This window comes from Cygnus atratus, chromosome Z (assembly GCF_013377495.2).
Source record: "Cygnus atratus isolate AKBS03 ecotype Queensland, Australia chromosome Z, CAtr_DNAZoo_HiC_assembly, whole genome shotgun sequence".
NCBI lineage: Eukaryota > Metazoa > Chordata > Aves > Anseriformes > Anatidae > Cygnus > Cygnus atratus.
In genome coordinates, this window is record NC_066396.1 from 65,516,635 (window position 1) to 65,804,992 (window position 288,358).

At 38.7% G+C, this 288,358-nt stretch overlaps 1 protein-coding gene across 3 annotated transcripts; it reads right to left on the bottom strand.

Moving 5' to 3' along the window:
• Window positions 1-34,568: 34,568 nt before the first annotated feature.
• PRR16 (proline rich 16) lies at window positions 34,569-156,071 on the bottom strand. Of its 3 annotated transcripts, none has more exons than XM_035568736.2 (4): window positions 155,772-155,918; window positions 82,909-82,979; window positions 80,943-80,988; window positions 34,569-35,411 (listed from the first exon to the last, which is right to left on the bottom strand). In XM_035568736.2, the coding sequence occupies exon 4, from the start codon at window positions 35,358-35,360 to the stop codon at window positions 34,668-34,670; it is 693 nt and encodes a 230-aa protein (XP_035424629.1). In that variant the 5' UTR covers window positions 35,361-35,411; window positions 80,943-80,988; window positions 82,909-82,979; window positions 155,772-155,918; the 3' UTR covers window positions 34,569-34,667. The 3 variants fall into 3 exon arrangements, with proteins under 3 accessions (XP_035424629.1, XP_035424628.1, XP_035424627.1); XM_035568735.2 differs by having other exon boundaries at window positions 80,926-80,988; XM_035568734.2 differs by lacking the exons at window positions 80,943-80,988; window positions 82,909-82,979 and having other exon boundaries at window positions 155,772-156,071.
• Between the last annotated feature and the right edge of the window lie 132,287 nt (window positions 156,072-288,358).

A 288,358-nucleotide genomic window follows, 5' to 3' on the forward strand; every position in this document is an offset into this window, starting at 1 on the left:
AATGTGGTTTCTGTTTAAGAGGTTTAAATTGAAACACGTCTTCTGCTGTTCAGATATGAATTCCCTAATAAATCTATGTGTAGAAGCAATTAGCAAGTTTCATCTTATTGCAGCTGTCAAATAGTAGTACAAAAAATATGTAGGGTGATAGTGTCTTTGATTTTTATTTATTTATTTATTTATTTACTTTTTTTTTTTCCTTTAAAAGTAGGCAGTCAGAAAAAAGAGTAATGTAAAAATTGGGAAAGATCATACTCTTGAACTTGTTCAAGGTAACACCCCAAACTTATATGTGTATTATAAATATAAGGCGAAATAGATTAAAAAACAAAACAAACAAACAAACAAAAACATACTTTTTTGTTCAATAGTATTTTAAAATAATGGTCTGTCAATGAGAAGGAATTATAAGGAATATCCAATGAAGTTTTTTATGTTATCTGTATTACATAAAATGGAATTCCTAATGCTGGATTAGTCAATGCACTAATCACTATTAGAAATATTTTAATTTCTCATTTAATTTTTTAGCAATTCAGAAACCTATTTTCAAAAGCCCCCTAACTTTACAAGGTTTCATTAAATTTAAAATTGACCTTATATTCAGAAGCTATGCTTATTCATTAGTATCCAACACTGGCTGCCTTTGGGTACTTATAAAAATGCCTTGGAACTTATAAAATCTACTTCCAAACAAAAATCAATATAAATAGTCGCTGCTTGATTTAACACTCTTAAAGTAAACTTTTCGTTTCATTTCTACTGTGACACCTTACTAGTGTTGAATTGAGCAGTTGTAATGGGGGCCATGGAAATAAAAATTACATTGATCACATAATTTAATCACACTTCCTGCTGACTCAGTTCTGCTCCATGTGTTGTATTTCTTAAGGTTCAGTTGCACCTTTCAACAGAGACTGTAACACAGAAGCTTTGTGAAAGGCCATTGCATGTATATTTTCTTTACTCCACCATAGTACAAATGGTTATGCCTCACACTAGGTGGATGCTCAGCTGCAGATATATATAAGCCCTGCAACTTGGCTGGGAGCATAGTCTGCACCACAAGCGGGCTATCTGCACCAGCACCAAACCAAACCAACCGTAACCCTGTGGCAGAGGCAGTGACAGCTCGAGTCCTTTCAACCAGCATTCTGAGAGCACCAAAGGATAAAAATCCTTTCTCTTAGAACATACCCTAGAGCACATCTACACCCACCACTTCTGGTTACACACATGATGACTGATGGGGATATAGTGCCCCTAACCCAACAGCATCTTGTGTCTTCCTAGTGAGTCTCAGTTTCTCCAAGGCCTGGGGGACCAACAGGCAGTGTACAGCACAGACTACAGTACATGTGTTTCCTTGGGAAAATTATTGTCTGTAAAATTCCAACATATAAAAATGAGTTCTGGTTTGCCATTTTATTTCTACTGGTATTTACTGAAGTACTTTTGTCAGGACACTGTTTTTAACACAGACAAAATGTGTTCTTGCCACATGAGGCTTCCTATTTTGTTTTGTGAAAAATGGAAATTTTCTCTCCATAGAAATGGATGGTGATATTCTTAAAACCCTGCTTACGTGCTGATCTTTTCTGCCTCTGTTCCATGGTAACCTACCAAGAAGCTCTCCAATATTTCTTATCATCTCCTAAAGAAAAAGTGATTCAGACACTGCGAATGAACATTTGCATATGGATGAGCCTATGAGATTTCTTCATTTCTATTCTCTTAATCTCTCTGCTTACTTCCATAGGCATTTACTATGCTAGCATTAGAAAGAATTAATCTAAAGTTATGTATTATATGTCTTTATTGGCATATGTTGTGCGTAAACTTATCACAGACTAGTAGTGATCATACAAGTGATAACCTTAGAGTATGGAGGTCCTGTCATGAAAACCAGAAATTTAGGTAATGTAAAAAATAAACCAGATTTATTAAAACAAATGGGATTTCTCCCACTTTCTTTTTGTTTGTTACCCAGCTTCCTATCATTCATATCAATCACTAAACAGTGCTCTCTTTCATTTCTTAATCATGCTATTTGTGTAATTTCCATTCCTTCTCGGTCCTCTGCTCTTACACAGTTCAATGCCCACTGACTGTTCCAACAAAGCTTCAGAGAGAAGGGTATGTTCCCTTATCTATGACAGACACGCACCTTCTCCTACAGTTCCACTTACTAATGACTTACAAAATGAAAACAGTCACCCGTTAAAAAAAAGTCACATTTTGTACCCACTGCACAAATCAAATAGAGGGTGAGAACTTGTTAAATAATGTATTTTATAATTTATTTATACAATTTCTAAATACAACTCACTGCAAATGAATGAAATATATGGTCTGATATTTAACCCAATGTTTAGTGAAGGATTGATTTGTAACAAGATTTACAGTACTTTTAAGAGGTATATTTTATTTATCCACTGATTAGTTATTTATCATTTCATTATCAGTAAAACCTGTTGAATGCAGAAGTCACTATTACACTGATGTATTTTGATCATAATATGAAGATCATGTAAGACTTTTTCAAATCAAATAATAAAATGATTATATTTGTTTATGCCCTCTTCCTGGACTGAATATCAAAGTAGCTACTAGCCACCTTGAAAGCTCCTGTTAATTGTATGTATATTTAGACACTATGCCTTTCATTTTAACTGCCGAGATTTCTGTAAATTTCAACTAGCCAAAGTGCCAGAAACGTCTGAAGATAAGAATTTGTAGATCATATATGATTTGATAAAGGTTACATATTAACATGCTTCTAGTCCACTGTAAATTTTTTAAATTATGACATTGCAGCTACAACAAAAAATCTGTTTTCCTATATTTGACCATTTAAAAAAGAGGTATTTCAATACCAAAAAAAATATTTATTTTTAATTTTACAATTCTGATCATATTTTGTGCATCGTAACCTATTAGGATAGAAAATATATTGATCATACATATCAACATACAGGTTTTGGAAGAAAAATAATTTTAGGGAACACAAAATTAATATCCAGGATGAGAATTCCTAATGCTGAATTTCTAAAGAAAGAAAATTATTTACACACTCTCAACTTAAGTTCCTAAGATGCAAGAAAGTATATGAATATAAAATATTGCATTATGGCCTCAGTGTAACTTTTATAGGCAGGGATAAGATGCCAGTCAACTGATGGTGTAATTTACAATTTATGTTCCTTCTTTTTTTTTTTTTAATTTTTATTTTTATTTGTTTTCTAGACATACCTGAATTTCTCCAAAGCTTATTAAGATTTCTGGTAGTGATGAAACCCAAAACTACTAGTTTATCTTAGAAGGGGCCTTCAAAGTTCATCTAGTTCTATCCAATGGACTAGAAGAAAGAGCTAGTGGCAAAGATGCCTAGAACACAACATAAGTACAAGATTCAACATTACTATCCTGAAAATCCCTGTGTTTAGTGGCTAGTGGAGATGCCCCTACTTAACAAAAGCTGCAAGTTGCAACCTTACTTTTATATATACACAAACACACATACATATATATATATATATATATATATATATATGCAAAAGCACTTTGAGTGACTTGGCCCATCTGACATTCTTAATAACTGGGATCCAGAAAACATTCCTCCAATGGATTTCCTTGTGAGCACACTTTCTCCTAGTAAAAACTGACCAGGTCAGGTCCACTCAAAGATTATCCTCTTTTCCTGTTGAAAAGCATTCAGAGCAGTAGGCAGATAGCAGAGAGTGGGAGGGTAGAGAAGAGAGGATGGAATAGATGGAAACAGATTTTAAATTATTAATCTAGTAGTGAGAAATGCAATTTTCATTTCCCTTGTGTGACTGGATTTTAACCCCCATCATCTACTTACAAGAGCAAAATGATCACCAATTACAAATTACTCTTCAGTGTGGGATTTTCCCTATTCCTTTTGCTGACACTATGCATTTTTTGCAGAAAATAATGCATGAGTCATTGAGGAAGAGAGAGCATGAATGCAACTAATGATTCACTGCAGGTGATGGAAGGATTCCGATGAAAGAGGATTATAAACAAAGAAATAAATTTTGTACTAAAAACAGACTTGCTCCCTTCTCATTTCTATTCTGATACTGTGCTATCCAAAAGGATTTTGACAGCTACCCTAGGGCACTAAGCAGAGAAATTATAAGCAAAAATGCTCCCTCAGGACCTGAAATAGGATAAAGTTTTCAGGTGGATCTGAAAGACTCTTCCTTAAAACTGAGTATGCTTCAAATACCACGTCTTTGAATTTTTAATATTAAGTTTCAGTAGGGCTCCTGGAATAAGGGAACATATAGAAAAATGGCATAGTGTGAGACTGGATAAAAATGAAAATGGATTTTAATAAATCTCTCCTTGTATATCCCTCCAGACTTGCTCTATATTCAGCCTTTCCCGTGACTTCATAGTATTCAACAACCCTTAAAGAGTCTTTTTGCGTCCTTTTTTTTTTTTTTTTTTTTTTTCCAATAAATGGTTCTTCCTTGGAAACCACCAGTGCAATAGCACTATATGTTTTCTACCCATTCCAAAATTTCTACTCCACATTGTCCAAATGTTTCATTCTGCAGCACCCTTCCCTCTTGTCCCTGGAGGCACAATCTTTCCTCGCTCTCTGCGGTACCTACAGTACCTACACAGTGCCCCAAAAGTAAAATACAGACAGACAGAGAAGCTATACCAGCTGTCACACAAACACACAAAATGCCCTAACAGTCACTGCAATTTACCCCACAAAACTAAACAGGACAACTCAGCAGACTCATTATTGAGTTTAATCCCAAGTCATCCATAGCACTGCTTCCTCATTTTGTATTCTTCTTGCCTGCTTTAGAGTGGTAATTTCTCCAGCATTTGCAAGACACGTGGAAGATGAGCAGTTCTTGTACATGACAGACTTTTCTGAATATAGCAACATAAGATGGCAACTAATCTTCCCCTGCTGGATACTTTTCCTGGATTGACTGAACTGCTAACAAATAACTAAACAGATAGGTAAATAAACAAACGCACTCTTACAGATGGCAGCAATATAAAATACCAGATAATCTTTGCCTCAGGTGTTTCTTTGGATAAGTTTTCCAGGTAACTGAACCCCTGTAAAAAGATTCTAGCTTAGGGAAGGAATCACAAAGTAGGCTTCATGTCAACCATGGCATGGCAGTATGAGAGTTGGGAAGCAATCGAGAATTTCACATAATTTCCACCTATTTGCTGTCATCTGTATATGTAAAGAACCTGAGCTGCTGTTTATAGTCATTAATTCACAACTCACAACCTTTTATCTAACCTGAGCATTTTATGTTCTGGCTTTGGGATTATCTTATGCGCTTGTGTTTTTCACTCTGCAAGGCAAATAAGACTGGAAAGTAAATAAATACTTTCATGAAAAATTATCCCACAGGATATACCTATGGCATCTGCTATTATTTTAGAAATGAAATTACTATAATTTCAACCTGTAAAAAGAACACATAGAATCTCCATATTGTTCTTTTGCTTGTGGTATTCAAGACAACAATATTTGCTGGTGCTACTGGAAAGCAGTGGCAATATTTGGAAAGGAATTATAAATGTCCAACATTTTTGAAAAATGTTTAATTGCTACTGAAACAAATGAACTCAGAAGTCACCAGCTAAAATGTGACTTTATTTGCTCCACAAGTTTCCAACACAGACAGATACAAAGGTCTGTTGTTTTTGTTTGTTTGCTTGTTTGTTTTTAAATGGACACATGACATTTTACTCTAAACTTGACGACTTATATGACAAAAATATAATCTGTCCAACTTTTATTAGTAATCTCAGAAAAGGAAATGTTTCTTATTGGCAAAAATGTAATCCAGAAAGAAAAAAAAAAAAGGCACCTTTTAGAACAAGTTACTTCCTAAGTAGTACCCATATCCCAATCACTAACTCATTACATTACTGATGCTCTGCATTCAATGGGACAGTACACTGTAAACATCTACCAATACTGGAGTAACAGAATACACATTTTTATGCCTATGTGTTAAGGAATGGAAAGAAAGGCACGATTATGCTTGAAGATACTATTGTGTGGTAAAACTCAAGGAAATAAATGAATGTTAAATTATAATACCACTGATAATGTAATTAACTAAAACTAATGAAAATTCTGATGGTTATACTCTCTGCTCAAACTGTAAACAACAGCACATATGGTGCAAATGATATAGCAGTACAGTGTTCTTCATTTCAATTGACGAAACAATAAAATTAAGAATGTACTTGGTGATGGGAGGACTGAGTCAACTAAGGAAAAAATTCAGTGAACTGCCTGAAGGAACAGACATACACTTAGACCAGATATCCTTAGAGCAGGAAAAAGAATTGTGCTAAACTTGACTTCAGATAACGCTCAGTGTTAAGAATGACTGAAATAGTCTGCAATGAGGGAAATTCATAGAATCATAGAATGGTTGGATTGGAAGGGACCTTAAAGACCATACAGTTGCAGCCTACCCTGCCATGGGCTGGGACACCTCCCACTAGACGAGTTTGCCCAAACCCCCATCCAGCCTGGCCTTGAACACCCCCAGGGATGGGGCATCCACAGCTTCTCTGGGCAACCTGTTCCAGTGCCTCACCACCCTCAGAGTAAAGATTTTTTCATAATATCTAATCTAAATCTACCCTTTTTCAGTTTAAAAGTGTTACTTCTTGTCCTATCACTACGTTACCATGAATTCTGACAAATTCAGACTCACAGAAATATAATACTTTCCACTTTTCAAGTAACTCAAGAAAGTGAAAATCAAACCATCCAGAATGACTGCATGCATGAGAGAATTCTAATATAGCTTTCTCCAGATTGCTAAATCTGAACTAGCTCAAGGCCTAAATATGCATTAATACCTACCTTTCACTGTACACTAATCTCTGAGCACAACCGGGCTTAACACATGGTTTAGAAATTAAATATTAACAATCTCAACCTTATGTCTTCTGTAGACAATTTCATGATTAAGCTACATATTTTTATCAGTATTTGTCTAGTAAAACGCCACATGTTGATGGATGCTGTATAAGCAGTAACTTTCTAAGCTAATTTCTTCAGATCATTTTAGTTACATCCAGCCAACAATTTGAGATAATAAAATCACAGAAAACCATAACTGGAAAAAGTCCAGTGGATTCCAACCCAAAGCAAAGCAGACTTTACACTTAGACCAGGTTGCTCTGGGCCTTGTCCCAAAGAGTTTTTAATTTTTCCAGGGATCTATAACACACAGCACTCTGAGCATCTACCTCTAGTGCTTACAAGCACTCAGCATAAGAAATACCAATAAATACTTATGTTTTCTGATGCTTGAATAAATATCTCTTCAAAATCTTCAGATGTCTGGATATCATTAACTCAGTAATTACAAAATAAAGGAATGAATTGAAAAAGCAATCTGAAACAAACTTCCTGAGTCTACTCTCTTCCCCCCCCACCCAAAAAAAAAAAAAAAAAAAAAAGGATTTTGAACATAGTATGAAGGGGGAGGGGAAGGGAGAGGGTGAGGGGGATATTTTCTACCCATCCTCCACGGTTTGTCTATCCACAGCTCACTATGCTGTTCTCCTTCCCTTTTATGGAAATTTTCTCCTTCCTTGGGTTATGAATTTAAACATAAATACTTAATTTGGGTTTAGAGGAAAAAAAAAAAAAAAAAAGCAAATAACCACAAGCAGAAGTAATCTTTGCAAGCAGAAACATATTCCATAACAAAAATACGGCAAAAATAGTTTTCTTCACAATATCACAATATTATTTCCTAGCAACTTATGTACAGCTTTAAATAGAAAGTTGTTCCTGAAACTGTTCTTGGAAATTTCTGTGGTGTAAGTCTATCCCCTTTATCACCACCAATTTTTGTGTATTACCACTTGGTAAGTCATTTTATTTTGGGGAAGAATCCATCACAGAACTGCCAAAATAATTTTTGTCAGGAAAAAGCAGCAGGTCACCTTATGCATTTGCTGTTAGACGCCAGATCCTAGGAAGAGCTCACTGCCCAATGACTTTATGGTGAAAGACAGAGTGCAGAACCCTTAATGGAGTTTCATGAGATACTTGCAAACTTCTGTGCCTCAAATTTAGGAACTATGCTGCAGGTTTGAGGTTTTCTTTAAACAGGAAAAGATTATTCACTTTGACATCTCTGTTTAGGAAATCTTTCTGTTAAAACAGACAGCATAGCAAAAACTTTAATATTCACATTTCAAATGCGTTGTCACAAATATTTTGAAATATGTTACTTGAAGGTAGCTAGTTTCAATAAATACTTAATTTATTATGCAAAATATTTAAAAACCTTACTACCACACTCCTCAACAGTAAAATTTGGTCCCCTTTTCCTAATTATTATGTAAGCTTTTCCATACAGAGCCTATAATGAATACATGCATTTTCAAAATATAATTGAATAATTGTCCTTGAGAAACCCTAGGTTTTAAAAATTGTACACTGAGACTTCTGTCACAAACAGAATGGAATAATCAGTTTATTTATGTTCTTCTGATGTTGTCCTTCATCTTCACTGCAACTGTAAAAATACAATTTTTTTAGTGTTTTGCTCTACTGAAGATTAAATATTGCCCAACAGTACAATTTTGAATAGGATTCATTGTCGTTTCTAGATCTGGCAGAGGAAAGTTTTATATTAAGCCTCTGAAATTAAAAAAGAAAAAAAAAAAGTATGCATAAAAAATATTTAAAAGCAACACCTTTTTTAGAACAGTTTTAGTGAACAACTGATACGATGTACCATAACTTGAGGAAAAATGCAGTAATTCATCTTTGAGAGCTCAAAGAGACTTTTCCATCATACAGTAAGAGAGCTATGGAACTTGTTTTTTTGGGAAGCTGAAGGTCTCATGGACCAAATTTTAATGGACCAAAACCACCATTCATATAAATGGTCATGCTTACTCTTGTGAAATTTGCCTGCCTCTGCCAGTGCTGAATTTGGTTACAGGTTTATAATAAACAGGTTGCCTTGAACTACAGGCTGAGCTATCTAACATAAAGGCAACTGCTTAAAACTTATGGCAGACTCTACAGTGGAAGGGACCTTCACGATGAAAGACAGTCATTAACCTCTCTGTCCAAAGCATGATTAAAAATAGCAGGGCACAGTTATTTGAAGCTTCAAACCTTGGGCAACATTTATTTCCAAGCAGAGTGAATATAAAATATTACTTATGGCACATAGACTAGCATGTAGATTTGAAATTGCAATTATTATATAATTAAATTATATTTTTAGTATGATTAATGGTGGGTCAACTGCAATTCCATTATGGTTGCACATTTAGGTGTGTAATATTTTCAAAAACAAAAACAAAACCACCACCAGCAACAACAACAAAATAATTATGGATTAATTTATCAGCTTCCAACCTGGCACATTGTTTTTATATATTGCTACATAGCAATTTCCAGGAAAAAAACAAAAACAAACAAAAAAACACAACAAACACAACAAAACAAACAACTTCCCTTCAATCAATTGAACTTAAAAAAGCAAATAATAATGTCATCTTTGTAAAATATTCATCTGATTTATTTGACATAAGGTTTCACCTATGTCTAAAACATAGAATCCGTGATTATACCTGTGAGTATTTGCATTTTAGTAGTATGAATCCATTGTAAAAAAGGAAACATTAATACTCTTCACAGTTCTTTCTTGAGAGGTATTTTTGGGGAAAACAAATAAAGCAGTGAACAGTAGCCCCATAATAAAATTCCAGAATAAGTTTCTCTTTCTGGGAAGAACACCAAACAATGGTAACAGTAAATGCCTAAAGTTTCATAGGTAAGAAGGGACAGTTTTCTTCAGGATCATCAAAGCTGGGATAGCATGTTGGAAAAGTGACACAAATACAAACACAGAACATCTGGCATTTTTGGCCTTATTTCCTCTGGAAGTGCAAAAAGCAGCAGGATTTTACTCCCAGAATATTTACAGCTTTGAAAAATTCAAATCATGCGTGCTATTTCACTGAATGTTGTCAGTTGTGCTATTTTAATTATCGAAATGTAATTTTCTCTGTCTAATGAAAAGTAGAAATCTCAGCTCAACCAAATTGCATTCTTCGTTATCTGATACATATTTTGTGCTTACAGCAGTCTTGCAAGTAGCTTTCAAATGTTAAGTCCAACCAGCTAAGCAGACAAGCAGCTCCTGTTAAGTTTATATGTTTGCCTGTAAACACAGAGTTTTTCAAAACACCATGGAACTGTCTAAGTTTCAGTTTCCCAGGGATTTGTACTCCTAATTTTTACACAGACGGAGCTGCCACTTAATATAAACCTGAGAATACATGTGATACATTCATACATCTGGTCACTGGCACTATGAAAGAACCTTAGGATCAATACATCATTCTGAAGTTTTTTTTCCCTGTAGAAAATGCCTGATGAATCTTTGTGATTGCTTACCTTTCTACTAGATTATTATAAAATTATTTAAATGGTATAAGATTTGTATACAGCTAATGTGATTTTAAGTCTAGAGTCAGATGCAAATTAGAAGCATTATATAAAAAATATATTTAAAAAATAATTTCATGTCTTCTCACCATAGACAGTACATAGCCTCAAATATAGATGGAGTCTCAGTCCTATTTTGGACAATCTGGGTCATCTTGAAAAAAGATTATTTATCCAGAATGGCCCAAACTTGAAAGTCAGAGAATAAAGTAATTTTAAAAAATAAATTTAAAAAAAGGATGAAAAGGAGAGTTTGTGATGGTTTAACTGGTGATTAACTGGTAAGAAACCATTGCAAGAAGTGGAGTGTAATGTTTACAGACAGTATAGCCTATACAGGTTAGTATGAAACAAAGCACTCAAACCAACGTGAAAACGAGAAATAACTGAACAAATTCCTGTGTCTTACCATTAGACCCTCAAAATAGAACAGTAGCTGAACAGATAGTAATGTCACTTAGCCTTGCTTCTAGCAGATCTCTAGAAATACAGGTATAAAATGCATGTAACCGTTCTGCAGAATCTGCTATATATCACTGCAACATCTGAGCACGTGGTGCAGAGGTTCTCTCAAAAAAATTCTCCTTTGCCTTTTAAGGCACACCTATGCTTTATACGTGTGTTGTGTGTGTAAATTAAAACCTACTCTTTCCACATCTATAATTTCCCAAGGAATATAACATGTCTTCACATATACGCAGATGTGTGTTCTACAGATTCATGCGCTCAGGAAGGCACATATGCTATACAGACTGTCTTCCATGAAGGCAAGGAAGATCTCAAGGCAGTAAGGTTCCCCCTGCTGTTTTCTTTTTCTTTTTTTTTTTTTTTTCACTGTTTGCCTGTGGAAAGTTCCACACTACATACAGAGTTGAATGTTCAATTCATACCTATGACTCAAAAGCTGGATACCCATTTATACCACTCTTCTGATGGCTGTGTGTTAGGAAGTATCAATATGAGATGCATTATTGACTGTAGTCGTTGGTAAGTGCACCTTAGAAATAATCCTATAACCTGTCTCCTGGCATTGGAGGCTTGCTTTCGCCTGGTATGCTAGGTAAGCAGTTAGTTTCCCTGAAGTCCTCTGAGCACAGTCTTCTTCAAACTGCAGTTACAATAAGTGGTTATGAAGTGACTTCCATAATCTTAATAACCTGGCACATGCTCAATGTTGTAAGTAATTGCTGTAATTCGACTGAAACACAAAGCAAGACTTTAAGAGAAATTATTGAATGGGTTTCAATTTTGCCAATTTACACTTCAATGTGGCAGTGCATAGAAAGAACTATTAGGGATATCAGACCGCACCTGCATATATTTTTTTTTAATCTGAAGAAGCTACTGAGAGATACCAAATTTCTCTCCCTGCCAGCCCCCCCCCCAGCCCCCCTGCTTCTTGTCCCCTTGTGTTTTCCATCAACTGTTTTGCCCAGTAGCTACTTCATAAATGCATGATTCTAAAAATGTTTTCTGACATCTGTTTCCAATTCATCTTTTTTCATGCCCTTTTCAAGCTCCATATCCTATCATCAGTGCAGAAGACCAGATTTATCCCTGATGCAACTAATATAGCTACTGGCTCTATGGATGGTTTTGGCCTTGTCTGTTCAGAGGGTTAATTTCTGTCTAAGCTATTTAAAACAACATTTCAATGCAATTTCCTCTTAACTGTCATGTTCTGTAAGATGCAACTGTAGTTCTCCTGTAATTTCCATTTTCTCCCAGGACCACATCTATGGCTTTTTACAAAGGTTACCTATTCTATGCTACATTTCTCTTATTTGAAATTCCAGCAATGGATTATTACCAGAAATATAGCAACATAATCATTCTATCATTCTATCTATAATCATTCTATCATTCTATCTATAATCATTCTATCATTCTATCATCCTATCATTCTATTTGTCACAAAAACTCAGAAGAAAAATTTTCCAGTCAGCCACATGGACTTACAGGTATTGTAGGCATACAAACAAACAAACAAAAAACAACAGCAAACATATGAAGCTGTGCTTCATTTGCTAAAGCAAATGTTCTCTGCCCATTCCTTATGTGTTCAAAAGAAAAACAACAAATGATGCTTTGTCATCCCACATACAAAGTGTCCTTCAGGAAAGAAATTTTGTGAAGAAGCCACTTGCATATCACCTGTAAAACTAATCTAAACTGGGATGTCAGACATTGATGAAGCTATCAGAATACCCTCTAGCTGGGCTTTCTCCTTCTGTATACTTCATTCACCTACTGTTCTTCACCTCTACCCCTCCCTCAACCTCCCACTTCACTGGGAGTCATTCTTTTCCTGGCCTCTTTATCTTTCTTTTTCATCCTATCCAAAGGAGGGCTTTTCAGCCCTGCAAAGTCATGGCTTGATTTTAACAATGGTCATTCAGCCATTTGGTTTCTTTAGTCCACTCTGTTTCTGTGCTGTACATCAAGGTTTGGAGCTTTTGGGAGGGCTAGAAAACAACTTTCTGTTGTTTTGTGTGGCACTATGTTGCAAAGAGCATCCTCTCAACAACTGTAACTCTTGGCAATGCCCTAGGTCCAGACAATGGACCCTTAAGAACCTTTGACAGGTATTAAAGAAACTCAAATCACAATTACCCAGTAAAGTGTTGTGTCTTTAAAAAATCAAAAAATAACAGAAAAATTTGTACTTTCTTGTTACAATAACGTTGTGTACAGACATACACAAAATAAAGTGCTTACAAATGAGATTATTTTAAATTTTTCATGTTTGAAACAGTAGCAAGTTCTTCTATTCAAGCTGAAGTTTTGGCTTTTATAAATGAATTATTAAAGCAGTATTCTAAAGTGATGAGCCAGAAAAGGTCTCTTATTTTGAAACCTTGACCAATAAAATATTTTCCCTACTTATCTAATATTTTGCTTGCATTTAAATATTTGCTTGAATATAAACACAGGCATGTCATAATAGCTGGGGAAAAGAAAACACATTTAAAATTTCACTATTATGCCAAAATGCCTGCTACTGTACATGTTGAGAAAAGCTTCTAATGTAAAATGAATGCAGCACCTGTACATTTCAGGCTGCCAAATCACTCTCTGACAGTAAGAAAAAATGATGAAAAGTGAGTAGGCAAAAATTCTCTCTTTTTCTTTTATTGTTTTTGATAACTCAAGTCTTTGGCACACTGTAAGCTCTTGGGTTCTTGGGGTTAGAAAGGTATGAATAAGTAATGAGAAATGACCAAAAAGTTCTCCAAAGAGGACAAATAAACTTTTCATTGTTGTACATAACATGAAACAGATGGTTAGTGATAACCAAGTTACTGCAATAAATTGGATCCAAACCAAGAAACCAAGCAGTAAAATGAACCACTAAATCCCAGTTCCAGCCTTTGGTACATGAGCTGCTCTGTACAGCAAATGGCTGAGATCTTGCCTTTGTCAGTACCCTGTTGGGGAAAAGGACAGGAAAAATGTGCTTCTTCCCACCCATCTCTTGGACTCTTCCTCACCATTCCTTCAGCTCTCACTGCTACTTACACTCTTTTTCTACGTGGTTGCGTGTTGACTCCAGGTGTTCACACTCTCATTTGCTACCAGCCTTTGAAAAAACAGTGAGGAAGACTATATTCATTATTAATTTCTCCACCCACGTATTACATCTACACTGACAAACTACAGCAGTGATATAATACCATTTATAAACTTAGTTTCTACTGTAGCATCTTCTCCAGCACTTAACTGCATTTGACTGCAACCCAGTATCACAAGTTTTGTTTTGCTCATACTTAGGAGATTTGTGTATCACCTGGTGATGATCAGTCAGACACATACTGAGAAATTTTAAAGCAAATTTGATGTCAGATCCCTTCTTCAGAAAGGGAAGAAGCAGCTGTAGTTTTGAAGGTCCTTTGTTATTGCACCACAAATAAGAGTGTATAGGATATGAGGATACATTACATAATTTCATAATCAAACCAAAAGAAGGCTGAAAGTTTCTGAGAAAATTTTATTTCTTGTGCTTTATATTCTTTCATCTTAGTATTTTAAATATTAAGTAACATTAAGTGAAAAATATAACTATGTGAAATTAATACACGAATAAACAGCTTTCTTGATTTTGCTCATGTGATATATTTTGAAAACAGATCCAGAATAAACTGTTTGTCTGATAAGCAGAAAACCTCTATCAGTATTATGGCTTGATTTTAGTTTCTCCCTAAATCCTAACAGAAGAATACAGGATTCACTCCCTAGCTCCCCCACCCCCCCCATGGCCCCCCACCCCCCCCCCCGCAAAAAAAAAAAAAAAAAAAAAAAGTGGCTTGACAACACTATTAAGCACAGAATCCACAGAATCTAGGCTCCTGGAGCGGTACATAATTTACATTTCAAGCATTACAAGTGCTTATGAGATTTCACTCATGTTTCTACTTCATTTTTCCTAATTACCATTCAAATTTTATTCTTTGGAACAGACTCAGAAACCCCTCTTTACCTTAGATTCAATGGTATTTAAAGAATAAAATGTTATGTACACAAGCTTGTGAAGTGGCCCCTTGCGAACCTACCAAGGTTCAAGTCCATGTGTAAGGTGCTGCAGCTGGGTTGGGACAATCCTGGACATGAGCACAGGCTGGGAGAAGAACTCATTGAGAGCAGACCTGCAGAGAAGGACTTCGGGGTTCTGGTGCACAAAAAGCTCAACATGAGCCAGCAGGGTGTGCTTGCAGCCTGGAAGGCCAACTGCATCCTAGGCTACATCAACAGAGGAGAGGCCAGCAGGTCGAGGGATGTGATTGTCCCCTCTCTGCTCTGACCTTGTGAGGCCCCCCATGAACCATGAAGTGCAGCTTCCAGGTTTTGTGCCCTCAGAACAAGAAGGATGTGGAGCTGTTAGAGTGGGTACTGAGGAGGGACACAAAGATGATCAGAGGTCTGGAGCACTTCTCATCTGAAGAAAGGCTGAGAGAGCAGGGGAAGTTCAGCCTGGTGAAGAGAAGGCTTGGAGATGCCTTAAAACAGCCTTTCAGCCTTCTTCACTGAGGTTGGTAAGGCACTGGAACAGGTTGCCCAGAGAAGCTGTGGATGCCCCATCCCTGGAAGTGTTCAAGGCCAGGTTGGGTGGCGCTTTGAGTAACCTGGTCTAGTAGGTGACACCCCTGCCCACACAGGGGGATTGGAACTAGGTGATCCTTAAGGTCCTTTCCAACTCAAGCTATTCTATGGTTACGTAGTCCAAGAACAGCAAAAGCTAGTCCAACATAGGTTCTACTGTGGTTACTCAGCCCATCTAAATGTGGGACTCTAGGAGCACTCAGGGTTCTCTAGGCCAAGTCTGTGTCCCAGGTATGCCCAATCTGGGTAAAGGCCAAGAGTGGAGCAGTACCGCTCCTCTGCCTCCCATTCCTGTTTACCAGTTTCTACACAATGCAACAGTAGGATACATGGGTAACAGCTGACTACCAAAGCACAAACCCACAGGTCAAATCAGATGAGGGATGAAATTACTTACAAGCATAGGCAGTGGAATCAGAACAGGTCAGACGTTTTCTAGTCAGTAAGAGAAGAAGAAGAGTGGTACAATCTAATGGGCAATTCTCTATCAAACACAAACCAGTACAACAGTACAACACCTTCCAACACATAATATGTTCTAATTTTTATTTTGTGTTGCAGAATCTTCTGGCACTATTAAATAAATACATAATTTCTGCTTTTTATTTCTGACATTTTAGGGCTTCTATACTAGCCCAAATTTTCTTTGAAAACATGCCATACAAAACGCAGTTGCTGAAAGCTCATGAAGTATTCACTTGAACATGATTTAAGACTCACTGCATGTCTGAGAGAGAAATAATTAATCCCCTACATGTATGGTTAATGAATGATAGTGATACAAACCTGTTAAAACAGGTACTAGTATATACAAATGCTTTTCTAATAGTTTCCCCGCCTCAGCTTCTTAGTTCAAATTGTTAGAGCACCACTGAAGCTTGTTATGTTGCAATTATTCTTTCCAGAAATCAAGGAGTCATTTGTAATTTCTTTACAACTTTATTTCTTGTTCCCGCAGCCATAAAAGAAGTGACTGAAAAATATGTCTTTGTACAGCTGGAGCAAGTATCAGGATAAAGAAGAGGGAGAAAATGAACAACGCTTGTAAAATGCATTAACGCTACAAAATTTATTTGTTGAGCCTTAAGTTTATATGAAGTTTTGCTTATCAAATTTATTGTGCTGTTTCAACTTTTTCCTTAACACTACTTCTGCCTCAGCAGTGCAATTCAGACTCTATCAGCTGTTTATGAGAAAACTACAGAGCAGGTCTTTCAAAATAGTGTATAAAAACACATATATGTCTCCCACATGAAGGAATGGGAAACAGTTTTAGTAGATTTACTCTGAAGCGTGAACGCGATCAGAATTGACCTCAAATTGTGCTGGACTATAACTACCTACTAAAACAGAATCTGACACATTGTGTACCTTTGCAGTGGACACTGTCATACTTGGCTTGTATACCACAGTGAAAAATTCAAATATAAATGATAATAAAACAAAATGTAAATATATGTGCTTTAAGACGAAGCCAATGTTAACTATTGGCATTCAGATGAAGACTGCATTCTTATTTTTCTAATAGTACCTCATCCTGCCACTAAGATAATACCCTTCTCCTCACATTTTCATGAGAATACATGTTATTCACCATATTCTCACAAAAGATTTTTCTGATTAGAATGGTGTTTTGCAATACTGTAAGAAAATGGTCCTTTCAGCAAGACTGTTTTCCCAGTTTCTGAAAAACACAGTTTCAAATAGTACAGCTAGTCTCCAAGAAGTGTATAATTATTACGTTTGCAAGTTAGACATACTCTTGAAATACTACTCTTGTATTTAAAAATCAGGTCACCACAAAAATAAAAATAAATAATCACACTCTGAGGTATTCAGGATGATATTCAGTTTGTTTTAATTTCCCAGTAACATATTATGAATGAGGTTGCAAAAATTTCAAGTATGGAAATGAACGCATCGTCACAATTTGGACTATGTAGGCCTGGGGACCTACACAAGTTTTCCTGCATGGACTGGTAACCAATGACTCCAATCAGTTATCACTGCAATGCAGGTAAGCACACAAGGCATCCCATATCAGTTCTTGGAGGAGCCTCACAATTTCTGTTTTGAACCATGATACTTTTTTTACTTTGACTTTTTGTCAAAAAGCGCAGGAGCACTGAATCTTTATTGGTTGAGTCTCCAGCGCAAATTGTTCAGTAATTATTGCTGATATTACCGCTTCCCTTCCTGGGAAGGGGCAATCCTGGTTATATGTACAGACAAGATGCTGAAGAGCAGCCCTGCAGAAAGGGATCTGAGGGGTGTTTAACTGACAGCAAGCTGAACGTGAGCCAGCAGTGGCAGCCAAGAAGGCCAACCATACCCTGGGGTGCATCAGGCATGGCATTGCCAGCCAGGTGAGGGAAGGGTTTGTCCCACTCTGCTCTGTGCTGGTGCAGCTCCACCTTGAGTGTGTGCAGTTTTGGGCACTGTGTGCAGTTTTGAGCACCACAGTATAAGACGGACATAAAACTATTATAGAGTGTCCAAATGAAGGGCAACAAAGATGGTGAAGGGTCTAGAGGGGCAGATGGATGAGGAGCAGCTGAAGTCACTTGGTTTGTTTATCCTGGAGGAGACAGGGAAGACCTCATTGCGGTCTACAACTTCCTCACGAGGGAGAGCAGAGTGGCAGGCACTGAGCTCTGCTCTCAGGACAGTGACAGAATCTGAGGGAATGGCTTGAAGCTGTGATAGGGGAGGTTCAGGCTGGATTATGAGGAAAAGGCTTTTCACCAAGTGGGTGGTTGGGCACTAAAACAGGCTCCCCAGAGAAGAGGTCACAGCACCAAGCCTGCCAGAGTTCAAGAAGCATTTGGAGAATGCTCTCAGACACATGATTTTTTTTTTTTTTTTTGGTGGTCCTTCAGGGATCCAGGAGTTGGAAGATCCTTGTGGGTCCTTTCCAAATCGGATATTCTATGATTCTGTGATATGTTTAACTAAATTTCAGTCAAATAATTACTCTGTCAATAGCTATTCCCATTTTTGGGGAGGTTACTTTTTCACTAGTAATTCAATTGTCAGAATCTATAAGGGGATGACAAGGTGGCATGTACTGAAGTATTTTAAAAAGCCATAGCACACTACTTTATATATCACAAAGAAAGTAAATAAGTCCCAGATATTCTTATGGCTTTTTTTTTTTTTAAATTTATTTATTTTTCTGGTTGATTTTAGACAGAAAGAACACAAACTGAAAGTTAAAGAAAAATTAAAAGAGACAAAACCTTTTATTTATTCTTGGTAGGACAACAAAATAAAATAAATTAAAAAAAATCCACCAACAAGCCCTTAGCAGGAGAAAAATAAAAGCTTGACCACTACCTTATTAATGCAAAGAGGACTAGTGTGGTTTCTGCTGTTAAAAGTCCATTTGTAATTCACCATATCTGCAGGAATTACGTTTTAGAAAATAAATTTATATGAGAATTTCTTCCTTATATATCCACTACTTTATTGGCATTATGACAACCTGGTACAGAAATACGTTATATATTTCTTAGAAGTTGCAAACTAGTTTTCCTTAATTTTAATGAAGAAGTGCATTTTATTAGAAGGATTGCTCAAATCACATCATAACTCAAATTCATTTTTTGATTATATCTTCTCCTCGGCTACACTGATTAAGGCATACCATTTGCAATAAGTCATGGAATGTATATACCAAAACATTTCTCCTGCATCTTTACATGCTTTTCAGATACTAGCAAAGCCAAGACAGAAACCTACATCCAAGTGACTGATGCTTATTCTTTTTCATCACTGTATAGTAAAATCAAAAGAAGCACATAGCCTTAGATGTTCACTTTTAATAAAGCAGTCATTAGGTCTCTTTTTGATTTAATATAAATATAAACCCAGTGTCCAAAAGGAAAGAAAAAGAGAATATTTCTCCTATTTCACTGACAATCTCATGCCTGTCCATAGATCACTTCCTACTTTGCATCAACATCAATTTTGAGGAAAAAAATTTTCAGACAGCTTTGATTTCCCATATGGTTCACTGCTTCATCACAAAAAAATGTCTGTGGTTGACTCATTGTAGGGGCTGGCACAAGAATGAGCAGCTAAAATGGGTTAGGATTGTTTTTCAGAAACAATGCTGGGTAAAATGCATACTAAATGACATCAGCACTGGGAATTGAGGAGCATTTGTCTATGGCCACAACCACAGGCTGATTCTGAGGCTGATTCCTAGACAGCCAAATAGCACTTTGGCTGCCAAAAGGATTTGTCACTATAGATGATCTCTGTTGCGGATTTCATATTGATACCAGAAAGATGTCTGATTCTGAAATAATCATTCTAAAAGGTAGAGAGGCACATCCAAGTATATCCATAAAAGTCATCCAACCCCTTCATTTCAAGTCACCAAATAAGTTGAAGCAATTTATTAACACTCTGCACTGAGTTGTGTCTGTTCATGAAATCCAAAGTTTTAATTTTCCATTTCTTCTGGCATGCTTAACTGGTTTTCTCATCTCTTTGTCAAGTACAAAATAGCAACTGCTGGAAACATCAGAAAATGATGTTTTTTGTCTGTCTTTTAATGAAAGGTGCAACCGCTAATCTAATGGCTAACAGGGAGTGTTAGGGTAAATTACTTTGCCCTCCTGCTTACCACCGTAGGTCTTCAAAGTGATTTCCTCAGAATTAGTATGTCTGTTTTTAAGAGACGCCCGATTTTAATTTACAAACTTTGTCATGTGGATCACTGACTACATCTAAGTAAGTTGCTTCATAGCTACATGCCTCACCGCATAGATTATTTCTAGTCTGATCGTATTAACTTGGACAAGAGCACCTTATGTTTTTACTATATTAATGGGCCCTCTGTTATTGGAAACCTTATTTCCATTGAGTTCATGAGTGAGCTTCTTTCTAATCCTTTAAACTCACACCTAGAAAATTTTAATATCCAGGATGGTTTTAAGAATATGAAATCACAAATTTATTTTTTTAATTATATTTTCTGAAGATCAATAATAAAGACATTTTCCAGTAACAGCGTCACTAGATCTTCATAGCACCATAGAATCATAGAATGGTTCAGATTGGAAGCAACTTTAAGGATCACCCAGTCCCAACTCTCCTGCCATGGGTAGGGACACATTCCACTAGACCAGGTTGCTCAGGGCCTCTTCCAACCTGGTCTTGAACACCTCCAGGGATGGGACATCCACAACGTCTCTGAGAAACCTGTTACAGTGTCTCACCACCCTCTGAGTGAAGAATTTCCTCCTAACCTCTAATCTTGGCACTCTTAGACACCACTTTTGCTGTTCAACCTGCTCATCAAGGCTAGTAATGCTAGGAATCAATGCTTCAATGTACAGCCACTAAAGTGAGCACATCTAAGCCAAGTGGCCAAGATATTGTATTTTACCACACTAAAATCCTCTCAGAACAGCTCTGTGCTGAATACTTTCTCTGAAGGCCAGTAACAGGGAATATTTGCCATTTGTTTTTAGCATCTGGTGTAGTAACCACTCAGCATAATTTTTTCGTAGTACCATATATTTTTGCTTCAAAGCCCACAGAGTATTTTAGCCCACAGATAAAACACTCCTATCCTTATTTTAACATGTTGACTTTAGTATTGCAATGGTTGTGATCTATGAATAAGTCTCTCTTTGAAAGATGTGTTCTGGACTAGTAAACACGATAAAAAATTGGAGATGTTCACTTACTGGAAGAAGTAACTCTTTGCCTATCTAACAAGACAGCAACACTACCAGCTAACATACTACCACTGTACAAATACATCGCTGTGGACATATCATGACTTGGGTAAAATTGCATCAACATATCTTTGGGTGACCTTCTAAAAGTTCCTGAAGAGGAACCATTTACATCTATCCTAGGAAATGAGCCAGGACAACATTTATATTATGCCCACAGAAGCTCAGTACTTCACATCTTTGCACCAAAGTGATCCTGCAATCCACCATTTTTCATGATTCTTAATCACAATTTAACCACCTCTCCCGTCATCACAAATCAAGTAGAAGTGCTGATGTGATCAAAATATTTTTACCAGTCCCGTATCAAGCCCCTGCTTTCCAAAGCGTGAGAACCACCCACCATTAAAGATGAGCAAGGGCCAAAATGGGGACAAGACCAAGAACAAGGCTTTGAAGCGCACCTGCAGCAAGATCAGGGTTAATAATGGACTCTGAAGCAGTTTTCTTCTATGAGAAGTTTGGTTGCGTCCATGCAGAGACATGAAAACAACATATGTAATCCGGCAGTGCCTGAGGTGCTGCTATTCCAGCCACCGCAGTTTGGGAAGAATGGGCAGTGGGTGGCATCCAGTGCACCCAGCAGTGGCAACCTGACACAGACACCCAGAAACACACTGTTCTCTCAGGATAATTCAGCTGAAGTGTCAACAGACTCACACACCTGCCCCAGATACAGGCTGCACTGAAAAGCTGCCTGGTAGATGTACACCAAAGACACATGATCATGGAATGACAGCCATACAAACAACACCCACCCCATCAAACACAAGGAAGTCAAAACCCACCACCCAATTCCAATGTCTCAGCCTAGTCTAGCTGCACAGGGTTGACCTCAGTAAGGTTTTCTCTATCCTCTATCTTGCAGTACAACATAAACCTCTGTATTTTTAACAGATTGCTGTCGTGAAGCTAAAATAGAATGTATATTTTAACCAATTGGTAAAATGCTGTTATGTCTCTTTTACTGCTTCCCACTTTTGACATCTATTCAGCACCTTTCTTCTCCGTAAAGAATAGAATGAAATTGCCTAAAAACCAGTGTTAAAAATAAACCCAGGGCACAGGATGGGAGGTGCAGGGCAGTCCCTGTGGCCAAGGGGCAGCCTTTCTCTCTGGCAAGCCAAATGGCCCGGGGGAGCCAGCCCCAGAAAAGTGGCCCTCAGGCCCCCCCCAACCCTCCTCCTTGTCCACGTGAGGGCATCTTCCAGGCTGCTCCCAACACAGCCACCTTTGGCCACGCATGGGCCTCTCCATCACAGAGGCTTGCTGAGGTCACAGTGGCCACCGCTGCCCCGCCTTTGCTGCAGGCCCTATAAAACAGGACCCGTGCAGCTGGCCCACCATTCACTGAGCATCTCGGCCCTCTGACTGCCAGCTTGTGTGGCAGGAAGAAAACTAGAAGCAGCCAGGCAAGCGTCAGCCCTCCTTGGTGTGCGAGGACAGCAACGCAGTCCGGTGAAGCACCAAGAAGGAATGCACCTGACCAGAAGGAGATGTGTCGTGGGCGGAGAGATGGCATCAGCAGCACAAGATATACCAGTGCCCAAGGGACCTCTGGCGCCCAGCCCACAGACACATACAGGCGGTACCATTGGCACCGCAACGATGAGGTGAACAGGATGACCCTTCAAACACACGGTAACAGGGGGCCTGGGTCTTACCATAGGAGCAACAGTGACACAGGGCGAAGGCAGGAGTGTCAGGCAGACAGCTGCAGGGAGCAGAGGCGCATGTGCAGGGAGCATAGTCCGGAGCACAGTGCGGGACCCAGTAATGGCCGTAAAACAGACGACACCATCGGACCCATTCATGAAAATCAAGCCAACAGTGGCATGGGACCGAGGCGTGGAACTGGATGACCCCCTGGTTCGGCACCCTGGCCTGAAAACATCCCTGATAGAAGGCATCCCGTTTGGGCAGTCCCAGGCAAGGACTGGCTTAGCTTTCTGCCAAACACTGTGGAGCCCATGGAGCTGGATCCACCAGATGTGGAGGAACGGATGGAAGTGGATCCACCTCTGCCAGAACAGACCTGGGACTACTGCAGCATGTCTTTGTGCTCTGCCATCTGAGAGCACCAACAGCGTCACAGGAGTATCCGGCAAGCCCCCTACTCGTTGCTCAGGCTCCATCATAAGCATTAGCTTGGAGCCACCAAACACGATGGACACCCTGCAGGCTTGCCTGCAAGATGTCCCAGCAATAAACAGCTCTGTTGCCGATTCTCAGGGGTTGTGTGAGTTCTTTCTTTTTTTTTTTTTTTTTTTTTTTGGCAGGGGGTGGGAGGGGGGAGGGGATAATGGGCTAAAGTTGCACCAGGGGAGGTTTAGTTTGGATATTAGGAAAAACTTCTTTTCCAAAAGGGTTGTTAGGCATTGGAATGGGCTGCCCAGGGAAGTGGTTGAGTCACCATCCCTGGAGGTCTTTAAAAGATGTTTAGATGTAGAGCTTAGTGATATGGTTTAGTGGAGGACTTGTTAGTATTAGGTCAGAGGTTGGACTAGGTGATCTTGGAGGTCTCTTCCAATCTAGGTGATTCTGTGATTCTGTGATTCTTTAAATTGTTTGTCCACCAAAACACTTGATTGTGCCCCAAAACTGGTGAAAACTGAGCTTTAAAAATACTGCACACAGCTAAATGTGAGAACTTTCTATTTTATCTCTTTCGATATCCGTTTATTCCTTTAGATCTCTAAATTAAAAATGAAATTATTGGAGGACAATATAGTCCTTATAGTTTTAATACTTTCTTTTTCCTAAGTCAGCTAGTATAAAATTAACTTCAGGGATTTCCTGAATCTACACTAGTAAATTAGCTAGAGGCAGAGACTGTCATTATCGTTTTCTATCGGGAGTATTACACACTTAGAGCTTAAAACTTAGACAACTGGAGACTTTTTAAAATGAAATAAATTCAGCACTTTTTTCTTTGCATTTTAAAATAGCAGAGCTATGTCATTTTAAACACCTGATTCTTCGTTTCCCTTCAATGAAATTTCTAAGCATATTTAAATCCTATCAATGAATATATTTTAAGAGATATTTGACAATCATGTATTTGGATATTTGGAGTACACAAAGCTTTCTTTCCCACATTTTGCTGCTAGGCACTAGAGACACATCAAATATGTTGCTCTTTGGAAAAGGGTGAAAAAACAATGAAGGGTTGATTTCCAGTACAAAATAAAATTACAATTCCACGTTTGTATACCACATCCTGTTAACATACATTGGGGAAATAAGGACTGATGTGAGAACAGCAAACAATCCTGTGCTTCACTAAACGAACACACAAGGCAGTTTTTAGATTTGCAGCGAGTTTCTCTGTAAAATTTTCTTGCCCACGACATATGCTGCCTAAAAAACTTCACTGGACAAGAGCTAGGAGTATTTGTATTGGTATGGAATTATAACATTTTAACTGTTTTGTTTCACTATAGAACAATGAAGAATTATTACAAAATTCATGGAAACAAAAAATAACTTTAAAATTGTTTCAGAAAAGAAGTGGTTTTTTTTTCTTTCAATCTTTTCAAAAATTTACTACTATTAGCAATAACAACAGACTTCCTGAGCTAGCAATACTTTGGTGTGAATTTTAGGGCCCCTGGGAACCTCAGATCTTTAGTTTTCAGGCTAAAATCAGACTCCAGAAAGCCATGCCTATTCTAGACAAGGAACTACATAGGTTTCTGATGGAAAGCTTTTTATGTTTGAGTAAGAGGCCGTAAAATATGCCCTTTCTCTCCCCCTCCTCCAGCATTCAAGTGTGAGGGACAGTGTCAGAATCTTTATTCTGAATATTTAGGAAGAAAAGCACTGACCATAAAGATGTGAATATTTTCATGTGACAGACGCATCAAGCAGAACTTCAATCTGTGAAATTCAACACTTCAATTTGTGATAACCAGAAAGACCTAGTTTCAATCATCTGCTTAGAATTAAATTCAGTGATAGCTCTTAGAGTGAAATTGGCAGTCTATTACCAGTCAATGCATGCTAAGAGACAGAAGGTAAATTGTTCGCTCCCTTTGTTCAGTTTATGCCACTGACTGTTGATGATAGGTATGTTTCCAGCTAGAAGTGAACAGAGAGTATCTGAACATCCTTTGTAAACATTCTTACAGACATACCTAATCAACTTAATAATATTGATGAACATTAAATTAAGCTAAACAGAGGTGAACTTTATGCCATTCTCTCACTCATATACATTTATGGAGAAAGAAAGGGGAAAGCAGGAAAGAAAAAATTATGAAGGGTACAAAAAGCTAAACTTTCAGACTAACCTAAACACTTTATAATTCTGATAGAATTAAACCCTGAGTTGAGCAAATTACAGGGTTTGTGTCTTCTGTAGTGCACTCAGGCACTGCTCTCATATTATACTGACCTACAGATGTGTCTGGCAAGGGATACTGAGACATAATCTCCCTTACAAATCTGATTTAGCTTCAGGTCCAGAAATGCCGCAAGGCTAGGAACACAGTCAGTCCGGTAAGAAGTTTGTCGTTGCCTTCCAGTGCTCCTCATGGGCATTGCAGCTTTGCATCATACCTAGTTTCATGTTGTACCTTAAGGGCATGTCCCAGAGATATGAAACTCTTACTATCACATTACTATCTTCTTTTCCATTTATGCTCTTCCTCTCCCACTGGACAGCATTTAAAGCACTTACCCACATTTTTCTTTTATTTACTATGTATAATTAAATCTCCTGTTTTCTATGCATTCATTACTGGGCTCCACATTCAACCCACAGTTAATAATAACTACAAATAATTGTGAAAGTTCTATTGTAGGCCACTTTGCTTTTTGGGTTATTTCTCTACTTTCAGTTCTAGCACAGAAACAGGTTTTTAATGAGGGTATCACCATTATTGCTCAGCTATATCCTAAATAGCAAAAGTGACTTTAAATCCTTTCTTTAGTCATTGAGGTAAAAAGTGATAAGCATCTCAAACACTTTCTAGGTAATGCAGTACAAGTTAAGGTATCAGCAGATTTATTTATGAACAACTCTTAAAAACAACGAACTTCAAAACTTCTGGAATAAAATGAACCAGTTTTCAAGTAGAAGTCAACTTTAATGTTTCCAGCCTGCACTGGACAGTTTGGCTCTTTTATTTCCAATTCTGCCTGCACTACACACAGAGCTCCCTATGCTCTAGAGACATTCCACAAACATGTGCATGTCTCTACTTTAAATAAATAAATAGATAGGTAGGCAGGTAGATAGATACATAGATAGATAGATAAAGGTTCACAATGGCTTATAATCAAATTTTTAAAAAATAAAGAATGTAAAGGAAAATAATTCTATCTGATTTTTTTTTTTTTTGTACTGATTCAGCTGGACTAGTTTAACAACATGGTATGAGGAAGCTAGTCCCTACAGATATGGCTAAACTGAGAAGATGTTTCCAGTTCATTTCCTTCATACATTACATCAGTGTGGACTGATGTATTGCAAATGTCAAAGAAGTGCATTTTGTGTTGTAATAATTTCTATGTAGTACCATAAGTGCCTTTCCTCATATATGTGTTTTTATACAATATTTTGAAAGACCTGTTCTGTAGTTTTCAAGAGCAAATACTTGAAATTGTGAAGATCAGTGAGGTTTTTCTTTTACTTTACATTACCTTCAACTAATCATTATTTCCTGATATTTGATTTACAAATATTTGAAAATCTAAAGTTTATCAATGTAGATGTCACTTGGACTGTTTTTTTTTATGAAATAGGATGAAACTAGAATGTACATACAGTGTACAAGTGTACAAAAAGCTTTTTTATGTAGTAAGAGAAGATTCTGCAAACTTTTTTTTTTTTCCAAAAATTGTGCAAAGAAAACTGGGTTTGCTTCAGAAGTGAACATACATTTTTGTCGGTTTTAGTTCTTCTCAATGACTGCTGAACACAATGTTTTGGCTTACATGTGTCAGAGGCCCAAAATTAACTTTACAAATTTGAATTACATAATCATCTTGCAACCTGGTGATCTTCTATGATGGGCTTACATCATTGGTAGATAGGGGAAGAACAACCAATACCATCTACTTGGTCTTGTGCATTTGACACTATCCCACATGATATCCTTGTCTTTAAATTAGAGAGACAAGGATTTGAAGAGTGGACCACTCAGCAGGTAAGGAATTGGCTGGATGGTTGCACTCAAAGAGTTGTGGTCAATGTCCAGGTGCAGATCAGTAACAAGTGGTGTTCCTCAGAGGTCAGTATCGGGACCAGAGCTATTTAACTTCCTTGTCAGTGACATGGACAGTGGAACTGAGTGCACCCTCAGCAAGTTTGCCAATGACACCAAGTTGTGCGGTACGGTCGATGCACTGGAGGGAAGGGATGCCATTCAGAGGGGCCTGGACAGGCTGGAAAGGTGGGCCTGTGCAAATCTCATGAGGTTCAACAAGGCCAAGTGCAAGGTCCTACACCTGGAATGGGGCAATCCCAAGCACAAATACAGGCTGGGTGGAGAATGGATTGAGAGCAGCTCTGAGGAGGGTTGTTGGTTGATGAGAAGCTCAACATGAGCCATTAATGTGTGCTTGCAGCCCAGAAAGCCAACTGTATGCTGGGCTGCATCAAAAGAAGCATGGCCAGAAGGTTGATGGAAGGGATTCTCTGCCTCTACTCTTTTCTTGTGAGACCCCAGCTGGAGAACTGCATTCAGCTCTGGGGACCCCAGCACAAGAAGGATGTGCACCTATTAGAATGAGCCCAGAGGAGGGCCACAAAGATGATCCAAGGGATGAAGCACCTCTCCTATGAGGACAGGCTGAGGGAGTTAGGGTTGTTCAGCCTGGAAAAGAGGCTCCAGTGAGGCCTTGTACCAGCCTTCCAGTATCTACAGGGGTCCAACAGGAAAGCTGGAGAGGGACTCTTTGTCAAGGAGTCCAGTGACAGGAGAAAAAGTAATGGCTTTAAACTAAAAAAGGGTAGATTTAGATTAGATATTAGCAAGAAATTCTTCACTCAGAGGGTTGTGAGGCACTGGAATAGGTTGCCCAGAGAAGCTGTGGATGCCTCATCCCTGGAAGTGTTCAATGCCAGGCTGGATGGGGGTTTGGGCAAACTGGTGTAGTGGGAAGTGTCCCTGCCCATGGCAGAGGAGTTGGAACTAGATGGTCTTTATGGTCTCTTCCAATCCAAAATATTCTATGATTTTGTGATTCTAAATTGTGAAACCAAGGGAAAACAATCATCCATTAAAATTATAGCATATGATACTTACTCCTTGGTGACAGAAGACAATGTAATTTGGCACTCCTGTATATAATCATACACTGTATCTACAAAAATAAAATAGAACTAAAAATAAAAATTTTATATTAATAGAGATTTATAAATATATTATCACAATGACATTTATAAAGAAGATACTACCATCAAAAGGAGACTAACATGCATTAATAACTTATACTTGGCAACACTGAACTGGAAAGGAAATAAACACTTCTATGAAAAGTTCTGTCACTGACTGACTTTATTCAAGATTGAGTTTCAAGCAATAGCAATAACCCCACTTAAAAACAAACTTTGGGATTGGTGTAGTCAGCATCATGCAGACACTGCTAAAGAATATACTTAAACATATTTGCCCAAAGTTCTTTTTTCATAGTTTATCTTTTTTTCCTTCATATGTAAATGACATTTTTCCTTTTACTGCTTGCAAGACTGCGACAGAGGTCAGTCAAAAAATCAGGCAAACAGCATCAAGGGACAGATCTGAGATAAGAAAACTCTTATAAAAACATAATTTCATATTATGAACATAATTTACAGCCAACTGTGAAATAGATTGTGCTCTGTTCCTTCAAGAGTCTTAGCACATAAATATTACAGGATAAAAGAAAAAAATCTCTTCCTCTATAGAGGAGAAGAGAGTAATTTCTGGAGCCCCCATACTGCAAGCTTCTCTCGTTATTTTCCCCAAGTGAAGCAGCAAAATGGGCCTGATCTTACTCATTGTTCATACCACTGCTGTTGACAGGCTGTTCGGTGCAGTTTATGTTGTATTTTTTAGTGGGCCAGACCTGATTTATTTCCACATCTTGCTACCTACCTACCTACCTACCTAAATAAATAAATAATAATAATAAAATCACACCACAAAAGATGCATAGTTATGCAAAAGAAAAACAGCCCTGCAAAAAATGAAAGGTTCTAGTTCCACTTGGCCATGCCTGTATATGAGACTCTTGGCTTATAACCTGACAGGAAACTGGTCATCTCAGCAGTAAGAAAACTGACTCAAAATTTCCAAAGATTCAGCATCATAAAACACTTAGCAAGCTAGACACAGCCATGGCCCCACCTGCTTATGCTGTTGGAATAATGCATCTCAGCTGACAGGTACGGTGCGCACTGCTACTTCTTAACCAAGCCTCCCATGCCACATAGCACCGGGACTTTGCCTTTCATGAACAAACATGAAAACACAGAGATCAGCAGCAGATTTGCAGAGGTTGACATGAGCACGGGCCACCCTCCTGCAGCAAGACACACAGTCAAGCCCATTTATCCCAGCTGCTCCTGTGTCAACTAATAAGAGAGCTCTTCAACGTCCAATGATGCCAGACATCAAACAATGCCAGACGTCAAATTGTTGATGATCAGAAATGTCAGTAACTTGCACATGTTCCCCAGAGGTATGCCAAGATGAACTACCACAATCTGTCAAAATTACGTATGGGGGAAAAACTTGCTTTCCGCTTCTGGGCTCCTTTTCACCACAAAACAACCCAGTGAGATAAAAACCCTGCTATTTTTTTCCCATTAAAAGAACAAACAAGCAAACAGAAACCGAACAAAATAAACCATTACCACACAACTGTTCCCCAGCAAAGACCAGGTTGAACTGCGGCTTGCACGCAATGCGCTGCTGCAAGCTGAGCCAGCAGCACCAGCGCTGCCACTGCCACTGCAGCTGTGAGCAGCACGGTCTGTGCCAACACATTTGGAATCGCTAGGACGATTTTACTGTGTGCTATATGCCACACACTGCCCTACAATGTACTACACAGGAGGCACCAAGTGTTTTTCAGAGCCAAGTGTTCTAAACACTGTGTGTACCATGGCTGACCATGGCACTTCTTCCACTGCATGCCTTTGTGCCTGTCTCACTTTTCCAATCTTACATCATTCTAAACCGGATGGTTTTATTACTAGTTTGAATCATAACTGTAAACTTCGTCAATGCTTAGCAGTGGATAAGTATTTTTCACGTATATGTACACCCACCCCTTGAAAAAACATGGATCACAGCATATACACAAGAATGAGAAATTCTGCCTCTGTAAATATATGCCCAATACTCAAGGACTACTTTAAGAATACATCAGCAGAGAGAGGTAGCAATCATAGCATGACTTTATCTCCACATGTAAAATCACCATTCGTAGTTTCACTGAAAGGAAAGCCATAACTAGAACATGGAAATATGGAGATATGGGCAGGTCCAGAGGGTTTACACAGCTCCCTCTGGTAATTAATGAATTCACACTGTACTCTGTTCGCTTCAGAACTAATAATCAAGTTAACTTTAAGAAGTTAACAAAAGCTGTATTCTACTCTACCTACTGCATGTAACATTTTAAATAAAATATTGATCTCATCATAAAAAAGGAGGCTGAAGACTTGGAATCTTCTGCTTCTGTGAGCAATGAAAGCTGTGATGAACGGAGTAACAACTCAAGAAGACAAGAGAGAAGGAAGAACAGTGATTTTTATCAAGTGATAAAAAGATCAGCAATCTTTTTGAAGAGTCTTACCATAGATCCTTAAGATGGATTGTTACTCGATTTTGCAGTCCTGGTGTTCCTTTCTTACTAAGAACTCATATGCTAGTTGCTTTTTAATCAATGCCATTATTACAAAATAAGCCATTTACACTGTTTATTTCCAACCTCCTAAGCTTGCCACATTCATTAAACTGATAGAAAATACTTTCTCCTTCTGAGAAAGTCCTCTGAGATGTCCAGAAAAGCCTCTGAGATGTTCAGATACGGACAATTCAAACTTTAATATAATATTGGGGAATCAAAGCTGAGCAGCACTCTGAAATTATGGTAAATATTGCATTAAAGCTCTGAATACTGTTACTGGCCTTCAGTATATAACACATAAAGTTCAGTACAGAAATACAGTGTATTAACATCTGTGCAGAATATTAAGTATAATCTCAATGATATTATATTTAAGTTTCAAGGGCAGACAACTGCTGTCTGGTTCTGGTTAGATTATTGTGTTTTGCTCAGGAGTGAAACATCCTATGTTAGGTGTTCAGAAATGCTTCATAGAGATTACATTCCTAATTTAAATGTAAAAATCACTGTTGGTTGAATGTAGTATTGCATTCTTTCTTATGCCATTTTAATTAATTTTCTAGACAGCACTGCAAAGCTCGAAGTTATTTGTTTCAAATGCCTTTCAAGTTTACCTGTTTTAAACTGGATTTTATTCTGCCATGATAATATTGTGAAACTATTCTACTGATAAAAATACCTCCCAGTATGACACAGGCCACAGAGGTTCTCATTAAAACAGAAGAATTGGTTCATCTCTGGTAGCATGATGAACAGAAAACCTGGTACACTTCGGTTCATTGAAGGTAGCCTGGATTAGCAAACTACCTGAAAAAGAGCTGTAAAAAGCTTCACACTTCAAAGTTTTGTTTGTTGGTTTGATTGTTTGTTTTGTTGTTTTGTTTTGTTTCTGGCCACAAGCATCATTACATTTGAAAAGGTGCATACTTTGCACAGTACTTTTCCCCCCATCAAAATGCATAAAGGGTCCACAGCTTGGGAAATGGTACTAAAGTGGCATGGTGAAATAGACAAGAAAACACTCTGACAGAGGAGAGAAAGTGAGAGATGGAACATGTAGGAGAACAAAACTGAACATGGAATACCTAGGTTTAACTAGCACAATACAAAAGCCAATGCTGAAAGTTAGCTACCACTTTAACTTTCCAGAGCTGAGAACTGTAAACAAAACATTGCAATGAAACTGTAACTTGGATGCATATCAAAGCATATCAAAGAGTACAGTATCTTAATTTGGAGATGCTAATACATTCATGAGTTTCTGACAAGCCCAGGACAGAACCCAGAGGAGAAATTCTGTGCACTGCTATCACAGATTAGTTTATATTGGAAAACACTGAGCCAAGTGAGGTAAGATATGTGCAGCATGCTCTCTTGCTTACAATTATTCAGTGTTACTTTCCTAAATTTAAGATGACACAGAAATATTTTATATTCAATATGGAATGTTTGACTTGCATTATCCAATAATGTCTTGTACACAATAGCTCTTTTAAGAAGGAAAAAAATATTAAACCATTTAGAAGGGTTGCTATATGTTCCCCACTGCAGTGATAAAATCATCATGCTGGTCAGTTTTCTCTTTAAGAGAAAAACTGTAGCTATGCAATGTAGATACATCCCCAGACTGTTTCAATGACTTTAGAAGTGATTTTCCATGTAAAGGGCAGGGCATGAGCTTAATCCATGCAACAGAAACTTAATTCAGGCAGCAGAGATCTCGTACATACATAGAACAAGTTACTGCCTTCTCCTGCAGGTGCTAGGACTCCACTTGGCAATAACTCCCATAAGATTAAATGTAGTCGAACAATGCAAAACGTGAGGTGCATCATGAAAAGCACGTGGGGAGCACTTAGGGAAAGCATGAGTATGCATTTAAGATGAATTCCTTGCTTGAAAGTAGTAAGACTTGAAGCTTTACACCGTAAATGAGTATTTGCACAATATGCAAACCTTGCTCATTGTAGAAGTTCTCAAAGGTAATTATCTGTTAAAATTTTTGTTATGATTATTATTATTATTTTGGCTTAAATACTCTAAATGTACTACTTGTGTGTATATAGGGAAACTGCATGTACAGCTTGATGATTTTTTTTTCCAGTTAAATTCCTATTACTACACGTAAACAGAAATTTAGATTTAAAAAATCTGTTTTCTCTCATAAGACCCTAGGGAAGCCAACCTAGATCAAACCATAGAGTGTGTTTTACGTTTCAACTGAAAAAAAAATAAAAAAAAATACTGTTTTTATATAGCATCTGCTGTTGGGCCATTTGAGAGCCTAATTAAGCAGAACTTTGTAAATAACAGACTCATCAACAGATTTTCTTCACTGATTGGATGGGTTTTAACTTTAGGTACCAACAATTCTCTCTGTGAGAATAAAAGAACGTTCTTTCAAAAAATAATTAAAACACTGAGGACTTTTTTTCATCTACTAAGAATATTAATTGGGTTCACCATCAAAATGTGATACCATGAACAATATCTTGTTTTGCATGTTAATGCTTCATAATTGCACAGAGCTTTTCAACTTCAAAGCTCTTTACAAGAATTAAGTGGATGTCCCTGAAGGCCTTAGGCAAAACTTTCTTTGCCTTCAAAAACAGATTTGCACCAGACAAAAGCTTTGTTAAAAATGCAGGAGTGTGCTGTGTTGCTTTAACCTACAGTGGACATAAGTGAGATAAAATATTACCACCACTCTGCATATGGAAGCAGTGGAAATAGAGGGGAACTGAATCAGACAGTCCCTGCTCCCGTGAAAGCTCTGTCCCTTCTCCTTGGTTGCGGCACATTGAGCAAGTGAGAAACAAAATGTGAGATAACTTGGATTTCCAAAGAAATGTCAACATACCTTTCAATAACTTCTTCACTCCCCTACCAAAGATCAAGCTGCCTGATGATTGCCTACTATTGCACAGCTCCACACACAATGCCCTTGCTCAAGCAATCAGGCAGAGAAAAATGCTCTTGCTAGAATTCAATCAAAAGTCATTATCCGGCACTCCACTTTGCTTCATCAAATAACATTTTAAAACATACTAGCTAGAAACAGAAAGTTTCCCTAACCCAGCAGCATTAGTTATTCCACTAAGTCCAGTGAAAATCTATCACAAATCACAACCCCATATTTTCAAACTCCATATTTTCTTTTCTGTCTTTTAAACCATGCTACAGATATGAAACTGCAATAGAAGTTTACAACCCATGAGCTGAATCCTGTGCATTTTTCAGTACCCTTTGCCATAATGACATTTTACAGCGACTACAGGTAAAATCAACAAGCACTCCTCTCAGTACTTACCATGTAATTTTTATGCCACTTCACTGGACACAGGGAGTAATACATTGGGTCTTTTTATTGCTCAAGTAGAAAGTGCTCATTACCTATTTATGTTTATATTTAGGAAAAAACAAAGAGTTTTTTCAAGTGGCATACATCACACTGTTGTAGTGGTTGATTTTCTCAAGATGGTCTTCTGGGGTTTTGGCGCAGTTTGTGGAGGCACAGTCGCGGGTCTTGGAGGAGGAAAGCTATTACTGGAACCTATCCCCAACCCTCCATTTTCTAGGGGAAATGGAGGCAGTGGAGGCGGTGGAGGCGGCAGAGGAGGGCACTGATGCAGCATCTTTCCCACAAGATGGGCAGGCTCACTGTGCAAGTGCACCTCCCTGTTTTTAATGTTATACCGAACATCACAGTCTGGGCAATAACCGTGGTACTGCACTTTTTCATTAAATCGTACCCGTTCCCTTGCTCCTGGCTGAGGACACCGCTCTTTCTCGGGTCTATGCATTAGAGGCTGCATTGCAACTTTGTCCAAATTACTGTTTGGTATACAGCACATATCTCCATTTGGGATGCGGTTGGGCCCATTTCTCAGCAGGGTACCATTAGTCTTGACAGGGTTGGTGGAAGGAGGCAGCCTCGGAGGCTCGTCACACTTGACAGGCGTCAGTCGTGGTGGAGGCGGGGGAGGATTTGGCTTCCGCAGCACGGTGAGGATAGTGGAGGGCTGCGCAGTGGGCTTGATGAGGGGAGCACTGCCCCGCACCTTGACCTTCTCCAAGCTGGAAGCTGTTGTGCTGCTGGAGCTGCTGTTAAGTGTGTCTGTTTTGGAACTGTCCGTCATCTCATCCTCCAGCTGCAGGTCAGATGTCAGCGTGTCAATCTGGTCAACCACCTGCACAATGGCCAGAGAGAAAACAGTGAGAAAAGCTTGTCCCTGCAAAGGCACAGAACAGAAGCACACTCTGGAAACAGTTTTTCCTTCCCAGATCTGAAGTACACAATCTTTTTAACCACTTTTTTTATTATTATTATTATTTTGCCAACTTAACAATGGGATGGGTAGTTTGCTAGCTCAACAACTGAATACAGAAGAAATAAAATTTGAAACACTCTGGAATGAAATTCCATTTCTTTCCCTCTAGGGTTTACTTGGCAATATCGTTGTATGTGAACAGTAATCCTTCAGTAATATGTTTTGCCGTCCAGTGCAGGAGGAGACTGAATTATTTAACTACAGCTTCTACATGACAGTTTCTGAATCTAAATCTGTTGCAGAGTATTTTTCAGCTCTGACCTTTCACATAATCTAGATTTGCATACACATCACTGTATCAGTGGTATTACACACTTACAATCTTAAGTTTGATACACCCTTCGCTCACTATTTTTTAACATAATTAGGGTAATGAGGAGCAACTACCCTCCTGCTTCAGACTACCTTATCTGCTGTTACGAATTTTCCTTAAGGTCTGTTATCCTCTGAAGTAGTCCTGAAATAGCACTTGCTACAGAGAAAACGAAAAATAGCTTGATTTTTGAAGTTAAAACCATTCATTCACTCAACCATTCATTCACATAGAGATCTCCTCTACCACCTGTAATTCTGTTTTGTTCATTTTTACAAAGCCTCATCTCTTCTAGTCTTCCAGATTCCTTTATTTAGTCACTTTTATATAGGATATGCAACTGATAGTGTCTACTAGGTGACCAAAACTTGTAATATAAGAGTCAAAAGGCCTTCCTGAAAACTGCCTTTCACTCTATATGTAGTTGAATGACTAGTTTTAAACTACAGATAACCACAACACAGGAAGTAAGTATTGTCTCACAGGATATACATAAAATAATCACAGGAGCTGAAGTGTTACTAGTTAACTTCATTTCACTAACAAAAAGCTCACACCATTGTTTGGGGGCCCTATGGTGCGTGTGTGATATTCTGGAAGGAGAGCGTGAGGCTGGGTGCCTCCAGATTTGCCACAATACTCCTTACCCCTTTCAGTTTTTCATTTTTACTTTCCACCTTCATTAATTTGGTCATAATACTATTGATTTCAAAGTAAGCCATTTTTTTTGAGGAGTACAGCCACATGTTAATCACAAAAAAAAAAAAAAAAAAAGAACCAAAAGCCATTTCCAAAGGCAGCAATTCTATTTGGTCAACTTACTCCTGTGCACACAGGTAAAAGTAAACAAAAACTCAATAGAATGAAAGAGCTCCCTAGGTTCCACTCTTTATACTGTAACTGCAAGTTGTGTATTTGTAAATCCATAAAAATTCACATGCAATAATTTAGTTTACTTTATAGAGAACAGTGCCCTCTTTCTTCTTATAAAAAGCAAACATGCAGATAACCACGGTTCAGAAAGAAATCTGCCAAAATATCTTTGAAAAAAAAAATCTGATTCCTCTCCAAGACCAAAACAACTATTCATTTATTCACAGTTCTAAGCCAAAGACCTTGTTTCATTTAATTTTCCATTTTAGCATTTCGATTTCTCTCCGAAAAAGCAAAAGAACAAATTATACCCATACAAGATTTACTCCCCCCAAATAATTAGGATTTAAATGTTAGATACCTCATATCTGTAAGATACAGAATCACAGAATCACAGAATCATCTAGGCTGGAAGAGACCTCCAAGATCATCTAGTCCAACCTCTGACCTAACACTAACAAGTCCTCCACTAAACCATATCACTAAGCTCTACATCTAAACGTCTTTTAAAGACCTTCAGGGATGGTGACTCAATGAGGTACAGTTGAACTCTGTGGGTATCTTCGGATCCAAACATCTCCTCCAGGGTACAGAATACTAGTACTTTTGGAAATTTCAAAATAAAGACAGACAAACCAAGTCTGTAATAAGACAATGTAAGATTCATAGCAGGAAATCCAGCTTACAGAAGAAAGAATTCACATTATCACTTCACTTTACATATGTAAGCAAGGCATAGAAAACTTCTCAAAATGAAAGGAACAAGGACAGTACACTCAAGATACGTGCACTAAGCATGAAATTCAAGCATATCTCTGCAAGTTTAGTGTGGATTTGTGTCAGTATTAGGGTCTGTCTGTATGTGGCTAAATATATTATTGAATCCTCTCCTGAAATCCAATATATGTTTGTTTGTTTGTTTTAACTATCAGTTAGAGCTACAGAATGGGTTGGTGCAATCGCAAGAAACTCCTTTGAAAATAGCGAAACAAAAAAAAAGACATTAAACAGCTGCAGGGAAGACTGAAACGCAAGACATAACTGTAAGGCTGCTCAACACAGAAGCATTTGAAAGCTTCTGCATGTGACAGTAGATTGGCCTATATCTGATATCTAAACTATCTGATAATGCTAAGCATCAATATTTTGTTGCTTAACATTTGGTTTGTTTCTTTTGCAATTGGATTATTTCAACAAAAACTCAGTTTATTTTCCTTTATTTTCTACCATGGCACTCTCCTCAAAGTATCTATAACCATTTAATACCATAGAAACCAACACTGCATATGTGAGGAAAAAGACAGCCAATGGACTGCTGATGTTGTTATTGCACTATTATCTATAGGTATATCTCATGGAGATTAGCTGGACAATATACTAAGTCTACATTAGCTTAATAAAATTAATTCACAATTAATTCACAATTTCCAGTATGAAATTCCCAAGAAAGAAGAAAAAATATATATTTTAATGTTATTTTAGCACAAGCACAAACTTCTAATAATTTTATTTCCTTTATTTCTGTAGCACCAGCCACAAGTAACAGCCTATTTGCCTTAGGCCTCATGTGTGCAACAAAAAGATTGTTTCTGTTCCACACTGTACAATATAAATGTACTCCATGCAATGTAATTCTAGAGAAACAGAAATGAGTATTTATTATTTTGAAGTGGAGACATTAAAGTTGATATTCCACTCTTGATATGAGGACATAGCTGTAATTATGCATCACATGTGTCACAAAATGGCAGATCCTGGTGATGAGAAAATTTGTGTTCATTCAAAGTGCCCTTCTGGCAATGCAAAGATTTTCTCAGGAGTAAGGGTCTGGCCCTATGAACCATGCTTGAATTTAAATCACTATAGAGTTTATCTCCTGCACTCTGGGCAACTGTGTAGTACACAATGGAAATTTTCTGTCACCTGTCCATTTGTAAAGCATAAAAATAGTATAAAATGGCTCTGACATGACAACACAGTTTATTTGTCCAAATTAATTCCCACCACAGTTTGTGATTCTGTTTACAGTTATGTTCTTTTGTTTTGTTTAATTTTCAGCTCAGAAAGAAAAATTCAAATGAGATGAAAAAATAACAGACAATTACTGACCAAAACAACACTGACGTTGTACAAAACTGCAAGTCAAAAGAAAAATAGACTCCATTTCACAACACACTTCCTATGGAGTCAGACAGACAATATTTAGAAACAAAAAAGCTGCTCTAGTTGTGCAGAATCTGTCTGTTTTTCAGTTCAGTGATAAAACGGGATTTGATTCACAAGCGCAAGAATAGGGAGCCATCCTCTTATACCCTGAGGAGCTCCTCAGCCATTAACCAGATTTGATGCCCCATTCTCCCCTGCTCGCTCTGTGGGATCTTGTGTGACACTACCGAATACACAAGGATGTCAGCTCACTCTGCCCCACTTTATGGATTTTATATTACACTATTACACTACTTAGACTCACAGAAATTCTGCACTGCAACCACCATTGTATGGAGGATATATTGGTACTATGTATGTAATTTTTAATAGGTGGTCAAAAGGATGTAATAACTCGCCACAGGAAAAAAAAGAAAAAGATATCAAGGAAAAGGAAAGAAAGGAAAAAAAAAGAAAGAAAAAAAAGAAAAGAAGGAGAGAGAGGAAGAGAGAAAGAGAGAAAGGGAGAAAGAGAGAGAGAGAGAGAAAGAAAGAAAGAAAGAAAGAAAAAGAAAGAAAGACAAAAAGAAAGAGAAAGAAAGAAGGAAAGAAAGAAAGAAAGAAAGAGAGAGAAGAAGAAAGAAAGAAAGAAAGAAAGCGAGAGAAAAAGAAAGAAAGAGAAAGAAAGAGAAAGAAAAATAGAGAAAGAAAGGAAGGAAGGAAGAAAGGAAGAAAGGAAGAAAGGAAGAAAGAAAAGAAAGAAAGAAAGAAAGAAAGAAAGAAAGAAAGAAAGAGAAAGAAGGAAAGAAAGACAGAAAGAAAGAAAGAAAGAAAGAGAGAGAGAAGAAAAAGAAAGAAAGAAAGAAAGAAAGAAAGAAAGAAAGAAAGAAAGGAAAGAAAGAAAAAAGAAAAAAGGAAAGAAAGAAAGAAAAAGAAAGAAAGAAAGAAAGCGAGAGAAAAAGAAAGAAAGAGAAAGAAAAATAAAGAGAGAAAGAAAGGAAGGAAGGAAGGAAGGAAGAAAGGAAGAAAGAAAAGAAAGAAAGAAAGAAAGAAAGAAAGAAAGAAAGAAAAAGAAAAAGAAAAAGAAAAAGAAAGAAAGAGAAAGAAAGAAAGGAAGAATATACTGACTTTACAAGCAATTTGTAGTGCATCAAACTTTTTTATTAAATTTCTTAAAATATATAGAGAGAGTATTACGTATTGCTTTCTCACTAAAGTTAAACTGTAGCCCCTGTTTAATGTAACTGAGAATGTCATCAAAAAATGTCTTGTGATTCTCAAAAGCTGCACAGGCTGGCCTAACAATTCTATTTCTTGATCTTTACTTACAAATTTTGTCTGGTTGTTAAATCCTCTAAGTGGTAAGGAACTTTTCTGGGTGAATATCCTAACTCGACTTGACCAACATTCAAAACTTCCAATTTCTTACTGTGTGCCAGGATATCATCATACGAATATAACTAGTAAAACATGATATAGGAAGTAACAATTTCTTTTATTTTTTAACCTTATCTTTGAAAAGGGTATCTTCAATTAGCTACAATCACTATTGGGAGTACTTGTCTTTGTGTGATTCTGCAATACACATCCAAAAATGTATACTTGATCTACTGAGAATTTTATCATCTCTTTACAATAAATGTTCCACCAGGTTTTCTTCTGTTTTAAAGGCAGTGGAAAACAAGGCAGTAAGGTATAGATGTTCAACGAATGTGTAAACCACCAGCTGCATGCAATTCACCATAGAAAAAAATGTTGTTTTTTTTTTCAAATCTTGAATAAAGAGCAAATTAATTTTCAGAAAATAAAGTAATATACCCTTAAAAACTCATAAGATTTTAAGTTCACAGAACTCAAGATTATATTTTTTCTGAGGCGACCACCCATTTTCACTGCTTTGTATGTTCTTCAATGTTTCATGTGATTTTACGAGTAAGATTTCATTTTTGAAATGACTTGCACCTCTACAAGCTAGCACTTCTGAAAAGAGCTGCATACGCAAAATGGAAATGGTACTTACCTTTGATATTACTTCTGAGATAGAATAGTTATAATCCATATATTGCTATTTAGTACTACAATTCAGCTGTGTAAAGATATGAGATTTGATATGACATTTTCGTGGAAGTTTTAAGTAAATTACAGACAGATATGGATCTTGATTTTAAACCAACAAAAGACACATCAGGTCATGAGCCTAGCACAAGTTTTTGTTTGCTTTCTTTGAGCTAATTAGTATACTGGTAAAATGAACAAAATGTGGTGATATTTTTTAATGAAAAGAATTAAAAAAAATTTTGTATCAATTCCAAAAACTTGCAAAGTTTGACATGGATAATTTTTCACTGTATGTACAAAAATTAAGTACAAGATAAACTATTAGAAGAAACCTGTAATTAACACTAGAACTGCAATCCAGTCTACCAGAAAGAAGCCATTCTTACCTATATGTAAAGAACTGGAAACATGCTATATCAGTAGCTCCAATATCTTATGACTCTCTCTAATCCTACAAGAAATCAGTCACTTGCTATAATTACTACAGGAATCTCTAAGACAAGCTGTCATACTTTACCTTCCCATCATCTTAGGTCATTACATCCCGCAGAGTAGTTAGTCCTTTGATGACAAAAATTAACATTCAATATAACCAAGTATGCATACAAAACTCTTTTTTTTTTTTTTTTTTTCCCAAATGAGTCTTTACCTGGAAGTCCTGAACCATCACGGAGCTAAGTCCAAGCCAAAGCAAGTCCCTCATAACACTGAGAGTGCCAGTATTTCTCTGCTAGCTCCATAACATCACAAGAATACCCTGTTCTCAGGTGCTTATAATTCCAGCTTCAGTCGTCCATACCTTTTGCATTTCCCACAACTAACTTCTCACTCATTCCCAGTGACTGACTGCAGCTTCCAGGCCAAGGGGAAATTGAACCAAACTTAGCTTAGAAATGTGTTTATAAAGTTGTGTGAGCCCAATAATTGCAAATAGAAATGAAAAGTAGAGCCACACAAGGAGAGACAAATGATCTACTTAGTACAATAGTTTGAAAAAATGATAAAAAACAGATGTCTAGGCAAGACCACGGGAATAGAAAAGTCACACAGAAATATTTCTGTGGAATTTTATCCCAGCCTCAAACAATTTCTATCTCAAGGACGTCTTAACAGATTTTGCATTTAATAGATCCCTACCTATTTCACTACCATCAACATGTCTACCTCAACTTGAATCCATATAAATTTTTACCATCCACAATATACTGCTGTTTGTCACCGTAATTACAGAGATATACCACCTACTCCCCTTTCTGCTTGAGAAAAATCACAGGAGCTTTTACAGACAACATGCTTCATGGACCGGCATAACACTTAAATACATAAACTGTAGCTATTTTGCAAAACAAAACAAAACAAAACAAAAACAGCTATGAAAGGCCTCTCAGTGTTGGAAGTTTTTCATCATACACCAAATACTTGATAAAAATGTATCAAATACCAAACACCATAACAAATGTCTGTAGAACAAGGAGTTCTTTGACATGGAAAAAAAGAATCAAACAGCTGCTTACACCCAGCAGTCCTTCTTCAACCACTAGTAAGTTATAATAAATATTTTCCAGTATATCATCCAGCAGCATCTTCACATCTGAAGCTGTATTAGTAAAGAATTGTGTCTGTTTATACTATGCTATTCTAGCATAGTGCTAGGAATGAGCCTGATATGTTCATTCATATGTTCATGTATGTGTGTGTGTTAATACACACTTTGGGGAAGATTCTGAATTCAGATTTTGGGGGATGACGCTTACAGTAGCATCCCAGGCTCAGGAACCCACAGTGCAGCACCAGCAAAGTGCACAGACAGCATCAGACTTGTCAGCGTTAAGTATCTGAAAGATCAATACCCTCCTAAACAAGCTTACACACATCCCAACCCAAAAAACAAACAAACAAACAAACAAACAAAAACCATTCAGACATTCAGTTGTTAACTGTCACCGAAAGGTTTTGCTAAAGAATACATTAGTAACTTCAGCAAAATAGTATTACCCTTTGAAGTACATTACACCCTCATCATTTTCAATTACAGACCTTACTCAATCATTCCCCGAGATTTTGAAATAGTTTGAGGATCAAATTAGGCTGGGTGTAATTTATAAATCGAAAATTATGAATATGCTGGAATCTTGGGAATCTAATAGGGCCATGAAAACTCATTGTCATCATCCTCATGTAGTATTTCAGGGAAAGCAAACTGGGAAACCCATATTCAAAATCTTAAAAGGAAAAAGCTTCCTTCCCAAGAAAGAATAACAAGGAAATAAAGAGAGCAGTGACCTGCTCTCCAGGTGCCTCTTTAAGATCTTGCATAGCAATGGTAAGTTCTCTCTTTAGACTTTGGGATGGAGTCTACTAAGGAAGCTGCTTGGAAGATCTTTGAAGAGGTAAAGGTAGGTTTGTGGCACATACTCATAGCATGAAGGACAGTACAGCTGTAGTTTCTGTCATATACAAATGAACTCTGATAAAATGATGATAAATAAACAAAAACCCTAAGAAAATTAAGTAAAAAAAAAATTGCTTTCAAGAAAATCAACCTCTAAGAATACTTACAACAACAACAAAAAGCTGTTTTAAAATGCTAGCTGAAACATCAGCACTCTCTTACCTGTCCTATGTAACAGAATTTTATACCTCCAGTAAAATATTCACATCTTCTCCTGTTTGGCAATACAGGATGGTAATTAATTTCAAGAAAGTAAAGGTTATTAAATCTGTTTATATGTCACATCTAAAGACACAGAGACAACATTTGTATAAACTTTGGAAAGGGAATGCAATGATTTTGCACATAGCTCATTTCCCAGGCTGAAAGCCAGACCACACCTCAGACAACACTAAAAAACAATTCTTGCTTTGTGTTATCAGCTACAACCTCCCTTTGCTCCCCTATCTTGCCCATGATGAAGCATTTGCCCAGACTGTTTAAGCAAAGCAAATCAGTCCACATATTTGAAACAACAGATAGGATATGCAATCTCTATGGGCAGCAGTGTTTAACAGTTTTTCAAGAACAGATTCCAAAAGCAGCAAGTTAATCTGGCACAGTTTGCTGTGAACATCTACTCAGAAAAAAAAAAAAAAAAGGTATTTTAAGTACCAGAGAAAGGAATGTCAACTACATAACAAAATAAGTGTTAAAAAATATATATATAATAATTCATATGACTCGCAATGAAAGCTGCAGGTTAAAGGGAAAGCCATAATTTTTTATCATCAAACCGAAGTTAAGTTTTTTTATCTACTCTTCAAATTTCAGTTTGACAGCATAGATACAGTTTCTGTGACTATTTAAGCTCATGAAAGTAATGCAATAATGCTCATTTTCATTTTGAGAACATAATAATCTACCACATATCCTATCTCTGAAAATGGCTAGAATAAGACTATGACAAGCAGACTGTACAACTACTTTATTATTTGGTTTGAGTCTATTTTCTCCTGAATTCATGGAATTATAAATTATATTTTTAGAAACATGAAGATGGAAGACTTTAAGTTTTACTCTACTGGATGAGAAAAGAAAAAAAAAATATAAAAAGGATGATTCTGGACATGGCAAATGTGCATTTGGTCCATGATTTCTGTATACACATCTTTTTAAATTCATCATCATAAAACAGAAAATTTAAAAGACAAATTGCTAATCAGCACTCAATGTTTATATGTGCACATAAGTGAAAAGGCCTCTGTGTAAAAGAGACAAGAGAATTGAAGTGTAACCTCTGAGTATGTGCTTCACAGTAAACCTCTTTTGTTTAAAATACAGCATCCACAGAACACTGGAGCTGTGAGACTTCAGTGTGTCCTCTGAATAACACATACATTCTAAAATAACAGTTTAGGAGCTGCTGCTAACTGCTGTTTTTCTCTCTAAAAACAGAAAATAAAATTGAACAATGGCTGGATACAGACAAAAACTAAGGAATGGCTAGTCTGTGCATTCTCATTACTTCCAATGTTTTCTAAATGAAAGTTTCTAAAACAGCTAAAAATGCAGCACCATAGAATATTTGAGATATTAGTTCCTATGTAACAATCTTTTCTCTATAGATATTGATTCATAATGATTACAAATACAGTGACTTGTCTAATACCTAATGCTAATTTAAATGAATGCTAAACATTTCTCTAAGCTCATAACTGTTAATGTAGGCAGCACGTAGAAGTTCCTTAAAGTACAAGCATCCTCAAGCTATTAATGCTCACCATGGAGACTGTATGTTCCCCTGTAGGATCAGAAAAAACATACAACTAAACACATAAACAGTTTCCTAGATATACTATTCAGATACACTAATAACAACTACTAAAACCAAACCAAACCAAGACAAACTTGTAATATTACAGCACTGGGAAAATAAATAAATAAATAAATAAATAAATCCAGACTTCTCCAATAAAGAGGAAAAACAAACAAACAAACCCTACTACCAACACCACGCTAGGCAGAGAATTAACCAGTATTTTTTATTTTCCTCTGGCACTCTAAAAGAAGCTTCAGAAACAAATGCTGAGCATCCTTTTATTCTAAAAACAAAAAGATGATCCCCAAGACCAGCCTATATATCTTTTTGGAGACCATGTGTTAGACTGGTGGATTTTTTTGGTTGAAAAGATTTTATTAGTAAAAAACTACTCTGATCCTATATGGCCTCCATATTTTAAGATTTCACCACCATTTCTGTGACAATTTCAAAGCCACATTTAAGCACAAATGCAATGCGTGATGAATTTGCACTAATCTGGAAGTAGTAATTCTAAGAGTGTTGGACATTGACTATAATACATTTCCAACAGATCTGAAGAGAACTGACAGATTTAGCTTAATAGACGCATTTCCCACTTGTCTGCTCGTTTCAAAACACTACCCAAAATTACATAATCCATTAAGTTTCATTCTAATTCAAAGTCTGGACAAATCCAAAGTTCAAAGCAAATTTTAGATGAAGTGACAGTATCCTCCACTTTTTACAGTGAAAAACAAAACAACCCCCTGAATCAGAATGCTTTTTATGTTCAGATATTTCTGAAATACTCTTTCTGAAATACTCTTTAACGTAATATGGTTACATTAAAAGAAACAACTTTTGCTTAAGCAGTAGGTTGAAGGACCTGTCTTGATAAAAATAGTTATTGATAGTGATGGTGATTACTAAGAAGTTGTGTAAGTCTTTCAGCTGAGAGTTCCTATGATGTGAGGTGGGTGAGCAGTTTTCTCTCCCTTGCTCCCCCTATGAGGGGAGCCATGTTGGCCACATCTTGAAGTAAATGTGCTGCAGATGCTGCTCCAAGAACGAGAGAACAAAAAAGATGTTGTAATATTGATCCTAGTGGAGGTTTCTTCAGACTCCAATTGACATTTTCCATCTGGAGGTACTAGACATAATTAGTAACAGGAGATAGCCCGTCGTTAGCTTATACCACTAATAAATAATAGTGGCACTAATAAATAATAGTAACAAATCAGTTGAACCCTGTTACTAGAGAGAGCAGTTGCTATGAACCTTGTAGGTTAGAAATGAATACTTGCTTGCCTTTTAATTATTAGTTGCTCCAAGTTAAATGATTTCTGCTCACACTGCATCACATAATAAGTAAAGATTTTAATTAAAATCCATGGAATATTCTATCTTAATATTTATGGATAATATTTTTTTCATATCCTTTTAAGTAAATATTATATGAGCACAAGGGAAATACAAAAGTTAGGGTTTTTAGCTCATCCTTGGTTCTGTATATGTCATACAAGTCAAAACATTACAAATGATTATTTTGTCTCTGCTTTCCATGGCTTTGGTCTGAACCACATTTTTAGTTCAATTAGCTAATTATATGAAGAAAGCCAGTAACAATATTATCTTGTCAAAAAAAATTAATCCCTTACACATGTACATAAATTTGAATCCTTTGGGCCATTAGTACTGTTTTGTATGTATTTTAAACAGAGGTTAAAAGTAAACTATAGCTACTTTTTATAATTAAAAATATACTTAAATGATTCAGTGATGAGTACAGTGTTCACAATAGCATATGAGCCTTGCTGAGGCTGTTTAAACTATTCAAAATTACACAATCCAGTGGTACATGTTAATATAGATGGCTGCTTACTTTATAGTTAAAGCTGAATTTCATCAAAATAATTTTTTCAGAGCTTGAAGAAATGCTTTCTGGTTGCCTTACAGTCAAAAAAAAATCAACAAAAAACATAACATTTGGTTTTGTGTGGTCTTGTGTGGAGCCAGGTGTTGGACTTGATGATCCTTGTGGGTCCCTTCCCACAAGGATCCATAGAACCATAAAGTTAAGGTTCTATGGAACTAAAGGCACATGGAGAGCAAAGGTGAAGGTGCAGAGTTTAGAGCTGAAGTTTGCAATGAGATACACGTTTTGTTTGCTGGACTTTGCAAATGAACTCTGTAAGATGTCTGCAAGATTTAGGTACTATTCTGTGTTCAGATATAGTATTTGTACTATTAATCATCCCAAGAGAAAGGCAGAGAGAAAGAAAGGCAGAGAGAAAGATCATCTACAAGCTCTGCAGCTGAGGTATTTCCAGCACTTTTGAAGGAGGTAATTGTTTCAAAGTGTGCCAAAATGCAATATTACGGATGTTTTTTTTAAGCAACAACTAATAAATTTTTGTCCTTATAAGACCATTAGCTCATGTTTTTGGCACTATTACCTGCTTTTGCAAATCCATTTCTGGTTAAATGTCAGGTAGGTTATCATATAGCAAAAAAGAAACACTTTGCTTCTCTGCAATCTGGTAAGATGAACATTGTGACAAAAGCAAGGAGTCAAATCCAGACTTACTTGACCTATTTAAATATGCATACACACCAGACAGCTTCATTTTCACAAGGATTTTATGTTGTGTTAGTCAATACAAGTTCACTGAGCAGTTCCTTCTCTTGGGATGCAAGCACAGGCTAAGACACCCCCACATTCAAAACACTCAGAATACAGAGATGTAATTTAACTGCTTGGAATACTTCACCTACAGAAAGACATGAGGGCCCACTAGGTCTGTAATGTGCTTACATTTCTGGTACTGCTGAGTGACTAAACGAGAATTTAGCTTTTAATCATTCTTAGTTGAGGTATCAAAGAGTTGTTTGTTCATCTGTTGTATCTAGCACCGTGGTGCTGTATTTTCACTGCTTGTGGTCCTGCCCCTCTACTGTGCACTCAGTTCAGATCCCTCCGCATCTGTGGCACACATTTCCCTTGGGGGTAGTTTGTTGTAGAAGTAGAATGGTAGAAGTATGACTTATCAGAAGCATTAATTAAAGGCTGAAGGTGAAATTCAAGAGGTCTGTTTACTTCAGTAAATAAATAGTTGCATTATAGCAGGAAACTGCAGTAGTAGACTATATTGATACAGAAAGTAGAAAACAATTTCCAAACAGATCTGCAAAACACAGTGAGTGGGGTCAGGGGCTGGGGGGAGCAACCCCTGTCCCAGCCATGCAGGGCAGCAAACTGCCATCAAGATTCAGTGTAACTGCTGCAAATTTCCATCAAAGATAAGGTCAGTGATGCATACCTTGGCATAAACAGCTGAGACATAGCCTTTGAAGGTTTGTTCTGGTTTTTGGCTTCTCTACTATGCATTTTCAGTTGAGTTAGCACGCTAATAAGAAAGTTACAGAATACATAAAGCTATGGATAATAATTGTTTTTGTGGTGACTACGGCAATACGAAGAAAATCTGATCCAAACCTTATGGAGAGGGAAGTAAAAGAGCAACTTCTTGTTTGCTGGATCTTCCTTTCACATTATTTTCTGGAATTTACAAGACATGAATACATTCTCTCTCTCAAAATAACTTCTGCTCAGGTTAATTGCGCAATCCCACAAGTACTAAATAATTTCTTTGATTGCCACCCACATTACTAATCTGCTTTGAAGAGTCCTCACGTCCAGTCCTTATAATTCCCAATCCCTTTCTGATAATTGCAGGTCTTGTCACAGCAGGAATGAAATGTTTTGTACCTATTATGCTGAAGTGGTCCTTACATGTAAAGAGTGGGATTTTTCCAGTGCTGCTGGCAGGGTGCACAGAGAGGCAATAGGAAGATAGATGAAGTGCCTGCTTCTCTCACTATGCTACAAAGGTCATCCTGGTTTGGCTTGATTTCAAATAAAAATGTAGCCCCATTATTAACAGAACATGGCTGATGAGAAGAAAAGAGGTTATGTACAACAGACCTTTGGTACGTGCATTAACATTTTACCACAAAACTCATCAAAACTCATCTGCTATTGCTATATATCACATAATCAGATAGCACCAAACAAATTGACCATTTGTTTAATTTGTTTTCCGGTCTATTAGTGAAAAACAAAACAACAACAACAACAACAAAACCACTATACATGCAAGGTTTATGGAAGTATGGTATTAAGTATGTGTCTGATTTCATCATTTGTTTCTGTGTACCATAACCGTGACATGCCACAACTATCATCTAGACAGAACATACGAGAAAAAAAGAAGTTGAACTTACAAAGATTATTCTTAGTTCTACTTTACTTAATATCAGAATACTTAAGACAAAAACACCTCTGTAAAAAAATCACAAATATTGATAGGTGTTGTGTTAAATTAAGAAAGATGCTTCAAGTTTATGCAACACTGCTTATCGTCTTACTCTTTAGCTTTTCCTTATTTAGATTGTACACTCTGACAGAGGAGTTACGATTCTGTTGTATACAGACACCTCCCCCCTCCCCCAAATATGCACTACTTGTTACCATTATTGTTCAACATATTACGTTACAGCAAAACAACATTGGCTAACCCCATTTGCTAATATTGTTGGGCAATAGGTTCCTTCCACAGCTAGAAAAATGAAACTCTAAATATTCAAGTTTCAAGTGCAGATGTTAAAAAATCAAATATGCCTTTCATTATCATTTCCTTATATGGTATGCTCTACAAATCTATTGGAAAGAAAACAAACAAACTAACAAAACCAACTCAAAATTCACCAAATCGAACTATATATTGTGGAAGATGTGTTTTAGATAATAGTTATGGCAAGCAGTTCTAGAAATTGGATATTTTCATGAGTAACATACAATTATATGACGTACTAGGGTGTGTAACACTAAACGTCCCCAGTGGAAAAGCTGAACATGCCATGCTGTCCCTGACTGCCAAGCCCTTGCCATGTCCTCACAGACACTGATCATCACACCCATAGCACTACTTATATCTTGTATCTTGCTGACATTCAAATACCACTTACACCCGTCTAATCTCTCAGGAAGTGATTTAAGTCACTTGTCCCAGATACCAAACTTAAAGAAGAAAGCAATACCACTTTCTTTAAATAAACAAATAAATCCAAAGTAAATATACATATTAAATGCATGAGTTACGGGTTGAAGTTCATACAGGAGTGGAGCCCACAGAACCTGTTACACAAAAGATGGATATAGTGGGTGCAGGATAAGGAGAAGCTACTCAAAGCAACAGCAAAACAGCCTTAGCAGCTAAGCAGTGTTATTCTTCAGTACTGAAAGATAAAACTTACTGATCAGGTTCAGAAGAATTTCACATTTCAGCTTTCATAGAATTATCCATCTCAAAATCACCATGTTTTGAGAGGATAAAAAAAGGTCAGTAAGATACCAGCCTGAAGAAGTCCCCACCAACACACTCACACTGTTTCCTATTGCTCTCCCAGGCTACATTTGTTGTGTTACTGTCTGGCTTGGTGCCCCTGGTTTACATGCAAGCAAGTTAATAAAGCAAGCAAGTCCTACAGCAACTTAATAAAGGGATACACAGTGTGTGTCAAATCACTATGACTCTCTGAAGCCATTATCTATCCATCTCTATCCATTCAATGTCCATTTGCAAGGTTACTTAAATCATACACTATGAATTATCTGGTCCTGTCTGTCCTTGTTTGATTTGCCTGTTTGTTCCTAGGTCACAGAAACCCTGAACCCTCTCTGGTACCCATAAGTGTTTATATACTAGGAGTAAGAAAAACATTAATATCTCTTGACATAAAATTGTTCACAAATTCTCCATCAAGTACACTTTGCCTACAGTTTTTCTTTCCAAACCAACACAATTTCACCCACCTAAGTATACACAGCTCTTTCCCGAACTGAGGTCATTCAATTTCTGGCACTGAATTTCAATATGCACTGAGACCAATGTGCTCACTGCCTACACAGCACACTGAAAAATGTAGCTTTAATTATCTGTTCTAAGTCATTACAGAAAATACTACTTTCCCCCACAACTGACTACAAGAATTTGTGGTAAGCATGTTTTCCAATATATGAAAATAAGGACTAGTATGGTATCTCAGTGACCAGCAGAAACAACAAGCTGCACGAACATGCTTTCATTTAAATGTGGATATTACACAGAAATAAATTTAAAAAATACACACATATCGCATCCATGTACGCACATACTCACAGCAGAAAGGTAATGAAGCAAATGCAGCATAAAAATTGCTCAGCTTATTCATAAGCTTGCATTCTGTGGGCTGCCCTATGCAATTCAAAATTTCTAGCACATCTCAGATGCAAAAGATAAATCTTAGACTCATAATAATGTAAGAAAAATGCTGGAATGCTACTTACAAATCAAGTAAAACACTTTCTGTTGTATTTATATATATTAAAAATCAGTTGATATCTGGGCAGCAAGAAGAATTACCTTTTTCCCAGTGGTTTATAGTAAAGGATAAATAATTGAAAAAAAATAATTGAAATAATTGAATAATTAAAAAAGTTATTGAAAAAAATATTTGAAAAAAATGGAAAAAACATGAAAAAAAATCAGCAGTAATACAGTTCTTCCATTGTCTCTAACAGCAGTACAGCTACCTTTAATCCTTATTTAAACCCTGCCCTTTGAAAAAAGGGAATGCATGAAAATATAAACTAACAGATCCAGGTTGTGGAAATGAATCATTTGAAAAAAAAAGAGAATCTGTATTTTAGGCAGGATGCCATTGTTAAATTCATAATCTCATAAATTAATAAATTCATAACTGGGAGAGTTTACTGATTCTTATATGTAAGACTTTGATTTAAAAATAAACTCACCTTAGCTAGACATCCAACTGCATCTAACTTCCAGATTAATGTTTTTACTTACAGAAAGAAGCAAGCAGTAATATTTTTACGAGTCCATCTGATGGCTGGAACAAAGTATGCCAACTTTCAAATACACAGAATCTTTATTAGGTAAGGAAAAAAAAAAAAAAGAGTATTTTTGCTTTTACTTCTTTTCAGCTTTCTGCCTGGTTCAACACCTTTATACATGGAGTCCCTTCTCTCAGTAACTTGAAAACTTTGAAAAACATAGAGAAAAAAAAAAAAGAAAAAAAAAAAAGATTGGGTATTCCAAATGCTTTACTAAACCCAGACATTACACTCCACCGTTTCATTTTGTGCATTCTACCAAAAGAAGAGGTAAAAAATTAATACTTACAAAATCAGAAGTCAGAGGAGAAATAAATTATTTTTGTTATGAGAAATAAAGACATAGCAGTCTTCTATCGATGAGCAATGAAATACTCTGATCAACAAAGCAACATTCAATGAAAATCAAATTAAATTAAATTCTGTGTTGACACACAGTGCCTTGTCAGATCTCCTGAAATCTATTATTTGAAGATATTGCAAGTCTCCTTTACACTGTCCACCTTCATCACACTATTTTTAAGACCCTACACAGTTTTGATTAAATGTGTGAACAAAATTAAACATGCTTTTCATGATCTGAATGTCTGACATTTCACACACCTATTTGCTCTTCAGATCTTTCACTGTTATCTTTTGCCAAACAATCTCTCTGCAGCAATGGGTCCAGTACAAAATAGTTAACATTTGAGCCACGCAAAAGTAAAACTGTATTAGTTCAAAGCATGTCTGACATTTCCATCAGTCAACTTTTAAAGCAGTTATAGCTAAACTGAATAAAAATCACCTCATGAATATAAAATAATCACAGAAAATTAATTATTTCTCCACTGAGCTCCTGTTCCATTAGCTGACACAAACTACTATGTTCATAAAGTCTATACACAGAGATTTGTAATTAGCTACAGTTGCCAAGACATCAGTATTCCAGATTGTAGCACTGTGAGGTACCAAAGTAACTGCACTGGTAATATTAAACTAGCCATTAAAATTTTCATATTCAATAGCACCATGCATGTGCAGTGTTCACATAGCAAGTAAAAGTGCAAGAGCAATTCGCATTTCCCGAAGCTTAGTAAACATTAGTAGTACCAAACTGTAAGAAACATGCTGACTCCTAATTTCATGTTTCATGCTCAGTGTTTCAAAGCTACACAAGTCATGACCTTCAAAGCAATGAGTTTATTACTGGATGGCAGACACTCCTCTTTCTTTCTAATATACAGTAAGGCGAATATACAAGAATGCATCTTTGTATGAAAGAATATAATGTACCTGCTTCTTTTGGATGTCTGACACTTAGAAACACAGAAGGACTGAACGGAGAAAATACTCATAGAGTGATTATACCCATCTGAAAGTAATGATACTATACATATCAGCCAGTTAACAATATATCCATGTAATCTCTTCCTCACTTTCGCAAGCATGTTACCAACAAGATGATAGAGGGAAGACTTTGAACAGCCAATTTTCTAGAAGACATGCTAATCTTTAAATAAAACTTGAGCAAAAACTCTTCTGAGGATTTTAGGAATCCATTGCTGCTAGAAACGGGAAAAAATGTTCACTGCCTGAATGCAAAGCGGCTGTGAAATGCACTGTGCAGTCCTCACAGACCAAAACCTCCTTACCATACTCATCGCACCTGTACCAGCACAACAGTCCGGTAACAGCATAGAGGCAACATCAAGCACCAAGTTTCAGACTACTTGCATGAACCACTTGCATGATACAGAGTTTTGCTGGCGTAACCACATTATTTAGATTGCTTCCTGACCTCTTCTGCCATCCAAGCCATGGAGCAAGCAGCACCATGCCAGCGAAGGGTAACTCTTGCTGGCTTGTGGTCTCCACTTTGCTCTATAGCCAGCTCCTCCATTAGGCTATGCTGCCACTGTGATAGAAAAGCCCCTGCTGCCACCAAAACAACAGCCTTAATGAAGGCAGGAGACTTTATTACAGCTTTGGAGTAAATTCAAGAAGGTATTCATGTGAACTGACATGTAAGGTGAAACTTCCAGTCTCAGGGTCCATGATGCATCAGGAAGAGCAACAAAATGTCTGCAAACTTTTGCCCACAACCCAGGAAACCCCAACTCTGGCCACCATCCTTTGCTTTCCATTAGTTCTGCTGAGATACCCAGGAGGTGGAACTGATAATCCTATCCTAACTGGCACCTCACTACACTTTCCCTTGCATTGCCAGTCTATCAAGTTTAGAGACATAACAGTGTGTTTTACAAACCCACAGCTCAAGCTCAGGCTTTGTTCTGAGGGAGGATTCTCTAAACGTGTTTACTGAGTTTTGAATCTTAACCTACAGAAAAGAATTCAGATGCCTCAAATGAGAAAACTGTCTTTTTAAGGGTAAGAAAAATTCTAAAAATATGGTTTGTACTAACAAAGACTAACAAGCAGGCCATCTAATTAGTGTTTTTTTTTTTCTGAAAGCCCTAAAAATTACATTGTTTCAAGATACACACACATATATATATACACATTGGTTTGATAAACAATCATCAAAGAATTACAGCCATTTTTTGGCCTGTTTATCATATAAAGTAACTTTCTCCATGAGAAGATGTATTTCCGTTATCTTGGTTTAATGGGTTCAGATTCAATATTGCTTTTGATTTCTCTTCATCAGATATATTTGCACTAAATACTACTTATGATAAGATATAATTTTGTTTTGACTGACTACATGAAAGTCACAAAAAGAAAAACACGTCTTTTCATGCTTGTAATTGTTTGTAATTCTTCCTGCTGCTGCATAACTTTATTTTCAAATTTATATCAACTTAACAGGAGTGATGCTATGTAACAGAAAGCAAGAGAGTAAATACATTTTAGGCAGATTTTAAGTAGATAGAAAAGACAGCTCTAGAAAGCTCAGCTCGGTATGGACTATTTTTATTCACTCCCAAGGACTGAGTACCTGCTTGTAAAGAAGTCACAGAATTATTCAAGTTCACACATCAGTAAAAATATTTATTTTGTCAATGTAAGTGTTTGCCCTGGTACTTTTCTTTAGAGAATGAGAGAAAAATGATCACTGGAACATTATACTTCTGCTCCTAGAAATGATGGTCTATTCGAAAATATTATTATCTGGGTTTATGTCTTTGCTAAGCTTCTTACCGTTCAGAGAAGATTTACATGAACAAGACTAAAGAGTACTCAGAACAGTGATTACTATTTCCTTTGACAAGGAGAGACATCCAAACACTAGTTAATTTTTTAATACATCTCAATGGTCAAATGGCATTTGTGACATGAATGAAAATGAAAATGATTATCACATTTACAGAAAATATTATAAACATGCATTCACTATTCATGCTCAAATTATCCCAGATAATAAAGAGAACAGGCAGTTTAGAAAAAACAGGCTTTTTTTTTTTTTTTTTTTTTTTTAATAAATCTTTACGCTGAATTCAGAAATCAAACAGTTGACATTTATAAACAAAAGATCTGGACCTCTGTTTCAGTGCACTTGGCCCAACAGACAATGTAACCACCCAAGGATGACTGACTTTCCACTGATTCACAGCATATCCTATATTCCTGATTTTAACGTCCTGGAGCAACACGGTAAAAGCCTCGGGGACAAACAGCTCAGGACTGTCTGTATACTACATTCTCCTGACCTGACTCCTGCATCACATAAGGCAACTGCAGATCCAGGAAATTCACAGGAGTATTAGAGTGCTGGCATAAAGCTCAAAACTTGCTTCATCAAACAGACCCCTTGGCTGAGATACTGGTGATGGGCTGGGGCTTGTCCAAGGATACAGTTTGTGTTCCTCTGTCAATTCCCAGGAAGTTGAACTGCTTTCAAAACAAAAGTTTGAGTAAACCATTTAGAGCATTTCATCCTTACTGAATGCACTACCTCATTTTAAAAACATTAACTTGTGCCTCATTTCTCCAGTGTATGACAGCTGCACTTTTTCTTAAAACAGATTTATTTTTCCATTTATATGCATATTGTATACATACTTTGTTATGAACACTCTCATACAGACAAACATATACATAAACACATCGTGTAGTCTGTTAATTTTGTGCAAAAGGTTGCAAAATAAAAGTCCACAGAAGCACACAATGCATATAACTACACCAATTAACAAAGAATGAAACATAAGAAAAAATTTATGTTTGTAATGGTGCAGAACACAGGGTCTCCCAGAAATTATTTCACTGCAGTAATGAAAAACAAAATAAAATAACCCTTTTTGAAGATATGATCTCATTTTTCTGAGTGAGCCCAGTATAGCACATACATAATCTGCTTGATGAGGCAGCAGATTAAATCATTTGATATCACCTGTAAAGAAACAGTTGCTAAATTGTTTTTTTGAAATGAATAGCTTCCAAAAAGAAGTCTTCAAATTAGTAAAACACCAAATATATCTAAGTATCCCCTTACATAAAGCAACCCCAGTCTAATTCCCAGATCTGCTCTGTAAGGACCAGGCCGCTGAATAAATTCAAGGAAATCATCAGGGGATTTAGAGGGAACAAGTTGATGTGGGGGGATACTGGTGGGGCTGGTGTAGCAGCTGAAGTGTGGAGGAAACCCACACTTTCACACGTGCTACCTGCACCACCAGCAGTTCTCTGGACACACACCCAGATAGACTATAAACCTAATTAATTGCCAGAAAACATGAAATCCAATTGTGCCTTTCAAACGTTAACAGAAGAGGAAGGAGTATGGTGGGATGAATCATTTACTGTGACAAGAGGAATTTGTACAGCCCCAGCACAGGAAACAGGGAAAGAGGAAAGGAACAGCCCTGCTCTGTACAACAGTTAACAAAACTAGAAAATTTTCTGGGTTTGTGTATCTTTGTGTATCTAATTGTACAGAAAACACTGAAAGTATATGCAGTGAGGTCTACCAAGGGGAATGCTTGTAAAAAGCACTGCAGACTGCAGCATAAAGCACTAACAAAATCTTATGCAGTAAAATGTTATGCAGGAACACCACAAATGACTTAATAAGCTTGATTTTCACAGGCTGAGGTCAGAACTCAGTGTTGATTATTGCATGAGTAGTTTTATGGTAACAGCATAAATTATTGCAATTCCGTGTTTAGATCAGTACTCTGAATTCACAAACAAGCACTTATTCATTCATAAATACTTGTGATTATAAATGACCTATTTACTCATGAAAGTTCATGAAAAGAAAATTCAATGTATTCAACTTCGGAAATATTAAGAATATTAGAATAGAATTTCCCTTAAACACTCAAATTACAAATGCAGAATAAAATTTGTTACTCAGAAGCAATGCTTGATTACTGCCCACCATGGAAAAACCAACTCAGACTAATCTTTTATTACTTCTTGGTGTTATTGCCTGTTTCAAACTAGAATGGCAGGCTGGAATGGGATGGGAAAGGAAGGGAAAGGAAGGGAAGGGAAGGGAAGGGAAGGGAAGGGAAGGGAAGGGAAGGGAAGGGAAGGGAAGGGAAGGGAAGGGAAGGGAAGGGAAGGGAAGGGAAGGGAAGGGAAGGGAAGGGAAGGGAAGGGAAGGGAAGGGAAGGGAAGGGAAGGGAAGGGAAGGGAAGGGAAGGGAAGGGAAGGGAAGGGAAGGGAAGGGAAGGGAAGGGAAGGGAAGGGAAGGGAAGGGAAGGGATAAGTAGACTAAGATTCTTCAGCTGGGAAAAGCTGAAGGAAGAGCTAATCAAATCAAACTGCTATTCAGCAACACTTTGGTATGAATGACTAATCTTTTTCCTATTCAGCATCACCAAAGTAAAGATTAGTCACATACATAATGCAAAATGTGAGGATCATTAAATGAAAGTATCAAGATGCAATTTCAAGACACGGAGTATCTGGTATTCTTGTATGGGCTAAAATCAGACATTCTTGAAGATTTCCTGCACTCTTCCTCAGAAAATTCATTCTTTAGAAAAGCTAAACTAGAACTGGAAAGTTTTCAGCATAAACATTTCCAACGTGTTCTCCCTTACTAAATACTTTTCAGGAAAAAAAAAAAGTGACACAAACAATACTATAATTTAAGAAACTGCTAGGTTACCCTCTTAATTTCTGACCGTACATTATCCTCTTATCCCTCCCCCCAAAAGAAAGAAACTTGAGTTCTAATTGTTGAATAAAGCTGGGTCTTTGGGTAACTACTTACATGTAATTAAGGAAATATAACTTAATGCTTGACCTGAGAATTCAAGAGTCACACAGTCCTCCTATGTGAATAAATGTGAAAACATGCAACAGGAGGAATTAATAACCAAAACGTGAGAACTGAAATGCAGGTAACTGGAACAAATTTCACACAAGAGTATCGTCTCCAGATGACACTCCTTTGGACACTTCAACAGAAAGAATAACAAGCTGCATTGTCAAGAAATAAGACAATGTGTGACACTGACTTAACTGATGTGTCCAGCTGTCCCCATCAGCAACTCTTCTCAAGCACATCCACCCTTGAGACAGGTGTCCATTGTAAAGGGAAGAACATGTCTGGGTATAAATTAAGATGCTAGCATTGAAGAATCAAATATACATGCATGCAATTAAAAATTACCAACTGATACTCTACTTTTGTTCAGATATAATGTAATACAAGTAGCTCATCAAGATGAAGTATGTGCCATTTCAGTTCATCTACAGTATCAGCACATTCAGAAAAAAAAAATCATATTAAATAAATAGTCCAAAAAATACCATTTGGATGCAAGAATAGCACTTCTTATAGTACACTTGCTTTATTTATTGTATCCTTTGTTCCTGTAAATTAAGTCACATCTTAAGGGAATACAATTATTCAATGAAGAAGTGAACATATGCTTATACTTTTCACAAACTTTCAATTGTCTGCCTTCAGAATAAGTGACTTCCTAGCACAAAACAAACTAATTTCCCTGCCATTTTTTTTTCTTTAATAGAAAGGAGGATATGGAAAAAATAAAATAGGGATTTTTAAAATTTTATTTAAAGCAACCTGCAAGCTTTTTAATACTGAATGCTAAACTTTAGAAGAAAAAATTGTACATGTTCCTCTCAGAAATATGTGCTAAGTTACTTAAATCCCTATGCCCTTTCCTTTCAGGTTTCTAATTTTTCCTCTCTCTCGGGGGAGCCTTTTAATGTAAAACTGGGCCTCAGAACAATTGAACACTGGAAATCTAAATCCAAGGAACTGTGCTCATCTCACTCATACAGCCCCTATTTAATTAAGGGACATATTTTAAAATAAAATATCCTTGAATGATGACAAACAAGTCTAATTTAAGACCCTTTAACCCTTCATAGCATACTTTTTGCCTGAAATTCCCTAACACTTCAGGTAACAGCAATCCAGAGACTATTCTATTCAATGCTGTCCTCTGTCCCAAGGCAAAGCATGCACAGCTCCTTCCACCACTGAAAATTCACATTTTGCCTCATAATCAGGAAAAGCCACCCCAATGTTAGTCTGAAATAGGGAAGTACCACTTATTTACCAAGAAAGAGGTCCCTACCTGTTTCTTTCAAAGAAATACAAAATTACTTCTTCTTCTTCCTAAAGAAACTAAAACAACACCTGCAGGTGCATTAAGAGCCGTTCCTTTTGCTAGGATGTGCAACAGCAGTATGCCATTTCCCTTGCAGATTCAAGTCCAAAAAACAATTCACTGGTACTCTTTCTTAGTAATAACAGTATTTTTTATGAAGCTCATGCATGTAAAGCAATAAGGCAGAGGCCTTGGAAATTTTACCTTTTGTTTGGAATAAATGTCAGGCCTAAAAAGCCTCAGAAATATCAAAAGGTAGTATTATACTAGGGATGATTTTAAAAAGAAAACACAGGAAGGCATCATATACAAAATCATTTTTTTGAATGTTCACTCTATTATTTTGTATTTCTTATACCTAAAAATATACATGGAAATACAGTACGTATAATCCCAAGGAAGTATTTTTGGATTTAAATTCACATTCAAAAGCCATGTAAAAAAAGCCATGTAAATCAAGCTCCACAAATGTATACCTTGTTGCAGATATATTGCACAGGATATTTTCCCCAAATCCACGTGGTTTGCCATTTAAGCAATAGCAGCTGCAACACAGGGCCAGTTTCAGCTATGTGAGGGAGGACTGAGAGGTCAGCAGTGCCTTTCTGTGTCATCTCAGACTGGATGTACTGAATTTAAAACCACACCTGTCACATTGGATCTTACAGAATAATTTTAGAAAGGAGCAAAATTTTATCATAACTCTTTCATTTTTAGTCTTTGTGACAGAAAGGATGTCAGTGCTCTAATTACTTATTTCCTCATGCATACAGATGAAAAAGTAAAAATAGCAAAGCTGAATAGTAATGATGAAGCGTCTAGGGAAGAGCAAGGGAGCATTCACTCCAGTTTATTTTAAAATGCTACATATCTACAGATTGAAGACACAGGGACTGGGGAACAATTTACACAGCTCACTGTTGCCTGGGATTCTATGATGATACTTTTGAAACTTGACCAGAAAAATGTTATTTTATAAAACTTTATGAAACACGAGTTGATGACATGAAGAGATAAAGACACTGGGAGCTTGGAATATGTTTAATTTTCTCTCCCAGGTGTCTTCCACACATATTCTGGAAGGACACTAATTTCCTTGCCTTCATCTTACAGTTGGTGAGTTTCAAGCTACTCTCTCGATCAAACATCAGCACTTCTATAAACACAATTTCTGTGTTTCTTCCATTTCTTTGTTGCGCAGCAGAGGGTAAGAAATGTGTTCCTCCTTAAATATTTGCTATGTACCCTTGGTAAAATGAAAAAAGAGAACTAGTGATCTCAACTGTTATTTGCTCTAAGCCTCTTAAGAATTCCCATCTGCTAAGTGTAACAATTATTTTCACAATTATGTGTTATTCCTTTTCATGTTGTCCCCTGTTTTCAGTTAGTAGAGCAAAGCAACTTCTAACATAAAACTATTCATCTTTAAATGTCACAATTAAGTAATACAATCCTCTGGGCAACTTTTCCATGAAATGAAGAACAGAATACCTTGACGTAATGTACGCATCAGATTGCAAACCAATCAAATAAAAAAGCATTAAAATTTTAGTAAGGAAAGTTTCTACTCCTTCTATAGAAGTAGAAACTTTAAAATACTGCATTTTGATGTGTAACATGTACTTTCTGTCACTTTTAGGTAACATAGGTATCACTGTTATTCCAACTACATGTGAAAGCAAGTACCACAATAACCTGATGAAAAGAAACACAACATTTAACACACCTGGAGACTGATACTTTGACCACTGTGGTCTGTGGTAGGAAAAGCATGACATATTAAATGATATGAAGAGCACTGAAGCATTCAAACAAATCAAACAGATAACTTCAAACTGTACAATCTTTGCTCACATTAACTGACTTGACTGAATAGGTATCTTAGTCCTTACTCACATGGCGCTGATTGTAAGATAACAGTTGTATCTGCATGGCTGAGACCTCTTAAGAAAGAGCTGGTCTTTCCCCATTGTCCTATTTTGCCTGTAGCATTGCTTTCCTTATATTGTGTGAAAAGGCAAGACTCATTTTTCTCTCATCTCTTAAAAAGAATGTACTTAAACTCAGATTTCTAAAATAATATTAATTAGAAATAACCTCTCAGGAATGCTGCCTACTCTCAGAGGCTGGCTATGCATTCAGAAATGTGAACATCAACCTAAAGGACTATCAGACTAAATAGGAATGCAAAAATTGATAGTCAGAACTATATTGAACACTGTAACTCAAAATGAAGGAATTCTTAGCTTACATTAGAATCAAAAATCTTTGTATGCCATTGTAAAATTATCCAATTAATTTTTCATGCATGGAAATAAAATGCCCCATGAATCTCTTTACTGAAAAGGCATTTCTAATTTAAAAATTTCAAGTGATATAACTGAGCACATATATTTATAAATGGGGCCTGACAGCAATTATCATCCTTGATACAATTTATTATTTGGCATTATGTATTATTTGACCTCTACAGAGAGGTCAGCTATTCCAGTTTCTACAATTAAAGGCATGAACTTCTCATCAAATAACATTAAACAACTTTAATTTCTCCTCATAGCTGCGGGCACCCTAACAAATGGATTTAGAAGAGTAGAATGCAATTTCAGCCAGATGCCAGAGGAAAACAGGCTGTAATATAAATTCAGATTATTTACTATTTGCTTATGTTTAATTTTACATGAATGGGGAAGCTTATTTTCAAGCCACAGTAGATCTCCTTGCAGCTGAAATCCACTGGGTTTCTGTACTGGGGCTGAATAATGGACATTTCCTTCAGTTTCAGCTGATGACATGACACAGACACTTAGCTTCCCATCCCTGGTTCTCGGTTTGTTGTCCAGCACCATTCACATACCAGAGGCTTTTACTGTTTCCTTTCCCCAAACCCGACATACTCCCTCAATGCATAAGTACAAGCTTTGAGACTTAAGGAGCAGTATAAATATATGGATGAGAAAAACACAAGACCTAGATGTAATTTCTTATCTCTGTTCCTATCTGTCCTGAAGTACATTTACAGGTTGAGCCTTGATTCTTCCAAGCAGCCCATTTCTCGTTTTCTCCTTGTTCTTCTGCATGACTTCTCTTTTAAAGTCTCTCTTTTCATTCTCTCTCTCCCCCACTTTGTTCTGTAGTTCATCTGCTTTTCTTCCCCTTCAAAAATGATGGAACTCCTGTCCTTTTCCTTTTGTCAGATAAGAAAAATCCTTCTCATCCAGTTACATGTTACTTAAGTCACTTCTCTTAGAAAGGAGTCTTTAAAATCAGAAACCTCCTTGGCCTGCACCAGTAGTCAACACTGTGACAAGCAATGTGGCAAGTTCCACAGAAGACAAATAAAAGATTAGCAGCTTTTTGTGAAAGCTGAAAAATTTAGACTGAAGACAGAAAACCAAGAATCAACACATTTAATCAAAGTTCACAGACTGACAAATGGAGAAAGTCTTGAAACCACACAGTTATCAAATTTTGCAAACATGCATTCACAATTATTACAAATGACAAAATACAAGGTAAAACATGCAATTATAAAGCAATGATAAGGCAGTGGGAAAAAAATTCAGGTGAAAGGTCTTAAACACATTCTTCACTTTTCTTCAAACCAGTATGAAATACCAGAAGAAATCCCAGCTTCCTAGGAGGTGGAGACGACAGGGAAGTTTTACCTTTAGAGTGCTTGTTGGAGGTGTGCACTGGTGAACCATCTGTGCTGCAAAGTAAAGGAGCTGTAGCAGGAGGTCAGAAGCCTGAGCAGCATCAGAGGTGACAAGAAAGAAATGTATCATGTCTCCTTCCAAGACCCTGTAGCTTCACAGGCATGAACCCCTGAAGATACTGAAGCCAAGTCTGACACTGGATGGGACGAAGAAGGCTTGAAGTGCCTGAGTTCTGGCACCAGGTGGCTAACTGGAGGGAAAGGCAACTTTGCAGAGAAAAGGAATTGGGGCTCATAGCAGACACCAAGCTGACCACTAACCAGCAGTCTGCCTTTACAGCAACAAAATCCAGCAGCCTTCTGGACTGCATGAGCCAGAGTGTTGCCAGCAGGCCATGGGAGGTGATCCTTCCCTGCTGCTCAGTGCTGGTGAGATACATCTGTGGCATCCACAACAAAACAGTGGGTCTTGTTGTGTTTTTTTTTGTTTGTTTGTTCGTTGTTGTTGTTCTGTTTGTTTGATTGATTGATTGTTTGTGTGTGCATGGTAACTGTTACTGAGAAGCATTCCCATCAACATGGCAGGAGATGCTGCCTGGTTGAACAGAAACTGGACAAAAGACGAAATTCTAAGTATTAAGCCGTAAGAACAGAACACATACAAACTAATTCTGCTAAATGCTTTATTCTTCTAAATATAGTTTTAATACTATTATTAACATTAAATGCTCAAGAAGCAATCCTGATAAATGCAGGGCTCTCCATGTAAGGTACTGTGCTGCGACACTGTAAGAAGCAATGTGTCCCATAACATTATAGGCTCTGGCTTCCTTTACATACACTGCAGTAGGGTGGAAGTGACCTAGATCCAGTGTTCTGTCTCACACAGGATCCTAACAAGCTCTGATAATCACAAGAGGAAAGTTCAACAGAGAGGGCAGGGGACAAGCCTGAGTTTAATTTATACTATAGTAAGAAGAGACAGAGTTATCAGTAGAAAGCCTAGTGAGGTTAAGGCTGCACCCCGGTACAGAAACAAAATCAAACTAAATTTTAATTCTGCCACTCAACTGTGATATTATAGCAGTGTCTTCCTCTCTGAACAGTTGAGATGAAAACACTGACAGCATTTTGTACAAATAGGTAGTATCTAAAAGACCTTTAATCACATAACAAAAATGGATTAATCTCATGCATTTTTCTAGATATTCACTGCTGACTGCCATTAGAAACAGGTTTTGAGCTGGATATAACCTTACCAACCACAACTCTTCTCATGTATCAATTTAGAATGCATCAAATTTGAATAAAGTTTGGGTTACAGTTTTGGATAAATACACTCAACGTCAGCTATTATAACAAGAACTGATGCTCTGTACATTCAAAAAGTATTTAATTTGAAAGGCATCTTTGGAGTGTTACTGCACTCTGCATTTAAAGTCAATCATAAACCTAATCATTCTTTAGCCAACCCAAACTGATAAAACTCATTCTGACTGACTGGAAAAAGCTTTTTTTTTAAGGCTTGCACTGCCTAGAATATTTTGGATATTGGACTATACATTTCTTGGACCTAACCCAGCTCCTGACTTTGTTTCCTTGTTTCTAAATAATTGGTACAATCATCTTCATTGAAAAACAAAACAAAACAAAACAATTTTTACTTAATACTACTTTGCAGAGCTCAAGAGACAACCTGTAGTGGGGCCCATAGATGCCAGAAGGGGTCTAAATTCTGCCACAGATAAAAATTTAACTCCCACATTCCCTCTCAGACGACTGAATAAAGTAAAAAATAAAAAAAAATAAAAAAATCAAACAAAAAAAAAAACAACAACATAAAATAAAGAAGAAATTTCCCTAAAATCAATGTTGTTTCATTTAGCCTAATGATAACTCACTACATACAGCAACTGAGGATCAGACTTGATGTCTCTTTTAAAAAAATTTTACTTGTCTTCTGTGGTCTGGCACAGAATATAATGTAGCCTCTAAGTATAATTAAGCATTAATATGAAGATCATAATTTATCTCTCAGCCCTGTGGATAGAAACAGCATATATGTGTTAAGACTTAGAGAAAAAAAATAATCAAGGAATCTGGGAGTATTACTGTAGACTCACATTTTAAGATGATTAAAGTATCTTGTATAGCAGTGTGCCTGTATTGCTATTCCTCAAAATGATCACAATCTCTCAATATTGAAATTTAATTCTTTTCCACTTCATTTTGACAGCATAGGAACTCTCGCATGCCTGAACCCATATCCATGAGTTCTTAGCACATGACCAATACCCCTATTAGCAGATAATATGAAAATATCTTTCAGGCATATTCTCTTCTTTTGACTATAGTCTAATTTTCTCCTTATCAAAGAGCATTCAACTGGCTTCTAATGTGCTTGTTTTGAAAGACTATCTTAGTAACTGAAAAAAAATCTGCAGTTTTTTTTGGTTGGTTGGTTGGTTGGTTGGTTGTTTTTTTAGAGACAAGAAGGAAAACAGGTTCCATACATTGAATTAAATAGCTTCACTAAGGCTATTTGCTCATGAAAATATGAAAAGGACATACAATCACAAAATCTAAAAGCAGTATTGGTTCCTGAGTATAATACCACAGGTACTGCAAGATTTACCTAGAACTATCTTTGTTGAAGATCCTCACCAAGGCTCAATTAAAAATAAATTCTAAGTAAATTCTAAGGTTGGTTACAATATTCCTCAGATGTTTATCAATCTAATAAATGAAGGACTTTTAAAAATATGTAAATACTCCCTGATCTCTGGGCCACTGCTCTAGTTTCACTATCTTGGCTGTAACATTCCCTTTCCTAACACTCATTTAGAATTTCTCTCTTGTAATTTGTGGCCTCTTATCCTTGACATTGCTATCTATGTCTGAGAAAAGCCGGCTCCATTTTGTTCAAAGCTCACATTAGGCAGCAGCAGATGCTCACGAGGGACACCCTGCCCGCCCTCGTCTTCCTCTGCAGGAGAAAGCAGCACAGCTGCCCCAGTGACTCCTCACATCCCACGCACTCCATCACCTGGAGACCTTCCAGGCTCTGGCCAGCCTGTTGATGTCCTTCTCATACTGGGATACCCCAAACTTGGACACAGGAAGCCCAGATGTGCTCTCAAACACACTGCAGCACTACAAGCCACTTCTAGCTTCAATGGTATTTTTTAATACTGTTGAAAAATCAGCTTGCCTTCAGGTATCTGTCCGTGACTGGAACCCAACGTTAAGTTTAAAAACAGTTACAACCAATGCATACTACCAGGAGTAATTTAACAGAGTGATAGAGGAGACTGGGAGTGGTGCCAGCTGTTGATTCTGAGAAAAATAAGTCATGTCTATAAAGGAGTGATAAATACAAAGGCTCTTCCTCAAGCATGCCTGCCAAACTGAATTTATCAACGTAGCATTTGTCAAGGAAAAAAAGAGAACAACAACAACAGTAAGCACCAAGTGTAGGAGAACCAATGTGATTTACAGAGGCAGTCAGCATCACCCTCCCTCAGGAACAAGAGAGGCAATTGCAAGAGCAGTATTCCTACGAATTGCTTTCATGAGCAGAGACCTCAGAGAGCACTGCTGACCACACAAAAGACCTTCAGAGGCATTATGAAGCCAAAGAGCTTCCCAAATGCTCAGCAGCTTTCACACTTTTACTAGATATTGTTTGTAACATGTTTTGCCAGCATTTGTTATATATGACTCGAATGCTACATAACTAAGGAACAATCCCTGTAACTATCAAGTGCTCAGTACCCTTGAGCATGTGACAGTCCTGGTACAACAGGCAGAGTTTAGGTATTGTTTTAAGAAATTCTGCTGCTTGCAACGACTTGCAAAGAGATCCACTATCCAACAAATAATCTCAAGAAAAATGAACTTCTTCTGTAAAGGTAAAACCCTTAGGCGTGATCCTCTAAGGATGGCACAGACACAAAAGGTTCTGAAAAAGAGAAATTCTTGGGTAGCAATGACAAGTGATACAGTGTTAATGATTTTTAGTGATATTATTTTCCATTTTTCAAAACAGGGTTCTGTTTTGTTTTATTTTATTTTAGTACTACGGTTTTCTAGGTTCTGTATGTTCTGGAACTGTTCAGAAACTAAACTATTCACATTTCACATCAATAACTTATTGAGTACTTAAAAATATCTTGCTAATATACTGTTTCATGTTCTATAATTTACAGTAAAAAATATTTGTATGATAAGTTGGCGTATTATTGGAATTTCAAAGTACAGTTTTGTACAGTCATGGTCAATGTACTTCTAACAGCATAGCGATATCCATCTGTTCTTTTTGCATTTACAAAAAGTTCTTGAGTACAGACATATATCTTTTCTTTCAAGAATACAGAAATTGCTAGATGCAGTCAGCATTGGAAATTTTCAATCAGTTAGTGTTGATCAGCTTTTCAGCAGTTACAATCTTAAGGTGCTGACATAAAAAAAAAAAAAAAGCATAATAATATTTTCCTTACATTTTGAATAGGAATGCGTGCAAGTCACGGGCAGCTCTTCTGTTTGTGAGCATGTGATTTTTCCAAAAGAAAAAAAAAAATTCTGCAACTTATTTCATTATCTGCATGTCTCTTGATTTAATACATTTAATATTTGTGGTAAAACAACATATTAGTGTTAATGGTTCAAATAATATACTATATTTAATAGATTAGCTTTGATATGTCCCCTGAGAGTTAGTCCGAATTTCTTTTTCCTGACTGTCAAACACATTTTATAACGTCTCTATCCATTTGTATTCCCAGAAAAAAATATATGTATGAAACACAACATAGGTTTTTCAGACAAATTCTATTAATACAGCTTCACAGGATGCTGGTATGCAGCACGAAATTGGGTAATTTCAGTAAGAAGCACGATGCAGCAAGACAACAATTTCTGTGTTAAAAAAAAAAAAAAAAAAAACGCATATAAAACTCAAGCAAATACTGCTACATTAAATGGATGTGAATGGGGTAGGAGTCAAAATTCTGAGCTTTTAATTTGATATTCTTCTCTTATACTTTCCACCAGAAACATGTTCTATCCTTTCTCTATTTACTCTGAGGCTATCATAAAGCTCTCGTTCTCCCAGGCCAATGTGATTCCCCAGTTCAGCATCTTCTCTCCTGAAAAGCACATGCTTCATTTGCAGCTGAAATAAGCCAAAATGTGAAATGCAAAGCTTTCAAGGTAATTAGGCTTCCAAACCTCATTGGACTGTCATGGCAACTGGAATATTATCCCATTTCAACCTTTGAAAGCCTCCCCTGGAAGATGCTGATTTACAGGGAGAAAGTTCCTAACTGCTTTAACACATTCATGTTTTGGCAGTTCGGATTTATCATCTTCTCACATTTCCAATTTAATGATACTGAGACACTGAAGGAAAAGGCTTATGTCATGATCATTTAAAATCTGTAGGCCAGACTCCTAAAAATTCATTTCAGGGTTATTAAATAATCTGGTATTACTACTTAATTCTTTTCTACCTTTAACCCTACAGTTACTGTTTTGGAGAACTCTCACAGTTAACCCTACCACCCAGAGCCATCATACACAATTATACCTAAGTTTAAATTACATTTTAGGGTCTTTAAGAAACCTGTCACACACTCTCTCAGATCTCGCATCATTTAGATAGCTTTATTTTTATTAAATAACCAGTTTCCAAAGTTTTGTAACTACAGTTTGTCACATTTTCCATAAACTTTGGATAATTAAAAATAGAAAGAAAGATAACAAAGAGAGCACACAAGAATTCCTGAGGAAGGCTTAGAACTACCAGTCTTTAATTTCAAAGACAAAATTTAGTCTGAGAGCAAGACTAGCATGGCTTATTACCTGAACTTAGACAAGGAAACATTAAATGCTATTAGTGTCTGCTTTCCCTGAAATAAATTGCATTTTTATAGCCAGCATCTCAGAAACCTAAAAATTATTTATTTAATCATGTCGAAGATGTCAGCTACAGTGCTACTAGGTTTTTCTGTTTTTTTTTTAATGTTCTCCAACATTGTTCCCATATTAATATTTTAAGAAAATGTTTATGAATAAAATAAAACCCTTTAAAGTAAATATATTGCATTCTGATTCTGTTTCCTGCTTTTATTGAAGAAAACTGTGAGTCACAACAACTTAGCAGTGGTGTCTCAAAAACAGTAATTTATAACAAAGGGAGTAGGAAACCTGTGATGAATCACCTGCAAGATCTTCAGAATTCATCCCCTTGGTGCAGGAAAGGGTCAAGAGACTTTACGCTCCACCCCTAGAAGATCTACAGCAAACAATGTTCCTGCATTTCATTAAAGACATTTTTCTCTACCTTACATTCTTCAAACTCATGCGCAATGTCTTTTTCTCATATAAAGGAATCCATAGATTTGAAAGACAATTTCATAATTATCTTTCTGTCTAATCGTCTAATTTGTCTGGGGAGACAAACTAAGAGTCAATTCACGTAACATCAGCTAACCTGAATAATATGGACACATCAAAACTTAGGGTTCTGGGTTAGACTTTTTCAGATATGAGAGGTGTAAATTTTATTTTTAAGTGTTACCAACTGTCTTGTGCAAATATGCCTGCCCCATTTACAGCTGGGCTAAAATGTGACTCCTTTAGTGCAGTCTGGTTAGCTGTTTCTCATCTGCAGACAAAGAAAAAACACGTGGCACTATCTGCCTTTTTCCCCTACCCCATGCACTTAAGCTTTTTTCCTATAATATGTTAGTGGGTCCACTATTACAATGCGAGTTCAGTTTTAAAGTACTGTTGGATGAAAAGTTGTTTTATTATAGTTCAGCTCCTCCCAATTCAGACATGCCCTATTTCAGTGAAAGCACAATTTCCTTAAAAGGCTTTCAGAGAACGGTAATTTTAACATTATGCTTTATCTGCTGTAGGACACTATCCTTAAATGGCTATATTCATTTGAGAAAGAAAATTCTGTTCTTCTTAACATAAGAAAAGCAAGGAACCAAACAAAGGCAAGGCAGAGATACCATGGGAGAAAAACAATTCAGAAATTCTGTATGGTGAGGATGGTCAAATGAGATTCAAGTTTCATCCCATGTAGAAACTCTGGTTATGAATGACAGATGAAAACAACAACAACAACAACAACAACAACAACAACAACAAACACATTCTGGGAGTTTATAATCAGCATGAAGAAAATAAATGAAATATATTTTTTATAAACTAAAATCATTAATAAACAATTTTAATAGTACAGATGCATACAAAAAAAAAAAAAGAAAAAAAAAGGAAACTATTAAGTACTGCTTTTGTTCCTGTGATACCACTATCTGCTGTAAAGTTCAGGGACCCTTTTCCAACCCCCTAACAGGGATTACACCAAAATATATTGGTATACAAAGTTACCAGACTGAAGTTATACCAAACTAACTTAGTGTAAGAAGCATACAAAATTGCTCAGCTACCCAGTACGAATTTTATGCTCAGTCCTCTGCCACCTCTAATCTCTTCTTTACTAGACCTGGTTCTCCATTTCTCCCTCCCCACAGAGGCATAACAGCATCTATGCAGTTCAGTATATAATGAGAAATTAAGTTTACAATTACATAAGACATGCTTACGATTACTTACACTAGGGACCTTGTAATTTAATTTTGCTCTAACATACTTATGAAAAGACTGCAGCTGAAAATATGTAACAAAAATAACATAAGGAAGATTAAGATGCTGAAAGTCTCCATGAATGAAGACATACGCATAAACTCATCATCAATACATTTAGTCCCTCCAGGGCATTAAAAAGATAGGTTTAGGATTAGTAAATGTAGGGCTAGTAAGAGTATAACACTTGAGTGTTTGCTTACGCTTGCAAGGCTTTTTCTGTGCCATCTACACAGAGTACAAGACTCGCTGCAGGACAAAACTCTCCTCAGAATCCCAGAAATACCAATCACACTGTCAGCTTTACAATATGGCAGGAAACGTCTGCTCTGGATCCATTTTCTCTAAAGAAGAGTGCCTGTAATGATCATACTCACTTGAACTCATTAGCAGTTTCAGAAAAACTAGAGTTAAAACAAAGAAATTCTACCAAGTCATAAACTTAAACTTGCATTATAAGAATAGAAACAGGCTGGCAAACAGAATAATACATAAATGCACTCTTCATCTGTGTTTTATAGCATTAAGACTTCCAACTTCCTCATATCTAAGGTGCAGCAGAAATGGACTAGTCACCAGGTGTATAATTTGGTCTGCGTAACTACCAGCCTTTTTCCAGTCTTGTCTTAATGCTAGCTTGAAAGCTAATGACTTACTCACCACTCTGCTGTCCTGCCTTCAAGCACTTCTAGTCTCTCTGTGTTCAGTTTCCTATCCTTTTTTTTTTTTCTGTTTTTATCTCGGTGCCCCGCTTTTTTGCCAATATTAATAAGGCTTTTTTAGATCTACTTCTTTTCATATCAAATGTGTTTTTCCTCTTCCTGTTTAATAAAAAAAACGTAACTTTGATGATGCACATCTGCTGTGTCTAGTGTCTTTGACGTTGAGTTGCATGCTGGAAATGGCAGAGAGATTTTGTGAGACTTTTATTACCCGACCTCTATCAGCTTTTTCAGTTTCTTCACAGTTGGCTTTCATATTAATTCAGATCTCCTGACAGCTAAGAATTCTTTAAGACTGTTATACAACAAATTACTCATCATATGAAATATGCATTGCATATGCTTTGTATTGTTGCCCTGTAGCCTTGTGACTACAGTATCACCATTGCTAGTCATTGATTTCATACTGATTCTGAAAGGCCTCTGGACTTGTCAAGGTTTGCCTGAGTATGTCTTGGCTTGAGTGGAGATACATTTTAGCTGTTTTGGCTGTAAAAGCAATTTGTTTTCTATGCCTAGATGTGTACCACCTATTATGTTTTACTAATAATAACCTTTGCATAACAATGTGGTATAACCATGGTTTTCATATAGCTAGTAATAACAAGCTACATATAATTAAATATTTATGACACTGGCATAATGATGTAATGTATAAGGACAAGAAAAAAAAAAGGGGGCAAAAAAAAGCACTGTGTTAACAACAGCAGCCTCGAGAGTATGGGCACTGAATGATTACGAGAGGGGGCACAGGATGACAGTGGAGATCTCATGGCCATAAGCAGCTCCCCAGGCATCAGTTAAAGACATTGCAAACGTTGGAACTGGGTAAAACATTTTTTGAGGAACAACAATGGGAACAAAGATCAGCTAACCAGCATACATAAAATCCACCACAGACAGCAAATTCAGATGTAACGTGAAGTTACATACCACTGAAAATGAGCCTGGTGTAAAGTGTACATGAAGCTCCCCTAAGACCTCAGAGTGTGGGAGAAGATACCATCGATACCACACTTCCCTTGGCAAAAAGGAGGAAGAAACCTGCACCCCTCATGGCACAGGATGAGGGTGTTGGCAGGTTGCTGCACCTGCACAACCCACCAAAACTGAAGGCAATGACCTGAGGGACCACACAACCCTCAGTGGTGGAAGGATGAGCACCAACAAAAGGAGGAGGCAGGAAGAAGGGTGTACATAAGCATTTTAACAGCATTGTAGATTGTGCTGGTCTGCTACAGAGCACAACATTATTTCTCCAACTGCACAGCAGACTCATTTTTCCTGATGGGCTAACTGCAAAAATAACTGTTTTTGAAGAATTTGTGTGAAGTCACTACCTTGGTATCAAGTTCCAAAATCTTTACACTAGGAAAGAATTTGGTACTGTTTCTGAAAGATGGAAATTATCTACAATTCAGCTTCTCAGTTGCAAAGGTTAGAGCAGACACAGTATAGATCTTAGCCAATTTTGCTAAAACTCTCCCCAAATCGTTGCATTCTGTGGGAAAAAAAAAAAGAGGGCCTTGCTGAAAATGTATTATGAGGCTGTCAATCACAGTAGTAAATGCTAGCTTGCCAATACCAAGTTTAAGCTTATCTTCTTTAAAAGGTTTTCACTAATCATCTGACAGCTGAACAACTGAGGACAAGGTCATTTGACAGCTAAGAGCAACCCTGCAGTTACAATCTAAACACAACTGTGATCCCTGGGAAAGGAAAAGATTACACATAAGGGCATGGTCTGGCATACTGTCACCAGTACATTTTCCTATTCAAAATATGTGTAATTGATGGCGTATCAAATACTTGCTGGAAAAGGCATCAAGACAGTTTATTACTATTCATACCAACATAAGAATCACTTAAACATAAACATTACGCACAGAAGACTTAGCCAGTGTGATTACCACCCAGCCATACTCTATACAGTCCTACCAAATGAGTACTGCCTGGATTTTGATCAGCAGTTCAGTCATAGACGAGATAATGGAAACAGCCATCTCAAGGAACTAGATGAGGACACACACCCTCTAACTGATGGCTCCAAAGCTCTCTGCAAACAGAGCAAAATGCAACTGAAGGAGGGTCTTGCTCTCTCACCATACAAATCTGGTAGAGATTAGACCTTTTGAACACTGGTTTCCAGTTGTATTTTTTAGAGGTGTCTAAAAGGTGGTCAAGAGTTTGCAGGTAATGCCTACCTATGTACAAAACAAGCAAACGTACCTTCAGCATACTACTGTGGGGGGTCTAAGCCAGCTTTGCCTTTAAGAAGGAGGGAATAGTCCTAGTGAAAAGGCTGGAAGTATCCTCAAGAGAGTTAAAATAGGTCACTTTTATCCCTACGTACATCTTGGCTATAATTCAGGGCGGGCTCCTGCAGCTTGGAACATGCTGTCTGTGAACATGGGACAGCATGACCACTGCCAGCTGTGCAACTGGGCACATGCTATACTGGGTGAGGGCTAAAATACGGTGTGATAAGCATTATTCTTCATCAGCACACCTGCCGGAGACCAGGAAAATGTTTTCCAGTGTGCACAGGAAAGCATGTTACAATGAAGAAACACAGGGGTGAGACAGAACTGGCAGCTTGTCACTGACAGCAGAACAACCTGTTCAGGTGAAATTCCAGAATTTTTGTGGGCAGAAATACTGTTACAAAATACTTTTCACCAGCATCAGGGAGAACTGATGCTAAACGCTTTTATTATTGTTCATTAAGGGGCTGGACAAAACTGCACTTAAGATTAAGGAAGGTGAAAAATCCCATCTCTCCTTCAGGGTATTCTTCCCCGCAGTTATTGCTGCAGCTCACATGGATGTACCCAATCCAGCTTTAAAGTAAAGTTGCTAACAAGGTCTCCATGGTAACATGCAGCTTAGCCTAGTCTTTGCTAACCATCTCCCTTGTTAATAAATGAGTTATGTAAAACTTGGGTGGGTTTTGCACCTGCACTGCTCTCTGTGCTGGTATGACTATGTTGCTTTGTAGAGTACAAACTAAAGACAGTGCAAGCCCGTAAGCTTTTTAGACATTTACTAGAATAAAACCAAGAGAATTTAGATAATATCACATTTTAAACTATAATGAAACAATTCACCAATGTCTTTTTGCACAACTTTTTTTTTTTTTTTTTTTGATAATGCCGTGCAGCTCTGCTGTCCTGTGAAACTGGTGAGGCAGGAGATTCAAGCTATGGGAGATAATGAAATCTTACCCCTATGTGTTTTCCCTCTGCATGCAGATTATATCAGAAACCAATCTGAAACTGGTGTATTCAAGTTATTCAAATTGCCATTTCTAGCTAAAACTTCTTTCCTCTCTATTATAAATGCAGTAACCAGATGCTGCAGATGACTCAAAGCTCACTTGCTATCAAACCACACAGTTCTCTACTGCAACTCCTACAGCTTGGGCATTTTACAAGGTCTTCCAAACTCCCTTTTACACTCCAAGATCCCATACAACAGAAACCATTGGCCGTCCCCAGTACAGAGCTTCAGCTTCATTTGGAGAATAAGGTCACATTAGAAGCAAGAAAATACAACGCTTCACTCTCCTGGAGCTGTGCCTCACTTGAAGCAAGTATTTTCCCAGCTGCAGACATGCCATAACTGTGGTTCCTCTCCCACTTTGTCATCTGCTTAACACACATGCCTCTCACATAAGCCACTGCATCAGTCTCCTGTAGAAGTTAGAAAAGCGTAAATGATAATCATCCAAGTGTGTTACTCATACATTGTGTTTTCTGGTATTTTGTATAGGCAAAGGCTCTCTAATATAAAAGAATTATTTATTTTGTATGCAACAAGCTGCTTAATGTAAATTCCAAAATCACTTTAAAATATAGCATTTCCCGAGTAAGAATTGTAAAAGTTACACTGGAAACATCACTGGAAAAATACTGGTTTGGTCTCTTTTGGAAGATTGTACGTGCTGCAGATGCAGAGAAACCTCTCCTGCTTTAAGGACGGTACTTAACTGGATTACTAGGAGGTCACATAAAGCAGATAAAATTTTCTAAGGAGATGCTACTTGTTTTTCTTTTTCTTTTGTAGTGGTATATTCCTTGTCTTCTTGTCTAGCAAAACAACCATTTTTTTTCAAGCCACCATGAGATTAATCACCATGAGACTAATTAAGATTTCCAAATGTTCTAAGGAAATTTTAGCTGAGCATTATTACCATTCATACCTTTTTTCAATTGTGGCTAATTTTTTGCTCTTTTTTAAGGTAAAACAATGGAGACACAGTGAAAGAACTCAATTAGAATTGGAAGCAATGGTTATAACCAGAAATTATCAATTAGCTGGTCTTTATGAAATCATTAATCTTAAACTATTTTTGAAATTTCAAGTTTCACCTTTACATGGAAAACTATGATACAGAAATTACTTTTTTCATACATGACAAGCTGACTGCACCATAAATAAATACAACTTAAGAATTCAGAAGAGTATCTTTAAAGGAAATTTGGAGAATAAAGATGAGGAAAAAAACAATGTTCAAATTGAAGTGTCTGCCTAGCTGCACCTATTTATTTTTTCAATTTTTTTTCCCCCATAGGAATTGTTTTATATGATAAACAGTACTCATGATTTAACCTGCAAGATTTGTTGTCAATGGTAGTGCTTTGTTTCAGAGCTGAATGGAATCTGGAATTTCCCCATTTTTAAAAATTAAACAAATTTGTGAAAAAGCTTTCAGTCCATGTCAGAAAAATAAATAAATAAATAAATAAAAATAAAAACACCCTACAATTTCTTCTAGTTGCTTGGAAATTAATTTATGTATGTGTAAGGCTATCAGGACATTTTATTTCCACGATTCAAATGTGAGACAGTAAAGGCTCAAAGCTGTAAACTGGAGACAGACCTCGTAACTACTTGGCTGAAAGCCTAGAAAGTCTTCAGCTTAATCCTAGGCTTTCTGGTTAAACTGCAACAGTCCACAGATCATGAATGCAAATCATGCTACAGCAGAGGTTATCAGACAGGTCTTACTCAGGTACCACCACCAAAAGCAAGTTTATAAACACGCTGGTGCCACATTCCATTTTGTGTTAAAATAACTTGTGAAGCATTATACATCAATTTGGATACAAGCATACTGGCTACACACACAAAAACTGTTTTCCTCCAGAAAACGAACAGTCTATTTCTATGGTTACATGTTCATTTCAAGGGTGAAACAGTCATATATAAACTAAGTATTTTAACAATCAACTGACTCATTACTTTAGAAGATCAATTAGCCATAAAACATCAGCCTTGAGTTCATAAACTGTAACTGAATATGCATGTAATATGCAGTTGCATTTACAGATTCTCTGTGGACGTGAGGTCTCCGAGGTGTTTTGTCTGGCCTCTAATTTATTTTTCTTTATCTTTTTTTTCCTTTTTTTGGAGGGGGAATGGGGAGGATAGGGGAATGGGTTTGCATCCTTGATCACTATGAACTGAAGTGACAAAATAAAGAATGTAACATCTGGCTTGGCAAGTAGTAGTTACTGCCAAAAAATGGTGGACAGCCATATATAACACATAATTTATTTCTGCTGAGAAAAGTCTGACCCCAATGTCTTGCCTCTCATGAATTACAACTTAATCTCTCTTGACTAGAAATAAATAACATAGCAACATACAGCTGTCTACTCCACTTTGCCGTATTTTCTCTTGTTCTGCTTCTGTAAGGCTGCCACTGCAAACACGCCATTAGCAACAAACAATATGCAGCACACAGGAAGCTGAGGAACATGAAAGAACAAAGAACTGTATTTCCTAGAAGGAATATGTGAATCCCACCTCACTGTAGGTTCTATTTGCTGAGTTGGCTGAAGCTTACAGTATGCTCAGGACCATGTTTTCTAGCACACTAGAAACTTGCTACCTAGGTAACTTAGGTGACCAGACAGCAATAGATGAGATTATTGTCATCACTGGAAACCGATACAGATGGACAAGGCACATTCAAGAAGGGAAAGAGAATCAAGAAGGAAAAGCAACAAGGCACCATCTTATACTACCCACATCTCTGGTCTGAAGAGAAGAAACAGAGCATTATCCTAGCAGCAACTTGCAGTCCGTCAAGCATGGGGCAATCATCATATCAAAGGCTTTTTTTGAGCCACAGATAGAACCACGTTAACTGTGGGTCTTGGTTCTAGATGACATCTTTTCAAAAAGAATATTGCAATGTTTCTGCGGCATCTTCCTAGAAATTTTTAAACAAAAGACATTAAAAAAAAAAAAAAGCTACACATGTTTTGCTAGATTTAATACAGAATGAAAGGGAGGAGCTGGTCAAAATGTAAAAGGCTACTCACACAATACAGAACAGGTTATTCTTTGGAACAGAAATAACCTGATCTGAGAAGCCTCACTGAACTTTGAAACCAGTTCTGGTAAAGCAGGAGGTTAGACTCAGTGACCTCCACAGGCCTTTCAGACCTTTTTTCTTTTTTTTTTTTCTCTTTTTTTTCCCTCCTAGGGAAAACACATGAAGACAATCATCTTCAGCAAATGAATCAATAAACAAGATCTAATGGGAGGAATGGATTAAAGGAAAAAATCTTTATTTCTTAAATAATATAAAAGGTCCAAGCTCAATCTATCCCAATGCAAGGAAACAAATCATAAAGGAAGATCAAATGGAGAAGAACATGATTCCTTTATTCAGGTGAAACTCAAAAAGAAATTATTAAAAACTGAACAACGGTTCAAATGATTACAAGTATGTATGAAAACAACAGCAAAGAGTAGATAGGATACAGTAATTAGTCCAAAGGAAATATTCTTAAGAACACTAGCATACAGAAGTCAAGAAAATACTGGATCTATTAGTCAACAGAAAAAAAAAAAAAAGAAACCCTGAGAAGGCTAACATGCTTCATTTTTAATAAATAAATGTTGTTAAACTATTAAAACATATGAAGATTAAGAATCCACTTTAGATTAGCTACAGAGTCTGGAATCTTCTTAGCTAAGGTAGAGGTCTTTGAGTTGCCTAAGCCTGATGGAAAAATCTCTCTAGAACTTTTAAGAAATTGCCTGCCCTATGACCAAGACTTTTAATAACTCTTTTTTAATAACTGTTTTGAAACCCTGTGGTGCATGGGAAAGATCCAAGATGACTAGGACAGGACAAACGGAACACCTACCTTTAAAAATTTACAGAATAGCAAGAATTGCCGGAAAACACCCAATTCCTAACAAAAATACTGGAAAAACAGTCAAGCCAACTGCTTGTGAACACAGAGAAAACAGCAGGGAGATGAGAAATAGCCAGCGGTGACTTGTCAGGAACAAATCACGTCAAAATAAATCTAATTTGCTTCTGTGACAGGGCATCAGGTATAATGGATGAGCAAGACACAAGGATGCAATAAGTCTTGGCTTTTTCCCACATACGTCATGCATGCAGAAGATACAACTAAGTTTTATTACACTTTTTTTCTCACATTTGCTTATTTGGGACTAAACTAGTAAAGGAACTCAAAAGCAAACTTTCCATTAATCAAGGCAGAGGGGAACTAGGATACCTCAGAAAAAGTCCATATAAAATCTACTGCATGTCACTGCCACGTGTCACAACAGACCCACTGGTATGTTTATTCAGACCCACTGGATACTGACCTTGTAAGCTCCTGAGTTAAGCCCATGCTGTTCTCTACACCTTTCTAGGAAGTCTTCGGTGCAGGCCTCCCATTTCAGAGGCTGGAGGCTGAAGTAACACGTTCAGGATGCCAAGGAGGCTTCTCTATGCCAGAAATACCTCCCAGTCCTAGCATCTTATAAAACCATTCCCTGTCACTCCTGCTGCCCCTCAGGCTGAGGTGTAGGACAGAGTATCACACAGACCAAGGAAAGAAGAAAATGTTACAACCTCCTGCCACTCCCAAAGCATGCTGCTGAAGGAAGCTTGCCTGCAGATACTTACAGACTCCACACCACTTCGTACAGGGATACTACTATACCAGCCAGCGAAACTCACAGTAAAACACCGTCAAAATATCATGTGGAAATGGGTTTCTGTCAAACTGGAAAAATTGACCAAGTGACTGTGCAGGTTATTTCTCTTAGGTCTGCTGCCACTCAGCATTTTCACTAATGACTTGCATTAAGAAAGTGAGTATATCCTTTTTAAATCTGCAGACAGTGGCAACGTGGGAAGACCTAAGTTATTTTGTAGGATAGGATTAGAATTCAAAATAATCACAACAAGCTTGAGAAGTGATCTGAAATAGCTAGGATGTGAGCCAGCTGTGTGCTGCCTTTAGATAAGACTACAATCAGCTGGACAAATACAAGACGGGGAAGAAACAGCTAAATCTGAGGAAAAGATCTGGCATCCACAGTAAATATAGGAGTCATCAAAGCAGGTTTCTACAAAAAGAAAACAAATCAAGATATCAGAAGGAGGTTACATCAAAAAATGTCTCCACTAACAATATAAAAGATTTCTCATCAAAGCCACAGCAACTCCATGGATTCCACTTTTTTAATATTCTTTCCCAGTTTCTAATGCTAGCCTATAAAATGCCTATAAACAGCTAGCTGCCATCAGATCCTGAAGAAATGCAGCTCCACATTCATAGGACTTTCTCCTTTCCTTCTTTCCTTTTCCCAAAAATTGCTTTAAGCAATTACAATACATTGAAATGGACAGGAGATTTAGTGAAAGAATAAATACTTTTATTAGTATTTCATGACAGGAGATTTAGTGAAAGAATAAATACTTTTATTAGTATTTCATGGAAGATGTCTTTGGACTGTATTGGTAAATAATATAAATATATTTACCTCTTTAAATTTCTATTTCCATAATACAATATAGAAGATAAAACTGGTAATCTCTAGATATTTACAGAAACATTAACCTCAGTTACCTCACTGCCGAGTTTTAGAAGAAACAAGTTTTCATCAATGCTTGAAGATATTAGGAGCATTAAGTAAAGGATATTTTTACCTATAGAGATGCTGTATCGGAGAAAGTTTTTTTTCTTTGTATATTCAATATTTATGCTATGTAATAAGTCATACTAAAATAGTTCCCTTGGGTACAGTGATAGTCTCAGTCTTTTGCAGATATTACTCTATCCTGGTGGTCAAATTAAAGAATTAAGGTAATTTTTGTATTAATCCTTGGAAAGCCTCACTTCCTTGTGGACACTTGAATACTGTTACAAATTTTAAGCCAAGAAAAAATACTAACATGTTATCTTATCCAACCTTGTTATACGCAGATTTTCATTGTTCCAGGTCTCTGCAAGATTCACTGAAAAAAAAATAATTTCAAAACAATCCGTGAGTTTCTCTTGGCTGAACTCAGAGACTACAGGAGATGGAGCAGCAGAAGTGAAGCAGGGCAGACAAAAAGAGCTAACTTAGGCGGTGACAAGATGTACAGGATCACAGCAAGGACAGCTGAAAAGAGTTTGCAAAGAAAAGACTGAGGAGTGTTGCATGGCCTGAAAACAAAACCTCTTTTTTATTTGGCTGCTGTTGTTTTAATTTGAAGCAGAAAAGGACAGGAGCCTCCCTTCGAGCATGGGAGTACCATGGGCTGCTGTGCTGCTAACTTACACCCACATGTCAAAAACCCCTGCGTGACTCGTACTACGACCAGTTCAGTCAGTGGGTTAGCAGACATAACGAAGTAATTTTTGCTACTGAGTAGCCTCACCCAGCACAGAATCACTGTGCTTCATCCAGCGCTCCCATAAATACAGAGAAGCAAGGGATTTGATGCCAGAGCTGATTTTTATATAAACCAGCAGCACGACTGCTGTAGATTCTTCCTTCTAGAAAGCAAAGTGAGCTCAGGGGCCACACCTGAAACTCAGCTTTCTGTTCTCGATGCTGGTTTTGTGTCAGCGTGTTACTTACTAATTCTGTAGGAAACAGGGCAAAAAGCTACTAGTTCTCTCCACCCATGTCCCAGATCCAGAACAGGAAAGGAGATAAGCCAGCATTTTGTACATAAGAAATGAATTTACTTTGGCATTTGTATCAGCTATAATTTTATTTGAACAAAATAAGTGAATGGATGGAAAGGCACAGTTCTGTATCAGCGTCTCACAAAGAGAATACTATTTCCTTGCACGCCTGTAAACATAACCTCTGCAATGACATGAGCAGAATATTACATTTTCAAAGCAGGAAAAAAAAAAAAAAAAATCCCTAAAAAAGAAATCTGGATAACTTCTGAGGTTGTTAGAATAAGAATTATTCACAGAAGAGAGACACAGCCACTAGACTTCAAAACAAGTCATGCTAGCATTTAAAAGATTGCTATATGATTAGTTTTCTAACACTGGTGCAATCAATAATGCTATCTTCAAATTATTCTGTTTACTGTGAACCACTATTTTTCACGATTTGTTACTTTTTTTTTTTTTTTAATTAACAAGACGTCAAGAACAGTGGAAAATGAGGTCTCATCCTTTCATGGCCTGCTGTCAGTCCCCAACATTTTGCTATATAAATCTGCTAGAAAAAATAAATATAAATATATATACATATATGTATCAGAGAAAAAAAAATGAAAGAAATGCAGCTTGGCAAGGGTCAAAATAATGCATCTACTTGAGATACATACTTCTGGTGTGGCTGTTTGTGTAATACGTAAAAGGATTTAAGAATATCTACAGCTAGCAATAGTTTTAACTGCAACAACGAAGGAAAAGTTTGTTATTCCATCTTAGGAGAGGAAACAAGGCACTCCAGACATAGCAGTAAAATTTCAAAACTGGAATGAGTGTCAGAATAGGACCTGATTCAGAAGAGTCTCTCTTGCATTTCATTACCCCTGAAAGGTGCATGACTGACAAGTCCAGAAACAATATTGTCTTTCTGCCCAATGCAAGATTGACACCAACAGAAGATGTGCCCTATAAATTTCACCATCAATGTACTTCACTTCTTACCTATGGAGAGGCCAATTCAGACTTTAATCTGAAATTCTTTGTTTTCTTAATTAAAACTGCCAAAACAGGAACAAATTCTATCCTCCAAGAAAGGACTGAAAGCTCAGATTTCTGCTCACAGGAGATGAAACAAAAATCATCAAGCTGTTTCATTAAAGCAACAGATAACAATTTCCAATCAGGACTGATCTAGTAGTCATCCAAACTACCAATACTTTATGCTGAATGATGAGTCACTAAACTTAGTAACATTGCAGTCTCTATCTTACCATCGTTTTTATGCTTTTCTGCTGCAGTTTTCTTTTTTATAATTCTCTTTCTGATGAGTCCTTCATACTCCCTAGTGCAGTAACAGCAAAAAAAAAGAGATCAGAATATTTGAAAACAGTTTTTCATATTTCTGCAAGATGTCCCTGCAAAGACAACTGGAATGAACATGTTCTCTATACATCAAAGAAGAGGAGAGAGAAACCAGTTTAAATTGCAGTAAAGAAGACTCCATTAAACAGTAAAGACAACAAAACATGGTACTGGATCAACTGGGAATTTTGTGTAATCAAAATCATTTGATATCTTCACAGAAGACATGATTTTTATCCAGCCGTGGAGCACAGATATGGGAAAAGAACATATATTAATTTCCCTGTTGATTTTAGGAAATGAAAGCTGAAATATTTAATTACTTGAGCAGAATATAACTGAGAAAATAATTTAGGGTAGCAAAAGGTTGTTTGTTTGTTTGTTTTTTTCTCTTTTTGTTGTTGATGTAAAAAAAGTTTTCCTGGTTTTGGCTGGAATAGAGTTAATTTTCTTCCTAGTAGCTGGTATGGTGCTGTGTTTTAGATTTAGGATGAGAACAGTGCTGATAACACACCGATGCTTCAGCTGTTGCAGAGTAGTGCTCACACAGGGCCAAGACCTTTCCAGTTCCTTGTGCTGCCCTGCCAGTGAGGAGGCTAGGGGTGCATCAAGAGCTGGGAGGGGATACAGCCATGACAGCTGGCCAAATGGACCAGAGCGAAGTCCTGTACCATGTGGTGTCATGGTCAGCAATAAAACTGGGGGGTTGGCTGGAGGGGCTGCTGTTGCTTGGCGATTGGCTGGGCAGCGGTTGGTTGGTGGTGAGCAATTGCATTGTGCATCGCTTGCATTATTCTTTTTGTTGTTACTGTTAGTTCCCAACTCCCCCTTTTTTCCCCCCTTACTAAACTGTCCTTATCTCAACCATTGAGTTCTTGCACTTTTCTTTTCAATTCTCTCCCTCATTCCACTGACAGGGGGCATGAGTGAAGGTTTTAGCGGCCTGCAGGGTTAAACCACATCAAAAGCCTATGTAAAATTAACTTTTTGAACCATACTACTTGTGTTATTCACTTTAGCATTTGTTGGGTATGTTATGTACTGTAAACATCATAACAAGTATATCTCACAAACTTGAGCACAACTAACTTTTATAAACACAGTTTGGTATCAATAAACATATAGACATGCAACATCTTAAAAGGTACTAAGAATGAGGACTACAAAAAAGAAACCCAACAGCATTCTTTAACAATACAAAACACACGCTTTGCTATTTCAACATCCCTTAACATCAACAAACCTCCATCTCACTGAACTGCACACATTACTATCACACACTATTACTTAAGCCAAAATTCCAAGTATTTTCCAGTTTTATTCTTTCTGATACTAACACATAAAAGATGCATATGTAGATAGGTAGCTCTTTTCTTGTCTGTTCCTAGCACTGGAGTAGACTAGTCTCAACCATGGCCTGTAACCCTGCAGACTAAAACAGGACATATATCTCCTCATATACCACAGTTTCCCATCTATTCCCTTCCCCAGTACTTCCAATAAACCTACCCTGAATCCCTGCTGCTGTTTTTTTGCTGTTGTCTTTTTTTTCACTGAATGCTGCTCAGCACACAACAGCAAGCTGCTTCCCACCCAACCAGCACTACCTGACCCCCAGATCAGTGGCTGGTGACAGTGGCAATTTCAACAAAGAAAGGCACAAATGTCTCATCAGCTGGTGGTCTGATACCCATGCTAAGGAATTCTACATCAAGCGTGAGTGCAGGCAGTCAGCATTAAAAATCACCCCCAGTAACTCAGAGCAAGCACCACATGGAGGCTAAAGCCTGCTAAGGTTTCCATTGGCTACAGTCTTCCCATTCTCTCCTCCTTTTGCTATGTTCCAAAATAAAGCCTCCCACCAGCAGAAAGCAATTATCACTGTTATTTTTAGATACCACCTCCCATACACTTCCTGACATTTTCTGAAACAAAGTGATGCCTCTGCTGTTTACGAAAGGAAGCACTCACACTAGGAAGAAGTTGGACACCCAACCTGTGATCAGAGGTAGTATTAAAATATATGTGGCGTCACAAGCATTTTCTCTTGACCTGTTCAGTTTCCCTGTCCTGCGTGTTGGTTGTTGCCATCCCAACTTAGATATGCCAAAATCTCCCTAAGTGTTACACTAGTAGCCTATGTGCTCAGGTCTACAGCTCCCTATCTGCATCGTGTTGCAGATAGGCTCCATATGCTCATACAAGCTCTGCTCTGTCACGTGGCATGACAAAAGCATGACAAATTTACACTTCTGGAAGAGTCAGATGAACGCAAATAAATTGCTTCCAGACCTCATCAAGCATGCATGGTGCGCATGGGTCTCTAAACCCGTGACGTCTTTATCGGCTCTACCCCTACTCACAGCAGTTGTATCTATTTCGCATCCATGAAGGCAGCAGCCCGCATAAAGAGAGAGAACATATTGCGAAACAATAAAATGAAACAAACAAACAAACAAACAAACACAACTTAAATTTTCATTTAAAATCGCAAACAATGGAATGTGGTTAGATGGGCATATCACCCAGCAGATTACTCAATTTTCTGAAAAAGACTGAGAAGTTAATGGCCAATATCAAATTCATTGTCAAAATTAACTGAGCCAACTTTTCAAATCATAGTCTGTGAAATCATTTTTTCCCCACCTTCATTAGTCAAGTGACACATAATAGCAATGTTCTTTAAACAGAATCCGATTAATCAAAAGCACCAAAGAACAAAAAGAAAAATGAATCATGACATCATGAATACAGAGAGGAATATAGATGAGTGCGCATAAATCTCTTCTTCTCCTTCTGTCAAACTAAGAATCTCACATGATTTATTTTGAAGGGTAGAAATCACATATTAAGCAGTATCTTCTATGTAAAATAAATAAAAATAAAAATAAAAATAAATAAAAATAAAAAAGCCTCAATTCTAAGTAATGTTTTCCCTTTAAGTTTTACTTATTTTTGACTCATCTTGACCATTGGTGCTAATTTGTGCAAGATAGCAGACATTTTTAATTCCTCATCTTTAAATTTTACTCAGTACAGACACTAGGATGCCAATAGCTGTTTAAGGGACCGGTCAAGGACAATTTGGTCAATCAGGTTGAAGTGCGGCAGTGACAGACAGCAATTTTCCCTCTTGGGCTAAAAATAAAGAGCAGATCGCCTCCACTCCCCAGCCTGAGCAAGCAGTTTTTCTCCTCAGCTCACTTCCTTTCTCAGACAAGCTTCCTTCAGCTGTTTCAATCTCCTTTAGCCAGTCTAGCAGGAAGAGTAAATATGTCTGCTGGTATTGAGAACTAACCTGGGAATCCATATAGCTTCAGTTAAAGTCACTCCTGCAAATGTATGCATTCACTATATGCACATTTTCCTAGATGTTCTAGGAAGGGCTTTAACAAGCACCAGCAAACATCTTGACATTGACATTCTCCTTTGCCTTTTAGATTTATTCCTCGTAATTTATACTCTTAGGTACTCTGCACACAAACACACAGACTGGAAGCTGGCAAGAAGGAATACTAAAAACAAACAAAAAAACCCACAACTGTTTTTGAAAATTGCTGCAAAATGTGGACAGATGACTTATTCAGAAGCTGTGTATGTTGTTACACGCAAGCAGACAATAAATATTAGAAATTTACTCGTTCAATTATCTTTGCGAAAATTTCTCATTTGGTTTCTGGGATTGGGGAGTAGGGGGAGGATTCAATATTTTTTTTGTGTTTTTTTTTTTCTTTTTTTTTGGTATAAAATGTAGACTTTCCAGCAAAATGCTAAAAGAATAAAAAAAGATTCTATTTTAACCACCTTGCGTTATAAAGAAAATGAAGGTTTCCAAGAGGAAGGGAATGTCTTTCTGTTAAATAAATGATGGAAAGCCTTTTACTTCAATCATAATAAAGTTCAAATTCCTTATATGAAACAGATGGCTTGAGTTTCCAGCACAGACTTGATTTAGCTATAGATATGGGCCATTCACTGGAAAAAGTGACATCTTTAAGAATAAAACCAAAACTAAATAGGATATCCTAATTAAAAAAAAACAAAAAAAAAGTCCAAGAAAATAGATTTCTAACTTGCTGATCCAATTTACGATTTATATTAGTATTATGTCCTCTGCTCTGCACCATTATTGCTTCTGATTGTCTTTTGTTGCCCTCCTGTTTTGGTGTGTCTGTTCATAGCCCATGTTTTCTGCCCCTTATCTCCTAAACCCATGCTTACTGCTGTAACCACCTGATGGAGCTGCAGTTCAGCTGAGCCTTTGCTAGGGATGCAGGCTGGCTTGGCACTGGGTTGGCCAGCAACTCACATACTGGTCTTGCACCCATTTTGCTCCTGTATGGGAAAGAGACCCCAAATAAGTGAGGGCTCTCACAGTTTTGTAAGATCTTTTCAAGATGTTACATAGAACTAGCTCTTCTACATGGAACAGTCACTCTCCAATTTTAACAGTAAACTACATTTTATAACTACCTGAAGAATATGAACTTAATCACGTTATCAGATTTCTCCCACATAACGCTTTTCCAATTTTACATTAAAACTTTCATGATACCAAATCCTCACTCGATTTCCAGCTAGTTTGCTTTAAAAAATCTGATCACTAGCTTACAAATGTCATGTGATTTACTATAATTTCAAGAAGATTTTTTTCATAGGAATAATCTGAAATATATCAGAAATGATATGAAACAGATAGAATTACCATATCTTTTCAGGTAGGATTGGAAGATGTATCTATCCTTGAATCTCTAATTAGCTGAAAAACCAGGGCAGATATTCTGATTGTTAATCTCAGTTCAACATTCTTAATTCATTATTAAAATACCTTGCACTCATTTATTTTTAAAAAACACTTAATGTTCTACATAGATATATCTGTACGAGTAGAAGAATATAACATGAAGAAACTACCTGAGTTACTGGCAGTGAATACCTTGCCATTGAAGCTGACCTCATATCAGCTGTCATAGTGTCATAGAAACATTAAGGCTGAAAAAGACCTCCAAGATTATCTGGTCCAACCATCCCCCTACTACCAGTATCACCCACTAAACCACATCCCTAAGTACCACATCCAACCTTTTCTTGAACACCCCCAGGGACGGTGACTCGACCATCTCCCTGGGCAACTTGTTCCAATGCCTAACGAGACATTTCATTCAGTCGAAGTAAGAGCCAGTTCATCAGAGTTTCCTGTTTCTAGTACTGGCCATTTGTGAGTACTTCAGAAAGAAGTAACAGAACAGAAGCAAGTCTGGCACAGTATCTTTCACAAATCCTCTCATCTTCTGTTAATCTACAACAACAGGATTTCAAAACCTGAAGGTTCTATTTAAACAGTTGTGTGCAGTAACTACAAAACAGCCGCAAAAATAAATAAATAAATAAATAAATAATCTTTTCCAAGACCTGCATTTGATTCATTATAGAATTAAAACTTTTGCCTTTAAAGATTCAATTTGAAAACACATTTTTACTTGCATGCACTAGTGAAAGAATCTGTAATAAACAAGAATGTGTAAGTACTGTTCCCTATAAAATGACTGACATGTTATGTAACACCATTGTGACAATTTAAAATGTTCTATGCTTGGAACACTTAATTGCAATTTTAAGTCTAATCTAGCTAATGCTCTTTTTTTTATCTCAAAGCCATTGTGCAATATTCTTAATCTTAAAATTGGTTCACAATTAAAGTACTGCAATTTAAGGAAACAGTGTAGAGTACTCAGCAAATTTTATTTATATGAGTTACAGTAACTAAGTACACACACAGCCTTTGCGTAATCTGGCCTTAGATACAATGCACAGGGAAACTTCCTGCAACTTTGCAGATCATGTTCTCTCCCACTTTTGTACTTTCATAAACACTTGATTTTCCTTACTTTCCATTTTCAGTCAAATTTCCCAGCCTATGCACAAACTGGGCTTTTAGTTCCCATTGACTCTGTCACTTTCCATCCTTTATTGATCCGACCTTGTCCAAACAAGATTTTCTCACCTCTTCGTTTCCACAACGTAGCACCATCATATCTCCACCACTACACATCTCCAGGTTGCCAGTACTGTGAGGCTACTTCAAGGTGTAACACTCATACTCCTTTCCCTACCTTCAAACAAGTATTTACTAACATCCTGCTTAGCTTTCTACTTGCTACCTACTTGTTTTACCAAAGACCTCGTCAACTCAACCCCAAATCTCATCTTTGCTCTTTCTGTATTTCTACATGCCCATTTCCCAGGGCTCGGTCTCCCAAGTGAATCAGAGTTCTTAAAATATAGCAAGCACATGGCCTGGTTGTGGTACCAATGTAAAATTTTTTAAATTCTGAATTATTCTCCACCAGATGCTGTGATAAGCTGCTCTTTTATTCCACCATGTCCAGTAAATAAATAAATACATCATTTGACTTGCAGACTCCTAGGAACAGAAGTAATAGACTGGCAGAATTAACTGAATTGATTGGTTCTAAATTAATGCCATCTGTAGCTGTACTAAAAACTAGAATTGCCTTGAGAAAGCAGCAATTAAAAAATCTATATTAAACTCATGGAAATCAGTTAAAGGTGCAAAGATACAACATGGTGACATTTCTTTAAATGTTCATTGCATTTGTTCACTGACAAGCACAAAATACTCATTCATTTATTCTAAGAAAATGGATTTCTCGTGCTTACATATTTCTTTTCTTCAAACTGTAGTTCATGCTTTAACCACTTTAGTTTTATGAGGATTTATGCCTGAAAAAAAAAGTTTTGTTTGTTTGTTTCAGAACATACACATCATTAGTCTCAAACACTATCAAGAAAGTTAGCCTGCTCTCAAAGTAAAATGCTCTTTCTTCAGTAAATCAAAGTGATAGTTACACTCAGATGGTGAATTTGTCCTCAAGAAACAGATTTTTTTTTTTTTTTACATTGAGCACTATGGGCTTACGTACCCAGTATACCAACTTTCTGCTAGACCTGCCTGGAGCTGGAAAGACCTGACTGTCCTTTGTTCACACAATGCTAGTGCAGATGACCGGATTGTCATTATCGGAAGGTTCCTGGAGTAAAACAACAGACTGAGTCCTTACTCAACCACAGCAAACTCCTCACAACCTCTCTGTTAAACATAAGGCCATAACAAGGTTAACTTGCACTTGCTGGCAGTCCAGTTTTCAGCTTCTTGTCTGCCAGTTGAGAGAATGGGAAATAATGGCCTCCTCCACTGGTTCAAAGAGCAGGACTGCCTGGTTCCACTATGGTCTGAGTTGTGCAGGATTTCCAAGCAAGTCGACAAGACAGATTAGTTATCATGTGACAGGGATTCATTGAGTCTTCCAGTCTAACTAATTTATGAAGCAGAAATATCTAGTTTCTCATTTATGAAGAAAATGCTTACTCTGGACTGATTGTGTTCGAGATTAGGTTTCAATCTGGCCAAAAGGAGTCACATCCTAACTTTAGCAGCAACCTTACTTCGTGAGTTTCACCATCTTCTGAAGTTTCGTTAGGATGGAGAGCTGATTATTGGTCTCCAGTCCACTTCCATAGACTCAAGAGGAGGAAAACCCATTACTTAAAACCTGCATCCCACAAACTCAGTTTCCTCCCTGCTAACCAGTGCTTTGTGTCTGTAGGGCCATGGCCTGTGCTACACAAGACAGAATAGGTCATCCTTCATGTTGCCTCTTCATCACAAAATAGTACAAAGAGGGGCCTGGCAAAGGAGAAGGGCATTTCAGCCCTACTCATATTGACACTTGCAAACTGAGATTAAGATCTAGAACCACATAGGTTGCACACTGAGAATACTGAATGTTTGGAAACGTGGCAGCACCTCTACAACTGGTTGCAGAGCTATGAATTTCAGAACCTGGGCCTAATTTCATTTTGGAGGTGTTTTATATCCTACATACATCAAGATTCTTGAAATCAAGAAAAAAAGGAGTCTGTGTTTAGTGTTCATGAATTTTACTTCTGTTAACTTCCTTACAATTATGTCCATCACCTATTTCCTGGCAATGACCAATCTGAAAGTGCAATCTAGATGGGTATGAACAGCAATCAGCTAACACAGTATTGCATTACATGCTCTAAATCTTCTGCCAGTGATATTTGCCAGTCAAGAAACCCTTAAATCATCAACTTCCTTGCTTCTGAGAAGTATGACATCTGTTAGAGCATCTGTTCGTACCAGGGCTCTATCAGCAAAGTCTGTGGAAGCTGAGAAGATTCTTAAAGCAATGTTTGTATGTTACTTTACATCTTCTCCTGTGCATTGAGTCAGTTTTCTTACTGAAAAAAAAAAAATCTTCAAGGTGAAATGATGAAGTTCTTATCCAGGAATTAGGGGTTGAGTTGAATTACTGTTGACTTTTAGATCTACTTTCCCAGTCCCTAATATTTTATGTGGACACGCTAACTTTGTTACAACTTCACTAGGGTCTGAGTTGAACAGTGGACTTGAATTCCTGACTTCTTGGGATATATTTTTGAGCTCTTGCTCAAAAAAAAACTCAGATATCTGGGGGTGTTAATCATTTTGGGGGAGCTCCAAAGAAGGGAAAGATTAATAAGCTTCTGCCATTCAGAGCTAGAATTTGTGCTGTTCAAAGGAGTTTGACCCAAGCACCCTATTTTGTGAGAAGGAGACAGCTAAGAACAGAACTGAGATGTGAAATTTAGCTTGATTCCATCTATGGAGTAGAGTCATCTTGTCTAGGTCACTAGAAACCCAAGAACAGTTTCATGACTTAGTTGAGCTTCAGATCAGTTACCTTACATTTATTTCTTCAACACCAAAATATGGGTATTTCATACAACACAAGTTGTCATGGAATTAAGTAAACTGGTAAGTACCTTCTTACAGATAAAACCAGAAATATTACCAAATCATTGTTTAGACACGTATGTAAATGAAGATCTGGATGTTGATCCACACCAAAACCCATGAACTACCAGCTACAGTAACAACGCAGCTCCACATCAGAAAAGTCAGATACAGACTCTGATGCTACTGAGATGCTCAGGAACTATGAAATTACGTAAAATCTAAGAATCAGCAAAAGCCCCTAACACATGCAGTCCACAATTTTGCTTTTTATGAATTCAGATGTTCATATATAAACCACAGAAATACCTACCTTCAGTTCATTATTTACATCAAACAGGTTCCTATTTACCCGTAACTAATGAATATATTAAAGGTTTAGTCAAAACCTCCCACTGGATATTCTCTAAATCTTTGTATCTACTACGCCAAACACTTTCTTAGACTTTATATCTGTGACAGGCAAATCTTCAGATTTCAGTCATGATGCTTCTTGTTTTGAGGACCACAAAACTTTGCTCAAAGTACATGATAAAGATAACATCATAAACAGAGATTTAATTAATCCATCTCATTTTAAGAGGACATGTTTTTTTGTTTGTTTGTTTTTAAACTGCCCAAGGAACTCAACTGTTAAGACTGAAATTGTCCCAAAATTGCCTTAAAAAGCCATGTATACTAATGCAAGTCTGACATTTTCAAATAGCTCAGCAACTATCTCCTACTGTACCACTTAGTGGTCAGTATTTTAAATATCTTTTGAATTCACAGCTGTAAGAGATGATGAGCACAAACATTTTTTCCCAAGCAGCACCTGTAATCAGATACACAGACGTCGATACATTATCTAACTTAAAAGTGTGAGCTGGTAATTACAGGAGTATATGCTACAGTTTGCATTCAAACTTTGCGATTTCAACACCTTGCTTCTGTAAAGTTACAAGGATTACAAACACCAACATAAGATAATTGTCCTTACGGCCCTCTCCTCATTTTGCTGTGCCTAGCTACTGCAATAGTTTGAGACTATCTTAATAGGTGTTTGCTAACTATTTTTTTTTTAGTCTTTTAATCAATATAAAAGCTTTATTTATTGCAAAATAAAATACTGTAATTACATTTCTTAACAGATCATGTGCAACTATTTAATGGTTATGAAATACCAAGGAGATTATTCATGTGGTTTTTTTTCTCCAGTTGTTTTCTTTACAGACAATATTTTTTTCAGTCATCCTATAAGACTTTTCCCCATACACATAAGACAAACTTAGCGGAAGTTGGCAATATAAATTATATCTGTAGACCATTAACATGATGGTTCAGCTAAAAGGTTCCTTTATACCAATGTGAACTCTTTGGGATCCTTAAATCATTACTGATGTAACAGACTAAACCATCTTGTGCCAATTCCTGCTTTGATCATGATTACCAACAGGAGAAGCATCAGAGCTTCAAAGTGCCCATTATGATCTATTTTTCAAATGAAATATTTTCATAAACAGTGATACAATGATGTGATAAGAAAACACTTCATAGATCGTTGTCCCCCCTAAACTGAGTATAAATGGTCCATATGAAACAGTGTTGTATATATACATGTACAACAAATCATTTTGAGATATAGTATGTTTGCTTGTTTTAATTTAAAGCAATCACAAACATGAACATTACATGAAAACAAAACAATTGCTTCATTCTCTAGTTTATAGAAAATAATTTCACTATTTTTACTATGTAAAAACAAAACAAAACAAAAACTTAATTTCCTGGTTTTGAATTCAAAAATTTAAAAATGTGGACAAAGTTAGATGAATACTGAAAGTAGCTTACAAACATGTAACTCAGTTGTGCATTGCTTTGTGATAAATGACCAGAAGACCTGAAAAAACTATCTGTGTTTAAGTAACATCACATTTTGTACAATATCTGGGAATACTAAGAAATGATAAGAAAGATGACTGCGTTACATACAAAATAATATTAAAATACACATGTATGTGCACTTAATGTGAATTACATTAAAGTTCATCGTAGTGCATCATTTCAGCTACTCTTAACATCCGTAGAAGTTAGTTTGGAGTGGTAGTTCTGGCAGCTTGAATTTAGAAGTATCCTCTGCCTATTTATGGGGGGCTGCAATGAGAAAGCACTGACATAAAATGGCTGCTAAACACTTACAGGATAAATGTCTGCCAGTCTGGGATTGCAGCCCCTGTAGCTGCAGAACTTGGCCTGGGAACCAGAAAGCAACCCTGAAGGGTCCAGGCTATGTCCATGAAGTGCAGCTGGACACCTGAGAGCTGGGAACATCCTGAATACCATGGATAAAGACAAACAGGAAACTAAGGAACAACTTAATCCCTGAAAAGGTGAAAAATAGTCAGGGAAAAGAGGAAATTAGCCTGAGAAAGGGGGAATTGACATGGGATTTTATTTTTTTTATTTAAAGAAAAGAAAAGAAAAGAAAAGAAAAGAAAAGAAAAGAAAAGAAAAGAAAAGAAAAGAAAAGGAAAGAAAAAAGAAAAGAAAAGAAAAGAAAAACATCAACATCTGTTGGCTGTCTGAGGAAGAAGACAAATTAACAGCATCTACTGGTTACCTAAAGTTCTGGTGTCCTATGCCCTGTTATGACTCAATGATATAAAAACGTTCTGATTTTTACTCAAATGGGAGCCTCTCTCCCTCCCTGTGAAACTCTCTGTGCTGCACGTACTCTTCTCTATTATTGAAAACAGGTTGACCATCACTGGTTGACTCCTAACTCCAGACTGACATCTGATCCTGTGATCCTGTGACATGGATGCACTTCTAGTCGACCCTCCTTACATTACTTTGTGGGCCCACTTCTGGAGGTAGTCAATCTTTTGGAACTGTTTTTCTCATTTACACCCTCAGATGTCAAGATGACCTTCACACCTCTTCTGGGATCAGTTTGGTGCCCTTGGTACAGGTGATTTTTATAAATATGTATTTATATAAATAATCTGCCGTATTGATAAGCATAACTTAATAAATTTGCTAAGTATAACCTATCATAACTATATTTGATGTTACAATATTGATAAGTGTATAATTCATAATAAGCATATTCACTACCATAGTATTACTGATAAGCTTTTTGAACCTATAATAATACCAATCCATATTTGCTCATATGTTACTGATTTTTACTATCTCTAATTGTCTTTCTACTACTTTTAATTGTTACTACTATTAATTACTGCTATACTTGCAATATCTACTACATACATATAGTAGCTTATTATCTATATTTATATTCACCTTATTAATCAGAGCATACTTGCTTCTGGTGATTTGTAATAAATAGAAATCTTTAGAAAATAAACTGTTGTATATCACAGAATGCTACAAACATGATGTTGCACTCTCTATTTACCTGCAGGCTGTATAACCTTTTATATCATGATGTTAATGTGCTCAAAATTAGTAAATTTTCAATTTTGCCTCTGGAGACTAAATCAAAACTAACAAAGCTGTGATGGCTGTAAAGACTCTACTCAACAAAAGAAAAATGAAACTGATGTAATTTCCTCATCCTTTTTTTGTTTTAATTTATTTTTAAGACTTGGATTTAATTTAGCCTTGGAATCCAACTCCACCAAGCGTTCTGTTATCTATTTAATTAATGACTCTACAGAACTTTGAACACAGAAAAAATATATAAGAAGTGAGCATTACTGTTTTCCAAGAGCTAGAAAAAAACTTGTCAGCTTCCATCAGAATAAACAACACAAGAATTTAAATACATGAGTATATTACAAGCAGAAGAATGATCTTAATTTTTAGAAAGAAGATCACAACAACCAAAACTTCTTCACGATTCAAATGAACAGCAAGAATAGCAAAGACTATCTTAGCATTTTTATTGCTAGCTTTTAAAGCACAGAGGTAGTAAATTCCTAACTGCCTCTTATGGCAACCCAGTTTCATAGTTTAATGAAAAATTTTATTCAGCAGCTCTTGGCAGTTTATAGAAAAGTGATTTTGGCCCCAACAGCAGGTCCAGCTCCCTATCAGATCTCCACTACAACAGCAATGCATGTTTCTTCCACTCTTTTTGTCACTAAGCTCTCTGACACTGATACTGCACCTTCCCAATATACCAGCTGTAAATTAGAACACCCAAAAGAGAAATCACAAATTTTTCTGCTTAAAAAACAAAAACAAAATAAACAAATAAACAAATAAACAAAAACAGCTACAGAAAGCAGAGGAGCCTGAGTAATCGTGAAAATGGGAAAAAAAAGAAAAGAAAAAAAAAGTAAGAAGTAGCACAAATGGCTGTTGATTTCTAAATCCTGAGATTCAGACAACAGGAAAAAAAAATGCCCCAATCCATGATAAACAGAGATTTTTCTTTTTCATTTTTTTTTCCCTTAAAGCCAGGCTAGCTGTTTGACTAGGCAACAGTCAATTTCAATGACAAGCCAAATTCATTCGCATTTTCACAGCATCAGAGAAAAAGCAATTTATTTTGAACAAAGGAACATAAGCTATGAATATTTTTATGACAAAAGGTGATATGCAGTTCTTGACATCCAAGATCTCAGCAGAAGGTATCCATATTATTCATTAGTGTTGAATACAGTTTACTCTAGATGAGAGGTTAGCTCCTGTAGATGAGCACTGGTTTTGTCAGGTGTCAGAATAGGTACACAAGAGAGTTACTTCAGATGCTGTGGATGCTTCCCAGGTAATTGGCTGAAAAGTTGCAAGACTGCCAAAATGGAGTCACTTATTTTGATAATTTCAGTAACTAAGGATGTGGGGAAGCTTTTTAGTGACACCCTCACAAACACCAAAAGATTTCAGAGGCTTTTATATAAACGTTGAGCTTGAGTAAGGGATTCTATTTAGGATACATGATTTTCACTATGATAATTTCTCTTACCAGCTAGAGATAATACAATGCTGGTAAATGACACAACATCTATTGCTTAAATCCACTGCTCCAAGCAGCTGAAAAGCAAATCTTCAGAACACCCCTAGGAAAGACTATATCTCAGCAACAGCTGTGATACTAAGCTTGAACCAGTGGAGACAGTGAAGGCCAGCAGCAACTTGAGCTGTACATACAGGAAGAAGGTCAGCCACTACATCAGCTTCTATGAGTGTATGCTTCTACTCCATAGACTATGTGCCCAGTTTTGGGATTCTTAATGTGAAACACACATCAGTGAATGAGAGCAGGCTCAGCTCTCAGGCCCTGAGGTGGTAGGGGCTGGAGCCCTGTGTGGGGAGGCCAGGGGATGAGGCCCGGCTGTGCCTGGAGAAGGGACAGGGCCAGGAGCACCCAGCAGCACCCCTGTGCCCACACGGGGCTGCCAGGGATCTGGAGCCGGGCTCTTCTCTGTGGGGTATGGTGGGCGGGTGAGGGCCTGGCACCTGGAAACCTCTCCCCAGGAGCAGAGATGAGCAGGGGCATGGGCTACCCAGGGCTGTGTAGGCTCCCTGCCTGCCTGAGTGGCCTGGTCTGACCCCAGGGCTGGCCGGCTTGCAGCAGCTGTGGGCACCAGGAACCTCCCCAGCTCCTTTCTCACAGGAGTTATCCTGTGATCCCACAAGAGGCAGACAGACTGGTCTCCAGCTGAGAGGCAGAGGGACTTGGGCACAGCCAGAGGTTGCAGCAGGAGAGTCAGCACCCAGAATTGCTCCAGACTTCACAGGTCTTAAAAACATTGAAGAGCCCAGGAAGCGGGTCCTTAAAAGTCTAGCAAGTGGCCAACATGAGACGTTTGGCTTAATGATTTTTTACCAGTTAACACCTACATTCACGCTTCCTTTTTTACAGAAAGTTTTAATGCTTATAACACTACCCTTCTGAAGTGCCTCATACTTGCCACACCCGATTGTACTATTTTATCTGATGCTCTGCTCTCAGACACAGGCTTTGAAGAAATTCAGACAAACAGAAGAGGAAAATCCTATCATTAAAGCACCTCAATTTTTCAGATTTCCCCAGAATCCTCTGTGAATGACATGAATGACAGAAGTTGAAAAACATAGTTGTTTTAAACTTCAGCAGCTAGTCACACAAGTTAACAATAGTAATAGTAAAATAACCATAATAAAAACCACTGCTCAGTGACAAGTTGCAGCAGAGGCTGCTAAGACCAGGAGTGCAGAGAAATAACTGTATCCTGTAATAATTTCAGTTCCTTAGACAACAGAAGAAAAAGGGGCCATTCACTTTCATAAGCATGTATAATTTGAATGCTTTATCCAAATCCTGATTATTTTTTTCACTTACTTGTAATCCTCAATTTCATAGGCAGTAAGTCACACCATGCACTAACCATTCTAACCTATCTTACCTGATCCTATTAAGTCTCTTATTTTTTCGCCTTTGAAAAGCAGCCTAAAATTGGACACAGCGTTCCACGTGAATCATTTCTAACATATCCCTTCCACATTTTTAGTTTCAAACTCTAAGAATCCTACTTGCATTGTCAGCTCCTCTTGCTAGATGTACTTAATGTTGTGATGTTTTCTCTGCAGGAAACAGTGACCCTGCGAGTATTGCAATTATATCATCAGTATCATCACAGAAAATGATACCTGCATAGAAGTGGAAAGAAATGCATTTGCTGAATACCTTTAATAAAAGGCCATTTTTATTTTCCTCATTTAATAAAAACTTGTCATTGTGGCAATGAAGTGCAATTTCACTTTACAAAATAGTATGCCACCTCTGAAAGTATGATCCCACAGTTTTAATAGATAGGTGTTAGTTTTAATTGATAGGTGAGCATAAAACACTTTCAGATTTTATACCTATATGATTACATGAAGAGATTTGTCTAAGCTGAAGATTTCTCCTCTGCAGAAGAGAAGGCCTGACTGAGTCTTTACAACTAATTAGTCTTTTTCCTACTTCAGAAATCTCTGCACTGCACTCCATTTTGCAATATAACAATATGCTGGCATCAAGAAAGACCTGACTAACCCACTTCTATCTTCAAATCAGCTCTGCTTACATACACTTCAGAGTACATCCAGTATGTCACAGTGCTCCACTCCCCCCCACCCCCCCCAGTGCTGTTGACTACAGTGCGCAAGTCATATTACATTTGCTTTGAGATAATTTATAGATAGCCTTTGTAGAACTGTGGAAAAGAAAAAAAAAATGTATAAAGGAGGCTTCTAGGAAAAAAAATACTATTTTAGCCAAGTATACCACCAAAAATATCCTCAGGAAGGCTGTTGGCTACATGAAAGTCATCAAGTATTAAAAAGAACATAATACAGCAATTAGAAAGGAAACATACAAGTCATCTGAATTATGATTACCCCTGGCAATTAATTATCAAATAAACATTGGCATAACATTTTTTTTCTTTATTGTTAACATCATCTTTCAAAGTGTATGCCTTTTTTCCCTGTTATTTGCACCAACCTTCTACTTTGAACACCACCTTACATCATGCTTGAACTCAGGTTATCTAAAGGTCACGACTTCCTACTACCAAATATTAATAGAACTATATTATAACTATATTACATTATGCAGAGCAAACAAATACGAGAGTTAGCATTAGTGTGCTGTTAATTCTCAGAATATTTCAAATACTTTCTTTTATTTTTACCTTAAGCACAGACAGGTTGACAACGACCTCCTGCCTTTCACCTAAACAGAAACCAGTATTTTACAAATTCTGTCACTCTTCTTGATTTTTTTTAAAGAAGTGCAAAGCAGGTGACAGAGCAAGCACTTTATTCACTCTTCTGAGACATTTGCATGAACCTGCATGACAGAAATTCCCTGACTGATCCAACTCTGAGACACTACAGGTTTTCAATCAAGCAGTATGTTCTAATACACCTACTCATTAGTATCTCTTTTCTATCATAATTTTTGGTGTCAGTACTTTGAACCTCACATGCTGTGTGATATGCTTTTCTTTTCATGGTGAGCTTTAGGTGCTTAGGTAGGTCACAGTAAACTTAGTTTCATGCCTCAATATAATTGTTAATAAAGTATTTGTACCAGCTTCATTCTGACAAAAATCTGAAAGCTAACAAGCTCTGGAACTACAGTGACTTCTGGCAGAACACAGTACCTTATGTGTGTAAGATTATTTGACATGACAAATATTTTACATGAATTAATTTTATATAGGTGACTTTATGCAAATATAAAATGTATCAATTAATTTGATAAAAGGACTTATGCAGGCCAAGCATTCATCTAACCATTTTGTTGGTGTGCCATCTTTGAGACAGTCATATAAATCTGTAGCAATTCATTTATAAGTCGATACCATGCCTACCTAGGTGGAGTAATGATATAAACTGCATATTCAAAACACATTACATGGGAAATTCTTTTCATTGAGGCTTAGTTTATAATTATTTGGAGGTCAAAAATGCAATCCATACTTTGTGGCATTCAAAGTAAATACAGAAAAACAATCAATGACAAAACTTAGGAATTCTACTGTTGGTTAATGAGGCATGTCTGCTCTGCAGTCTACTGCTGTAAGCATACCTGCTGTGTGCTTGGTTGTTTAACTGCTGTGCTACCATAAGTGCCACCAGTGCTGTCCTGGATAAGAACAGATATATTTGCAAATGCACAGGCTCCTTCTCTGCTGATAGGTCACCCATTAACTGAACATATTGAACACAAGCCACTAAAGGAAGAGAAATATGCTAAAATGTGAAAAGATATTATTTCACTTTCTTAATAAATAAGGAGTTGTGATGGAATATATATTGAGTCCTCTAAATTGACACTTATCTTGACAAAGGTATAACCTAGAGAAAAGATGAAATTGATTAGTATCTGTTTTAAGAATTATTTTACTAAACGACAATCAAAGCAAAATACGGGGTAAACCAGGTCATCTAAATCCTGACTGTATTTTTTCAGGCTAGCCTGACATGACCCACTTTCTGTCCCTAAATCCATCTCATGACCAAGCTCTGGCAGGAGTAATCCATTCAGATATCTGCTTCAGCATACCAAAAATGTATAAAGGAAACCACTTTGGGAAAGACAAGCTGTCAAATGCAAATTTAAACTAAGATAAGCGATGTAAAGCTTAAAGGAAATCAGGCTATAAGCAAGAAGGCCATTAGCAAAAAGAGTATCTGCTGAAAACAGAGAATAAGTAAGGAACTTGAAATATACTATGCAAATTCATTTTCAACCTTTGTCTTCTTCCACTGCTAAGTGGAAAAATGCTAACAATACACATCTTCATGAAACAGCTAACCAACTCCCAAGAAGATTAATCAACAGGAAGGAACTGCATCATGGAGGAGTTTAAAAAGATGGTACAGGTAGGTGTGAAATCACCCACACACGTTTGTATTTCATTTTCTTTTGCCATAAAGAGCAAGCCTGGAACAAGCATTGTATAGCTGCACGAATTAGGGCATACTCCCACCAGATGCATCATTTTTGATTGCTTTCAATCTCAATAAGATATAATTTAGTGCAGTACAGAGAATGTAAGGCATGGTTCTTTCATACCAAACACTGCAACATCATGCTTAAATCCGTATTGAAGTGATTCATCCCACACAGCTGCTACATCTTGTTTGGAAAACTTCCAGAAGTCTCAAAAGTAAGCCAGCAAGTCCACTCTAAGCGGTGCAGCATCATTTAACTATACCTGCTTGGGCCTGGACTTGGTTTGAACTTGTTCCTGCAGCACCCGTATCACAGATAACATGTCCAAAGAGACCCTTTTCTGGGTCTCCAGCTACACAAGCCAATCTGAAGTAAAAGTAAAGGTGAAAATAAAATACAATTATCAGGAAAACTTTTGCATGTAGTTTGGCACTGAGCAGACTCATTGTAGAAAAGCCTGGTTTAGACAGGAAGCTCTGCTCTCTCTATTTAATTTTTCTGATCCATTGCTGGGTATGAATATCCTCATGGGAAAACTGTCTTAAGAATCCAAAAATTTGTACATACTGGAATGTGCATCAAGTTTTCCAGTTGCTTCCACCCTTCCCTTCCCTTTTATTTCATTTAAGATAAAGAAATACATAAATCCATCAGAGAATGGAACTCCAAGGTCTGATGGCATTCAACTGCAGCTTAGAAGTAAACAAAACAAAACAGAAACAAAAAAAGCCCAGATAAAAAATGTTTAAAAATAAGTTTTGTATAAACAAAATAATACTCATCATGGAGCAATTTTAGCTTGTCAGCTTTGAATGTATTTATATGTAATCTAATTTTAGATTTGCAACAGAGTCAGTCTTTTCACTTCAGAGGCATTCATGTCTTGGAAAGCAAATTAAGTTATGCTTATTTTGCCAAGCTTCTCACTGTCTTGCCTTATTAAAAAAAAAAAAAAAGACTAAATATTTAACTAAGAAGGCTCGATACTCCATCTTTTCAGAGAAACAATCCCAAAAATGCCTTTCCTTACAAGATTTTTCTGAAGAATGTAAAATGGCAACCAAGAAGTAAGAAATTACAACAAAATTAATTGGCAAGTATATCTGCTCAGTAATAGGGGTGATAAGTACTGAAATCTGCTAAGTTGCTTCAGAATTATGGATATGAAACAAACCCTGAACTGAAATCATTTAAATATTTTGTAAATGGAATTTTGGTTTTCCCACTTTCATTGCCAAATCTCTAAATTAAAATCACACTGTCTTTCCAGAAGAAAGAAATAGTACTTTATTTATTTACAGATCTTATCCTCTATTATAATAAAAAATCCTATATTCCTTTTAGAGCTAAGATATAAACATGCTAGCCAAAGAAGCAAAGTAGAACATGAGGTAAGCAAACTTCCACACTGAATGCTACTTATGCTCCTAATAAGGATATGCAAAAAAAAAAAAAAAGAAAAAAAAAAAGGAAAAAGAAAAAGAAAAAGGTCCTGTCACTTACTAAAAATACTTTTTAATAACCTGCAGGTTTGAATACCAACCTTCTTTCTCCCCTTCTTCCTATGTTAGGAAGAATTATGCATTGTTTGGTGGTGCTGAATGAATGACACTGTCACCACAGAGTTGTCCCACAGTTTCACACACAAGAAAAAACAACCTGAAAGTCTCTGTGGGATCTTGCAGACTGTGCAAAGCTATAAATGGCAAGGTAGTTTCCTCTTTTCCACCAGGACATTTTACTCTTCTTCCACCTTAAAAGTTCACTTCAACCTTTTCCACCCATACTTGCACTAACTTTTCTTTGCTCAACACAGCCATATCTTGATGTTGTTAGATCGAACTGAAATATGAAAATGGCTGGAAACGATCTGTATCAGTTTTTTGCATGACAAGAGAAACAGCAGTCAGCCACCAAAAATCTCATTAGTTAAACTAAACTACAAGAGAGGTGCTTTACTTCCGAAAGTGAACAGTGTACTAGTGTACTAGTGAACAGCATGGACACCCCAAGAAAAAGCTGAGTATGGAAGATATATCAGTCTCTCACACAGACTCTTCTGTATTACAATTCACAAGGATTTTCATGGTTTTAACTTGCATTAACATCTATGTTGACAGTTTATTAGTCTGCAGCAGAGTTTTTCTGCACCAAAAGGTTAATCATCCAATGCTGAGTCTGTTATGAATAATGATTTAATAAGCTCCCAGGTCTGACAGCCAGAGTACCCTTCTCTCCAAATGATTAAAATCCACCAAAATTCACCTTATTTATTTCACCTGCAAGACAGAAAATTTGAACTGTTATTTATTTATTTATTTATTTTTCTCATGCATCAGTCTTTCACAAGAAACTTTTAAATCGAGACACAAAGAACAGCAAAGGAAAGCGGTAGTACCTAACTAGCGTGGATAATAGTATTTTCCAAAGTAGAATTTTCCTCTCATGCCATGAAAAAAAAAAAAATCTCCATTAATTTGTACTGTAACAGATGCTCTAAACAATTGGCTTGCTGCCAAAAAGAGCTTTGTTACTTTGGTGATGCATTTTGTCAGGAATTAAAAATATTCTTTCCATTTAGGAAGCCTCTCTGGGGAGGTGCTTTTTGCTTCACCTTCAACATGCAGCCAATAAAGAAGAGGTTCTTACACTAGGCTATACCCAACACCCAGGTCCACTGAGGCAACCAGGGACCAAAAGAGCCCACCACTGCCTCCGTTCGCCACGGACTCCGTTTGCAACGGAAGAAGGATTCACCCACAGACTACAGAACACTTCTGAACTCTAAGTATTTGTGATTTTTAGACTTTATTGACACATATTTCAACTGATTAGGTATTCAGAGCACAAGTGAAGTCCTGTAAATTACAAGTTTAAATTAAATTAGTCTTTTTACTTTTTCTAGTCAGAGGGAAAAAAAAAAAAGAGAGAGGGAATAAAATAATAAGAAAGGGAGTAAGTAGTAGCTACTTTACCCAGGTCCCCTAGTTTTTTATACTTTTTGAAGTCTAACTTAGTTAAAGGTCATTATCCTCTGAAGTGAGATGAGAAAGTTTATTTTTTTTTACAAAAAATACTTTTTTTTTTTTAAATCACGTTTTCCTAAAAAAAAAATTTGGAGAATGAAGATGATATGATGAGATGAAGATGAATGAAAGACATCTCAAATTTCCCAAACCTTACAAAAATAAATAAATAACCCACATGAAAACCACTCCTGCATTCAGGCATTATAATGCCTTTTCTTTTCAGTACATTTACTAAAACAGGCCAGGACATCAGCCCTAAAAGATTTATTATCCTAAAGACATAAATTTCTTCTCCAAAATAACTGTTAATATTTCTAGCTCAGAAACTACCATCATCATATATGCTTCAAAAAAATGAAGTCAAATCACACATGGCTTGCTTTAAGAAATACTGAGCATCTGCAAAATGCCTCCCTTTTGCTGAACAGGAAGCTGGAGGTATTCAGCATCCCTGACAAAAGTTCAAGGGTAGGAAATGAGGAAATAAAAACAATGCTCAGAAAATAAATACATTGGAATTATTGTTGCTATCCTTCTTTTCCTCTCTTTCTAAATCAAGCACTGAACATCTGCAATAGTCTGAAAAGAGATTAAAGAGTAAGACATGTTCAGGAACACATGGCTAGCACAGACAGATGTCCTCCAGTTTTTATCTGCTAACCTGCTGCTAGTAATATTTTTTGAAGAGAAATATATGTGTAAGCATATTTTCCTTCACCACCATCCCACCCACACATATTGCATATTAATTAAATAATTAATGATATCACCTGGGATCTTTGTCATTTTCATTCTACTTCATTTGCTACCAAGGAAAAAAGAAAAAGAAAGAAAAAAACAGTATGGAAGAAAGCAGCACTCCAATATGCTAACACAACATCCTACTACTTGATTTATAGCAATTCATTAGAGCTGTGCAGGAAGTGGTTTTCAGCCAGTTAAAACAAAATTGTCATCATCACCCTCCAATCCCTTTCTGCACTGGAGAGAACCATGACCTTTTGAAATTTTTCATGAAAATACGATCAAAGTATTCAAGAGTGCAGGGCTCTCAGCTGGGAACAAAGTGCTTCCTCTAAGACTCTTTTCAAGTCCGTTTGCTTACTAATTAAAACCAGTGATTAAAAATTTCATTCTCCTGTGCTGTAGGCAAGTACCATAATCACTAAATTATTGCGTATTTTGCATAACTACAAGATATTCCACCATAGATACAACAAAACTTTTTGAAGGAGTGTTGAAATTGGTATGTTACTCTCAAATGTCTTTTAAGAAAGCAGAAGTTTTGGAGAAAACAAAGTAGCGGCATCACCTCAATCACTGTGGTGTGGTTTTGGGTGCCACAATATAAGAAGCTTCTAAAAGTACCAGAGAACATTGAAAGGAAGGCTATGAAGATGGTGAAGGGTCTGGAGGGGAAGACATATGAGGAGCAGCTGAGGTCCCTGGGTTTGTTCAGCCCAGAGCAGAGCAGGCTGAGGGGAGGCATCATGACAGCCTGCAGTTCCCTCATGAGGGGAGCGGAGGGGCAGGCACTGAGCTCTGCTCTCTGGGGACAGCGACAGGACCCCAGGGAACTGCATGGAGCTGGGACAGGGGAGGGTCAGGATGGTTGTTAGAGAAAGGTTCTGCACCCAGAGGGTGGTCAGGCACTGCGACAGGCTCCCCAGGGCAGTGGTCGTAGCACTGAGCCTGATGGAGTTCAAGAAGCATTTGGAAAATGCTTTCAGCAGTATGGGTCTGATTTTTGGGTGGTCCTGTATGGACTCAGGAGTCGGACATGATGATCCTTGAGGATCCCTTCCAACTTGGAATATTCTGCAATTCTATGATTCTACATATTCAAATTTATGTAGCTCCAAGGTGTTACTACTTCACTAAAATTATTTGACCAAGAAATTGCATTAATGTCTCAGTTGGCTGAGACAGAATCTATTTCTAGTTTCACATAAAACAAAACAAAACAAAACAAAACAAAAAGCCAATTGATGAAGGAAATAAAATTTCCAACACTTCCTTTTCATTCAACAATGATCTAAATCCCTGCAACTCATGCAACTTCTGAGCCAGAAATAGGGTCACTTTACCTCCCTGAACAAGGAAGCAGTTGTTTCCCTGATTTAAAAATGGCAGAGTGATGCATTTTCAAAAATTCTGATTCTTCTTCCTAGATAGTATCAGAAAACAAATTCAATCCAAAAAAAAAAAAAATGTCTCTTTTACTTACTAATTAGGACATATTTTAAGACCACTGTGAAATCTCCAGAAAACATTCCTGGTAAGCTTTTGGACAGTGGTGTAAACACTGAAGTCTATCTCCTCTCTAATCCTTTTCTTCCTCATCCAGAGAAGACTTATTTCAGGACCCTAACACATTGATAACAGAGAAACTATTAAAAATTTTATATATATATATATATATTTATACATATATATCTCCAGAACAGGATCGCAGAATCACACATAATCACAGAATCACAGAATTGTAGGGGTTGGAAGTTACCTCAAGAGATCATCGAGTCCAAACCCCCTGCCAAAGCAGGTTCCCTAGCGCAGGTTGCCCAGGTAGGCATCCAGACAGGCCTTGAATATCTCCAGAGAAGGAGACTCCACAACCTCCCTGGGCAGCCTGTTCCAGTGCTCCATCACCCTCACCATGAAGAAGTTCTTTCGCATGCTGGTGTGGAACTTCCTGTGATCCATTTTGTGGCCATTGCCCCTTGTCCTGTCCCCACAAACCACCTGCCCAGAATGACAATGGCAAAAGGAAATCAGTTTATGGTGAAGGGCAATACCATCCATTGCCAGGACTTCCAGGCACACCAGGAGCTCTTGCAACAGCAGTGGTTTGGAAACAACCCCATCAAAGAGCTCTGGCTGAAACCGGGAACAAGGTGAAAGCTAAGCAGAACCTACTTATTTGCATGTTTGGTAACATTTGGTGTATTTCTCCCAAATCAAATCACACTGTAAAGATGCAAAAAAAAAAAAAAAAAAAAGCATTACGCTTACATTCCTTTTCAAGAAAAAATGTAGGCAACCCAGGAGTCCTGGGAATCGGGATGTAACTTCTGCAAGGTCTGTCTGCTCACTTCTTTGATTTGCAAGTGAAAAGTTCCACATAGGAAGCCCTCTATGAAACTCCCTATGGACTGGTGTCATCACACCCTTTTCAAATTAGTAAACAACACTAGGGCTGTTGAAGGACACTGCCAAGCCAGATATGTGAGAGGCAGAGGACAGTATAAGAAATACCAGCCTGACCGAATACTTTCTTCCCCTACAGTCCACTGGCAGTTCTCTATGAAGAGCACCCCTTAATTCCTGGAAGAACTCAATACTGTCTTTATGAACGTCAGGTCATGCTGTCATCAGTTAAGCCCAGACAACACACATGGAACGCAGCAGAAATGCTTTGTACTAATGCCTACCTGAGCAAGTCCCACATGGAGACCAAGAAACTCTGTCAGGCTTCATTTCCAATGCTCTCTGGAAGATGACAGCTGTTTTTGTGGATTACACAAAGATTTCCAAATTGATTCCTTTTTCTCCTTCTCTCAAACAATACTCTCCTTTGTTTAACCCGTTTACCTACCTTGTATATCGCAAATTTGGAAATCTTTCTCCTGTAGTGCTTAATAGGGACATTTGCATAAGGATCTCTGCCTCAAGATAAATGCTTTTAACTGTAGCAATAATTTTGCTTTTTTGAGTAATGGAAAAGTAGAATGGTTTTTAGCCTTCCAATTTCTAATATATTTAGATGAAATTTAGAAAAAAAAAAAAAGTGAATTCAAGAAATTGGTTAAGTGCTCCCAAGAGATCTAAATTGCCCCAAATTGATATGCAGATGAAAAAGAAAACAAGGATGAAAATGAGGAAGTGACAAGCTTAAGACAGTAGCTTAAATGAGTAAGAACAGTAGCTTCTGAGAATATTTAGCCTAATTGTCTGAAAACAAATGATATACGTGCAGATGGCACCTAAACTGAGCTTTCAAACACTACTTATTACAATATTAAAATTGTCAAACCACTCTGGAAAGCTGAAAAATATTTCCTGAGTTACTGTTTCTTCTCTGATTGCAAGCAAGACAGAAGATAGGGTAGGAAAGGTAATGTAGGGAAGAAATGCCAGCCACGTGCTAACACATATTAACTCTAAACAAGGAATGGGAGGCTTACCTCTCCAAAACCACTTGGACTGGTAAAACCACTAAAGTTGTTTCCAAAGCTGTGTTTGCATTTTAGTCATGTTTTTCCATTTCCCCTTTCTTTTTATATGCCCACCTCAAGCTAGATGAAACCTTCAGGAAAAAAAAAAAAGAAAAAAAAAGAAAAAAAAAAGGCCATTTTCCACACATATATTCTGCACAGAGCCAAAATACAATCTGAAAAAGAACAATTGCACTTCAAAATACTTGAAAAATAAATATTTCTAGATGACACATTTTTATAGGTTTATGCTTTTTAATGGGGTTCTTAAAGGTATTTTTCTTCAGGAGTCACTGACTTGACATGTTGCTGATGCTTATTTCACAGAAACAAATTAAGCTGGCTGCAACCACGCTGAGAAGTCAGAGAGAGCTCAGAAAGAAGCATATTCATAAGGGTGAAGAGTAACTGCCTGAACTTTCTGAGCTGCCAGCTACGAAACAAGCAGCAACCCAGCCAAAATGAAACATATCTTCCAGCTTCAAACATGACATGTCTCTACCATAATACTGGAAATCAAACAAACCAGTTTTCTTGTTTGTTTGTTTTGAGTTTTTGTTTGTTTGATTGTTGCATGCTCTGAGATACCCACACTGGGAGACTCCCTTCCAAGCTTCTAATAAACAATGAGAAAATCCACCCATATGACATCTTGACATCAGCATGCTATTTGTTTCACTTTCCCAACTCAATAATATAATCATACATAAATATGTGTTAGGATAATTTTCTATGCCATTTATATATGATTGTCTAAGTGTTAGCTCAAATGCTTCCTGTTCTATCTACACAGTTCAGTAAGATTTCTGGAGCTGATGTGCAGCACCCTCAGTTCATAAGTCAAAAGAACTGGTCTGTAACAGCAGCCTGAGATTTATCCTTAGTATCTCTAAATCTATTTAAAGCTTCAAGGCGATTCTTAGCCAATAATACACTAGAGCACCTTAAAAATAGCAAGTAGCTAGAAGAACACACTTACAAAACAAGAATTTCTTCCATAGAAAGAGGCGACTTAATTTTTCCTTATGAGTCACAGGCTTTTATTCAATGCTCACTTCAAACTATTTTAGAAAGGACTATAAAACACTATTAAGCCAACTTGTTTTAATTCCTTTAACTAGTAAACGTATTTAAATTACAGCACAGAAAGGAAATTGAACTGAAAAATACTTCTAGTATAGCCTCTTTTGGTTAGCTATGTCATAGGTTTCCTGCTCTTCTGCCTCTCTAACCAAATGACAACTAATAAATATCATACGAATTTTATACTTTATAGTTAAGTATATAATTAGAAAACATTGATGAGTGACGTAATAAAAACCATTTCATTTTCAATTCATGGTGTTAGGAGTTAAAACGTTTTTTTTTAAACACAAGAAAAAAAATAATTTCATTTGACATATTCTGCACTCTCAAGATCCTATGACACCAAATTTTCATGGAATCACAAAATCACAGAATGGTTGGCATTGACAGAGACCTCTGGACGGACCTCATCTGGTCCAGGACCAACTACAGCTGCTTTACCCAGGAACATGTCCAAGCTTCTGCCAAGGAACATGTCCAAGCTTTTGAACATCTCCAAGGATGGAGATCTCCACAACTTCTCTGGGCAACCTGTGCCAGGGTTCAGTCATCCTCACAGTGATGAAGTGCTTCCTGATGTTCAGATGGAACCTCCTATGTTCCAGTTCATTCCCATTGTCTCTTGAAAGAGAAGAGAAATCTTACATGTTCAGTGTATGATACACAAAGAAAACTCCTATGCCAGATGCAAATGTTGTTTAATGAATTTATGCTATATCACTTCATGTCTCTTTTCTATCAGTTTGTTTTGTCATGCCGCTAGACCTGCAGACTCGTTATGATTTTCCTTATATTTTCTTCATCTTGAACTGACAGTAGCTTGCTAAAATAATGGCATTCACTTTAAAGATCAGCTCTTCTGTATCAGCCTCCTATTAGTTATCCCTTATACAAGAATCCCACTGTTGTTCTCTATTTTGATTGTGGCATTAAAAGTAGGACACCAGCAAAATAATATTGAACACTAAAGAGTAAGGCACAAGCTATGTTCAGAAACATGAAAACAGATGTTATAGGTTGTGACTGCATTAAAATTTCTCTCCCTAAACACTTTAAGACCTTGAAATAACTTCAAAAAGTGTTCCACTATACTTAGCATTCAGATAAGCTCACTCTTACCAAGTTAAATAAGGAATTTTACTCATTATAGGCAATAGTTAGCAGTCCTTTAATCACTGTCTTCTTATCTTGCCATGTAAAGGCTTAAGCAGTATAACCTCACTAAATTAATTATGCTTCTCAATGCATTTATGTACTTAAATATGTATATAATGATCAAATACTAGTATTTGACTATGGAGAACATTCTGATTTGTGCTTTGTTTTTGACTTTCACAAGTTTATTAGTTGGAGAAGAAAAGCCATAAGAGCAGAAACACAGAAAATAAATTATTAAAATAAAAAGAAAAAAAAAATTGAATGCTGACAATGCAGTCTTGAAAGGCTCAACTACCGAAAATGAATGCTTCCAAACTTGAAATTACTATACGTGACCACTGAGACTACGATAGCATTTGAAATCTCTAATTTTCAGTTACTTTGCTAATTATTTATCTTCCTCTCCCATTAAGAGATTAGTAACAACAACAAAAAAATAAAAAAGAGAGAGCCAATGCAACATACTTTTTTTTTTTTTCTTTGCCTGATCACTAGAAAACAACCCCCAGTTTCAGGATCTTATTATAATTTACTACTTGCCAAGTTTCTATTAGACAGCTTCTTTACGTGGAAAGGGAGTACGGGGAGAAAAAAAAAAAAAAGTCATTCTTAAAAGCATGCATTTCTCTTGCTCTACCCTTAACACTGGTTTTCTCAACATTAGCTTCCAGGAACTTGCTTTTGTTTTCTCAGCTTTTTTCTGATGACAAGTCATGTTGTGATAAGTCACATCAGGCTGCATCAGTCATGCAGCAAATGCACTGAAAGTCTGAAAAACGCTTTTGACATACTTAGAGCAGTAAAGAACTTAAAACAGGTTTCACAGAAATAAATAAATAAATAAATAAATAAATAAATAAATAAAATAAAATTATGCCTGCATGGTCTGGAAAAAATATGTACAGCATTAATGGCCAGTGTAATCCCTCAGTTAACCCTGATCATTCACTGGAGCATAATTCATTCCTGATGTTTGTCCAAGAAAGAATTTTCAGACTTTCTTCTTTTTAGTCTTCTGATAAGGAGGACATGCCCCAAAATCAATCTGCAAAGGCAAAAGCAATAGATTTGAGCAAAACATCTGTGCATACACATAAACGAACCCAGAAGACATACTGTTCTGTATATAACATACTTTAAAACATCCTTCCTGCTAGCTGACTAGTAATACCTCATTGCAGCCTGCACTAAAAATAGTGTTTTCAAAGCTCAAGTAGTAAGTCTCCTCAAAAAAATCAGGAGTGCAATTAACATACAAGATACCTTTCAACTTGGAGAACCATGATCAAACAATAACAGTCATATAAGCAGGAGTGTAAAAACACATTAGAATAGTTTTTAAAAATTACTATCAGTAAAATACAGTCTCCCTGAAACAGATGCTACATACAACCAGATAGATATATAGCTGGAAAGGGAGAACTCAGGAGGATTTCTTCTCCAGAAACACTAGATGCTATAATGTTCATTCCCTTAACACATGACATAATCAGAAGTGCATATATCTCCTCTTAGCATATCTGCTCAGGTCCACTCTGACAACTTCATCCAAATGACACCACTTTAAAACTTCAAACAACCCTGACAGAAGCTGTTTAGGCTCCCTTCCTCCAGGAAAACACTTTGCAAGCTGTTGCAATTGCTGATTTTTAAGGCAGAGGGGTCCTAAGAACATTTCTCATAAAACCTAGCATTTGTACATTCAAAGATGAACTGACAAGATCAAACATACATACAGAATCATACATTTGAATATCTTTGTTCTTGATTTTTACAGCGTTTTAGGTCTTGCTCAGTAAATACACCCTTGCAATGATGATGGCCAGAAATCTCTGAATCTTTGACATTCACTTATCATGAAAGGGGTGACAAAAATGCCAGCATTTGACTTTGGGTTCAGGTTTTACAATTTTTTTTAAGAAAAACAAACAAACATACATCACAAAGCATGGTATAACAATGACAGCTAGTAAATGGGGAATATGACAGTGCAGCTATGTTGAAAGGAAACTGGCTTGTATGGGGTTGACATTGACTTGAAAAAACAGAGTAGATTTAGCTATGAGTGTGTAGAGAGACTACTGTTCTGGTTTAACCTACAGTCACTTGCTCCTTCCCTCCACATTCAAACTGTCAGTAGGACAGGGGAGAGAACTGAAAACTGCAAGAACTCTTTGGTCAGGGACAGTCCAAAACGAAAACAAGGAGAAAAAAATAGGCTAAAAACCAACAACAAGTAGAATATACAAAACAAGTGATGCAGAACACAATTGCTCACTCACCACCAGCCGACCAATGCCCAGCCACTCTCTGAGCAACAGCATCTCCCACAGCCAACTCCCCCAGTTTTATTGCTGACCATGTCGCCACATGGTACAGGACACCCCTTTGGTCCATTTGGGCCAGCTGTCTTGGCTGTGTCCCTCCCAGCTCCTGGTGCACCCCCAGCCTCTTCACTGGTGGGGCAGCACCAGAAGCTGGAAAGGCCTTGGCCCTGTGTGAATGACTGAAGCATTGGTGTGTTATCAGCACTATTCACATCCTAAATCTAAAACACAGCACCATACCAGCCACTAGGAAGAAAATTAACTCTATACCAGCCAAAGCCAGGACAACCACTTATAAGAAGTTTCTGTAGTTGATAGTCATGTGGTGGGTAAGTAATGGAGAAAAGAAAGATCCAGTGATGTCATCTGTCCACTAGGATTTCTGGCTTTGCTAGAGAAGGCTGAAATTAACTGGGAGGAGGTGAGCCATCAATACCATTTCCAGCATTGAGTTCTTATCTTAGAGACGTGTTCTGTTGCCATTGACAACAGAATCTTGCCTTCCATTTCTCAAGACAGAGTGGAGAAAGGGCAGTAGCAGAAGAACGTAGTTATTCTATTATCTATTACATTTGTTGATTATGCTGGGCACTCTTAGTCACACATCTTGCTGAACAGTTTTCATAATTGTTACAGGCCAAAAACCACTGTTGTGCTCTGGATGTAGAAAGCTTACGAAAAATATCACTAACTGCTAGACAGTCGACGGCAACTGTAGGTTATTACAACATCCTTTTCCCAAGCACTGAGGAAAAAAAAAATTGCCTTCACCAGAACTTTCCAAAGTAGAGTTGCAATGAATACTTACCTGCCATGTATTTTTAAAAGAAGTTCCTCTCTGTATACTTTTATTGGAACTCCTTTTCAAGCATCACCTGTTTTGTTTTCCCTTCTCAGTTTTACACTGTATGCTCTCACTCAGGCTGGCAGGGAGAATGGCAATAACAGAGTTTCCATCATTAGCTCATAACGTTAAATTTACAAGTCAGAATTCATGGACTTTCTCCAATGATATCCCACAGAGGTAGGTTTCTGTGAAAAAACCACTACCTCCTACAAAAATATGTGAAAGTTTGTAGCTGAACTAATACTGAATAATACTGTTTTCTTGTGCTTCCAATTAATACTCACCGATTGATTTCTGTCTTAACCTGACAGCACAAGCCATTGGGGAATTTTCTTCTATGTTATCTGGTATAATATGGTACTGAGAAATGACTGAATAACATGAATAATTTTGAATCACAAAGTACTTGTGGAAGCAGCCTGTGGATTTCCTTCTCTTCACCACTCAGTTACTGATTGAGACTATTCCACTTTCCAGCCTGAGGTATTTTGTTTTAAGCAGCAGTACAAATACTTACATAAAACCTAGGAAGCCTGGTAGCAGACTATGGTTGTCCCTGTTCCAAAATTAGGCAGCTGTGTACAGACTCTCTCAGCTGTTGTTTTCAGTTCTGCTTTTCCTCCTGAACTAAAATATTTCACATAAAGAACTTTTAGAGGTCAAGTCACTCCTTTCCCCCCATCCCACCCAGTCCCCACAATCCTTTAGATCTGCATTTCTCCTGAGGACATGCTGAAGCATTCACCTGTTCACAGGATAAGGACTTTCAATGAATACAAGAACAGCATAGTTGCTCAAAATAAAATATTTTGTGTATATCTCTCAAGTGAATGAGGCTCAAAGTGTCTCATATTAAGGCTTGTAATTGATATTTCTCATCTATTTCTAAAATGTCTCTATTGTGTTACTTTGACTTTACCTTAGTTGTAGGTTCTCCCCTCCTCTACTGCTCTAGATATTTGTTCCCTACAGTGCTGATTTTAGGGTTTCTTTAAAGTCAGTCAATTATCAAATTCACAAGAGGTCACAGAAATTTTAAAAAAAAATTAAGATCACCCTCTTGGAAACATGTGTACACTACTGATTTAATATATTCCTTTTCTTTCTTTTATTGTCATCTCTTTTCTTATAAAGATGAATATAATATTGTTTAGTGATAAGCTCTTAATATGAACATCCTATCAGACCTGTTAAAATAGTCATTTTCTACTAATTACCACAATCTTCCAATTCTGGAGACTGGATTACCTCTCATGAAAGCCAGAATAAAATTCATGCCCTAACAAACTCTCTTGGTTTCCAGGGTAAAGGCCATCACAATATATTGACAATTCAGTGTTCTTGCTGAGCATAAGAACATCAAGTTGGTGCTGCTGGAAAGCTCGATATGTCCCTCTGAAGCTGCATCAAAGCACTCACTGAAATCTACCCCTTACCTACGGAAAACTAAAGCCCGATGCCCGCTTAGACTTGAACCTGGCATAGTGCTAAAAAAAACCACTAGTGCACTCTGAATGAAACAGTTTATTAATTTTTTTAAGCAATCATTTGATCACTATGTCAAACTTCAAGAAAAAAAAATATTTACAAAAAAATGGTCATGTTTGCTATGGCTGTGCAATCTAATGGAAAGCTGGCAGGAAAGAAAAAAACACCTTTGAACCTCACAAAAAAGAAACCTGCCAGGTATCAACCAAGTAGGCTGATCACACATCAAACCTGTGCTACCCAGCGACTCACCTAGCACACTTTTCATTAGAAACCAAAGCAAAGGAAATAACCCATGGTTTTCATACTGTTTTGGACTAGGTCCAAACACACTCTAATAATGCTAACAAATAAGTATCTCATTCATATGACATGATTCCATTTTTTGCATGTAAATGGAGAATCCTAGGGAAAAAAAACAGTAAAGCTTTAACTATTTTATAGTCACCCACAGAACCTAAAGACTACAACGTGATTATGTGTTTCCTCAGACAGGACAAGGACTATGTGCTACACCTTGTTCTCAGCATACAGGTTTTCTATTAAAGACAAAATAATAAGAATTAGTCATCTATTAATCAAAATAACATACCAACATACACTCCTTTTTTCCTTCCCCCCCGCCCCCTCCTTATACACTTTGCAATAAAAGACCTTTACGTTGTGTGTAGGTATCTGGGTGTTGGCAACATGACTGTATGGTGGCCTCTGTGAGGAGAGGCCAGGGCTGTCCCATGCTGGACACAGCAGTTTCCAACAGCCCCACCACAAAGCACAGCTGAGCACATCAACCAAGTGTGTGGTACCTCTGGGAAAGTGTATTTTAGAAAGGGTAAATATGCTGGAACAGCTCATGAGAGGAGTGAGGAAATGTGAGAGAAGCAATCCTGCAGACCCTAAGGTCAGTGAAGAAGGAGGGGGAAGAGGTGTTCCTGGTATTGGAACAGAGATTCCCCTGCCCATGGAGAGGTCCATGGTGGAGTAGGTTGTCTCCCTACTGCCCATGGAAGACAATGTCAGGACACTTACCCCATGCTGCAGCCCATGGAGAGAAGCCCATACAGGAGCAGGCTGCCTGGTGGGGACTGCAGCCTATGAGGGACCCATGGTGGAGCACTCTGTTCCTGATAGACTGTACCCAATGGAGAGGACACATGCTGGTCAGTTCCTGAAGGACAGCAGTCCATGGAAGAACCCACATTGGAGCTGTTTGTGAAGGACTGTATCCCATGGGAAGGACTCACACTGGAGCAGGGGAGAAGTGTGAGGAAGCCGGAGAGGCACAGAATAACTGTTAAGGACTGACCACAACCCCCATTCTCCATCCCCCTGCACCACTCTTGTTAGAGGAGTCAGGAATGAAGGAGTGAAGTAGAGCTCAAGAAGAAGAGCAAAATGGCGGGAATAATTTCTCCTCAAAACCATAAGCTGTTTCATATCTCCATTTGAATTATGAATGATCTGCCTTTGAATCCAGCTCTAAATGAACGACAAACTCATTTCAAATACCATGCAGGCTATGGTGCAGAACTAAGACCCTTCTGTACATACACTGTTCCTTACCTTAGAGCAGAATCCTGCTTTCCAAGAATCCAACACAAAATCTTTTGTGTCCTAATGGCAAATAACATCTGAAATAAGGAATTGTGTGTAGCAAATTTCCTGGTGCACTCCTGTCCCCAGCATTGAAGGGGCAGTGGCATAACAGTGGCATCAGCAGATCTGATAACATACATAGGGGCAGCTCTAACATTCAACGAGGGCTATTAACTGAGATTCTGAAACTGAACAAAGCGCCTTGGACTGCATCACACTACCAACAGTCACCACACACTCAGGATTTTGTTCTGATGAATGAACTACATGCATCAGCTTTCTGCAATATTTTGGTAATGAGTAAGAGTTATAAGAATAGAAGACTGCCGAGGACAATCCCATTATTGCTGCCTGTGTTAGCCATTTAACCCACACGCCAGAAATTAATGGAAGTGTTGGACTGAACTGTTAGAATATGTGTAGTGACTTATAAGGAGACATGCCTTGTCACAGAATCGCAGAATCACAGAATGGGCAAGGTTGGAAGGGACCTCTGAGGATCATCTAGTCCAATCCCCCTGCCAAGCAGGATCACCTAGAGCACGTTGTGCAGGATGGCATCCAGGCTGGTTTTGAATATCTCCAGAGAAGAAGACTCCACAACCTCCCTGGGCAACCTGTCCCAGTGCTCTGTCACCCTCAAAGTACAGAAGTGCCCCTCAGATTCAGCCAGAACTTCTGATGCTTCAGTTTGTGCCCGTCGCCGCTCATCCTGTCTCTGGGCACAACTGAAAAGAGACTGGCTCCATCCTCTCAACACCCTCCCCTCAGATATTTATACACATTGATGAGCTCTCCCCTCAGTAGTCTCTTTTCCAGGCTAAACAGGCCCAGTTCTCTCAGCCTGTCCTTGTACGACAGGTGCTGCAGTCCTCTCGTCATCTTAGCAGCCTTCCACTGGACTCGCTTCAGTAGTTCTACGTCCCTCTTGTACTGGGGAGCCCAGAACTGGACACAAGACTCCAGGTGTGTCCTCACCAGGGCTGAGGAGAGGGGGAGGATCACCTCCCTTGTCCTGCTGGCAACACTCTTCCAAATGCCCTCACTGTTACTCTGATTTCTTCCATCTACCCTTTTTGATACCTGTTGTTTGCTTCATGCTCCATGTTTCACATGTACCCACCCTCAGAAAATGGCACTTTTTAGATCTGATCATCTTCCCAACACTTTTGTATAGCTTATTCACCTGGTTTGAACCATTTGTAGCAGCTTCTATAAGTAGGAGAGTGGAAAACCAGTCAATTAGGTTACACTCAAAGCTAAGGATAACTCCACAGAGATGATGTTTCTGCCAAACTCCATCCACTCCAACTGTTAAGAGAGTCCTCCTTTTTTGAGACGCCTCTTCTCCCAACACTGCTCCTGCTTTTTCTCATCTGTTCCTCTGTCTGTACGTGCATAAATTACTAGCTTACAATAAACAATAGAATATTTTAGTACAAGCTAATTAAAATATCATCATTCTAGAAAAGAGCCCAGAAAGAGCAGCAGATCATGAAACTTCAAGTTTTATTTGTTTGAAATTCAGGAGAACACAAAGATTTTTTCATCATGATTAAAACAGTTATGGAGCTGCCGTTTTAAACCACTTGAAATGTGTGAATCAAAGTCATATGAAGTACTGCTGGCTACACTAACTATTCAATCACCAAGTCTCAAAGACAGTGGGAAAGGCAGAAAGGCTTGAGAGGAAAAGAAGATTCTGGGGAGGGGAGGTGGGGTGTACCTCAATGACAAGCATAGGAAGAAAGAAGCAGTAGTGAGCAATTAAGTCAACTGTATGACTCTAGAGAATAAGCATACACTACATTATAAACACATTATTCTTAGGCACACAAACACCAAAAAGACCTTTTTAATGGGTTCTCTAAGTGACAATTGCTTCAACCATGTTTAGCAATTGCTAATATTTGAAATAAGTTTAAAATTAAAACACAGGTTTCTTACTCTGTAATCATCACTTCATATAATGATGTAATTTATAACTTCAGGTATACAGATTGAAATTATTACCTGCGACACAACATTAATAACAAAAGTCTTACACATAATATTTAAAACACCAACATTCTCACTGCCCAAATCTATGCAATGGTTAGACACTTATTCCAGTAAACACTTTAAGAAAAAAAAAAAAAAAAAGTTTTGTCCAAATCCCAGTAATCTTTCAAACAGGATCACACTTGCCAGAGGAGGATTTTAGAGTACAATGCTGGACAAGAGTGACAGTAGGACTCGTATGCCCGATTGATCCAGAGATCAATCTCCACAAAAGGGACTGCCTGTGGCAGATTGCTTCTACTGGCCCATAGCCCACCAAAACATCCATGCTTTTGCATCTGTCATCCTAAGGACAATCTGATACACTACTAGAATCTAACCAGCATGATCACTCACCCCCTTTTGAATCTGTAGGTCATGTACTTCAAGGAATCTCCTACAGCTCATGTAAAGTGGAAGAGCTGTTATTTTACTGTATAGCTGATGGGGAGTACTGAAGCCTGAAGCCACAGTGGGTTATGCAGCCAAAACCACCAGTGTTTGGCCTAACTCTGCAGCACAGAAGACATGGCATATTAGTTTATGAAATATTATGAAAGATGAGTTTTACATTAAAATGCCAATGAACTGTAACAACCTCTTGACAGAAGGGTGATATAAGATGATGTCAATCCTGCTTCAGACCAATGTCAATAACACACTCACCTTTTTAAATGATTTAAATTTTATCATCATACTTGGATCTCATCCTTATTGATACTGTTTATACAGTAATTTCTTCTTTTTATTTTTGAGCACAACATGACAACAAAATGACAGAATGAGCCATAGAAAGAACAAAACCTGAAAGCCTTTGGCAATAAGCATTGGCAAATTTAGTGCATTATGTCCTAGAACTCCTGTATATTTATTCAGCTCAGTCACAAGCCTTCATTTCAAAAGCTCTGGGTATGGTGGACAGTCCCTGCAGATGTCTGTTATGTAACACAGTGTAGAAGCAAGACATCTTTGAACAAGACAAAGCAACACGTAAATGTATTATCTGTATAAACTATCTGCTCAGTGAGGGAGCAGATTCTAAATGGTATCATTTACAAAGAAGACAGGGATTGTATTCAGTAGCTTTATACCATCTTGCACGTGATGTAATGCTACCATTTATTTGCAAGACGGATCTGATGGACGCTCTAAGAGCAAACTTTCAAGCTCCTGAAAGGCAAAAAAAATTGCAATAATTATCCATAAAAGCTTAGTGGAAAATTTTCTTCCATTGGTTCTATTAAAAAGTAATTAGCACCTGTACAACCGCCAAAAATTGGCAATTAACATTGCTGCATAAGAGAACACTGGTACTTAATCTGGTTAGTGTTCTCAAGAAACCCTCTAATGCACTAATGCTATCTGTCTATCCATCTATCTGAGGTACTTATACGGCCGCCATTACCATATTATATAGGCATTTTACAACCTTTAGTGCAGTTATCTTTACAGCACCCTGGTGAGGTCAGAGAAATATAGTTAAACCAAGTACAAAAATGTGGAGCTGAGTTTAGGCTATAATGTTACACAGCATTTAGTTTTCAAAATTCTTAGTCAGGAGGTGTTTCGGCACGCACTACATTTTTAATAAAACCTACAACCAGGTCAAGCAAGGAAAAATAATTAATTTCAGTGTTTCATTTGAGATATAAAAGCCATTTTACAAGTTAAAATGGTTTCCGAACAGTACCTATTAGAGCCCAAGTCTAAAGACTGAACCAAGACTTGTTTTGGATGTTTCCTACAGTAATAATCCCCAATTCCCACTGAATTTAATCTCCACATTCTCCTTCATCTATTGCAACTGAAGAGGTGGTATTTTTACCATATGAACATATGCACATTCAATGGAAGGACAGCAACAGTTGGGCAAGAAAGCTCAAAAACGAACCTTGAAAAAGCCAGATCTTCAACACTGCCGCAATGATTACCTAGAGACGTAACTAAAAGTTCAGAAAGAAACCAGATTTAAAAAGAAAACAGGTACAACGGAGCAGCTTTATTTGTGCATGACTGTATGTAATGGAAGAAAAAAATTAGATTTAGTAAAATCAACAAAAGACTGGAATCATTTTTTTTCAGTTTCAACTGCTGACTAAGGCATAATCCGCACGAACCAGAGGGTGGTGATCAGTGGAGAACAGTCTAGCTGGAGGACAGCCATTTGCAGTCTACCTCAGGCACGAACAATACGGTGTCTGATCCTGTTTAGCATCTTAATGTTCTAGATGATGGGGCAGGGTGTACCTTCTCCAACTTTGCAGATGACACAAAAATGGGAGTACTGGCTGATACATCCAAAGAGACCTGGATAGGATGGAGAAATGGCCTGAGAGGAACCTCATGAAGTTAGCAAGGGGAAGTGCAGCATCTGGCACCTGGGGAGGAACAACCCCAGGCACACAATACAGGTGGGGAAAGCAACTTGGCAGAAGAAGACCTGGGGGTTCTGATAGCTGCCATGATGAATACAGCCTTGTGCCCTTGTTTATTGGTTTTGGCCAAGATAACTTTCTTCATAGTTAAGGTCTTTCTGTCTTCTCCCTACCCTGAGCTGCCCTGACTGCAGCACCCCTCCAGTGCTGTCTCTGTACCGGAAGAGAGCTGGGGCAGTCACCCCCAAGGTCTGGCCTCTCCCTACGGCCATTTCTCCAGGGCCTGGGGCTGGGGCTGGGTTGCCTGTCTGCCCAGCAACAAGCCCAGTGGGAGGAGTTTGGCACTGGCTTCCATCTTGCCTCATGTCCCCTTACTGCACTGCGAAGAGCAGCTGCTCTCAAGGAGCTCCAGGAGCAGAAGGAGATCTGAGAGGGAGAAGCTGTGATTGACAATAAGAATGTTTGTTCATTATTTTGCTACATTAAGGGAACAAAGGGAGTTGCTCAAACAGTGGTTGAAATGCTGAGACATCCCCCAGAAACAGGATGTCTTGGATACATGGCTAAGGGAACATTGTATAAGTACTAGATTGCTAAAGGGATAACCAACTTCCCTGTCTTGAGGACTAACATAACCAAATAAGGAAGAGAGAGAGAGATGAGAGAGGGAAATGAGGAAGACTACTACTACTGCCTTCATCTGTGCGACCACCAGAGGGACAGAGACGACCCCCTAGCAACAATTGACGCAGCCGCGTAGAAGAAAGCCACGTAACCCCGGAAGAGCCTGATGATAAAAGGGGACTGCAAAAGGGGGAAGCTGCGTGCCGTTTGGAGGAGCATGGGCTCCCCAGCCGCCCAGCGCTGTTTTGCTTGCTGATCGCTTACTCAATAAACTAATTGACTTAATTCAAATTCTCTCTGACTAAGAGTAATTTATAACAGAAGCCTGGGCTCCACTACCTTCCCAAACCCTATTCTCATCACTCCAGCAGCACAGACCTTGGGTCTGAGCAGTGCCATACTGTGCCAGTGCCCAGAGGACACCGGACAGGGACACCAGGCCTAGGTCAGCTCCACATTGGAGCTGGGGCTCAGCGCCACGAGGGCTTGCAGGGACAGGCAGCCGGTGGTGACATAACCTGACATCTTGGGGCACCAGCAGAGCCTGGCCCAGCATGCCCACAAGGCCTGCAGGTGGAGCAAGGTTTGGCTGGGTGCTTTGTGCTGTGGCTCTGCTGGCAGCAGCTGTCAGTGCCCATCCCCGCAACCATCTCCTGTGCTTCCCCAGCCCTGAGGCAGCCAGGGCCCCGCAGGGCATGCTTGCAACAGCGCAGGTGAGCTGCATGGGGACACATGGCCTGCAGCAGCCATGGGGTGGGCACTGGGGCTTGGGGAGCACAGGATAAACCTGCAGCAGGGCTGGGAGGGTTTCCTGGTGAGGTACTGGGGCATTTCTTCCATCCATTGTTGTTGCAGCAAATGACTGTGGCTGCTTTCTCTCTTCTAGCATGTGACACCCTTTCCCAGATGGGGCTCCAGCACACGGAAGGAGCTCCTCATTCTCAGCTCTCCTGAGCCTGCTGCACTGCACACTGGTCCTGGTCATGCTGTCGCACTGGACCTGTGCCATTTGCCACAACACCAGTGACAACCTGGCCATTGTCCTGCCACTTCTGTATCCATTCTGCTTTGGATGTCTGACGAAGAGGGCCAAGCAGAAAGTAGACTGCCACTCTCCACAGGGCAAATCAAGGCCATCAAGTTCTCTGTGTGGGAGCACAACTTTTTCACATACTCCATTATGCCCCCCAGAGAGCCATCATTTGCCACCAACAGTGCAGAAAGAGCTCCTGGACACCCAGATGCTGGCAGCCTCCATGGCTGCTGGGCATCCCAAATGTCCTTTCTGCAACTGATGCCATTCTGAGCCAAGAAGGGGGCTGTGTGGATGGTGCTTAGTGTTCCCCTAGGCAGCCTCCACCCTAACATATGGGCAACCCTTTTCCAGAAGCAACTCATCATCTTTGAGCCCATTCTGCCCTGACTGTGACAGGAACTCCGAGAACTCTAAGGGGCAGAGTGGAGATGGTTGTAGTGGAGAGTCTCATCATCTCCACCCTCTACCTCTGTGAACTGGATGGCTGTGGGTGAGGCACTGGAGCGCACCCTGCAGCACCATACCATGACCTTTGTGCACTGGCTTATGGAGGTAATTAGGCATAGCTGAAGTGAAGAGGCCCACAGGCTGCTGGGCCAACAGGACTCCTGCGCTGCCAGAGAGCAGGAAGACAGCGCCATGGACAAACGGCACCAAGCACCTCCAGCAGCCCTCCCAGACACCGACTTGACAAGCTCCTCAGCACACTGCACGCTGTTCCTCATGGATGCCCTGAATGCCCCCTCACTGCCCCCATCCCTGCAGAGCAGGAGGAGCTGCACGAGGAGCCAGGGAAGGAGGTGGCAGGTCCCTTTGGCCAGGGCTGCAGCCACAGCCCCTCCGCTCCCAGGCAGGACAGGGAGCACTCACCCAAGGAGCCCTGCCATGCCCCAAAGAGGAGGGCAAGCACACCCCAGGACTCTCCCCAGTCCCACTGGAGGACACCCCTCTAGCAGTGTCAGCAGGGTTGAAACTCTTAATTTAAGAAAAAAGAAATAAAGCAATGACTACAGCACAAAGTCTTGCTCTTATAACACAGCTGATGCTGCCAAGCACACAGGGCTGCTTTCACCTCCCAAGCTTCGCTGGTGCGTTTCCCTACCTCACCATTGTCCAGTCTCATTTGGACAGCCAGATGTGGGGCATGGCACCCTTGGGGCACCTCAGTGGCATCTCTTCCCACAGGAAAGCCTGCTGCAGCCATGGATCTGCAGCACAGCAGATGCTGATGACAGCACAGGTGGGAGGGGAAGCAGCTTTCCCTCCATCTCCAAAGGAGACCCTTCTGTGCAGCATTGCTGGTCTCTGCTGCTGGCTCCAGGGGTGCCCATACCCCAGGTGCCTGCTCAGCTACAGCCACTGGGACAGCCAGGACCTGTACCATGCCAGAGGGGACATAGGGTGCCTGCTGTCCCATGTTGGTGGAGGCTCCTGCCCAGGCTTTGGTTTTGCCTCCACTTGCCCTTGGGGAGCCGGCAGGGACCAGTGGCCCCATCCAGTCCTACAGCCATCACACATATGTATTTGCCCTAGCACCTTGTCCCCAGGGAAGTACAGGGAGATGGCATCTTGGTCCCATGGATCTGCAGAGCTGGGAGCCATTCACTGTCTCCTGCCACAGTGCTAGCCTTTTCCCTGCTTTCCATCCCTTCCTTTGATGGTCAGCATTGCTTACAAGGATGCTTATCTGCCCCAACTGAGGTAAACAACTTTGTTCTATTTTTGAGGTGGATATGTCATCAGCCTGCATCCAATCCTCTCTTCTTTCTTGTACTGACACTTCTGCTCTGTCTTCTCTTTGTTGCCTGACTTCACCCAGGGCAACTCAGCTACAGAAAGGGCTATTAAGGGGGCACGGACAAGAGGTGGGAACACTCAAAACAGAGGCAAGCCTTAGGACAAGCGTCTGTGTGGCATGCAAAGGGATTTCAAAGTCCTTTACAATGAGGAATGAGTCTTTAAATTCTTGGAAGACAGGCTGGCATTTCACTTCTCATTCATCCAACAGAGAAGTGATGAAGGTGGGCTTGTCCCAGATCAGAAAATAATCCCGTACTGCAGATGACCCTGGTTCCAAAATTTCCTGGCTCCACATCCTGTGTGTCTTGTAGGAACACTTGAATATGGAAGAAAAAGATTCCTTTTGCATCCAGAGGCATCTAGAGGCCCCTTCTAACCTCAACAATACTATCATTCTGTGATTATGTAATTTTTAGCTATAAGTAATCTAATAATGACACCTCTAAATATGACAGTTGTGGTTTAACCCAGCAGACAGCTAAACGCCACACAATTTTTCATTCATTCCCCACTCTGACCTGCCCTCAGCTCCATGGCACTGGGGAGAAAACTGAAAAGTGCAAGAAATTGTGAGTTGAAATAAGGACAGTTAAAGAATAATAATAAATATTAAAACTAAACAAAACAAAAACAAAGGGGAAAAAAAAAAGATTAAACAACACAAGTGATGTACAATGCAGTTGCTCCCACCAGCCAACTGATGCCTAGCTAGTCCCTGAGCAACAGTGGCCCTCCCCGTCAACTCCCCCCAGTTTTATTGCTGAGCATGACACCACATGGTATGGGACATCTTTTTGGCCCACTTGGGCCAGCTGTCCTGGCTGTGTCCCCTCCCAGTTCTTTGTGCACCCCCCAGCCTCTTTGCTGGCCAAGCGGTACAGGAAGCAGGAAAGTCCTTGTCTCTGTAAGCACTGCTCTGCAACAGCTGAAGCATCGGTGTGTTATCAGCATTATTTTCATCCTAAATCTATAACAGCACCATACCAGCAACTAGGAAGAAAGTTAGCTCTATCCCTGCCAAAACCAGGACAGACAAAAATATCAGGTTTCCCCTTTCCTGTCATTCCACATTCTGATGAGCTTTTCAGTACATGTGAGACAGGGTACATTACTGACTTCAGGTTTATGTTACACCCCAGTGTAGGAACACAAAATATTTTTGAGTCATTTGTAAACAGCATCATCCCTAATGGTATATTATGCTGGAGACTGTATTGTCTTCATAATAAGAAAGATAATGCTGACAACATCCATAAAAAGAAGTAAAGGAACATCAGAGAGAGAGCATTTAAAGAGATTCATATCTCCATTTTAATACATATAATTAATAGCTTCATTTATATATTTATTTATTTGTTTTTAAGATGTATAACAAGTCCAATAAAAGAAAGTTAAATGTGCCCTGGGAAAAAAAAAAAAAAAAAAAAAAGGTAGAGCACATTACGTAGTTAGCTCACCTTTGGGAAGAATTTCCTTTTTGCAATACACTTAGTTTTTTATGGATTTCAATTTACAATTTTAAAGAGCATCTACCCTAGATCCTTGATGGCTTTGCTCAATTAAAATTCCAGTGAAAAAATATAACCAATCTGTTTTCAGAGTGTTTTAGAAACACTTTCTTCTGAAATGTATATACTGTAACAAGGATTACCCACAATTAGGGAATAAAAGATTCTCTTTGAGTGTCAGAGTATTTTTAAAGGTGATTATTGATCAAAGTTAACATGGGAAAAAAGAGTGCGCATTTCTTCAAGAGCATGACTAATTTTCTAATGAAAAGAATTTAGATTATCTTTGAGCAATGAGATAAAACAAGACTGAAATTGAAACCAGGAAACTTATATAAATTTAGACTGTAGGAGAGAAAATAACATCTCAACAGTACAAATCAGTTGATATAATAACACTGTGCAATTCAGATCATTTAAAATTAATGTTTAGTTATTTTAATCAATCATAAGTGAAAAAATTTCCATAAACTGATTAGACTCCACAGATCCTGAAATACCTTTTAAATAACTAGCTGCATATATCTGATGCCTTTGTGATCAGTAAGCATTATGTGAGCACTAGAAGATCCTGCTGCAAAAGGCTGTGCACAAGGAATTATGAGAACATAGAATAATGAAAATACAGGCTGAAATCTCTTCCTGAAAATACAGTCAGCTTTTTGGTGCTATTTTCTCTGTTAAGGCACACAGATTATGACAGCACTTCAGCTGAAAACAGTTTACAGATAGACACACTATTCCACTTCTCCATAATTCAGTTAGTTAATTTTAGCTAGCTGTTGATTCATTTTACATAAACCATCTCATAACTTATTATTTTAGTGCCCTCATTTTAGTCAGGGATTCATTTTAAGACATTAGTTTCAGTACAAATGATGCATTTTTCTTAGGCCACTTAAATCAGCATAAACATCGTAGTTCTTTGGTGTTCTTTCTGAAGTCTAACACCTAAAAATCAGAAACTGATAAGTTTAAACTGCTCCTTCAATTTTAGTGTGAACCCCTAGCATATATACTTTTTAGTCCAGACCTGGACGCGCAATACTTTGAACTTAATCCACAGCCTAAGAGAGGGGGGAGATGATCCAGTGGCTAATTTAATAAATGAGTTTCAAAAATACCCTTACTCTACCTATGCCTCTATCACACAGCCATGTGATGCTGCATGAAATCAGTGGTATCAGAACTGTATCTGCCTTGTGGTTGTATATTCCTTATTTCCTGGTATCTGACTTGAAATACTTGTATCTTACTTGCCAAAGAAAAAACAATTACAGATGAAGTCAGTGCAGCTATGAAGTGCGTAGTACACTGAAAAACAATGTCTGTAGTGTTTTATATTTGGCACTCTTCAGGCTTACTTCTGTGAATGGGAGATATTACCCCCTCACCTCACAGATGTATTGTGAAAATAAATTCATTAAACATGTATGAGACTTTCTAGGATCATAATGATGCTTATCACCAAACAGCCCAACAGGAAAATAACCCTCCATTCAAAAAATCTCTGAACATCATGCTGTGTATAAGGCATGGGCTACCACACCAAGTAATTATAATAACAGTATCACACAGCTACTTACACAGCAAGCATAGACCATCATCAAATACTGTAAGTAAGGCAGTGTCTCAAGGTAAACAGTTAAGGGAATGCAACTGAAAACTGCATCAAAATCAATAAAGAAACCATTCTGAAGATAAATACTAATTTTCTTTATGTTTCATCTCCTAATTTAAAAGAAAACCAACAAAGGAAAAAAATAAATTTAATTTGGCATCATGCTGATAGCTGAGTCGTGCGGATCATTATAAGACCACTGGTACACAAGTGAACAAGAAAATTGACAGCCATAATATGCAGGACCTGACACAGCAGCTGGACCTTTTAGTAGAGGGTTTTGCACATTTAGAGAAGGAAGGAGAGACTGTGAGAGCCTGGGAGCCTTTTCACTCAGTGCTCTGAAGAAAAGGGACATAGTACATGGATTCTACCCAAACCTCTCAAATATGACATCTTTTTTCCAGACCTCTCATTCACCTGGCTGGTCTTAGCCATATCAGGATCTCATTTTTTCATTTATGGTCATTTTCCCATTCCCCTATGCCAAGTTTCCCTTTACACACTAAAAGAAACTCTGCATAGAGTTTACGTGCGTTGTATCATCCTCACCTCAGTTTATTCTCAACCTGCTGCCCAGCCTTCTCCTTCCATTTCAGGTGTGTGTATCTCCACCAACTTAACTTAGCAAAGTGTCCTGGCTTACCCATGGGAGGGGAAAAGAGAAATCCTTTTTGACTTGCAAGTTGGAGTCCTGGACTCAGACTTGTTAGTGCAAATCATAGGGCGCATTTACACCCCTGGTCACATCATACAGCCTTCCTCAATTTAAAAAAAAAATACAGCATATGCTCCTATGATAGTACACAGAAAGAAAAGGTCAAAACAACTTTCAAGCACGATCAAAACAATTAGTTTTTTTCCAATGCTTATTGCTCTGAACTAGATCAACCGCTTAAATCTAAAATAAAGTTTGGAAAAAAAATAAATACCAGCATGATGCAGAACTTAGTATAGAACTCTCCAATCTACTTAGCCTTAACACAAAAAGTTACAAATAATAAAGGATGATATTTTCTAATGGGAAGAACATGGCAATCTAGCAATGCATTACACTATCTGTAACAGACTATATTTGTCTGCAAAGGGAGACGAAGGAAAATTAAGTCAGCATATCCAAGAAAGCTCTTCAAAATTGTATTTAATGCCCTTTAGAATGTACCGAGCCATTTTGAACAGTGCTCTTTGACATGACTATACAACATGCTACAGCAAATCAGTCCCTCAGACATTATTTTACTTCACTAATAGAGTATGTTTGTTAACAGCATGCAGAGACAGACATTTAATTTTACTCCCTCATAAAAGAAAACCACTTAAATTTCTATCTTCAGCTGCTATCACTCTTGTTTTTAATTGGGTATCTTGATATAACATTTCCCAGAGCTTGAAAAACTCTACCGTAGGTCAGCCAACAGTAGAGGGGAGAAAAAAAAATCTGCTGGAGAAGACATTCCAAGTCCACCAGGGTCATACACCATGGCCATAGTTTCATAACAGATGAGCCTAACCGTCGAGAAAGACAGGAAGCATTATGAAAAATTCAATCCCATGCTGAGAGAATTAAGGGGTTGCCACAAGACAAACTAAGCCAGGCTATCACTAACAGTATTTAATTAGAAGCATCACTTTGTCTTAGAACAAGGACAGAACTTAAGTAATGCAAATAGCTTTTGTTTCCTGTAAAATGTAATAATACAGGAAAAGATCTTTTGAAAGATGTTTCTGGAAAATAATCTCGGTCTGAGAAAACAGGCAGAGAAAAAGTAGAGCTAAAATATGTGCTTTCTTAATCAAGCACATCACAGAAATAATACAGTGTTCTAATTTCCAGTGAACAAAATATTAACAACAAAAATCTCAAAAGAAACACATATAAGTCTGTAAATAGCAACACGAGACTACCACCATATAAAAAAATCACAGAGGACATACTCTTTCATAAAAATAAGAGCTGCAATTTAAGGGGAATAAGGAGAAGCTCGTACAAGGGAAAGAAAATAGGAACAGCAAGGAGTAATTTCAGAGAAAGCCCATCCTAAAGTTGTATTCCTAACATTTTAAATTTCCTTGCCAGACTGTACAGACATTACTCAGGATCTGAAGACCAACGTCACTTTCTGTCATTTCGTGAATTCTTGTATAGCTCATCTCTTTACAGTCTCAATATCTGCCATTCAAGTTACTGTAACAATCATTTAATAATACTATTGTGGTACAACCATTGTCTCATAAAGGTGTTTGGTAACTATTAGTCTTTGAAGCTACGTTACAAACTAAACCTGCAGAATCTGCTTCACTGTTCATTGGCTGGTACTTGCAATTCCCATCTCCTCCTAACTCAAGTACATCCAGTAACATACGCAAAGTTGCATGCCTTAATTGTAATACGCAAGTATTCCTAAGGATGAATATCCTTCCCAACTAGTTACTGCTTCCATAAAAGATTATACTGTTTCCAGACCTTCTTTCAGGCCCTGCAAAAAGAGCAATCATAGCAGTAGCCCTGCATAAAACAATGGCAGATCGACACGCTTACTTTAAAATGAAAGAGCAAAGAGAAATAGGTCTTTACTTTAAAAAAAAAAAAAAAAAAAAAAAAAAGACTGGCAGAATATAGGGAACTGATTAACAAGGTTAATTGAAGAGCTCATGAATCTGGATAAGGAGGGGGATGGCAAATTATTCAAGTAAAACTGCAAAAACAATCAGCATCATAGTCCTAAACTTCCACAGCTAACTTGGTAACTACCTCAAAGAGCACACAGAAATGAATAGTCCACCAAGACTTCATTAAAACAAGACCGAACAGTAAAGAAGATCTCTTTAATGATACATTCATTAACAACCTGAATTTGACTTTACAGCTGATATTAAGAAGTGAAAGATTCTTCAGATTTGCTGAAGAAAATGAAGTAATATGGTTGTCAGTATAATTTAAAGACAGATGGCCCTCAAATTTCAATCTGTATTAGCTTTCAAGAGTGGTGGTTGAACTACTTGGCTTTTATGCCTATCAGTTATGAATATGCAAGCACCAAGAGACAGAAATTAAAGCTTAGAAACAATATGCCAAGGTGAGCAGCATGGGATGAGCTCAGATCTGCTGTTCTGGAAATGCTAACAGAGTTATCTCTAGGGCCAGCAGAAAGAGTTGCTAATCTTGCCACTCAAATGAGATAGCTGGTGACAGAGAAAAATGTATTATATTGCATTTATATTTAACTTAACTTCAGAAACCCTTTAACTTTGGGGAACATGAAAAAGAGATAAAGGCAGTAAGTAAAATTGGCTGAACTATGATAAACTACATAAGAATGGGCACACTGGATGAGACAAGAGCTTGTCATCTCATCACCAGCAATGATCAGAAACAGATGCTACAGGACAGGAGCACAGCAAGTACCCTCCTTAAGCACCCTCCCATGTTATAGCCACCTGAGGCCCAGGGCATGTGCTTCATTCTATACATTTAGTCAGCTTCTAGGCAGTTCTATGCATTTAGTGACTGTTCTCTTGTTAATATTGTCCATTGTTGTTTTACAGACATTAAAAAACAAAAACAAACAAACAAAAAAAACATATGCACCATACTACACAGAGGCAAGACATCCCACAGCATAATTGCAGAGTGTTTGAGTGTTTGAAAAGCCACCGCCAAGGTAGATTGCTGCTTACTTTATATGCTAACTGATTTTCTAGATATGTGAAAAGCAGTGTATTTGGCTCCAGAGGAAACAACATTGAAACTCCTTAGCCATTCTTTGCCTAATCTCATACGATCTTTTTATTAATCACCCTGTCACAAAAGTTGCAAATGCTTTGAGGAAAACTGCTGATTCAGCAGAGATAGAAGGCAATGCACACAGGATGAAGTAAATCTTACGTCTGAAAGAGGAATAAAATTTCCAACGTGCAATATGCAAGATCACAACTACTAGGACAAACTAAACAGCTTTGTGCTACAAATTGGAAGTTCAGTAATGCATAGACCTGTGTGGACAAGGTGATCACTGAATGGGTATTAATGCCAACCCAGTGCCAAAATGGAAATGCAACTTCAGGATGTATGAAAAGAAATAATTTTTTGATAATTATCAAAAATTAGCAGACATAAGAAACACTGTACAAAGCTCTGGTGAGACCTCCCCACAGTACTGTGTACATTTCTAGAAGGACTAACCTCAATCAAAAGAGGGACAGAAAGACTCCATTTCCTCAAAAGAAGGGAGAGTCTGAATTAATAAAGGAGTCTAACTGCTTTTATCAATGTAGCTAAGTAGAATTACAGGCAGAGGAAGAGATACTCAAGAATTACCTGTGCTGAGTGGCAACACCAGGAATAAATAAATAAACAAATAAGTAACTGGGGGGGGGGGGGGGGGGGGGGGGGGCAGGGGGGGAAGATTCCCAGCTATTACACAAACTGTTAGAAATAAACTTTGACTGGGAAGAGTAGGAAGAAAAGAACAAGGAAAAACAGAAAAAGCTAGATATACTTAAAATGGAGTTAGATAAACTATAACAAACATTATATGATCTGCCTGCAACAGAAGGGTCCTGGATTCATAGACAGTTTGTTCTTTTCTTCCTAGTCATCTATTCTTACATAAAACATAGACCACCACACTGAAAAGTCATGGCATTTTAGATAATATCATAAACTGAGTTTGTGACTGGAAAGTTTTTTGCTCTAATTTCATCTTTCTTTTCTAACTGGAAAAAACAGTCAAGTGACGCCTGCCTCCTTGGCCATCAGCATCCCTCTCTTTCTTTCCTTTCTTTTGTCCTGTATTTTATGAGTCCTTAATTCTATCCCAGTAGTCCCAGTGCCTGAGACATCCTGAGGTTTTTCCAGGAAAGAACAAAATTCACTAGTAATTCTTATTCCTACTTTTAGTTATGATTCCTTTATGCCTCTAGTGAAAATGAACAATCTTGTTACATAAGGCAAGGACAAGAAGCAGAGTTCCAAAGCAATCTGCAAATCAAGCTGGTAACACTGCACCAACATTCATCCAGGTAAATTATTTGCAGAATAACACCACAGACCCTTATAATAAGAGAACTGTTAAAATCTTGCTGAATTTAGTGTAACGTTTGCTTTCTTATTTAGGAAAGTGGACTAATCACTTTCCAGATTTCTTTCCCAATAATGCACATACTGCAATTTCTTTCCTGATAATACACATACTGCAACGATTCAGAAGACCGCCACTACCCATCTTGCAAACACTCAACTTAGCCTGTCAATCTCTCCAGAGTTTTTACAGTTTCACTGTTTCTCAGAAGTGGTACAGAAAACACTAAGATAATTTATTCCCCTTTGATGTCCTTAAAGACAACCATTCTTTCAAAGAAATCTCATTCTACAGAGCTATTTTTTTCTACAGAGCTTCAACTAGAGGACATACATGCATGAACAGAGACAATTACATACAGCGCATATTAACTCATGAGATAAAAGTTTTGTAAGTAGTCTATAGACACAATAACTCAGTGTTCTTTGTATGTTAATTTATAGTACACATAATTTGCATCTCAAATACAATATGAAAATCAGAAGCAGAAGGAAATCAAAGATAAAGGATACTGCTAAGAAAAAAAGGCTTTGTTATGAATCACCTCATAATGTCTACTACTACTGAAATTGTAACAAAATTTTATTATCACTGTTTGTTTGCATATTTAAGGAATTTTTACCCAGATTAAACAGTTTACATTGACAAAAACATTTTACTGTGCTTCCTAAATCTTTATTGCATGGCAGTCCATATTAGGAAGTGCATGAGAACTGCAAAAACATCTCCTTCACTGGAAGAAAACCTTAAATGTACATATATTTGCTACTGCTCTATGTTAGAAAAAAAGAAAGATGATAAGGTATTTTCCTCTAAGCACACAGGCTCACAAAAGTATAAAACAAAGTTCTTCAAAGAACAATTACTCTGTAGTGTTGCAAGACTATGGTTACTCTACAAAAAGCCAGGTAACAATCTAATCTGTTCAAAACAGACATTTAATTAGCATAAAATCTAATAGTTCTTCCCACTTGATCAAGATGTAATTGTAGTGAATTAGCATTCATGCAACAGACGACTTTGTTTCATTATGTCCATGAAACCACGCATAGAAGAAAGACATATCATCTCTGTAATTCACAATGATAACAATGATACCTCATTTTTTCATCAATAAACTAAACTAAGCTGAGAAGTAATAGATGAACTTGGGAGAAGTATTGTGCCTGTACAAACCAGTTATTAAAACAAGAACTTTAGAACAAGATTTTCAGAAAATTAAGGTTTTGTAACATTCTCAATTCCCTCTGAGACTTGCCACTTTCTCAAAAGATAGCTATAAAAGAAACAAAAATCACTTGAGAAGCTGTCACATAGTATTAGAACATTAATGCTGTATTATAAGATGTCACTGTCAGAAGTGGTGAAAACTAAACAGAAGTACGCTTCATATTTAGCAAATGAAGAACAAGATCTTCAAAAATGTAGATCCTGCATCCTTTTTATAAGTTTATTATTAATAACACCTGACTTAAAATTACAAAGCATCAAGTAAGGGTTGTTTACATGTTTACCAAAGAAAGAATTCATCTAGAGAGCTATTTATTAGCTTTTGCGTTTGGTATTCTATTTTATGTCCTTGATTGATTAATGTCTTTTAAACAGTCAATCTCTGAAATAATTTATATTCAAAGCCAGAAGTAGCTTTGCAGCAGACTACCAAATTAGGGAGAAAATATTAAATATTCTGTTGAAGTACTAGAAAAGTGGGATCTTCTTTCCTCCTTTTTTCTTTTTTTTTTTTTTCTTTTTAAGAAACTTGAAGTGTGAAGATGCCGGCCAAACATTCATCTCCTAGAAACAATGTACTGCAGTCATTCTTAAGATGCAGGTTTACCACAAAGATGGCTTCATACTACACTTACCATCTTGCAACTGATATTCAGAAAAGATTCGCTAGTGAACAGAAGACTTCAAAAGGATTTTTGATGACTTTTATGATTTTAAAGGACTTTTTTTTTTCTCCTGAAGATTTTGAAAGACATTTCCATCACCTACCCTGCATCTAAATGTAAAATTACTATGTATGTCTAGCTTTAATCAACCTTAGACTATGATTCCTTAGTAAACAATGAAATTAAGCCTTAGATACTCATCACTGTGATTCCTACACATTATTATCTTCACAAGCACTAGGGTTCTAATTTCTCCTGACACAAAGAACACGAGTCCCATGAATCAGACACCAACTTCTCTCACAGCCATATGGAAACCTCCAGAATGACTGGTACTGCTTAATGACAAAAGGCCAGTGTCTCAGTTAACATAAGCTGGAACAGCTTTATTAAAGTCAAATCAAAGTTATTCAGTGTAGACCACCTTAGAAGTAGGGGAAAAAAAAATCACTCACGCCAACCTGAAGAATGAAACAGCCTATGTAAAGCCTGTGTTAAGTAAAAAGTTCTCCTTCTGGCACAGTAGTTGTGTTTTTTTTTTTTTTTCCTAACTCAACATCCTCAGCACCTGCAGTACTATGACTTTTTGCTGCACAACTTACCCATCCATCCATCCATCCACCCATCCTTCCATCCATCCATCCATCCCTACTTTAAAGATTGCTCTGTGTAGCAATATAATGTTTTGAGGCTTGTTTTGCATTTCTTTTGGTTTTGTTGTTGTGTTGTTTCTTGGTTTTGTTTTTGTTTGTTTTCCATGCAGCTGTTTTGTCTCATATCTTTCTACTACACTATATTTTCCAGGATACTAATCAAGCTACTGTTAACCTCTCAGTTCAGTCAAAAAACCTTGGTGGTTACACACTATCACAATAGTAAAGACTCTGTTTGCTAAGATTTAAGTCAGCTAATGAAAATAATTATTAACTGAAGTATTCTCATATGATTTCGTGTTTATAATCCAAACACTCACATTCTATGACATTTGTTCACTGGAAACTAAGAAAGAAGCAATACCAATGCTTCCAGATCCTACATGGTACAATCTCCTACTAGGATGCAAAAGATGCACGAAGAGAACAATTTTGTTACTAAGATAAATGCCAGAGAGTCACCTGAAATTCTAAAGACAAACCTAAGAAATTTGATGTTGATCTTCCTAAGTCAGCATTCAAGAACAGTCAGACAAACATGCATGTTTAACAGCCCGAAACATTGTTCTGATAGCTGCTGACAGTGACATGAATAAAGGTCAGAAGTTGCATAAGCACCAGAAACTGTTATGATGGAAAAGAGGACAGGGGTTAGGAAAAGAAAATGAAAGGCCTGCAGAAAAGTTGGGACTAGTAGGATCATAGCATCATAAAATGATTTGGACTGGAACAGACCTTAAAGACCATCTAGTTCCAACCCCCCTGCCATGGGCAGTGATGCCACCCACAAGATCAGGTTGCTCAAAGCCCCATCCAACCTCGCCTTGAACACCTCCAGGGATGAGACATCCACAGCTTCTCTGGGCAATCTGATCCATTGCCTCACCACCCTCATAGGAAAAAATTTCTTCGTTATAGATGATCTAAATCTACCCTCTTTTAGTTTAAAACTGTCACCTCTTTTTCTATCACTACACCCCCTGACAAAGAGTCCCTCCCCAGTTTTCCTCTAGGACTGACCCCTATAGGTACTGGAAGGCCACTATAAGGTCTCCCCAGAGCCTTCTCTTCCCCAGGCTGAACAACCCCAACTCCCTCTGACTGCCTTCATAGGAGAGGTGCTCCAGCCCTCTGATCATCTTCATGGCCCTCCTCTGGACTCACTCTAATAGGTCCACATCCTTCTTGTGCTGGGGCCCCCAGAGCTGAATGCAGTGCTCCAGGTGGGGTCTCACAAGAGCAGAGTAGAGGGGGACAATCACCTCCCTTGACCTGCTGGCCGCGCAGCTTTTGATGCAGTCCAGGACACAGTTGGCTATCTGGACTGCAAGCACACATTACCAGCTCATGTTGAGCTTCTCGTCAACCAATACCCCCCCAGGTCCTTCTCCTCAGAGCTGCTCTCAATCCATTCTCCACCCAGCCTGTATTTGTGCTTGGGATTGCCCTGACCTAGGTGCAGGGCCTTGCACTTGGCCTTATTGAACTTCATGAGGTTCACCCAGGCTCACTTCTCAAGCCTGTCCAGGTCCCTCTGGATGGCATCCCTTCCCTCCAGCGTGTCCACTGCACCACTGAGCTTACTGTCATTGGCGAACTTGCTGAGGGTGAACTCAGTCCCATTGTTCATGTTGCTGACAAAGATGTTGAACAGCATCAGTCCCAGTTCCGACATCTGAGGAACACCACTTGTCACTGATCTCCACCTGAACATGAAACCATCGACCACAACTGTTTGAGAGCAGCCATTCAGCCAATTCCTTACTCATGGGGTGGTCCACCTGTCAGATCCATGTCTCTCCAATTTAGAGTCAAGGATATTGTGCAGGATGGTGATAAACACTTTGCACAAGTCCGGGTAGATGATGTTAGTTGCTCTTTCATTATCCACCAACACTGTAACCCCATCATTGAAAATCACCAAATTTCTCAGGCATGATTTGCCCTCAATGAAACCACAGAGGCTGGCACCAAATTTGACCTGAATGGTTCACAAAGTTTGCATAATTACATTGGGTTTGCCAGGATAATTTAATTTGGAGGCAGGAAAAAGGACATATCATCCATAGTCTTATGGAAAGATGTTACAAAGGAGTGGCACTCCTTTAAGAGCAAAAAAACCTGCAGCCACTCTGCTCCCCTGATCACTGCCTAACGTTACACAGAGATTCCATATGTATGCATATGACTACACTCATTTATGAAAACTAACTCTAAACTCTTGGTGTTGTCCTGGTTTCAGTTAGGACAGAGTTAATTTTCCTCCTAGTAGCTGGTAGGGTGCTATGTTTTGGATTAGGATGAAAAGAGCGCTGATAACATGCTGATGTTTTAATTGTTGTAGAGCAGTGCTTACACTAAGCCAAGGACTTTTCAGCTTCTCGCTCTGTCCTGCTAGCGAGCAGGCTAGGGATGCAGCAGGAGCTGGGAGGGGACAGACCCAGGACAGCTGACCCCAACTGGCCAAAGGGGTATTCCATACCATCTGATGTCATGCTGAACAATATATAGGGGTGGCTAGCCGGGGTGGTGGGGCCGGCTGCTTGGGGATAGGCTGGGCATCGGTCAACGGGTGGTGAACAATTGCATTGTGCATCACTTATTTCATACACATTATTATTATTATTATTATTATTATTATTATTATTTTCCTGTCTTAATAAACTGTCTTTATCTCAACTCACAGGCTTCACTTTCCCGTTTCTCTCCCCCATCCCAGAGAGGGAGGGGGGAGGGTGAGCGAACGGCTGTGTGGTGTTTAGCTGCCAGCCGGGCTAAACCACAACAGTCCTTTTGGCGCCCAACATGGGGCCCGAAGGGTTGAGATATCGACAGATTTGACCAGAGTGTGTTAAACTAAAATAGGTATAAGTATTCGACCTGCTTAATAGTTGCTAGTCACAATGTTGATCGCCTTAATCTCAAGTCTGCTGTGCCTGTTTCCCAAATTGAGTTTTATAGCACGTTACTTTCTGTATGTGCTCCCTGTCGCGCTGTTTATCCTCTCCGGGCCCTGGTTTAAGATTGTTATGGTACTGTGTGGTGTAACGATGGCTTATGAAATGATGAGATTTCTGGTCATGACTCTAACCTGGTATTTGTACTCAGCACTGTCATCGACTCTATACTTCGGAAACCATATCTCAGAAACTATTAGCAATTACACCTATTGCCTTTTTTCATCAGGGAGCCAATCTCTGGAGGGGACAGGGGAAGATATTTTTTCCTACCTGTTCACTCTCCCTTCCTCCTTCACCACCCTCTTATCCCCCGAGCTAGTTACGGTAGTTCTCCAAGATGTTGAATATCCTTGGGATACTCAGACCAGCATGTTCTTGTTGTTATGTCTCCTGAATGGCTTCAGGTTTTGTTTAAGGTTAAACAACTACTTAGGAATCTCATCCGGAGATCTGTCTTGAGGCGGGATATTTGCGAGTGGCAGGGAGTGTGGGAGGATATGGGCAGGTTTCTAGAGCAGTGGGCACCTCCAGTGTTTTGGACATTCACCCCTGAACAACTGCAAAATCCTAAAAAACTGGTAGAATGCTTGAAAAAAAGGTGTCATGACTCTGGCAGTTCCAAAGTGACACAAATCACTGTAGCGTGCTGGGGTCCGGCTTGTGCCTATCGAGCTGCAATTGATAGACACAGACACACAGACACAGACACAGACACAGATTTCTAGGTTGGAAGAGACCTCAAGATCATCGAGTCCAACCTCCAACCTAACACTAAGTACTCCACTAAATCATATCGCTAAGCTCTACATCTAAACGTCTTTTAAAGACCTCCAGGGATGGTGACTCCACCACCTCCCTGGGCAGCCCGTTCCAATGCTTAATAACCCTTTCGGTAAAGAAGTACTTCCTAACATCCAACCTAAAACTCCCCTGTCGCAACTTTCGCCCATTCCCCCTCGTCCTGTCACCAGGCACGTGGGAGAATAGACCAATCCCCACCTCGCTACAGTCTCCTTTAAGATACCTGTAAAGTGCGATAAGGTCGCCCCTGAGCCTCCTCTTCTCCAGGCTGAACAAGCCCAGCTCCCTCAGCCGCTCCTCGTAAGACTTGTTCTCCAGACCCCTCACCAGCTTGGTCGCCCTTCTCTGGACTCACTTGAGGACGTCCATGTCCTTCCTGTAGCGAGGGGCCCAAAACTGAACACAGTACTCAAGGTGCGGCCTCACCAGAGCCGAGTAAAGGGGCACAATCACTTCCCTAGACCTGCTGGCCACACTGCTTCTTATACAGGCCAGGATGCTGTTGGCCTTCTTGGCCACCTGAGCACACTGCTGGCTCATATTCAGCCGACTATCAACCAATACTCCCAGGTCCTTCTCGGCCAGGCAGCTTTCCAGCCACTCATCTCCCAGCCTGTAGCTCTGCTTGGGGTTGTTGCGCCCCAGGTGCAGGACCCGGCACTTGGCCTTGTTGAACTTCATACAGTTGACCTCAGCCCATCGCTCCAGCCTATCCAGATCCTCCTGCAGAGACTTCCTGCCCTCGAGCAGATCGACACACGCACTTAGCTTGGTGTCATCTGCAAACTTACTGAGGGTGCACTGGACGCCCTCATCCAGATCATCGATAAAGATATTAAAGAGGACCGGCCCCAGTACCGAGCCCTGGGGGACACCACTAGTGACCAGCCTCCAACCAGATTTGACTCCATTCACCACAACTCTCTGGGCCCGGCTATCCAGCCAGTTTCTAACCCAGCGAAGCGTATGCCAGTCCAAGCCCCGAGCAGCCAGTTTCTTGAGGAGAATGTTGTGGGGAACGGTGTCAAAAGCCTTACTGAGGTCAAGGTAAACCACATCCACAGCCTTTCCCTCATCCACCAAGCGCGTCACTTTGTCATAGAAGGAGATCAGGTTCGTCAAGCAGGACCTGCCTTTCATAAACCCATGCTGACCGGGCCTGATCGCCTGCTTGCCCTGCAAGTGCCGCGTGATGACCCTCAAGATAATCTGCTCCATGAGCTTTCCTGGCACTGAGGTCAAACTGACAGGCCTATAGTTCCGCGGGTCTGCCCTCCGGCCCTTCTTATAGATGGGCGTCACATTGGCTAGCCGCCAGTCAACTGGGACCTCCCCCGATAGCCAGGACTGCCGATAAATGATGGAAAGCGGCTCGGCCAGCTCCTCCGCCAGTTCTTTCAGTACCCTCGGGTGCATCCCATCCGGCCCCATCGACTTGCGCACATCCAAGCTCCGTAGCAGGTCACCAACCATTTCCTCATGAATAGCGAAGGCCACATCCTGCTCCCCATCCCCTTCCACCAGCTCAGGGCACTGGGTATCCAGAGAACAACCGGTATTGCCGCTGAAGACTGAGGCAAAGGCGGCATTAAGCACCTCAGCCTTTTCCTCATCCTCAGTAACTAGGTTTCCCCTCGCATCCAGTAAAGGATGGAGATTCTCCATAGTCCTCCGTTTCGCGTTGATATATTTGTAAAAGGATTTTTTGTTGTCTTTAACGGCAGTAGCCAGGTTGAGCTCCAGATGAGCTTTGGCCTTTCTAATTTTCTCCCTGCACAGCCTCGCTACATCCTTGTAGTCCTCCCCAGTGGCCTGCCCTTTTTTCCAAAGATTATAAACCCTCTTTTTTCTGCTAAGCACAAGCCGCAACTCTCTGTTCAGCCAGGCCGGTCTTCTTCCACGCCAGCTCATCTTTGGGCACGTGGGGACGGACCGCTCCTGTGCCGTTAAGATTTCCTTCTTGAGGAGCGCCCAGCCTTCCTGGACTCCTCTGCCCTTCAGAACCGCCTCCCAAGGGACTCGGCCAACCAGCGTCCTGAGCAGCTCAAAGTCAGCCCTCCGGAAGTCCAATACAGCAGTTTTACTGGTCCCCTAACAGCAGTTTTACTGGTCCCCTAATGATGCTACTATCAACCTAGTGACAGACCCTGCAGCCGTTCCAGCTCCAGCTCCCGCAGCCGTTCCAGCTCCAGCTCCCGTAGCCGTTCCAGTTCCAGCTCCCACAGCCACTCCAGCCCCTGCAGCTGCTCCAGCTCCTGCAGCCGCTCCCACTGCTGTGGCTGGGTCAGAGAAACGAACTGTAGCAGTGCAAGTTGTCCCTGCAGAGGGTATTCCAACCCCTGTGGCAGACCCTGTGGCTGGGTCAGAGAAGCGAGCTGTAGCAGTGTAAGTTGCCCCTGTAGACAAGGTGAAAAAATGGTATAGAGACTCAGGTCGTTTAGAACGCAGACAGTCTTCTGCTAGGTCTAGGTATGGAGAAGACGGGGCTGGGCCATCAAATGTGCAGGAGGATGAAGATGAGGATGAGGATGTTGAAAAATCAACAGTAACTACCCGAACCCTATACCAGCGTGAGCTACGAGATGTGAGAAAAGACTTTGGTCGCTGTATAGGTGAGCAGCTTGTCACCTGGCTGCTCCGGTGCTGGGACACTGGAGCCAATGGTGTGGAATTAGAGGGCAGGGAAGCCAGGCGGCTGGGATCCCTTGCTAGAGACGCAGGCATTGACAAAGCAATTGGAGATGGAGCACGATCTCACAGCCTCTGGAGGCGTCTCCTGTCAGCTGTGAAGGAAAGGTATCCCTTCAAGGAAGAACTTGTATGTCTACCAGTCAAGTGGACCATCATGGAGAAGGGAATTCAGTACCTGAGGGAATTAGCCATATGGGAGGTAATTTATAAGGACCTAGATGACGCACAAATATCCACAGATCCAGATGAAGTCCAGTGTACACGACCCATGTGGCGGAAGTTTGTACGGAGTGCACCATTATCATATGCCAGCTCATTGGCAATAATAACCTGGAAAGATGGTGACGAACCCACAGTGGATAAATTGGCTAAACAACTCCAGCAGTACGAAGAAAGTCTCTCCTCTTCCCTACAGGCCAGCGTCTCGGCCGTGAAGAAACTCTCTGAAGAGTTCCACCAACTTAAAGAGAATTTATCTTTCCCCCCACCTGAACGAACCAGTGGCCACCAACTAAAAGAGAATACTTTGGAGAAACTTTCTGAAGAGGTCCACCAACTTAAAGAGAGTTTATTTTCCTCCCGATCTGTACAAACCAGTGTCTCAGCTATTAGGGGTAAACGTTCATCCGTGCAAAGAAGACAATATGGTGGGTACACACCCCGTGCCACCCTGTGGTTTTACCTACATGACCATGGAGAGGACATGAGAAAATGGGATGGAAAATCTACTGCGACCCTAGAGGCACGGGTACGTGAGTTGCAAAAGAAAACAATCAGGAAAAAGGGGTTCTCTGAAACGTTTGCTGCTCCAACTTCCAGCAGGCAGTCCTTTAAACACAGAAACGAAGATTCTGACCAGGACTAGAGGGGCCCTGCCTCCAGCCAGGGGGAGGAAAGGGACAATCAAGTTTATTGGACTGTGTGGATTCGATGGCCTGGCACGTCAGACGCACAGAAGTATAAGGCTTTAGTAGACACTGGTGCACAATGTACTCTAATGCCATCAAGCTATAAAGGGCCAGAGCCCATCTGTATTTATGGTGTGACAGGGGGATCCCAGCAGTTAACTGTATTGGAGGCTGAAGTGAGTCTAACTGGAAATGAGTGGCAAAAGCACCGTATTGTGACTGGCCCGGATGCTCCGTGCATCCTTGGCATAGACTATCTTAGAAGAGGATATTTCTAGGACCCAAAAGGGTTCTGCTGGGCTTTTGGCGTAGCTGCCTTAGAGACAGAGGACATTAAACAGTTGTCTACCTTGCCCGGTCTCTCAGAGGACCCTTCTGTTGTGGGGTTGCTGAGGGCTGAAGAACAGCAAGTGCCAATCGCTACCACAACTGTGCACCGGCGGCAATATCGCACCAACCGAGACTCCCTGATTCCCATCCACGAGCTAATTCATCAACTGGAGAGCCAAGGAGTGATCAGCAAGACTCATTCACCTTTTAATAGTCCCATATGGCCACTGCGAAAGTCTAATGGTGAGTGGAGACTAACAGTGGACTATCGTGGCCTGAACGAAGTCACGCCACCACTGAGTGCTGCAGTGCCGGACAGGCTAGAACTCCAGTATGAACTGGAATCAAGGGCAGCCAAGTGGTATGCCACAATTGATATTGCTAATGCATTTTTCTCCATCCCTCTAGCAGCAGAGTGCAGGCCACAGTTTGCTTTCACTTGGAGGGGAGTCCAATATACTTGGAATCGGCTGCCCCAGGGGTGGAAACATAGCCCTACCATTTGCCGTGGACTGATCCAGTCTGTGCTGGAGCAGGGGGAAGCTCCTGAACACCTGCAGTACATCGATGACATCATTGTGTGGGGTGACACGGCAGAGGAAGTTTTCGAGAAAGGGAAGAAAATAGTCCAAATCCTTCTGAAGGCCGGCTTTGCCATAAAACAAAATAAAGTTAAAGGACCTGCACGAGAGATCCAGTTTTTAGGAATAAAATGGCAAGATGGACGTCGTCAAATCCCAATGGATGTGATCAACAAAATAACAGCTATGTCTCCACCAACTAGCAAAAAGGAAACACAAACTTTCCTAGGTGTCGTGGGGTTTTGGAGAATGCATATTCCAAATTACAGTCTGATTGTAAACCCGCTCTACCAAGTAACCCGTAAGAAGAATGCTTTTGAATGGGGCCCTGAGCAACGACAAGCCTTTGAACAAATTAAGCAGGAAATAGTTCATGCAGTAGCCCTTGGGCCAGTCCGAACAAGACCAGATATAAAGAATGTGCTCTACACCGCAGCCGGGGAGAATGGCCCCACCTGGAGCCTCTGGCAGAAAGAACCTGGGGAAACTCGAGGTCGACCCCTGGGGTTTTGGAGTTGGGGATACAGAGGATCTGAGGCCCGCTATACTCCAACCGAAAAGGAGATATTAGCAGCATATGAAGGAGTTTGATCTGCTTCGGAAGTGGTCGGTACTGAAGCGCAGCTCCTCCTCGCACCCCGACTGCTGGTACTGGGTTGGATGTTCAAAGGAAGGGTCCCCTCTACACATCATGCAACTGATGCTACATGGAGCAAGTGGGTTGCACTGATTACTCAGCGGGTTCGAATAGGAAACCCCAGTCGCCCAGGAATCCTGGAAGTGATTATGGACTGGCCAGAAGGCAAATACTTTGGGATATCATCAGAGGAGGAGGTGGTCCGTGCTGAAGAAGCCCCACTGTACAACAAGCTACCAGAAAATGAGAAGAAATATGCCCTGTTCACTGATGGGTCCTGTCGTATGGTGGGAAAGCATCGGAGATGGAAAGCTGCTGTATGGAGTCCTACACGACGAGTTGCAGAAGCTGCTGAGGGAGAAGGCGAATCGAGTCAGTTTGCAGAAGTGAAAGCCATTCAGCTGGCCTTAGATATTGCTGAACGAGAAAAGTGGCCAGTTCTCTATCTCTATACTGATTCATGGATGGTAGCAAATGCCCTGTGGGGGTGGTTACAGCAATGGAAGCAGAACAGCTGGGAACGCTGGGGCAAACCCATCTGGGCTGCTGCATTGTGGCAAAATGTTGCTGCCCGGGTAGAGAACCCGGTTGTAAAGGTACGCCATGTAGATGCTCATGTGCCCAAGAATCGGGCTACTGAAGAACATCAAAACAACCAGCAGGTGGATCAGGCTGCTAAGATTGAAGTGGCTCAGGTGGACCTGGACTGGCAACATAAAGGTGAATTATTTATAGCCCGATGGGCCCATGACACCTCAGGCCATCAAGGTAGAGATGCAACATACAGATGGGCTCGTGATCGAGGAGTGGACCTGACCATGGACATTATAGCACAGGTTATTCATGATTGTGAAACATGTGCTGCAATCAAGCAAGCCAAACGGTCAAAGCCTCTCTGGTATGAAGGACGATGGCTGAAATACAAATATGGAGAGGCCTGGCAGATTGATTACATCACACTCCCCCAAACCCGCAACGGCAAGCGCCACGTACTTACAATGGTGGAAGCAACCACCGGATGGCTGGAAACATATCCTGTGCCCCATGCCACCGCCCGGAACACTATCCTGGGCCTTGAAAAGCAAGTCTTATGGCGACATGGCACCCCAGAAAGAATTGAGTCAGACAATGGGACTCATTTCTGAAACAACCTTATAGACACTTGGGCCAAAGAACATGGTATTGAGTGGGTGTATCACATCCCCTATCATGCACCAGCCTCCGGGAAAGTTGAACGATACAATGGACTGTTAAAGACTACACTGAAAGCAATGGGTGCTAGGACATTCAAAAATTGGGATAACATTTGGCAAAGGCCACCTGGTTAGTCAATACTAGGGGATCTGCCAGCCGAGCTGGACCTGCCCAATCAAACCTGTTACGCACTGTAGAAGGGGATAAAGTTCCTGTAGTGCACGTAAGAAACATGCTGGGTAAGACAGTCTGGGCTACTCCTGCCTCAGGAAAAGGCAAACCCATTCGTGGGATTGCTTTTGCTCAGGGACCTGGATGCACTTGGTGGGTAATGCAAAAGAATGGGGAGGTTCGGTGTGTACCTCAAGGGGACCTAATAGTGGGTGAGAATAGCCCATGAGTTGAATTGTAGTATGTTAATTATTATATAATACTGTATGTCATCACTACCATGATTGCTATTATCATAGATGAAAATGGTGATTAATTAGAAGGTATTGGAAAGAGTGTAACCTGAGCATGACATAAATGGTATGGAATAAGGGGTGGATATCTGTCCTGGTTTCAGTTAGGACAGAGTTAATTTTCCTCCTAGTAGCTGGTAGGGTGCTATGTTTTGGATTAGGATGAGAAGAACGCTGATAACATGCTGATGTTTTAACTGTTGTAGAGCAGTGCTTACACCAAGCCAAGGACTTTTCAGCTTCTCGCTCTGTCCTGCTAGCGAGCAGGCTAGGGGTGCAGCAGGAGCTGGGAGGGGACAGACCCAGGACAGCTGACTCAAACTGGCCAAAGGGGTATTCCATACCATCTGACGTCATGCTGAACAATATATAGGGGTGGCTAGCCGGGGTGGGGGGCCGGCTGCTCGGGGATAGGCTGGGCATCGGTCAACGGGTGGTGAGCAATTGCATTGTGCATCACTTATTTCGTACACATTATTACTATTAATACTATTATTATTATTATTATTATTATTATTTTCCTGTCTTAATAAACTGTCTTTATCTCAACTCACAAGCTTCACTTTCCCATTTCTCTCCCTCATCCCAGAGAGGGAGGGGGGAGGGTGAGCGAACAGCTGTGTGGTGTTTAGCTGCCAGCCGGGCTAAACCACAACAGGTGTCTGCATCCACTATATTCATCCTTTGTATTCACACTGCAAATATTTATTGCTAGTTTTGAAAGTAGGTAAAACCTACATTCAGATCCCAGACAATGACAAGCCCATAACCATTTACTACTGCAACTTTAATGAAGAAGCAGAGAATGTTTTCCAACTAATTTTAAACTTTCAGATTAAGAAATGTTTATCAAGGGAAGCTGATGTTCCTAACACAGGACTTTTACCTAATATACATCTGATTATTTTACACCAGATCTGGAGTACGGTGCACAGTTCTAGGCTCCATAGCACAAGAGCGGTATGAACACACTGAAGCAAGTTTGTAAGATGACCAAAGGATTGGCACATCTGGTACATGAGGAGAGACTGAGAGAACTGTGATTCTTCAGCCTGCAGAAGAGAAGGCTCGGGGGATCTTATCTCAATGTGTATAAATATCTGATTGGAAGGAATAAGATGACAATGTCAGACTCTTGTCAGTGGTGCTAAATGAAAGGACAACAGGCAAAAATTGAAATACAGGATATTCTACTTAAAAATAAGAAAAAAAATACTGTGAAGGTGATTCAACACTGGCACAAGTTGCCTAGAGAGGCTGTAGTCTCTCCATCCTTGGAGATATTCAAGACTGAATTGTAAAAGATCCCAAGCAACCTGCTCTAGGTGTTTCTAGAATGGTTTGGATGATTTCCAGAGATCCCCTTTCAGCCTCAACCAGTCTGTGATTCTAAGATATTTAAAACTATATACATATGTTCCATTTATTTCTCTAATAACTACTGAACTGTAAGTAGTAATTTTAGCTGACAATTACTCTCATTAGCACACGCACTTACAAGAATTCAGAGAATTAATACTGTGAACATATTCTTTTTACCCATTTCTAACAAAATTGAAGAAAAAGTAGAAGGCATATAACAGCAACAACAGAAACAAACTAACAAACAAAAAAGAATCTCAATGACAAAGCATGCAAGAAAAGAATTACACTTGGTTTTTGTTACGATAAACAAAAAGAAACAACATGCTGACCTTGATTTTCCACATTAATTTTATACAGGGAGGATATTGAGTTACATGGGTACAAATCAGTCAGTTATTATAGTGATGCAAGCCCAAACTGTTTATTTATTAATGTTTTCAGTTTGGGTTTATTTCCTTAAACTACATCTTTCAGGTCACATAAGCTGCCTGTTTTAGCAAATGTCTTTTCCAACAAAATACAAATGTTATTAGATATCAAAACAAGATAGTTTTGAATAAACACTTCAAGCACTTAGCACACTTTCTGCAGTTCAATGGGAAGGCCAAACCTAGTTTTTGGTTTCCCATCTAAGTTCCGGAACCCCATGCAGATGGCCTCACTTTAATCAAATCTTAAACTTCCCCCATTATTTTCAGATGTACAAAAATTGTCCCCTTATCTTACAACATAAACCACTATAGTGCAAGTAAGGATGTTGTACTCTGCTTCTACCTCGAAGCTATTCTGAAGCTATTCTATCAGAGAAAGAATCATGAACACACCACACTAAGGGAAGAACATAATACCATCACGGATGACAAACTGAAATAATTGGTGCAGAGTTATCCAAAAAGACTTAAGGAGAAAAAAAAAAAAAAAAAAAAAAAAAGGTGTTTTAACATTGGAGGATTTTTCACATTACTGAGAAATAATCTACAATGAAATCTGGAAGTGATTCAACACCAGTGCTCTGTCTTCGTAATGTAATGTGGCATGTGCTGCATGAAACAATGGATGAGTTTGTTAACCTTTAAAGACATATGAACACACCATTATTTTTGCAAAAGCAACAACTGACAGTACTACTCCTCCTGTTTGGAGGCAATTTCTCATCACGACTGCAATCAGCTGTAGTACAGTAACCGTAAACTAAACCAGAATGCCAACAGCCACCAAGCCCTCCCACCCCCAGTAATTCAACACACACACGCAACTGACCAAGGAAAGCTGCAGTCAGAGATCTGCTAGAGGATATTCTCAGCTCTTCCACTGTGGAAGCAGCCTCTGTCTTCATTCCTCTCTTAGGTACAGTAAGGAAAGGCATTTTGGAGCATTGCAGGTAGCTGCAAGAATGACCAAAGTCAGTGATGTACAGAGCTGGACACGAGCTGAGAGAAAGGCATGTATAGACTGCACTGCTTAACACATTCACAGCTAATGCAAAAAAAAATTCAGCAGTATGGTAACATGTACCATACACTGACATTTGAGTGAAATGCTACCTCAAGACCTTTACCTTAAGACAACAAAGCACATTATCTGCTACTTATTGTGGAGGGGAAAAAAAAAACAAACAGCTAATAGCAACATAAAGACCCATATATATATACAGGCAACAAAGCTAATGTAACCTGCATGACTGAATATCTGCTGCAGGACAGCAGCCGATATGCAAAACAGACCCCTTCACTCTGTCCGCCTCTCAACAATAACTCCTGCTGAAAATTCCAGTATGGGGATGGGGACATCTGAACAGGATACACGAGTTAGCTGTGAGGTTGCTGACCATTCAGTTCACTTGCCTTTCAAAGAATAGGACTAACATATGGAGAAGACTAAGCCTACAACATTTTGCAACTCTAAACAAAATGAAAACTAGAAGAGGATAGTGATGCTGTTTACAAAGATATTGTGAAGTAGGTACTAAGAGATAGTACTCTTTAAACTCGAAAGAGCATGTGCACCTCACCCCGCCTCCACCAGACAGAGCATTAATTAGCTGGGTATAAATCGATTGTGAGCAGCAATTTGGCTGCAAGTTTATGAATGGAAGTGGGAAGGCTGTTCCAGAAGTTCATGAGGTGTGTGAGTAATGGGAAGAGAGATATTAGAGATATTGTTTCATTTTCAGAGGGAACCAGCAAAAATCTGCAAAACTTAAATAACGGTACTCAGCCAAGTCCTTATTTTTTATGACACATTCATATACATACATGGCAGCAACTGATTCCTCTGAATTTTGAACTTTTAGAAAAAATGAAGCAGACCCAAAATAACTTCTGCCTCCATGACATTAGTGTTGTTACCGCTGAAGTCAACGTCAAATGTCTGACTGCAACAGACTGAAGTTCTTGCCTCACTAGTCCTGTTTTCTGTATCACGGTCAGTACTGCACAGATTGTGTGAAGTTCATACTTTAGCACAAAGATACATGTTTTCACTGTGGTACTGTTTTTATTTGAAAACTGAATTTATATATGCTCTATTTAGCTCATGGTTGCACAATGCACATTACTATCAGGAGCTTAGTATTGCATAAAGGGAATGAAGTAGCTGACATGAGTGTTTAGAAAAACAAAATAGCTAGCACAAATTGACAGTGTGCTTCCCTCCATCAAGTCTCTTGATTTTAATAAGCAGTGCTCTATATTTATGCTAGTTATTCCTTTCATTGTGTTACACAATAGATTATTGATAGCTTTGATTCCTTTCATTGTGTTACACAATAGATTATTGATAGCTTTGATTAAAAATCAGATACAGAGCAACTTTACCTAGTACTAAATCAGCTTTTAAAGTGGTCCTGACAACCTCAAAACATTCTTTAAGGTTCATAGCTACCTTTTAGCCCTACTAGTATTGTTGATACTATTTGCAAAAGAGTTTTATGTAATTACATCTGTGCTTTTATTTTATTTTTTTTTTATTGTGTGTAACTGTATATATGCTTCATAGGCCCCAAGAAATAAAGGGAAAGGAAAACTATGATTCATTTACCTGCAATGACTATTTATGGCCCCATTTGGACCACAGGCAGATCACAACAAAGCTGTGTGCAGTGCTTCTCTTACATAATGAATCATACTCTGCACTTACAATAAACATCCAGGTAGGGTTCACGGTTGCATCTGTCACTAAGGACTGCAGTGAGAAATCAGAGAAGTCTGCTGCTGGAGAGAGAAGCACGTTTTGGAATGGGCAATGCCATCTGCCATACGGCACTTAGTGCTGGTCTCTGACCTGGACCACAAGCTCAGCTACAGCCACAGAAATACCAAGAAAGCTTCATTCCCCACCCCCCCGAACTGATACTCCCCCCCGCACCTTATTGACCGCATGTACAAAATCCATATGCAGTGAAGCAAGATCCACTCCAAAAGTAACACTCAAGAGTGCCAGCATCCAGAATCCATATGTAAGAAGGGCATCTGCATCTGTGGGACTTCTAACAGCAGGAAGAAACATGCTCAAAAAATTCTTCCTTCAGTTGCCACCACCTAGCAGAAGGAGCTACAGCTCCTTGATAGCAGGAATGAGCAGGAGAAGGAAGGGATTAAAATGTTTTGCTTTGCTTTGCCTAGCCCCAGAACTCTATGCAGTATATCCCATACTTATACTATAACCCCGCACACTTCATGCTACAATATGAACCCACAATGTTTTTGTACAGCTGTTTGTATTTCTGCCTGAACAACAGAGAAACTGATAGATGATTGATTGCCACCGCTCTAATCCTCTTGTTGGATATAATCTGCAGCTTCCTAGATTCTGGATGAACACAGAACAACCTGAAGAGCCTTACTGCCATCTGGATCACCAGCTGAACACAGAAACCAGAAAGGAATGAAAAACACTGGTGTCGAAATTATAGTATGCTCAATGCAGGCCAGACATAAAAAATGCAGATCAGGGAATACATTACCCCCACACACACCTAAAAAAAATATGACTGGCCTGCTTATAGAAACAGGTCATCTACCCCTGCAAAAAACTTTGTGTGTTTTTTTTGTTTCTTTTTGTTTTGTTGTTGTTGTTTTTGTTTGTTTTTACATCTAATAGTTCCACCATCACTCAGAAAACATTATTTAAGTCATAACAAAGTTTTATATATCACATATTTATGAAAAATAAAAGGGGCAGTTAGGTGAGGGGTGATTATTCATTCATTCTTTCAGCAAAACATTTTAGAAGGATTTAGAGCAGAGGAGGTAGACTAAGAGAGACTGGAAATTTACTGATGCATGTGCAATGCCTCTTAGGGCTACTGTTTCTCCTGCACCTCCATTTTGGATTATCCTAAATACTGGCAACAGCTCCACAGCTGCTTCCTTTTGATAAAAGTTTGAAGCTTATTTAGCCAATTAAAAGCCATGTAAATGTTTCACACGTAACTTCCAGGAATTTGTTTTGCACGATGAGTTTTCATTACAATAAGAAGTATTTATCAAATGATTTGGTGAAGTATTTCCTTAATGTAAACAAGAGCAAGGCTCCAGAAATGCCTAATGTCGTAAAATGTGAAAGCAGTGAAGCCCTAAAAATGTGATCTCCTTTCCCTAGCATCCTCAGGTGCACAAGCACACCCCCTACCTACAACGCCTTCTGAAGTCAGTCAGAGAATTAGGGCCACACTGTGCATTTTACACTCAAAATAGTTTAACTAGCACACATCTTCTGGTCTCCTGTAGTGCTTATCACCTCATTGCTTAGGTACTTGACAAATAAATTTGCAAAGCAACATTTAATAATAACCATCTTTCTAAACCCACTCTAGAAAAAGAAAAAGAAAAAAAAAAGAAAAAAAAAGAAAAAAAAAAAAAAAAGGTCTTTTATCCAATACTCCGGAGTAGGCTTCACCAACTTAATATTGAAATAGCCTGGACTAAAGAAACATTCAGTGTTACTCAATTATCTGGCACTTCTTTGATTTTTCTTTGGAATATTTTTCAAATAATGGCTACTCAAATCCATTTTGAACAGTAATTTCTTCCAGCACAAAAGCACATCCCACTGTTGGTATGTGTTTCTTTTCCACCCTGTGTTTCTTTTTAGCAAGGAGACAGAAGTGGCTGAGTCTCTCCATAGTTAACAGCACCCTAGAGAGTACAGTTATGGACTAGCCATACATGAACTCAAACTCTGCACTTAGCCCCCCTACATCTAACATGCCCTTCAGTCATCACTTCTCCACCTCCAGTCTTTGTGGGCACCTCAGATTAAGCAGACCAATAAGAACAAGGAGAAGAGGCAGATGTTCCACTTCTCAGACGTGAGAACTCTTAGCACGCATTTGTTTTAATCCATATGATTCTGTCATATGTTTTTACAGAAATTTTCTAAACTTCAGGCCTCTGAATTTAACAGTCTGTCCTCCCCCCACTTCCCCTCCCCAGCATCTATTAAACACAAAAGCTGGTTGCAGCAGCCATCAGAAAAAAAGCTCTGGAACAAACGACAGATGCAAAAACATTAACATGAGTAAACAATAACAAGCTAAATGTAATGACATACAAGTCGTGTAAGCCATACTCCTTACTGTTATAAAACTGTTCACTCTAAAGCAATAAAACTACCTTACAATTTGATGGTACTTTGAGTATAAAACTTGACAAATGAAGGCTAAAAGACACTGGGAGAGGACATCCAGTTTATCCCAATGCCTGAAGTGATATATTAAGTGTTGCATAATAAATAATTGGTAATTAAGAGTAAAAAACAGGTAAACAGAATCAGAAAAAAAGTTCTATAAATGATGCATTTTCAGTATCACAACTAAGTATTACTGCAACTACATGCAACAACAACAACAACAACAATAATAATAATAATAATAATAATAATAACCCTACCCCATAACCTACCAGTAAAACAGAATGTAAGTCTCTTTAACATAATAGCAATTTAAAAAGAAGAAAAGGCCATTTTCAGAATACTGTATTCCTAATAGGAAAAGAAAAAAAAAAAAAAAAAAAAACTGAAGAGGTAGTACAAAAGCCTGACTGCAGCAAACATACCATGAAGAAAAAGTATAGCCTAAATATTTTGAGAAGTACACAATTTGGGTGAGTTTACCACCTTGCCTGGTCCTACAGTATAGAACCACAGTAATAGGACAGATTTACTTCTGTGTATAATACACCAAAACCAACGATAGACCAACTCTTCCTGCATGTTTTAATGAAACATTTGCAAATGCATTCTAACACCTACAAAAAACTACAAAAAAAGCATGATTAGTAATTTATAATATCATCAATTGCCTCACTTCCACATTAAAAGGTACACATTTCAGATGCATCAAGAAGCCCTGTACAGGATTAGTCCATACTACAAAAGGCTGACAGCTGGGGGTACTCATATTGGAAACTCCAGCAGACCATAAATGTCATACAAAGTGTATGTAATACATAATGATAATGTTGCAAACAAGCAGATAGCATGCAACCCTCACTGGTCACAATATCACGGGTATCACCTTTGTGTAATATATAAAGAAATTGTAACTCAGAAACTCATGTGTGATTACAAACAGGAGTTAAGTCCCCTTTTATAGAAATATTTCTATTTGCTCTCAAAACAGATGCTCTCAGCAATCCAACCACCCTTCAACACATACATACGACTTCATAGAGTTCCAGCACTGTTTTTCTACAACTTCCTTTTTACATTTCACTTCTGCTTGGGAAAAAAAGTTCCAGACAAGCCATTTCCCCATCAAGCAGAGGTAAACCCAGTTCTCTCTCACAGATGCAGTCAACCAGAATAGACACGTTTGCTTAGATAAAACATGCCACAGTAAACGATGACACATGACCTCCACCTACAGAGATCTTGTTTGCTCACTAGAGGAAAGCTGGGAGTGATTATGTGCAGGGAATTCCAGGTCCCAAAAAATGAGCTTCTGCAGCAACAGAAGCCAGCTTACTCGATCAGACTTTAAAACATTTAAAGAACTGCTCTATAAACAATGTTTACTTCCACTTTAATATATATATATGTATATAAAAGCAGCGCAGACAGCTGCACGTTAAGAAATTATATTTTCGAAAAAAAGAAGAGAAATCTGGAGTTGTGGGTGGGAATAAGTCTAACAGCTGTGATTAGTGAGCCGTGTGTTTATGTATCTGCCAACATCATATGAAGCACTGGGTGAATTTCAGCATGCCTCGGATGGCAAAAGTCTGTTGTATAAAACTTGTTGACAATGTTGTTAAAATAGAAAACTAATATTTGATAGCAAAAGACACGGCCTCTTATAAATGTCAAATCCAGGATTATAAAGCAACGCACAGAGATTCTGGACTTGAATTTTGGTGCATAATCCAACCATCTGTCGACTAGTTGTGTAGCAAAATCAAGATAACGTGCACATCTCCAAAAGGACAGCCAAATTGTTTTTCTCCTGCTACAACATTTCGCTGCTTACGAACATCCCTGCGGTAATCGCACCCCGCCTGCAGATTAACCTAGGGGAGAAGACACTCGCCACGGGCAAAGGGAAAGATTACAAAGGCAATCTTGGCAGATCGACAAGACGAACAGGGCTCCCGGTGCAGCCTGCAGAGGCAGCGGCAGACCCGCCGCACCGCGGCCACCGGGCCGGGTAGGGACCCCGACCAGTCCAGGGCGCCGGCTGCGGGGGTCCCCAGCAGGGTCTCCCCAACCCTCAGCAGCCGGCGGAGCGGCACCGGGCCGCAGCCTGGGGGTGCACACGGGCTTACACCGGGCGGCCAAAGTTAAACGCGCTGGGGCGGGAGGAGATCCGCTCCTGCCGCCTCTCCATCCGCCGAGAAGCTGCGGTCCTGCAGCCCCCCCATTCCTCCCTGGGCACCCTCCTCGCCCCGCGGGGACCCCGCAGGGCACCCCCGGCCTCCCGGCTGAAAAGGGTGGGAAGTCCCCGGGAAGGGCCGCCTGGCAGCTGCGGGGGGAACGCCGGGGCTCCAGCCGCGCCCGCCCCGTCCCGCAGCGCCGGGCGCCGCAGCGGGGTACGGACACCCCAGGGACACGGACACCCCCCCCGGGGCATGGACACCCCCGGGGCACCGCCACCCCCCGGGGCATGGCCAGGGGCCACACCAGCCCGGCCCGGCCCGGCCACTAGTTGCTGGGACCGCCGCGAAGAAGTGGTGAAAGGAGCCCGGGGCAGCGGCGGCAGAGCCCCGGGGGGACGGGGCAGACCGTCGGTCCGTTCGCTGTGCTCCCCGCTGCCGGCGCTTCTCACCTCCTTAAGTTCCTTGGCCACGTCTTTCAGGTCCCCCAGCACTAATTCCAAATCCTCCACGATGATCTTGATCTGCTCCTTCACCTTGGCTTTGGAGGCAGCTGGCGGCCCCTCGGACGGCGACGAGGACGAGGATGCGGTCCCCTTGGACTGGGCGGACATCCTTCGGGGCAGCCCGGCGCGGACACGGGGGGGGCACGCAGGTCAGGCGAGCAAGGCGGCCGCCAGCCGCCCGGCGCCGTCCCTCCGGCTCCCGGAGCTGTCGCAGCCGCTGCCACCACCGCCGCCGCCACCACTGCCGCCGCCGCCGCCGCCGCCTGCCCGCCCGCGCATCCCGCGCCGGGGGCGCCGCGCCGCGCCGCGCTCTGCCGGGCGGCCGCGCTGTGCAGCTGCCATCGGCTCCCGGGAGCGGCGCGGGGGCCCGGCTGCAGCCCGCCGTGCGCCGCGCCTGCGCCTCGCCCCGCCCGCCCCCTGCTCGGCTCCGCTCCGGCCCCCAGCCCCGTTCCCCGGCTCCGGCTCCGGCCCGGGAGAGAAGGGATCGGGGGAGGAGCGGCCGCCGCCGCCCGCGGCGTCGCCCCCACCGTGCTCCCGGCGGGAGGGGGAGGCAGTGAGGGTGCTCCGCGGGAGGCGCTGCCTGCCCGGCCCGGCTCGGCTCGGCACGGCTGGGTGAGTGCACGGTGCTGCATCGGCCGCCCGACCCCACACGGGCTGCCCGGCCGAAAATGGGTGACGGCCAAAACACCCCCTACCACCGCCACCACCCCGAATTGGGACGCTTCTGGAAGCTGGCTCGGCGCAGAATTCAGTTCCCGTCCGGAGGAATTGAAGGGCGGTTCAATTGCAACAACAGTGCCCGTTTTTGGGGGGCGAAAAGGCAGCGCTCCGAGGTGCCGCAGCCTGGGGATGCCACACACCCGGAGGTGCCACACCTCTGCCCGGGGATGGGGCCGTCCTGGCTCCTCAGGGTGTTTTGGGCTTCCCGATAGCTGCTGTAAGGTGGCTGCAAGAAGGAAGGTGTTTTGTGAGTGCCGCCGAACTAGTAAGTCATTCAGTCTGTGCCCGCCAATATTTACTGCCCAGCAAACACACAGGAGACCCTGTTTTAGTCGGGAAGTAAAGGTTGTCCATCTCATCAGACAGAAATAAAGACATGCACGAGGCAGAACAGCTCTGGGATGCTGCCCAATATGCTGCCTGCCTCTCTCCAGAGTTGAGGCCCAGGCAGTTTTTGAGAACATGCTCTTTCCAGTGTCATTCAGAGATCTGTCTGTGGTGCAAATGGAAGAGATTGTTAGAAAACCCTCACCTCCAGTGTTTTTCCGTCTTACTACAAAAAGGTGTCATGTTCAGGCAAGAAGATTTGGTTTAGGTATTTTGTACCTCACTAGCTATGAACAGGACCATGGAATCAATAGAATGGCTTGGGTTGGAAGGGGCCTTAAGGATCACCAGTCCCAACCCTCCTGCCATAGGCAGGGATGCCACCCACTAGACCACTTTGGCCAAGGCCCCAACCAGCCTGGCCTTGAACACCTACAGGGATGGGGCATCCACAGCTTCTCTGAGCAGCCTGCGCCAGTGCCTCACTGCCCTAAAGAAGAGGGCATGCAGCCAAGTCCAGCTTTGAGGATCACCCTGCATGGCTGCAACTGAATTTTATGCTGTAAATGCTTCTGAGAGTTTGGGCAACCTCAGATGTTTCAGCCTAGCTAAGCAAGACAGGGAAAAGCAGAAACCTTGCCCAGAGCAGTGTGTCTGCACATGCTACAAAATCTCACGTGGTGATGAACGGTTTGTCTCTGGGAAGGGTGTGGGACTGGGATATGAATAAACAGGGGCTCACAGCAACTCTTACTGTCTTGGTTTACATGTAATTATCTTTTCACTTCTTTTACCACTACAAAACCTGCAGCATTAGGCTGAAATCATTTGTTAGTGAACATATATTAGAAAATATTTTTTTCCTTTGGTGTCTCTCCGAACTTTTAAACAATTTTAAGAAGGCCATTTTCAATAATACTCTTTCCTTTTGAATTCCCTCAAGTCTCATGGTAAATTATTTTCATCTCACCATAGCAAAAGCTCTACTAAAAGTGACTTTCAAAAGCATCAGTGCTGGTTATTTTTGCTTAACAGTTTCTGTATGAGCAACAATATCATATGATTTTGGAAGCTAGCAAAGAAATGCTGTCTGAATCTCCAGACAAGCCACCACTAAGCTGAGAAGAAAACAACGCACAAGTTGTTGAGTGAATTTAAAGTTATTAATTTGTTTGAATACTATTCCTCAAAGGCATTGTTTTAGCAGGAAAAAACATATGAAAAGCTACTAGTGAAATTATCTCTGTAGAAGCTAGCACACATCCAGTTTATAATTAGAGAAGGCAGTCTATTTTCTGACAGAAATTAAGGGTACTGTGTAATAGTATACTGTATACACCTGTATGCAACAAGGTTTAAATAGATAAGGGTTCATTTCTGCTACATTTCTGTAGTAGAAATCATCAGCATTGTGACAAAACTGATAACAGATTTCCTACAGATAAATTTTGTCTAACCTAACTGAACATTCATGATTAGACATATTTTTCCTACACAGTGACTTACTGTTTATGTTTTCAGTACAACGCTTTGGCAACTCCTACTGCTAAATATTTTTACTTTAACAACAGAATATTTCTATCACATTAGTTGAAGTCATGAGAAGACTTTACCCATAATCACTTGGTTGTCACGTTTCCTTAATCCTGTGACCATGTCTGGAGACTTTCCAAACTTTTGAAGATATAAATTGTGCCCACCTCACCAATCTCTCCACTTCAGTAGTGGCATTCTTTTATGAGCTATGCAGGTGTATATAATGACTGATATTTTGTGTTCATCCAAGTAACTGCTGTTTGTCACTGAGGGAGAACAAACAAACGAACAAAATTCACAGTCCTAAGACCTGACTAAAGTAATTTTACCCCGAGTAAAGCCCTGAGAGTAATTTTAAGTTTTTTTTTTTTTAATAAATGCTGTAACATGCTAAGCTGTGTTTCAGTTAGCAAATAGGCAGTGTCCCAGAGCAAAGTTACATGATTTCTTATTCCTTGATTTCTTTTGTTTCTATCTCTGCAAGTAAATGCTATTTATCTGTGTACTGTCAGTTTCTTCTTTTTGAAGTCTTTCTGGTTGTATCCTCATCGCATCTGAAGTGGATAATCAGGAAAAAGAGGCTAATATCTTACAATGATTTTCTTACTGACCTCTGTAGGCCCTTGGCAAAATGAAGAGGATGCACAAGAATTCTCCACAAAACTCTTGGGGGATGAAGTTATTTTGGAAGTAGAAGTTCTTTTGGACCTTCAAAGTGCAGTTCACTGACCCTCCACTAACACTTTTTAATCCAGAAAAGAACACCCAAACAAAAACAAAACACACATTAAATGAATACTTAGTGAAGCAATGTGGCACTCAGCTGCACCATTGCAAGCTGTGATCTCATTAAAGCTCACAAGTTGAGTAAGGCTTGGCCTGATCAGTAATTGGAAAGGACATCTCTCAGGAAAATATCTCAAGATGTTGCAAAGTTTGATATTGGTGATTCAGTAGATGGCACTTTTCATTTTGGAAAAAAAAAATAATAAAAATCCTATAATCCAGTATTACAAATAGAGTGAACTGAGCACCCACACAAAAGCAGTAATCTGATCATGCTGTTTTATTTATGTTGTTTATTTTAATGTGTGGAGTCACAAAGAGGGTTGGAAACTATGCAGGAAATCACGAGTAATTGTAAAACGTACATGAATCACAGAAATCATTTTTCAAGATAATCAGCCAGACCAGTCATATGAGAAGTACAGAAATGTAATTACTTTAAATTTAGTCACTTTTCTCTTAAAAAAAAAAAAAAAAAAACGAGAGGGAAAAAAAATAAAAACAAGCACCCCAAGTGTTTAACCATCTGGGAGAAGCAGATACAGTACCATAAAACTTTCATACTTATTTGTATAGAAGAATATTAACCAAATGAGCACTTTGCAAATTATATAGAGAGAACTTCATATATATCACGTATGTGAATATGTATATGTGTATTCTGTATATGTAGAACTATGTACATATAGAACTTTCCCCAAGTCATCAGTGTTTCAGATGAATTAAAAATTAATTTCCTGTTGCCTGTTGAAGGTATTTTGTTTGAGTTTTGTACCATTTACCAAAGCTAAAAGTTGAAAGTCTTCTGTATCAAACAAAACTTTTTATATCTGTATGTTCTAATTTATTTTAAACATTTTCACACTTTCCAAATAAAATTAAAGAATTTACCAGACAAAAAGCTACCTAGGCAAACTAACTAGTTTTGAAGATGATAAATGAAACCTTGATTTATTTTATATCCCTCTTTTGTCCCTAGAGGAAATATTCCATATACAAAATAGGGAAGTACTGAAGCATTAAGCCTGTATTTTTAATCCTAAACAAAATCATGGCAGAAAGCTTCATTCAGTTGCCACAGGCATGCATATTAGACGTGCTGATTATAATATTCATTTAAAGCTTCAATATTAGTCATATGTTAAACTATAGTACAATAGCTTATACTACACTATAGTAAAACAAGAGGTTAAGCTATAGTACAATGTCACTTGCATTCCAAATGCAAGTTAACCACCATTTTTGATCTTTTACCTTTCCTGTCCAAAAAGAGTAGTGGGCTAATCTCTTTCCAAAAGGCTGCCGTATTCTAATCTCTTTCCAAAAGGCTGCCATATTTAACTGGATGTGGTTGTCTTTTATTATTATTATTATTGTTATTATTATTATTACACAATTCTTTGATGATTATGCTGAAGAAGTCACAGTGGTTGTTTTACATTACAGACTACAAAGTTATTCTTCATTTTGGTAGAGACTAAAATATTGTGAGGGAGCAATTAGAATGTACCCAGCTCCAAAAGGTGGGAGGGTGAAGAATGAGTGGAGAACTTGTGGGTGAGAATTAAGGGTTAGGCTGGTATGGGTGACACTGTTGTGGGGGTGTACTACAGATCGTCATATAAGGAGGAGGTCGACGAGGACTTCTACAAGCAGCTGGAAGTAGCCTTGTGATCCCGGGCGCTGGTTCTCATGGGGGACTTCAATTATCCAGACATCTGTTGGGTAAGCAACTTGGCCAGTCACGCACAGTCCAAACGGTTCCTTCAATGCATTGAAGATAATTTTCTGGTGCAGGTGGTGGAGGAACTGACGAGGCTGGGGGTGCTTCTGAACCTTGTTCTTACCAACAAGGATGGGCTTGTTAGGGATGTGAAGGTTGGGGTTAGCTTGGGATGCCGTGACCATGAGATGGTGGTGTTCAAGATGGAACTTGGTGGAAGAAGTAAGGCAAAAAGTAGGATTGCTGCCCTGGATTTTGAGAGAGCCAACTTCGTCCTCTTCTGGGACCTACTTGAGGGTATCTCATGGGCTAGATTACTAGAAGTCAAGGGTGCCTGTGAGAGCTGGGAAACATTTAAACACTTCTTCCAAGCTCAGGATCGGTGTATCCCAAAGAGTAGGAAGTCGGGGAAGGCGGGGCAGGAGACCTGCATGGATGAGCAAGGAGCTCATCAACAAGATCAAAAGGAAGAGGAAGGTCTACAAAATGTGGAAGAAGGGCCTGTCCTCTTGGGAGGAGTATAGGAATGTTGTCAGGGCCTGCAGGGACACGACAAGGAAGGCTAAAGCCCACCTGGAGGTGAAGCTTGCAAAAGAGATAAATGATAATAAGTTTTTTTTTTTTTTTTTTTTTTAAGTATGTAAACAGTAAAAGAAAGACTAGAGATAATGTGGGTCCCCTGCTGAACGAGGGGGGTATCCTGGTAATGGGGGACACAGAAGGTGGAGATACTGAATGCCTTCTTTGCTTCGGTCTTGTCTTCAAAGACTCTCCCCCAGGACTCCTGGACCCTGGAGGGAGGAAAAAGTGTCTGGGAGGTGGAGATCTTACCGCTGGTTGACAAGAGGGTGGTTTGGGAGCACCTGAGTGGGCTCAACGCACAAAAATCCATGGGTCCAGATGGTATGCATCCACGTGTGCTGAGGGAGTTAGTGGAGGTGATCACTGAACCACTCTCTATCATCTTTGAAAGGTCCTGGAGAACAGGAGAGGTGCCTGAAGACTGGAGGATAGCCAATGTCACTCCGGTCTTCAAGAAGGGCAAGAAGGAGGATCCAGGAAACTACAGGCCAGTTAGTCTCACCTCTGTCCCTGGAAACGTGTTGGAACAGCTTGTTCTGGATGCCATCTCCAAGCAATTGGAAGAGAAGAAGGTTAGGAGGAGTAATCAGCATGGATTAACAAAGGGGAAGTTGTGTTCAACCAACCTCGTAGCCTTCTATAATGTCATCACCAGCTGGGTAGATGCGGGGAGAGCAGTGGATGTCATCTACCTTGACTTTAGCAAGGCTTTTGATACTGTCTCTCACGACATCCTGCTAGCAAAGCTGAGAAAGTGTGGGATAGAGGAGTGGACAGTAAGGTGGGTTGAGAACTGGCTGACTGGCCGAGCTCAGAGGGTGGTGATCAGTGGCGCAGAGTCCGGCTGGAGACCTGTGACTAGCAGTGTTCCCCAGGGGTCGGTGCTGGGTCTGGTCCTGTTCAACATCTTCATCGATGACCTTGATGAGGGAATAGTGTCTGCCCTCAGCAAGTACGCTGATGACACAAAGCTGGGAGGAGTGGCTGACACGCCAGAAGGCTGTGCTGCCATTCAGCGAGACCTGGACAGGCTGGAGAGATGGGCAGGAAGAAACCAAATGAGGTTTAATAAGAGCAAGTGTAGAGTCCTGCACCTGGGAAGGAACAACTGCACGTGTCAGTACAGGCTGGGGGACGACCTGCTGGAGAGGAGCTCTGAGGAGAGGGACCTGGGGGTCCTGGGGGACGACAGGTTGACCATGAGCCAGTGGTGTGCACTGGTGGCCAAGAAGGCCAATGGGATCCCGGCATACATAAAAAGGAGCGTGGCCAGCACATCAAGGGAGGTGATCCTCCCCCTCTACTCTGCCCTGGTCAGGCCTCACCTGGAGTACTGTGTCCAGTTCTGGGCTCCCCGGTACAAAAAAGACAGGGATCTTCTGGAAAGAGTCCAGCAAAGGGCAACAAAGATGATACGGGGTCTGGAACATCTTCCCTATGAGGAAAGACTGAGAGACCTGGGTCTGTTCAGCCTGGAGAAAAGAAGACTGAGAGGGGATCTTATCAATGTTTACAAATATCTTAAGTGTGGGAGACAGTGGGATTTGGCCAACCTCTTTTCAGTGGTTTGTGGGGACAGGACAAGGGGCAATGATCAAAAAATGGAGCACAGGAAGTTCCGCACCAACATGTGAAAGAACTTCTTCACGGTGAGGGTGACAGAGAACTGGAACAAGCTGCCCAGAGGGGCTGTTGAGTCTCCTCTGGAGATATTCAAGGCCCGTCTGGACACCTACCTGGGCAACCTGCTCTAGGAGGGGGTTGGACCCAATGATCTCTTGAGGTCCCTTCCAACCCCTACAATTCTGTGATTTTGTGATTGCCTTCAGTTAAAGTGAAAAAATTAAATGTACTTTCTGATGTGTTGTATAAGTGAACACTGTTATATTATTTAACTTCTTTAAAAACAAACAAACAAAAAAATCCCTTAGAAAGAAAGTCTGGATCACAAAATAAAGTACACAATTCTGAATTAAGTTGGCTCATTTCCAGTCAATAATTAGCAAACATAAGAGAAGTCAGATTAATGGTAATTCCACTGTTTGCACCAAGTTCTTGCCTTACTCCTCTCACCCAAGATTTATTGCATCTTCAACAGAGAAGTAAGAAATACTACGCAGTTGTAAGATAAGCTTACTGAAACTAAGTCCTCTTTGGAGGACTAGAGTTCTATCAAGCTTCCTGGGTGAGCTGTAAAACAATCATAGCAAGCCAACCATCCTCCACCTGGGATATTCCCCAGGCACTAAATTGCTGTGGGCTTCTTATGGCCAAATTTCAACTACTACTGATATTTCTCTAAAAAAATCAAACACTCTGAGAAGTACACAAAAGAAAGGTTTTAAATGACTTGTTACTTGCAATTCAGTCTTTCAGTACGTAGATAAAGAAATAGAGTATCTTATCAAAAAAGCATGTATCAATTATGAGTTCTTTAATATAATGAAGATCTGCTTTTCAATGTAAAATTCAACAGAGTACTGTATATGGAATAAGACATGAGTATAAAACCAAATTCAGTCAGAATATGGTACCTAAAGCTGATGTGATAATATGAACTTTTCCAAGTGTTACGAACATTGTCTGTTGGTACTATAGAAATTATAAATGTCTTCTAACCTTGCTTAAATAATTCTCTGTGCAATGCTTTGATTCAACAATGAGCCAAAGGATAGACAAAGAAAAAAAAACTATTAATCTGGAAGAATAAGACAACTGAACTATCTGCATATGCTCCCTTGAAAGATGCAGGAATATATTTTTGCTCTCCAATAAATGCTCATTTCGATGTCCATTCTTCTAGTGGAGAGAATTAACAAAAATCTCTGACTTAATGCTAACCAATACAGAGATATATATATATAAAATAATTAGGAAATGGATAAGGTAACGAAAAACATGCTTATACCATGCTTATTGCATCTCTTTGGCAAGGATGTATCCTAATGTTTCCAAAGTATAGGAATAATGCAAGATGAAATCTTTTTTTTTTTTTTTTTCTTTTTCTTTGTTGAAGCAGCAATACAGCAATCCTAGAGCAGTATTTTTTGTTAGTCATTTCTTGTACTTGTTTTTCAAAATCATTTACTGGAAGTACTGAAGGTTCTATTTATTTATATATTTATTACTGGTTAACTGTCAACTAACAAATTTGTACCTTTTTTTTTTTGCTAAGGAGCTATTGGTTGGTGTCAAATGCAAAGTATTTCCTGTGGAAGAATATCCCTTTACCACTGGCATTCACTTCAGTAGTACATTATTGCAAACATCTGGAGCATGCAGAAAAATACAGTCTGGATTCTGTCCTCAAGCACCGTAATCAGAATAGTCCAAGCAACAGAAATGGCAAATTAAATGACTAACTCAAACACAGAAAAGTGAGTTGCAAGAATAAAAAAGTAAACCATGAAATTCTTTAATTTGCAAATCTACAGTGGATATAGACAGTCTCCATCTCAAAGGCCACTCCAGGTTCTGTGATTAAAAAACTATTTTTTCTATGTCATATGCAGTAAAGCAAAGGTGAACATTCACATATTCAAGGCTTTCATTTTAGATTGATGAATTATCTATCGACAGACAATGAATCTCTGCCAATTCCTCCCCTATTCCTCAGACTCAAATTATATTAAAAGCCATGGCACAAACTAGGAGAGAGAAGCCAGAAACGTAAATGGGAAGGATCCATTACTCACTGACAAACATAAGACTGGATTGCATGAGTGCCAAGTAGTCCCTTGAGGTACTGACTGTTCTCCAAGCCATGGCATGAGTACACATTTGTTCTGTTCATGCCTTACTAAACTGGACCTGTAATATGACAGACTCAAGCACCAAGGGGCATCAGTAAAAATTTTCCATGCAATGGAAAGTATTCCTATATTCTACTTCTAAATTCAGTCAGTTTTAAATGAAAACGTGATCTTTCCATTATTCATTGTCCATTAATTATTATATAATGTTAATATTACCTGTTATTAATGTGGCCATTAATGATTTTCCACTATGTTTTTATTTTTAATGATATTTTCTATAAAACAATCACCTTTCAGAGTCCTACAATGAATTTCCATGGAAGTCACATCATTTCTAGCAGTCTCTCAGGACCTATGGCCTGTCTTTAAAGTATAAGGTTTACAGTGCTGAATACTAGTATGTACATTTTATCAAATGCATCTTTGAAAAACAGTGACAGTTATTTTCAAGCAAGTAATATGTCCGGCGCATGTCCAAAAGTCTCATCCACCAGTCATTCAAAGTGACCATACTCATTTACCTCAGCTCTGAATTTGTTCTGGAGATTTTGTAATTCTCTGCAGCTGTGTGTATTGGTTTTACTCGGGTGGGTGGCCGAGCTCCACCACAACCGCTCTCTCACTCCCCCTCCTCAAAGAGGAACAGGGAGAAAAAATGATGAAAAGGGCTCAAGGGTTGAGATAAAAATTCACAAAAATGGGCTCTATAGCCTGTGCACTGTGGATAACCCCAGCTGTAATCCCAGCTGAAAAACACAAAAACAACACAGTGACAGAGCTTTAACTTCTTCATAACCAAGAATATGTGTTTTGTTTCCAAACTGTGGAATGGTTTCTGATCTTTTTAGTAAGCAACAGGAGAAATGAGAAATGAAACAGCAGAAGGCAGTTCTACTTTACTCTTTATGTGTTTATCTTTTTGTCTTACTGAATATTTCCATGCAGCCAGTAACTATACCTAAATTTCTTTCACTGCAGATGTCAAGTACCATATTTAGTAAGTTGCCGTATAAATCTCCCATATTGCTATTTTTTTTAGCATTGAAAAATGCTAAGTTCAATTAGCATTGAATTTTCTTGCTCTAAAAAATTTTACACAGAATAAATCTACTATGAAAAGAACTTTAAAAAGTGTAAGTGAAGTGACTGAGAAGAAATTCCCACATATCATTTACAGTCTAAAAGATGGGAAAAACGTACTTTTTATTAAAATGTACATTAGTTGTATATAGGAAGAGCACACTTACTTTGCTCTGGTATCAAGAAACAAGTAAAGAAAGAGCAATTTAAATTTTCTTTGGCTCTTGCCATTGCTCAAGCACTTAACACAAACAAGATACCTTGTTTGTTTTATTTTTTAACATAATTTCTAAATTTCTTACACCGGTTCAAATTTCACCTAACGTGGTAAAGATTAAAAGACTTGATAGAAACATATTCACTTATTTCTGATAATTTCTGTTCTTTGTTCTGTTCTTTGTACTACAGCAGTATGCAGAATTGCCCCATTTAGCATAACTTACCTGTGTAAGTTTGTGACTATGACAAGTTTGCATTTGAATTAAACAAACAAACAAAAACAACAGCAATAAAAAAGTAGAGCTACAAAAGATTTTAGAAACATCTTAAAATTCTACTCAATTTTGCACATTGTTTGCAGTGAAGTATTGACTAAAACTTCCATAAATATCTGAGAGCACCAACGTTCTGCAACTTCTGGAAGTTGCTTGAACTAGAGTCCCTGAAAGCAAACACAATCCTAAAACTGTATCATCTGACAAAATATCATATCAAGCCAACCATTTAGCCAGTTTATAGCTAGTTTGGCCTGACTCAGACTACTGCTGAAAGCCTCTCTTCTTTCTCTTTAAGGTTCAAGGGAGATATTTTCTTGCTTTGACAGACATTAGAATCTTTAATCTCATTCCTAAATTTCCATGGAATTACACCTCCCCTAAATTTATGTGTAAGTCCAAATTTTACAGAGATTGCAGGGCTGATTACCTGCATTTGTGATTTTGGGATCCAAACTTCTAGTGGTATCTTAATCATTTGCTACTGCAGAAAGCAACTAATCCCTGTTAAAGAGAAAAATTTATTTAAAAAGGGAGGGGGTTTATGCTCAATAACATTTATTCAGGATCCAAAGGCTTCCCTGAGCTCCCAAGGTTCATCAGATGAAGCATCCTTTGTCCAGATTTATAGAAGGGACATACGTAAATATGACTTTGTTCTCACAGAGCACACCCAAGCCAAGCCAAGTTCTTTTACAGTTGCGCAGGTTGCATAAGAGACTTAATTCATTCACACGAATTTCAATCAGTAGAGTGAGAAACAGAAAATTATAATTCTTGGATCATTTAAGAGTTTTTTACATTCAATTCCGCTTTCTGCAATGGGAAACAAATGTAATTATTGATGATGCTTATTCAAGAAATGGGCAAAAATTCATCCCCATTTCTAGGACCATCTCCAATGATTCTGAAGTGGTGAAATTTTTATCAAACCTCTGCTTTTATGTGATCCTTTTACGTGAAGTTAGTTGACTTTCTGACTACTTAAGATCCGGTGTTGCTATACATCAGTTTACTATATTTGAAATGCTTTTTGCATGTCAGAAATCCAAACCATTACACTCACTCAGCTGAGGAGTAGAAGATATGAACTGTACTATAATTGGAGGTAAATAAAATAATCTATTTGATTTTATCTTTGTCATAGGCAGGACTTCATACATGCAAAGTTACAAAGGCAAGAATCTCAAACCATAATATAAAAGAGGTCTGTGCAGAACTGACTGCCATGGCTCCTTTATGCCTTTTGGGGTAAAGTGACTCAGGTTTGTTTTTCCACAGCACTGCCAAATCAGACATTAGGAGGCTTGGTAAGTCAGTGTCTGTTTACTTTTTATCTTAACAAAAGATGCACATGACAAGCCATCAGATTCAGAGTTTTAAGTTTGTAGATTTGCTGTTGCTTTTTCTTAGTAATTGTGAAAATATTTAATATTGTAACTGTGTTTTAAACATTGCACAAATTGTTCCTATGGCAATTAGACACAAGCGCAGGGATTGCAGCCTAGATTTTGCACTCCTAGCAAGAGACTTTGAGTTATAGGATCAAACTCACACAAGCTCTTACTGATGATTTCACTGAAGTTTATGAACTGCAAACTGATATTTCCAAAGTTTCAAGACTGCTTAAGTCTCACTACCCCAATGTACTGAAAATTAGCCTCTGATTTATGGATAGGCCTTGTCACACAGATGAATGTCACACTGTACTGAATCCACTGAGACAGAAAAGAGGATTGAATCTAGCACCTTTACTGTGATCTAAGCCTGTCCTAGGCCACCAGAGAAGAGAAGGAACATAGTCCTCCATTGATACATGTATGTCAGCCCCAGGAGATGTGTTGTACTTGAAGGCAGGCACTTCAGCAAAGAGAAGGCACCTAACGATACCAATTCCTCATTTTGGATCTGGGCTTCTGAGCATTCTTAAAAGGAGGCATATGGATTCCTAGTTTTTGCAAGTAAGGATTTTAGAGATTAATGTGGCTTCTGACAAAAGTGCTGGAAGCAGGCGTTTACCTTGTTAATCTCTTTTCCGTTAGCTTCAGTGGAAGAAATTTCTGAAATGTTGTGTTTTAAATTTGTTAGTTATGCACAAGTTCAAAATTACTGAATTTGTCTTTTAAAGACCTAGCTACTTTTAAATTCATACAGGGAGGAAGAGGAAGCATCATTCAGAAATGGTTTTGTTTGTAAAACTTTATAATTAGAGATGGAGTCGTAAATAACTAAAGATATAGTCTGTATTTTTGTCATATGACAAGCATTTCAGATACTATTGTCACACTGGTAGGTTTGAATGATGAGAGGAATAGTCTCTAACGTGCAAAAAAAGTTTGTCAACCAATATTCTTATATATTTGGATGACACTCTCAGTACTAAGTGATGCAAACCATATGAGGACCTAAACAAATAGTCGTCACTCAGTGACTTTTGGCTAAGACCAGGCTCATTTCCCTTTTTACACTTCTATTTCTTTAAATACAAAACAGTGACTTTAGGGGAAAAACATGTTGGCTCTATTGTGTGACAAGATAGGATTCTTGAAGCTTTCCATATCCTGGCATGTAACTGTTTGGATGATGTCCAAAATACTTATGTATTTTATTCCAGCTGGCATGTAACTTACTCCTGCCACAGTCAAGACCTGAAAAGTTTTATTCAGTAAGTGTACAAAGTTTTCTTGCATCAGACATGTAGTTTTTTTAGCTTTTACACCAGTATCTCCCAAACTTATTTTATTCATCTATTTTTGTTACTTTTGGCTTTACTCTTTTTCAGATGGAATTTTCATTGCTTATGGAGTATACTAAACCTTCAGGTTGTAAACTGATATATAATATGTGATATATGATTTTGGAGACCTTTTGTACATTATCTTCATCTGAGAGCAGATAACACATCAAGAAAAAAAATGAGTGATCACAAGTATTAATTTTTATCTACACTAAAAATTGAATTCATACATCCACAATGACTAAACTATAATATTAAAAAACTTTATTGAATAAAAGCATATACTTTAAATCAAAATTAATGGCAATTGATGAACATACTATTTCAAATATTGGATAATATACAGAGATAGTCCTTTGACAAATAGTGAGTCATTGCCTTACTCTTCAGGCTATAAATTCATACTATTACCACCTCCTTATAAATCTTGTATTATGTCACACCTTCCATCTCTGGTTTCATAGGACACTTACATGTGAAGCAAAAGATGTATATCTGAATTAAGTCAAGAAGATTCTAGGGTCTCCAAAATCCTTAGTGAATTATCTGATCACTTATAGCCAAAATGTGCCACAGCTTGCCACCTAAGCATTAGGTTAAATTCTAATAATCCTGCATTGCTTTTGGAAGAAATGACACAATAGCATACCTTCTGGAGTGATTCTCCAGCAAATGAGAACTCCTCTTGTTTATTCTCAGAAAAACAGCTAGTTTCCCAGGAATAATGGGATTTAAGATGCAGCACTTTCCTTAGTATGTCCTTTTGGTTAGTCCTAAGCAGTTCTTCTGGTAGCATACTCCATTTTGGTTGTGTACTTTTTCTATGAGCAACAAAAAAAGAGCCCTCCCTTCACCTTACAGTGGTTTCTGGCCTCCTCTCCACAGGTCAGGTATCTTAGAGTTGATGTCACAATGCTCAAAGCTTTGTTCACATTTTTCTCTGGAGTTAGACACCTTTAGCTGCGTCACTGGATATCGCTATTCTGTTGTGATAGGACCTGGAGGAAGATAGCAGCTGAGTACAAGCTATCATTACTAGAATAGTTTTTCTGACCTGAACTCTGCTCACTATCCATATCAGATGAGAAAAGACCAGGAATGCCTTTGGAATCTGTCTGGACAGAGCAAGGTTCCCAACCAAGATATTAAAATCTCATCATATCATATATCTCTTATGTACATGTATCTGTATCATATATGTCAAATGTCATATATGTATCTGTATCATATATGTCATCATATATGTCATGATACGTATCATATCATATATTTATATGTATATGCGTATGTATATGTATCATATAACCTGATGGCTGTTACTCACAGATGAAGTTGCAGGTCTGGTGTTAGAGCATCAGAAAATCTTGAGAGAAACAGCTGTGGTTGCACATTTGCCTGGCTTCCTACTGTTAGGGTTAATTAGACACTTTACTGCTGAGCGTACATGAAAATTTCTGACACGATATGGAATCGGTGTCTGAGAAGACTTGAATCTGCACCTTTGTGGAGAATTCCTTAATCAAGGAATGGCAGTGGTCCTCAGGTTTTCTTCCATTTCAAACAACAGGGATGTTTCAGGGATAGATTTGTGGACCAAGCAGACAGTAGATCTTTTCCTTTAGGATACAGACCAAGTGTACTGCACATGAGGAAACAATGATGCTCTGCATATGCAAATTATCCAACACTTCTCACTCCACCTGATACAACCAAATACATTTTTTTTGTACATCCATGCCCACAGTCAAAGACCTTCACTAGTCAACTGTTACAGATAGAAAAATTAGGGATTACAATTTTTGGTCTATTTCTTTCATAGATATGAGCTCTAGACAGGCTGCAAATCAGAGAAATTTTTCTGCTTCTGGTAGCTTGTTCCTATCTTCCATCTTGTTTCAGGCTTCATGAATCATTTCCCATAATAATAATTGTTGTGTGCTATTATTCTATGTAATATTGTCAGTGTTGTAAACCCAGATGGTCTGGTTTAACTGTATCTGAAGTTTGAATGCTTATGTGCTAATCTTACCTCAAAAAATTCTTGTAAGATTTGATTGGATAGAAAGGTCTGAGACAAGTTTATTATCCACAAGGCATGATGTTCACATGCATGTTTTGACAGGGTTTGATAAATACAAACCCGTGGTCAGTCACCTCCATAATGCAACTCTAGATCAATACAAAGTATTTTTGACTTCCTTTGTCTTGAGCTAATTTTCAAAAAATTGTGTGTTAGATTGCACCTGCACTCTGATATAGATGTTTGTGTATTATAGCTTTCTTCCAAGTATGTATTAATTACAAGTATTTTAATAATTGCATTACTCCTGTTGTCTGTCACATAGCTTGTAGCATCCTCTTCACTTTGTTGGACTATTCTGCAAAAGATCTGTCAGCCATAGTGGTATAGCACCTACTTTGGTTGATGTTTTGGCCAAGCGCTTAGATGAGTATAGATATTAAACAATGCTCCAGAAATGCACAACAGTCACAAGACATAAGTTGTGTCACTGAGTGAAGGGATAAACCCAGTTGTTTCCAGGATGGAAAGCAGACGGAAATGAGCTGCTGCTGCCAGAGAAGTTGCCTCTGCAGTTTACCTCTGTCCATGCCTGGGAATTGTATGTAATGTTTTGCAGCTGGACCCTGCCTAATACTGATCTTAGAAACTTTTGGAAATCATGCTGTGAATTCACTCTTTTTTTCTGTTAAAACTGTTTGAACAATTATGGTAATTATATTTGTTATCTACAGAGAAAATCCAAGACTGAGAGTCACATGTGGCATTATGATTACAGCATGCATTTGCAGAGAAGCATCTGCTACTCTTTTCTAACATTAGAAGTGTTATTGCTAACTAGGCAGGACTTGAACACAGGTCTCCTCTTCTACACACTCAATTGCTGTAACTGTTCATTTACACACAATTGATGTAAGTAGGTATATTTAGGCCACACCCAGCATTTAAAGAAACGAACCGTGAGAAAGTTAAGTTAGCAGATGATTTAAAGTTATTTTTCTAATATGTTACATATCGTAGAATTATAGAATAATAGAATGGCTTGGTTTGGAAGGGGCATATCATCTAATTCCACCCACTCCACCATGGGCAGGGACACATCCTAATAGACACAGACACAAACACAGACACAGATTTCTAGGTTGGAAGAGACCTCAAGATCACCTAGTCCAACCTCCGACCTAACACTAAGTACTCCACTAAACCATATCGCTAAGCTCTACATCTAAACGTCTTTTAAAGACCTCCAGGGATGGTGACTCCACCACCTCCCTGGGCAGCCCGTTCCAATGCTTAATTCGGTAAAGAAGTACTTCCTAACATCCAACCTAAAACTCCCCTGTCGCAACTTTCGCCCATTCCCCCTCGTCCTGTCACCAGGCACGTGGGAGAACAGACCAACCCCCACCTCACTACAGCCTCCTTTAAGGTAACTGTAGAGAGCGATAAGGTCGCCCCTGAGCCTCCTCTTCTCCAGGCTGAACAAGCCCAGCTCCCTCAGCCGCTCCTCGTAAGACTTGTTCTCCAGACCCCTCACCAGCTTGGTCGCCCTTCTCTGGACTCGCTCGAGCACGTCCATGTCCTTCCTGTAGCGAGGGGCCCAAAACTGAACACAGTACTCGAGGTGCGGCCTCACCAGAGCCGAGTAAAGGGGCACAATCACTTCCCTAGACCTGCTGGCCACACTGCTTCTTATACAGGCCAGGATGCTGTTGGCCTTCTTGGCCACCTGAGCACACTGCTGGCTCATATTCAGCCGACTATCAACCAATACTCCCAGGTCCTTCTCGGCCAGGCAGCTTTCCAGCCACTCATCTCCCAGCCTGTAGCTCTGCTTGGGGTTGTTGCGCCCCAGGTGCAGGACCCGGCACTTGGCCTTGTTGAACTTCATACAGTTGACCTCAGCCCATCGCTCCAGCCTATCCAGATCCTCCTGCAGAGACTTCCTGCCCTCGAGCAGATCGACACACGCACTTAGCTTGGTGTCATCTGCAAACTTACTGAGGGTGCACTGGACGCCCTCATCCAGATCATCGATAAAGATATTAAAGAGGACCGGCCCCTGTACCGAGCCCTGGGGGACACCACTAGTGACCAGCCTCCAACCAGATTTGACTCCATTCACCACAACTCTCTGGGCCCGGCTATCCAGCCAGTTTCTAACCCAGCGAAGCGTACGCCAGTCCAAGCCCTGAGCAGCCAGTTTCTTGAGGAGAATGTTGTGGGACACGGTGTCAAAAGCCTTACTGAGGTCAAGGTAAACCACATCCACAGCCCTTCCCTCATCCACCAAGCGCGTCACTTTGTCATAGAAGGAGATCAGGTTCGTCAAGCAGGACCTGCCTTTCATAAACCCATGCTGACTGGGCCTGATCGCCTGCTTGCCCTGCAAGTGCCGCGTGATGACCCTCAAGATAATCTGCTCCATGAGCTTTCCTGGCACTGAGGTCAAACTGACAGGCCTATAGTTCCGCGGGTCTGCCCTCTGGCCCTTCTTATAGATGGGCGTCACATTGGCTAGCCGCCAGTCAACTGGGACCTCCCCCGATAGCCAGGACTGCCAATAAATGATGGAAAGCGGCTCGGCCAGCTCCTCCACCAGTTCTTTCAGAACCCAGACAGGTTCCCCAAAGCCTCATCCTACCCGGCCTTGAACACTTCCAGGGATGGGGCATCCACAGCTTCTCTGGGCAACCTGTTCTAATGCCTCACCACCGTCTGAGTAAATAATTTCTTAGTTATATCTAATCCAAACCTACACTTTTTTACTCTAAAGCCATTCCCCCTTGTCCTGTCATTACAACCCCTGACAGAGTCCCTCCCCAGTTTTCCTGTAGGACCCCTTTAGGTACTGGAAGGCTGTTGTAATGTCTCCCTGGAGCCTTCTTTTATCCAGGCTGAACAACTGCAGCTCCCTCAGGCTGCCTTCATAGGAGAGGTGCTCCAGTCCTCTGGTCATTTTCGTGGTCCTCCTCTGGACTTGTTCTAATAGGTCCATGTCTTTCCTATGCAAGGGGTTCCAAAGCTGAATGCAGTGCTCCAGGTGGAGTCTTGCAAGAGCAGAGTAGGGGGGGAGAATCACCTCCCTCATCCTGGTGGCCACGCTTCTTTTGATGCAGTCCAGGATACGGTTGGCTTTCTGGGCTGCAAGCTCACACTGATGGCTCATGTTGAGCTTCTCATCAACCAACACCCCCAGGCCCTTCTTCTCAGGGCTGCTCTCAATCTATTCTCCACCCAGCCTGTATTTGTGCTTGGGATTGCCCTGACCCAGGTGCAGGACCTTGCACTTGGCATTGTTCAACTTCATGAGGTTCTCACAGGCCCACCTCTCAAGCCTGTCCCAGTCCCTCTGGATGGCATCCCTTCCTTTCAGCATGTCGACTGCACCACACTGCTTGGTGTTATTGGCAAACTTTCTGAGGGCACACTCAATCTCCCCCATATAACCCATGTCACCAACAAAGATTTTAAACAGCGTCAGTCCCAATACCAGTGTCCCTGAGGAATACCACTCATTACTGATGTCCACTTGGACATCAAACCATTGACCACAATTCTTTGAGTGCGAACATCCACCCATTTCCTTGCCCACCAAGTGGTCCATCCATGAAATCCATGTCTCCCCAATTAAGAGACAAGGATATTGTGTGGGACAGTATCAAATTGTTGTGGTTTAGCCCGGCTGGCAGCAAAACACCACACAGCCGTTCGCTCACCCTCCCCCCTCCCTCTCCGGGATGGGGGAGAGAAACGGGAAAGTGAAGCCTGTGAGTTGAGATAAAGACAGTTTATTAAGACAGGACAATAATAATAACAATAATAATAATAATAATAATAGCATTAATAATAATAACGTGTACGAAATAAGTGATGCACAATGCAATTGCTCACCACCCGTTGACCGATGCCCAGCCTATCCCCGAGCAGCCAGCCCCTCCCCCATCCCGGCTAGCCACCCCTATATATTGTTCCGCATGACGTCAGATGGTGTGGAATACCCCTTTGGCCAGTTTGGGTCAGCTGTCCTGGGTCTGTCCCCTCCCAGCTCCTGCTGAATCCCTAGCCTGCTCGCTAGCAGGACAGAGCGAGAAGCTGAAAAGTCCTTGGCTTGGTGTAAGCACTGCTCTACAACAGTTAAAACATCAGCATGTTATCAGCGCTCTTCTCATTCTAATCCAAAACATAGCACCCTACCAGCTACTAGGAGGAAAATTAACTCTGTCCTAACTGAAACCAGGACACAAATGCTTTTCAGTTGTTCTACCCCTATGCACTATTGCTGTAACCTTATCACAGCGGGCCATTAGATTTGTCAGGCATTATTTGCCCTTAGTGAAATCATGGTGTATGTGCATTGAATGCTGTGATATGTAGTATAAAAATGTAAAAGTGAAGATATGCTTGAATTACTAGTGGTTCACAACCTTTCTAAAGATAGTCTTATTTTCAACAAACACAAGACCATTTAGATGTTTTTAAGATGATGTACGTTTTTAGGTATATCCTTGTTCTTTGCCCTCTGACAGGTTTTAACAAGCAGAGCTGGTGTCTGAGTTTTCTTGCCAGAAACAGAGATAACATTTAGTTTCTATGGGAACAGCCGATAAGGACATGATGTTGCAGGTTAAAAAGCTGGCTCAGTTGATCTCAGTGGCCAAGGAGAAACCGGCAGTAAATGCCATTAGACGGTGAATGTGCTTGCAACGAAGATGAGAGGATCTAAAGGCCTGTACTGGATCCTCATGCTTTGTTTCTGCAAACAGCAGCTGTGAGGTTGCTCTTAAGCCCTGGTGGCTTCCAGTGGAAATTTGTACTTTGTACTTCAGGGCTTAAAGCAGGATAGGGTGCTGCACTTACCCTGATGTGAGTGTTAAGGAGAGTAGGGATAAAGACTGATATGAGTCCTGTTAGAGCAGCTTTGGGAAAACAAGTACAGCCATTTCTGGAGCTGCAAATAATAAAGTGGTGGATCACTTTAAGGTAAGAACACATAGCAAATAAGATTTCTTCCTCTTTCTTGTCACTAATATCCTTCATTCATTACAATTCTGACTTTAGAGAAGGAAACTATGCCAGTTCTGTTCATATCATACAAAATTTGACTAATTTCAACTGGGTATTTGAGAACATAACTGCTCTTAAAGTCTTTTAAAATCCAACACAAGGATCATTCACTCAAGAATTGGAAAGACCTGACTTCCAACAGAAGCTCTAGAAAGACAGATTAGGTTTATATGTCCTCAGACAGAGACAGTTTTAATGATAGAGGCTTCCCATGTCTCTGGGTGAGTTACAGTGGGATAAGTGGCTTGCATGTATGCCTTTCTTCCAAAAAGTGTTCAGATTTGAAATTCCTTTTTGAGAGGCGTGTTGCCTGGAGCAAGTCATTGAATTCAGAAGGAGAAGCAGAGATTAAGACTATCTCCCTATTTAGCAAATGAACTGTTGATGACCAGCCTCACAAATACTCACCTGTCCCCAAATACTGAATTGAGAGTTTGAACACTGAACACAGAACAATAGTTTCTACAGCATTTAGGAGCCTTCAGTTCATTGCTGCCATGCTGAGGTTAAATCATCTTGCAGACCTACACCTGAGCTTCCACTTCATACTTAAACAAGCTTTTTGTTTGTTTGTTTGTTTTGTTTTGTTTTGTTTTGTTAAAACCTTGTTTTTTATGTGTAGAATCTTGGTTTCAGACAGCTATATCATCAAATATTGTGCTTAGAGAAACAAAATATTTACTAAACAGCTTTTGAAAGTTCATCTCAAATTTAAATGGTTAAATATTAAAAAAAAAAAGTATTAGCATATATAATACTAAAAGTACTAGTAGGTCTTTGAGGTAATACTTAAGTAGCTGGGTCATAATATAAATAGTTGTGTCATAAATACATAAATATCAGTTTAATTAATCTTGTTAATTAGGATAGGATAGGATAGGATAGGATAGGATAGGAATAGAATAGAATAGAATAGAATAGAATAGAATAGAATAGAATAGAATAGAATAGAATAGAATAGAATAGAATAGAATAGAATAGGTTGCAAGAGACCTACAAAGATCCTTAGGTCCAACTTCAAGCCTGACCACTTCTCTCTAACCAAAAGTTAAAGCATGCTATTGAGAGCATTGTACGAATGAACGCTGACATGCTTGGGGCATCAGTTACCTCTCTAGGAAGCTTGTTCCAGTGTCTGATCACCCTCATGGTGAAGAAATTTTTCCTAATGCCCAGTCTGAACACCCCCTGGTGCAGCTCTGTGCTATTCCCATGCCTCCTGTCATCACTTACCAGGGAGAAGACACCGGCACCTCCCTCTCCACTTCCCCTCCTCAGGAAGTAGAGAACACGGAGGTCACCTTTTCGTCTCCTTTTCTCCAGACAAGACAACCCAAGTGGCCTCAGCCTGTCCTTATAGCAAATGTTTCACCAGCTTTGTTGCCCTCTTCTGAACACATTCAAGGAACTTAATACCTTTTGTGTATTTTAGAGCCCAGAACTGTATGCAGTATTCAGGGTGAGGCTGCACCAATGCTAAAAACAGGAGGATCACCTCTTTGGACCAGCTGGCTGTGCTGTGTTTAACACACCCCACAATGTCGTTTGCCCTCTAGGCTTCCAGGACTTGCTGCCTGCTCACCCTGAGCCTGCTGTCACCAGCACTCCCAGGCCCCTTTCTGCAGGGCTGCTCCCCAGCCACTCACCTCCCAGTCTGTACCTGTGCCTGGCATTGCTCCATCCAAGGTTAATTCTTGAATTAACAAAGCAAGATCTTTTATATTTGAAAATAACAGGTTATCTGCTTGAAGAAGTATTTCGTAATATTTATTTATTTGAATTAAACTTTAAGAAACTGAATATATTCCTTGTAAACACCTATTAACTTTGCATATATTTCAGTAAACAAGGAATGTATCCTCTTATCACAAAACAGAGGGTTCCATCAACTCCAACTTTCCTAAATCACACTTGCAATGACTGAAACCATCGAATTTGCACAAAAGAGCAGTGGAAAAATAATTTAAGAACACATTTGGTTTCACATATGTTTGCAATAAAACTGTTGTTTTAAATGACTTAATTAGAACTGTGTGTCATACTTACTGGAATCTAGCATAATGGCATCATTGTGACCACAAAAGTCAGGGACGGATTGAAAGCACTGGGAGTAGAAGGAAGACAGCAAGTATTTTAAAATTCCCAAAAAGTTTAACAGTTCCAGTAAAAATAATTAATTGATTAATTAATTATTATTAATAATAAAGAAATAAATCCCAACCCTCTGCTTTAATCACATGCCTCTGTGTGTGAACACGTATGTTTTCCTAAGGGGAGAACTGCGAATTTGTTTTCAGCAACATGTTTCATCCTTACCAAGTAATGTTCCCAACGTCTGGTTTAAGCTGTGCTGCAGATCTTGTAGTGGCACCACACAGAACAAAGGGGAACTGTACTGCCCCTGCCTTTGTTTTTATTCCATGGGATTTTCCACTTGGCAGCTTTAGTTAATGTCTGTGTTCCTCAGAAGTCCATCTAACACATTATGGAAGGAAGGTTGGTGAAACTTTGTGGCACAGCAACCATCAGTTGTGATGCTGAGAAGTTTCTGGAATTAAAATGAAAGCCATTTTTTGTGGCTTCTACTGATGTCCCCGGAACAGGTATCTTCTTTCATCCCCCTGCTCTTTGAATCCTGGCTTTGACCTGCTAGCTCTTTGTTCACTCAGAGAAGGATTTTAAAAGCTTTCCAGGCATAATATTTTTTCCCCATAATCTTAGTAACCTTTATGTTAACATTTCATGTCATATGTTCCAGCTTCAGGTAACTTTCCATCATATCATCATTGATCTGGCAACGCCACAAAGCCCAGCTTCTTCCAACAGTCCCACTTAGATTTACACCTTCCATAATACCTCTCTCTTCTCCCTTACAGTAACTTTAGAATATGATTATTATTTGACTCAATTTATGAACAGAATATGTTAATCTCTTCCTTGCTTTTACACAGAGTGAGGGGGTACATTTCATTAGCTAATTTTCCATCAGTAGCAGCTGGCACCTTTCCAGACCATTATTAATGGCTTCTGTCAAGCCTGATCCCTTCAAACACTTTGTCATATCAGCAGCATCCCATACATTGTTTTTGATGTTTGCTGTCACAGTGCTTTGTGTTCCTCAGAAATCTAATACCATGAGCATAATATGAAAGTTTAATCACACTGATGAACAGACAGCCAATTAATGTATGTATGGTACCTCAAAGCATTCTAAACATCAAGGAATAATACACACTAACATGTGTAACTGGGCCAATTTTAAAAGATACATAGATATTTTAAAAATAAATTAATATCTCAAGATAAGTTCTTATATGTCGAGAAAGCTAATTAACATTGAAGTTAGAGGTGTAAGTAACTTTTAAATTTTCAATTAATGTGACTAAAAAATGGAAATTTCTTCTTACTATAAGTTTCATTAAAAAATAAAATACACTGCATCTCAAGAGAATTCGAAGTCATAAATTTCTCTGTTGTTTTCCTGAACTCTTCCTTTAGTACCAGAAATCGAAAGCAGATTCTGCCTCCTTTTCCCTTTCCAATTTCAGTATCTTCCAAGTATGTTGGCAGTCAGTTTGTCTGAAGATCTTTTCAGTGTCTCAGCAATTAGTCAGGCAGGCAAACTAAGAGCTGGGAAACAGCAAAGACTTGCTTGCTTATCAGGAAGAATAAAATAATGCATGCTTTCCTACTAGACTACCCTCCCCCTCTGCTACGACACCCTCACTCCCACCCTCTCCATAAATAGATGAAGAAAAAAATAAAAGCTTTCTTGATAAGGGCTAGAAATAAATGGAAAAAAAATCATATTCATATGCATGTTTTTTTCTACTATGTCTCAGTGGTGCAGAATTTAATGGTTTGGGGCCTGATATAGCTTAGTTTTACCTCCTAACTTCAGGTTATGAATGTTTTCTGTACCACACAAATGCTTATTGTAATCTGTATTTTCATTTGATTTTTTCTTCTGAGTGTGCTTCTAAGAATATACAATAATATACGAAAGACAAAACAATGAGGAATCACATGTATCATTGTCCTTAGTAAAATCCATACACTTGAAATAAAACAGAAGAAATCATATTAGGAAAAGAATAGCCAATATCAGCCTCACTTTCCTGTCCCTGTCTCCCCACTTTTTATAAGAATTTGAAAACATTTCAGATCCTCTGTAACACAGATACTGGTTAAAAAAATATGGGGGGGGGGGGGGGGGGGGCAGAACATGATGTTGCATACTCCTTAGAATCAGCAATAAGTCTGAATCACAGATGGAATGAAATAGAGAGCTCTTGTCTCTGTCTTAGTTACATATATCTATGCTCAAACAGAAATTACCGTTATCAAGTCTGTAGTATGGCTTTTTTCCCATCAGCGGTCTTTAGAATTAAACACATCTGTGCTGAAGAGACACTGTTGTGCTGTTCCTTTCCTTCTTTTCTCTTTTAGTCTAAATTTCATTAAAAATCCTTCTAAAGCTAGAAGTTTACTTTGATTTCTACAGCCTCTGGAGAGAAAAGGAATTACATTAGAATTTAAGTGATGGAGAGCACTGGCAAGATTAAATCTTATCTAAGAGGGAAGAGGCTTAGGAGAAAAATGCTTACAAGGTAAAAGAACAAAAATGACAACAACAAAACCAGTCACAAACAACAAGGTGACTAGGATAAGGTTTGAATTCTTACAAGGGGATGCCCATTTTTTGTCTTTAAGAAATTTGTGATTCCAGGTCAACTATTTGTTTCTCCATTTCTGCTTTGCAGTAGAAAACACAAAACTCCTGTTCAATTGCTGGTTATGAATAAGGCAAACAACAGTAGTCTGTTAAGGAAGAAATGATGTCAAATGGAAATCACTAGTCATTTATTCTTGAAAAATTTATAGAATGAGGAAGAAAAATAAGCTTGTTTATCTGTCAGCAGGTTGTATACTTTGTCTGTTACAGTTAAATTTCTTAACAAATCTACCCATGTAGCTGCAAATGTTCCAAGCAATGGAGTTGGTAAAACATGCTATGTTCTGAAGATGCAGTTATACTCACTTCAACACATGTTTCAAGTTTGTGAATCTTTGTCAGGGCACTAATGATTACTCATCAATTAGACCAGCAGAATTAGTGAATAATTGCAGTAATAATGACTACTTGTACAGTTAGAGATTAAAGTGGTTATTCTATTGCCCTGTAATCATATGCCTATATTGACTGGGCTGGGAAATTTTTGCCTTTCCAAGTCTGGTCCTTTTTATTTGATGGTGAACTAAGAGATAGTATATTAGCATGCTGTCTTTGCACATGAACTAGGTAAGCTTCAGCAGATGCAGTAAATTCCAGGTACATGAAGCAGAGAGGAGGCTCCACTAATCAGAAGGATGCTGGTCATTTTTCCTGGTGTAATATGTTGTCTTTGAGACTCAGGGTTGTTAAAAAGGTAGAAGCATGATGTGGTACTAGCACTCCAGATGTCTGTCTAGCTGAATAATAAACTAACATGAATATATTTTTCCCTAATTTGGGCAAAATTTATCACAACAAAATGCCTAAAGCTGTGAATATATTCTATCCACCTCTAATACAAGATAATATTTTAAAGCTATTATGCAATTAAATGTACTCGGGCATCCAGTTCTTTTATTATTACGTGATTTTAAATTTGTTGAAACATAAATTGAAATACAGTAGGAAATACATCTTATTGCTGAATAATAATTATTTTAAATAGAAGAGGTTAGTGGGTGTCTTTTATTTATAGGTTATGGAGTGGAGTTTTGGGGGCAAAAATGTTACTGAAGTGTTGAAATTGCAGAGATAGGCCACAGTATTTTTTATATCTTTTCAAAATGTGCTCTGAGTACTTCAGCTTACCATTGGCTTTTAGCCAGGACGCTCTGCTCCTCTTCGAGAGTGCTTAGGCACCTGTTGATGAAAAGGATGATAAATTGCAAGTCATTTTTGACTGAGCACAGAAAAGGAAAAGCTCAATTCATTATAAGCCTCTGGTGAGATTAAAAAAATAAATTAATTAATTAATATCTCAGTAACATAATAGACAAAAAACAAACTAAGGAAATAAGACAAATATTCTACTGAGGACTGAAGACCTTATAGTAAAAATATGGTAGTAAATTACTTGCTATTTGTGTGTAGTTTTTGTTAATTATTTTGTTTTCAAATAGAAGGAAAAAAATGAAAAAAGAGAGAAAGGATATGTTCTAGATGAAGCTATTTTGGACAGACATCTACAGCTATACAGAACAAAATTTTGGAGATGCTGGAGGTGTATAAATCATTCTGGAGTTGGGTGAAATTCAAAACATTTTTTCTAAAGCTTCTAGAAATTACCAAATTCTGTCCACATATTAACTGAATGCAGGGAAAAAAAAAAAAAAAAAAGCTGTAAAAGAAAACCAGGTTTTGTCTCCTCATGAAAGAATATCAAATAACTGCTTTCTATTCTATAGGATATTGTAATTTTCCACTAATAATTAGCAAGACTCATTTCCACAAACACGGGTAAAACTTTAACAGTGATAGAAATAGTAATTAAGCTATCGTCCAATTATTTTTTTTTTATTTCTTTTTTATGCATCAACAAAGAACTAACCCATTTTCTCCAAAATAAAACAAAACAGCTATCAAGAAAATGTTGCCTCAGACTCGTCACTTGGTTTCTGTTTTCTACATTCATAGATGGGAAATTTTAGTCTTCACAGCCCACAACATGGAAAGTGGTATGGAAATATGAAATATTACAGCTCTGCAATGAATCAGATCCAGCACCTGTTTTCAACACTGATTATATATTTCAGTTATCTGATTGAGTTATGGCAAACAGCAACATGTAGCATACAAATGTTTCTTTGATGGATTGGATAAACCTAACCAACAACTACAGGGTAAAGATGTTATCCCAGCCCATAGGTTGACAAAGCAAAGCCTTTGATATGGTCTCCCACAGTATTCTCTTGGAGAAGTCGGCAGCCCATGGCTTGGACAGGTACACTCTTTGCTGGATTAAAAACTGGATGGATGTCCGGGCCCAGAGAGTAGTGGTGAACGGAGTGAAATCCAGCTGGTGACCAGTCACCAGCGGTGTTACGCAGGGGTCGGTGTTGGGGCCCATCCTCTTTAATATCTCTGTTGATGACTTGGATGAGGGAATTGAGGGCATCCTCAGCAAGTTTGCAGATGACACCAAGTTGGGGGGAAGTGTCGATCTGCCGGAGGGTAGGAAGGCCCTGCAGAGGGACCTGGACAGGGTGGGTCGATGGACAGAGACCAATGGGATGAGGTTCAACATGGTTAAGTGCCGGGTCCAGCACTTGGGGCACAACAACCCCATGCAGTGCTACAGCCTTGGGGCAGAGTGGCTCTAAAGTTGTGCAGAGGAAAAGGACCTGGGGGTGCTAATAGATGCTCACCTGAACATGAGCCAGCAGTGTCCCCAGGTGGCCAAGAAGGCTGATGAAATCCCTGCTTGTATCAGGAATAGTGTAGCCAGAAGGAGCAGGGAGGTGATTGTCCCCCTGTACTCTGCTCTGCTGAGGCCGCACCTCGAGTACTGTGTTCACCTTTGGGCCCCTCACTACAAGATATTGAGGCCCTGGAATGTGTCCAGAGAAGGGCTATGAAGCTGGTGAAGGGCCTGGAACACAAGTCCTGTGAGGAGCAGCTGAGGGAACTGGGGTTGTTTAGTCTGGAGAAGAGGAGGTTCAGGGAAGACCTTATTGCTCTCTACAGGTACCTGAAAGGAAGTTGTGGGGAGCTGGGGGTTGGCCTCTTCTCACAGGCAACTAGTGATAGGACTGGGGGAAAGGCCTCAAGTTGCACCAGGGGAGGTTCAGGTTGGAAATTAGGAGACATTTCTTCTCAGAAAAAGTAGTCAGGCATTGGAACAGTTTGCCCAGCGAGGAGTCACTGTCCCTGGGGGTGTTTTAGGAAAGGTTGGACGTGGTGCTTAGGGACATGGTTTAGTGGGTGACATTGGTGGTAGGGGGATGGTTGGACCGGATAATCTTGGAGGTCTTTTCCAACCTTAATGATTCTGTGAATGATTCTATGAAGATTTGATTCTATGAAGATTTTATGAAAACTCCAAAGCCCTATTAGACAAAGCATGTGGCACTGTCTTCCAGAAAACATCAGAAGATCTCCTGTGAAGAATTTTTCTGGTGGAAAATGCTAGCTTTGTTGAAAATAATATTTCTGACAGGAACAGCACAACATTGTTTGGAACTGGTTGATATTTTGGAGAAAAAAAGAAAAAAAGAAGAAAAAAAAACAAACAAACACGTTATGGCTTTCTCCCTAGTACTATATGAAACCACTGCCAAATTATTATTAATTGACCATGTATGGCAGAGGAGTCCTCCGTCTTGCCATCTCAGATATGATAATACATTTTTAGGGTTATTCATATCATCCATGAGAGACAGCTAATAAAGAGAAAGAGATAGTGAAAGGTATTGTGGTATTTTCCCTCAGGTCAGAAATGCAATTTGGCTTCACATGGTACTGAAGATATTCAAAGAAAAGCAAAGACATAATAACTGATCTGTTAGTGACAAATAGTTCCAGTACAACCACACAGACATGAGTCAGGACTGGGAACACACTGTGCTATGTCCTGTGGGTGAAAACATGTAGTGACATTATCATAGTTCTCATTCCAAAACACAAGAAAGAAATCTATCAGCAAAAAAGTTTTATTGCTCATGATCCCTATTTCTAAATTATTCTTAACATATTCTGCCTTAAGTATTTCTGTACTAATGTCATATTCACAATAACCCAGTGGATATTCATCCCGGTCCTTACAGATCTAAACACAAGACACCAGGGAAGCAGAGACACAGAAAGACATCTGTGCCTATAAATAAATCAATTAACAATGAAATGGCAGTGATTTACCCATTTTAGTATGTAATATTTGATGGAATCAATTAGTTTCATTTAATCCCTGGGAGAAGTCACAGGAATGCATGCCACAGGAAACCCACTTTATTATCAACTGATATATCATGAAGTCATCTAAACAGTTGCAGTCTCATATGTTTAGATTCATCCCTTCACACCTCATGTTTAATCTTGCAGAAGTCAAGTTGTTGCAGGGGTATGCTCCAGATACCTGCTTTCACTAGTTCACAATACAGGCCACTGCAATGAAGCCAGAGTTGGGGTCAGAAATCTAATTAATTCTTTGTTTTAAACATTTGGAGTCAGATTTTGAGTCAGCCTCCAGTTCTGCAAACCCTACATAAAAACATGAATCAGAGTTTTACAGCATCTTCAGATTAGACCATGTGAGTGCTCATAACCTACCACATACAATTAATATGCCTTTCAGGCTGCAAAGCAGAAAAGAAAGCACAATGCATTGTTCTTGTCCAGGGCACAGACCTGCACTGCTGGTCCATGACCTGAAAGTTTTGGCTGCATCCAGGGAGCCCGTGTTTCAGGGACATCCACTGAACATTAACGCTCCTTTTTTATGACAAAAGCACAACCCCATAGCTATACTCTTTAAAATGCATACACATCAGACCTGGCTAAGCTCTGAGATCAAGTACTGACACATAGAAGTATGGTAGGAAAAATAAAAAAAAAAAAGAAGAAAAAAAATGTTCTGAAGTATTTTGATAGTTGTCTGTATCTTCTAGCACAAGAGTCTTTTAAATCACTCTGTGAGAAGGAAAAAAAATCCATCAGGTAAACATAATTCTTCTGCTCTGCATATCGGAACTCTAAGTGATATGTATTTGAGGAATTTAGGAAGATACAGATTCTTTATCAATCAACTGACTTCATTGACTGAATCTTTTATTTTTATTTTATTTTATTTTTATTTTTATTTTTATTTTATTTTATTTTTATTTTTATTTTATTTTATTTTATTTTATTTTTATTTTTATTTTTTTTTTATTTTTTTCTTTTTTATTTTTATTTTATTAAAAGTTTCAGATTGTGGAAACATAAAAACTGTAGATTTTTAACAGTTATTTAAAAAAAGTCTTCCTTTTAAGTCAAATAAAATTCAGTCTAGGAAACTAAAGAGAATTAATGTTGTCTATTCTTTAAATCAGGGGATGATACTTTGAAAGTCTCTTCTGGGGGTTATGTAATGCATCTCACAGTTTACTAGACTTAGGTGAGATATGGCTATAAGGCTGATTATTTGGGAAACCTCCAAGTACTTTAGAAGGGACTGCAGTTCTTGCGTTCCAAAGCTTTTATTTGCCATCACAGGGAAAGGAAGGAGAAGCAGTTTCACTTGTAAACCTAACAGAAAGGAGTATGGAAATATGAAGTAACAATTTATCTTTAGTAATATTAAATATATGTATGTATTTAACTTGAAAAGTTTGATGTTCTATATGGAATTACACATGCCTTTTGATAACCAGCTTCATCCTTTCATAATCCAAAGCTCACTCAGCTGCAATGAAATTTAGCAGGTAAATGTACTTTGTTTCCACCAATATGTCCAGAATTCACGGAGTTTTTCCAAAGGTCATTATAATATCTCTCAGATGCATGTGCTTTGAAAGGTGCAAGTGAAAGGTACATGCCTTGATATCATTGGTCGTTGTAGTCATTAAATAAAGAAATGAAAAAATCAGCTTCCAGCTTCACCAACAATGTGCATTGGCAGCCCAGAAAGCCAACCACATCCTGGGCTGCATCAAAAGAAACATGGCCAGCAGGGTGAAGAAGGTGATTTTCCATAGCTTTTTTTTTTTTTTCTTTTTTCTTTTTTTCCTACCTGTTTTACTTTGCTTCTGCTCACTGTAAATATGCTTTATTCAAAGAAATCTTTATAGGTTATATCCCCTGTAACTTTACACTCACTGTTTCCTTTTGGTCTTCTGTCTTTTAACTTTTTTATGATTCCCAGTGTTTCTCCTGTCCAGATTGTTTGTGTTACTTAAAAGCCTTACGCTTATTGCTTATACTAACTTTTTATATCCCTCTAACCACATTGGTCTCTGTTTTCCATTTTCCTGTTTAAGTATGAAAATAATTAATTTCCATTATTGCCTCTCCAAAAGTGTTTCTGCGTTTTCCAGTGTTCTGGTGGTAACTGCAGAGACATTAAAGAATTCAGCAGTTAGTGTCTGTGATATGAAAAACTTATATTTTTTTTCAACTTTCAAGAGTACATCTTCACTGTTATAAATCTATATTATCTTACTTGTAGCTGTCATGATCATTCTGGTCATGCAGTAGAAGCTCTTAGATCACAAATTCAATAAATTATTTTAAATTATTTACTGGAATTAGAACAATTCATAACTCATGTTATTTAAGAAGTTGGAATATATATCTAAATAAATAGCCCCAAATAACATTTTTTTTTCCTTTGGTAGTAGTGAAATGATTACAACAATAAACTTTCCTCAACTGTAAGAATTTGAATAGATTCAATATCATTATTCTATTTTTTTTTAAAGTGGTTTTTGTTTTCAGTGTTTTTCATACTCTGTACTCTGTCCCTGTACATCTACACATTATTAAAGAAGCAAACAAACAATATTAAAGGGGACTTTTCAAGGGTCAGGTGGAAGGCTGCCAAGCCCGTGTGGTTTATATGTGACTGACTTGCTGCAAGTCCCAGCTGCAGAGTTAGGGGAGATGTCTGACTTTCTGGGGCAGGAAACCAGTAAGCAGACCAGACTGTCTGCTTACAATCTCCACTTACAGGAAGTCAGAACATTGTCTTAGGTTTTATTCTAGCAGAACTTTTTTTACACCTGTTTTATCTGTGTCAGGTTCTGAGGACTAATCCCCCAAATGTAGAAGATACTGTATCTTCAGAATGAAAAGAAATATGGGTTTAATTTCCTGGTGAAGCTGGTAAATGTCATATTTTATACCTTATTATTTAGAAAGAAAAACTACGCAAAAAATCTCATTACTCTTATATTATTCTTCCCTCTCTATTCTTTATATGAGTGTGAGATGTCAAATCAGTTGTTTGACCTTAACTTACTGGGATATTCAGGGGCTTCTTGGTTGTTATATTTCACATATTACAAGCTTTATCATTAATTTAACATAAATAGTACCTTTTGAATTACAGTATTGAATCATCACTGGTAACATATTCTAAAATTCCAGTAAATTATTCAGACAGAAGACATGATCATGGTGAAATGTCCTGAATATTTCCCACATAAAGTGATTTTCCATTCAGATCAGGGCCCAAAGAGAGGCTGCAGCCCAAGATTCCTATGCCATTATTAACTCACTGTTGTGGCTTAACCCAGTAGGCAGCCAAACTCCACACAGCCACTTGCTCACTTCCCCTCCCTTGAGAGGGATGGGGGAGAAAATTGAAAAAGGAAAACAGCAACAACAACAAGAATAAACAAAGCCGAGAATGCATGATGCAACTGCTAACCACCAGCCAAGCAATGCCCAGTCAGACCCCAAGCAGCAGCCATCCCTTCCATCCAGCTCCCCCAACTTTTATTGTTTACTGTGGCATCAAAAACTGCTCTGCAACAATTAAGACATCAGTGTGTTATCAGCATTATTCTCATCCTAAATCCAAAGCACAGCACCACTCCAACTACTAAGAAGAAAATTAACTCTATCTCAGTTAAAACCAGGAGGATTTGGGAAATTTAAACCATCCAGCTGAGTTTATTGCAGGACATATTCAGTAAATAGTTTTATTAGTCCTGAGGAGCAGTTACACCACTGAAACACATCAGTGTTTCTTGTACCACTCCAAAAAGTTCTATTTACTGATGTTTTTGAAAGTTAAGCATAGGCAGAATTATGCCATAGCATTTGTTAAGAAAAGCAGGAGCAAATATGTAAAGACACCTTTCCACAGCACCTTTCCAAAACACTGGAGAGAGAAATATGAGTCTTGACAAAACCACTCTGAGTTCACCCGCCATATATTAACACTTCACTAACACTGGGAAATTAAAATCAACCACTGTGAGATGACTACTCTGAGACATTCTGCATTGTCTTTCTGAATGAGGCAGCTTTGACAAAAAATAAATTTACATATATAATAAGTATACTACAGTTCTGTGCTACATGGATGTATTTACATGATAAAGTCTCAATTGTTGTATTAATAAAGATGCATCTTTAATAAGTACATGCTCCAACTCTGACTGCATAGTGATCAAAATTTTATTTCATATATTTGTTTTCCTTCCTTTGAGTTGACAGCTGTAATAATTTTAATAGTTTTCTTGGATTTTGAACAGTATTTTTTCCCCAAGTCTCACAAAAAAAAAAAGAAAAAAAAAAAACAAACAAAAAAGAAAGAAAAAAGAAATTATGTATTAAATTTTCCATGATAAGCACGAATCACGTGTTTTTCTTATTCACTCAATAACTTAAACACATTACAATGCATGATTTTATTGTGAATGTCATGAGCTGCTGGTTGGATTAATCCCATTCCAGAAACAAAACTTTATCCCTGTTTTCAAACAAAATGATTCAGATTAAAAATGAGGAGGACATGGTGCTTCTGCAATAGTTTAAGCTCCTGCAGAGCCTTTTGTCCCTCCTTCCATTCCAACAAATAATAAAACAAAGGTACTAGCTGTGAAATTTAAATGTAATATATCCTGGGGCAAGGCACTGATTGAAATGAATAAACAAATAAAAATATTGCATCTCTCTGGTATTGAAAAAAAAATTATGCAAAGAAATGCAAACAGAAGTCATTTGAGAAAACAGGTGAATGAGCATCCTAACGTGGAAAGAGAAAAGCCAAGCAGGCAGAGTTGAAGAGTGGCAATCATCACATAACAATGAGGTCCCACATTTTCAAAAAAAAAAACACCTTCAGAAAACTACACATAATTCTCCACTCTCACTACAAATAATAGTATCTGCTTTGCATTTGAGAACAGGACAGATGCCCCAGAGTCACCACCTCAAATCATCAGAATAATATCACTATCCATGAATCTGGGACACAGCAATATGTAGACCCTATTCCTGTCATATAGATTTGACACTCTATTGTGGAAAAACAACAATGTTAGTATTTTTTTAGCTAATTGTCCACACTTAGTTGGAACACCTCTGAAAGTTCTTTGTAAAGAACAAGTAAATTGGCATGTATTCAGGGGAGAAAAGTCATCAGCTGGAAAAAGAATTCTCTGTCATTGACTAAAAGGCTGGTAAATTAAAAAAAAAAAAAAAAAGAGAGGCTGAAGAAAAGTTTTTAGTTCGGGCCAGCTTCCTTCTTGATCAAAACTCATCTCCCTTTCTTATTAAACTTGTTGGGCCTGAAGAGCTCAACAGTCCTCTGGGTTATAAACAACCTCTAAATTTTCATTAAGGGAGCTGTCAGAAACAACCATAATCCTTAATTTACAAAAGTGTGCTCCAACTCATCCACACAGTCAGCCAGATTTTGTCCTCCAAAATGACAGCAATAAAACATGTCATTATGAACAGATACAAAATTCTCCAGGTCTGATGCACGAACATCTGTTTGCAACCTAGCTGAAAGTCCTCTGTTGTCTGTGCAATGACAGTGAAGCTGTACTACCTAGTCCTCCTGTTGCTGGGAGGCAAAAATTAAGAAACTCATAGACCTGTGTGTTATCAGCAGCACAGTTTAGATGTGATTACAGAAAGAAAGAAAGAAAGAAAGAAAGAAAGAAAGAAAGAAAGAAAGAAAGAAAGAAAGAAAAAAAGAGAAAAAGAGAAAGAGAAAGAAAGAAAGAGAGAGAGAAAGAGAGAGAAAGAGAGAAAGAGAGAAAGAAAGAGAGAAAGAAAGAGGAAGAGAGAGAAAGAGAGAGAGAGAGAGAGAGAGAAAGCAAAAGAGAGGGAGAAAGAGTGAGAGAAAGAGAAAGAGAGAGAGAGAGAAAGAGAGAAGGGAGAAAGGAAGGAAGGAAGGAAGGAAGGAAGGAAGGAAGGAAGGAAGGAAGGAAGAGAGAAAGAAAGAAAGAAAGGAAGAAAGAGAGAAAGAAAGAAAGAAAGAAAAAGAAAGAAAATCACAAAACACCAGAAAACCCACAACCCTCCCATTTTACTCAAATATTACTTCTGTTTCTTCTCATCAGAAAAGCTTATAAGATTTCACCCTGGGGTAAAGTACAATGCTGTTGTGAGTATACTCTTGACATCTGTATGAGAACAAAGACAAAAACAATAATTTCTAGTTTATAAAAAGCTGCATATATCTTTTTCTCTCATGAAAACAAGATATTACAAGCCAAAGACAAAGAATCAGATATCATATTTTTTTCATGAATGTTACGTACAATGTAACTGTTAAAAAAAGAATAGAATAAAAATAATAGTAAGGCATCCAGATTAGTAAAGAAATGTTTCTTGGTATATGATGAATTATTTAGACATTGCATTTTTCTTAAAAGAGCTTAAAAGCTTCTTAAAAGATTGTCTTCATATGTGTTCTCCTCTTCTCCACTCTCGTGAGACCCCACCCAGAGTGCTGCATTCAGCTCTGGGGCCCCCAACACAAGAAGGACATGAACATGTTGGATCAGATCCAGATGTGGGCCATGAAGACGATCAGAGGGCTGGAGCACCTCTCCTATGAGATAGGCTGATTGGGGTTTAGCCTGGAGAGAAGTCTCTGGGGAGACCTTATAGCAGCCTCCCAGTACCTAAAGGAGGCTGGTAGGAAAGAGAGTGAAAGACATTTCACCAAGGCCTGTAAAGATAGGAGAAAGCATAATGGCTTCAAAATGAAAGAAGATAGATTTAGATTAGATAAGGAAGATATATTTTATTTTTTTTTAACCACAAGGGGACAGGTTGCCTTTTGAAGTTTTGAATGCCTCATCCTTAGGAATATTCAAAACCAGGTTGCATGGGGCTTTGAGAACCTCATCTACTGGAAGGTGTCCCTGTTCCTGGCGGGGGCATTGGACAAGACAATATTTAAAGGTCTCTCCCTACCCCAAATATTCTATGCCTCATTCTGTAATTCTATATAGAATCAAATACCAGATAGTATAGGCTGGGAGAAGAACTTATTGAAAGCAGCCCTGCAGAGAAGGACTTGGGGGTTCTGGTGGATGAAAGGCTCAACATGAGCCAGCAGTGTGCTCTTGCAGCCAAAAAGGCCATCTGCATCCTGGGCTGCATCAACAAAGCAGTGGCCAGCAGGTCGAGGGAGGGGATTTTTCCCCCCTACTCTGCCCTTGTGAGGCCCCACCTGAAGTGCTGAGTCCAGACTTGGGGCCCATAACACAAGAAGGATGTGGAGCTGTTAGAGCGAGTTCAGAGGGCTACAAAGATGATCAGAGGGATGGAGCACCTCTCCTATGAAGAAAGGCTGAAAGAGCTGGGGTTGTTCAGCCTGGAGAAGAGAAGGCTCCAGGGGGACCTCATTGCAGCTTTTCAATACTTAAAGAAGTCGTATAAAAAGGATGGAAAAGGACTCTTTACTTGGGTGGATAATGATAGGACAAGGGGAAATGGTCTTAAACTAAATGAGGACAGATTTAGATTAGACATTAGGAGGAAAATCTTCACTGTAGGGGTAGTGAGGCACTGGAACAGGTAGTCCAGAGAAGTTGTGGATGCCCCATCCCCGGAGGTGTTCAAGGTGGATGGGGCCTTGGCCAACCTGATCTAGTGGGTGGCATCCCTGCCTATGACCAGGAGGGGTGAGTTAGATGATCTTTAAGGTCCCTTCCAACCCAAGCAATTCTATGACTCTATGAAATCAGCAAGCCTGGACTTGTTTTCTTTAAATGATTTACCTTTTTGTGAAGTTTGATGTTCTCTCTTCTGTACTCAGTGTGATGGATCACCCTGCTCATTAAATAGTCATAGCAGTCACTAGACAGCTCAGAAAGAAAGCTATGCAATCTTTAGTACAACTCACAAAAGTCATGGCATCAGTCTTATCCCATGCTGGGAATTTGGAGGAGGAAGAAGAAAAAAATTAAAATCCATGCATATCACTGCTATGCGCATCAAGTACCAGGCTTGAGTAGCTGTAACAGAACTGTACATTATACTCAGAAAAATAAATTACAAAAAGTATATTTGCTCTAGCAATTTATCTGTGTTTTCAAAGATCTTGAGAACTAGAAGATTTGGAGCTAAGAAAGCTCTGGAAACATTTTGAGAGTTCAAGCCATCATCAGAAGTAATGTGACCCCATTAAGATATTTTCCCTTTTTCCTCATCTGTCTTCAAAAAAGACAGATAATACTTCCAGACTTCTAAACTCAATACAAGTATGTTTCATGTTTCTATAATCTCCAGCCTGTACCTCTAATCTCTGTACACATGTAATATCAGACATAAATAAAAAAATCCTACATTAAGATAAGTGCTATAAGTATCGGTTAGGTACCAAAATGAGAGTAGGTCCATCTGAGGATTTGTCCAGAAAGTCTTATTCCAAGATGCAGGAAAAACAACAAATGGTTAAATCTACAGCAATGGATTTTATTGAATTAATGCAGCCAGATATGATCAGAATTAGTGATCAGAACAGCCAAGGCCAGATACAGCATCTCACAACTTCCATTTCAGAATGGATTTCCATTAGGGACAAACTCAGCAATTGATAGGGTAATCGAGTCAGACAAACTTGGTAATTTCTTTTCCTGTCCACTTGGCAAGGCTCTTAAATCAAATCTTAATTCAGGGCTATTTTGCAGATTCTTATCTGATTTATACTCCAAATTTCTAACTTCTTTACTGTTAAAGTGTTTTCCAGAAAATAAATGTAACAGCTGGAATACTTTTCCAGTCTTAAGCAATGTTCCCACAGATTGCATCTTTAAGCTGTTTTATGAGATTTTATTCTTAGGATAATTGGCTAACTTCCAGGATAATCACAAATTTGAAATATATATAAAACTTTCAGGTAGCTTGTATCACAGAAGAAAACAAAACAAAACAAAACAAAACAAAACAAACCTAACTTCAAATCCCCATAAACCGGATCAAAATCACAGTGCACAATGCAGTAATGCAAAGGATAACGAGTCTTTTTTTTTTTTTTTTTTAACTTGGATAAATTGTTTATATTCAAGACTGTAGATACCTACTAAAGAGTGTGCTGTGGTTGACAATAATAAATAATGGCAGCTGGTGTTAACAAGTGATTGGCTTTTATAGGATCATGAAAATGAGTTTTCAGGGAAAAGGGAAGGTCTCTTGCTAGTATTCTGCAAGGATTCCATAGACTCTGCAAGTGAAAATCTCAGACATGATTGTATAGCTGATTAGAAATACATGGGTGGATACGAATGTTGCCTATCTCATTTTCCAGAGGAGACATGCCCGTCTAGTGACAAGCAGGTACCCATCCCTGCAGGTTCAATATCGAACATAAAAGCAACATTCTTCATTAGCTAGATGTAACAAACATAACAAAGAGTCAAAGCATACTTATAAAAGTAAAAGGAGAATACATTATTAAAGCTTTCATTTGGCAGTTTTATATACACCTGGAAGAAGTAATTAGGCCTTTCTTTAACCATTCCCACCTGAAGGTGAGAATGCACACCACCACCATCACTGCTGCACACATGTATATGTGACAGAGTGGTCAGTAATGTAAGAATCATCTTATATTTCTAGACGAAGAGGCAGAAACTTTTCCTAAAACACTGGAAGCAAGTGTGTGACTTTCTGATATCTCACTGTAGGCTGACAAAAATGACTGGAAACTAGCAAATAGAACAAGGCTATTTTATTTTGTACTATCACATTTTCAGACACTTGCCTCCAGGCTGCAGGGATTTCTTTTTGGAGGTCTTGTTTTTGACTTGCTACACACATATTTTTAACTGCACTGTTCTACAAATACAGCTAGATTCTTTGTGCTACAGCATAGAGCCAGAGTGGTGTAATTAAATATGATCTTCCACTTGCAAATGCTTCAAAGTCAAGACAGAAGTATCAGTAATGTAATGTTCTTGGAACTGAATAGTGGGGGAAAAGCCAAACTAGGTACCATATTACAGAGGCTGTTATTTTGAAGTCATAAATATTCAGATGTTCTTGAAGTATTTTTTTTTCCTTAGCTATATCACTGTAACCCGTTAATTTGAAGTGGGACTTAATGTGCATTGTGAAACAGGAGTGGTTCATTTACATAAATAACAATCAACTAAAGAGAAGGAGTACATTTTATTGCAAAACAGGTAATTATTTGAAAAAAGAATATTATTTATTTATGGAAGAAAAATGTTCATTCTCACAAAAGCAGTCTTCAGGATATTCTTTTCAAGGATACTGTTCTTACAAATGTTATTTGTATTATAGTAGTGCTGTAGAGGTTTCAAACATTTTTTTGAATATCACAATAAAGCAAAATTTTAGGTAGGATTAACTGAATGGCTTTTTTTCACTAACTATGTTTCCAAAGGGCGTAGCTGAGAATGAGAGAAAACAGAGGTGTGCTAGAAAAAAGGGTGAGAGGAACTATATTATGGACTAACTGAAAGTGAGTGGTGATTAAAGTGATAGTTAATGAAAATGGAAAGAGAAAATATGAATTACAGATATTGTGGCTAGGAAATGAAGGCAAACAGATTACATTGGTGAAAGAGGGAAGACAGATTACAGGGTAAAAACATGAAGCCAAGAAATAAGTTCTTGAAGAAGAATTCTGAGTCATATGAGCAAAGCCCCAGAAAAGGGTGCTGCAGCAACCAAAACATAATATGACAAAAGCCTGGAGGAAAAAGATTTAGCCATATGGCTACTTGGGAAAGAAATATCCATCACACCCACATCTTAAGTTATCATACTCACAAAAGTATCAGGATTTTAGGCACATTCCAGATCTGAAAATTTAGAAATTGAAGAGGAATATCATAACTGCATTACAGATTTGAGAGAGAGGCCGGATGGTAGGACTGTCAATGCTAATCAAGAAACAGAGAAAGTGAGAGAGACAAATAGAGGTTTTAGATTAGATAAGAAGACAGAGGAGAAGCAAGGTTGATCTGCAAGTTGTTGTCATAGAGATATTCACTATCAGGCTTATGGATGAGATCAAATTTAGAGAGAAATATTAAGGGAATTGCCTGAAGATGCATTGCATATGAAATCAAAGAGGAAGTAAGGTAATTTGGCTATTACTTTACAAGTAAGAGACTAGTTGGGTCAAAGGGACAAAAACATCTTAGGATACAGGTAATTGTATAAGGTGCTACACTCATTTGTTTGTACTAAACTACTAGTATTAGCAAGAACATTCTTTTTCTGAAGAGTTAAAACATGGAAGTATTATACAGCCTACCGAGTAACAACTACAACTAAAAATGCTACCACAGATGAACACTCAGGGTTGTACAAATGTTTGCTATGACAATATCTCAGGTGAAATTAATGAGTTAGGTGAAATAAAGTAAAACCATAATATCTAGTTTAATTGTACAGCTGTATTGTTCAACTTATTTATTTATTTATTTATTTCAGAATATTATAACATTTTTAGAGATGAGAATACTCAGAAGGAAAAAAAAATCCTACTAGGTTCAAGGTCAATGATAAAAAGTCTGATACACTGTAGGATAAAAAGTCAGATGATAAGAATTATAATATAATCCTTTCTAATATTCAAGTTATAATCCATACTGACAGTAATTCCAAATCTAAGAAACCTATTGCACAAGCAATTTCAAAGCTTGTGCAGTAATACTTTGACAATGGATTCTTACTTAATAACCTACCTGAATGAAATGTACAAAACCCACTAATTTTCATGGTCCTATGTTATGTGTTGAGCAGCCCACAAAAACAAACAAAAACACAACATATTGTGCATCACTGGGAAGGCTATGGAGAACAAGACAGAGTACAACATTTTGTATCTATGGAAGACCTTGCTGCACCAACATTTTAACTACTGTGTGTAGTTCTGATTTCTACATATGAAGGAGGACACTGGGCATTTAGAAAATATACACAGACAGAGAACCAAAACAAGAAGCATCCCCCTTGTAAACTGAGACTGGAAATTCTAGGATTCTTCATTTAGAGAAAAGAGTGATGTGGAATATGATCAAGGTTTATGGTATGAGGAAAGCAGCAGAAAAAGTGAGTGACATTCACAGAATTGTACAATACACAAAGTTCAGCCATTGAAACCAGAAGCTGATCACTTTAAAACAGTTAAAGTACTTCTTTTTAAACAGCACTTAACTAACTTCCAGACTAAATAAAGTTGTAGAGAAAGTAACACTAGATTCAAGCAGTCATCAGACAAACTCAGGGAAAATAAGTCCAAAAGAGATAGTTAGGGTTGTATCTTACAATGTCCATAATGTAACAGCTGTGGACACTGGCAGAGACAAGGACTATGGCCCACAGAAAATGGTCTGGATAGAGAAGTCTTGCTAAAGATCATGTTCTATTGTCACTGAATCCCAGAGGGCATCTCCAATGTTCTTATGTTTAAACAGAGTTTCCTTAGAAACCTTTTAATTTGCTCTTGTCAAATTGAACACACACAGATTGTAACACTAAAATCCAAAAACTGACAGATTTTTCTAGTGCTAGCTGAGTGTTTTGTACAACTCCAATGTCTTTTCTTTCTGACATAGTGAATACCAAAAACATCCATACCTTCTAACATCTCTGATTAGCATCAAGATTAGCATAACCTGACTCTTTTTTTTTTTTTTTCTTTTTTTTTCTGAACTCTGTCTTCATCCTCTTGGCTTCTTTTCTAGCATTTTTGTTTATGGTATGAGTATGCAAAATGACATTTGCAGAATAGGGTTTTGTTAAGCTCACCTTCTGTTACAAACTCTTTCCACAGCTCTTACCACACAAAAATGTGATCACCACCAATACTGAGACTGCCACACCATATCTGATTACTTTATTGCACAATTACCTTAGCAAACAAAAATAGAAGCAATCATTCCTTAAATATTTTGAATCTGAACCAATGAAGAAATCCAGAAAGGAGTTTTGGGGTTTTTTGTTTGTTTGTTTTTCTTATTCTTTCACACCATATTTTTGTCCGGATTGGTTTGGTTTCTTTGTTTTGTCAGCTGGACAATAGAACATGGCTTGAACCCTCGTTTTAAGGAACTTTCTTCTAACACCTATTTTTTCTCCTTTCTTTATTGCTTTTTATTTTTATTTTTATTTATTTGTTGTTTTTTTTTTTTTTGTCTAGAAATTCAATAGAACAGTTTCCAGCATTACTCTTTCCAGTGATTTGGATATTATGATACATAAGCTGTACAATTCAGGCAATATATTGTACTGATATTCTACATATTTTTTACATACATATATAAACAGCAATAATTTGATTTTAAAATTATGTTGGAAATAAAACTTTCACTTGATATCTGTAAGTTTATGTTGATTTTTTTGTTGTTGTTCAGATATTAGTGACTCCACTCACCCTAATCTCATAATTGCAGTCATACTTTACCTGAATAAATTTTCTTTTAAAAAACATTGTAGATAGAAAAAGATGGAATGAAATTAACATTTTTAAATGAGGTGCTACATTTTGAAATGCTTTAAAACACAATAACTTTGTATGTTTAAATCTTTTTAATGACATAGAACATTAAATTATATACAGCACTCTCTCCCTGATTCTGGTGGTGTGTGTGTGACGGGTTGGCAATTCTCTATAGAGGTCTGAAGAAATGCATGAGCATGCATGGAGGAAAGATTTACAGCTTTCTGAGTTTTAGAGCAAATACCATCTGGACTAATTTGTGAATCCAGCAGCAGTGCTTCAGCTGAATTCAATAGTAAATCAAGTCTGAGTGGGAGTATGGTTATGAAGAAAAAAGCTATTGACCTATCACTAATTTGTATGCTTTAGGAGTCCTGTAGTATTTTTCAGCATTTAGATTCTCTTCAACAGGTTACAGCACATTTGAATAAGGTGATGCAAAACATTTCCTTAGGGCATTTGTCTCACTGAAAGTCAAGTCCTAGCTTTAAACAAATAACATGTATCCATTTGGCTTTTGCTTTTAGGCACAGAGAAGAGTTCAGTACTCCTGGTGCTATGTGGATTGCATCAGCTATTTATCACATTTATGTGACTGTATTTTGGATCTGCTTGGATGCTGTTACAATCTCCTTAAAATTTCACTTTTCTTTTACAGACTGTCCTTACTACTCGTTACACCACAGCCTGACTTTTCCAAACAAAGTATGAAGCCAAACATCTCTGGGTCCGAAAAAATAGCTATCCTATTTCTCTAACTTACCATCTGCTGATTTTGGACACAGTGCATTATGCGATACTTCCAGCAGTTCACATGTGCTTCCACTGTTGATCTTGGCCATACTAAATTGTTCCTGCACTTCTAGAACCTACCTAATGAAACATCCAAAGATACACGTACTTTGTATTTGTTTGTTAGTTTTATTTAGTATAAATACTTGTTATTTAAAAGAAATTTTTCAATGAAAATTATCTTCTGGGAGTATTCAGATGAACAGCTTACTGTAGCATCAGTTTTGATTGTTCTTAACTTGTAGAAGCCTGTGATGTCTGGAAAAAGAAAAAAAAAAAAAAAGGAAAAAAAAATCTTTTAAAAGGGAAATAATCTGAATAATTCAGATAAAATGTAGATTCCTGCTGATTATTTCTTATGCCAGAAATGAATCCCAGCTATTTACAAGCAGGAATCAAAAATAGATGTACCTCATGGTTCTGATTTTTCTTTGCCAATTGGAAAAGAACATACTTCACAGGAGTTACTAAAACTGTATTTCCGTTAAAAATGTAAATTGCTGCAATGCCCGAAGAATGGCTAATAAACTTAAATTTATGGATCACACTATGATCTTATTCTTCATGCCATATAACAAATTCTGTTCTTAATTACAATAAATAAGCTATTGCAATCAGATTTCACATGTTGTGACTGGGGTTTCACTCACATTGCACTATGAATAATGATAGCAGTAGTTGAACCAAACAGGAGTATTATTGGTAAGACAAAGACAATGCTTTTGAAGGCATTTGGAGGTTTGCTGTGTCTTTGTGCACCTAAGTATCTTTCAAAATCTGTATTCTATCATTTTTTATTGCTTTGGAACTGATTGAATTGACTCCCCGATTCTGATCAGTAATAAAACTTGACAAAGCTCCTAGGCAGGCTTTGACTAACAACACTTTTCATTACCCATTTGCTGTAGGAAAGTAACCTTTTTTTTTCTTTTCTTTTTTTTTCTTTTTCGACTGAAAATTAAAATGAATTTGCAGAAGCAATTTTAGAGATTACTTGGGGCTTAAGAGGTGCATTTTAGGCCTTCACCCAAAAAATAGCCACCTGATAGAGTTTTACTCAGCAACTGTCTAGCAGAAGTGCCTAAACTCAGTGAAAACCTCTTTCTGGTGTTTGGAACCATTCCTCCCAGAGGACAAGGCTTTACATTTCCCTTTGTTGAACTTTTTTAGACTCCTGTCTGACACCTTCTGTCTGCTGAGGCTCCTTGGAACAGAAACACAACTGTCCCATATTGTCCCACTTTTACATTGTCTGAGAACTTGCCTAAGGTGCGCTATGACCCACCATCCAGATCATTAATGAAGATGTTAAGCCATAAAACATATCACAATTTTCACAGCAATCCAAAAAAGAAGAAAATGGAGAAGACCTGTAGGCCTCCCTTGAGGCCTCCTCTCTCCCTACCCACAGCCCAGGTTCCCATTTCAGCCTCAGCTGGAGCTGCCAGTCCCTGCCCTATGGATGCTGTGCAGTGCTAGCTCCCCAGTGCCCTGCCCTGCCAGGCCATGGGCCCCATGGTGTCAGTCCTGACACACAGGCTGGCTGATGGCCTGGCCTGGTCTTTGTGTGGCCCCCTCCCTGAAGGCTGTGTCTGACACCAGTTCCTTCACTGATCCCCATCCCTATCACTGTACTCATGTCTAACCACCAATTAATCTGGTCCTAGTCCTGGCCTATGGATTGACCTGCTGGCTTGATCTCACACCTGCTTCATGACATTGTAGTGCATTATGATAGGGATTCTTGGTTGGACCTAGCTACCATCTCCAAGTCTGTGCCACTGGCCTTGCTCAGGTCCTGTGAGAAGGGGTCCTGTGATCCTGCTGTGCTCCCACCCCTCATTCTTCTCAGTGAGCAGCCCCTGCTCTTCCTGCTAGTAGCCCCTGCTCTTACTGCTTCTCAGAAAACAAAACAAAGCAAAACAAAAAACGAAAAGAAAAAGAAAAAAAGAAAAAAAAAAAAAGAGAGAAAAACACCAGAAAAACAAGAACTGTTTTTTTCAGACATTTTCCATTCTGATACTTCTCAAACAGGCAAACTCAATCCATACATAATTCATATACCAGTGGATGCTGCAGCACTTTTCTACTAGCTCACTCAACCTACCGAGAGCAAGATTCACAATTCAATACATGATTTTAAGTGGTCATAGTGCATTCAACCCAAACCCAATTTCTTCCACCATAAGATTTTTTAAGTGCCATATTTGCGACAGATTTCAGTTTGCCATGCCCTTTGCTTTTTAGAGGAGCATTAAATAGTAGGTAATTTTTTATGTATTGCAAAAACCTTATTGTTTTCCCCCCCACTTACTCTTAAGAAACACTCTAATTGTACTTTTTAAAAATCAGTGTAAGGTAAAGATAAAATAACAAAAAGAAATATCTACAAAAAGGTTTAGAGTAGAAATTGATAGGTAACTTCATTTAATATGGCAACCGTTATTCTGCGTTGACAAAAGAGGCAAAATCTCCATTTTGATTCCAACATGTTTAGTTGATGAGTCTTTTAACTGATACCGTTTTTCCTTCCTATATACTTTCTCATCCCCCAAACCTTCCCAAGTTCTTACTATTAAATAGATTAGACAGCTAATCAGGTGTGGCCAAATAGTAATTTTAAATCTCTTTGGGTTTCAGAGGACATGGAAGAGGTCCCTGATGTCCTCTTTGCCTCAGTCTCTACTGGTAAGGCTAACCTTTGGGAATCCTAGGATCTTGAGACCAGAGGGGAAAGTCTGGAGCAATGAAGACTTAATTGTGGTGGAGGATGAGTAGTCTGGGAATGTTTAAGGCAATTGGATATACTTAAGCCCATGGGACCTGGTGGGGTGCACCCACAACTGCTGGGCAAAATGGCCAACTCCTGAAAAACACAAATAATAAGAAAGTGCATGGATTTATGAAGGGGAAAGGCTCCTTAACCAACCTGATAGAATTATGTTTGAAGATGACTATCTCAGCGGATGAGGGAGAACAGTGGATGTTTACCTTGACTTTATTAAGTCTTTGAAACAAACATTGCCTTGTGTAGCACTCACAAACAGACTGATAAAGTAAAGGCTGCATAAGTGGGCAGTGAGGTGGACTGAAAACTGCCACACTCAGAGGATGGTGATTGGTGTCACTGTATCTTCAGCTGGAGGCCAGTCCTTAGTGGAATACTCCAGAAGTTGATACGGGGGCCAACTGTTTAACATGTTCTTTAATGATCCCAATTATGAGACTGCATGCACCCTCAGCAAGTCTGCAGATGTTATAAAGCAGTGAAGAGTGGCTGAGTGGAGAATTCCACAATTTAGAAGGACCTCTACAGGCTGGAGAAATAAGCAGACAGGTATCTGATGAAGTTTAAGTGGCTTATATGAACATATTGGAATAAATACAAGAAAGGATTATGAATATAACTAAGGGCTTTGATAGTCTGACATAGGTGGTGAGGTAGAGAGCTGTGACTCAGTTGGGACTGTTCAGCACAGAGAAACAGCTCAGGGGAACCTTAAAAATGTTTATAAGTATCTGTGGAGGAAGTAAAGATGAAGCCAGACACTTCTTAGTTGTGCCAAAGACAAGACAAGAGGAAACAGTAGTGAAGTGAAATACAATAAATTATGTTCAAACATAGGAAAAACTTTTTTTTTTTTTTTTTGGGGGGGGGGGGCGGTTGTCAAACAGTGAACAGGCTAACCATGGGGATTATGGAATCTCCATCCTTGGAGATATTCAAAATCTGAGTAGCCTGCTGTAGCCAACCCTGCTTGAGCAGTGGGGTTGGACAAGACTAGCTCAATAGGTCTCATCTACCTTCAAAAATTTTATGATCCCGTGTGCTTTTGTGATAATACCTACACCTCTTTGTGTACTCTAGACAAAATGAATGCTGACATCAAAAGTGTGTTTAAACTGATATTAATAGCAATAGGTAGTAGCTTTACCTTGCTGGACAGCTAAATTGTACCACAACCACTCTCTCACTCCTCCTCCTCAAAAGAAGAAGGGGAGAAGAAAGTATGATGGAAAGAAAAAAAGAAGGCTCACAGGTGGAGATAAGGATAATTTAATTAAAGGGAAAAGAAAGAGGGTGGAAACCAAACCAAACTAAACCAAACCAAACCAAAACAAAACAAACAAAACCAAGTAAAGGCTGTGTGGAAGCAAAAAGGGAAGAAAACAATTATTCTCTACTTCCCATCAATGAGCAATGTTCAGCCACACCCTGGGAAGCAGGGCCTCAGTACATGTATCAATTGCTTGGGAGGACAGATGTCTTCGTAATGATAGCACCCCATTCTCCTTTCCCTTTCCCACCTTTTATTGCTGAGTGTGACATCATATGGCATGGAATACCGCTTTGAGCCAGCTGCCCTGCTGATGTTCCCTCCTCACCTCTTGTCCACCCCCTACTGTATTTGGTGGGGGGTTGGAGGGAGTCTTGATGCTCTGCCAGAACCAGTCAGCAACAGACAAAACATTGGTGTGATATCAGGGCTGCTCTAGTTGCAAGTGCAGAGCACAGCTCTATATGGGCCGCTGCAGGGAAAGTTAATGCCTTTTTTCTTTTTTCTTTTCTTTTCTTTTCTTTTCTTTTCTTTTCTTTTCTTTTCTTTTCTTTTCTTTTCTTTTCTTTTCTTTTCTTTTCTTTTCTCTTCTCTTCTCTTCTCTTCTCTTCTCTTCTCTTCTCTTCTCTTCTCTTCTCTTCTCTTCTCTTCTCTTCTCTTCTCTTCTCTTCTCTTCTCTTCTCTTCTCTTCTCTTTTCCTGAAGAAATGTGTAACCTGTTAGTGTAAATTTGTTAAACAATTGTGCAAGTGCTGTTTGTTCTCAAAGACTTAGATGGCAATATCAGCAGGCTGTTCCTAATGACCTGTAAGGGCTCATTGTAGAGCTCGTAAAAGAGAAACACCTTTTCAAATGGAGAATAGCATTCATAGTGTCAGGTGTGGACATCTCTGAAAACTTTTGAAAAATTGGGGGTTCCAATTGATTTAAATTCTAGCACTGAAGATATCAAAGAAATGATTACTAAAATACTATTAAAATAGTAGTCACTAGTCACTTCCATCAAAATAATTTTAAAATGTATATTTTTAGGTTACTTTTTTATATTTAATAACAGATTGTTATGTTTATAAGAAATTGTACTTATTATACACAAATGTGACAAAGAAAGTAACTGTGTAACTGTGACAATTGTTTCCTACATCTGTTATTGCAGTTTGATGCCAAATGTTCAGCAAAGAATCACAGATTCCTACCACTTTTAGTATTCAATAACTCTATATAATTATGAACTTAAATATACACTTATATGAAGTGTATTTATTTTCTTCTCCCCTCTCAGTAGAATATTATTGTAAAAATACCTATCTGTTCAACAGGTAGTAATTTTCCAAAATCAGTCATTAGAACTTCATGTTGTGTTAATTGTTACAACCAAGACAGAAAAATTCAAACTATACTTTGCTGTTGCTCAGTATTTATTAAATGTATCAAATGTATCAATGTATATTTATTAAATGTATCAAAGTTTTACACTGATCTCAAATCAAAACAGATTTAATTCATTCTTGTTATAATTCAGGGTTTATTCTGGACAATACTTTCAAATACACACTGTAAATTTTAATTTTAATTATGTTTAAAGTTTACTTAAAGAATTGGTCATAAGATAGAATTGTAAATAATACTATCTCATCAATTAATTTAATATAATTGGGTTGCTTAATTAAAGTGGTCTCCGTGATGGTTGCTAGCTGACAACAGAACATACACCAGGAGAAATATCTCTTGGCCCTTCTTAGCGGGAAAAGGAGATACTGCTTAATGCTAACAGAATGTTATTCTTTGATTCAGAATCTTGAAGAGGTACATAACTAAAAGGTATACAGTTCAGGATGTAAATACAAAAAAGAGTGAAAGCTGTTTTGACACAAAAATAATTTTATCCGTGATTTATGTTGATTCCTAGGAAATATAAAAAGATTCTCATGGATTCTCATGAACAGGGTAGACAGACATTTACTAGTAATTTCAGTATCTGTGGAATAAGAATTACAATGTCTGTTGACATTTGGAAGAAAATATGAACCACATAGTTTAAAGAGAACTTGAGCAAGTTTAAAAAGAACTTGAAAAAAGTGTGTAGTAGCCACTGATAACACATGGCCTTTATTTACAAAGTTGTACAGTGTATTTAAATCACTTCTTTTCAAACATGTGCCTCACTTTGGGCATTATGGTCTCCAACAGATTTTGGTAAATTTAACAGTTCCTCGATGTTGAACTACATTACTGTTAAATCTATTTCCTTGCCAAGAACATTGATTTGCAGGGAGCAGCTTAAGGAAACACTGCTGCCACATTATAGACAGAAAAGGAGCTATACATCCTTCAACAAGCCATTTGGCAAGGGATTCTTCTGAGAATCCTCTTGTTGACCTGCCAGGTTCATCAGCTGGGTCTACACTGAAATATATTATAATCTGCAAACAAATGCGCTACTAATCTAGGCAACAATACCAAGAACCTGGGAGCTGACCCACGATAGCATTAATTCTTCCTCCACAAGTGCAGCAACATCAATCATGATATAAAAAATAGACAGTTTCACTCAGACTCTCTTCCTCAAAATCAGGGCCAAGGCCCTAATTAAAAGATGAAACATAAATTGTGAAATTACAAGCAAAGTACAGGGAAGAAAATATGAAGATTTTAGTCATGAAAAACTAGCTAAGACCCTGCATTTCACATGGACTGTAATCATAAAATTTTTATTGTATGAGGAGGTAAGCATGTTAACATTCTTCTTTCTTATGAGGTTCTACTCCAGGGTTTCTTCCTTTGTGTTCCAGAGAGTTTTGTATCCAAGGAAAGATCATTCATATGTATTAAAATTCATACCCTATGTCTTTGCTTTATTATAATGTAGCATTTGATACCATTTCCAATGAAAAAATAATAGCAATGATCATTTTAAAAAGATAATTACATTTTGAAGAATCCCTAACAGGAACTGGCCTATAGTCAGTCCTGACACTCAAAATCCAGAATTACTTTCAGAGCTGAAATGTTATACCCATGTTGACATATAGCAGCGTAAACTGTTCCTTTCAAGTAGCTGAAAACAGGTTTTGTTCATGAATTTACTAAGATACTGAGCACCATTAAAGGATTGAAAACTTGGCTACCTTACAAAATTTGTTGCTTCTACACATGTAATCTTCCTGTTCCAGTTCTGGCCTTCATTACAGAAGACAACTGTCCACAGTGGACATTCCACTTTGAAATTGGTACATTCTGGATAAAGCTTGGAGCAGTAAACAACGGTTCCTGTAGAATGACCTATATATTGAACAACAGTTTAGCTTGCACTTATTTTTTACCTTTTAGTTATATATATATATATATTATATATATATATATATTTTTTTTTCCCTTTTTACATCTGTTTTTATTTCTACTTCTATTTCCTGACTGAATTCTGAATGAATCCACCTGGTTGATATTATATATCTACCCTTTCACCAGGTAGAATTTAGATTAAAAAGAGCTATATTTATGCTATAAGTTATATTTATACCATAACCTGTCATGCACCTCTAGGATCTGACCATGCATTTGAAAGCAGGTTTCAGTGCATATGCTTATCTACCATCTGAAGAAGCTGACTAGTGCACTAGTCAGAATTAAAAAATGGTATAATCATTGCATAGCTTTGTACATGAAGGAGCAAGACAAAATACTTAAACCTCATTAAAAATCACTGTTATTAAATGTTAACTAATAGATATTAATTTGAGTTATAATTCATTTCTGTTTTACAGTTCTTAATGATAAGTATGCTGATTGTGGCAATACTGCAACACTCATGACCAAGAAGGGCTAAGAACATAATTTATATAATTTTTCAATACTTTCCCATAAAACATTAAAAAAAAGCCTTTTCCTCAAAAAAAAAAAGCAAAAAAAAAAAAAAGCGGTTCTTGAACTGAAAGAACACAGCAGCACAGTGCAATAGGAGAGTGCTGCAACAGCAGCAGCTTTGTAGGGCAAAGGAACTGATAGAATGAAAGGATCAATTCAGTGGGTGGCTAACATGTTCTGGACCTAAATGTTCTGTTTCACATCATGGTCCCATGTTCAATTAAATGAATGAAAGGTCTTTAAGACCAAATGAGGTCTGAAGCACTATTTAGCTGCTCAGCCAAATGCAATAATCATTTCTCCATTTACTTTAGATCTCTGTGTATTGGTTTAGGAAACCACCACTTGAAGAGTTGTATTCTGTTTTTTTTCATGTTTATATTGAGTTTATGTAGCATGGCTTTCAGGGAGGGAGGAGCGGGGGGAGGGATGCTGCAGAGGTGGCCTCTGTGAGCAGAGCTCAGGAGCCCCGTAGCAGAGCAGAGCCAGCTCCAGCTGCTCCAAAAGGGACCCACAGCTGGCCAGAGCCGAGCCATGAGTGACCCTGGCTGCTCTGGGAGAGCAGATTTAAGGAAAAAGGAAACAAAAATGCTGTGCAACAGCAGCTGGGTGAGAGGAATGAGACAATGTGAGAGAAACAGCCCTGTAGCCCCCCAGGTCAGTGCAGCAGGAGGGCAGGAGGTGCTCCAGGCATGCAGCAGCAGTTCCCCTGCAGCCTGTACAGAGGCCCCTGGTGGAGCAGGCTGTCCCCCTGCAGTCCATGGGTCCCACATGGAGCAGATCTCCACGCTGCAGCCCGCGGAGGAGACCCCGGTGGAGCGGGTGGATGTGGCCTGGAGGAGGCTGCGGCCCATGGAGAGCCCCTGCAGGAGCAGGCCCCAGGCCGGAGCTGCAGCCCGTGGAGAGGAGCCCACGCAGGAGCAGGGGTCTGGGGGGAGCTGCCGCAGGGGACCCGTGCTGGAGCAGTTTGCTCCTGGGGGATGGATGGACCCTGTGGTACGGAGCCATGTGGGAGCAGTTCTTGAAGAGCTGCTGCCTGTGGGCAGCCACCGCAGGCTCAGTTCAGGAAGGACGGCACCCCATGGGAGGGACCCCACGTGGAGCAGGGGCACAGGATGACTATGAAGGAGCAGTGGAGATGAAGTGCCATGGGGTGACCACAGCCACCATTCCCAGTTCCCCTGCGCTGCTCAGGGGGAGGAGGTGGAAGAGGGTGAGTGGGGGAAAGGTGGGGGAAAGGGTTTACTTTTAGTTTCTCACTGCTCATCTGTTAGTAATAGGCCATAAATTATATTAATATTCCGTATTCTGGGTCTCTTTTGCCTGTGATGATAATGGGTGGGTAATCTCCTTGTCCTTATCTCAACCTATGAGCCTTTTTAATCTTTTTTGTTCCCCCTCTTCTTTTGAGGAGGGGAAGTGAGAGAGTGGCATGGTGGAGCATAGCTGCCCATCAGTGTGAAACCACCAGACAATGTTCCGTGAAATGAAACAGATGATTTTACAAAAGACATATTAATACGTCTTTACAAAGACATATTAAATTTACTAGCAACAAAAATATTAGTATGAAATGATATAATTTAAAAGACTCTGGTCCAGTGTTTGCAGACCCAGCACTCTATTACTACAAGGAACAGTCCCACTACTTCACTTTATCTATTTAACCTGTGATAGAGTCTGATCCCAAGTGAGTGAGAATTTGCTGATGCACATTTGTCTATTTGACCCTTTGCTTAAATGAAAAGAGGGCTAATAAAATACAAGATACTTGACTATTTTAAACATCACTTTTGGTGACCTAATGTAGTCTCTTTAGTGAGAATATAATATTTTAATTTCAGTAAGTTTCAGTTCTTAGTCATTTACATTCTTTTCATCCACATTCTGATGTAACAATCAAGAATGTTAAAATATTTGAGAGAGAAATAATCTTGAACACCACTGGAAAGAAATAGTTTGAAAAGACTGCAGAATCAGAAGAAAAAAAAAATCATAAATAAGGAGTAAAGAGAACAATGAAAGCACCTCTGGCAGTTCTTTGTTTTCAAAGAGCCATGTAGACTACACTGGAATATGCATGGAATTTAAAATATTCTGTAGTGTTCTCCGTTGCTGAAATCATAACTGGACTGTACTGATACCTTATGGAGCATCAGACAGTGAACACAGAATTCTTTGGTGATACCAGTATTTTAGATAACTCTAAATAGTATCATTTCATTGTGAGGAGGGTAGGACAGCCAGTGTCATGACTATCTCCTTTACCACACAGGAGAGAAGATTTCACATTAATGAACTGTGGGTACATATACACAAGATTCTCTTGATTCTAACTACACAGACTAAAACAGCTTCCCACTGTGGCCTTTGATCACTGCCAATAATCATTTTTATCCCATCACTTTTTTTTTTTTTAATTATTATTATTAGTTTTTTTCCCCTGGTAATCCTGTGGGATTTATTCTTTTCCTTCCACGTGCCTTGGACTGCTTTGCTTTTTCCAGAACTAAAATTTTCAGGCTCATGGAGGAAGAATCACTGACAATTATTTGTTAATGATAAAGTAAACTAAAGTTTGAGGAGACCATCCCACTCATTGCAAATTTCTTTGAGAGAACCCACTCATTGCAAATTTCTTTGAAAGGACTATACTGTCTGTTTTCCAAACATGGAAACAAAGTGCAAAACACTGTAGAAAGTGCAAAACACTGTCCAAGGCTTTCAGAATTGATGGGCAGCTGTATCTACTTGGAATACTCTAGAATCATTAATTAAACCTGACGTGTGGGAAACACAGACACTGTGGATCCTTGTATGCATCTAAATGAATTGTTCCAGCAGGCGAAAGCTATGAGCTCATTTTATATCATGGGCCATGATTTGCCTTCACATTATAAAAGAAACTGAATCTTATCTTCTATCCATACCATGATCATCCTCTGAGGATGCATATTTCCAGCTGCATGCTACTATCCACTCTTAACAATAAACATAGAGAACATTATGTCTCCAGAAGCAGTGCTGCCAGATGCATAATTGTCATCATCAAAGGGTCAAACAGAACGACAAATGCTACTAAAAAGTTGACAGAAATGGAGCAGTTTGTCTCTTTGTAGCAAAGGAAGTAGCAGAAATATATAGATTTCCAGGGGGACATTTTTGAAGAGTCTGTACACAACGGGATGAATGTGATTGTTGATTACTAGAAGCATATGACAGGAGAAATATGTCAATGACTCTATGTTCAAGTGGAGGCCAGTGACAAGTGGTGTACCTCAGGGGTCTGTCCTTGGCCTGGTACTATTAATATCTTCATCAACGACACAGACAGTGGGATTGAGTGCACCCTCAGCAAATTTGCAGATGACACCAAGCTGAGTGGTGCAGTTGATACAAGAGAAGGCAGGGATGCCATCCAAAGAGACCTGGACAGGCTAGAGAAATGAGCCCACATGAACCTAATGAGGTTCAACAAGTCTAAGTGTAGGGTGCTGCACCTGGGCCAGGGCAATCCTGGACATGAGTACAGACCAGGAGAACTCACTGAGAGCAGCCCCGCAGAGAAGGACTTGGGATTCTGATGGATGAAAAGCTCAACATGAGTCGGCAGTGCGCACTTGCAGCCCAGAAAACCAACTGCATCCTGGGATGCGTCAATAGAGGGGTGGCCAGCAGGTCAAGACAGGTGATTGTCATCCTCTACTAAGCCCTTGTGAGGCCCCACTTGGAGTACTGCATCCTGTTCTGGAGCTCCCAGCACAAGAAGGATGTGGGTCTGTTAGAGCAGGTCCAGAGGAGGACCATGAAGAAAGGGGCTGGAGTACCTCTCCTATGAAGACAGGCTGAGAGCTGGGGCTGTTCAGCCTTGTCCTGGTTTCAGTTAGGACAGAGTTAATTTTCCTCCTAGTAGCTGGTAGGGTGCTATGTTTTGGATTAGAATGAGAAGAGCGCTGATAACATGCTGATGTTTTAATTGTTGTAGAGCAGTGCTTACACTAAGCCAAGGACTTTTCAGCTTCTCGCTCTGTCCTGCTAGCGAGCAGGCTAGGGATGCAGCAGGAGCTGGGAGGGGACAGACCCAGGACAGCTGACCCAAATTGGCCAAAGGGGTATTCCATACCATCTGACGTCATGCTGAACAATATATATGGAAGGCTAGCCGGGGTGGAGGGGGGGGCCGGCTGCTCGGGGATAGGCTGGGCATCGGTCAACGGGTGGTGAGCAATTGCATTGTGCATCACTTATTTCGTACACATTATTACTATTAATACTATTATTATTATTATTATTATTATTATTCCTTTCCCTGTCTTAATAAACTGTCTTTATCTCAACTCACAGACTTCACTTTCCCATTTCTCTCCCCCATCCCGGAGAGGGAGGGGGGAGGGTGAGCGAACGGCTGTGTGGTGTTTGACTGCCAGCCGGGCTAAACCACAACAAGCCTACAGAAGGGAAGGCTCCAGGGGGACCTCACTGCAGACTGGATATCAGGCAGAATTTCTTCACAGAGAGTGTGATCAAGCATTGGAAGTGGGCTGCCCAAGAGAAGTGGTGGAGTCCCCATTCCTGGAGGTATTTAAGAGACGTGTGGACATGGCACTAAGGCATATGTTTTAGTGTTAGGACTCAGTAGGACAGGTTGATGATTAGACTTGATCTTGAAAGTCTTTTCCAAACTAGATGATTGAATAATGCTGTAATTCTATTAATTCAAGCTCTCTTTCTATGCAGCAGGCTGCAATCATTTTAGAAGTCAGTGAAACTGACCAAATAGATTCACCAAAGATTTATTTGGGATTACCTAACATGTTGTGGAAGAAAAGAAAAGGTTTTAGATGTGTTGAAGATCATTTCATAGGTTCTTCAGTAAGAAAAAGTTCTCATGCTTTTCCAAGACACATTAAAATAACCAAACATCATACTTTTTGTGAAGACAGCATATCAAAATGAAGGTGATCAGAAGGCTGGAGCACCTCTCCTATGAGGAAAGGCTGAGATTTGGGGATGTTCAGCCTACAGAAGAGAAGGCTCTGGGGAGACCTCATTGCAGCTTTTCAATACTTAAAGGGGACGTATAAAAAAGATGGGAGAGCAACTTTTTCCTCAGGCAGATAGTGATAGGGAGAATGGCTTTAAACTAAAAGAGAAGAGATTTAGATTAGAGGTTAGGAGGAAATTCTTTACTCAGAGGTTTGTGAGGCACTGGAACAGGTTGCCCAGATAGTTTGTCGGTGCCCCATCCCTGGAGGTATTCAAGGCCAGGTTGGATGGGTCTTGGACAACGTGACCTAGTGGGTGGCATGGCAGGGGCTTGGAACTAGATGATATTTAAGGTCCCTTCCAACCCAAGTCGTTCAACAATTCTGTAAAAGCAGGAATATGCAGGCATACAGATGTATACTTTGTTATAATTTTCAGTTACAGTCTTCTGTTAAAGTCATGGTGAAGTTAGGACAACCATGTGGTACATTTGGAAAAAAAAAAAAAAAGTTTTTACAGGATTATAAACATCTTTTCAAGGGACTCTATGAAATTATTATAGCTTGAAAATTCTCCACTGTGCCTTACTGAAAACAAAAACAAAAACAATTTTATTGTGTGTATATTGTGTGTATATTGTGTGTCTGCATTTATAACTGAATGACAAATGTAAATATAACTAATTAATGCATGGGTATTTATGTATTTATTCAGAGAAAACTTTGAGTGGCAGTATTTACAATAAAAGAAAAAAGCCAATTTAATTGTATCTGATAATGGTCCATTGAATGTCAGAAGAGGCATATGCAAACATGTGAAAGATGTCCTCATACATTAATGTTAATTCCACATTGATTTGATTTCCACATTGATTGTTTTCCCAGACCATAGAAGGCAGAAATGGAAAATGTTAAAGTAATGTGAAAGATGGGCAAGGGATGGGATTTTATAACTTTTTGTTTGTTGTGACAAAGATTCTATTTTTTGATGGGCTAAATCAACAATGCTCAGAATTAGTCCTGTTTCCAGAAGTTTAGCAGGTTGTATTTTGGAGTTTTATTGTAAGTTTGAAAGGCTCTTAGAAAATAAATTAGCTTTAAAAAAAACACACATACACCACACACACACACACATACACCACACACACACACACACACACACACAAAAGCACATGAACTCTATTCAGACTGACTTTATCTGTTTGACAAAAAAGGTTCTCAATTTTGTAATGAAAACTAAATATTGAAACTAGTACAATGTTGTACTAATACTAGTACAATAAATAATGAGTATACAATCTTTGATTAACACTTGTGTTAGTAACACCCATTCTGAAATATCTCATGTATATCATGTACTCCCAGATAACTTAGAATGGGGAAAGAGTAGAGGGTGTCAGTTTTGTTTGTTTGTTTGTTTGTTTTTCTGTTGCAGCCAAGTTTAGAATGAATCATGTGACATGCAAAGAAAGATAATCCATAGAATTTGCTAAGAATGAGGTACTATGCTAAAGTATCTCACTATTTCATAAAAGAAGGTCCCAGGATGAATTACTTCTATCTGTCCATTAACAGCTAGGCATCTCACTACTCAGGGTCTTTTGCATTTTTTATCCATGAGAAAAATTGTCATGGGGATACTAAGTCTCATGGTTAAATCACTGTTCTGGTTCTGTGACAGTGAACTTTGTGAGGTATCAAAACACAGAAAAACATGAGAAGAAGAGATAACCCCTAATTCTTACATTTTCTCTTACAGACTTTCAAAAACATTGTACCTACGGAGTAGTCTTGTACAATGATTACAAAAACACCAACTAATTCTAATTCTGTCTATAGTTCTGTCGGCTATATAAGCATGGATTTCTTTTGACTTATTTGTAAGAATAAATATGACATACAATGGGATTATTTTATTAGCATTTCTGGTTGGGCTTTGTGTGTAAATTAGCATTTTTATATTCATTAAGTGTTTCTGAAATTTAATCCTAACTGGTTTCTGCCTTTATAATGTATATACTAATTGACAATACAGAGTCAGGGATCAGCAGAAAGAATTGTAAATTAATTAAAAAAGACTCCATGGGACTATTCACTTAATAGTGGTACAATTCATTTTCAGTTATATTCAATGTTATCAATATACCTACAAAGTAATAGTTTTGGAGAGGTAGTTGTTTTTATATTATGGTCTGTTAAACTGATAATACACTGAGACTCTGTCTGGTAAGTGGCTTATTTTATGGTGCAGTGAACTGGTAATTCTAGAAGGCTTAAAGCTGACCCCAAATTAATCATGTTGGAAAAACTGCAGGGTTACAAATCTGACATTACTAATTAAAATGAAGTACTTTCTTTACTTGCACATTTGCTAACATTGGCATGGGCCTATATCCTTTTCCCTCCTGGATGGCTAAAAAGTGTTTTCACTAGGTATCTTGTAGTCTGCCTTAAAACAGAATTCTGTACTTCAGTTAAAAAGAAATAGGAAAAAAAAAAAAAAAGTAAAGCTGAAATTTCAGTATCTTAAACTATCCTCTAAAAAAACTATCCTCTAAAAAAGAAAGGCATATTTCCTTGCCCCATATGTAGGATGTATAAGTATTGACTCTTACTCCTCCCTGTAGTTATGTTTAACCTGTTTAACCCTAAGCTTGGACTGCAGCTTGGCACTTCTCTATGACTTTGCCAAGCTATACTGGAGTTCATAGTCTAGTGGGAATTTGTTTCAGAACTGTGGAAATAGAGCAATTACTTCTGGTGTGAGGTTTGTGAAAAAAAAAAAATTCAATCTACAAAAATGTGTTTTAATAATGCATTAGGATTTTTTTTTTTCAAACGCAAAATAACAAAGATACTGCTGTAAAGAAAACTAAATACTGGGAAGACAGGGTGGAAATCAAACCCACCTATATGAATTCAAAGGGTCCCAGTGATTCTCCTGTAAGCCCTGACCTTCAAAAAAGTTGCGTTTCTTAAGAAGACAACTTGCAAATTAAAATCATAAAGTAAAAATGCAGGTATCTATATATTCTCGGCTTATTATTCACTTAGCGATTAGGAGGGGGGTATTTTGGTCTGATCTTACTGTGGATATGTCACACATTATTTTAAAAATAAAATTTTGAAACTTTATGTAAAACAGACACTGTGTTTTTAAATTTTTCACAGGGAGCCTTGCTGAAGATAAAAGACTAATCCTTCCCCCTGCCCTAGATTTTTTCCAGTTCTTGCTTGGCTGAAATGCATGCAACACTTGAAACAGTCTAACTGCTGATTGATACTGGGCATTGAAAGTCCGCTTTCTTCAATCCAACAATTTTATATTTGCTTAGTTTATTTATTTAATTGGTTCCTATAACTGTTGTTCCATGATGCTGGAATAGGTGAAGTAATTGTTTCCCTCCCACCTTTAACTGAACTAAAAAAATTTCCCTGCCTCATCTCTAGCATCCATAAAACAAAACTGTCATTTATCTATAAAATTTGACTAATATTTTTTGTTACTCTCTATGAATCTGCCAGTCCACCTATACATCTTTGTGTCATTAAGACTATATATGCAAGGATGTTACTATGGAGATGCAACAAATTCTCAGCTGCGTGCACAAGGTGAAAGCAGATAATGTAGGCTTTTTAAGCTAAAGGATTTTCAAATCGTTTACTCACATGAGCATAAGCACTGATATCAAGATCTTTCAGGACAAATCAACACCCATATTCAAAGTCTGAATTAGATCACTCATTTCCTTTCTAAAAATATTTAACACATGAAAAGAAAAGCTACACGCTATTGAAGTGGGAGATCTTTGACAAACATCTATCCAGTTTTATAGTCTGTATTGCCATGGAAGTTTTGGTGACACGTTTGGCTTTATGGATTCAAGAATAGATCTAAACACTCTAATCAAAAGCAATAAACTTAGCAAGAAAAGCTTAGCTTGTCTTAGCTTAGAAGCAAGAAAAGATCCTAGAAAGAAATATTTAAGTACTGCAGGTCTGTCCAAAAGTGTTATTATGTAATTCATTACATACAAATGAAGGGCCAGAAGGTAGACCTGGGAAACTATAGACCTGTTAGTTTGACCTCAGTGCCAGGGAAGCTCATGGAGCAGATTATCTTGAGTGTCATCATGCAGCACTTGCAGGGCAACCAGGCGATCAGGCCCAGGCAGCATGGGTTTATGAAAGGCAGGTCCTGCTTAAAAAACCTGATCTCCTTCTATGACAAAGTGACGTGCTTAGCGGATGAGGGAAAGGCTGTGGATGTGGTCTACCTTGACTTCAGTAAGGCTTTTGACACCGTGTCCCACAGCATTCTCCTCAAGAAACTGGCTGCTCGGGGCTTGGACTGGCGTACGCTTCGTTGGGTTAAAAACTGGCTGGATAGCCAGGCCCAAAGAGTCATGGTGAATGGAGTTAAATCCCGTTGGAGGCTGGTCACTAGTGGAGTCCCCCAGGGCTCAGTACAGGGGCCAGTCCTCTTTAATATCTTTATGAATGATCTGGATGAGGGGATTGAGTACACCCTCAGTAAATGTGCAGATGACACCAAATTAGGTACGTGTCGACCTGCTCGAGGGATAGGAAGGCTCTGCAGGAGGATCTGGATAGGCTGGAGCGATGGGCTGAGGATGACTGTATGAGGTTCAACAAGGCCAAGTGCCAGGTCCTGCACCTGGGGCACAACAACCTCAAGCAGCGCTACAGGCTGTGAGGTGAGTGGTTAGAAAGCTGCCTGGCAGAGAAGGACCTGGGAGTACTGGTTGATAGTCCGCTGAATATGAGCCAGCAGTGTGCTCAGGTGGCCAAGAAGGCCAACAGCACCCTGGCTTGTATAAGAAACAGTGTGGCCAGCAGGGCTAGGGAAGTGATTGTCCCCCTTTACTCGGCTCTGGTGACGCTGCACCTTGAGTACTGTGTTCAGTTTTGGGCCCCTCGCTACAAGAAGGACATGGAGGTGCTCGAGCGAGTCCAGAGAAGGGCAGTGAAGCTGGTGAGGGGTCTGGAGAACAAGTCTTACGAGGAGCGGCTGGGGGAGCTGGGCTTGTTCAGTCTGGAAAAGAGGAGGCTCAGGGGCGACCTTATCGCACTTTACAGGTATCTTAAAGGAGACTGTAGCGAGGTGGGGATTGGTCTATTCTCCCACGTGCCTGGTGACAGGACGAGGGGGAATGGGCGAAAGTTGCGCCAGGGGAGGTTTAGGTTGGATATTAGGAAGAACTTCTTTACTGAAAGGGTTGTTAGGCATTGGAATAGGCTGCCCAGGGAAGTGGTTGAGTCACCATCCCTGGAGGTCTTTAAAAGACAGATGTAGAGCTTAATGATATGGTTTAGTGGAGGACTTGTTAGTGTTAGGTCAGAGGTTGGACTCGATGATCTTGGAGGTCTCTCCCGACCTAGATGATTCTGTGATTCTGTGATTCTGTGAAATGTGCAGAAAAGACGAGTAAATTGGTCCATGTAATGAAGGGACTTTTAGAAAAGAATAATTCAGTTGGAAGAGACCTACAAAGATCATCAAGACCAACTGCCTAACCAATTCAGCACCAACCGAAAGTTAAAGCATATTAATGGGGGCATTATCCAAATGTCTTTTAACGCTGACAGTCTTGGAGCATCAACCACCTGGCTAGAAAGCCTGTTTTAGTGTTTGACCACCCCCACAGTAAAGAGTTTTTTTCCTAACGTCCAGTCTGAACCTTCCCTGATGCAGCTTTTTGACATTCCCACGCATGCTGTCACCAGTTACCAGGAGAACCAGGAGAAGAGCTCGACACCTTTCTTTCTATTCTCAGGAAGTTGTAGAGAGCAATGAAGTCTCCTCTTGACCTGGACAACCCAAGTGTCTTCAGCCTCTCCTCACAGGACATGACTTCAGCCTTTTCAACAGCTTTGTTGCCCTCCTCTAGATGCTTTCAAGTACCTTAACATCCATTTCGCATTGTATTGTGGAGCCCCAAACGTCACACTATATTAAGGATGAGGCTTGACCAACACTAAATATTCAAGATGAGCCTGCACCAACACTAAATATAGCACTGGGAGAATCACCTCTTTTGACAGGCTGGCTTTGTTGTGTTTAATGCACCCCAAAACATGGTTTGCTGTCTTGGCTGCCAGGCATTACTTAAATCCAGAAAGATTACATCCACTGCTTTCCCTTCATACGGCAAGTGGGAGACCTTAGGAATTGACACCACCATCCACTCCTCAGGGAAGATCTAGGACTCATGGTATGTGTCCTGATATCAAATAGTTCTACTACTCAGAGCTCCAATTTTATTTGCAGATTTTTTGTCACCAACATCTCTTAGAGAAATATATACATAACACTTTTAAGCCAACATTTTCAGAAGCATGTCAGGATAAGATAAACTAGCCTATGCTGCTGTTTTCCAAATGTGTTTTAATTTAAGTACCTAACAAAGGCAAATGGAAATTCTCTGTATTTGTGAAAGGATAGATCATTTTACACTATGTCCTTTTGGAGAAAAATTTTGATCATGAAAGCATGAATATTTGGTCTTAATGAACGTGGGACTGAATTTGCTATTGCCTATTTTGATAAATTCTGCTGGATTTTATCAAATCAAACTGCACTCTTTAAAAATTACGTTTATTTTTCTTTTTGTCTCTGATTCTGTCATCTCCAGACCGAATCCACTGATTTGTTCTACATGTTAATTTTCTGGTTCTCCTTTAGTTGAACAGATGTAGAAAGAGATAAATCTTTTAAAAATAATTACTTTGAGATCTAATATGATTGGTTGGTTCAACTATCTTTAAAGTCTTACTCTATTTGATTGGTTGAATTCTGAGGTAACACCTGAACTTAAAATTCATCAGCTCCTTCCATAATTAACTTGTGCACCTGTTGTGGTTTAGCCCGGCTGGCAGCCAAACACCACACAGCCGTTCGCTCCCCCTCCCCCCTCCCTCTCCGGGATGGGGGAGAGAAACGGGAAAGTGAAGCCTGTGAGTTGAGATAAAGACAGTTTATTAAGACAGGGAAAAGAATAACAATAATAATAATAATAATAATAATAATAATAGTATTAATAGTAATATTGTGTACAAAATAAGTGATGCACAATGCAATTGCTCACCACCCGTTGACCGATGCCCAGCCTATCCCCGAGCAGCCGGCCCCCCACCCCGGCTAGCCACCCCTATATATATTGTTCAGCATGACGTCAGATGGTATGGAATACCCCTTTGGCCAGTTTGGGTCAGCTGTCCTGGGTCTGTCCCCTCCCAGCTCCTGCTGCATCCCTAGCCTGCTCGCTAGCAGGACAGAGCGAGAAGCTGAAAAGTCCTTGGCTTAGTGTAAGCACTGCTCTACAACAATTAAAACATCAGCATGTTATCAGCGCTCTTCTCATTCTAATCCAAAACATAGCACCCTGCCAGCTACTAGGAGGAAAATTAACTCTGTCCTACCTGAAACCAGGACAGCACCCTAGTCAGTGTTCAAAGAAAATGAGTGGCACTGTGATCATAAGAGCCATAAAACCAAGCAACAGGACGTTTTCATACATGTCCTAGCAACACTAAATACTGAATTGGCCTCACAGATTATAGTTACTGAAAAGCAGGCTTATATATTGGATTCTATTTGCACAGTGAACAACTAAACTTTTTTTCTCAATGCAGAAAAATGGTAGAAACCACAAACATCCAGGTGGAATAAATAATGTACATGCAAAAATCTGCATAGCTCTGTCACCTTTCCACCTTCCCCACCTAACAGCTTAGCATCTGCTAGACCAGTACTAAAATCAGCATCAGACAAGCACAGAAGCTGCAATCCTTGCTATGACTGCAGTACATAAGAGGAGAAAGAAAGATTTACCAAATATCCTGATGAGCAAGGGAGGATAAAGAGCTTTTCTGCTTTGTGCCGGATACATAGCATCCCCAGCAGTGCTATTTTCAAGCCCTCTATAGAAGAAGCATCCTCAAACAAGGGCTGGTTGTTGAGTCTACATTTGGACAGTCTGCTTTTTCAAGTTGATGTGCTGAATCCACCCAGAAACATCTGGGAAAGCCCTCCCATGTTGTTGTATAGTGGGTCATATTTTCTGCTGGCAGAAAATCAATTGACTGAAATAATGTAAGGTGTTATGTACAAATCTATCTTATATTGTCAATTTATGAGAAAAAAAAGTGATGTCAAAGTGGAAGGTTATTTACTTCAGATGAGGAGGATTCAATACATGTAAAGAGTGATCCAAAGATTCTGTTTTAAGACAAGTGTTCCAGAAATGTCAGTCAGAGGGAAAAAAAACAAACAACAAATAAACAAAACTAATTTGTTCTAAATAATTATCCTACACTTGACATGATGAGTGAGAGAGTGCTTAAGCTGAAACATGAGAATCTTAATAAATTTATTCTATATAAACTATAATGTTAGAGAATCTTAGTACACAAAGTTAATGTGCAATTTAGAAAGATGACACTGCAAATATACATGTGCAGATACAATTTACAAACGAAAGGTGACAATATAGATATGTTTTATTTCACTTTAATCAATTCACAATAACTATTAATGTTTTAGTTTTAGGATGGTGTTAATCCTTGAAACTATAAGAACTCTTAAAAGTCTAAAGGGTGTTGATAGACAGCCTGTATAGTGATCCTAAAGGTATGGAATAAGTCACAAATAGTCATTAAGCCTGCTCCTTTCTGCCTCTCAGTAGAGAGACATTAGCTTCACGGTCAATGCACACCAAATACAAAGATCAGAATGTTTAGTTAGTTTCTTTGAAGAATCCTCTTCACAGTGCTCCTCTAGTTTTTATGCCCTCCCATTAGAGCTCCATGTACTCACACTAGGTGAATGCTTTTGGTGCATTCTCTTCTTCCATTGCAGTGCTTTTAGCAACAAAGCTGAAAGGCAGCTCAAAGAATATAAGGTAAAGTCTTAGCTGCCTCACTATCACCCGTGCATATTTAACATGGACAGAAGAAGGAAGGGGCCATGGACAATGACTTCTATTTATAGGCCTATCAAAGCATTTGGTTCTACCTTCAGAAAGCATGAACTTTAGAAGATATCTGTATGGTGCAGCTTTGTGAACAGTTAACTCTGTAACTGGAAGCAGACTAAACCAGGTCAGCAGAATGATTAGTTCTCCTGAGAAGTTGGAAGTATTAATCTGGGCAGATTTCTGCATTAGTATTAATGCATTAATTCTGGGCTCTGAGATAGTATATTGGATGTAAGCTTTTTCTCAGCAGAGCATGACTTAGCACTGTGCAAACATACTGGCTTCTCCTTTATGTAAATCAAGGACTGTAATACTCATTCTCTTTTCTAAGGCATTCTTAGATTATTGCATGAAAAACTATAGAAATCTCTTTTTTTATTAACTATTACTATCATGACATATGATAGCAGGTATAGCTATATTGATAGTAGATACAGCTAGTTATAGTAGATATATTTTAGCTCTAATTGTTCCACAAGTTGACAAACACTAGATATTTTGTACAAATGTATGCAAATTCCTGGAATGGGTAAGAAGTAGGGAGCATGTTATAGTTACCAATTTCGTTGTGCCTAATCTGATAGTAATCTAAAGTTATTTTTACTGTATGTTAAGAAATGATTTACATAAAACAAATTACTACTATAAATTTATTTCTATATCAAGAAGAAAAAATAATTATACATAATTATCTTTCCATGTATTAATGTACTTTTGCAGCCTAGAAAACCAAATGCATGTTGGGCTGCATCAACAGAGAAGTGGCCAGCAGGTCGAGGGAGGTGATTGTCCCCCTCTTTTGCCCTCATAAGGCCCCACCTGGATTGCTGCATCCAGGTCTGGGGCCCCCAGCACAAGAAGGATGTGGATCTGTTAGGGCAGGTCCAGAGGAGGGCCACAAATATGATCGAAGTGTTGGAGCACCTCTCCTGTGAAGAAAGTCTGAGAGAGCTGGGGATGTTCAGCCTGAAGAAGAGAAGGCTCTGGGGAGACCTCATTGCAGCCTTTCAATACTCAAAGGGGGATTATAAAAAAAATGGCAATTGACTTTTTACACGGACAGATAATGATATGACAAGGGGAAATGGTTTTAAACTAAAAGAGGGGACATTTTGATTGTTAGGAGGAAATTCTTTACTCAGAGGGTGGTGAGGCACTGGAACGGGTTGCCCAGAGAAGCTGTAGATGCCCCATCCCTGGAAGTATCCAAGACCACGTTGGATGGGGCTTTGAGCAACCTGATCTGGTAGGTGGTGTCCCTGCCTATGGCACAGAGGTTGGAACTAGGTGATCTTTAAGGTCGCTTCCAACCTAAGCCAATCTATGATTATATGACTTTATGATTTAACTCGCACTGGCTGGGGGGCCAATGTCTCTGGCCGCCAAACTTAATCCGGGAGCTTCTCTCTAGTTCATTTTTGGCCAAATGATTTGGCCATTTATATTTATATTGACTGAGTGAGAAAATACAACAACAGCCAGTTTACATCCTGTGGTGTACAGGGTCCACAAGCTAAAAATCTAGCTTCCCAAGAATAACTATATCCCTTCATGGCAGGATGAAGTCTCTAATTGAGTTGACTCACAAATTTATATAATTCTGACATACAGAAATATTCACAAAGATAGAAAATCAATGCTCCATTTCAAACAGTTAAGTTACAAAATAGTGGTTTGTGCAAGTTCTCTTGTCATTTTTACAGATCCTTCCTCTTACAAGAGGCAAATATGGCAAAACTAATGGCTAAAAAAGCTGAGCTGCCATGGCAGCTCTCCAGTAACTTCAAACAATTTTCATAAACTACCAAGTTTTCATTCACGAATGAACTAATTATGAAGAAGATAATTCAGCTGGACCTGTTTTATTGCTAAATCCAGTCTTTCTGTTAATTTATCCTACAATTGCATTCTTAGTGTATGTGAATTTTCTGGAGTATCACCATCAGGGTTACTGTGGGAGCATCAAGGATAAGAGGAACATTAAAAGAAAAAGAAAGAAAACAAAAGATTTTTCCTATAATCTCTCTAGAATAATTCTGACTTTTTAAAATTATTATTATTATTATTTTTATTCAAGCTGGACACATAGAATTATCAGGACCATGCTTCTGACAAAAAGATGAAGAAAAAAAAAAAGATCATTGAGTCAGATTCTGATCCAAATCACACTGATAAGGAAAAGCCCTATCTACCATGGAACCCTTACAATCTTAAGGATTTACCAAGTGGACTTAACAGAATCGGAGTTGGATTTGCCTATGGACTGCCTAGTCATAAAGGGATTTGAACCTGAAATCAATAAGTTTCCCATTTGTGTTCTCTGTTTTTAGCATATGTCCTGTATGGGAGACCAAGAAAGGTAGAAAGCACGTGGTTAAAAATTTTTGAGCAGCAGTACAATATTTTAGTACTGTTGTTAGTATGAAAGCTAAAGTAAGAAGAGAGGCATTTATATGCAGAATACAAGATATTACAGGCAATTATCAGATTTAAAAATCTTATTTAGAAAATATATCAGAGATATGTATTTGACAAAACACTTTTAATCTCTTTAGACAATATAACAGGGACTTGAAGTGTAACCTAATCTTCCCTTAGAGTGGTTGTCTGGGCAACAAAAAAACGTTTTATGCTTCTTGGCAACAGATCCTTTCACACTGGTGAAAGATGCTCTACAAGAATGAGCTAGTTAATATCATCTGATATCAGCTAGTTTCTAGATACGGTTTTCTGAGAAAATGTCTTTTTTTTTTAAATGTCAAATAGTACCTAAAAGGAAGTTGTGGATAGCTTATGGTCGGCCTCTTCTCACAGACAACTAGCAATAATACAAGAGGGAATGGCCTCAAGTTGCACCAGGGGAGGTTTAGGTTGGAAATTAGGAGAAACTACTTCTCAGAGAGAGTGGTCAGGCATTGGAGCAGGTTGCCCAGGGAGGTGGTGGAATCACTGTCCCTGGTCAAGGAAAGGTTGGATGTGATGCTTAGGGACATGGTTTAGTGGGTGATATTGGTGGTAGGAGGGTGGTTGGACTAGATGATTTTACTTAATGATTCTATGATTCTAAATATATAAAATCTGCTGGTAGTCATGCAAGAACTTGCATGTCAGGTTGAGAGCTTTCTTGAGCCATTTTTAGCAGAGATAGGTACCCAAGACAAAAAAATCTCAATAAAGTATTTGGTGTTTTCTTCAATTCATTTATGCAGCATCACATCAACCTTATACAAACCTCAAGTGTTGTCCCCCCATTTTTCCAATAGCATCTTGGTTAAGATAGTTATTGAAGATAGAAGAGGAAGACCAAAGTTTCAACCAAAGAAGGGGAAGACCAAAGTTCTGTCTGCTGAAAATCTGCTTCTCCCATCTTGCTTCTCCCATCTTTTAAAAGACTGCCTCTCTAAACTGCTTGTCAGAAACTTTTTATTTAAAAAAAAATAATGAAATAAACCTTTCCGTTTAGAGGATTCTACCAGGATACAGTGGCATTTTAAAAATGGTGGTCTATCTGTGAGCTTTATATGTCATCTCTTTCTTTGGTCTGAATAATACTTCACTATTTGCATTGATTACTCTGTATTATTCCTTAAAAGTCTTGAAACTAGAAAATTCTTGGAAAATTAATTAACAGAATGGAAATCTCCAACTGAAAATTTAAATCTCTCTCCTTGAACACTGTATAGTAATCAGAATTTATGAAAATCACCTGGAGCTCGGAACCTCATGTGTGGGAAGGTGATTAAAAAATTAGGTGATACAACACAGAATACTACAGCACCTACTATGTTTATTGTATCCTATTGAACAGACTTCCCACTTATTCTGACTACAGATCTCAAGAACTATAATGACCAAGTACCAATTAAGCAAAAAAATGAAACTAAAAGAGAAGTACCTGAGCTGGGAGATTTTTATTTTTATTTTTATTTTTGTTTTTTTTTTATGAGTGCTTATACATTAGATATTTGATGAACATACAAGTGAATCTTGAATTATATCCTTGCCCAACATAGCTAATGCTGACATTCAAAAAAGGAGGGTAGGCAAACAAAAAAATAAGCAAACAAACAAACAAAACAAACAAACAAAAAAAGCAATCAATCAAATAACTATAAATGTTATGAAATTATTGGCACTGCACATCCTTTTTTCCCTTTTGATCTTGTTTCAGGTAATAAAATAGGCATTATGTTACCCATACCAAATGAAGGTACCACTGAAGAGAGAGATGTATCTAATAACGCCCAAATCACTACTAACCTGTACATGATCCGGCTGAATATGAGAGGGCACTTCTTTTCTGTGAGGGTGACAAAACACTGGAACATGTTGCCCAGAGACATTGTGGAGTCTCCTTCTCCGGAGATATTCAAAACCTGCCTGGATACCATCCTGTCCGATGTGTTCTAGGTGATTCTGCTCAGCTGGGGGGTTGGACTAGATCTTCAAAGGTCCTTGCCAACCTTGGCTATTCTGTGATTCTGTAATGAATCAAAAACAAAACAAAACAAACAAACAACAAAAAAAAAAAACAACAAACCTAAGGTAATATACAAATTTAGGAGTTTATAAAAGAAAACTCAACTGTATAAAAAATAATGGAAAATATACAGAGATCTCTGGAATATACCTTTTTATTTATTTTTATTTTTATTTAATGTTTCCAGACCAATGAAAAGCGGTAAGAAAAAATATTAGAGACAAAATCTGGCAGTTTGACAAAATCAGGATCAGTAAATCCTGAGTGATTTCTTCATAAGGCTTATCACAGGTCTGGCAAGTAACCAAAGATGTAAGTGGCACCACTCTCCTAGTTGTGTAGACAGCACAGGAGGGAGCTGCTGTCTCCAGTCACCTAGAAGCAGTGGAAGCAGTGTTCCTTTATTTTGCTGTATTAATGGGCACGGGAGACTGAACGTGCCTCTATGAATGACTTTTACCTATATTGATTTCTCCTGTACATAGGCTGAGTTAGACAGTTTCATTCATATATTGTATCTGTGCAATTTACAATAATTCAGAGCCCCTCAAAGCTGTGCTGAACTTTATGTATAGGCACACAGAGGAGGGAGACACCAGTCTCACCATTTCCTTTCACTTGGAATTCCCAGCTGCAGTGAGTATCTTCTAGCTCTGACACTACTGTCAACAGAATTAGATTGTCAGTCACATGCTTGACCACAAGGGCACTAATTGTAAATAAGATGACTCATCTTGATTAGCTTCCATGGAATAAGGCTAAAAATAGGGCCACTGGTATTATAGTGATCACAAGCTGATGCAACAACAGCATTCTCAGATTATTGTATCTGCTAAAATAGCTAACAACATTTAATAAGAGGAAGTGAAAATGTCATCTTAAAAACCTGTATAAACTGAAAACCAGGACTCCTTTAACTTATGCATTGTAACGGTTTTCCTAATGAAAATACAAGGTTAATCAAGTTGAGGGCAAAGACAGCTCATTCAATTGTGTAGCCTAAATATGGAAATTCCACTTTCATCTATCACATTCAGTTTTAAAGTACATCTATTGTCAGATGTGTAATGTCCATAATTGGTGGATGTTCATGTATAGGGTTCTGCATTTCAAATCATTACTTTGAACACCTAAAATTATATCCACATAATATGAGTAGGGACTCTGGCGGTTTTACTCCACTGGGCAGCTGAGCTCCACCACAAATGCTCTCTCACGCCCCCTCCTCAAAGGAAAAGGGTGACAAAATTAGAGGAAAAGGGCTTAAGGGATGAGATAAGGACAGGGAGATCACTCAATGGTTATCATCACAGGCAAAACAGACTCAGCATAGGGAGATTAGAGAGATTTATTATCTATTACTAGCAAGATAGAGAAGTGAGAAACAAACAAAACAAAGTGAAAACTCCTTCCACCATCTATCCTCTTCCACCTCCTCCTCCCCTCCCCCCCCACACTCCACGTGGGGTCCCTCCCACAGGATGCCGTCCTTCCTGAACTGAGCCTGCAGGGGCTGCGCACAGGCAGGAGCACTTCAAGAACTGCTCCCACATGGCTCCATACCACAGGGTCCATCCATCCCCCAGGAGCAAACTGCTCCAGCACGAGTCCCCCACCAGCAGCAGCTCCCCCCAGACCCCCTGCTCCTGCGTGGGCTCCTCTCCACGGGCTGCAGCTCCGGCCTGGGGCCTGCTCCTGCAGGGTCTCTCCATGGTCTGCAGCCTCCTCCAGGCCACATCCACTTCTCCACTGGGGGCTCCTCCACAGGCTGTATGTAGCACGGAGGTCTGCTCCATGTGGGACCCATAGGCTGCAGGGGGACAGCCTGCTCCACCACAGGCCTCTGTACAGGCTGCAGGGGAACTCATGCTGCGAGCCTGGAGCACCTCCTGCCCTCCAGCTGCACTGATCTTGGGGGCTGCAGGGCATTTGCTCACTCCTCACTCTTCCAGCTGCTGTTGCACAGCATTTTTTGTTTGTTTCTTTCTTTTCTTTCTTAAATCTGCTTTCACAGAGGTGCAAATAACATTGCTTGTTGGCTCAGCTTGGTCCAGTGTTAGGTACCTTTGGAGCCAGCTGAAAGTGGCCCTTATCTAACATGGGACAGCTTCTGGATTCTTCTCACTGAGGCCATCTCTGCAGCCCCCTACTACCAAAACCTTGCCATACAATGCAACCCACTACACGTACCTATTTTAGCAAAAGTTAAAAAGGGAAGAAAATCTACTCTTTCTTTTGCTGTGAGTTTTCAAGTGAATTGGTTGGTGTGTTTCAACTTAAAAAAAAATTGATTCCCCTAAAATTATAGGGTAGAATCAGAGATAGGATTTTCTTTTGGACTTTAAATGGTTTGATAATAAAAGAAATGTCTGTGACCTGCTTAACCCTAGCGATGTGGAAACAGGCAGAGGTTTGACCTCATTACCTGACAGGAGAGAATCAGATATATTTCAAAAATGTGTTCACAGGGTGAGTAGTTGCTTGCCAGAAGCCTACGATGTATTTTAAATGCTGCATGGCCAGCCAAACTCAGATGACTGGTTTAGGATCTCCATTTCTATTTTTTACCTTGAGGAACTCCCACAGTAGCCAGCCCCTTGTGCCTATAGCCCAGGAATGCCTATATGACAAGAGACGCTTATTTTCAGATTAGAGGATTCTCAGTCTAAGCCACTGAAGCTTGAAGGAAAATTCTGCCTTATGACATCTAATGCTGTGGAAATGGGGACTAAATGGATTGTGGATGCCTATATTGCCTGGAATGAAATGTGTTCGTGACCAGAAAGTAGATCTGCCAGAAAAATGCTTTCTGTCCTGTGATTAAGGAGAAATGAAAAAGAAAAAATAGTGTGAAAATAGCCCGCTTATAAATGAAACAAATTCTGCATTTAAACATTTCACTACTGAAATGATAAAATTTTAAGTCAACTCCCTCCTTTTTAAATAAAGTTCGTTTCTACCATTTAAAAATGTAGATAACACATTTCACATAAGCTATTGATTTTATTAGCAAAAGTATGAATTCTTGTTCTGTTGTTGAGAAAGACTTGTTCTACCAAAATTTAGACAAATGAAAGACACATCTGTTCTGAACAATTCAAATAGACTGCTTCTGTAGACAGTGTATGATAAAGACTCTTCCACAAAGAAATTCATATTGCCCCCCTCTGTTTCTTTTAGGATAGGATGATTTTGTGATTTCTCTCTCTCCCACTGACTTTTCTCATCTTACTATCTTCATCCCTTCCTTCTGCGCTAAGTCTACAATGATACAGCCTACTAGCTTGAAAGACTTCTATCTTTCTACAGCTGAAATAAAATGCAACAAATCCAACATTTTGCGTTTAGCTAATGTTGTCTCCTTGATAGTTAATCATATTTACTACCAATTCTGTATGGAAAGCAATCTAGATACTCTGTACTGTTGATTTTAAGTACAAAAATAAGCAGAAATTAAAAATAGACACATTTACAGAATCATAGAATTATCATAGAATGGTTTGGATTGGAAGGGACCTTAAAGACCATCTAACTCCAACCCCCCTGCATTAGTAAGGATGTACCCACTAGATCAGGTTGCTCATCCAACCTGGCCTTAAACATTTCCAGGGATGGGGCATCCACAACTTCCCTGGGCAACCTGTTCCACTGCCTCACCATCTTCATAGCAAAGAAATTCTTCTTTATATGTAATTTAAATCTATGTTTTTAGTTTAAAGACACTACTCTTTGTCCTGTCACTATACTCCCTGCCAAAGAGTCCCTCCCCAGCTTTCTTGAAGGCCTCCTTCAGATACTGGAAATCCAGTATAAGGTCTCCCTGGAGCCTTCTCTTCTCCAGTCTGAACAACTGCAGCTCCCTTAGGCTGCCTTCATAGGAGAGGTACTCCAGCCTTCTGATCATCTTTGTGGCCCTCCTCTGGACTTGTTCTAATAGGTCCAAGTCTTTCCTGTGCAAGGGGTCCCCAGAGCTGACCCCAGAACTCCAGGTGGTGTCTCACAAGAGCAGAGTAGAGGCGGAGAATTCCCTCCCTCACCATGCTGGCCACACTTCTTTTGATACAACCCAGGACACAGTTGGCTTTCTGGGCTGCAAGTGCACATTGCCAGCTCATGTTGATCTTCTCATTAACCAACACCCCCAGGTCCTTCTCCTCAGGGCTGCTCTCAATCCATTCTCCACCCAGCCTGTATTTGTACTTGGGATTGCCCTGACCCAGGTGCAGGGCCTTGCACTTGGCCTTATTGAACTTCATGAGGTTCACCCAGGCCTACTTCTCACACCTGTCCAGGTCCCTGTGGATGACGTCCCTTCCTGCCAGCATGTTGCCTACACTACACTGCTTGGTGTTATTGACAACGTTGCTGAGGGTGCATGCAATCGCACTGTCCCTGTCACTGACAAAGATGTTAAACATCTTTGAACACCACTTATTACTGATCTCTGCTTGAACATTGAGCCATTGACCACAACTCTCTGAGCGTGACCATCCAGCCAGTTCCTCATCCACCAAGTGGTCCATCCATCACATCTATGTCGCTCTAATTTAGAGACAAGGATATCATGGGGGACAGTGTAAAATGTTTTGTATAAGTCCAGGTAAAGCATTTGACACTGCTCCCCATGATATCCTTGTCTCTATTAAGACTTCCTAAATGCTTAAGTGAAAAGAGGATGATGCTTGGAAGTCAATTGGGTACTTCTAAAAAATTATTTTCTATTTCAGGAAAGAAAAAGTAGTAAAGATTTATCCTAAAGATGAGTTTTTAAACATATAACAACATAATCCAAATAGACATATTTTATGAACAACACATTGTGTTCTTAAGGCATTTATATGACAAAATGTAGCTTGAAACAACATTTTATGGTCGTGCTGTAAATCCTTGGAAGAGGAAAGGACTCCAAGGAGAAAAAGAGCTCTCACATAACCAGTGACACAAACAGAATTGGCAGTCAATTTCTGTAGTATTAATGAACATCTGGAACTCATATGTTTATTGCTGAAAATTGCCAAGATCTAAGACTAGATTATAGGAGAAGTTTAAATTCTAGTAAAGAAGAATATAAAAAAATGTAAGAGATATAATCAAGTACCACAGCCATGAGAACTTATATATAATTTACAAACATTCTTTTGCATGTGAACAATTCATCATAGTGCTAGCTCAGTCTAACTACCAGTGTTGAACTCTTGATTATATGACAAGAAATGTCATGTTTACTCAAGTATCATGTGTCCTTGGTAGCATAATTAGGAGATAACATCAGCAGATTATATAAATAATGCATATGAATCTCATCTATGCTGCAAAACATTAAGGATTTTAAATACAGAATAAATCATTGTGTAAGATTCTCTTGAATAGTATACAAAAACAAACAAACAAACAAACAAAAGACATCGAGTAATATTTCAGGGCTGAGCTAATGTCCTTTGAAGAAAAGTAAACAGTCAGGCCAATAATGTGTTCTGGTGCACCCTACCAACTTCAGTAAGGAATACATTAAATGAAGAAGAGTTACACTCTACATTATGACTGCTCCATATTTCTCTGCTACATCATTTAATATTGTAAGCAACTGTAAACCAAAAAAAAAGTCTCAAAATAACCTGAATTGCAATAAAAATGGGCCTAAAACAACACTGTCCTCACCTTAGAATGGGAAAAAAAAATCCTTAAAGACTGACTTTATGTGTATGTGTTCTCAGCTATTTTCTTGCCAAAGTTTTGTTATGGGACTGACATGCTTAATTATAATAGACATATGATAGAGACAAAGTGTCTGTGTTATAATCTGTTCTGAAGTTTGAGCCTAATGTTTAATTTGGTCCCACGTCTACATTATATTCTTATAAATCAGAAAGAGGAAAGAGCTTGCTGGAAGAGATTAATTAACCAAGCAATGAACCAAGCAAGTTATCTGAGGAATAAGCACTCTATTGTAATCATTCTGTATTGATGATTTATTCCCAGTCAATTTCAGAAAACTTCAGGTTTGCTCATCACAGGAATTTTTTTAAGAGAGATTTATGGTTGTGCTTCTGTTTTGAGATAGGCAAGTGTCTGGAATCCTGTGGCTTTGTAATAGAGGACACATCAAAGTTTAAATTTTACGTGAATTTTCTAGGTAACCACATGTGCGATACTGACAAAGAAAAAGATATGGACAAATAAATCCATGCAAGTAAATCCTAACGCGTCATTTAGCAATGTGAGCTTGGGGTGGGCCATCAGGGGTTAATTGGAACAGAGGCATATACATGTTTTCTGGGAGAACATTCTTCGTCACTCTTGCATGAGTTGTGCCAGCAAGTAATTTCACTAATTTCAGCAAATGTGGTTCATAGTTCCAAAAATTATAAGTGAGATAGATTCATGCAGATAAGGAGCAAAATGGAAACAGTGGTATATAACGTCACATATATTTCAGGAAAAGCAAACAAACAAACAACAACAAAAAAAACTTCTGCTATGAAAAGCTTGTTTCTCAATGTCTAAGTATTGCTTTTACTAATTTGTGGGGAAATGAGGAAAAAAGCTAACTTATTCACAAGTTAAAATGTATATACCAGGATAAGGTTTGAAGTAATAATAATAATAATAATAATAATAATAATAATAATAATTTAAAAGAATTACGTATAAGAATTTATTGTGGCTCTGTATGTAATGGAGGGGCTGGACTGTATGGAGCTTGTGGTTGGTGATAAGAAAGTTGAGAGCCTCTGGGTAAGGACTATATGACAAGCAGATAAAGTGGATGTCATTGTGAGAGTCTACTATAAACCACCCAGCCGTGATGATGATGTCAAAGAAATATTTGTTCAGGAACTAAGAGGCACCTCTAGATCAGCTGCCCGTCTCCTTATAGGTGACTTCAACTTGCCAGACATAAACTGGGAATACTACACAGCTTATACAAGCAGGTCCGGGAAATTCCTAAAATACCTTGATGATAGCTTCTTGGTACAGTCACTACGGAAGTGGACTAGGAAAGATGCCCTCCTGTATTGGTTGCTTGTGAACAGAGAGGGTCTTGTGGGTAAAGTGTGGATTGGTGGCTGACTTGGCCATAGTGACAATGAAGTAGTTGAGTTTAATATCATAGGTGATAGAAGGAAAACTGTCACCAAACTTCGACCCTGGAAATGGGGAGAGCAGACTTCAGGCTGCTCAGTAAATCAGTTAGTAGGGTCCCTTGGGACCTTAAATCAACTGCTTTTGAAGGCATTGGGGTTCGTTAGTTCTGGTGACTTTAAGTATCACCTCTTAAGAGAACAGGAACAGGCAATTCTCAAATGTCAAGCAGCCAAGGTAGAAGGTCAGCTTGGCTAAGCAAGGATCTTCATCTAGAGCTGAGGTGGAAAAAGAAAGTGTGTAGCTACTGGAAGCAAGGTTAGGCAACATCGGAGGACTAGAGAGATGCTGTTTTCCTTTGTAGGGAGAAAATTCATGCAGCCAAAGCTCAATTACAGTTGAAGCTGGCCAGTACTATGCGAGATAATAAAAAGTTTATTGTTGTTGTTTTTAATACATTAACAGCAAAAGAAGGACCAAAGAAATGGGTCTGTTACTTGATTAGGATGGTCACCTCACAAATAGGGATGTAGACAAAGCAGAAGAATGTAATGCCTTTTTTCCTCTGTCTTCAACACCGATGGTGGGCTCTGGGCCCCCAGGTGTGTCCTGAGTTAGAAGACTGTGACTGCAGTAACAACAAACTCTCAGCCAAGCCCAAACTTGTGCAGAACTTGCTGCCCCAGCTGGATGCATGTAACTCTATGGCCTGATGGGGTTCATCCCAGAGTACTCAGAGAGCTGGCTAATGTCATCATGAGACCTCAATCATTTTTCAGTGGTCTTGGGAATCTGGAGAGGTCCCAACTGACTGGAAGCTGGCAACGTTGTTCCATTTTTAAAGAAGGGCAAGAAAGACCCCGGTAATTACAGGCCTATCAGTCTAACTTTAGTGCCTGGGAATGTTATGGAGAAAATTATCCTGGGAGTTATTGAAACGCAACAGAAGGACAATGCAGTCATTGGTCATAGCCAACACGGGTTCAAGAAGGGAAAGTCCTGCTTAACAAACTTAATTTCCTTTTGTGACAAGGCTACCCACCTAGTTGACCAAGGGAAGCCAGTTGATGTAATCTTTTTGGATTTCAGCAAAGCTTTCAATACTGTTTCCCACAGTATCCTTCTAGGCAAAATGTCTAGCATACAGCTAGACAAATACATAATATGGCAGGTGAACAATTGCCTGATGGGTCAGGCTCAAAGGATTATAGTAAATGGGACTACATCGGGATGGTGACCAGTCACTAGTGTGGCTCCCCATGGCTCCATTTTAAGGCCAGTTCCTTTTAATATTTTCATAAATAACCTGGATATAGGACTTGATGGTATACTTAATAAGTTTGTGGATGACACTAAATTGGGAGGAGTTATTGACTTGGTCAAAGGCAGAAAGGCCTTACAGAGAGATCTTGACAAACCAGAGAGCTGTGCAATCACCAACAATATGAAGTTTAACAAGAGCGAGTGCCAGATCCTGCACCTGGGATAGGGCAACGTGGGCTATATGTACAGCCTGGTGGATGAGAGACTGGAGATCAACCCCACAGAAGGTGATCTGTGGGATCCAGTCAATGTTAAATTGAATATGAGTCAGCAGTGTGCCCTGGCCACCAAAAGAAGCAACAATACCCTGGAGTGCATCAGGCACAGCATTGCTAGCCAGATGAGGAAAGGGATTATCCCGCTCTGCTCTATGTTGGTGCAGACTCACCTTGAGCACTGTGTGCAGTTTTGGGCACCACAGTAAAAAAAAGGGACATAAAACTGTTAGAGAGGAGGGCTACGAAGATGGTGAAGGGTCTGGAGGGCGAGACATAAGAGGAGCAGCTGAGGTCCTTTGGTTTGTTCAGCCCAGAGCAGAGCAGGCTGAGGGGAGGCCTCATGGCAGCCTGCAGCTTCGTCACAAGGGGAGCAGAGGGGCAGGGACTAAGCTCTGCTCCCTGGGGAGAGCAACAGGACCCAAGGGAACGACATGGAGCTGGGACAGGTGAACTTCAGGCTGGATGTTAGGAAAAGGTTCTTCACTGAGAGAAGTGCCCTGACTGAGCACTGGAGCACTTTTCAGGGTACTGAAAGAACTGGCGGAGGAGCTGGCCGAGCCGCTTTCCATCATTTATCGGCAGTCCTGGCTATTGGGGGAGGTCCCAGTTGACTGGCGGCTAGCCAATGTGACGCCCATCTATAAGAAGGGCCGGAGGGCAGACCCGGGTAACTATAGGCCTGTCAGTTTGACCTCAGTGCCAGGAAAGCTCATGGAGCAGATTATCTTGAGGGTCATCACGCGGCACTTGCAGGGCGAGCAGGCGATCAGGCCCAGTCAGCATGGGTTTATGAAAGGCAGGTCCTGCTTGACGAACCTGATCTCCTTCTATGACAATGTGACGCGCTTGGTGGATGAGGGAAGGGCTGTGGATGTGGTTTACCTTGACCTCAGTAAGGCTTTTGACACCGTTCCCCACAACATTCTCCTCAAGAAACTGGCTGCTCGGGGCTTGGACTGGCGTACGCTTCGCTGGGTTAGAAACTGGCTGGATAGCCGGGCCCAGAGAGTTGTGGTGAATGGAGTCAAATCTGGTTGGAGGCTGGTCACAAGTGGTGTCCCCCAGGGCTCGGTACTGGGGCCGGTCCTCTTTAATATCTTTATCGATGATCTGGATGAGGGCGTCCAGTGCACCCTCAGTAAGTTTGCAGATGACACCAAGCTAAGTGCATGTGTCGATCTGCCTGAGGGAAGGAAGGCTCTGCAGGAGGATCTGGATAGGCTGGAGCGATGGGCTGAGGTCAACTGTATGAAGTTCAACAAGGCCAAGTGCCGGGTCCTGCACCTGGGGCGCAACAACCCCAAGCAGAGCTACAGGCTGGGAGATGAGTGGCTGGAAAGCTGCCTGGCCGAGAAGGACCTGGGAGTATTGGTTGATAGTCGGCTGAATATGAGCCAGCAGTGTGCTCAGGTGTCCAAGAAGGCCAACAGCATCCTGGCCTGTATAAGAAGCAGCGTGGCCAGCAGGTCTAGGGAGGTGATTGTCCCCCTGTACTCGGCTCTGGTGAGGCCGCACCTCGAGTACTGTGTTCAGTTTTGGGCCCCTCGCTACAGGAAGGACATGGACGTGCTCGAGCGAGTCCAGAGAAGGGCGACCAAGCTGGTGAGGGATCTGGAGAACAAGTCTTACGAGGAGCGGCTGAGGGAGCTGGGCTTGTTCAGCCTGGAGAAGAGGAGGCTCAGGGGCGACCTTATCGCTCTCTACAGTTACCTTAAAGGAAGCTGTAGTGAGGTGGGGGTTGGTCTGTTCTCCCACGTGCCTGGTGACAGGACGAGGGGGAATGGGCGAAAGTTGCGACAGGGGAGTTTTAGGTTGGATGTTAGGAAGTACTTCTTTACCGAAAGGGTTATTAAACATTGGAACGGGCTGCCCAGGGAGGTGGTGGAGTCGCCATCCCTGGAGGTCTTTAAAAGACGTTTAGATGTAGAGCTTAGTGATATGGTTTAGTGGAGTACTTAGTGTTAGGTCGGAGGTTGGACTCGATGATCTTGAGGTCTCTTCCAACCTAGAAATCTGTGTCTGTGTCTGTGTCTGTGTCTGGAACAGGCTCCCCTGGGAAGTGGTCACAGCACAGAGCCTGCTGGCGTTTGACAAGCATTTTGACAATGCTCACAATGATACAGTTTGATTTTTGTGTGGTCCTGTGTGGAGCCAGGAGTTTGACTCAGTAATCTTTGTGGGTCCCTTCCAGCTCAAGATATTCTATGATTCTGTAAGTTTTTAATCCTCAAAATGGGGGGGGAGGGGGGGGGGGGGAGGGGGTACTGTGGGGAGACACCCTGAAAAGAAAAATCAATGCTTCCACAATCATGGTAAAAAACAGTAATGCGTATTTTATAACACTGAACATCTGGAAGTCCTGTGTTTACTCCAGGGCCAGTAGGGGAACACACATATTATTTTATCCAGATATATTTTTCTCAAGAAAAAAAATATTTGTCACTGACACAAAGCAAAACAAAACAAAAAGCCCTATTAAGTCCAAGTAATGTGGTTAAAATTGAATTTCTCTTTTGGAAAAAAAATAAAAATAAAAAAGCCAGACCTGACTTAAAGGTTTCAAGAAATATTGAATCTTCTGATTGGTTTTGTGTTCCTTTCTGCCCTTTTCATTTGTCCCCATCCTATTGAGGCAGCTAAAGAAGACACCAAATTTTATATTCTCGATTAGATACATATTCTGTCCAAGGTGGGGACTACAGAACTGTAATCATATAACAAGATATGACTTATACTGTTAGGTGTAAGCTGTAGTCCTGCAGATGCTCTTTCCATTGCTGAGGCTTCCAGGGGTAAGGAGGAATCTTACACAGCTCTTTCAGCCATTAGCTGAGATCTGTGTCCCTCTTACTGTTAAAAATGGTTATTGTGTTTTGTCATTGTTCTCAGATGTCCTGTCCCAAAATTGGAGATGCATAGAAAACACAGGAGGATGAAAACTGTTCAAGAAAGCAGAATATACAACTAAAGGAGCATGCCAATGATACTCTGAAAAAAAGCTATAGACATTCACGTAATTTCTAGAAACTGAAAATGTTAATCAGTTCTAGTAATATCCTCAAGCAAAGCAACTTTTAAGGGGAAGAAAAAGTGTACTATTAGCTTTGCTGTAATTAAATGCTATTTCTAATGATATCTGTGGTAGTTGAAGGCACACATTTATGAGGGTAAGTATTACTTGAAAATGCTAAGGAATATGAGAAACATCAAGTATGTATTTTGCAAAAAAAGTATTATGCAAAATGAGGTTGTTTCCTTTATTTGCTTAGTGTCTTCCAGAGAATAGTTTGGATAGAAAAGTATGCTGTTAGTCTTCATTCACTTTCTCTGATCTGATTCCAAAGAGTATAATAGAATTATCTCTGATTTATAGTTGTATAAGAGCTAGCTTTTTCATGTCATGTAATTTCCAGTGCTGTAAATGCATGTGAGTGAAGTTGAAGCTAAGCCTGTGTAAAGGAAGCAGTGCAATCAATGCCTGCTTAAAGCCCTTCCTTTCCCTGCTAGAACAGGGAATGACCTCTTCAAAAGGTGACACAGAACTCAAAGAGTTCAACTTCTAAGTAGAACTACTCCTCAAGAGAGGGAAATGGAAAAGGAAGAAGCAGCAACAGTCAGGGGGAGAGGGGCAGATTTAGTAAACCTTATTTATTTATTTTTTTAATAAAACTCCAAAGTGATCTCCTAATTTGTCTGTCAAAAGATTAACACTGACTGAATATGGGATAGACCCTGATGCAGCTAACCAAACCATAATTAATGAAAACAAAAACTTATTTTCTAGTAAGGTTATCCAGATCACAGACATTTCAAACAGATGCGGAGTCCATACTTAGAAGCTTTATGTTAAGAATTCCAAAAGTCTGTCTCAATATTGACAGCACAGAGGACAAGAAAGACATTTTCTCTGAGTCTTGGATTAACTCAGTAAATAATAATTAATACATATAATTGTAATATAGTGACAAGCAGATAAACTTTATGGGAAATGTTTGAGTAAATGAAAGCTCTGTAACTGGCTTAGTATTACTGTGTGTCCTTAAACTGGAGAGGAAACTAAAATAACATGCTGTTTAATAAATATTAAAAGCTCAACCTGTTAAGTCATTAACTTCCTCATAACAATGGAAAAAAAATCAGCTGTATCTGTGATCAACTCCATGACATCTTGTTGAGTATGAATTAAAGGACTCAGGACTATGGATGTAACAGATGCTAGTTGGACTGTATTTGATCTATTTTTAACTATTTGTATAGAGGTAAAGAGGCTTTTTGATCAACAACCAAATCCAGTCAAATAAGACACTCAGCAGGAGAAACTCAAATTTGAAAACAATGTTATCACAAACAAAAATAATTTGATTTAGCAGCTAGTCATTTGTAATAATAAAGAACCAATCACTGTGATAATTTACATTATTACCCTTGCTACTTATAAAAAGACATCACCAAAGTTAATAATGACATTTAAAGAAAAATCACTTCTACATTCTCATACAGTTCTCTTAGCAGAACAACAACCTACAAATTACATTCAGGCTTAAATGGGATCACTATTCCTTAACTAAGTCAGCAATGCAATCAAAATGTGAAATTACTTGAATTTAATAATACAGTGGTGGTATTTCTTAGATACACATTAAAATGCTTTCCATTTCTCCATAAGTCTCACATGTCAAAGACACCATTATTGTTATTAAGAAAAAAAAAGGAAGGAGCAATTGCTGTAGTATATTGACACTCATCTGTAGCTTCAGATTGAAGGGAGATACAAGCAAAAGTACACTTAGCACTCTTGAACTGTGAGGGAAGTAAGTCAGATGTTTTTTTGTGTTCTCTGTCTTCAGTAATCTGATAGGCACATTTACAACTGTCAGTAGACTTCATGCCTGTTAACTACCTTAAAATTTTGGTTTCCACAAAAGTGTACTGATACCATGACATATCAAGACTGTTCTGCAATGTAGTCTTCAATAGAGTCAGTTAGGACAGTGTCCTAACCAATCCTTACCCCTATGTCTGTAGCACAAAAGTAAACAGATAAAAAAGCCTTAGAGCTCAATATCATTCTGTCCTCCAGCCATGCTATTCACCAATAAAGCAAGGAGATTGACCTAGATTATTTTTCATAATGTGGAAGTTGCTTAAACTTAACAGGTGTTGAAACTGTCAAAAATCTTTCTAGGCAATTCTGAAGTGTTGTATAGTAAAAGCTTTGGTCCTGAGGCTCAAATTATTGGCTGATTATGGGCTTTAGAAATATTGGTTGTGAAGAGGTAGGGAGACATTAACCTGGAAAAGCACTGAAGTGGTAGATAAGCCTTCACCAGTTTGGCCTTCACCAAACTATAGTTAAGTTTAAATAGTAATATATGGTTGGCACTTACCAAATGATTTTGCCAGTTTAACAATATATCAGATGACAGCCTTTTGTACAAGGGCCTGACAAAATCCACTACCAGATATGGCATATCTTTGGTCTGTTTAGAATTTTTGTCTGAGTAGAATTTGGAAAGAGCAAAGCAGAAAATTTCAAACTAAATAAAACATCTATATAGTGGTAGTAATACCCAGTTTACTATAAAGGGTGTGAAACATTATCTTGCTATAGATGACGTACAACTTTTAAATGGGTTTCATCTGCACCGTGTGCCATATTGTGCAGGATATAGCAGAATAACATTTATAATAATAAAGTTTTGGAAAACACTGGTTTTTCAGGGAATAAAGCAACAATCATTACAGAACAGCTGCACTGTGCTGATCATGCAACTAGAATGGAAGACATCAAAATGCCATTGCAGATCCTGAATGGTGAGCCATAAGAGTGAGTGAGGTAGAGAAACAGTGGAGGGATACACAGGAGCACAACCCTGGGCAATGTGAATTTGATGTCAGTTACTACTAGCATTTACTGTCAATACACAAATCACACCAATACACAGTAATCTGTACATAAGCATTTCATTTTGAGAAGCTCCATGCACCCAATGCATGAAAAACTCAGTTTCCAAAACAGCAATATGTATAGCAGGAAGCTGTTTCAGTCTAGGTAGGAGAGACTCTCTCTCTCATTCCTTCATCAAGATTCCTGTTGAAGCCCATACACAGAAGACACCTTTCTTATTTGGCAAAGCAGTACTGTTAAAACTAAAGGTTAGTTTCCAAAGGTAGCCACTCCCTTTTTAAAATAAATGATTGAACAAACCCTGAAGACTGTCAGAAAGCAAGAGTAATTACCAAATATAAATCACTACTAGTTTTGCTTTTAAAGGATATAAGATGTCTTAATAAAATCTTACAAATAGATAGTATACAGCCTCAAAAGGAAGGTGGCATTAAACATAGCCTTTTTCTAACTTTATCATACTTTCATGTGGGCTAATTAGAAAACAGGTTGGCACAGAAGCTCCAGTCTGACTGATCAGGTTTTCCTTTCAATAAATCATGATCTCCACAGAACACTGCATTTATTACACAATCTAGTGAGTGCCAGGTCACTAACTCTTTGTAAATCACTTACATTTAGGTTTTTACAGAGCACTGTTGATGTTGGTTAAAGTCTTATTTGCTGTTATTTGGAAAAATAGATTCTGAAACTGTTAACATGAGTTCCTAATATGAACAAAAATGTTCTGATATCATGGCAGAGGAAGAGACCTTTTGCAAAACTCCTTTGATCTGGAAGTGGACTAGCATCATAGAGCATCAGGCAAAATTGTATGTTCTTTGAAGAGAAGGTCATATCATATTATCATCTAAGAAGATACTATGTTACTGACTAATCCCTTTCATCTTAATGATGACCTTCTGGGAAAAGAAAATCTCTTCTGCCATGGCTTAGAAACTTTATGTAGAGATGCCTCAAATCTAGAAGCCAACAACACTTTTGGACAACAACCAAAAGTCAACCCCAAAGCAAGCCCTCAAATCCATTTAAAAGTTTTTGGTGAGAAGAGTCATTTCCTGATTGAGATTCAGATTCTAATTTCACTCCTAGGTTTTTGTTTGTTTGTTTGTTTGTTTTTCACTTAAGTAATCTCAGTGGTAAATATGGCTATGAAATATATGTGTATATGGAATATTCTAAAATCTAAGTTTCATGGCTTGGGGCTCTTTTAATAGATAGGCATATATTCATCTCCTATAAATCCTCACCAAGAGGAAATTATTCACTCTAATGTGACTATGTTGAAAAAATGAAAGATTTGTTGTTTCATAACACCTATAATAATAATATAATAATAATAAAGCTAGAACACATAGTATGTTAAAGATTTAAGTCTTCCACAAGGATTCATCCTTGTCATATTTAAAGTCACCATTTTAGAAAGAAAACCAAGCAAAGGAAAATGCTATTATGAATTCTCCAAGCAAGCTAAATTAGTTTCCATGGCAAAAATGAATCTAGTGATGATTGGTATAGCATTGATGAGGTTACTGCAGTGTAAAGTAGAACATGCTGGTTTCAAAAGGCTTTTATAATCCCCCTGACAATGCAATATAACATCCAAATAACCGCTATTGAAGCAGAAGTTAATGACTGGAATGCCAAAGATTCAGAGCAAAACTTCTGAAAATTATTGTAGGTGCCTTAAATGCAGTTGTTTATCTCAACTTTCCTGAAGCTACCAGCCACTTTTTTCCTATTCAAATTGTGATCCCTTTCCTCTCTTTCCTCTCTTAGGAATCTCACTTAAAAAGTATCCAACCAGTCCAAACAAGCCATTTGTCTGCTGTACTTTTTTTTTTTTTTTTTTTTTTTCTGGAAGGGAAAAGAGAACTTAGTAAAGTTAGAAAGTTACAGAGAACTGTAACTGAAAAAATGGTTTACCTAGGCTCAGACACTAAAGGAACTCAAGCATTTCTTATCTGTGTGGACTTGGGAGATGCATTCCTCTGTTGTTCCTTAGTTTCTTTGCTTCACTTTTTACTTTCTATTGCATGAGGTTTTGATTTCAGACAGTAAGTTTTAAACCTTTCAGCATCTCCATAGGCATTATCTCAAGGGAAGAAATAAAGGGAAAATGACAGGCCATCTGCATGTTCTCTACAGATAGTACTACTTTATATTGAAGGCAATGCTAGGAGAGATAAAACAAGAGTATTTTGCTTTCTACAACTACATCCTCTTTGACAGAACGCATGCATCACGAAAGTAGGTCTACAGCTTCTGAGGTATCGACTTCTTCTCAAATTATATTAATTTTGCTCACCAGTAACTGCAAGTGAGGCAGTCTTATCAATTTCATCCCAAACAAGTCTCATTTCCAGAGCTCAAATGTGCAGGTAAAGGAATTTGCACATAAGTGATGAAATTTAGAAACTCACTCCTCCACAATGCTCTACACAAAACGCTATTGGTAACACTATTATTTGTTGTTTTCCAGTGTTAATGTGTTGGTTTTACTCTGCTGGACAGCCAAGCTCCACCACAGCCGCTCTCTCACTTCCCCTTCTCAAAGGGAAAGGGGGAGAAAATACGATGCAAAGGGCTCAAGGGTTGAGATAAGGATGGGGAGATCACTCAACAATTATTGTGATGGGCAAAACAGACTCAGATTAGGGAGACAGTAAGATTTACTGCCTATTACTAACAAGCTAGAGAAGTGAGAAATAAAGGAAAGAAACCAAAAACACCTTCCCCCCTATCCACCCTCTTCCACCTCCTCCCCCTGAGCAGGGAATAGGGGAATGAGGGTTATGGTCAGTCTATAGCGCTTCATCTCTGCACCTCCTTCTCGATCACTCTTGTGTTCCCCTTGAGTTCCCCTGCTCCATGTGGGGTCCCTCCCACGGGATACAGGCCTTCCTGAACTGTTCCTGCAGGGGCTTCCCACAGGCAGCAGCTCTGCAATAACTGCTCAAAGTATGGGTCTGTACCATGGTGTCCATCCATCAGGAGCAAACTGCTCCAAAGTGGGTCCCCCATGGGCAGCAGCTTCTACCACGTCACCTGCTCCTGCATGGTCTCCTCTCCACAGGCTACAGGTCCCGCCCAGAATCTGCTTCAGTGCGGGTCCTCCACAAGCCGCAGCCTCCTTCAAGGCAGGTCCACCTGCTCCACCATGGTGTCCTCCACACGCTGCCCATGGAAACCTGTTCCTCCATGGTATACCATGGGCTGCAGGGGAACAATCTTGCTTCACCATGGTGCTCTCCACAGGCCACAGGGGAATGTCAGCTCTGGTGCCTGGAGCACCTCCTCCCACCCCTTCTTCACTGACCTTGGTGTCTGCAGGGCTGTTTCTCACTTCTCACTGTCTCCCAGCTGCTGTTGAGCAGCAGTTTTTTTTCCCCTTTCTCTCACAGAGGCACAAACAACATCACTTATTGGCCTGGCTCTGGCCAGAAGTGGGGCCCTTATCTACCATGGAGCAGTTTCTGGATTCTTGCAGAAACCACTCCTATTCCCCCCCCCTCCCCCCCCCCCCCCCATATCCCCCCAGCTACCAACACATTGCCACGTAAACCCACTACAGGTACTTAGACTACAACTGTACAGACATAAAGCATGTATACAACCAGCAAAACATTTAAGTAGGTGTTCTCTGAATGGATTTAGCAAAGTCCAGTTTCTACAGACTGGTTTCTTCAATATCAACTCCTGGGAGAATCCTGGATCCCGTTGTCCGTCAGTTGTCCTGTACCTCTTCCCTACCACAACAGACCTTACAGGATTAAAAGCCCCTTCCAATGTTCTTCATCACCAGCAGAGCAAAAGGAAGCATGTGGCTGGCTTCAAGCTAAGTGTGTGGTGGACTGACAAGCTTGCTAATGTGCTAGTTAGCAGGCCAAATGGAAGTGATACCCACTGAGCTCAGATTGCAGTTTGTTGCTCTGTAGTGCCAATCATTTGGACATCCTTTCTCTACTAATCTCTACAAAATATGTCCCTCTGTTCCTCTGCTGTGTTTGAGGTAAATTAAGTTATATGTTCACAAGTTAGTCCCATGATCTAAGGAACAGACAAGTAGGAGCTATGGTAGTTTGACACTCAGTAGTGTTTTTTTTCACCTTGGCTACCTTTTCCTAACATGAATGACCAACATGTAATATTCCAGGATATACTTCCCACAGCTGTGCAGTATTACTGTATCACTGGATTTCAGAGCCTACTGGGGAGGGGTAGGAGATTGAATAACACTTACGACAATGTTAGTTCAAAAGTCCCATTCAACTATTACAAATTCAGGACATATAACTTCATTCATTTATATTTGATTATTCCGTTTGCCTGAAATCATATGATTTAGACAAAAATATTGTCATCTTATGTAATTATTTCTGGTGTGATGCTGTCATTTTAGATGACAGAGGCAATACTTTCCTCCAGCAGACTACCATAAAATACTTCCATGGCAAGAAGCAATGAAAAAGCATACAGATTGTTTTACATTAAGAAGCAGTATCTGGCATGCCCATGAACCATCCTGAGGATCATATTACTCTTCCACAGTAGATTTGTTGACATTTGTAACTTTCGATGCATCTAAATTTCATTGTTTTTTAAAGTATCAGTAGATATGCAAGAACAAATATAGCCTGTAGCAAGTTCCAGAGTCCCACTGGTCCCAAGTTCTATTCGTTGTATGACTGCCAGCCAAGCATCAAATCTTTTCTTAATATCTAAAATTTTTTAGGATAATGTTAATTTTAAGAGATCTGGTGCAAACATCAGTTTAGGAAATTATTTTCATAAAAGAGAGATTTTACAGCTCTCTTCTTGATTTTTATGTGGCTCTCTAAACTGAGAATACCTCCACCTAACCTCTCTATCTACTCCTACAAGCAAAGCTTTTTCAAATCTCTTTCGGCTAATTTGGTTACAACAATGGAAAACGTGTAGCTGAAGTTAGGCGAATTAAACTGATCCTTAAATCTGTCTCTTTTGGTTTTACTATATTAGTTCTGAAAATTTGCAAGGACTTGACTAAGTGATAAAACAGATACAATGTACACCAGAAAACAGATAACTGGTAGGAAATCCATCTACTTTTCCCACTGGGATGAAAACTCTTGTTCTAGAAGACTGCACCTAGCTAATGGAGAAGAAGCAACATGGAGAGACAAACTTTTATTTTTTATTAGTAGTTCTATGGTAACTGTATCATGAACCTCACATTTTACAGGGAGGGATGATTGCACTGAGACTAATGACAAAAGCAAACAAAAAAAAAAAAAAAGAAAAAAAAAACTAACCATAGCTTGCCAGCAGCATGTGGAAAAGTCTAATTTTCTGTAATTGTAATTGTAATCATATAAAACTGTAACTTTATTTAAAGACAGAGGGGCAGAAAAGGGAGAACATTTACAACATGTGCATGTACATTGAGTACAACCTACCTGGAACAGAACCCAAATAAGAGTTTAAAGTAATGATATTTTAATGGCTAGAGTTTACATTACATTGTTATTGTTCATATAATATAGAAAAACAAAAGAAGAAGAAGAAGAAGAAGAAGAAGAAGAAGAAGAAGAAGAAGAAGAAGAACAAGAAGAAGAACAAGAAGAAGAACAAGAAGAAGAACAAGAAGAAGAACAAGAACAACAAGAACAAGAACAAGAACAACAAGAACAAGAACAAGAACAAGAACAAGAACAAAAACCGGAACGGGAATGGGAACGGGAATGGGAACAAGAACGGGAATGGGAACAAGAACGGGAACAGGAACAGGAATGGGAACAAGAACAAGATCAAGATCAGGAACAGGAACAGGAACAAGAACAACACTCTATTAACATCCTCAGCTTATTAGTACTCCATAAATGACACTTAATGAGTTAACCTACGGCTTCCTGATAACTTGGAAATTAATAGCTTTTATTCAAATCCTAGAGAAGCATTTCTCAGACAACTGGAAATTCACTCATGTGCGAAGCCAAAAAACTTATTTTACGTAGCAGAGCAGAGCACTGTTTATCCTTATATACATAATACTCTTTGCAAGCTAAAGCTCAGACCTCATAAAATCAATGTAGTGCAAGTTGAGGGTTAAAAGACATTAAGTGACATCTAATCCAGAAATCTAAAGCTTATAAGAATCTTTGAGCTTCATAAAGCCCTTAGAACATCTCAGAATTCTTTTTATCTGGAAAGATCTAACTGTGAAGTTAGCTCTGTGTTGTGGTTTAGCCCGGCTGGCAGCCAAACACCACACAGCCATTCGCTCACCCTCCCCCCTCCCTCTCCGGGATGGGGGAGAGAAACGGGAAAGTGAAGTCTGTGAGTTGAGATAAAGACAGTTTATTAAGACAGGGAAAAGAATAACAACAACAACAACAACAACAACAACAACAACAACAACAACAATAATAATAATAATAATAATAATAGTATTAATAGTAATAATGTGTACGAAATAAGTGATGCACAATGCAATTGCTCACCACCTGTTGACCGATGCCCAGCCTATCCCCGAGCAGCCGGCCCCCCCACCCCGGCTAGCCACCCCTATATATTGTTCAGCATGACGTCAGATGGTATGGAATACCCCTTTGGCCAGTTTGGGTCAGCTGTCCTGGGTCTGTCCCCTCCCAGCTCCTGCTGCATCCCTAGCCTGCTCGCTAGCAGGACAGAGCGAGAAGCTGAAAAGTCCTTGGCTTGGTGTAAGCGCTGCTCTACAACAATTAAAACATCAGCATGTTATCAGCGCTCTTCTCATTCTAATCCAAAACATAGCACCCTGCCAGCTACTAGGAGGAAAATTAACTCTGTCCTAACTGAAACCAGGACACTCTGCTTTTAGCTATTGGTTGCCCTAGAGACCTCAAGGGGTTTCTTCCAACCTAATTTATTCTGTAATTGTATGATTCAATGCTAGAAAGCTACTTGGTGTGGATTGTAATGGGAGGTGAACTTCTAAAGCAGTGAGTGCACAAAAGGAAGTTTACACTTGGCTAGCTGTTCACATTTGACTAAAAAAAAAAAAACGTGTGAGTTTAACTGAATGTAATATATATTACTGTATAAAGTAAAATGATCTCTAGTTTATAGTCTCTTGGCTGGAAAAGATCAAAAATAATTCTGTGATTACATAAGGCAATGACATTGCATAAAGAAAAGATATAATAAATAAGTAATACAAAATCAAGGGTATATTACATCAGATAACTTTTATTTTTGCTAAAATACTTATGTGAAAAACGCCTAGTTCCTTCACACATTTTATTCAACCATATGCTTTTATTTAGTAAACTGTAGTAAAGAGGTAAAACTGTGAGTCTGGAAATTAGACAAATGATAATGAGTACTGTACCAATAAAAGTACCATTGCAAGATATTTCCCCCAAAAAAGTGATTAAGAAATGCTGCTTATACTTAATCATTCACTCCTGGATTTGGAGCAGTTAATGATGAATAGACAGTGTTAATAAAATATTTGTACATACCAAAGAAGAAGCAATAGCCATGATTTCTTTCTGCATCATTTGCCATTTTAACACTCTAGAATGGCAAGAAAGATTTGTTATCTTTCTTTCTACTTGTAATCAGCCCTTTTGTATTTTATATATTTTCCAGTCTAGCTCACCTCTACTAGAGAAACTACTCTGCAAACTGTACAACAGCTTCTTTTTAGTGACCATTATTATCTGTATATAAGTGAAATGTAGAAATTAAAGAAAATTTCTAATATAACTATCTGGAAATACTACAGCCATTAAAAATATAATTACAAGTTGGCAGCACTGACGTTTTCTAGCACTAATGCTAGAAAGAACGGCATAATTCTTAGCAAAATGTTCCACATAATTATTACTATATAACTAATGTGTTTGACTGATTTATAAGCATAAGAATATTTGACATTAAGTTGCCATGAGTGAGACACTGAAGTAAACATACTATACAGTATACAAAGTAAAGCTTTAAAGAAGTCGTTGAACCTTTATTTAGTCCTGAATATTGGTAATAATATTCCATAATCTCAACGTACTTAGAGAGAGAGAGAGACAGGACAATATCTTCTCCCAAAAGTATTTTCATAATTAAAAAATTGAACACCTATGCTCCCTCTCCTCCCCTCCCCTCCCCCCCCGCCCTCCCCCCAAAAAAAGCAGTAGGAATAATTATATTGCATTATAGTACTTTTCTTGTAATCTGTGCGTTACACGTGTAGGTAATAGTAGTGGTTGAATTTCAGAAACATAAAGAAGTTGTTCAGTATTATATTTGGTGATTTGACCACATATTAACCTACTTCAAGTATGGAAATCATTGTTCTCCACTTACTTCAACATATTTAGAAATCACCTTCCATTTAATTTAAAATATGCTGCTTAATTTTTAAGTTACTCTTTGTGTAAATTAAAATCTTACTACGTATTTAAAATGAATATGGCAATAAGCAAAAGGTTTCTGAAGCAATAATCGTCAATTTCAGTCAGTTGAGTTGGATCAAAACAGTCCACATTAACATTTAATTAACATTTTTTGATCATGAAACTTGAGAAACTATGCTGTTCAAAGTGCTCTCAGAATTCAGGACTGCTAAGCCCCTAAAAATAGATCTAGGTTCCATATGAACTTCATTTTGTTAGGATTTTTTTTTTTTTTTTTCCTGGCCAGAACTATGCTCCTTAGTAAGCTGCAATAAGGTAAATCTTTCTTAAAGTGAACCTTTCTTGAGTTTGCTACACCAATTAGCATTACAGAAATGAGGAAAAAATAGGAGTTTATTAACTGCTACACACTGTCATACGAAGACAGCCTTAGAGAACTGGGTCTGGAAAAGAGAAGAGTGAGGGGAGAGCTCACCAATGTGTATAAATATCTGAGGGGAGGGTGTCAAGATGATGGAGCCAGTCTCTTTTCTGTTGTGCCCAGCAACAGTATGAGAGGCAAAGGGCACAAACCAAGGCACAGGAAGTTCCAGCTGAATATGAGGGGACACTTCTTTACTGTGAGGGTGACAGAGCACTGGAGCAGGTTGCCCAAAGAGGTTGTGGAGTCTCCTTCTCTGGGGTTATTCAAAGCCTGCCTGGATGCCATCCTGCACAATGTGCTCTAGGTGATCGTGCTTGGCAGGGGGGTTAGACTAGGTGATCTTCAGAGGTCCCTTAACCTCAGCCATTCTGTGAATCATAGAATCATAGAATCATATGTCTACTTGGAAGGGACCCATGCGGATCATCAAGTCCAACTACTGATTCCACAGAGGACAGCCTAAGAGTTGTAAACCATATGTCTAAGAATGCTGTCTAAGCACTTCTTGAATACCAACAGTCTTTGTCCTATTACCACTGCCCTGGTGAGCCTCATCCAGGACTTGCTATAAGGAAACCTAATCTTGATATACAGAAAAAGATTTACAGATAGTTTATTTGTTTTACTTTATAGAGGCATAAACTTTCTTCTGCTAGGGTTATTCTCTAAATGTTGCAAACAGTAGAAAGTATAGCTGAACATAATTTGTATTTAAAATAGCCTGTCACAATATCTAAAGTTGAAAAAAAAATAGGTACATTATTCAAATTCATAATACCTCTAAGAAAGGGAATAGCCTATGTGAAAAAAAAGCTTCCATGTGCTCTCAGAACAGCAGTTTATTAAATATGTAGTTCTACAACACCCTGAGAAAGGTTTGAGGGGAATAGCATCTAGTTAGTTTGAGTATTTTAGACACAGACAGGATCTGTCCATCAAGTACACAGTAGAGACTGGTCTTAACATACATATTTTCAACTGCATACTACAGAAAACCCTATTTTATTTCTTGCAGCTGAACTACATGGCTAAACATGACATTCTGTAGATTTTTTAAAAATAATTATTATTCCGTGGTGCCGTTGTGCTTTATAACTAAGGAAAAGGGAAGGAAATCTATTCCCCTGTGCAAATAAAGAGCCTCTTACTTTTGTTCCAAAGACAGAAATGCATTGTTTCATCAAAAATAAAGTCAGTACCCAGTTGTGCAATCTTCCTTCTTTATCGTAAAAGTCTTGGAAGCATTTTCTTGGAAGCATTAAAAATCAGATATTAAACTCAAAAGTTGTCGACAATGTCAGGTTAGTCTACTTGTTAAAAAAAAAAAAAAAATTTAGTAGGTCTAGTATGTGAGCTCTTATTCCTTCCTTATAAGGAGAAGAATTATACACAAAATTATATATATTACATTTCTATATACATGCAAATGGAATTGTTAAGAGATGATATAGCAGTAATTTCAAATAAAATAACATTAAAGTGGCACCAATTATCATAACGTTTTGATTACAGATACATTTGTACCTTTGTCTCTACCTGTCACAAATCTTTTGTGCTTATATTCACACTATATACTAAGCTCAAGCTTAAGTCAAATAAGGCATGTCACAGTCAGTTGAAGAGTGTTCTCTCTACCCTCCTATTCTATCTATAATAACATAATTTCAATTCAATTCATTTAAAAATCACAAACTTAGTTAAACCTCTGTAACTTTGTTGAAACACTCAAGTTATTTTAAAATTACAGTAGTGCGATAAAAAGAATCTGTTATTTGTTGTATCGTCTTTCTTTATCAGTTCACATGCTACAAATTCCACTTTTACCATTTGGAAGGTTTTGAACTAATATTTGCAGGACTGGTAACTACATTCTAATTTGTCTTCAGCCACTGCTGCTGCAGTCTTTATTGCAAAAACTAAATTGTATTTTACTAAACAGAGACTCCTAAATTTTTCAGCTAGAATTAAGAGCAAACACTAATCTGAGCAAACACAGACATTAGTATGTCCACATAAAATGCACCGAACACAGCTATCATCTTAAAGTTAACTTTGGAAAAAAAATAGTGTTATGCCTTTCAAAAAGTCACATCAAAATTTTTACTCTAAAACAACAGAATAATCTTCTTAACTTTGTGACTCAAGTCTTACTTACAAGGATTAATCCAGTTTGCTTAATTCTTCATTTTTAACTCCCAAATCCAATATATCTGCTGTACAGCAAAGCACTGTACCATGTTTTGAAATCTTTCACACAGTGAACTGAAAACATGAAGTACCATGAGCTCCTCCAGTGTCAAGAAAGTGGACTGCCAAATATGTTCCTGAGTCCTTAATGCTGTGGAATAAATATGTATCTTCAACATCTACATATATTAGATAATTTTAGGAACAGACTAAATTGACAAGTTTTGGTACCTTTCTTGTCTTCCCCTTCCCTTCCCATCACTTAATAATAAATTTATCCATAAGATTTTTGCACCAGATTATTCTTCACTGCTTTTGCATTTCTTTTAATATCATAAGCTCAAATTTTTTTTCACTCTTTTTTTTTTTTTTTCTTCTTTCAATTCAAGCACATTGGCCCTCATACCACTGAATCTATTCATTTTTCAACAACATGAGTTTTGTTTTGTCCCATCTGTGATTTATTTTTTCTACTAACTAAAAATGTTCACAAAAATACTATCCATGGTACTGCACTGTAGTCTTTGGAAAGACTTTAGATCATGTTCATGAATGTTTCAAGGGCACATTCATCACAGAATTTATTTTTCTGTATCTTAATCTTAATGCCAACCAAAAATATTTTCCAATATAGCTGTTTGCTTTTCACAAGTAAGGCAACAAGATCAGATGTTAATATATATTAGGTATTAACTACAGTGTATTAATTAAATCTGTTGTGAATTTTACAGTTAAAAACATTTCTGTTTCTAAATAGCAGTATTTCTGCAAAGGAAAGTTGTATTTCACTAGTTTACTACATCTTCATAATGTGTTCAAATTGAATAGCTGAAAAAGATCGATATCATTTATTTAGACTTTCAAAAGCCCCTTGACAAGATCCTTAACCTGAGGTTACAAGAGGAAGTGTGCAGTCATGAGATGCCAAGAATTAGTATAGACCAAAAGCTCAGCTGGAGACAGAAAGCTAATATAAGAGGACCTATTTTCATACATATATATCTATATATATATATATATATATGATAAAATGGTCAATAGTAAACTGATGTCAAATAAATTTCAAATTTGGTAAAAGCAAACTAATGATCACTGAAGAGGAAAATCCATCTTCTGTGGTTCTAAATTACCTGTACCATTGAAGGAAAGGGTATTAATTGTCACAGCTCAATGAAGACCCAAATTTCATACCCAGTTGCAGTCAAAAGCAGGTCATAATATAAAAGGCAGCCAGACCCAGCACAATATGGAATGACATACAGTGTGTAGAAAATATATGTAAATAAATAAATAATATATAAAATAATACATATGGATTTTCCAACTCAAAAAGACTAATAGATTAAAATGTCTCAGAAATGTCTCAGAAAACGTCTCAGAAAAGTAAAATAATAACTGGACTATTGGAAGATGTCAAATGAAAACATACTGAAAAGAATAATCTTGATATCATCTATAAATAATGATTGATATTCAGAAGGTAAATGGAGAGATTCTGTTCCAATGCAAAATGGAATTCAGATTCAAAGTTCTTTTTCAAGACACATTACAGATTTTAATATAATGCACAATATCCCATGGAAGTCATTGTTGCAGCATGCCATGAAGCTTGAGAATATAGCAAACTTCAAAAAGAGAATTTTTACATGCATAGTAAATATAACCAAAATTATAACAGTTAAAAATATCAAAATTTCTGTAAGCTATCAAGTGTTATGGAAATTTAAGCCATAACCTAATTACAAGCAATTGGATAAAGGGGGGAGAATCACAGGGAAGGTTATTCTATTTGTTTTCAGTGAAGCTATTCTCTTTGAAGCTAAAGCTGCTGCCCTTTGATGGAAGAATATATCACTAAAAAAAATTTATATTGTCTCCATAATAGCAACCCTCTTGTTGCCAGCATTCTATCCCTAATTATGACTGAAGAAATGAAGAAATTTTGAAGAAATTTTATGAAGAAATTTTACCAACTGAAGTAAAGAAACTAACTTCATTACTACCACCTAAAGAATAAAAATCTCCCAAAGCAGACTGGAAGCTAGATTCAGGTTTCAAAGATAAGCATTCTAAGACAAACACACAAATTCAGGGAAAAAAAAATGTTTAATTTTTAAATGTTATCCATGATTGGATTGATGTCATATTTCTGAAATGTTTCTAACAGCCTTTTTATGTATTGTCAAATGGCACCAGATCACTTTTGAAACTTAGTGACAGGATTTCTATTCAGACTTTTTAGCCCTTTCATTAAATACATACCTGTAACAAGAGGATTTTATTAAAATTTTCGTTAGAACATATACAGAGTGTGAAATTTACAGACCTTTTTTTTTTTTTTTTAATCGGTTTTGGACCATTTCCTTTTAAAAATAATGATAATCAAACAACAAATACATATCCTGCTTAAATTTTCTCACCTTGACTGTAGCTCATCAAAACTGTTGGTGTGTTTTCACATGGAAACATTTGTATATTGCTTCAGACCACAGTGAAGGCAGTAAACTTAACAGTCTCCATTTTCATGTTAATGGCACATTACACTCTCCACACTGTCAGCAAGTCAATCCCACTGAATGGATAGAATAGACAGCTTTTTCAAGTCGAAAATTAAGTAACCATGTCATAAGAGCTGCTTGAAATGGGTTGAAATAGTTCAGATCAAATTTTTCCTGGACAATTAAAAGAAGGGGACAGTGAAATTGTTCCCAGGCAGAAGGATGATGTAACAGCTTAGAACAGACAGAAGCGTTTACCATTGAGGCACAATAGGGAGCCTTTAGGAGACATGAATCTTTTCAGTCCTCTCTGTCATGGAGAATGTAGTAGAGTAGAAAGCTTACATAGTTTTTACTTGAACTTATTTATTCTTTTTCAAATGAAACGGAAGGAATACTAATGTGAAATAGGGAAGGGTTGAACTACTCTGAACAGTGAAATGATGCTGCAGAAAAGAAAGTGGACCTTTCTCAAATCTTGTTCTCTCATAAGTGCAGTACAGGAGAGAGTAAAGTTTTGCCTATCTACTGAACATTACTTAAGCATAAACCATTATGTGAGCCTCAACAGCTCAAGTGGTTTTGACCTTAGTTGCAATCATGCATATTATTAAAGGTCACTGTGCAGTGCAGTGTAAATTAAATTCTTCTCAAAAGATGTTAGGGTGAGAAAATATATTTGCCTTATCTTCTGCAAAAACAAGGGCTAAATTGTTTCCCCTCCCCCCCCCCAAAAAAAAAGAAGTCTTAATATAATTTAGAAATCAAACCACCAGATCAAGAGTACAAAAGATAGTATGTCATTAATAATGTGAAATGTGATCTCACAAAATTAAATTTATCAGCCCAGAAGCTGACAATGAAGAACAGCAGAAGGTTATGAACACAGTCATACTGAGTCTGGCCAAATATCTTGTTCCTAATGGTGTCAAGTGCAGATACTTACAAATGAATATAGGAAAAAATACGGAGTCAGACATCTGTCAGAATATCTTTCTGTCTTCTTCAAGAACTTCCAGAAGATCTTACAATACAAATTGACTGGATAATAAACTGAATCTTGGAAATTTGATGTTTGAAGTAATTACCAAGGGAAAGAAAAATAATAACCATATGTGACAATAAAGGATTACAGATTATCCATTTGTACCCAGGAAAGAAGTCTTTAGAACTGTGGATAGGTCTCTGAAAGCCATTACAACACTGCAGTCAGAAGCGTCAAAGTAGTCAAAATATTATATATATGTTAAAAGCTATCAGGAAGCGAATAGAAGACAATACAGATTACATCACTGTGCCTCTATATAAAAGTCTATATATACTGCTTTATAAATAAGTACAAAACCACCTTCATCTATTCAGATACAGGGCAGGTGGGCAACTTCAAAAATATACTGATGTTTAGGGAATTATCGGAGGCTCAGGATAGCCTCATGTTGGAGGAGTAAGCCACGGATATACTAAAATGCACAGAACATTAAACACGATGTCACTGAGACTCAACCTGTTTTGTTTTACCTGGACAGACATGGTCTGTTGTGATACATGATCATGAGAACCCTGAGGTATTCTAATGTCTGTGGTAGTGTAAGTGGTTAGTCTAGAAGAATGTTTGGTCAGATTCTTAGCATTCATTCTAACATTATATACACACAGGAAAATAATCTTTATGTTTTTGCTGAGCTCTACAATTAGAAGAATAAACCTTATGCTATCTTTAGTAAATTCTATTTATTAGCAAGGAACTCTACTTATGCTAATAGCTTACAAGGAATGGTGTCATTTAAGCTGTAGTTTGCAGACAATAAAAGTCAGTGTTTAAAATTTGAGTTGGTATATTCCTGGCAGTCTCTGGACTTACAAATAATGATCAAAAAAAAACAACCCTGAACACTACAGATGAGCTGTCTAAATGTTTCTGGTGGAGCACAGTGCAAGTATTTAGCCTCACAAAGAGAAAGCAACTTCAGGTCCAGAAAGCGCCATTTTACAGAACTAACATAATCTATCAGTCAGCAAGGTCAAATTCTGACAGGATTGTATTCCTTGCTTTTCCAGAGCATTTGTATTTTATTCTGACTGATGCAAGTCTTTCCACCTTCCTCCAGTTGGAAACAAGCAAAGTTAAGAGATACTCAGCCATATATTTTGTACCCCGTTAAATCCAATTGATTGCAACCAGATGTAAGATATTCTTCATAGATTTCAGAAAACATGAAGTTAAACCCCTGCATGTGTACACATCATCCTCCTTAATGTACTTCTGAGATCCATAAACCAGTCAGAGTTAGAGCAAGAGCATGCTGAATCACTCAATATACAAGAGTCTAAAAATAGGGCAGAATGTGCTGCTTAAAGTACTCTGATTTCTTTAGCAAGTCTTATTTGTCACAAACATTCCTCCCAGAATCTTTTATTTCTTCATTTCTTTTTTGCCTTGGTATTCTTGTTACCAGGGCTCTACATTTAAGTCTTTATTGTTGTCAATGGTGTTTTCTTGTTAAACTGCTCGTTTAAGACTTTTACTTTACACAGAAGCAAAGACATAAGTGTAGTACTGAGCTGAAGAAAATAAGACCAGTAGCCTTGAGCTAGAATAAGCAAAGGAGAAAAGGGACAAAAGCAAGAATGAGGAAGCAGATGGATGACAATTCCAGACAGACCCATAGTAAACTTTTGCTCATTAACAGCAATTAGTATATTAAAAAACACACCCATCAAAATAGAAATGTATGGAAATACGGTAATTGGTATCCCCCACACACGTACTGGTTCTCTGTAACATGCATGTTCAACAGATGCATTGGTTTTACATGGCAAGGTTTTGGTAGCGGGGGGCTGCAGGGGTGGCCTCTGTGAGCAGAGCCCAGCAGCTGCCCCATGTCAGAGCAGAGCCAGCTCCAGCTGCTCCAAAAGGGACCCGCTGCTAGCCAGAGCCAAGACATGAGTGATGGTGGATGGGCCTCTGGGACAGCAGAATTAAGGGAGGGAAAGAACTGCTGTGCAACAGCAGCTGGGAGAGAGGGGTGAGAGCCAGGCCTGCAGACCCCAAGGGCAGTGCAGCTGGAGGGCAGGAGGTGCTCCAAGCACGCAGCAGCAGTTCCCCTGCAGCCTGTGGAGAGGCCCCTGGTGGAGCAGGCTGTCCCCCTGCAGCCCATGGGTCCCACATGGAGCAGATCTCCACACTACAGCCTGTGGAGGAGCCCCCAGTGGAGCAGGTGGATGTGGCCTGGAGGAGGCTGCAGACCATGGAGAGCCCCCGCAGGAGCAGGCCCCAGGCCGGAGCTGCAGCCCATGGAGAGAAGCCCATGCAGGAGCAGGGGGTCTGGGGGGAGCTGCCACCCGCCCGTGGGGGACCTGTGCTGGAGCAGTTTGCTCCTGCGGGATGGATGGACCCCATGGTATGGAGCCATGTGGGAGCAGTTCTTGAAGAGCTGCTGCCTGTGGGTAGCCCCCGCAGGCTCAGTTTGGGAAGGGTGGCATCCCATGGGAGGGACCCCACGTAGAGCAGGGGCAGGGAGTGACCATGAAGGAGTGGCAGAGACAAAGTGCCATGGGCTGATGGCAACCCCCATTTCCCCATTCCTGTGCGCTGCTCGGGGGGAAGAGGCAGAAGAGTGTTGATAGGGGGAAGGTGGTTTTAGTTTGCTTTTAGTTTCTCACTGTTTTAGTCTGCTAGTGATAGGCAATAAATTATATTAATCTCGCTATGCTGTATCTGTTTTGCCCATGATGATAATGGGTGTATGATCTCCCTGTCCTTATTTAATCTTTTGAGCTCTTTCCATTATATTTTCTCCCCTTTTTTTCTTTGAGTAGGGGTAGTGAGAGAGCAGTTGTGGTGGAGCTCAGCAGTCCAGCACAACAAGCAATGAGCTAAGCAACCTAGGACAAACTTTCAGAAGAAGCCAGAGGGAGAGTTTCACAAGCTAGCTGCATATAAATAAAGGTACTTCAAGTCAGAGGTGTGCTTGCTCTGTGAAAGATCACCAAGCACTTGATTCTGTGCAAAATTAATTAATAGACTAGATTAATTAAAAGAATGTAGATTCTGACTCCGTGTTCTTATTGACTCGGTGTACCAGGCATGAACTTAGGGATAATAATTTTGGCACCCCAGCTGGGACTTAGCCTTGCCCATTCCAGCTAGTCAGTATCAGTGTCTGAGGGGAGGACACCAGATACTACGCGTGTACTGGTGATTTTGTCAGATGTTTGGCCTTGACCCTCTGAAAGTCCAGTGATGGCAAGTGGTGCAACAGCTCAATGCTTTAAGGAATCCACTGAACATCTGGGCATAAAGGGGCAGTCACTGGACTGGTGAATAGGGTTTATATCTTCCCTATGGCTAGCTGGAGAGAACTACGTATGAGGATCATCAGCCTCATATGTAGATGCTGCAGTTTGGCAGGAACGGGGTACAGACTTGTGACCCACCTTCTTTGATTGATTAGTTAATGTCAAAGCTGAGTGTGAGCAGCTGCCAAATGGAAAATGGGAAACAGTCAGTGAAAATCCTTTCTTTCTCCCTCCGTGGATGCATCGTTAAAAAAATGGTCTACATTTGGTGAAGACTCTTTGATGAAGGGTAAAATGTGGCAATATTGTAATCAGTGGTTGTCTCAAAATAAACTGGACAGTGGGGATCAATGGTCAGAAAATGGATCCTTGAATTATAATACCAAATTGCAATTGTTTTTTTGCTGTCAAGGATGAAAATGGGACAAGTTGATGTACGTTTGTGCTTTTATGTCATTGTATCAATACCTGAAAAGTCAGGCTGAGTGCGGTTTGCAGGAAGGTCATATTATGTTTTGTACCAAAAAGAAAGGGGAGAAAGCCAACAGTAACACCCCACTCTCAACTCCCCCAGATTTATCCAGATCTAGAACAAGAAGAGATTCAGTTATTGGTACCCTCAGCACCACCACCATATAATCCATCTTTGCAAGGGGCCTCAGATGTTTCCCTTACTTCCAAAGCTTCTTCAGGGACATCAGAGGCCTCTTCTGAAGCCCATGGCTAAATTCCAACTCTAGTCCAATAGCACATCACAGTCGACAGAAGATGGGGTCTGTTGTCTAGGCTCTGTTAAGACAGGTGGTGGATAACCTGTTTTTATTCATGTTCTGTTTAAAAAGACATATTTGTTGCATTGGAAACAATCTGTTGGATCTTACAGGGATAATCTGGCAGCAATGCACTAGATGTTAGAAACTATTATGATTACCAATGACCCAAACTGAGGGGATATGCAAGCTTTTTTAAGTATTAAACACCTTTTTTACTGCAGAGTAAAAAAGAGAATGGTTCTGGAAAAAGCTCAGGCAGAGGACAGGCAGAGGTACCCATGAAGAGAGGTAGAGGAATTAGTACCAATTAAGAAAGACCCAAATGCCAATGGGAGTCAGCAGTCTCTAGAATGTCAACAGTTAATCCCTTATGAGATTCAACATGGGTACCGAAAGCAAAAAATCTCTCTAAATTATATGAGGTCTGCCAGGACCCAGATGACAGCTGGAAAATAGGGAAAATAGGAAAATGGAAAAAAGGGAAATAGGAAAATGTTTAACATGATGTTTATATGAGAGTTCACCCAAACGTTAGGAAAAAGCTGCAAAAGATAGAGAGGGGCAGTGGAATATCACACAGGTGACTGAAGTAGCCTATAAGGTTTACAATAACCAAGAAGCAAAGAAAGAAAGGAGAGAGAAGGAAAAGATTAAATTACAGACATCAATTTTAGCAGCAGCAATAGTAGACAGACAAGGAGGTTGTGGAAGAGGTAGAAGTAGAAGTAAAGGGGAAAAAAGGGAATTTTCAGCAAGGAAAGGGCAAGAGAAGACAAGGGAAGCACATAAGACTTCTCATTTGGGCCCCAATCACTGTGCTATCTGCAGGAAGAATGGGCACTGGCAAAGAGAGAATGTCCGATGAGGGAGAAAAAGCTGGCAGTGAGGGCGGAGAGCATGCTACGATTATGCTGGAGGACTTGAACTGATCTGGAGGATTGCTGGAGGACTTGAACTTGAATGGGAATGAATTTCCCTAGCAGATTCACTGGTTTCAGTGAAGCTGGAGGGAGAAATAATTGATTTCCTTCTGGATATCAGTGCAACTCATTTGGTGATTAACAAACTGCAAAAAAAACTGTAAATAAAGTAAAAATCATGATTGTCAGGGCAACTGGGAAGTGGGCTTTCAGGCATTTTTCTACAACCCATGGATTGTGAGATTGGAGGGAAGGTTTTGACACACCAATTTTTATATATGCGTGAATGTCCCATCCCTTTTTTGGGAAGAGATTTGTTGTGCAGACTACATGCACAGGTAACCTTCTCTACAAATGGAATAAAAGTTAAAATTCCACCTGAAAACCCATGGAAGACCCAAATTTGTTTATTTACAGAGCCAAAGACAGAGGAAACCCAGCACCAGTGGTGTTCCCTAGGGGTTGGTATTGATTTGGATGAGGGAATTGAGTGCACCCTCAGTAAGTTTGCAGACAACACCAAGTTGGGGGGAAGGGATGGTCTGTGGTAGAGCAGGAGGGCCCTCCAGAGGGACCTGGACAGGATGGGTCAATGGGCAGAGGCCAATGGGATGAGTAGTCAGACATTGGAACAGGTTGCCCAGGGAGGTGGTGGAGCTATCATCCCTGGGGGTGTTTAAGGAAAGGTTGGACATGGTGCTTAGGGACATGGTTTAGTGGGTGACATTGGTAGTAGGGGGATGGTTGGACCAGCTGATCTTGAAGGTCTTTTCCAACCTGAATGATTCTATGATTCTATTCTAAGTCCCTTAAGAAGTGTAGAACACAGAGTGTTTTTTTCATATGGGCAGGAAAACTGCCTGGGAGAACAAAAACTTGTTCCCAGTTCAGAGCAAGCTAAAACCAGGAGTTATACCCCCATGAGTACCACACTGTCAAAACAACCTTACAACAAGGAAGAGGATGGAGACACTAGCAGACAATTTCGTATCTTGTAGACTAGTCCACAAATACCAATCTAGTTTCAAAACCCCAAAACTACCAGTAAAGACACCAAACAATGGTGAGTGTAGGCTTGTGCAAGGTTTGTGAACCATAAACAAAGTAACTGAAGACATACATACACACTGTAGTACCAAACCCTTATACAGTCCTAACAACATGTCCAAAAGAGATTCTTTGATCTTAAAGACACCTTCTTTTGTATACCCCTGGAGCCTGATAGTCAGACTGTATCTGCTTTTGAGTGGGAAAACCCCATGACAGGAAAAAAGAACAAAATTTGCTGGACAATACTACCACAGGTATTCAAGAATATTCTCACATTATTTGGGATTGCTTGAGGGGGAGATTTAAATAACTCGCAGAGCTTATATGAGGGGATCTTGCTGCAATATGTTGGCAACTTGTTGCTAGGAGCCCCAGCCAAAGGAAAATGTGTGCAGCTGATTGTCAACTTGTTAAGTTACCTGGGAATGAATAGATACTGAGTATCCCAAAAAAAAACTCAGGTGACCCAGCAGAAGGTGTGGTACTGGGGGCTTGATATTTGTCAACGGTAGTGAGCATTAGAACTTGTGTGAAAAGAAGCTATATGCCAAATTGCTGTCCCCCAAACTAAAAATTGATCAAGGGACAATCCTTGATGGTATTTGTGACCCATGAGGTCCTAGCCATAATGGATGCCAAAGCAATCTGCTGGGTATCCCCAAGCTGAATGGCTAAATATCAAGCTGTACTAGTAGACCAAGGAGACATAAAGTTGTCTGTGGTCAGCATCCTGAACCTGGCTATGCTCCTTCCAGCTATGAAGACAGGAGAAATCTAATAAGACTGCATGAGTATCATCAAGCATACTTACACCAGCTGAGCTGACTAAGGATGGTACAATAGCTAATGAAGACCTTGAATATTTTACAGGTGGTAGTAGTTTTATGGAAAATGGACAGCATAAAGTAGGAGATGTGGTAGTGACCCTTTGGGACACTGTAGAAGCAAAAACACTACTTCGTAATACCTCAGCACAAAAAGGTGGATTAATTGCCTTGACTAGGGCCTTGGAATTAGCAGAAAGGAAAATGTTCAATGCCTATGCAGATTCTGAATAGGTTTTGGAGTTTTGCACACTCATGGAGACATCTGGAGGGAATGAAGGCTGTTGCCAACAATTTGCCAACAAAGGATGTTAGTCCCCTGTGCAAAGACTTCACTCAATCCACCAGAATATACTACTAAAAGATACACCTAGTGGAAAAATTTAAATGCATAAGTGGAAGGATGGATGGTGGAAGACCCACAGTGAACAGATTCTGATAACAAAAGCTATGACTGACCAGTTAATGAAAGATTTACGTGAAGGGACATACTTTGGCACCCACACCATGTTAGACATCCTGAAGCACTTTGCAATAGGACCAAAACCACAAACTATTGCAGAGCAAGTAGTGTGGAGGTGCACTGTGTGCTGTGTAAACAACCCCAAAATCCAGCCAAGGCCACCACCACGATGATGAGGAAAGGGATGAAATGGGGGAAGAATTGGCAAGTAGACTTTTCCAAATTGCCTAGACAAGGATCATATCAATATGTCCTAGTGCTAGTGGGCATGTCCACTGGATGGCCAGAGGCCTTCCCATAATAAACTAATAAAGCTAGGGAGGTTGTAAATGAATTACTGAAAGAAGCAATCCCTCATTTGGGAATACCAGAGGGAGTCTCCCCAGACAATGGACCTCCCTTTATATCAAAAGTATTTCAAGGAATATCAAGAACATTACAGATTAGGTGGAACCTACATACTGCTTGGACACCACAGTCAAGCAGACAAGTAGAAAGAATGAATGAAAAAGCAGTTAACTGAAATTTACCAGGAAGCTCAACTGAAATGGCTGGAGGCTTTACCAATAGGTTTGTTGAGAGTTAGGATAGCCCTAGTGCTTGGGAAAAAGTTAGCCAATTTATTTGTTATATGGCAAATCATACCCTGTAAATGAACTGATAACAGAAGGGAGTCAAATGCATGGAAGGGGTAATGGTTGTGTAAGACAATATTTGCTGTCTTTGCCTTGCTGTTCTCTCTTCGTAGATATATACAGGAAGTACCACCAGTTCCATCAGATGTTCTGGTGCATCCATTCCAACCTGGACGTGAGGTGCTGATCCAAATGTGGAAAGATATACATACCTCTATAGGAAAAATAGAAAAATCATACCTTATACTGTCTTGCTTTACACCCACATGGCAATCTAAGTGGAAGGGATCAAATCATGGATTCATTACACCTGTGTAAAAGCAGCACCGCCAGAAGAGAAGTGAGACATACCATCAGAAGAAGAATCACAGAAAGCTTTGTGGGAATTTGAGCCAACAGAGGACTTGAAACTGCCATTTAAAAGAAAAAAAAAATAAAAAACAAAGAGAGGTGGGACACATCACTGTTTTTGATTCTGTTGATCCTGATGACCATGACAGTATGGCTAAGTATATCAGTAATGAAAGGTAATAGCAAATCTGAAAGCTGAGATACTAGAAATAGCACAACTCAAAAGGTTCAGAGAACAAAGGGAGATGAAATTAAATTGCAGTGTCAAAATACAGCTGAAATTGATGCATGAGGTTCAGGTCCAAAACTTCTTTGCAATGTTAGTGAATTTTACCCATGGAAACTCATGGCAATAGTAGCTGCAGTCTCAATTTTACCTTAACCCAATGTGTTGGTGTCTCTTGCATTTCAGTTAACAGGGACACCTGAAGTTAAGATAAATGTTTTACCAACACCTCCAGTGATACAAAAGAAGTTAACCCCCCAATTTTCTGTAACTGTACCACATGTGGTTAAAAATATAGGCCAGTAACAATTTTTCAATCCCTCATGGTCTCTTAAGTGACTAAAACTACTGATGCAGGTTAATGTTTCTGCAGTCAAACCAAGTTGCTCTCCATACCTAAATGCATCTTATTGCATTTGTCCTGAACTGAATTGTACTGAACAAAATATATGTCATTTTGAAATATCTACGCATCATCTGCTATTCAGCACATTGAGAAGTAATGGCAGTCTGGTGAAGTTCCCATTGACTGAAAGAGAGGAAACACTACCCCATTTTTATAAAAGAGAAAAAAGGAAGACCTGGGGAACTACAAGCTGGTCAGTCTCACTTCTGTGCCTGGCAAGGTCATGGAGCAGATATTCACAGAATCACAGAATTGTAGGGGTTGGAAGGGACCTCCAGAGATCATTGGGTCCAACCCCCCTGCCAAAGCAGTTTCCCTAGAGCAGGTTGCCCAGGTAGGTGTCCAGACAGGCCTTGATTATCTCCAGAGAAGGAAACTCAACAACCTCCCTGGGCAGCTTGTTCCAGTGCTCTGTCACCCTCACCATGAAGAAGTTCTTTTGCATGTTGGTACAGAACTTCCTGTGATCCATTTTTTGGCCATTACCCCTTGTCCTGTCCCCACAAACCACTGAAAAGAGGTTGTTCAAATCCCACTGTCTCCCACACTTAAGATATTTGTAAACATTGATCAGATTCTCTCTCAGTCTTCTCTTCTCAATGCTGAAGAGACCCAGGTCTCTCAGTCTTTCCTCATAGGGAAGATGCTCCAGGCAAATATTCCTGGAAACTCTGCTAAGGCACATGGAAAATAAGGAGGTGATTGGTGACAGGCAACATGGCTTCACTAAGGGCCAGTGACCTTCTATTATGGGTTTACAGTATTGGTGGACAGGGGAAGAACAACTGACATTATCTACCAGGACTTGTGCAAAGCATTTGACACTGTCCCCCATGGTACACATACTCTCTATGGTACAATACTCTATTGGAGAAACATGGATTTGATGGATGGACCACTTCTTGGGTAAGGAGTTGGCTGGTTGGTGGCGCACGAAGAGTTAAAGTCAACAGCTAAATATCCAAGTGGAAATCAGTAATTAGTGGTGTTCCTCAGGGGAAACATCTCATTATTGGGACCAGCACAGTTTAATATCTTTATCGGTGCCATGGACTGTGGGATTGAGTGCACCCTTAGCAAGTTTGCTGATGACACCAAGCAATACAGAAAAGATACACCTGGCCCTGGAAAGCATGAAAAAGGACAGAGAATATCATTGGTGAGAAACTCTTCTTGGATGGTCACCACCAACAACAGGAATGTTCAGTTGCCTACTCCATCCAGTTGTGAATATACTATTTCTAACTCTAGTGTGTTTATTACTTATAACTGTATTGTATATAAAGGTTTAGTACATGATAAAACAAGTAACCCAATTCCAATGATCCAGACCTAAGCAAATAATGTCAGCAAGATAAGATAGTGATTATATAGAGTACTTCTTAAAATAGGCAGAGGTGGACAAAAGAGAGAACTCTGAAGCCATAAAATGACATTCATAGTCCCAAAGGGGGGAAACTGTAGTCCTGAACTGAAAAAAACTAGACCAGTAGCCTTGAACTAGCAAAAACAAAGGAGGTAAGAGATGAAAGCAAGAATGAGAAAACACCTGGAGGAAGATTCCAGAGTGATCTATACTAACCTTTTATTCATTGTGTCATTAGCATATTAAAAAAAAAAAAAAAAACACTCATCAAAATGGAAACGTTTGGAAATACAAGATTTGGTGTCCCGTCCTCTCTCACCCCCACCCCCACTGGTGTGCTGTAACGCACGTGTTCAGTGGTTCAGTGGGATGGATATAATCTAGACAAGCTAGGACAACCATTCAGAAGTAGCCAGAGAGTTTCATAAATTAGCTCTGTGTGAATAGTGGTACTTCAAGTCAGAGGTGTGTTTGGTTTGTGAAGGATCGCCAAGCACTTGATTTTGTGCAGAATTAATTAAAAGACTTTTGTGTGGATTCTGACTCTGTGTGCTTATTGGCTCAGCACACCGGGCACAAACTTAGGGATAACATGAGTACAGACAAGAGAAACATTTTCCGATGTTAATATGTAAACGTCTAACATGATTAAAAAGTAGGCATTTTTATACATACTCAGTGAAATCAGGTTCTGTATCTGCAGTAATGCAAATGACAAGAAAAAAAATTAAAAAACACCTCTATTCAAATCCTATTCCTTCCCATATCACCACGACATCATTTTAAATCATCCACTTGCTGAGGGTATATATATTCTGCTCCTTATTAGCAACACTGTAAATTTGGGTTATTAAACATGTCCTTGAATAAATCAGATGAGGCTTTCATAACAAGGAAAAGATACAATCTAGGAGAGGCTGACATTTCAGACCTTATTTAAATTGCAGAAGATTTCTCCCCTCCTACCCTTGTACTTGCATGATTTCTCACACTCATCAGCAGATGGCTTCCTTGAAGATATGGTGATTGCTTTGCTTGATGAAATCCACACACAGGGGGGATGTTTTATTGTTATTGCTAATGCAATGTTGTATAAATTGATGAAAAAAGGGAAATATCTTGTTGGTTTCTTAGATGTTGTTGCATTTTTATGGATATTTTTTGGTAGATGACAGGTATTCCTGTCATCTGCATTCTAGAAGTACAGGTAGGTTCCAGGTCACCATTAGTGCTTGATTTTTCTAGAGCATTTCCCAGTGTTTCAGAAGCCACTGGCATAAAAAGTGGTGGACATTAGGGTGATAAGCTGCTAGATGACAACAGGGTTTTTTTTGTTGTTTGTTTGTTTTTTAAGTACAAGGTGAAAAATGATTATTGATTCATTATTGTCAGTGACTTTTTTTTTTTTTAACTGAGTTCTATTTATTGTGTAATTCTTTCTTATCTCTCTCCTCCAGTTTATTTTCTGTAGCATGGCTGCACAAAAAAACTGCAGACCAAACATTTTCCAATGGAGTATTTGGACAGCTTGCTCAAATGTTCAAGAGGGTGAGAATCATAGGCTATGAAATCATTAAAGCTACTAAAGAGAAGAAAACAAATAACTGATTTGCATCCTGAAATACTCTACATAATCAGCATCATCTAGGCACCATCTGTTTTAGGATTTGGAAAAATACTCCGCCTGGAAATTCAAAAACTATGTATTTGAGAATTTTTTAATAAGAAGTAATTAAAACTAACTGTCACTGAATAACTTGCTATTGTGCATATGCTTTATGTAGGCAAGAGACATATAGCCACCAACGTTCAAATTGGACGAGTTATTCTGGGACAAGTCTAGAGTTGTGTCTGGTAAAGGTCATAGACGCCAAAAACAAGATGCTAAGATACCAAGCCAATTACTGACTCCCTAAGACTTACACTTAGGTACTTTGAAAGATTCACCATAGTATGCGAGCATGAGCTAAAAATATACAGGGACAGGTCTCTAGCCAAAATGAAAGGTTACAGTTCTACTGCCCTCCAGTTGCCTGAGCTGACTTCAAAGGTAAGGATCCACAAATTCAAGAGCTGTATACACACAAGACTATTCAGATATATTTTTTTTAAATTATTTTTTCAAATAAATATAATGATGCTAGGAGGACATTTATCCACAAATCTTTAATTCATTTAATGAAGTCATAATCTTTAATTCCATTTTAACTCCAGTAATTTAATAAACATATTAGCAAATACATACATGTGAAATCATGCATACATGCATAATGGTCTTAAATACACTCACCATCTGGTTGCAATTTTTCTTTTAAAGAAAGATAATAACTTTGAAGCCATAATATGTGAAAATGAATAATACAAATTTCTTAGTGGTATTTCTGTGCATAATCTGTGACAGTATGTTCTTATATATTGAACTTACCGCTCATTGAAGACATTATTTCATGGGAATGTTCAACATTTCTATAGGAGCCATTATTCAAGTATACCTGTGTGCTATCTATACTGAGACCTAAAAAAACAGGTGCAAAATGCTGGTTTGGATGGTACTTCTGCCTGATCCAGGCCTTCTGAAACTTATATGCTTTTGCAGAAAGAAATGATCATCACTCTAATTTTTTTGTGGCTAACCGTGTAACAACTTGTCCAAGGAAGAATAAATAACAATTTCAGTTCTTATGGCTTAGGTTAGAGTTAAACAGCTTTGTTAAGTTTAGGGGGGGTCAGAAAGCAAGTGACTGCCCCATACAAATTTTTGGTATAATAATTGAACTGGGAATTCTGTACAAGAAAGCTAATTAGATTCTCCAAAACAGTATCATTAAAATTAAATGTAGTCATAGTTTATCTCTTCCAAAAAGATGACAGGAAGATCAGTGAAGAAAAAGAGCCTTTGTACTCTAGGATAAGGAATTCAACAATCTCCTTTTCCCTAAATGCAACTGCACTCTAGTTTATTACATGTTTTTTGGAGGAAATACTTTTACAGAATGCGAATGCTAGAGAATTTACCCTACTGAGCAACTACGTCCATTACACCTTTGGCAAAGTCTGAGACTATATTGTTACTGTTGAAACAGTTTTGCTGTGGAGAAGAGAAGCAAAGATTCCCTTGGTTACAAAGAGATAGTATACCTCTTTCATGTTGATAAAATGTTGACCAGAAAACATTTGGTATCTGGTATATAATTGGTATCCAAGGATAATTGGTATAGTTTACATGAAACAGTCCCTGACTTAGGCTTTAGATCTTCAAAATAAGTAGGCTATCAAGGCATGTTCTTCACTACTGAGGCTGTAGCAACACAGCTGTACACTGTCTACAGGCTGCTTTCATAACACTTACAATACGCAGATTCATGTTTTGTGATCATTTATAACATCTTTGCTAGGTTTTGGGTTCCACCTAAACTTTCTAGAGATCTACAAGTGCTCTATGGACCTACTACTGAATTCTGGAGGGACACACAGTGTTGCAAAACCTATGTCTCTCTTCAGATGTAAACTTTGAACATACCCTTTGTGTACCATATTTCATTCAGCTGCATTGGTGATGGGAAGTGCAAAACTACAAAATGACCCTGTAAATGTCAGTGAAAACAGAGAGGGAGTAATGAGGAGAAAGAAGAAAAACCAAAGGAAAATCTTTATCATGCAGAAATGATTGGGAAAATAACAATACAAACAAAGTCCACTGCTATTGCTGGTTCAGTCCTTAAACTAATCAGCAAGTCTTAACACGAGTATACATGCGTTATAACAGCTATCATATTAGTCCTGAAACTAACTTCTTGTATAAGTCAGATACAAAAATTTAAAAAAAATTAAAAAAAAAAAAACAAACAACAGAAAGAAACACAAATGATGGACCAAGTTTTTAGTCCAAGTTTTATATCTTTCCCACATATTTTCTCAAAAGGTTACAGCCTTTGAAAGTGTTGCCTGTGTTTATACAGTATGTTGCACATATAGAACACCAGCAACATCAATGAGTTAATTTTAAGGTCACTAAGAGACACCTTATTAATGTTAAGTGTTTCCACGTTCAAAATGCTTTTTGAAACATGGAAAATTTTGAAAAATGCTTTTTGAACATGGAAAATTTTGAAAAATGCTTTTTGAACGTGGAAACATTTAACATTAATAAGGTGTCTCTTAGTGACCTTAAAATTAACTCATTGATATTGCTAGTGTAAAGTAAACAAACAACAACAATAACAACAACAACAACAACAAATTTTAATAATTCCTTCCTTGCTAGCAATCACTCCTTCATATTTGTGTATTATTATGCTTATTAACTCATTCATCAATACTATCATATTATCAATATGGAATTTAAATTTTAGCAGTCTTTCATTTTTCTAGAGAGGAAGAATTTTATTTGATTAAAACAAAACAAGACAACAACAACAACAAAAAAACAAATACACAATAATTACAAAAATTTGCTTTGAATGCATATGATTCTTATACTACAATAGCACACTGGCCTACAAAGATGAAAATTTGTTTTCCTAATTTTTTCCTAATTTTAGAATAGAAGTTAAGAACTTGAATGAAATGCAGAATTTGGCAATGAAATGCAGATTTGCTGAGGAACTTGAATTAAATAGGATTTTGCTCTGTGTGTGTTAAGAAATCTAAACAAGCTGAAGTCTAATCTAAAAGTGCAAGATGAAAAAATGTATGTGTAGATTTGTAATATCCGAGCAACATTGTATTTTCATTTAATGTTGTAGGTGGACAATGATTCTGAGTTAACTGAGTGAAATCACCATCTCTAAATGCAAGTACCAGTTACTTACTGATAGTTCCAGCATACCTGGTACAACAACAGCATGCCCAGAGCTTCAGCACTTAAGTGCTTAGTCACTTGAATGCTAAAAAAGGCGACATTTTGACTGGAATGGAAATCCGTTTTTTTTTGTTGTTATTGTTGTTTGTTTGTTTTTAAAGAGCAGATATTTCTGGGTTTGGGGTAGTATTGTTTTTGGTTTTTCTCTTTCAAAAATACCTTTTTTTGAAGTAGTTTTATGTAACTTCAAATCAGCATTTTTATTGCAGCGGAATTTAGTGGTCCATGGTGTTATCCATGACCAAGAGAGAGTACAGTGTTTCAAACATATGACATGCAATAGTTACAAGACATCTCATTTGACCTGTAAGATAAAGCAAGCAGTCATCACAATATCAGTGCACCAGTGATGCAAAAGTTGTTTTTACAACTCATATAACAAGTTAAACCTTCAGAATGTTAACCATCTAGGGGTACAATTTTACTATCTCAAGGTTTACTGTTTCTCAGTTATCTTTTGTTCTTTTTTGGTTTGTTAGTTCTTGTTCATCTTGACATAAAAAAGCTTCGCAGTATTTGAAACCTCAAGGGAGATTGATATTGAAATTCCAACAAAATTCCAAAAATGCCAGGTAAATTTAATTGTTCAAATTTAATTGCTCAAAATTTAATTGCTCCAGAAGTAATATATCAAAATTGCACATACTGCAGCAGCACTTCAGCTAAGACTGTACTGAGCTTAGCACTTAGTAAGAGGGATACTCCTTTCTACACTTTAATGTTTGAGTTCAATATCAATATATTCCCTAAATCTGGTAAAAGATCTCTTCACAGCATTGTTGTCTTCTGTATATACATGTATATATATATATATATTTAAAAAAAAAAGAAACGGAACTGACACAAACATGGAGCAATACTGTGAAAGAGCCTGGTGTATCAGAATTCTAACTCTTACAACTAATTTAGAATTCCAGAGTTGATTCTTGGCTGTTTTCCTTCCCATTCACTTCCCTGACACAACATCAGCAATTTCAATGTCATATATTGAGAAACAGTGTACCTTCAAACCCCTGGAATATTAAAACGATCGAAATTGATCAGCTGGACTATTCTTAGGAGGTATAAATATAATTCTTTAATGATGTGGAGAACGATTAAAAATTAATAAACCAGAATGAGGCTGAAACACTTAATCTTAAGGCTTTTACATAATGCAGGCAAAACGGAACATTTTAAGTTTACCATATTACACAGAAACACTGCAGTATTACTGAAAAATGACATAAAAGAGGAACTTACATGACTTCTGTACTATGTGAAATGAATGATCTTTTTGATAACATTGCAGATATATGACAAAGTGAATTGACTTCTTTGGCCACTTAAAGAAACAGTATAAAAACATGAACTCACAGATCTTCACTCCTTTTACAGTCTTACATTCATTTCCCTAGTAGGCACATTCGGAGTGATAAAGAATATTACATTTCCCTGCTAAGACAATGATAAATGACTACTTCTAAAGCATGGGAAGAATAGCACTATAAAGAATAAAATTTAATAGATAAGCAATATACTCCATGATTAATTTCATATTACAGGGGTAGTCAAGCGTTCTCTGGCCAAGAAAAGGAAGCACAGAATGTGAAAGAGCCACAGATAAAACGTTTCTCCCCTATCATTACTCATTTCTTCTTTTTCTATCAAGCAGCCCTCTTCCTCTTGCATCTGCCATAGCAGCCTCTGAGCTCCAAGAACAGACCACAGCACACCATATACACTAACACTTGGTTCAGCTCAATTTAGAAGACATTGTTTAAAAAAATAAATAAATAGTAAGAAAAAGTGAGAAAGCTGCACATCATTGTGTAAACACTGGTTTGCCTGGTAAGCTCATGGACTAAATAATCAGAAATTATTTACAGAGAAAAAATAAAAACCTCTATGTGAGAAAGACAGCCTATAAATCTGCAGTGCAAACATCTGAAGAATTGTGACTTATCTATGTAACAGGAATTAAGAAACATTTGTTCCATGTACTAACTCAAAACTATATTAAGAAATAAGTGTTTTGCTAGATCCCCTCAATTTTAGCAGTTAGCATCAGTTCTCTTCATACTTTTTCTTGCCATGCTTGCCTACCTTTTAATGTTTTAAATGTGCCTCCTTAGCATTCCTTAGCAGGAAGTGACTTACTATTTCTTCCCTTTTATATCTTTCTAGTTGGTGTTATATTACCCAAATGTCACAAATATATATGCTGAATGCAATACAGTAATATATAAAATGGACACAGAATTAGGAACTGAACATGTAAACCTAGGTGACTACCTTAGGTTAAAATCATTGAATCATAGAATTTGGCATTGAAAGAGACCTTTAAAGACCATCTAGTCCAACTCCTGTGCCGTGGGCAGGGACACCTCTCACTAGATTAGGCTGCCCAAAGCCTCATCTAACCTGGCCTTGAACACTTGCAGGGATGGGACATCCAGAACATCTTTGAGAAACCAGTGTCTTACCACCCTCATTGTGAAGAATTTCATCTTTATATCTAATCTAAATCTAACCTGTTTTAGTTTACAGCCATTATCCCTTGCTTTATCACTACATGCCATTGTACGAACTCTCTCCCCATCTTTCTTGTAGGCTCTCTGTAAGTATTGAAAGGCTGCAATAAAGTCTTCTCAGAGCCTTCTCTTCTCTAGGCTAAACAATTCCAACCGTCTCAGTCTTTCTCCATAGCAGGGGTGCTCCAGCCCTTTGATCATCCTCATCGTCCTCCTCTGGACATATTCCTAGCATTCCATGTCTTTTTTGTGCTGTAGACCCCAAAGCTGAATGCAATACTCCAGATAGGGTCTCATGAGAGTGGAGTAGAGGAGGAGAATCTCCTTCCTTGACATGCTGGCCACCACTTATTTGATGCAACGTTTCAAGTTGCAAGTGCACATTACTATTGAATATTCCATTTTTCATCAACCAGTATCTCCAAGTGCTTCTCTACAGAGCTGCTCTCAATCAATTAATCCACCAGTCTGTATTGATACTGGGGGTTGTCCCAATCCAGGTAAAAGATGCTGCATTTGGCCTTAAACTTCATGAGGTTCACATGGGCCACATATACATAAGTAATATGTACATAAACTATATATATAAATAATATAAAATATATTCTGAATTCTAGAAATAAAACATTTTATTATGCAAATATTATCCGTATTAGCTTATTAGCTAAATAATATATATTTTTTGACTTATTGTTAAAACAGAACAACTGCTAGCAGTTGCAGGCTGGTCTAAATAAAGAGCCTGACATCTCACACTCCATCAGGATTAAAACAAGTATTCACATACTATCTTTAATTTCACCAGGAGTATTAACATGGCGGATTTGTGAAAAATAAGCAGTCTGGCATGTAGAAATGCCTAAACAAAAGGCAGGCAAAAAAAAAAAAAAAAGCAACAACAACAACAAAAAACATAACTTGTGATATGAATTCTGCCCAAAAGAAAAGGGAAATATACACATATAGAACTGAAGTAATCCCTAAAACGATAAGCTCTTCTTACAAAAAGATTTGCTGTTTACTAGACTCTTTCAATCATAGTAATCAATTTGATATTAGTATAATTAGAAATCCGTAGGTAACAAACATCAATATTTACTAGCTTGAAAGCTAGAGGGTGTTCATCAGCATCTAATGGTGCTTGGCTTATTTAACAGGAATGTTGTCCTTCCAGCTATATGAAAAGATAATGTGCTGTACTGACTGGTGGTTGAACGAATATGATAGTGTAACTGTGCCACGTCCAACATTTTTCATAAGTCTGCATGGTGTGCAGACCATTTGCTCTAATCTAAACTAAAGAATCAGAAAGAACATCTATGATAAGAGAAGAGACATTGACACAAAATTCAAATACTTGAATTAGTTTCATGCATAACTCATCACCTTATTTAGTGTCCAACATAATGTGTTTTTCTTAGTCATATAGACAGAAGATCAATGAATAAACAGGAGATTCACCACAGGTTTTATCCGTAAGCAAATATGAACCAGAACTAGATTTAAACCAGTAAAATGAAATATATATTCAAGATAGAAGGGAGCCTTATCTATGATTCTGCCCAAAGTCAGTTAAGTTATTTATTTGAAGTTATATCACCATTCTGTGATCCCATAATTATTTATGCTGACTTTGGTAAGATTTGATTCAACATAGGGCACATATTGATTTGATCATATACATTTTAAAATAAGAAAGAAAAGTTATATGTAAATGACAGAATACCTGTTACTTTTAAGATCTGCAACTTTGATGCAAAATGGTAGAACATTTTTTTTTAGAATAATAGTACAGGTGACAAACATTTCTTTTGTAGTCACATCCAAAGAAACATGTTTTGTATGCTCATCAAGAAGAAGGTAATCTAAAATGACATATTCCAGGAAAGGTATTTCAACCAAATGCAGTTGCTACTCCATAGATTACCACTTACACTGCTGTTAAAAACAAACATACACATGGATACTTACTTGGAGAGAGCAAAGCACTTTTGTTACTTCAGTCAGATATAACTTCTTCTAAAATCTTTATGATTTTTTTTCCCTTCAAAAAAAATTATAGAGGCAGAAAGAAGCAGGAGAGGATTTTCATGCTTCAGTTTCAGAGCAATGTTCTTTCCCTGATGAAAGCACATCACTCTCACTATTGCAAGTGGGATTCAATCACAGATTAGCAAAACAGGATCTACTCAGAGTACAGACATAAATATAGGTACAGTGGACATCAGCTGACAATGGGCTGTTATAGTTCATTCTTGAATTTGAGACATGCTTGCTAATGTTTCCTTTACTAATTTTAAACTCAGAGTGCATAGTTATTAAGTCTATCAGTGTGTGCTGCACATGACAAAGAAAAACACATGCTTCAAAAAATGCAAGAATCTACTCACTTCAATGAAGTGTGCCAAAACTCTAGTCCTTACTAATTGAGCAACCCTAGCAATTTCAACTCATCAGAACAGTAGTAATTCCAAGGTGCTGGAATCAGTACTTGAGTACTATAAAAAGACTATCATGTCTGCAGAATAGGAAAGGGAGTAGTAGTTCTGTTTTTAGGGAATTTAAATAGTATTCTTTCTAGTCTGTAGAGTTTCTCTTTTACTTTATATCATTTTTTTCTAATTCTGCTTTTTCTGTGGTGTGCACGTTTATGGACCATAATGAAGAAGTAATAAAATAATTGATAATATAAAAGAAAAAAGTATATTTCAAACGTTGGTGAATAAGATGCTCTAAATTTACTTAAGTAAATTAAGTAAGTTAGATGAGATTTGCTGCTCTTACTGACAAGAGACATGAAATGAAATTCAAGCTGTTGTGCACTGAAAAAATATTTGTCACTTGTCCTATTAGATTTATCTCAGTACTAGTTCCCTACTTTGTCTGTCTTTCAATCCCACATGAGCTCCCTAGAGGAAGGGGAAAAAAAAAAAGAAACCAAAAAAAAAAAACTGTTGTATTTACAGTGACCTAGCCTTGACAAATTACTAGTATGTGTTTCACTCTGGGAGAAAATATTTCCACTTGAATTTTTTATTTTCAGCCCAATGGCAATCTTCATTTTTGGAAGTAACTATTTTCACACACCTTTTCAAATGTAATTTATTTAAACTAGTTCAGTATTAATTAAGTTTAGCTCTCCCCAAATATTTAAATGGCTAAACTATTCATGGTTGATCATTCTCACAGCTTCTCCTCTAGTAAACACTATATTATATCTGCAAGTTATTTGACATTTTGCACTGGGCTTATTTGGTAGATCCATAAGAAATGGTGTAAATAACATCCCATAATTCTTCAGTGCCTAGCACCAGACACTTTCTCAAAGAGGAAATTAAATGATCAGGAAGAAAAATTGTCATGGCTTTGGCTGGTATAGAGTTAATTTTCTATACAGATACTCATATGACAGTTTTATGATGAAAATAGTGTTGATAAGACACCAAAGTTTTATTTGTAGAGCAGTGCTTACACAGAGCCAAGGTCTTTTCAGCTTCTCTTGTGGCCCCACCAGTGAGGATTCTGGGGGTTCACCAGGATCTGGGAGGGCACACAGCCAGGACAGCTGGCCCAGCCTGGCCAAAGGCATGGCCCATACCATATGAAGCTGCAATAGAAGCTGAGGTAAAACAGGAGGAAAGGGGAATGTTGACTGTGATGGTGTTTGTCTTCCCAAGGAACCGTAAGGCCAACAGCATCCTGGCTTGTATAAGAAACAGTGTGGCCAGCAGGGCTAGGGAAGTAATTGTCCCCCTTTACTCGGCTCTGGTGAGGCTGCACCTCGAGTACTGAGGTTTGGGCCCCTCACTACAAGAAGGACATCGAGGTGCTCGAGCGAGTCCAGAGAAGGGCAATGAAGCTGGTGAGGGGTCTGGAGAACAAGTCTTACGAGGAGCGGCTGGGGGAGCTGAGACTGTTCAGTCTGGAAAAGAGGAGGCTCAGGGGTGACCTTATCCCACTTTACAGGTATCTTAAAGGAGACTGTAGCGAGGTGGGGATTGGTCTATTCTCCCACGTGCCTGGTGACAGGACGAGGGGGAATGGGCGAAAGTTGCGCCAGGGGAGGTTTAGGTTGGATATTAGGAAGAACTTCTTTACTGAAAGGGTTGTTAGGCGTTGGAATAGGCTGCCCAGGGAAGTGGTTGAGTCACCATCCCTGGAGGTCTTTAAAAGACAGTTAGATGTAGAGCTTAGTGATATGGTTTAGTGGAGGACTTGTTAATGTTAGATCAGAGGTTGAACTCGGTGATCTTGGGGGGTCTCTTCCAACCTGGACGATTCTGTGATTCTGATTCTGTAATTCTGAGCCTTGCTCTCCTGGGAATGGCTGAACACCTGCCTGCCAATGAGAAACTACAAATTAATTCCTTGGTTTGCTTCCCTTGTGCTTTACCTAGTGAACTGTCTTTATCTCAGCCCACAAGTTCTTGCACTTTTACCTGGCCAATTTGCTCCCACATTGCAATTGGGGAGAGTGAGTGAGCAGCTGGGTGGTGCTGAGCTGTCTTCTGGGGTTAAACCACAACAAAAATGAAAAAAAAAAAAAAAAAAAAGGATATAGAGAAGATGGATGTCATGTAAATAAATTGAAGACTGAAACCTATGCTTAGAAAAGAGAAGATTAAAAAGAGAACTTATTTGAATTTAATGAATGGCATATTAAAGTACATTTCAAGATTTCAGCATGTGGAGTTAATTTGACAAATAGTGCTGTCTCGTGGTTAATGCCTTTATTGTTCTGGAATGTAGAAAATATTGTTAATGTTTCCTCAGGTATTTTCAAGTCCCATCCTTGTTACCTACAGGTAACTGAGTTAAAAATGAGCTTGGCATTTCACTTTACAGAGCTGTAAAAAAAATCATGTCCTTTCTAAAGGAGAACATCTAACTGCCTGGTCAATATATAAGATAGGATAGAAAACACAGGTATATTATTTTTCTAGGTGAAAGCTACAAGAAATTCCTCATGCCCTTTTCTGAAGAAGCATTCAAGGCCTATAATTTATTATTTATAAATTGAACTAGGCCCAAACCAGACTATGTTTGCTGCTTTTAGCGAAAGAGAAAAAACATTACAAAATACAGCAATAAAAATTGTCATTCAATGATTTCAGACAAAGAAAAGATATATAAAAATTTGAAATAAAAAGGGACACAGGGAGAGAAGCAATTTGTATAACACAGAGATTTACATGTGCTTGTCAGTCTAGAGTATCTATTAACAGATGCATAGATACTTTAAGATAGTAGATGTTTTACCATTAAAAACATTAGAGAAATCATTAGAGAAATGAATTACTAAATATAGCAAGACTATGTGTAAGCTAGTGTAATCATCCTGGTATTGCTGCCAGCACATATCATGAACCATCTCTGAAATTTGGATATCATACCAGGATAACAAAGAAATAAAAATAAAAACATTTTATTTATTTATTTATTTATTAAATAAAAATGTATAGTCACTCCAGATAGACAACAAGAGTGTAGTGAAGCTTTGCTATTTAACAGGTGCTGCCTAAGTAGTAATTGATATCATGAACTTTCTGACAACAGTCTTCATAAAGAAGTCACCCTTTACTGAAATTGTAGCAGTGTAACATTTGTTGTATTTTTCCTGAACAAAGAAAAGGACATTGCAGTTGTCTTTATATCATCTTTAGTCTAATAAATAATCTTAATCTTTAACTGTATGTTAAGAGCAATCCTTCCAGGAATTTTAGGATCTTTGTGGTGTATAACTGAATGGTACCCTAACTGGCCTGGAGACACTGAAGAAGTTTATCCACTGTTCATTTTATATGCATGTGGAATAGATGTAGATAGTGACTTTTCATTTTTCTCATTTTTCAAGCTATAATAAATTTATCTCTGCATCAACAGAGGCATGGCTAGCAGGTCAAGGGAGGAGATTTTTCCCTTCTACTCTGCCCTTGTGAGGCCCTACTTGGAGTACTGGATGTAGATCCAGTCTGGGGCCCCCAGCACAAGAAAGATGTGATCTAGTAGAAAGTGTCCCGGCCCATAGCAGGGGGGTTGGAATCAGATGATTTTTAAGGTCCCTTCCAACACAAACCATTCTATGATTCCACCATTCTACAATTCTATGAAAGTATAAAATATGTTCCAATATAGGCATAGTTGGTACAAGTATGGAAGAAGGAATAAAATATGACTTGCAACTGGATGCTTTCAATGCTTACAGGGAGTCTGAATATTTTTCATCCAAATTTGTCTTGTGTAAAAACATATACAGTAGACGAAGAGAAGGAAAAGACCATGGAAGAACAAGGTCTGCTATTGGACTGAATCTGTCTCTCCAGTGAAGAAAAAGAATAAAACTACTGTCAACATACACCCAATAAACAACCTTACGATGAGTCTTACTCTTACTGCCACACATGAGCCTGTCAGTAAAGATGAAGTGATCAAAGAAAACATCACTTGCCTTCCACCTTACCCAATAATCTCAGCAACTACTATTTAAAAGAAACAGCCGTCCCAGGTTAATCTAGACAAAGAATACTAATGGTTTCTGCTTCCAGATGATTAGTTTCCATATTTTTTTTGTTCTTTGAAAGCTTACTTTTTTAGTGTCAGATGATAGGAAGCAAACTTAGTAAAGCCCAGAGCATAAGTTCACATTAATAAAAAATATATTTTAAAGTTATCAACCCAAAATTTTGGAGAAAAAAAAAAAAAGAATCAAATACTTCATGAATTTGTGCATACTGTTCAAGCTACACTATCTACAGTTATTAAACCACAAATTTAAGGTCAAATTCAAAACTCTAAGCTACCTTGCAACAGAATCTGCAAGAAATTTCTCAAATCATCTCATTATCTTATATTACATTATGAGTTCATCAAACCCATAAAATGATTAAATCACTGATCACTGAGTGGTTTGTTAAACCATTCCCTAAAGTTCCCTTTCATTTCCACAATTGGCAAATATTAGGTGGTTATGACAGATAGGAAATTGCTCTGAATGTTTAATGCTGACTGGACTGCTGGGATGCTTACTGTATCAATACATACTTTGAAATTTACATTTGACAAGAAGCAGAAATATAAACAAGAAGATAAGAAAATAAGGTAAAATAGCTTAGTCCTCATTAATATTCCAGAAGTTTGTCAAGATACCATGAACATCCATGAGATTGGGGAGGAAGGGTTGGAGCTACCAATGTTCTAAAGGAATTCAAGCAAATTATCCATTTTAAGACAGGAGGCAATTCCTGAGGCAATGTGCTCTTAAGAAAAACTTATCTGACATAAATACATACAAGTATTTAAGGAATATATTTATACTGCCCTACATGGGAGGGCTTTAGTACAGTTGGATGTGAGTATACAGTTTTTAATGTTTTTCTTGTTGTTTTTTGTTGCTCTTGTTTGTTTGTTTTTTGTTCTTAGTGTTGAGAAAAGTTACTTATTTCACAAACTCAATGTTAGCTACTAGTAGCAAAATTCTAAAGAAGGTGTTTCGTATGTCACTCCCAGCTGGACATGCTTGATATCAACCTCAACAAGTAAATGAGTGAGATGGTATTAGCAGTGAAAGTCTTTCCTTTGAAAGACTTCGAGCACTCAGCAGAAAAAATCAACAGAAGTATCCTGAGATCTGTAAACGTAAAGGACAAGCATGTAAGTCTCTTTGATTAAATATTTAGATCTTAACTAATGTCTTAACACTTCAGACACGGATCCTAATCTACCAGTCCTCACTTGAAAGTGAAACTGCCATTATTTTGTATTAATATGATTTATATAAAATCTTTAATTATCAGGACACGGAGAATGACTTTGTAGGCGGCAGCCGGGTCTGCCTTTTCTCTAGTCCTTATGAAATGACTGTATATTGGTACAGAACAGAAAAACATCAGTAGAATATGTTCAACAGGAGCGTATGCATTCAGATTGTTTAATTTACTCTTCCGCTTTCAGGCCCAGTCTCATAATAGTTAACAAAACACACATCTTAGTTTGTTCCTTGCTTTCAGCATGGATCAAATTGCTTACTTTCCCTCTTTTATTTGATTGTGGAACATGGGATAATGCATTCTGGTTCCATCACTACAGACAGTATACATAGGTGCAGACTGGTCTGCACCATATAGTCAACGGACCTTGTCTCTGCAGCTTGTAAAAAAGACAATGAGAACATAAATATTTTTTAAAAGATCCTAGAAGATGTATTATAGCCTCGTGCAATAACACTAGACCATTAAAAGAAAAGGAAATAGAGGCGGCTTCAGATCTCTTCTGACAGAGAATAGTTGAATCCATGTTCCTTATGCCTTGCTTATTCCAAGAAAATACTAATATTTTATGTTAAGTGGACACATAACCATTCAAATATTTTTTTCCATATTGAAGTGTTAGACAAACCTGACAAAGACAAGAATAAAATTGAAAAAATCAAAACTATTTCTTGTTTGTTTTTTTTTTTTTAAACAGATAATAAACATAACTGATGGTTATGCAATAGTACTAGCAGTTTCTCTTTTTAAACGTCTATTACTTTCTTTAAATAATTATTTTTCATTCTGTTTTTAAGTAAATAATAAGAAAAAGTATAAACTCAAATTTCAAAGTTCCAACATACAGCATTTTTAATTTTTTTTAAGTATCTTTCTCCTAGTATGTAATTGTTACTTCCAAATGAACTATTCTTATGGTACTTTCTTCCAGTCAAGTAAGATGCTGGAAAAAAAATTAAAAAAAAAAATAATCTACTGCTGTGCCAAATAACTTACTAAGATATTGCAAAAATCTTAGCTATCACAGAATCACTGAATTTTTTAGGCTCTGAAGGACCCCAGGAGACCAGATGGTACAGCCCGCTTGCTTAGGTAAGGTCACCCAGAACAGGCTACCCAGCACCATGTGCATTTTAGTTTTGATTACTTCCAAGGATGAAGAATCTACAGCTTCTCCGAAGGTATTGGTTTTGACTGGGAAAGTGTTAATTTTCTTCACAGTTTTGCTTATGGTGCTATGTTTTGAATTTGTTACCAAAACAACGTTGATCATACACTGATGTTTTAGCCATGGTTGAACAGTGCTTACATAGCCCCACAGCATTCTCTGTCTCTCACATTGCTCCACCAGTGGGTGGGCTAGGAGTGCATAAGAATTTGGGAGGGGACACTGTAAGGACACCTGGCCCATACTGATTAAAGGGATATCCCATACCATACAACATCATAGTCAGGAGTAAAAGCTGGAAGAAAGGAGGAGGAAGGGAGGGATGTTCAGAGTCATGGTGCTTGTCTTCCCAAGCAATCGTCACATGTGATGAAGACCTTCTTTCCTGGAAATGGCCTGACAATGAGATGCAGTGCATTAATTCCTTATTTTGCTCTGCTTGTGCTCACATCATTTGCTTTATCTATTATATTGTCTACCTCAGCCCTCAAGTTTTCTCATTTTTACTCTTACAATTCTCTTCCCCATTCCAACGGGGGAGAAGTGAGCATGCAGCTATGTGGTGCAACCTTACAATAAGAAAAAAAAAAAAGGAAAAAAAGCAACAACAACAACAAAATGTTTTATTTTTTTCAGATGGAATCTCATGTGTTTTAATTTGTGCCCATTGCCTGCTGTCCACTCAGTGTGTTGATGAGGATAGTCCCACACATCAGGTATTTATATACATTTGTAAGATCCCCTTTTCTCAAGGATGGTCAGTCCCAGCTCTCTTTTTCTTTTCTCATACAAGAGATGTTCCGGTGTCTTCGTGACCCTGCACTGGACACTCTTTCATAGCTCTATGCCTCTCTTGTATTGGGAAGACCAGAACTGGACACAGTACTCCAGATGTGGCCTTACCAGTGCAGAGCAGAGGGAAACAATCACCTTCCTTGACCTACTTGTGTTACCTTGTAATCTGCTATACATCTTAATAAAAAGTTTTGTTAGTTCTGATAGAGGATAACTAATTAATTTATTATTTTTATTTTGATCTTGAAACCTGTGTTTCAATACATGTACCTAAATTTCCAACATTTCTGTTTTTTACAGCAGTCTCACAAAAGGTATTATATATCTGATAATTTACTCATGTGAGAAGAAGGAATGGAAATAAGGTAAGAACTGTAATTTTATGTATTCACTTGGGGAAAAAAATAAAAATGGTCCTATTGAAACCCTCAGTTTTGGACCTTGTATAAATTAATAAAAGAAAGAGAGAAAAACTCAAAGTAGGCAATTAATTGAGCAGATGTCTTCACACATGTTAAAAATAACTTTCAGTTCCTTATATCAGATTTCACTCAGGAGATACTTTCTTCATCAGCTCTCAACACCAGAATGCTGTATAATAAGTCATGAATATTTACCCTGAAGCAAAGACATTATCAATTTCTGATGTTGCTTTATAGTACAGACTCAGCTTGCTACTTCCAAAGGTGACTTTGGTTTACCAATTAGATATGGTAGTTCTGTAGGACCTAATTCTTAAATAATTTAAAACTAACCTTATGTGTCCTTAGTCTCCAGCTGGTCATAATGCTCAGAATACTACTGGAGGTGTCTGTAAGATGACAGTTCAAGTTCACCTGGCTATTTAAGAATTCAATATTTTCATTCATGTTAGCAACTACATTAAAGAGTCTTTGGAACACAAATAATAAAATATTTTGAAATCACGGTTTACAACTCAAGACATCAATTTTTAGTTTGTGTTTTGGGAAGGGCAGAGTATCCAATCATATACAGAACATAAAACTAGTTCCCAGCAGATATTTTTAAATGTTTCCACTTGGTTCCACTTAACAAGTGTCTTCAATTCCATCTCACAGCAAGACCTCCTAGTGTAAGCTCAGCATTACATTTATCATAGTTACATGGCTCCTGTGTCAGAGCTATCACATGGTTGACTTTTAGTAAGAACAAACTAAGCAACTATGCTTGCATTTACCTACAAAATAATATGCAGTCATACCTAATGACAGACTGTCTCACTTTCCCTCTCTACAGCCTTGTGAGTAAGGCACTGACCTGAAAAGAGACTTCAATTTACACCATAGTTCTACTTGACCTGAATTTATCCCAGCTACGAAATTCTGATCTGGCTCCAGAATTAAAACTTGAGTTTCTTTGGGTGAGCCTAGCCTCTAGACTGTGAAGTATTTCACATAGAGAGGTCAAGGCTGGTCTACTGTAGAGAGAGGGCTGAGGTTCCCCTCACGCATTCTATTTTCTGAAGAAAGCAAGCCCAGTACACAAGCAAGAAAGGAAGCCATAGTGGACTCCACTAGGTCCTTTTATCAGATGGTGGGAGACACCATAATATGTACTCACATGGTTGTACAGACAGTATGAAAGTCATACTCTGGAGATGTCCATTTCCCTCTTTTTCCACTGGCCTCACCTCAGAGAAAACTTACTTGACTCCTTTTGTCACTTCAGTAATGTGTCTTAAGTGATGCAGCTGTCTGCCTTTCTTCTTCCTTTGTTACGGCAACTCTGTAGAACACGTATAAACAGCTTTTGGGCTCTCTGCTCATTCTCCAAGTGAAAGGTCAGCTCAGGTCTGTCAGCCTTATAGCTGAACTAGCACAACAGTGTGCTTGAACAGATATACCCTGATTATTAGTTTGCACATTGAGCTGTACAGCATCTGGACTGGCACTGGCTCACATCCATCAAGCCTGGGGACAATGTAACTGTGGATGTGGATATTTATGGAAATATGCAGAAGTTGGCAATTACAGATATGCCTAATTATTCATGATATTAGTAGATTATAGTTCTAATCCAATCAGGCCTAACATTCACCAACTACATTACTGGGTATGTTCCAGGTTGAGAGACTAAGCTTTTGAGCAGAAAGACATTTGATTTCAGACTTCAGTGGAGAGTACAACAGTGGGTATGGGTCCACTGACTGGCCATAGGTAAGCAGAGTAGACAAAATTTTCTTACTTCAGCCTTGCCTGGTTCAGGTGTATCCTAGTTTCAGTTGGGATTTCTTCATAGTGACTGGTATGTGCCATGTTTTGGATTTAGGAGAAAAATAATGCTAATAGCACAGTGATGTTTTAGTTGTTGCAGAGCAGTGCTTACACAGAGCCAAGGACTTTTCAGTTTCTTATGTTGCCCCACCAGAGGGGGCTGGGGGTGCACAAGGAACTGGGACAAGAACAATAAAAACTGGAGGGGAGAAGGGAGAGGGATGGGGACTGATGTTTGTGTATTGGCTGGGCGTCAGTCAGCAAGTGGTGAGCAACTGCATCACTTGTTTTGTGTGTGTGTGTAAATTATTATTACTATCATTATTTTTCTCTTCCTTTCCTGTCCTATTAAACAGTCTTTATCTCAACACATGAGTTTTACATTTTTTTCAAATCCTTTCGCCCATCCCACTAGGTGGGCAGGAGTGAGTAAATGGCTGTGTGGTGCTTAACCTGGCTGTCTGCCAGGTTAAACCACAACAAGGTGATTGTCCTTCATGGAACAAAAGCCAGTCTGGGCTATTCCTGGCCAACAATAAGCAGCAGCTGAAGATGGCCTCTTCATAGCCTCTTCATACTTTTTAAGTGGGAGAAACCATCACCAGCATTGTTAAAACAGCAGCTCTTGGAATTTAATATATGCCTTAGGTGTTGGTAGCTCACCCCATATCCTACATATGTCCTACAACATCTTGACCCACATCCTAGCGACCTCAAATATTCCCACAGTTCTCAAAACACATGGAATGAAGACATGATTTGATCTGGGATGTTGTATCATCTTTGCCTGCTTTATAGAGCATATTATTTCACCTATTCAAGGACAATTGTCAGAAGTGAAAATTCTATCTATACAAGGCAACTTAGTGCTCCATTAGCAGTACAGAGAAGAAATAATTGGATCAAAATTCCAGCTGAGAGTCACTCAGCAAAATAAGAAAGTCCTTAGTGGAGAACATCTGTTACCACAATAAAATGGTACTCCTTGCTTTCACCCAGGGACCCTGCCAGATACTATTGGAGAATGAAAGTAATGAAATGAAAAATAAATGGCTCTACTGAAGAGCTGATTTGTTTCATAAAGAAACACTATTTTTTATTGTTCAAGAAAATAAATACATGAATAAAACCCCACACAAGTTCTGTTGCAACTTCTGATTTAAAAAAATAAACTAAAATAAAAATCCATATAAGAAATCTACTGCATAATTAGATCATGAAATACAATGAAGCAACAGACATAGAGGCACCATAGTAATAACTGCAGCTGAACTTAAAATCTAAGCCTTTAGACATAAAAGAGATGCACTTATCTATTTACTGGCCCTTATGGAGTCCATGATAGAGGAAAATGTATAGATTTATGTCAAGCCAGCTTGTAGTTTTACTATCAATAGCATTTTAAGTTTTTAAGAGTATTTTTATGCTGTGGGCAGCACACACTGTACCTTATATAAGTGAGCTAGCTTTAAACTGGTATCTGTCAGAGCACAGGTACAAAGGCATCATGAGAAACTGGGTGAGTGCTGTCACTAATGCCAGTTTTCTTTACCAAATTCTGTATACCTTTGCTGTTCACATCTTGACATTTACTTTCAACAGGAAGATATCCCCAAAATGAAACCTTTGTTTTCTGACTTATATTTACAAAGAAATAAGTTTATAGATAACTTTCTGTGGATGTAAAAGCCAAATGCCAGCAAAATTAAGCCCTTATTTTCTGACTGACTTTGATTTTAAAAGTTTGTAGATAATCTTCTATAGATATAGAAGATCTAAGATCTTACAGTGATCTTAGAGTAATCAGGCATTATGACAGCCTTTGCTTTCAATGAACCTGGATGGGACAAGTCCAGAATGAATTAGAAAATTCACAAGATGCTATAGTTAACAGGAAAAGCCCTGTAATAACTCAATAACAACTCAAAAACTCAGAACTTGAGATGCTGACAAATAATTAGATTTTTCTCCTAGCAATTATTAGCATGAAGTTCATGAAGTTGGAAAAGTGGGAAGAAAAAAAAAAAAAAAAGAGTTAGTCTTTACACTAATGGTCCTCCCAAATACCAGAAAAGACCATCTGAAATGCACATTTCAAGAAAATATAACTTACTTATTATCCTCAGAATAAGCAGTGACTATGGTTAGCTTGTCTTTTACGTATTGTCATTCCTATGACAATTTTATGTATTGTCATTCCTACCTACCATCAAAATCAGAGAAAATACAAGGGAAATTGGCAGTGTTGACATTTCAGGCTATTTAGGATAAAGGAGAAATGACATGTCAGAGAAACTAGGACAAACATCCTTTGGCTATTCATACGGCAGCAATAGCAATAGATGAATAGAATATTTCTAACTATAGGTTGTAAATAAGTCCTGCATATATGTGATTTAGTGCTTTTGGGTCAAAAGGCTTACTCCAGTCAGGTCCTGTTTTATAAGCAGAGACAAAATATTGTCAATTAGAATGAAAAAAGTCTTTTCAGTTAATTGTAGGGAATATTTTTACATACAACAGTTATCCATAACCTTATTATGCTTTGACTGGCAATACAGACATCCAGGAAAGAGTTCACATGGTTCCAAATAGCTCTAATCAAACAGCAGGAAAGACCTGAAAGGAATTTTCAAAGGCAGTAATAAAAGGAAACCAAAATAATACAAAACAGGACATTTTGCTTCTGTGTTTTGAGCTGGACAGTTCCTGTTTCGTATTTTGAACAAACTATTTATTACAATTTGCAATACCTATAGATGATTGCTAGATTTACAAAGCACAAGAGATATAGGAAACATTCTGAAACTAGATTCCTAGATCCAAAAAATCTATAGTTGAGATTTCCTAGCTGCACCCAGCCTGCAAGCCTGAAATGAAATGCAGGAGGAATAATAATTGTTAGATACTAAATTTAGAAGCCATGAAAGGAGGTGTGTTTGTTTATAACTGATGGCCCCTGATAAAACATGCCAGCTGGTGGCTGTGGCTTCCCTTCTTTAGAGTTTTGCAGTGCAATGAACCATACACTTAGATGACTCACTGCCCACAGGCAGGACCAACCTGTTTGGTGTTGAAGAAGAGCAGCTAGCAAGAACAGTGGGGCTTTGACAAGGCAGATGGAGCTGGCAATGCCCTGTGGATACAGCCAGAACATAGCACTGAGGTTCTTGTGTGCAAGCACAATGACAGAATCAGCATGGGATGTGCCCTCTCTTCTATTCATTGCTTTAGTATTTTTATTTACTGTATGTTCTGGTATATGAGAATTGTTTGTTATCTGATATGTTCTTAAACATTTTTTCTCTACTTATTTTTTGGGGTCTTTCCCTGTCTTTAATTACCATTTTCCTATACCCCTGTTTTCATCTTTTTCATTTGGGACTGCATTCTCAGAGAATAAATGACTGAACTTTCCTTTTGGATGAATCACACTCATATT

What these genes read in the sequence shown, in the direction of transcription:
- PRR16 (XM_035568734.2), bottom strand. Translation starts at nt 155,933, where the DNA reads ATGTCCGCCCAGTCCAAGGGGACCGCATCCTCGTCCTCGTCGCCGTCC. An exon ending in TGGCCAAGGAACTTAAGGAG is followed by an intron (nt 35,412 to 155,771) that starts GTGAGAAGCGCC and finishes GCCATTGTGCAG; the next exon opens with GTGGTTGACCAGATTGACAC.